We start from the raw sequence: 288,358 nt of genomic DNA on the forward strand, positions 1-288,358 counted from the left end.
GAACACAGAGAAAAAGATGAGTGACACAGGACGGTGGCATAAGAGGAAGAGAACTCAGGCGATACTGGATAGTAGAGGCTTGGAGGAAAGAGACTGGATGACGAGAGAGACGGGGTGATGCTGGATGTTGGAGGGGGAGACAGGGTACTATTTTTTGGCAGATAATTCCCTTGAGTGTGTTCACCTTACATATTACAATCATTATGGGGGGAGGCAGAGGGACATAGCAATGAAGTAGATGATGGCAGATCAAGACCTGTATGGTCCATCCAGTCTGCCCAACAAGGTAAACTCATACTAAGAGGTATGATGTGAGACTTACTATTTTCAGTGGACAGACCGTAGAAGTCTGCACAGCTCTGGCCTTGTTCTCCAGCTACTGAAGCTGAATCTGTCCAGCCACGATCAGGACACAGACTGTAGAAGTCAACTCTGCACCGGTTTGCTTTCCAATTACTGGTGTCCTTCCCTGCTATGTTCAGAAGTGCTGACCCAGTTGTTGCCACCCCAAGGATGCAAACTTGCTATGCCATGCTCTAGCCCACCCTGCACTGCCCCACTTCAGCCTCCACAAACATCTTTTACCGAACCATTTCTAAGCTATCGCTTACTGATGGGCTAATGTCTGCCATGAACCTACATCATTAGTCCAATCTCTGTGGCACAGCACCGATACCCAATATGAAGCAAAGTAGACCAAGGGTGGACGTAAAATGAATCCAAATGACCAGCCCAAACAAGAGAGTAAGAGCTGCAAAGGACTGAAATACAAACCAACTTACGCAGCCGGCTTCTCCTACATAAGCGCACAACTATGGAATGGGCTCCCAAAAGTTGTGAAAACAATCCACGACCACTTGAACTTCAGGAAATCACTAAAAACCAACCTCTTCAAAAAGGCCCAATGACCCCACGTAACCCTCTTCACCTACCAACACAGCATGACTATGACCGAACAGGACATCACGCAATCTTCATCCATTCTGATCCTCCACTTATACCTCATACGATCACTATACAACCTTGTATTTGTTATCCACCGACTTGGCAAACGCCTTTGACGGTACTATGTAAGCCACATGGAGCCTGCAAATAGGTGGGAAAATGTGGGGTACAAATGCAATAAAATAAAACAAGTTGGGACCCAACACGGTCTGCGTTTCGACAACAAGCCTTCCTCAGGGGTCGAGAAGCATAAACTTTCAACACAATGCCAAAAAAACCGTGGAGGTGCTAGAAAAGCACAGGTGGGAGAACGCTGAATCCACAAAGTACACAGTCACAGGGAAACAGCCAAAGCTCCATGGTTTTTTTGGCATTGTGTTGAAAGTTTATGATTCTCGACCCCTGAGGAAGGCTTGTTGCCGAAACACGGACCGTGATGGGTCCCAATAAACTTGTTTTGAAGCTCATACTCTCCTGTTTGGGCTGGTCATTTGGATTCATTTTATTTCCACCTTTGGTCTGCTTTGCTTGTGGTTCTGTGGAAGAGGTGGGACCCCCCCCCCCTTCACCCAATATGGACCTACATCATCATTAGGCCACATCTTTTCTGTTGTCTTTTTGTTCCAGGCTTGTCCAGACCCACTGTAAGCGCACCCTAATTTAGTTCACTCAAGCAGGAATGAGAAATGCTCTGTAAAGATTCTGATAGTGTAAAAAAAAAAATCCCCTTGGACTTTTCTGGGGTCGGTGGTGGTTGAGGCTCTGACGTTCACCAGTGCCTGAGAAACTCCTTTAAGAGAAGGGGATTTCTTTGCTCTGTAAACCTCTGAGACATCCCCGCACCCCCACCCCACCCTGCGGAGAGGAAACCTCCAAAGTGAGCAGATGTTAAGTCAATTACTGTACATTAAACTTTTTTTTTTTATTAAAATGAGCATGTGGAACACACTGAAACAGTCAAAAAAATTGGAAATTGGGTAACTGAACCAAACGTTTTGCCCTGTGGGTCTAGGATGAAGGGGGGTTGGGGGGCTTCTGTCCATATGGTGCAGCTTGCTGAGGCTACCTCACTCCTGCATCTCACCAGTATTTACCTTTAGCGAATGGGAAATGGTCCCAGAGGATCACTTTAGAGGAGGGGGTCGTTTTTGGACACTTTGCCTGACTTTCGGGTATTTAATCGACTTTACACATATTAATTTGTAGATTAGCGTGTGTTAAATCAGTTTATTGTGAAGCCATCGAATGCACCTGTGACCTGTCTATTTTGGACAGAGCACTTTGTGGCAAGATGAGGCTTCCTGGAGCAGTAGGGAATAGGAGTGGGATCGGGTGGGGTGGGGTCCATTTTCTCTCCCCCCTCCCCAGTAACACCTGAAGGCACCCATGGGTGTAGTTGGGGAGGAAGAGGGCCCCCCCATGCTCACCTCATCTTTCAGGTGAACTGACCCCCCCCATGGATGTAGTTGGGGAGGAAGAGGGCCCCTCCCCATGCTCACCTCATGTTTCAGGTGAACTCTTCCCTCCCCCCCCCCCCCCCCCCCCACACGTAAACAAGCAAACTATCCATAGGGCGATTGTGGTAACATAGTACCATAGTAGATGACGGCAGAAAAAGACCTGCATGGTCCATCCATGTGCTACTTTTTGATGTGAAAGATTTGCCCCAGCCCACCCTTTGCAGTGTTGCATTTGCTCCCCTCCCCGTTCTCTTTCAGAGGTTAGTGCCCCCTCCTCCATCCTCTGAAGAGGGGGGGGGGCGGGGGGTGAGACTTTCCCATTTCTCCACCAGAAGTTAATCACCTGGTCTGTAAATGAGTTGCCCCCAACCTGCGTTCTGGTGTGATGGGGTTGGGGGGGGGGGGGTTAGATGCTCGAGATTCTCCTCCCCTTTCCCTGCAGTGCTCGGCCGGCCCGGCCCCGGTACTTTCCGTGGAACTCTTCATGGATTCCTCCCCGCCCCCATCCCGGGGGAGGAGCCGTGCGGGCCCTTTAAGAGCGGGGGCGGCGGGCGCTGGAGCTGGGTTGCCCCGGCCCGATCATGGCGTCCCCAGCCGTGCAGCAGCGGCTCTCGGTGCAGGGGCTGCAGATGCACCGGCGGCTGCGGCTCCGACCCGGTAGGGCCTCGGCCCGCCTCCCCGACGTGCGGACCATCTTCGAGCAGCCCAGGGATCCGCGGGTACCGGAGGAGACGGGCGACGGCCACCGCTTCGGCGGCTGCCCGTGCTGGCGGGGCTGGTGCGACCTGTGCGGGAGGCCGGTGCAGGGACAGGCGCTGCGCTGCGAGCGTGAGTACCGAACCGATCCGATCCACTGCACACACAGCCTCCTTTACAGCTTGTTCTGCTCAATTCAGCAAACGAAAGGAATGGGAGCGACAGGGTTCAGCAAAGCCCAGAAATAGAGAAATTACTGCTCCCAGCTTGAAAGGGGAAACGGGCAAATCGGGGGGAGGGGGACATGTCACCCTCCAACCTGACAGCAAGAAATGGGATTGTGATCCTGACGCCCCGCACATCGCAAACCAGCTCTTCGGGTACCAATGGTTCCTGATCACCCCCCCCCCCCCCAGCATTGAGCAAGGGGGGGGGGGGTTGCATTGGGCTCGACTATGGGCCCTGAAGGTAATTTAGATTGGGTTTGGCACCCCCCCTCTTCCAATAACTGAATAACCCCTCCCCCCCCCCTGCACGACTCCGTTATAAAGCCATGACAAATGCCTGGACTCCCCTTTCCCCATTCAATGCAGGGGCACCTATAGATTCTATAGGGTCAGTGCGCACTGGTTTTGGCATTGGTGCTGCCCCTCAGGACAGGCTGTACCTTCTCGAACTACTTTTTACCCCCCCCCCCCTCCAATACCTTTAACATAAACGGACAGGGTGACCCTATAGCTTTCGTGGCCAGGGGTTAACCTAATCCAGGCCTGGTTTTACCCCATCACGGGCAGTTCTGACTTGCTAACAAAGGCGGGCTGGACACTCCGGGCTGGACTGGCTGCAGATCAGGCGATTGGGGTTTGTGTGTTGGGGGGCACTTTGGACTCCAGTGGTGGAAAGGAGCCGGTCAAGACTGGCCTGTGCATTGGGTATATATTTCTTTAAATGGACGTGCAGAAAATTTGGTTTTATTGGGAATGTGGTTACTGGAGGGGAACTGCAGTGTTGATTTATTATGCATTGATTCCCCCCCCCCCCCTAATCAAAAATCGATTGCTATCTTGGGGTAATTTTAGTCCCTGTAGCTGCAGGAAAAGTTCTTTGTGGAGGGGGCTATGCAAATACAGTAAAAGCTGAATGTCGCCTTAATGTCATTTCTTTGACTCTTTGAGAGCCCAGTGGTTTTGCTGCCAGGTGCCATGGGAGTAACCTGGGTCTGGTTCCAGCCTCGGATCTTTCACTCCCTCGTTTTGTTTTTTGAAAAAATAAATGATGATCCAAAATGCATCTGCCAAGCAGCTTATAATGATCATATAACAATGGATAAAATCCATTAGACAATGTAATAGAAACAGTGGGGGCGATTTGCATAAGGGAGTCCCTGTCATGTGCAAAGGCCATTCGGTGGTGAGGGGGGAGTCCTAGTCCATCGTCCCCATGACAATGTCCTGGGATGGGGGTATGAAGTGAGGAAAACTGGGCCAGATCCCACCCAACCCACATTTGAGAGACCCATGGGAGGAAGAGGCGATTGCCAGATGCAGAAACTATTCGGTCATAAAACTGAGCCTGATTGAGAGACGTCTGTCCCGCCAAGGCTTTAAAAACAAAACGGATTTGGGGGGGGGGGGGGGGGGTGAGGAGTTCTCTGTTTTTTCAAAGCACCTTTTTGGTGGTCTGGACTTAAATGTGTGGCCCTGGGGATGTTCATGTCGTGAAAAAAGAGGCTTTTGTGAAACATCACTGCTCTTTCTGGGCTAATTCTTGGTTTCCTGGCTGGGATACTGTAGAGCTGCCGAAGATGCCGAAGCTCAGCAAGGTTCTTCTCGGGACTTTGAAAAGATTTTAGGAGTACAAACTCGTTCTAGTTGGCCGAATAGTCTAATGGCTTCTCTCTGTTTTGGCCTTGTTTTCTCCTGCTGTTTGGGTCTGGCTGATCTGCCTCATGAGTTGGTGACAGATGAGACCTTCAGCTGAGTAGAGACTTCAACCATCTGGTATCCTGCCCCCCCCCTTTTTTTTTATTTTAATGGAGACCTCCACCCTCTCCTGGTAGTAATCATATGCCCAATCAAATATCTTTTGTTTCTCTTGTGCTGGATTTTAATGCATGAAAGTCAACTATCTTGCTGTTTGAAATTCTTTTTATTTTATTTATACAAGTGATAAAACAACTTGCTGGAAATACAGAGAAAGTAATATATAGGAATTATTTCAATCAGGTAATTCTATTCTCTTCCTTAGACCACTAAATAGGGAGAGTGAGACAAGATAAGGAGATCAATTAAACAATAAACAGAAAAAAAGGTGGTATTAACCCGATTATCCCCAGATATTACTCATCTAATTCATTATTCCACATTGATCATCTGGTTGGCTTCAGTCAAATCATTTCATTGAAAACATACTTATTGTCCAATATTAGTTAGAAATAATACATCTGATTACATTCTTTCTCTTTTAAAAACCAGAAGTTGAAATTCTTTTGTTTGTTTTTCTGCAACTTATCAGTGGCAGTCTACCTAAATACTTAATTCTGAATCTGACAGATCTATTTTTGCAAAACGTTGTGATTCGTCTCAATAAAAGCCCTTTAAAAGTTGAAGGGAGAGTAGATGGCTAGACAGGCTGGATAGGCCATTTGGTCTTTATCTGCCTTAATTTTTCTCTGTTTCTAAAGTAGTTATTTACAATTTGAAGAATGTCGGGTGAGGAAAAGGGAAGGTTTTAGTGGCCTAAAATATCCACAAGGAATTCACGTGACAATATAGAAATCTTCAGGGCTTTTTTTTTTTGAGGGGGTACTGAGTACTGGCACCCGAAACCTCCGTTCACAGGACAAATCCCTCCTCTCAGTACCCTTCTCCACCACCGCCAACTCCAGGCTCCGCTCATTCTGACTCGCCTCACCCCATGCTTGGAACAACCTTCCTGAGCCCTTACGCCAAGCCCCCTCCCTGCCCATCTTCAAGTCTTTGCTTAAAGCCCACCTCTTCAATGCTGCGTTCGGCACCTAACTCTTACCGTTCAGTAATCCAGACTGGCCCAATTTGACTGCCCCTCTCGGACTGACTGTTCACTTGTCTTTTAGATTGTAAGCTCCTTGAGCACGGACTGTCCCTCTGTTAAATTGTACAGCGTTGCGTAACCCTAGTAGTGCTTTAGAAATGTTAAGTAGTAGTACTTTTCCATTGTCTGCTAAAATTGACCCATGGTCCCCAAGTTTTAATGAAAATGCTCAGGCTCTACACATCAATTCTACCTTGTCATAGGTTCTGTGACTGGTTCAGGGGGCCTAGTTGTTGTGGGGTGGGTCACTCTGATCACTCCACACCTGAAGGTTGGCCTGGCATTTGAGTATGGGCACCTTTTTTGCTAGAAAAAATGCACTGGAAATCTTGCATGCTTGGTTACTGTAGACAGAAATCCTCAGTGACTGGGCGTGTCCTGAGGACCCAGCTGAGAATCGCTGCTCCCAGGTAGAGCTATGCAGAGAATGTGTGTGTGTGTGTTTGACCATAACCCTGTGGTGGGTGTTGCCTTCCCTAAGGCATAGGAACCAGCTCTGTGGGTACCAGCGGGTACTGAGCACACCAAATATTAAGCAAGCTCCATTGTAGCTAGGGAGGGTTAATTTTGCATTGTTTGGCACCCCTTCCCCCATCATGAAAATGTTGGGCACCTATGCATGTGAGTAATCTCTATAGAAGTCGTCTCCTTTAAATCCCCCCCCCCCCCACCCCATGTGGTCTGGCAAGCAGGGTAGCATTGCCTTGAACTGTTTTTCCTAAATGGATGGGCCTCCAGTAGACACAGCTGAAGTCATGCAAAACAGTGGGAGGGAAGGGGGCAGTCAGTAAGGACAATGTAGATGACATTGGGAGCAGGGAGGGAGGGAGGGAGGGTATTTTTTCTAGCTGTTATACCCTAGAGTAGTCTGTCTTCCTTTATACTGGGGATTAAATTCCCGAGCTTCTGAACTCTGCTTTCTGGACTTGGTCCAGCTAAGATGATGCAGCTAGACCCAGGGGCTGGAGACTGGTTGAACATGCCTTGTTCCTTAAGTGTCCTTAATAGGGAGACGGAGGAGTCCTGGGAGACTTCTGGGACCAATCTGAAAGTGTTTTTTTTTTTTTTTTTTTTTTAGTCCAGATTATCTATAAATGTATTACTACCAGTGATGAGGAAACCTCAACCTAATATATTGGTGTCCTTAATACACAGCATAATAGAGCTGGCTATGTGTTTCTGAAAGCAGCTCCAGATGTGGTGGTGGTGGGGGGTCTCGCCTTTTCAGTCATGGTGTTGCAAGAGACCTCGGCTGTCTTTAACGGACACTGCTCGGAGCATGACAGTTCCTCAGTAGGGTTGTCTCGAATCCAGTGATTAATGCCAGTGTTTTCTGGGCATAATGACTCTCCTTTTAATGAGTCTGCTGTTTTCTGATTGTGGACGACAAATTGAAATGAATAGGTTTTTTTTTCTTCAGCTGTGAAAAGGTGGAAATTGAACCCCATCTGGAGGGGCGCGATGGCTACTGAAAGTCATTAATCAAAACTATCCCAGTGCTATATATGGGGGAGGGGGAGCTGCCCAATGATAAAGTGTAAGATTGGATCTGCTCGGCTGGTACAGCCCTAGAAATGCTGTTTACTCTATAAAAAAAAAAATACAGATAAAACAAACTTTTCTCATGACATTATGCCTTTTTTGTAGTGAATAATGCAGTGGACTTTGATCCTGGGGAACTGAGTTCGATTCCCACTGCAGCTCCTTGTGACTCTGGGCAAGTCACTTAACCCTCCATTGCCCCAGGTACAAATAAGTACCTGTAAATACTATGTAAACTGCTTTGAATGTAGTTGCAAAATACCACAAAGGCGGTATGTCAAGTCCCATTTCCCTTTCCCCCTTTCCCTTATGACATCACAATATCTGAGCCAAGTATCGGGCAATCAAGCCATTGTGACATCACTGAGGAGGTTGGCTCTTATTGGTGGAATGAGTGGAGGAGTAGCCTAGTGGTTAGTGCAGTGGACTTTAAGCCATTGTGACATCACTGAGGAGATAGGCTCTTATTGGTGGAATGAGTGGAGGCGTGGCCTAGTGGTTAGTGCAGTGGACTTTGATCCTGGGGAACTGGGTTCAATTCCCACTGCAGCTCCTTGTGACTCTGGGCAAGTCACTTAACCCTCCATGGCCCCTGGTACAAAATAAGTACCTGAATATACTATGTAAACCGCTTTGAATGTAGTTGCAAAAACCTCAGGAAGGCAGTATATCAAGTCCCATTTCCCATTCCCATCTCTCTAGTGTTGGGAGGGCAGGCCTGGGTGTAGATCTTTTATACAGGGAACACCAATGATTGGGAGACAGGCAGGTCCACCAAAGCTCCTGTTGCAGTGTTATCGTTAACCTTAGCTGTTTCTGGACACAGTTGGTTAGTGTCTTTGCATATCTGGTACATACATGAACCATTTCAGTAAACATAACTAGATGCAGATGGGACCCCCAAAGCACTGACCATCACAGGGCAATAATGTGTTAATAAAACCAGCAATTCGATTTTTGTTGACCGAAATGGCTGATGTGGTCCAGCTGAATAATAAAACTGGATGGAAAGATCTAAAAACCATTAATTTGTAAGAACAGTGAGAATGTATCAGCTGTTTTCATTGAGGTCATCATGAAAAAAGAAGCCATTAAATACTGTTTCCCATGAACCACAAACCAATAAAAATAACCCTTCCTGGCAGACCAACCCTTTCCTAGCAGAAAGAAGGTTTACATGTATTATTTAAACTAAAGAAGAAAAGAAAAATTCCAAGTGTGCCGAGTCAGGGACTCTTCTCTTAGATTAATTAAGAATCCACTGAGGTAGGTATTTCCCAGCCTTGTCAGACTTTTCAACGTAATAGAGAAGCTGAGATTGAGAAAAACCCTGAATCACCACTTCTTCCCAATTCCAGTTTCTAATAGAGGTCAGGAAGAGTTAAATATTTAGAAACCAAGACCTAGCAGGAGCACAAATGTTCAAGCTGTGGTGATTAACAGCAAAAGAGGGGCGGTTTTCACCTCACAGGAAACCTGTGCTTTTGACAGGCACATTTGAATAAATAGGGTGCAGTTGTAATTATCCAATTGCAGGGGCTGAGCAAGATTTTCTAGTTTTGGGAGAGGGGTAGGGGAGCAAACTATATCTTGCCGGCTTAAAGCAAAGGTTGACCCAAGTGGTGGATCATTGCCAAAATAAGATTTCCCGGGACCTCTTGGCAACTGTGTAACATTTGGAAGTGGGGGGGGGGGGGGGTCTGAAACCCTTTGGAGACAAGAGTGGCACACTGTTTACCTGTGTAAAAAGCAGATACAGTGGGGGAAATAAGTATTTGATCCCTTGCTGATTTTGTAAGTTTGCCCACTGACAAAGACATGAGCAGCCCATAATTGAAGGGTAGGTTATTGGTAACAGTGAGAGATAGCACATCACAAATTAAATCCGGAAAATCACATTGTGGAAAGTATATGAATTTATTTGCATTCTGCAGAGGGAAATAAGTATTTGATCCCCCACCAACCAGTAAGAGATCTGGCCCCTACAGACCAGGTAGATGCTCCAAATCAACTCGTTACCTGCATGACAGACAGCTGTCGGCAATGGTCACCTGTATGAAAGACACCTGTCCACAGACTCAGTGAATCAGTCAGACTCTAACCTCTACAAAATGGCCAAGAGCAAGGAGCTGTCTAAGGATGTCAGGGACAAGATCATACACCTGCACAAGGCTGGAATGGGCTACAAAACCATCAGTAAGACGCTGGGCGAGAAGGAGACAACTGTTGGTGCCATAGTAAGAAATGGAAGAAGTACAAAATGACTGTCAATCGACAAAGATCTGGGGCTCCACGCAAAATCTCACCTCGTGGGGTATCCTTGATCATGAGGAAGGTTAGAAATCAGCCTACAACTACAAGGGGGGAACTTGTCAATGATCTCAAGGCAGCTGGGACCACTGTCACCACGAAAACCATTGGTAACACATTACGACATAACGGATTGCAATCCTGCAGTGCCCGCAAGGTCCCCCTGCTCCGGAAGGCACATGTGACGGCCCGTCTGAAGTTTGCCAGTGAACACCTGGATGATGCCGAGAGTGATTGGGAGAAGGTGCTGTGGTCAGATGAGACAAAAATTGAGCTCTTTGGCATGAACTCAACTCGCCGTGTTTGGAGGAAGAGAAATGCTGCCTATGACCCAAAGAACACCCTCCCACTGTCAAGCATGGAGGTGGAAATGTTATGTTTTGGGGGTGTTTCTCTGCTAAGGGCACAGGACTACTTCACCGCATCAATGGGAGAATGGATGGGGCCATGTACCGTACAATTCTGAGTGACAACCTCCTTCCCTCCGCCAGGGCCTTAAAAATGGGTCGTGGCTGGGTCTTCCAGCACGACAATGACCCAAAACATACAGCCAAGGCAACAAAGGAGTGGCTCAGGAAGAAGCACATTAGGGTCATGGAGTGGCCTAGCCAGTCACCAGACCTTAATCCCATTGAAAACTTATGGAGGGAGCTGAAGCTGCGAGTTGCCAAGCGACAGCCCAGAACTCTTAATGATTTAGAGATGATCTGCAAAGAGGAGTGGACCAAAATTCCTCCTGACATGTGTGCAAACCTCATCATCAACTACAGAAGACGTCTGACCGCTGTGCTTGCCAACAAGGGTTTTGCCACCAAGTATAGGTCTTGTTTGCCAGAGGGATCAAATACTTATTTCCCTCTGCAGAATGCAAATAAATTCATATACTTTCCAAAATGTGATTTTCCGGATTTAATTTGTGATGTGCTATCTCTCACTGTTACCAATAACCTACCCTTCAATTATGGGCTGCTCATGTCTTTGTCAGTGGGCAAACTTACAAAATCAGCAAGGGATCAAATACTTATTTCCCCCACTGTATATATGTAAATTGGCAAATATGCCTTAGTAATGATTTTAGAAAGCAGGCTGTGACATGCATTTCAAAGAGGCATGTTCTGGGAAGCCCTTGAACGGTAAATGCGTTCTCTATTTGGATTCACTTCTACCCAGGAAAATAGCTAAGGGGACTAAGAACATACTTCAGAAAGTGGAAGAAGGATCTGACTGAGAAGCATGGGTGTAGTTTGACTGTTTCATTTGGGGGGGGCAAAGGATGGGGCAGAGCATATTCATTTGCATATATATATATATATATGTTTCTATCCAGCATCTCCCCCCCTCCCCCTTCCCAGCATCTGTCTCCCATAAAGAACACGTGGATGCAGCAGCTCACAGGTTTGAGTGAATGGCGACGGCTGCACGGGGGAGTGGAAGCAGAGATTTACCAGATGGCTTCCTACCTTCCAGTGGACTAGACAGGAGCGAGGAGCCAGCATTTCCCAGTGGCGAGCAGGCGGGTCGGCGAGCGAGCGGAGGTTGTAAAATCAGCAAGCAGGCACGCTCATCTCCGTCTGCTTCCCTGCCCTCTCTGAGTCTGTGTCCCAACTTCCTCTGAGGTCATTTCCTTTCGGGCGGGATGCTGAGAGGGCAGGGAAGCGGACAGAGACGAGCGTGCCTGCTTGTTGCTTTTACTCAGTGGTGCCCCGCCCACCAGTTCGCCAAAGCGACGTCGGGTAAGTCGCTCGTCATTTGGGGGCGCACTGCCCCCCCCTCGCCTCCCCAGTCTATGCCCATGCTGAGAAGACTATGAAACAGCATCAGGAATGGCAAGCCAAATGCAAAGCATGGATAAGGAAGCTTTGAAAAGAAGATTGCCTTGGAGGTAAAACACATACTGTAATAAGAACCTTTTTTAGGTATATTAGAAGCAAGAAGGTGGTAAAAGAATTGGACTATTAGATGACCGAGGAGTATGGGGCACTGAGGGAAGACAAGGTCATAGTGGAGAGACTAAATGAATTCTTTGCTTTGGTCTTCACTGAAGAAGATGTGGGGAGATACCGGTGCCAGAAATGATATTTAATGGTGGAGTTGGAGGAACTGAAACAAATATCTGTAAACTTAGAAGATGTAATGGGGCAGTTTGACAAACTAAAGAGTAGTAAATCACCTGGACTGGATGGTATACATCCCAGAGTATTAACAGAACTAAAAAATTAACTTTCAGAGCTTTTATGTAATTTATCTTTATAATCAATTGTGGTACTGAAGATAGCCAATGTAGCTACAATCTTTTAAAAAGGATTCAGAGGTGACCTGGGAAATTAGAAAGCAGTGAGCCTGACGCTGGTGCCAGGCAAAATGGTAGAGACTATTATTAAGAACAAAATTACTGAGTACATACATAGGCATGGATTAATGAGACAAAGCCAACATGGATTTAGCCAAGGAAAATCATGTCTCGCCAATATGCTGCATTTCTTGGAAGGCATGAATAAACATGTAGATAAAGGTGAGCTGGTTGATATTGTGTATCTGGATTTTTAAAAGGCATTTAACAAAGTATCTCATGAATGACTCCTGAGGAAACAAGAAAGTCAATGGCTTAGGAGAGGGTGTTCTATTGTGTATTAAGAACTGGTTAAAAGATCGAAAACGGAGAGTAGGGTTAAATGGTCAATATTCTCAATGAAGAAGGGTAAACAGTGGGGTTCCCCAGGGGTCTGAGCTGGGACCACTGCTTGTTAACATATTTATAATGATCTGGAAATGAGAATAACAAGTGAGGTGATTAAATTTGCTGACAAAACAGTTATTCAAAGTGGTTGAATCACAAGAGGACCTTACTAGACTGGGGAACTGGGCGTCCAAATGGCAGATAATATTTCATGTGAGCAAGTGCAAAATGATGCATGTGGGAAAGAGACACCCAAACTATAGCTACGTGATGTAGCGTTCTACATTGGGAGTCACCACCCAGGAAAAGGATTTAGTTGTCACTGATACATTGAAAACCTCTGTTCAATATGCAGTTTAGGCTATGAAAGCAAATAGAATGTTAAATATTAGGAAAGGAATGGAAAACGCCTTTGTATCGCGCCATGCTACGACCACACTTTGAATACTGTGTGCAGTTCTGGTCACCACATATCAAAAAAGATATAATGAAATTAGAAAAAGTACAGACAAGGGTGATGAAAATGAAAAAGGGGATGGGATGACTTCCCTATGAGGAAAGGCTGAAGCGGCTAGGGCTCTTCAGTTTGGAGAAAAGATGGCTGAGGGGAGATATGATAGAGGTCTATAAAATACTGAGTGGCGTGCAACAGGTAGACACGAATCGCTTGCTAATGCTTTCCAAAGATACAAGGACTAGGGGGCACGTAATGAAGCTACTAAGTGGTAAATTTAAAACAAATTGGAGAATACATTTCTTCACCAAATGCATAATTAAACTCTGGGATTCATTGCCAGGGGATGTGGTAAAAGCAGTTAGTTTAGCAGGGTTTAAAAAAGGTTTGGACAAGTTTCTAAAAGAAAAGTCCATAAGCTATTCAGATGGGGAAAGCCATTACTTTTTTTTTCTTGGATATGCAGCATAAAATCTGTTTTACACTTTTGGGATCTTGCCAGGTACTTGTGACCTGGATTAGCCACTGGTGGAAACGGGATACTGGGCTTGATGGCCCTTTAGTCTGTGCCAGTATGGCAACACTTGTGTTTAGAGCTGCACCGACTATCTGGTGAATAAAAGGGCCCAATCTAACAAGACATTTACAAGGATAGGCAAGAAAAAACATCCCTCCTATCTCAAGCGTTCTTTTTTTTTTTTTTTTTTTTTTTATGCCAAGAATGCTTCTCTGTTGGGTCGATTTTGTAACGTCAGGAAAAATCTGCACCTTTACTCCACCAAAACAGGTTTGTAAATTCCTAAAATACATTTTCATAATATTTTTCAAATCCTGTTCAAAAATTAAGGAAACAATCAAAGTTGACCTTTGCGTAGTCTCATCTACAGTTTGTTCCAATATAGCTGATATATCATCAAGATCTAAATTAGTGTGTGATACATCTTGGTTTTTTTTCCCAATTCTCCCTTAGAAGCTGAAATATAATATAATTTGTTTACAGGCGGTATTGCATTCGGGGGAATTTTCAGAACTTCATTGAGGTATTTTTTGAATAAGTCATGTGGGTTAATCCCAGGGAGTTGAGGAAAGTTCAATAGTCGCAAATTAAGCCTTCTATTAAAATTTTCAATTTGTTCCACTCTTCTTCAAATCTCAAGATGATCTTTTATCACTCCACTTTTAAATTCTTGAATAGAGTCTACTTTCTGCTGAAGATCAGTTACTTTCTCAGCTATTTCCCCTTTAATCAGGTCTATCTTTGAGTTCAAATCTTGAAATTTTTGATCAAAAGTGCTGACTTCTCCTGAGGTCTGTTGTAACGTCACATCCATTTCATTCAGCATTGTCCATATCATTGCTAGATTTACCTCCTGCGTTCGTCCTGAGGCTCCTGCCTCGTCTCCCGACCCTCACTGGGAGCCTTGCCCACAACACTTCCGGTAGGGCAGCGCTCCTCATTGGGCTTCGCTACTGACGCCGGACATGGAGGTTTCATAGTTAACGGTGGAGAAAGAGATATTTCCTCTCCCAGCAGGGTCCCCGCTTCCCCAGAGATCCCCACTATGGGATCCATACCTCCAATAGATTGGGAGACTGGCGCGGAGAAACGTTCGAGGCCTGCTTGGGTCGTCGAGGTAGATGGGGGAGCTATCCGCGTCACCCCCTTTCTTTTTGTGTGCGGCATTTTATCGCAAGAAAATTTGTATTTTCAAGTCAGGTTTCAGAGCGTCTCTTCACACAACTTGTTACGCCGCCATCTTGGATCGCCCTGTCAAGACCATCTTAATCAATAATTCAGAGAGAAACCCATAGTATCTCTAGGAGATTCAGTTTCCCGCTTTTAATGTATCAAAAAAAAATATTTACTATCAGTTTTCGCCTCTAACGCTATCTTTCTTTCAAAATCCCTCTTTCCCTTTCTTATCAGCGCTTTGCATCTGACTTGACATTCCTTATGCCGCTTCTTATTTTCCTCATTCGGTTCCTTCTTCCATTTTCTGAAGGATCTTTTTAGCTCCAATAGCCTCCTTTACCTCACTTTTTAACCACGCCGGCTGTCGTTTGGTTTTCCGTCCTCCTTTTCTGATACGTGGAATATGTTTGGTCTGGGCCTCCAGAAAGGTGTTCTTGAACAGCATCCAGGCCTGTTGTAGGTTTCTTACCCTCTCAGTCGCTCCTCTTTTTTTTACCGTTCTCATTTTATGATAGCTTCCTTTTTTAAAAGTTAAATGCTAACATACTGCAATCTGCTTCTTGCTGGCCTCCCACTTAGTCACCTCTCCCCTCTCCAGTCGGTTCAAAACTCTGCTGCCCATCTCATCTTCCGCCAGGGTCGCTTTACTCATACTACCCCTCTCCTCAAGACCCTTCACTGGCTCCCTATCCGTTTTCGCATCCTGTTCAAACTTCTTCTACTAACCTATAAATGTACTCACTCTGCTGCTCCCCAGTATCTCTCCACACTCGTCCTTCCCTACACCCCTTCCCGTGCACTCCGCTCCATGGATAAATCCTCCTTATCTGTTCCCTTCTCCACTACTGCCAACTCCAGACTTTGCGCCTTCTGTCTCGCTGCACCCTACGCCTGGAATAAACTTCCTGAGCCCCTACGTCTTGCCCCATTCTTGGCCACCTTTAAATCTAGACTGAAAGCCCACCTCTTTAACATTGCTTTTGACTCGTAACCACTTGTAACCACTCGCCTCCACCTACCCTCCTCTCTTCCTTCCCGTTCACATTAATTGATTTGATTTGCTTACTTTATTTATTTTTTGTCTATTAGATTGTAAGCTCTTTGAGAAGGGACTGTCTTTCTTCTATGTTTGTGCAGCGCTGCGTACGCCTTGTAGCGCTATAGAAATGCTAAATAGTAGTAGTAGTAGTAGTAATATTTGTCTTCCTATGTTTACTTTTTTGAAAGAAAATTTCAAAGGCGATCATGTTATGATCACTGTTGTCAAGCAGCCCCCGGACTGCTACCTCCCGCACCAGATCATGCACTCATAGGAGCCGACTCTGTGGGTGCTTGAGCACCTCCAATTATTGAGAAAATTCCTTGTATGTGTCCAGGGAGGGGTTATTTCCACTGGGCTTAGCACCCCCAATAATTTTAAAAAGTTGGCTCCTATGCGCGCCACAAATGACTAAGTCTAGAATTTTTCCTTCTCTTGTCGGCTCCTGTACCAGCTGCTCCATAAAGCTGTCCTTTATTTCATCGAGGAAGTTTACCTCCCTACCGTGCCCTGATGGAGGGTTAAGTGACTTGCCCAAGATCACAAGGAGCAGCAGTGGGATTTTGAACCGGCCACCTCTGCGGATTGCAAGACCGGTGCTCTAACCACTAGGCCACTCCTCCATTGAATGCAATACCCTGAGGTCGTATCATGAGGAGATACAGAGGTATTATAATGGTCTTATTTTGCATCCCTCTCCTAATAATTCCTAGCATCCTGTTTGCTTTTTTGGCTGTGGCCACACACTGGACAGATGATTTCAGCATATTATCTACAATGATACCTAGATCTTCTTTTCTTCAGTGCTGAATCCTACGGTTCATAGGAGCCAACTTTTCAAAATTATTGGGGGTGCTAAGCCCAGTGGAAATAACCCCTCCCTGGACACATACAAGGAATTTTCTCAATAATTGGGGGTGCTCAAGCACCCACAGAGTCAGCTCCTATGCTAAGCTTGACTCTAGTGTTGGGTAACTAAGGTTCAGATTATTCTTTCCAATGTGCATCACTTTGCATTTGTCCACATTAAATTTCATCTGCCATTTGGACGTCCAGACTTTCAATTTAAGGTTCTCAGCAATATTTGGTAAAAGGACCCTGTTCTCTCCACTCAGATCTTGCTTCTGACTGGCTGCACTTGATCCTCCTCAGGGTTTACTGTGGATTGATGGTCTTTGCTGGGTCTGGGGCTATAGGACAGAGCCCACTCTGAAGGCAGGTGGTGGAATAAAAGCAGTACAGGATGGGCACATATCTGACAAATGAGTGGGAACCCACCCCCTCTGTCCTACATTGGAATAATTGATAAGTGTATTTAAGGTGGAGGTTTTATTCTAAACTAGTGCTTCATTCAGGCAGAGTGGGGGGGGGGGGGGATGACATTCCTCAGAAGATGAGGACAGTTAGCGGAAAGAGCTCTGAATTTAGATGGAGGCAGAGGGTTTTTTTTTTTTTCCTACTGCAGTGAAATCAATACACAGAAACCTCCCCGTAGCTCCTTCTGTGACACCTGAGCAGAACTTGAATAATTTGGATGTGCTGAGGCTGGAAGGCAGATTATTAACTCAGCTGTGAAAGACAGAGAATGGTGACGGTCTTTCTCTTAAATTCATTTAACTTCTCCTTCCTCCAAGGTGTTACGATTACTATTTTGTAAATATCTTTTGCTGCTGTGAAGACTAAGTTCTAGCAATCCTGGTGGTCCTGGGCATAAATTCGACTCTTTGTAGGTTATTAATGGAACATCACATCCGTCAGTGAAAAGATGTAGGGCTTTTGATATTCAAAGGATTTATAATCAGTTATACTCCTAAATTGGCATCTTTGGAAGTTTTAGTAGGGTTCATTGCCTAACTTTATACTCAAATAATGAATTTGACCCAATTGCTGGTACTTGCCCCTGAGAATTACTACCAAACTATGAAGGAAAATGATGAGAGCAATTCTTTAAGGAGGAAAGACTTTGAAAACTCTGTATTCACTCTATATATTCGTGAATTACAGACTGTTATCAATCTCGAGCATATTTCACCATCGAGATCATGATACAGGTTCCTCATTAGTCAAAACCTCCACTAACATAATCAGTACTATAACTCTGGTTTTAATATGTCTTAAATACCAAAATAACACCTATCTGGGCTATGCGTGGATTGGAGGGTGTGCTCGACAGAAAGCTTCCGTTTCCCAAACGCTTCATCGGGAGCTCCGCCCTCGAACGCCAGATATTGCCCTGAAAAAGTTAGCAAAGAAAGAACTCTTAAATAGAGCATAGAGACCAAACAGACGCCTACAAGATAGAACCCCAAAATGCCTACCTTCAAGGAGCTGGTGAGTCCTACTCCAACAAACATGGCGTCCAGGATTTAAAAGGACGCTGACACCAACCCCCAATCAGCTAGGAAGGAGGAATTAAAGGGACAGGCTCTAATAAGTAGATAGAAAACAGCACAGAGAGGAGTTACAAAAACGCCTTCCACTCAATGCGACTCTTCAGCCCTATTGGCATGAGAGTGTTCAGGCAATAAATCCACCTCTGCTCCCTCTGAATAAGTGCGCGGTCCAAGTTACCTCCTCTAATCGATACTTGCAGCTGATCCATAACTATGCATCGATAGTCTGAGAAAAGTGTGAGACTGGTCAATACTGTGAACTACGAGAGGAGCCTCTCGCTTCTGGTGCACGATGTTAAACTTATGATCTTGTAGCCTATGCTTCAAAGCCCTAGATGTCTGCCGGAGGGTGTGGAAACAGAGGTTAGTGTATCTGGGTTTAAAAAGGTTTGGACAAGTTCTTGGAGGAAAAGCCCATTGTTATTGAGATGGACATGGGGGAAGCCACTGCTTTGTCCCTGGGATTGGTAGCATGGAACGTTGGTATTATTTGAGATTCTATATGGAATGCTGCTACTCTTTGGGATTCCGGAATCTTGCTATTCTTTGGGATTCTGCCTGGAATGTTGCTATTGATTTGGTTTCTCCCAGTTACTTGTGACCTGGATTGGCCACTGTTGGAAGCAGGATATTGGGATAGATGGACCATTGGTCTTAGACCAGAATCTTTTGGCTAATTTTAGATCCTGGTCCAACAAACACTTTTTCCTGTGTGACCTTTGCTAAGAGTAAAGACCAAATTCTGGCACTGGCCCCACTCGAATCAGGTTTTGTTAAAAAAAAAAAATCTTTTGAGTTCCTCCTTAGTCAAGTGTGAAATTGTGGGGCCTGGTGCAGCTTATGTAACTGGGACAAGAGCCAGAAGTGAGTTTTTAGAGAGAATTTTTCTCCCTTTCCAGTCACGTAGGATGATCAGGGCTTGATCTTATCTTTCTCTTGCACAACTCACTGGCAAAAACTGGTCAACTTTTATTATCATAGCACTGCAGAACTGATTTTTCTTTCCCTATCAAAAATGTTTCCTCCTTGTGGCTAATGAGCCTTCTTAAACTATACATTGTTTTCTTTTTTTTTTCCCCATTTAATAGAGACTAGTAAAATTGACCTTAATTACTACTACTACTACTTGACATTTATAAAGCGCTACCAGGGTTACGCAGCGCTGTACAATTTAACAAAGAGGACAGTCCCTGCTCGAAAGAGCTTACAATCTAAAGGACAAAAAAAGTGCAGCCAATCAAATTGGGGCAGTCTAGATTTTTTGAATAGAGGTACAGTGGTTAGGTGCCGAAAGCGACATTGAAGAGGTGGGCTTTGAGCAAGGATTTGAAGATGGGCAGGGAGGGGGCTTGGCGTATGGGCTCAGGGAGTTTATTTCAAGCATAGGGTGAGGCGAGGCAGAAAGGGCGGAGCCTGGAGTTGGCGGTGGTGGAGAAGGGTACAGAGAGGAGGGATTTGTCCTGTGAGCGGAGGTTACGGGTAGGAGCGTAAGGGGAGATGAGAGTAGAGAGGTAATGAGGGGCTGCAGATTGAGTGCATTTGTAGGTTAATAAGAGAAGCTTGAATTGTATGCGGTACCTGATCGGAAGCCAGTGAAGTGGCTTGAGGAGAGGGGTGAGATGAGGGTTCAAGAAAAACAGAGAGCCAGGCATCGAAGTCGGTGAGGAAGGAAGGGAGGGACTTATCAGGGGGGCGGTAAATGACTGCAACTCTGAGTGGCAGCGGGTAGAATAGACGATGGAGTGAACTTCAAAGGATGAGAAGCAGTGAGACTGCGGTAGGGGGAGAGGTTGAAAACTGCAGGAGGGCGAAAGTAGTAACCTGACGCCTCCTCCGCGGCCAACTGGGCGGGGAGTGTGGGAGAAAAGATTGCCTCAGTTGCGGCCCTATGCCATGGAGGTTGAGTCGTCAGGGGTGAGCCAGGTTTCAGTTAGGGCGAGCAGTTGAAGGGAACGGGAGATGAAGAGATCATGGGTGAAGGAAAGTTTTTGTTGCAGACCGAGCGGACATTCCACAGGGCACAGGAACAGAGCCAGATTATAAAGCCAAAATAAAAGTTCTGTAGCACAGAGAGAATGTTTTTTTTTTGTCTGAAGTACATATCGCTTTGTCTCCAGGGCCTGTGTCAGGCTTTAAGATGTAAGGCAAATTCCAAATGACCAAGGCAAACAGCAGTGAAAGCTACAAAAACTTAATTTGCCACAAAGCAGACTCCAAGACCCTACATGGGCCGTGTTTCGGCACAGAGCCTTCCTCGGGGGTCGTAACAATTCAAAGCAAGTCAGCTTCACAGAGTTACAAATAGAAAGACATCAGTAATGCACTGGAACAGCATGGACTGCAAGACAGAACAAGGTTTCCATCCATAGTGAACTAGGAAGGTGGTTCCATAGGTACGGAGCACGCCAGTAGTATGAGCTGCCACGTGTGACAGGCGGGATTCTTGTGTACTAGGAGTACATAAGCATTGCCATACTGGGACAGACTGAAGGTCCATCAAGCCCAGCATCCTGTTTCCAACAGTGGCCAATCCAGGTCACAAGTACCTGGCAGAAAAACAAAGAATAGCAACATTCCAAGTAGAACCCCAAAGAGTAGCAAGATTCTAGAATTCTAAAGAATAACAAGATTCCATGCAGAATTTCAAAGTGTAGCAACATTCCATGTAGAACCCCAAAGAGTAGCAAGATTCCATTCAGAATCCCAAGTACATAAGTATTGCCATACTGGGACAGACCGAAGGTCCATCAAGCCCAGCATCCTGTTTCCAACAGTGGCCAATCCAGGTCACAAGTACCTGGCAGAAACCCAAAGAGTAGCAACATTCCATGTAGAACCCCAAAGAGTAGCAAGATTCTAGAATTCTAAAGAATAACAAGATTCCATGCAGAATTTCAAAGTGTAGCAACATTCCATGTAGAACCCCAAAGAGTAGCAAGATTCCATTCAGAATCCCAAGTACATAAGTATTGCCATACTGGGACAGACCGAAGGTCCATCAAGCCCAGCATCCTGTTTCCAACAGTGGCCAATCCAGGTCACAAATACCTGGCAAGATCCCAAAAAAGTACAAAACATTTTATGCTGCTTATCCCAGAAACGAGCAGTGGATTTTCCCAAGTCCATTTTAATAACGGTCTATGGACTTTTCCTTCAGGAAGCCGTTCAAACTTTTTTTTTAAACCCCGTTGCCTTTACCCAGTACGTTTTTACTAGCAAAAAAGGTGCCGGTACTCAAATGCTAGGCCACCCTTGAGGAGTGAGGTGATCACTGAGGGATCCACCCCCACAATAGCCAGGTTCTGGAACTCTCTGCCGGAGGATGTGGTAACAGTGGTTAGTGTATCTGGGTTTAAGGTTTGGACAAGTTCCTGGAGGAAAAGTCTATAGTCTGTTACTGAGATGGACATGGGAGAAGCCATTTCTTGCCCTGGGATTGGTAGCATGGAATGTTTCTACTCTTTTTTTGTGGGGTTTCTGCCAGGTACTTGTGAGCTGGATTGGTCACTGTTGGAAAACAGGATGGACCATTGATCTGACCAAGTATCTCTTCTTATCTTCTTGTATAACATAATAGGGGTGACTGTGACCAGATGGGTGTCATGGCCAATCCTTTCTGTCAAGGAAGGGTAATGACACCCTCTTCATCTGTCACCAGGAGGATGGTGCCAAAGGACATGTCTTCCACTGACATAGTGATGGCAGTAAAAGGTCAATTAGCACCCTTATTTCTGTCTAGGCTGCAAGGGTATATCCAAGCTGTAACACTTCCTGCCAGTCTCTGTGCTTAGGGGGGGGGGGGGGGGGGGGGGGAACTTTGACCTTTTCCCTCTGTGCCCTTCACTAGCCCAGTTCTGCAGAATCTCATTGTTTACTGGGTAAAGAAGCAGTTATCATTAGTATAGTATCATTCTAGGTAAGGGGTCCTTTTACACAGGTGTGGGAAAAAGTGGCTTTAGTGTGTGGGACTCAGGCACACTAAAGCCACTTTCCACCGCAGCAGTAAAATGGCCAATTCCTCCCATTTTTAAAAATTAATGGCTACGTGTGAGCTCTTACGGAGACCTATTTTTAGGCAGTAAGGACTCTCTTGCTAATTGTGCTGTAATTAGTGTGCAGTGCACTAACTGATCAGCTGACGCGCCCACTCTGTCCCCTGACACGCCCGATCTGCCTTACAAATGAAAATAGTTTTGTGCATTCACTAATCTGAGACTTACTGCAGGACCTTCCACGGTTATTGCGAGCTAACACTTACTGCAGCTTAGTAAAATTACCTCTAAATGAACAATTATTTTACTATTATAGACCTGGGTAAATATATAATTGCTATTGAATACCTGGGTAAACAGGCTTTTTGAAATATCCAACTCCCTGCAGGTAAAAATACACACTGATGGTTTTGTGACTCTCGGGGCTTCTTTTATTTTACCTGCATCTGTCATCCTAAGCCACCGCCTAGTTGAGCTGCTCGGGGGCAGGGAGGGAGAAAGAAAGATCGTGTTAAGGAAACGGATGTCATAGGTGTAAAGGTCAAAGGTTCTGGTAAAGTCTTTTTTTTTTTTTTTTTTTTCCTGAGGGCAAATCTTCTCTCTACTCAGAGGCTAAAAAGCCACCTGATAAGCAAAACAACAAACCAGAGATGTGGACATGCATACATGGGTGTGTGTGTGAGATGCAGCTTCTTTCTTACTGATTTCTCTCTGAAGTGAAATCAGTGCGGCAGAGATAACAAGTTACTGTGTTCCAGCCTGGAGATTTTAGGACCCTCCTGGATTTCTAACCACCCCACCTTGGTGCATTATAGGACCTGCAGCACTGATTTCAAAGGGCAGCATCAGGCACTACACTTCCCACACTGCCTTGGGATGTAAGATCAAAACCAGGTCCGGCCAAAAAGTTTCCAGCCTGGAACTGGGAAATTTGGCATCTCTGGTGTGGTGTTGTGCTTGTGCTGTCTGGCTTTTCGTGTTACGCTTCCCTGGGTTGGTGGGTCTGCAGGGGCCAGTGGTGTAGCTAGGTGGGGCCACAGGGGCCTGGCCCCCCCCCCCAAAAAAATTTTGCCCTTTTAGTGAAGACTTCAGCGGTGGCGCCAGAGACTAGAGCTGGACGAAGTCTTCAGCTGGCAGGGGGGACCCCTGCCAGCCAAGATGAACAGCGGTGACAGCAGCGGAGGGGGGTGGCAATGGGGTGGCAACCAAAATGTGTCCCCCCCCCCCTACCTTGGGCTCTGGGCCCCCTGCCACCTTGAGGTCTGGCTACGCCCTTAGCAAGGGCATTCTGTGTTTTGATGGTTCTAAATCTGGCCTACAGGTGAGTTTCAAAATGAGAGAGAGCTGGAGCTAAAGTCACTGCAGGCTGCTTCTGTACAGGGAGGGCCAGCAGTGTAGGTGCTGAATGACTTCTGCCTTTCTCTGCAGCTCACGAGCTGTGTGTGTGTGGTTTGAGCTGTACAGAGCCAGGGAGCTTTTCCGTTTATTTCCAGTCTTATGTAGGCGGTGTCCTCCGGCACATTTTCTCTTTCTAAGCAGACCTGTTACTGACTTGACACTTGCCCTCATGCAGAGCAGAAAGCCCCCTGTAATCTTAAGTATTACAGGAGGTTTTGGCCACCTGCTCAGTGGCGTACCAAGGTGGGGGCGGTCCGCCCCGGGTGCATGCCACTGGGGGGATGCTGCGCGCCGGTCAGCGTCGTTCGTTTCCATGTTCCCTCTGCCCCGGAACAGGAAGTAACCTGTTCCGGGGCAGAGGGAGCATGGAAACTAACGACGCTGACCGGCGCGCGGCACCCCCCCCCAGCAGTGTGCCCCCGGGGGGTTCTTTCATTGGGGTGGGGGGATGTCCTTTCGCCGGGGGGGGGGGCGCACTGCACCCGGGGGGTTTCTTTCACTGGGGTGGGGGTGTCCTTTCACTGGGGGGGGGGGGGGGCAGGGCGCATCGGCGATCCGCCCCGGGTGTCAACCTCTCTAGGAACGCCACTGCACCTGCTTTGATAATGCCAAGTTACCCAGTTCCAGGCTGCAGACTTTTTTTGGCCAGTCCTGCTTTTGAACTTGCATCCCAAGGCAGTGTGGGAGATGTAGTGCCTGGTGCTGCAGGTCCCTAATGCACCTGGATGGGATGGTCAAATCCAGAATTGTCCTAAAATCCCCAGGTTGGAACACGGTAATGGTTAGAACGTGTGTCCCCTGTAGGGTCAGGTTTTCAGTGTCCAATCTGGGAGCTGAGTATTTGATTGTGGATGTTTTTTTGTTTTTTTTTTGTATTCTGCCCAAAATTGTAGATGGTGTGGATTAGAATATTTTAAAATAAAAAAACCAACCTGTAACAGTGAGGACCTGGCTAGGTGTTTGAGAGCCAGGCTGCAGGATGTTTCTTCCCCTTTCCTGTCTGTCTTATGGGTCAAGGTCCCTAAGTGGAAGGCACTGTCTCTCTCCCCCAGACCTCTCCTCTAATTTGAGCATGGAGAAGGGATATACATAGTAGATGACGGCAGAAAAAGACCTGCACGGTCCATCCAGTCTGCCCAACAAGATAAACTCACATGTGCTACTTTTTGTGTATACCTTACCTTGATTTATACCTGTCTTTTTCAGGGCACAGACAGTATAAGTCTGCCCAGCACTATCCCCGCCTCCCAACCACCAGCCCCGCCTCCCACCACCGGTTCTGGCACAGACCGTATAAGTCTGCCCAGCACCATCCCCGCCTCCCGCCATCGGCTCTGCCACCCAATCTCGGCTAAGCTCCTGAGGATCCATTCCTTCGGCACAGGATTCCTTTATGCTTATCCCACGCATGTTTGAATTCCGTTACCGTTTTCATTTCCACCACCTCCCGCGGGAGGGCATTCCAAGCATCCACTACTCTCTCCGTGAAAAAATACACTGGTTTGGCTCTTGTTCTATTGCCCCTATTCTTCCCTTTTTAGCTTCTAATTATTAATAACTTTGCTGTGTATTCTGGCTGTTTGAACAATTGTGTGGGCAAAAACAGAACGGGCGAGCGAGCACAGGACCCTGTCACTCAGCTACTGCTTAGGATGCAAAGCCACTTTGAATATGCCCTGATTAAAAAAAAAAAAAAGATACAAGCTAATGAATGTTTTTCAGCGTTTCCATGTGAACTAATGATCCATTTGAGTGGGAGGCTGAAAAACCTTAATTAGTGATTTAAAAAAAAAAAAAAAAAAGCTTTCTGAACAAAATGTTAAAATATGGTATTCTTCTAGTGAGTGGTCTGGAAAAGTATCTTAAAAAGAAAATCTTTGCCAATTTATAAACAAGTCTAATCTTGAGCTTAAAAAAATATTATTGGTAATCAGCAGGATTTTAAAAACCAAAAACCACAAACAGGAGGCTGGCACAAGACAATGCTGAAGATTCAGCATTGCCAGGAAGAAGCAGAAAGGGTCCTCAAACCTAGAATTGCTATTCCAGTAACTAACTCTCAAGGTTAAGCTTGCTGCACCCAGCCCTTGTGCACATCAGAGTAACAGGGAGAATGGAATGGAATTTTGAACCTTTTCCCAGATCTCAGCTTCCCTGCCTGCTTGCCCTTACCTGTCATAGACTGGCTTGGTGGGATTTTAGACAGCCAAGTTGCCCTGCCCTGAATACCTTCAGCCAGGATGTTCCTCCACAGACACACAGAGGTCGCTTTTATTTCCCTGTAGCAAATCTGATCCATGACTTCTTTTACCTGCCCTCCCCTTAAGCAAGGGGCAACTTAGACAGCCCCTTGGACTTGCCCCTTAAATCAGCTTTCTCCGTGGACTGCTTTAGCTGTATCTGTGTTTTTGAAGCGATGTAATGGCTCTGAAAGGTGGAGGTACTGATGTATGGGGACAAATTAGTGTCTCTGCAGACCTGACCCAGCTGGGATTGCAAGAGTAATGCAAGATTCTCAATGCTGACATGTTTGTTCCTGTTTACCTGCAGCCTGAAAGGAATTTTCTTGATGGCTCTGTAACCATGGAAATGGTTTTTTATTGTACAAAATGTACTCATTTTTAGTGTGGTCTACTGAAGGTTTTCTGTCAGATATGGGAATAAGCATATTTCTGATTCTGGAGATCAATAGAAATCAAACAAAATAAAACATGGAAAAGAAAATAAGATACCTTTTTTATTGGACATAACTTAATACATTTCTTGATTAGCTTTCGAAGGTTGCCCTTCTTTGTCAGATCAGAAATAAGCAAATGTGGTAGATGACAGTATATATAAGTAAAACATCCAAGCATTTAATTGACAGTCTAACAGGGTGGGGGTGGGTAGGAGGTATGCATGGGAACATCAAAGCATTTCAGAGATAACAGGATGGGGGTGGATAGGTGAGAGGAGGGTGATAAACATAGCAATACAACTTTATGGTTTATAATGGGCTTCTGGAGAGAGAGCCTATGTGCCACCGACCCCAGCCCACACTCCGAGCAAAGAATGCAATGGACAGCAAAACACTGAGATGTCCAAGTCTTTCCCCCCCCCCCCCCCCCCAAAAAAAAAAACTCTTAAAGCATCCTTGACATTTTAAAATGGCATGACTTGTGCATTCAATTCAACATCAAATTTCTCTATGTTATGGGAATCTGAGACAACTGAAGTATCCATCACATTTACAGTAAAATCTAGAATTTTCAGCAACTAGTTCATTGGGTTTTTAAATTGTAAACAGATTCATAAAAATCCTCATCTAGTGACTTTTTAACCCAATTGGGGACTGGATGGTTCAGAGGGATTATCTGAGCATCAGAATTCTTCACCTCTGTAACCAGTTGAAATCCAGCTCAGATCAGTAGGGACTTAAGAAGGTTCAAGCCTGCTGGTGCAAATCTTAGGGTGTATATAGGACTGAAGATCCTCTACCCCTGCTGTGTTCCCAAGTAGCTGTGGCCCCACAGGGGGATAGAGTGAAACTGCCTTTCTTCTCCTAGTCACCCTCTCAAATCCCGTCTTCATTACCTTGCAGAAGAGCTGGGCTAGTAAATTGCCCTTCCCTACTTCTCACACTCTGGTCTTTCCCCCTCCTGCTACTGACATTTTCCCCTTCCATCAGGTTGAAACAGCTGATCTGAATGTCCAGAAGGGAGAGAGGCTGGGGGAGCAGAAGGAGCGGGTTAGAGCTACTGGATCACTGGTGCCACCTGCTGGCAGTGCCCATGTAGAAAGAAGTTGGTGGGGTAGTGGGTGGGGCAAGACAAGGAGGACAGAGGCTCCATATAGCAGAAGCAGCTTTGAATTCTGGGGAAAGGAGAACAGGAATTGAGTTAGGGAGAGTGCCAACTCTCTAGTCTTGGTGGGAGGGGGCAGCGCAGACCTGAGTGAGTGGGACATGTGAGATGGAGGTGAGGATGGGCAAGGATCAAGAGACGCTGTGAAGGAACTGGAAGGGGGTGAAAGAAAAGGGCAAGGAGGAGAGCACAGAAAATGGTGGTAACAAGCTGGTGACGACGTGGTCGATTTTAAGGGAAAGGATGGGGTTGACAAGAGGGAGATGTGGTCTAGAAAGAGTCTCTCAACGAGTGGATTTCAGAATCTATGCTTTCAAGTTCAGTGATGCAGAGTGAGATCATACGTAAAGAAGGGAACACCCAAAATCTTCCAATAAAAGATAAATAACCACATTCATCGTTGGAGCCAGAAAGCTGTTAGCTCTGACCATAGTGTGAGGGAAAACCCAAGATTGATTGCAGCTCAAGATGTCACCCAATGGACAGCTTTTGCTGCTGCTAAGGAGAAAACGTGGAGGAGTGGCCTAATGGTTAGCGCAGTGGGTTGCGGACCTGGGGAACTGGGTTCGATTTCTGCCGCTTGCCTGGCGGTTGGCAGTGGGTTGAGATCCTGGGGAACCAGGCTCAATTCCCTCTGCAGCGCCATGTGACCCTGGGCAATTTAATCCTCCATTGCCCCAGGTACAGTATGCAATTCAGATTGTGAGCCCATTAGGGACAGTGCAAAACAACTGTAAACCACATAGTCGCCTCAGGGGATCACTTGCAATATATCGAAGTGCTGAAAATAAATAAATAGAAATAAGTTGAGAGCTTGGCTAGAATGAGGTGGTCAGAAGAACTACAATGGGCCCTGACCACAAAACACCTGATAGCCAATCATAACAGCTTAATGCGAGTTCTAGAACTGACTGGCAGCCAATCATAACAGCTTAATGTGAGTTCTAGAACTGACTGGCAGCCAATGTGGTGTGACCTTCCCTGGCCTCGACCTATGTGTACCCATGCATGCTGTGGTATTTTGCACTTGGGAAAGCCTACATTGATGGAATTGCAGTAATCGAGGTGAAAGAGGACCACAGCGTGCTTGACTGTAATCCGTGATCGTAAGGAGCGAACCTGCCTAATCAGCCTTTCTAATCTACGATTCATCTCTGATGACCTGTAGCTCCAGAGAACATAACCTAAGAACATAAGCGTTGCCACACTGGGACAGACCGAAGGTCCATCATCCTGTTTCTAACAGTGGCCTATCCAGGTCACAAGAACCAGGCTCGATCCCAGAACAGTAACACAGATTTAATGCTGCGTATCATAGAAATAAAGCGTGGATTTTCCCAAGTCCATCTGAATAATGATGACCCCCCCCCCCCCCCCCCCGGCCTTTTCCTTAGAGGAGGTTACAAGAACCTCCCTTCAACTCCTGAAAGCAGCAAGAAAGCTGTGGCAGGTGCAGGAAAAGAAAACCCAAAGCAGTTGTCCTCGGGTGGTAAGGTAATGGATGGATGAACATAGGTTAAACATTGTTGAAGTCGTACAGTATTCCAAGTTCAGGCAAAATGCTACCGCTTCCTGATCCCATGGCAACAGAATTTGAACATCGTCGGAAAAGTATAGTACTTATCGTCAGTAACTGCTATCCCTTGCAATATTAATCTGCAAACACTCCTTATCAAGGGTAAAATGTGAAACCTTGTACTTTTTGATGGTCTGGGATCTTTTTCTCCAAAGTACAAAAAGGATAAGGTTTCAGATTTTACCCTTGATAAGGAGTGTCGGAAAAGTAAAAGCCTTAAAACCCAGGGACTCAATATTCAAAGCATCTATACTCCCTAACTTTGAGAGTTATAAATTGGCCTCTGAAAATTCATTAGGGCTGAGTGCCAACGGTATAGCCAGGAGGTTTTGTTTTTTCTTTAAGCAGGGGGTTCATCTCTCGTGTGTCCTCCTCATCTGGTACCTTTGAAATCATCTCTGCTGCAGTTTTTGCCTGGCAGCAGCACTGGCACTCATAAACTGCCTGCACCAGGACTTCCTCTCTGAACCGTCCCACCCTTCACAAAACAGGAAGTTGTGTCAGAAGGGGCGGAACGGTTTAGAGAGGAAGCCCAGATGCAGGCAGCCTCCTAGTGCCACTGCCACTGCCCGGGCGAAGACTGCAGCGGAGATGATTTCAAGGTACAGGCGGGGTCTGGGTCTGACAGGGTGCGTACACAACACGTGCACCTTGTATAAATACGCCACTAAACTCTTATATTTAGGAGCATGAAAAGTGGGTGGCAACAGGGATAGATGTAAGGCAGGGGAATAAGGTTAGATGTTTAGCACTGATTTTAAGTACTAGTTCTTATATTAGACTCATAAATCTAGCTAGTGGTGGAGGAGTGGCCTAGTGGTTAGGGTGGTGGACTTGTGTCCTGAGGAACTGAGCTTGATTCCCACTTCAGGCACAGGCAGCTCCTTGTGACTCTGGGCAAGTCACTTAACTCTCCATTGCCCCATGTAAGCCGCATTGAGCCTGCCATGAGTGGGAAAGTGCGGGGTACAAATGTAACAAAAATAAAATAGATACTATTGGAGATTCTACATGGAATGTTGCTATTCCACTAGCAACATTCCATGTAGAAGGCTGCGCAGGCTTCTGTTTCTGTGAGTCTGACGTCCTGCACGTACGTGCAGGACGTCAGACTCACAGAAGCAGAAGCCTGCGCGGCCACATTGGTGGAATAGCAACATTCCATGTAGAATCTCCAATAGTAGCAACAGTGGAGGAGTGGCCTAGTGGTTAGGGTGGTGGACTTTGGTCCTGAGGAACTGAGTTCAATTCCCACTTCGTTCAGGCACAGGCAGCTCCTTGTGACTCTGGGCAAGTCACTTAACCCTCCATTGCCCCAGGTATAAATAAGTACCTGTATATAATATGTATGATGCATTGAGCCTGCCATGAGTAGGAAAGCGCGGGGTACAAATGAAACAAAATAAATGGGAGGTCGAACTTTATGAGCAGAACATTTAAGATGAATTTTCAGCTGAGACATTATGTTGCAGATAGGTTTGGCAGAAAAACAGACCAAACAGCCTTTACCCACTGCGCGTGTCAAAAACATATGCTGATGCCCCCTTTTGCTGCAGCTTAATAAAAGGGACCCCTAAGTGAAGAGGGCTTGGGAGGGGGTGAATGGGCCTCAGAGGAAGTGCTGAGACAGCTCCCCTGTCAGTACTTTCATTGGAAAACTAAACAAGCCAGATCAGTACAGATCAATCCCCCACAGGCCTTTTTCACACATGCAGAACTCAAACGGACATTCAAGCACAGAATAAATAACCACAAACTAAAAACAGAAATATGTAGACAAGAATTAAACTAAACCCCAAAGAAGCCAGACTTGCATACAGTGCAGCACCAGAGAAAGAGAAAGGGTGGTGCATTCCCCTCCCCCCTGTGCAAAATGTAAAGATAGCAGATACACCTTCTGCAGCATCAGAAGTTTGAGCTGGCCAAGGCTGCGAAAAGTCGGATGATAGTATCTAAGAAAAGAATTTGGTCTATTTTGGACAACTACCTCCAAACTATTCAGGCCACACCTTAAACCAGTACAAAGGACTTAGTTGTTAAACACCTGGATGCTTTCCCCTCCTTTTTTCCTTTCCCACCTGTTGTGTTTCTTGCTTCCTATGTTTTTCCATCATTGTTTTCCTGTTATTTGTATTCTTGGAAATTAATAAAATATTTGGAAATAAACATACTTTATCGATGTTAAAAAAAAAAAAAGATACAAATTTCAAAAAAAGACATATTCCACTCACTAAAAAACTAACAAATAAAAATGGAAAATAAGATGATGGGGGGGTTGAATCAGGGAAGGGTGGCGGGGTCTAGGGGGATTGGAAGGAGTAATACTGGAGGGGTCACGGTGGGGAGGGGTGAGCGGTGCAGACCACCACCGACAGCTGTGTGGATGCCAGTCGGTGTTCAACGTGGGCACTCATATAGCTAAACAACCAAAGTTAGGAGCGCTACTTACGCAGTCCTGTTCGGTTGCTTACGTATGCGGGCGGCATTGCCCAGTTAAGCTCTGCTAAACATCGGCAGCCGACCCACTACAGGGCAAGAACCCCTCCTGCCCGCTTAAATCACTCTGAATATTGACTGTTTTGTATTTTGCACTGTGTACCAGAAAATTCATTGTTGGCTGAGTCTGGCCTCCATATGTCTTTCTTTTTAATTCATCTCGGTTGTTATCCACATGTTCTGATTATATGACCAAGTTGAGGAATTGTGCTAGAATGTAATTCTAGCTGTTTTTTTTTTTTTTAATTTTTCTCAATAGGGGGTTCTAGGGTGTAATATGCCCTGGTGCTTTTTCATAGGTTGACTTAAGCTGTTTGGTTCCTAGCTGTTATGGTGTGGCAGGTTGCTGCATAATGCTAAGTGTCGTCTTTTCCAGGGCTTTGGGTTGCTGTTTGTGTTGCTGTTACTGATATGTCACCAGCGATTGTTATTCTCTTTTAAAAGAATATTCATTCTTGTTCTGTATCCATGTTACAAAACAGGAGATGCAGGATTTCTATTGGGTTGGACATTTTAACAGGGTGGATTAGGATTCCTTGGGGTAGTAGAAATCGGCTATTTTTGGAAGGGTAGAGGGTGGTGGTGAGGAGGGTTATTATCTGCTCACTTGTTTTTTGTTTGTTTGTAATTTATACACAATAGTTGCACAGCATATTGTTCCTTTTTATACTTTAATAAAAAGATTTAAATTAAAATCATAATTGTTTGAGGCTTCTGCAGATGAGGACAGAGTCCGTGGGGATGGAGTGGGGACAGAGCCTGCGGGGATGGGGGCAAACTTTTTCCCCGTGTCATTCTCTAATGGGCAGTTTCACTATATTGTCTTCAATCTGTTAGTTTCCATATTATGCACGTTTGTTTTGTGTGTGTGTTAATGTTTGTTTTGACGGTAACCTAGATCTCCTCATATGCTACTCACTTTTCCTTCTCCTTTTATATCTATTATTTAAACCACTTAAATATTCTATTTTATTTCTGGTATATCAAATGTGAGTGGCACTGAAATTTCAACCCTGGCTTCCCTGGTTCTCAGCCCTCTGCTCTAACCATTAGGCCTCACTTCTGCAAGCTCGTCTGATTTGAGGCAAAAAGTTCCTGTATCCGGACAGAACTGTTAATCTCGTCCCACTTGAACCCACACAAACAAAATCAGAACAAGCTGTAAAGTCGAGTTGCATTTTCCCCCGGTGTGGCAGTTGTGTGCTGCACAGGGTTACTATCGGGACACTCTGTAGTACCAGTTGCTACCTGTAGATGAGGCTGTTCACAGAGCTGAGAGCAGCACTGGGTGACTTCAAGCTGTGTTCGGTGCCCACCCAGGGCTTGAAGGCGGGCGGAGAGGCAGGAGGAGCCTAGACCTGCCTCCTGATTTGATGATTCATTATCAGTCTTGTGAGCAAGGTTGTATTTTGGGCTCTGTTTAAACACACTCACACTTTCTCCTAATTAGCCCTCTCATTGCTAGTTGCCAGCTGGTCCCAGTTTCACCAGACAAGGCTGAGCCAGTGTGGGGATGTGGGGTAAGAAGTCCAGCACTGGATGAACCCCGTCAGGCGAATCGGAAGCCAGTCGGCAACCCCACAATCCTGTATCCATGAAGAATTCCTTATATCTAAGAAACTCCATCACACTGTTGTGGATCAGGCCAGAAGTCACACAGGTTCCCAGTGTCACCACACATTCTAGCAGTAATTTTATAAGCGTTTTTTTTTTTTTTTTTTTATAATCGGAGTTACCTCTTACCCCTAGGTTATTATTTTTTTTAATTAAAATGAGTGGAGGAGTGGCCTAGTGGTTAGAGCACCAGTCTTGCAATCCAGAAGTGGCCAGTTCAAATCCCACTGCTGCTCCTTGTGATCTTGGGCAAGTCACTTAACCCTCCGTTGCCTCAGGTACAAACTTACATTGTGAGCCCTCCTGGGACAAAGAAATATCCAGAGTACCTGAATGTGACTCACCTTGAGCTACTACTGAAAAAGGTGTTAGTAAAATCTAAATAAATAAATATTTGGAATGTTGCCACGTTTTGAGATTCTGGAATGTTGCTACTACTTGAGATTCTAGATGGAATGTTGCTAGTGGAGGAGTGGCCTAGTGGTTAGAGCACCGCTCTTGACATCCAGAGGTGGCTGGTTCAAATCCCACTGCTGCTCCTTGTGATCTTGGGCAAGTCACTTAACCCTCCATTGCCTCAGGTACAAACTTAGATTGTGAGCCCTCCTGGGACAGAGAAATATCCAGAGTACCTGAATGGAACTCACCTTGAGCTACTACTGAAAAAGGTGTGAGCAAAATCTAAATAAATAAATATATGGAATGTTGCTACTATTGAAGATTCTACGTGGAATGTTGCCACGTTTTGAGATTCTGGAATGTTGCTACTACTTGAGATTCTAGATTCAATGTTGCTAGTGGAGGAGTGGCCTAGTGGTTAGAGTACCTTTCTTGCAATCCAGAGGTGGCCGGTTCAAATCCCACTGCTGCTCCTTGTGATCTTGGGCAAGTCACTTAACCCTCCATTGCCTCAGGCACAAACTTAGATTGTGAGCCCTCCTGGGACAGAGAAATATCCAGAGTACCTGAATGTAACTCACCTTGAGCTACTACTGAAAAAGGTGTGAGCAAAATCTAAATAAATAAATATATGGAATGTTGCTACTATTGAAGATTCTACGTGGAATGTTGCCACGTTTTGAGATTCTGGAATGTTGCTACTACTTGAGATTCTAGATTCAATGTTGCTAGTGGAGGAGTGGCCTAGTGGTTAGAGTACCTTTCTTGCAATCCAGAGGTGGCCGGTTCAAATCCCACTGCTGCTCCTTGTGATCTTGGACAAGTCACTTAACCCTCCATTGCCTCAGGTACAAACTTAGATTGTGAGCCCTCCTGGGACAGAGAAATATCCAGAGTACCTGAATGTAACTCACCTTGAGCTACTACTGAAAAAGGTATGAGCAAAAATCTAAATCTAAAAATACCTTGTCTGCTTCTGGCATGGATTGTGTTCTGCATGTTGTTAGGCTAGAATCTCTTATCTGACCACAACATTCAGTTCTTGCTGCTGGGTTTATTCTCACCCCTTTAAGAAGATTGTGGCTATCATAGGTTAGATGTCTCCCCCCGCCCCCAGCCCCCAATGCAGGAAAATGGTGTTTGGGGCAAAGGATTATAAATTCAAACAGTATGGGGGGGGAAGGGGTAACCTTAGAATGATATGGCCCTTGGGTGCCTTTATTTTGGAGGGGGGGAGGGCAGAGGTATCTCCAATCAAAGGGTGATTGAGAGATTTTATGCTTTCTGGACATCCTTAATTTTGATAGACAGATGAGGATGGGGTTCACCTTCTTGTGGTTACAATTATAGCAGTTTACATATTATTTGCAGATACTTATTTTGTACCTGGGGCAATGGAGGGTTAAGTGACTTGCCCAGAGTCACAAGGAGCTGCAGTGGGAATCAAATTCAGTTCTCCAGGTTCAAAGTCCACTGCACTAACCACTAGGCTACTCCTCCACCAATAAGAGCCAACCTCATCAGTGATGTCACAATGGCTTGATTGCTCACTTCTGCTATTGTGATGTCATAAGGGAAAGGGAAATGGGACTTGATATACCGCCTTTCTGTGATATTTTGCAACTACATTCAAAGCGGTTTACATATATTCAGGTACTTATTTTGTACCAGGGGCAATGGAGGGTTAAGTGACTTGCCCAGAGTCACAAGGAGCTGCAGTGGGAACTGAAGCCAATTCCCCAGGTTCTCGGGTCACTGCACTAACCATTAGGCCAATGTTTCCCAAGTCAGTTCTGGAGTAACCCTTTTCCAGTCGGGTTTTCAGGATAGCCACAATGAATATGCATGATATTCCTGTACATACAATGGAGGCAATGCATTCAAATGAATCTCATGTGTATTCATTGTGGCTATTCTGAAAGCCTGACTGCTAAGGGGTAGTCCAAGACTGACGTGGGAAAAAAGTGCATTAGGCCTGCTTCTTCACACAGGAAATTTGAAGGTGTGCAAAAAAAAAAAAACACAGCCATAAAGTTCAAGGGAACTGCACTGTTTGTATCTAGCTCTCTCCCTCCCTACCCAGGCCAAAGCTTTTAAGAAAGATATGAAATCAAATGCAAATCCCCAGCGGTATAGGCTATTTACATGGTACAGGAAGTTTGTGGGGTTGGAGTCCCAGTTAACAACCAGTACCTGCTGCAATTTCAAATGTTATTTCTGTGGTTTTTTTTCTCTCTACAGTTTGTGAATACACTTGCCATCCCCAGTGCAAAAGCCTCATCCAGCTGGATTGCAACCGGCAGGGTGGATGGACACGGGGCAGACCTTCCCCAGAAACTGTCATCTTCCAGGTAGGTGCCACAGATTCCACTTGGGAGCAGATGGGGGAGCACTGTGAGGATCACTGGACTTACTGAAAAGGTTTCTTGTGCTTTTGCATTATCCAAAGATCACAAGGGTGTGTGGGGAGGGGCAGGAGACAGGTACATAAGTATTGCCATTTCAGAGTTGAGCGGTTAATGAAACAATACGTCCCCTATTGCATATGGACCTGTCTGTGCAAACATCCAGAAAATGAGGTCTAAAAATTCACAACAGAGCTCGGACTTGGAATGTCATTAACCTCGGGGAAAATTTGGGGATGGAACTCAAACTTGTTTCTGGAGGCAGAATAACTACAGGGTTTGGATCTTCTAGAGCAGTGGGGTTTTTTTTTAACCCATTCCCACGTCCACCTGGCCAGTTGGATTTTCAGGATATCCACAATGAATATATAGGAGAATGACATGGGGACAAACTTTGTCCCCATCCCTGCCCTATCCCCGTGGGTTCTGGCTCCTTCCCGATGGGCTCTGTCCTCGTCTGCCGAAGCCTTGAACAATTATGATTTTATATATGATGTGCAACTATTGTGTATAAATTACAAATAGAAAACATCTTTGACTCTTCTCTCTCCTTCTCTGCTCATATCCAGCAGACCGCCAAGACCTGTCGTTTCTTTCTTTACAACATCCGTAAAATCCGCCCCTTTCTTTCCAAGCACTCTACCAAAACCCTCATCCACACCCTTGTCACCTCTCGTTTAGACTACTGCAATCTGCTTCTTGCTGGCCTCCCACTTAGTCACCTCTCCCCTCTCCAGTCGGTTCAAAACTCTGCTGCCCGTCTCATCTTCCGCCAGGGTCGCTTTACTCATACTACCCCTCTCCTCAAGACCCTTCACTGGCTCCCTATCCGTTTTCGCATCCTGTTCAAACTTCTTCTACTAACCTATAAATGTACTCACTCTGCTGCTCCCCAGTATCTCTCCACACTCGTCCTTCCCTACACCCCTTCCCGTGCACTCCGCTCCATGGATAAATCCTTCTTATCTGTTCCCTTCTCCACTACTGCCAACTCCAGACTTCGCGCCTTCTGTCTCGCTGCACCCTACGCCTGGAATAAACTTCCTGAGCCCCTATGTCTTGCCCCATCCTTGGCCACCTTTAAATCTAGACTGAAAGCCCACCTCTTTAACATTGCTTTTGACTCGTAACCACTTGTAACCACTCGCCTCCACCTACCCTCCTCTCTTCCTTCCCGTTCACATTAATTGATTTGATTATTTTTTGTCTATTAGATTGTAAGCTCTTTGAGCAGGGACTGTCTTTCTTCTATGTTTGTGCAGCGCTGCGTATGCCTTGTAGCGCTATAGAAATGCTAAATAGTAGTAGTAGTAGTAGTAGCAGCTATAATAACCCTCCCACCACCACCACCACCCTTCCAACCCCAACAATTGCTGATTTTCTACTACCCTAAGGGATCCTGATCCACCCTGTTAAAATGTGCAGGGGTACGAAATAAAACTCATTCTGTATGCCCTAGAGGGGAGAAATATGCCCTATGAAGCACTGTTATGATTTTTTTAATCTGTGGATGAATAAGTCATCAACAGTCTCAGGATTCAGTCTAGCTCTCCTGCCTTCCACAGTCCTTCCTGCAATAGACGATGTCTTCTTAGAAGATGTGCTGGTAGCAGCATCCCCCCTGCAAATTTTGGTAGTTGTGGCCAGCATGTTTGCTTGTTTTTCCAAAAAAATCAAGATATCATTGTCTGCATCACTCAAATATAAATAACAATCCAGTTCATTAACAGGCTTCAAAATACAAAATGACATAGGGACAAAGTTTGTCCCCGTCCTTGTGGGCTCTGTCCCTGCCCCCTTCCCCCTGTCATTCTCTAATTTGCACGCACTGCTTTCTTAGTAAACAAATCTCTCTTGCATATTTATTGCGGATATCCTGAAACCCGACTGGCCAGTTGGTTTCTGAGGATGGGGTTGAAAACCACTGTTCTAGAAGATCAGTGCATTAGAGGTAGTGGTCCTCGGACTTCTCAAGGGTTGATGCATACAAGGCAGGGGTCCTGCTTTTTCAATGAAGAAAGCAAAGAGACCTACGGCAGGACTCCCCAAACCTGTTCTGATGGTTCTATGGCCAGTTGAATTTTTAGGATATCCATATGAATGTGCATGGTCTAAATCGGCATATTTTGATATTCAAAGCTAGTTATCCAGCTAGCAGGTGCTGCACCCTGGAAAAGTGCTGCTAACCATGGTCCTGCTCTGATTTTCGGTTTCATTGTCTGCATAATCCAGCCTTCCCTGGTCCAGGGGTGGAGGCTGGGCAGAGCCTGGAGTTACCTGAAGACTGGTGATTATTCAGCTCAGTAGCCATTTAACCACCCAGATAACTTAGGACCGGATCAGAGCTGTCCAGGTGGTTCATCGGGTAATGGTGTATGAGAAAACATTTGAAGACTTGCATATATAAACCCAAGAGGAGAGAAGAGACAGGGGAGATGTAATAACAGATATTTAGATATTCAAAATGTATTAAAGAAAAATAAATCTTTTTCAAAAACAGGGAAACTGTATAACTAGAGGCCATGAGATAAAGAAAATTTAAAAGCCATATCGGGAAATATTTTTTCATGGAAAAGGTGGTAGATGCTTAAAATCTCCTGGTGGAGGTGATGGAATATTCAAAACGATTGACACAAGCATAGACGATGGAACCAACTCAGAGCATCTCCACTCAAAGGAAAACATCAGTGGTTTTTAAGTGTGAGTCATGGGGGGATGGGGGGGGGGGAGGGGGGAACCAGCACAGTGGCAGTTACAACCATAACCACCTTTCAAGGCAGACTCGATGGGCCATGCTGATTTTTATCTGCCATCATGGTAACTTTATAAGATAGTAATAAATAGAAACAAATCAAGAAAATGATAAACCTTTTTTTTATTGGACTAACTTAATACATCTTTTGATTAGCTTCGAAGGTAACAAAGAGCCTAATGTTGACCCATGGAAATCAGCAACTTATTACAAAGCTGACCACCAAGTTCAACAAAAAAAGCTAGATCTTCAATGCCGGGCCTAATCGGTACCAGCATTTAATGTCTAGCTCATCAAGTAGCCATGGGGGGACTGACCAACCGGGCAGTGCCCGGGGGTCCAGAGGCTCTGCCCGGATGCCTGGCGCGCCACTGGTGATCTAGTGGCCTCAGCAGGGAGTAACATATTCCTTCCTGCCTGGCCCGCTGGGCTGCTGCTATTCCTCCCCTGCTCGTCACCACTGTATTTAAAAAAAAAATGTTGGCCAAGACTCCCTGTGGAAGTGTCACGAGACTGTCAAGACCTGCGAGACTACTGTGGGAAGTCTTGGCTGCCATTTTGAAAACAGCGGCGGTGGCAGGCGGAGGAGTAGTGGCAGTGCAATGGGCAGGAAGGAACATTCCCCCCCCCCCCCCCCCCGCAGAGGCCACCAGACTACCAGGACCCTTCAGATAGGACCGGGGCAGCGGGGGCGTCAGCATGAGAGGTGTCAGGCAGCGGCTGAGTGGGGGGCCCAGACCACCCTCAGTCCGCCCCTGAGTAGCCACCAGAAGTTACAAAAGTGGTTACGTGCCACTGAAAATCCAGGTAGGACCTTCTCTTACCCAGTTTTCTTCCTTTGGATCTCAGCTCCGTTTTCTAGATTAGGGGTGGACCACAACCCAGTCGGGTTTTCAAGATTTCCACAAAGAATATGCATGAGATTTGCAGGCAAGGGAAGCAGTACATGCAAATCAAATAGATTCTCCTGCATATTCATTGTGGAAATCTTGAAATCCCGACTGGACTGTGGCCTTCCACCCCTGGCCTATATAATGCAGCCGATGCTCAGTGGAAGGGGGAGCTTCAGTGGTAGGAAGCCTGTCATTTAATTTTCTGCAAGTTATGAACATGCTTGGCCCCTGTGTGTGTGATGTGTCGTACACTTTTGACTGACTCATTCAAGAACTAGCAACCAGAAGATTGGAAGGGGGGGGGGGGGGGGGAGAGACGAGGAGAGGAAAATAACCTTTACATTTCATTCCCACTTAGCACAAACAGAGAGCGGTGGTAACATTTCCCTGTGAAAAAATTTAAATATTCCCTCAATGACTAGCAGTATTCTGCCAAAAAATACCCTAAAACTTTCCAGAGCCACCCCCTCACACAGCAGTGAAAAGGCTTTCATGATGCAAGGCTGGATTAATATTTTCTTCTCGAAATGCTGACGCATCTCAGGTTGAGTGACACACGGGCTGCTGCGTGCTGACATGTTGCACTATTTGCATTTTAACAAATGCATAACTGCGGGGGGAGATGCACCAATTTTAAAGCGTGCAGAAAAAAAGAATCCATTCTGTCTTTCTAACACACAAGATTAAAGTATAGACGTAGAAAATGACTGCTGATAAAGACCATATGGCCTATCCAGTCTGCCCGTCCATACCAACTACTAATCTCCCTTACAGATACTCCACCCGATGTTCAGCTGGCAGCAGTCAACATTTTTTTTAAATGCTGACCATCGCTGGCTAAATTGGCCTCAGATATTCAGTGCCAGGCCATGTGCAGCTATGGGCACTGAATATCTGGCACGCAAGTATCTGATGCTAGCCAACGGAGCTTATGCGGGTTGCGGCCAATATCTAGCCGGGTCCCATTATCAGCTGGAATTTTCATAATTTCCACTGCCCCCACCCCCAAAGCAGATCCCTCCTGTAAGATAGCCCCCCCACCAGCCCGCATGGTGGTCCAGTAGGGGAGGTGGGGCCAGGAACAAACCCCACTTGCTCCTGCCTCAAGTGGCAGCATCTTCAAAATGGCTGCTGCGAGAGAGCTTCTATGCTATTTACCTCCAGGGATCAGCAATGGCTTTCCTCAGGTCTACCTTAATAACAATTTATCACCTTTTACCGCCAGGAAATTTGTCCAACCCTTTTTAAAACCCAGCTACATTAGCTGCTTTTATCACATCCTTTTCCTTCTGGCCATTCTTCTCCTAATGCATCCAAACACCCTGCATTTTTCAGCATTAACTCTTGGCTATTGAATTCTAGACCATTCTTCAAGTTTTGCTAGGTCCCCCTTCATGTTATCCACACTTTCCAGGGTGTCTACCCTATTGCTTAATTGCCATTAAAGAATACTGCCTTAGTGTGGCCATTGAAAAAAAAAAAAAAACGTTAGTCTGGGATCTGATTAGCCCAGGAGCTCAATTTCATTTGGAATGTATTAGTTTTTGCCCCAGTCTTAGCTATGGAGAAGAGCGAGACAGATCTCTTTGCTGAGACCCTCTGATCAGTTATATATCATAATTTTTGAGCAGCATATTTCCTGATCTCCCCAGATACTCTTTAGAAAGTAAACAAATGTTTAGATGGCTTTATAATTTATCCATATTTCAGTTACCTGTTATTGTTTGCTGATTACACAGGAGTGGAGGCGTGGCCTAGTGGTTAGGGTGGTGGACTTTGGTACTGAGGAACTGAGTTCGATTCCCAGCACAGGCAGCTCCTTGTGACTCTGGGCAAGTCACTTAACCCTCCATTGCCTGCCGCATTGAGCCTGCCATGAGTGGAAAAGCGCGGGGTACAAATGTAACAAAAATAAAATTTTCTGTTCACTGTTCAAGGTGTGCCAATAAACCTTTTTAGTTTATTGACTCTGCTGTCTGGACTGATAAAGAATCCTGGTGGTTTGTGTGTTGGGTCTTTGAGTGCTTTCTGGGAACTGTGGGACCACTGGGAGTGTGGCCCCAGTAACCTGGAATTCACTGAGGATAATTTTGAGAGCTGGAGACTCGCCAGAGGCGGTTGGGACCCAGTCGGTGGGAGGAGGGTGCTAGTGTAGAGCACAAGCAGCAGGTGAAGACGACCTGAGCTGTGCTGGGGACAGACCCTCTAAGTGGCCATGGGGTAACCTCAGGTGGGTGGCTAGGTGTTTCGTGACACATATGGTTTACATAAAAAGGAATACAGAATAATTTGCTCAATTCAGCAAGTACAGTAGCTACAAAATAAACTTATTGTAAATATTTCACAAAAATAGCCAATTTTTCAAAGCTTTTCTAAATCTCCAATCTAATTTGCATCTCAATTCACATGGAATTCCATAAATTTGGTATCACTGCACTTCTGAACATAGCATTTGATAATTCAAATTTGTTCCAAAGTACTCTTAGATCTTAGAGTGCATTTTATGACTCGATATTTGGTAAGTCAAGTAGAGATTCACCCTACAACGCTTTAAAAAATTAAGTATAAAAATCAATTCATTCTGACACGGGAAGCCAATGTAATAAATGCAACAAAGGAGTTAACTCTTGCCAATCTGTTTTCCTAATTCAATTTTTGCAGTAGCATTTTTGGATTAATTGCAATCTCCAAATCGCAGTTCGAGTTCTTTTATTGTCGGTCTCCTAAATAAATTTGTCATCGCGTTATTTTGCCAAGGAGTGTGAAGATGTAACGTGTTAGAGAGAACCTGATTTTACATTTTCCTTCAGCAACAGGTGGGGGCCTTTTACTAGGGTGTACTAGTGTTTTTAGTGTGTGCTAATATTTAGGGCGCACTAAACGTAACAATGTCCATATGGGTGTCACTAATGTTTAGCGTGTGCTAAAAACACTAGCACACCTTAGTAGAAGAGGCCCAGTGTTAAATATTATCACTATGTTAATTATTTATTTATTGGTTACATTTGTATCCCACATTTTCCCACCTATATGCAGGCTCAATGTGGCTTACATAGCGCCATGGGGCGAAAGCCTCCTCCGGTGAAGAAACAAATATAGAATGAAATAGATACAGACACATTAGGGAAACAGAGAGAGGGAAATATAAAGTTTGTAATAAGTTTGGGTTTCTTTGAGTTACTGGAGTCAGGTAATTAAGTTGTATAAAGTTTTATATAAAGTTCATTATGTTAATATGAGAATATCTTACAAGACCGCTCTTATGTTGAATTCTGCCATTGTATGTGAAAACAGAAAGGGCTTATTTGGGCTTTTGCAAAAAAATTGAAAACACTTTTGATCAAAAAATTTCTTTTACAGAGTTTAGTTTTTCAATGTGCAAGCTTTACTTGTATTTAGGGGGGGGGGGGGACTTGATATACCACCTTTCTATGGTTGCAATCAAAGCAGTTTACATATTATATACAGGTACTTTTTTACCTGGGGCAATGGAGGGTTAAGTGACTTGCCCAGAGTCACAAGGAGCTGCAGTGGGAATCGAACTCAGTTCCCCAGGATCAAAGTCCACTGCACTAACCACTAGGCCACTCCTCCACTCATTCCACCAATAAGAGCCAATCTCCTCAGTGATGTCACAATGGCTTAAAGTCCACTGCACTAACCACTAGGCTACTCCTCCACTCATTCCACCAATAAGAGCCAACCTCATCAGTGATGTCACAATGGCTTCATTGCCCGATACTTGGCTCACTTCTGATATTGTGATGTCATAAGGGAAAGGGGGGGAAGGGAAATGGGACTTGATATACCGCCTTTCTGAGGTTTTTGCAACTACATTCAAAGTGGTTTACATATATTCAGGTACTTATTTGTACCTGGGGCAATGGAGGGTTAAGTGGCTTGCCCAGAGCCCAGGGAGCTGCAGTGGGAATCAAACCCAGCTCCCCAGGATAAAAGTCTTCTGCACAAATTACTAGGCTACTTTCTTTCACTGTGATCTGCAAAGAACCAGTTGATATTTCTTCTGAATATACAAGTAAAATTGTTTTGTATTGTAAGGGTTTCCCTTTTGAGGAAGGAGCAGAGAACCAAAGGGTAGACCATCCAAACGAGTGAGACTTATTTTCACAGTGCATCCAGGGTAGAAATCCAGAAAGAGTCAGTAATGCTTTGCAAAAGAGAATGTTGTGCAGCATAAAATCTTTGGCTTTGCCTCTGAAAAGATGGTGATATGGATAAATTCTCTGGGCTGAAAACTGCCCTCCACTCGGCAGCTAAAAGTCCATATATAGGTGTAGGGAAACAGGATGGGACAGGGGAGGCAGTAAGTAGGCAGGTGAGGTGAGCTTCGATATTTCTTTTTACTGGTGAGGCCTCTGGTGAAAGCTGGTGATCACAGGCACTGGGGCTCTGAGTGAGAAAGCGTGAGTGTGAGAGGTCTTCAAATTTGTGTGACCCACTCCTAATGAGAGAGTAACATAGTAACATAGTAGATGACGGCAGAAAAAGACCTGCACGGTCCATCCAGTCTGCCCAACAAGATAACTCATATTTGCTGCTTTTTGTGTATACCCTACTTTGATTTGTACCTGTGCTCTTCAGGGCACAGACCATATAAGTCTGCCCAGCACTATCCTTGCCTCCCAACCACCAGCCCTGCCTCCCAACCACCGGCTCTGGCACAGACCGTACAAGTCTGTCCAGCACTATCCCCGCCTCCCAACCACCGGCTCTGGCACAGACCGTACAAGTCTGTCCAGCACTATCCCCGCCTCCCAACCACCAGTCCCGCTGCCCACCACCGGCTCTGGCACAGACTGTACAAGTCTGTCCAGCACTATCCCCGCCTCCAAACCACCAGCCCCGCCTCCCGATCTTGACTAAGCTCCTGTGGATCCATTCCTTCGGCACAGGATTCCTTTATGCTTATCCCACGCATGTTTGAATTCCGTTACCGTTTTCATTTCCACCACCTCCCGTGGGAGGGCATTCCAAGCATCCACTACTCTCTCCAAGAGACTTGGCATCTCAAGGGGACCAAAAATATTTCTTTACACAGGCTTCTGGATTAGAAGAATAATGGTTATCTGGTTTCAGTGGTTGGAAGTTTATATTTTGTCTCTGGGTATGCATCTCCTAAAAGTGTTGTGTGGGGTGTTTGTTTGTTTGTTTTTTATGTGTGGTCTTGTGTAGGTCTTTCCTATAAATAATTGGAGTTTTTTTCTTATTTTTTGTTGTAATTTTGTGAACCTCTTTTGATATGTTTTATGTTTAGTGGTATAGCAAATTTTACTAAACCATAAATCATTTGTAAATCTGCCACTTACATATGGTGTCAGTTGATATGCAGATTTGGTATTTAATTATGATCAGGAAGGCTGATCTTTGTCACTTCAGAGGTATCAGCTTGGAAAACTTAATCTGAGGCAAACTTTCACCTGTGATCTGCTTTTATTTTCTGTTTTAGGGGGATGTGGTGTGGGGGGTGGGTACCCAGCTTGTCTGCAGCCTAAAATCTGTGGGTTTTTTTTTTTTTTTTAACAGAATCTTATGGTGCTCATTCACATATAATGAGTCATTTTTCAAGGTCCAGTAGAGAATTTAGCAGCCACCAGATGGGTGACAGCAACCGCTCTGCTATTACCTAACATCCATGAGTTCAGGCTCTGGCCCTGCTCACTGCTATTGACTGACTAGGTTATCCCACATGAAATCTGTTAAATCTTTGCAAGGAATTGAAATAATTCTGAAGGTTTTCCAGAGTTTTCCACTAATTTCCCATGTTGCTAACTGGAAAAGCACAGCTGTGCTGTACTGACCAGCTGCTGAGAGTATGAGACTCTGCAAGTCCTAGGGATTTATTGAAGTGAATGAAAGGAGAGGTAAACATTATTCACCTGCACTGAGGCATTTGCTGCTGCCTGCCTTACTGGATCTGGGGAACGCCTTGAGCCTGTCTCTGTTCAGCAGCTGCACACCAAAATAAGAAACAAGTAGACAATTTGATAAAACCTTCCCTGAGATGTGAATGATTTGAATGCCTAGAGCAGCCCTATTTATAGACTGCTGAGCAATTAGCATGCCGGATGTGTTAGGAGGTGATGGTGTATTAAGGGCAGTGGGTTCTCATCCCTTTGCACGACAGATTAATCAGACCCATTAATAATGGATTGAGCAATTAAAGTTGGGGGTAGGGGGACCTCCCTCGCCCATCTAACCCATATGCAGGGAGGGTTATATGTTCTCAGTGCTGGGCAGGTACTGATGTAAGCAGGTTGCTGGTGAGTCTGTCTGTAGGTGGGAGGGGTATCTGATGATGGCGCACTAGTGGAGGCGTAGACGAATCGTTAGTGCAGCGCTGCGTACGCCTTGTAGCGCTATAGAAATGCTAAATAGTAGTAGTAGTAGTGGGGACCAGGTTCAATTCCTACTGCAGCTCATTGGACTCTGGCCAAGTCATTAACCCTCCATTGCCCCAGGTGCAATATGTAAACTGCTTTGATTGTAACTTGATATAAGTTTGGTCACAGCAGTGTACAATATAAAGCTAATCATAATATAAATTAAAATTCAATGGAAAAAAATGCCATTAATAGGACAGAAAGCATGCATACCAAGAGGGTGGGGTTAATTGATGAACTGGAGACCATGGAAACAGGTCAAGAACTCGGTTATTAAGTAATATCCAAGTCCTAGCCAAATGGAAAAAGTGAGTTTTGAGAAGAATTTTAAATTTAGCAAGAGAAGGTTCAGATCGAATTGGAGCAGGGAGAGCACCCAGAAACGCCAAAAGATCATCCCGAACTCACCTCAACCTTTACTACCCAACTTGCAAGGGCTTGAAGTACAAGACGATACACGCGTCAACCTTTTCCTACAAGAGCACGAAGTCTTGGAATACATTACCGCGCAACCTAAGAATGATTAACGAACAAGCCCCCTTCCGTAAACTACTGAAGACTCACCTGTTTGAACAAACTTACGGAAAGAGCCAAAACACATAGAGACCACACTCACTGTTCACCAATGCAATACACATCCACTTCTGATCCATCATACCTTTATCCAGTCAATCATACATTTATTCACGGAACTATGTACACTATATGTCTAGGTGTCTAATAATGCCCTTTTTTCCCATTGTCTCCTTCTAATGTTTCTATGTTGATGTCCCATTGTTATACTCCCAATGATATTCGAATGTCTCGCACAACTCTGTTCAATGTAATCCATAACCTAGTCGTAACAAATGTATTTCTATTATTCAAGTCTTATTGTAAGCCACACTGAGCCCGCAAATAGGTGGGAAAATGTGGGATACAAATGCAATAAATAAATAAATAAATAAATAAATTCCAAAGTTTTGGGCCAAGAATGAAGGTGGCAGAGGATTGGGTAGATTCATAGTGAGCAAAGTGGGGCAAAGGTAGGACAAGACGATTTAGCATCAAGGAACCGATAGGTACGGTTGGGTGTATAGGGTATGATCAAGGAAGTTAAGTAAGGGGGGTAAACCAGTGTGAAGGGCTTTGCGAGTTAAAGGATTTTGAAGCGAGGTTGGTATCAGATGGGGAGCCAATGAAGAGATGCTAAAAGTGGAGAGACGTGATCATCCTTGCATGTTCTCAGGAGAAGATGAACCGCTGAATTCTGAAGGGTTTGAAGGCGAGGACCCGAAATACCACAGAATTACAGTAGTCTATATGTGAGATCAGAAAAGCATGAATCAGAATATGAAGTGATTGAGTATCAGTGTAACTGTAGATGGACAGAGTCTTCGAAGAGTTAGAAAACCTTGCTTGATAACTTATTTGACCTGAGGTTCAAAAGATAGTTTAGAATCAAGGCATATACCTAAGCACTGAGAGCTATCAACTGGGGAGAAGGGCCTTTTAAAAAGAACAGGCGTGAGAGGGACGGGGATGAAAGCTGGTGATCCAGGAAACAATAGTTTATGAAGGATTAAGTACAAGCTTAAGTTTGGCAAGTCACAGCACAAGTGCTTCTAAATAGGTTTGAAGCTGGGCAAGGTCAGGAGATATATGGGAAGTCGGAAAAATCAGCAAAATGTCTGCGTAAAAGAAAAATTGGGTATTCTGAATTACAGGAATTACAGTGGCTAAAGGACTCTGAGAGAGCATGGAGCCCTGGGGGACTCTGCATGCCAAGGAATGCTAAGAGGAGGTCTTAACAGTGAACGAGCAATTGGAGAGATAGTAGGTAAATCAATTGACTACTGAGCTGGAGAGATCAATTTCTTGAAGATGGGAGAGAAGGTCAAAAGCAGCGGACAGATGTAGAGAAACAACTAAAGCAATTTGGCCTCTATCACGAATAGTGTGAAACTCACTAAGGAGTGCGGACTGACACAGTGGTCTCTGTGCTGTGTAAAAACCTGAAACCAGTCTGGCAAGGGTGTAGGACGGATTGCTGTTCACAGTGGCAAAGGAGCTGGTCGAAGACTATTTTATTTTTTTTTGTGTAGTTTAGATATTAAGGGCAGATTTAGAGATGGGACAGAAATTGGACGGGCAAGAAGGGTAAAGCAAAGCTTTTTTTCAGAAGAGTAACAATGGCTTTCTTCCAAAGAAGAGGAATTATGCCGGCGGTAAGGCTATATGATATTAAATGGAGACTAAGAGACAGAAGTCCATGAGCTGGGAAAGTGAACCATTTCGAAGGAACTGGATGTAAGGAACATGTGGTAAGATGCATAGAGTGTAGGATAAGTGTGGTCTGTGAAACAGAAGGGAGGGAGAAGGTGTCCCAGACTGAAGGGCCTGAAGGGTGTCCCAGACTGAAGCAACAGTCCATGCTACTAATCCCAGAGCAAGCAGTGGCTTCTCTGTCTTGTTTCAGTAGCAGACTATGGACGTCTCCTCCAGGAACTTGTCAAAACCGTTTTTAAACCCAGATATGCTAACTCCGGCAATGAGTTCGAGCTTAACTATTAGTTGAATTAAAAAATGTTTCCTCCTACAGTATTTCCATGTAATTTGAGTGTCCCCTGGTCTTTGTACTTTTTTTAAAAGAGTAAAAAATTGACTCGTTCTACACCACGCAGGAGTTTGTAGACCTCGATCATATCCTCCCTCAGCCATCTCTTTTCCAAGCTGAAGAGCCTTAACCTCTTTAGCCTTTCCTCATATGAGAGGACTTCCATCCCGTTTATCATTTTGGCCACTCTTCTTTGAACCTTTTCTAACTCGGCTGTCTTTTTTTGAGATACGGCGACCAGAACCGAATGCAATACTCAACGGTGAGGTCGCACCATGGGGTAATACAGAGGCATTATGGTATTCTTGGTCTTATTTACCATCCCTTTCCTAATAATTCTTAACGTCCTGTTTGCTTTTTTGGCCGCCGTCACACACTGGGCAGAAGATTTTGGCGTATTGTCTACAATGACACCTAGATCTTTTTCTTGGATGCTGACCCCCCCCCCCCCCCCCCCCCCCACCAAGGTGGACCCTAGCATCAACTAGCTATGATTTGGATTATTCTTCCCAATGTGTATCACTTTGAATTCTGCTCAGTGTGCGGTGGTGGCCAAAAAAGCAAACAGGATGCTAGGAATTCAAATTATGTGGGATATAAGTACAAATAAATAAATAATTAGGGGAACTGAATCTGTAAGCTTTGAAAGTGAGTGTGAGCAGCTTAAATATAAATACGCTTGTCAACAGGGAGCCAGTGAAAATTTTGGAACAGAGGAGAAACATGATCGTACTTATATGCATGACAGATTGAGTTTGATAGCAGGATTTTTGTATTGACTGAAGTTTTTTTTCAGATTGGAGTGAGAGCATCCTAAATAAATCACGTTGCAATAGTCGAGTCTGGTGGTTAGATACAGAAGAAGCGAGTGGAAAGTGTCTTGATCAAAATTATCTGCGGACTGAGAATAAGAAAACTAGTTTAACACAAGCTAGAGACTTGAGGAGAAAAAGTGAGTTGAGAATCTAGGATAACTCTTAGGTAGTGAAAACAGTCCGTTGGACTCAACCAGAGAGTTTGAGAGTGCTGGAAGGACCGCCGGTGAACCAACAAGCCACCGTTTTCTGCTTATTTAAGACTAGCCTATGAACACTTAGCTATTCGGAGACTAAACCTTTTTTATTGGACATAACTTAATACATTTCTTGATTAGCTTTCGAAGGTTGCCCTTCTTCCTCAGATCGGAAATAAGCAAATGTGGTAGCAGAGAGTATATATAAGAGAAACATCAAAGCATTACTTTGACAGTCTGACAGAGTGGGAGGGTGGGGGTATGCATGGGGACATCAAAGCATTTCATTGATATTCTAACAGAATGGGTGTTGGTAGGTGAGAGGAGGGTAATAAACAGAGAAATACAGCTTATGGTTTGTAATGGGTTAGAAAACCCAGATCCTTATTAAGTCCTGTTTGTTGTGTGTCAAAATATTCAATCATTCTTATTTCAAAGGTCTTACATTCCTGTATTGTTTTAAAATTACCTTTCAGTATTCTTACTGTGAAATCACTGGTGCGGTGTTCTGGTCTTGTGAAGTGTTGGCCCACAGGGGTGGGGGCTTGACTGGCATCGGCTATTTTCATGTGATGTCTGTGTAGATTGAATCTTGTCTTAAGCATCTGGCCTGTTTCTCCAATATAGCATCCTTCGTTACATTTTTTACACTGAATGATATATACCACATTGGAAGATGAGCATGTAAAATAGTCCTTTGTTGAATATTTTTCCTTTGTGAATGACTGACTGTGGGGTCTTGTGAAATGTTTTGGCATAGTTACAGGGAAACGTGCCCTTTTCTTTTTCCGTCTGTGTTGGAAGTTTACTTCTGATCAGCTTGTGTTTTAAATTTGGTGGCTGTCGGAAGGCAGCACTGGTGGGGATGGGAATATCTCTTTCAGTAATTCATCTTCCTGAAGTAGTGGCTGTAGGTCTCTTATGATTTTCCTCAGTTTCTCCAGCTCTGAGTTGTATGTCACTACAAGGGGAATTCTGTCTGTGGCTTTTTTTTCTTTGTACTGTAGCAGATTTTCCCTGGGTGTTTTGAGGGAGGAGGCAATATTCTTGGAGATTATCCTCCCTCAGTGTAAAAAATGTAACGAAGGATGCTATATTGGAGAAACAGGCCAGATGCTTAAGACAAGATTCAATCTGCACAGACATCACATGAAAATAGCCGGTGCCAGTCAAGCCCCCACCCCTGTGGGCCAACACTTCACAAGACCAGAACACTGCACCAGTGATTTCACAGTAAGAATACTGAAAGGTAATTTTAAAACAATACAGGAACGTAAGACCTTTGAAATAAGAATGATTGAATATTTTGACACCCAACAAACAGGACTTAATAAGGATCTGGGTTTTCTAACTCCATTATAAAACATAAAGCTGTATTTCTCTGATTATTTCTCTGTTTATTACCCTCCTCTCACCTACCAACACCCATTCTGTTAGAATATCAATGAAATGCTTTGATGTCCCCATGCATACCCCCACCCTCCCACTCTGTCAGACTGTCAAAGTAATGCTTTGATGTTTCTCTTATATATACTACCTGCTACCACATTTGCTTATTTCCGATCTGACGAAGAAGGGCAACCTTCGAAAGCTAATCAAGAAATGTATTAAGTTATGTCCAATAAAAAAAGGTATCATCTTATTTTCTTTTCCATGTTTTATTTTGTTTGATTTCTATTGATAACCTTTAAGAGTGGACTAACCTCTCTACTATTTGGAGACCAAATCTAAGCAATGTCTCGCATCCCCCATTAGAGCCTGAGGGTGACCACCTTCATGCAGAGCCTGAGGTTACCGGGGCGAGGTGGGATGACCGACCAAAAAATAGGACCATATAAAAAGTCAGTCCTATCTTTGCGGTACCACATAGCTGCTTCAGTCCTGAATATCGCACTTAACTGACTATGCGTTAGTTGGCGCCAGAAACCCAGAAATTCAGTGCTGAAATCAGACATGGCTCAGTATTGAATTTCCAGGCATAAGGCCAGCAGCGATCAGCAAAACGCTGAGCACCATCAGTTGATTATTGACCCTCTAATTCATAGATTGAGCACAAGTTTAATTTCAGTCCCTTCTTCAGAATTGTCTCACTGGTCTATTAAAGGAACTGATCAGTTTGCCAATACCCCAGTGCCAGAGATGGTATCGGTGTGGACCAGGTGCTGCTGCTTGGGGATTCCTGGCAGTGTCTTATTAGCACTGGACTGGATTCTTTTCCCAGCCTAGGCTCTTTAAGGCGGTGCATCTACTTGACACTGTCAACCTCAGTCACAGGAGCCCTGAAATAGTGTCTGTCCTCCACAGCCTTTGCTGAGAAATCTTGCAAGAGGAAGTGGCTTAGTGTTCTCCTAGCTATGAGCAAGGCAGGAAGGGGGGGGGGGGGGGGAGGTGGTGCTAATCCCCAGTGTTGCAAAGAGATTAAACCACAGATGAGAGAGAGGTGCCCAGTTCAAGACCTTTCTCTAGTTTCCACAGCATTTACAGAGGAGAAGACAGAAAAACAGCAGGGTGTGGAGCACTACAGAACCATGGAGAGCCCAGCGGTTCCCTAGAAGGGAGGAGGGCAGCCTGCTCTGGACCCAGAACACATGTACATCGCATCTTGTTGGCAGAGTGTCGAACTGGATCAGGACGGTGTGCCGGTACCAGAGCACGTGGGACCCAGATGACCACTGGCTCTATGGCTTGTTGAAGCCCTCTGGCTTTGGCCTCCCATGACCCTCGGCCCAGCAGCATGAGCAGCGGGTACAGCAGCCTGGATGAGGAGCTGGAGGAATTTTTCTTTACGGCCAAGTCGACCTTCTTCAAGGGGGGATCTGCAGCAAAGGTAGAAATGCATTCTCTATCCTAAAACCCCAGAGGCTGGGAGGAGCTGCTCTGACTTGAGGAGCTGAGAATGAGCCTGGCACCAGGTGCTGGCAAACGCTTAACCAATGGCTCTGTGCTGAGAGCTGACATTTCCTGTTTTGTGAGACAGTGTCTGTGATCTTTCAAAATATATTACTAACACACTGTATCTTTGATAGGTCAGATGCCCCTCGCTTCCTTTATTAAATCGTTTTAGTACTACTGTTAAAGGCTATGGCAGTGTTGAGAAAAAGAAATCCTGAATTAGTCCCCCTGTCCATGAGAGCAGACCTGCATGGCAGTGATTTTTATTTGTTTATTCATCTTGATAGTCTGAGCATCTCTATTATGAAACCAAGACAGCAAATTAGCTCGTACAAAAAAATAGAGAACGTTAGAGTAAGTTAAAAAAAAACAAAACAAAAACAAAGTGATGTTGGTCTGTGTGTGTTAATTTTTTGTTCTGCATTTTTAGCACATACAGAGAAATGTGGATCCTTCATTCCGCTCACAGCATCTGTTAGCCGATGACTGTCCCTTTGTCAAGATAAGAACTGTTTTTGGGTCATTTCTTAGTAACTCCAAATCTTTGCATCTTGGGGGTGCTTGCAGTTAGTCCTGCCACGTGTACCCCTGTGGCTGATGTCAGGTGATGTCCTGGAGCTGAGAATCTACAAGCCACAAAGGGTTAAACCTTAATTTAATTTACAATTAAGATTGTCCTAGTGAACCTGGAAAGTCTGATTTTTAGAAAGAGCACAGTGAGCCTGAATATTGTCATGGTGAAACTTTCTAAAATCTCTCTCCTCACCTCCAGGAATGATGGGAGGTAAATCCCAGTCCCAGGTGGAGGAAACTTCTCACAACCTGGGGATTTTTATTATAGGGCTGGGGAAGGTCCCCAGTGTCGCTACCCAGGAAGCCAGGGTATGCTCTGTCCTCTGTTTCCAGTGTCTAATGCAGCAAACTGTACATGCCTGATGCCAAAGGCACCAACATCCCAAAGTGATTGGGGGAGGGGGGGGAATCCAAAACAAATTACACCCCCCCCCCCCCCGGGACACAGTGAAGGAGCTTGCTCAATATTGGTGGTCTTAGCACCCACAGAGCGGACTCCTCTGCCTGTTGCCCTGTGATAGAAGCCATGTCAGCTTTTGCGCTTTAGTCTGTCGAGATAAACTCAAGGCTGCTTACTGGAGCTCCAGGTTAAAGCTGGACTAAGGGAGCAAACCAGCGACCGTCCCTGGCATCAGGACATCGAAGATGCTGGTGTTTTCGTTCAGCCACTTTTTCTGTAGATCAGTAACATGAGGAGTTTCCAGCAGCGATGCTGACGCATGCCTTTCCGGAGCATTGGGTCGGAAATGTTGGCTGGGGTGGCACAGTAGATTCTAGCAGTCTGACACGTAGCCTTGAGCTTTACATACAGGCTCTGAGTCTGTAAACAGCAGGAATCTGAGAGCTGAGGATTATCTCTAGCATACCCTGGCACAGGAGTAAGGTTCATTGCTGTCACAGCATACATAGAATGAACCAATACCTCACCAGAGACTTCGCGGACATACCGTAATGACCCCAGTGGGATTGGGTGCTGTTGGTTGAAAAACCAGGGGTTTTGCTTAACTCTTGAAAGATGAATTTGATCTGTGATGCACACGGACTGCTTTCTCTGGGGTGTGCACTTCCATGCAAGTACAACAGAATGGCTTATCAAAGCCAGACCCACTTCTAAACTCTGTCCAGCACAGCAAGTGGCAGATCGCGCTGCAGTAATGAGTTTTGCATCGACTAATGTTTCTACGTGGGTTATACTATAGTGCATTACTATGACAGGAGTGAACCTCACCCCTCTGCCAGGGTACGTGGGAGATGATCTTGGTCCCTGAAATGGAGACTGCTCTCTCAGTGCTTGCACTATGCCACAGACAGCTTCTTTCTGGAGTTCACCAGTGGCCTGCGTAGATCACTGCTTCACAAGATGCTTTTGGAAATTCAGTGGTGCTCTGTAGTTGGGATAATTCTGTATTTTTCTGTCACAGGGTTGGTATTTGAAGATCTTCTCTTCACACATAGAAGAGAATAGGTTTCGCCTTGATTTTTCAGTAATGACATTTTTTAAAGGCACAAGTTATTTTTTTTTTCTTTAGCAGTGAAGGAGTAGCCTAATGTTTAGAGGAGCAGCTACGTACGCCATGTAGCGCTATAGAAATGCTAAATAGTAGTAGTAGCAGGCTGTAAACCAGGGGAACCAGGTTAAAAATTTTATTCATTTATTTAACAAAACTTATAGCCCACCCAGCCAACCATTTGAGCGGGTTACAATAAAACAAGTAAATCAAACAATCAATAACAAACATACAACAATAACATAAATACCCACAATAAAACAAAACAAAAAAATGCTCTGCTAAACAGTCTCTTCAACTGCTTTCTGAACAATAAGAGAAGAAATTTGGCGCCAACTGGCAGGAAGAACATTCCTCAAACTCGGGCCAACAACAGGAAAAAAACCCGGGAACGAATGTCTGCAAACGAACACGATGGAACAAAGGGCCATCCAACAGTCCCAGAATCTGAGACCGAAGAGGCTGTGCAGGACAATACTGCTGCAACCTTTGAAACAAATCCAATGGAGCCTCATCGTTCAAAGCCTTAAAAACCGGCACCAACAATTTAAACTCTGTTCGCCACACAATAGCCAATTGATGCAATTCCTGTAAGCTGTGGGTTTATATGATCAAACGTACTCATCCTCATGAGCCCGTAATGTGTTCGCAAGACCACACAACAGAGCATTGCAATAGTCAAAATGCAGCAGCTCATATCTCTGCAGAACATATCTCTGCTGCTCAGAGAGAAAATTCCTTATCTTGGCAGCCGACCGCAATTTTAAAAACACTACTCGAATCACCGATTCAACATGTGGTTCGAAAGACAGGGTAGTGTCCAAAATCACACCCAAACTACGAATCAAAGATTGATACTGGCACAAAAACAGCCACATAAAAACCAGAATAAGGACGAGCCTCACCCGATTGAGCTAATTCTACTACTACTACTACTATTTAGCATTTCTATAGCGCTACAAGGCATACGCAGCGCTGCACAAACATAGAAGAAAGACAGTCCCTGCTCAAAGAGCTTACAATCTAATAGACAAAAAATAAATAAAGTAAGCAAATCAAAACAATTAATGTGAACGGGAAGGAAAGAGAGGAGGGTAGGTGGAGGCGAGTGGTTACAAGTGGTTACGAGTCAAAAGCAATGTTAAAGAGATGGGCTTTCAGTCTAGATTTAAAGGTGGCCAAGGATGGGGCAAGACGTAGGGGCTCAGGAAGTTTATTCCAGGCGTAGGGTGCAGCGAGACAGAAGGCGCGAAGTCTGGAGTTGGCAGTAGTGGAGAAGGGAACAGATAAGAAGGATTTATCCATGGAGCGGAGTGCACGGGAAGGGGTGTAGGGAAGGACAAGTGTGGAGAGATACTGGGGAGCAGCAGAGTGAGTACATTTATAGGTTAGTAGAAGAAGTTTGAACAGGATGCGAAAACGGATAGACATTTCTGTCACTTTTACCAGTATTTTACTAATGACAAAATTTGAGTCCTAGCTACATTCAAAGTTAATCCATTAGTCTTCAACCAAACCTACACAGGCCAAAAATAAGACTCAACCAACCAAACTCCATCAGCCACAACAGCAGGAACAGGAAAATATCATACAAACAGTAGCCAACACCCAAATTGGCCAACACCTTACAGATCGGAAGCATAAACAAATTGAACAACAGAGGACAAACATGAGCCCTGTGGGACACCAGCAGGTCACTGTCACCCAACAGGGCGTAGAAGAATGTTGAACAACCTGAAATGTACGCGCATCCAACAATGAGCAATACCAGGCCAACGCTTTACCGGCAATCCAAAAGGACTGCAACTGTTGTTAAAAATAATTCATGGTCTACAGTATCGAATGCAGTGGCCACATCCAACAAAATCAACAAAAAACCCAATCGACTATCATCCAACAATGTCTTGGTATTATGCTGTGTTCGAAAATGAAATCCCTACTACAGTTCTTTGTGATCTTGGACAACTCACTTAACTCCTCCAGGGACAGGGAAATGTCTAGTGTACTTGAGTGTAATTTGCCTTGAGCTGCTACTGAGAGAGGCTAATGCTTCATCCAGATCCCCTTGTGGGCAATGCTATATCCTGGGTAATGAGCAGCCAGTGCATTGTCTTCTCTCCTATCTACCCCTACATCATAGGTGCCCTCTCTGCAGGTACTTCAGCAACCCCATTACTGAAAAAATGCCTTCGCTTTATCCAAGTAGAAGTATTGTTGGGTTGAGCACCCCCCAATCATGCTGAAACATTGGCTCCTATGTCACATACATGGTAGTGTTTGCCTTTGCGTTACTGAGATTTGGTAGAAGTCTTACTCAGCGAGGTCACTTGGGCAAGACTTGTGGATTTGATCTCTTCTCCCCTCCAGAGTTTGGTAGCAGAAATTGGGAAGGGGCCTTCAAAGCCAGTCTGTGCTACTTTCAGCATCAGGCAGGCTTAGAACCCCTGTGACCTGGGAAGCTTGGCAGTTCTGCTGGTGTGCAGTGAGTGAGTGTCTTAGTCTGGGGTTTTCCCTTGGTTCAGAATAGAGAAAACATGTTACAGTAATACTCTCTTTTTTTCCTTGAGATGCAGTACAAGCTCCAATGAGATCTAATATGACTTATGAAGGTGCTGTGTGCCCTGGTAAATTTGCTTTGGCAATGTTGTGGAGTCAGCCCAGGAGATTTCCATAGGGTTACCAGGTCCACACTCCTGGATACTGCAGATATTCTAAACGGGGTAAAAAGATGTAGGACCTCAGTTTCCCCTGTGAGTTTTCTAAACATGAATTTGGCCTGGTAGCTACTTAGCCCTGGGATTGGTAGCGTGGAATGTTGCTACTCTTTGGGGTTCTATGTGGAATGTTGCAGGGGCGTAGCCAGACAACCAATTTTGGGTGGGCCTGAGTCCAAGGTGGGTGGGCATAGAATTCATGCCCTCCCCCCCCCTGTCCCTAGCCCCCCTCTGCTCTGCTCTTCATCCCTCCCTCCACCTGCAAGCCCACAATATTAAATACCTGAGCAGGAGGGGATCTACCAACCCCGCCAGATGAAGATTTCCTCCTGCTCAGACAGTCAGCGCTCTTCCAAACAAGCCAGCAGCACTTTCCTTGAGGCTGTGCATGCATGAAAACTAAGCATGTGAAGAGGGGCTGGTGTTGGTTTCAGCTCCAGGCAAGTGCTGCCAGCTGCCGTTTGAAAGAGCACTGGCTGCCTGAGAAGGAGGAAATCTTCAGTTGACGGGGTTTGAGGACTTCTGCAAGCCATAGCAAGAGTGCACAATTTTGGGTGGGCCAGAGTACAAATAGGGTGGGCTCTGGCCCACCCAGGCCCACCCATGGCTACGCCACTGGAATGCTGCTACTCTTTGGGGGTTCTACATGGAATGCTGCTACTCTTTGGGGTTCTACGTGGAATGCTGTTACTCTTTGGGGTTCTACGTGGAATGTTGCTACTCTTTGGGGTTGTGCCAGGTGCTTGTGACCTGGATTGGCCACAGTTGAACGTAGGATACTGGGTTATATGGACCATCAGTCTGACCCAGTATGGCTATTTTTCTTAAGTTCTTAGTCTACTGGCATTTCTGTGGTAGTAATCTGTATAATCAATCAATTTATTAACCACCTTTACGAAGAGATTTACCCAAGGCAGTGTATAGCTCGACATAAAGCCTACAATTTTGTTAACAGCATAACAAGAGGAAACTGATCAAATAGAAGCATAAATACAATCAATGAGGTAAACTTGGAAATTAAATTTGGCCCTGTAAGTTTGCTTTCTTGCTTATTTTATTAGGATTTATTTGCTGCTTTTGTTCCTGTGCCAGTGCAGTTTTTGCAGAAATGGTAAGATGTGGTCACGCCACTTGCAGCGTTCTGAATTGGAGTTGGTGCAAATTGTGTTTTTTGGTGTGACCAGTGAACAGGACATTACAGTAGTCCACTCGTGATATCATTGTGGTCAGACTTGTCTTTTTTTGAGATGTGGAGAGAGATTTTGTATTTGCTACAGGTGACAAAGTTGGTTTGTTTGTTTTTTTTTTTTTTTTTGGGGGGGGGGGGGGGGGATGGAAGTAAATAATGTGTTTAGCAGCTGATCAAGATTCCTGATCTGTGATTTTAGAGGAAGTTCATACCTTTTTTGAAGTTAGGTACTTTATCTGCTTTGTTAGAAACCCACAGATTCTCTGTTTTGCTTGGGTTCAGGCAGGGTTTGTTTTTGCTCATTCTTGAGTTGCTGTTAGGTTTGTCAGTTTCTTACTGAAGGCTTAGTAAAGGTAGGTAGCCTTACAGGTGGTCTCATGGTCCCCCTTCATCTTCCAAGTGACACTGGACCTGTGAATTACCAAGTGGCCCGAGGTGACTGGGCAAGACCCCATGGTCTGCCTGGCTCAGAAAGTGCCTGGTTACAGCCCCTCACTTTCTGCTCAGAAAGGCCTTTTTTTCCCCTTGTATTTGATTTTATACAGGTTTTATTTGTCAACTTGACGCTGAATCACATCAGTTTGAAAATTAAGACCATTTAAATGTAGCACTTAAAGGCCTTTCCTCATGTTTGCTGTGTGAGGAGATAGGAACAAACATTTAGAGACTGGTCTGTAGAAGGCCTACTATATGATCTAGGGCTTGAAGCCAGGTTTCTTTGTAGCTAACATGGTCCTGTGTCTCTGTGACACCCACTGACCCCTTACTTTCATCCTCCTTAAATGTTAGCAGGTAATCAGTTCCTGGCACCCCAGTGGAGGCTGCGTTACTGTCTATTTTTAGAATTTAGCTGCTGTAAAATTGGTGTGGAAATAGCTGTAAATGTTCTGCTACTACTTGATATTACTTTTGCTGAGGGGCTGCAGTCTAGATTCTTGTTCTTCCAGAGATACTGACCAGATTCCTTTGGTCCCTTTGACCCCAGTGGCAGGCCTCCTCCTTGCATTGTAGGTTTTACAAATGGTATCGAGCACAGCCCTGCGGTTCCTGAAGCCTCACGTTCCACTAGATCTTCACACAGACTCGGGAGCCTTGGCAAAGGGGGAGGGAGACCAGGACTCTTCTCCCAGTCCTGTCAAGATATGCTGCCACTTAGATCATTTCTAAACTGGCCCTGTGACTCTTAGTAACCCTATTCACTTTCTTCAGTGTTCTGAATTTCCAGTTTTATGAACTCTGCAGTTCTCGGGATGTACCATGCGCGGTGAACTTCCAGTCATGAGATATAGGGCAGCTGAAAGCAGACCAGGTCAGCTGCCATAGAGTGACTGCTTGGGACATTGAGAAACTGGGGAACATTCAACAGCTGTTCCCAGGGCCGGTGTTAGGGGATGGCATTTGCCCTGGGCATCCATGCCATAGGGAGACCCCAGACCTGCCTCAAGCTAAAGGAGGATTTCTGCCCTGGGCCCCTGAATACCTAACACCAGCCCTGGCTGTTCCAGGCCAGCTGCTATAATGAAAGACTCAAACAGGGATGCAAGGATGCTGAGGGAAGGTCACCAGCCAACCTTGCCCTTGAATGGATGCGTCAGTTATTCAAAGCTGTCAAACTGCAAGAGGATTGTAAAAAATTACAAGGATACCTTTTGAGACTGGGCAACCAAATGGCAGATGCCATTAATGTGAGCGAGTGCAAAGTGATGCATGTGGGAAAGAGGAACCCGAACTATAGCTACGTGATGCAAGGTCACCGACTAGGAAAAGGATCTAGGTGTCATCGATACGTTGAAAGCCTCTGCTCAAAGTGCAGAGCGGCTAAGAAAGCAAATAGAATGTCAGGTATATTAGGAAAGGAATGGAAAACAAAAATGAGAATGTTATAATGCCTTTGTATCACTCCATGGTGTGACCGCAGCTTGAATACTGAGTGCAATTCTGGTCACCGCATCTCAAAAGAGATATAATGGAATTAGAAAAGGTACAGAGAAGGATGATGAAAATGATAAAGGGGATGGGATGACTTCTTAATGAGGAAAGGCTAAAGTGGCTAGGGCCCTTCAGCTTGTAGAAAAGACAGAGGTCTCTAAATATTGAGTGGACTGTAACAGGTAGACGTGAATCCTTGTTTACTCTCCAAAAATACTAGGACTAAGGAGCACGCAATGAAGCTACAAAGAAGTAAATTTAAAACAAATCGGAGAAAATATTTCTTCACGCAACAGCAACATATAATTAAACTCTGGAATTTGCTGCCAGAGAATGTGGTAAAAGCAGTTAGCTTAACAGGGTGTAAAAAAAGAAAGGGTTGGCTACGTTCCTAAAAGTGCATAAGCCAAACTATGGAATGTGCTGTCTGAAAGGCTCCTCTTAACAGAAGACGCTCTGTTTCAGGAAGCAGGTGAAAGCTTGGCCCTTCAACCAGGCCTTTAATGGAAGAAGTAACTAAATTGTTAGTCTCACTTTCACACACACAAGGAGTGACTCGGGCTGCACATACTGCAGCAGGACATGTTTATCCACTCCTACCCTAGCTGAGATAATATTTGACCATCTCTCTGACCTCATGTGCACCTTTCTTTAAATTAGTCCCCTTATTTTCTAACTCCTCTTACCCTCTTACCTATCTATATGTTCCATCTTTGCTTATACCCTTTGCTGTCTATTAAAATGTCCTATTACATATAGTGTTGACATTGTAAGTAGTGTACTATGCCATACTTTGTATTATTTGAATATTTTACTGCTGTAATTGCCTATTGCTCATATTTGATCTATTCTTACTGTACACCGCCTTGAGTGAATTCCTTCAAAAAGGTGGGAAATAAATCCTAATAAATAAATTAATTAATTAAAGATGGACTTAGTAAAATCCACTGCTTATTTCTAGGATAAGCAGTATAAAATGTATTGTACTGTTTCGGGATCTTGCCAGGTACTTGTGACCTGGATTTGCTACTGTTGGAAACAGGATAGTGGGCTTGATGGATGTTCGGTCTGAACCAGAATGGCAACACTTATGTTCTTGTGTCCTTCTTAAGTGTGCATTATCTGCTCCAATAGGCTGAAATACCTCCTTTAATCTCCCCCTATTTAGCACCAAGGTAAGAGATTAATACTGTAACACAAACTTGATTTGGTTTCCTTATGGAGAGGGGACCTGGGAAGCCTTGTTCTACTCCCCCCACCCCACACACAGCTTTTTCTGTGATAGGGCTTGGGCTAGGCTCTATGGGGTCTGGGATGGGGGGCACTGAAGGCCATGCATCCAAAATCCAAACAGAGAATTTAAAACACTTTGAAATAAACCAATGGTTGCTTTCTTTCAGTCGACATCAATCCTCTGTTCTATGTTCTCAGATGCTCTTTCTTTCCCATTTTAAAAAATGTATTGACTGACTATTATACACAATTTTGCTTTGAATATTTGAAAGGCAGCTGGTCTGAGACTAATGTAAACTTCGCTGTTGTTCAAGAAGAGGTCACTTTGTCAAGAAAAAGATTTAGTATGAAAGCCAGGACTAGTGTTGGCCAAAGAGGCTGGTGTTCTGGATTCTGTCCTTTTGTTTTGGGGGATTTTGGACATCTTCATGTTTTTGTTTGTTTTTTTTTTGTGTGTGGGTTTGTGCATTTTTGTTTTTAATTGTATTTTATATTTTTAGTGGATGTGATTTCCAACTTGCGTATGCTAAAAAGGAAATGATGTTTGTGTTTGAAATGAAGTTAACCTGTTTCTTTGCATTATTGTTATCATTATTGTTGCTTTTTAGTTTCGCAACAAATCCATATCCCTATCCTCCAATGATGCAACTGGCCAAGTTGCTGAAGCACACAAAAGCAAATCCTGTAACGAAACAAGTGTCCCCTTCCCCAGGCACATTTTCCTCAAACCATTCTTTATCAGCATTATCAGGGCCGGTCTTAGGCAGAGGCGACCAAGGCGGCCGCATAGGGCCCCGCGCCTAAGGGGGCCCCGCTCTGCCTCCCTTCCGCTCGCCTCGGATGACTGTCCGCATTATTCATGATGATCCCGTGGCTCGGCCACTCCACTTCTGGGGAGGGGGAGGTTTCATGATAGCATTGTGCTTATTATTTCAATCAGTTTTTTTGTACAAGTTTAGCTTCATTTGTCTTTATTTGAAATTTCATAAATAAAAAAAATTTCTAAAAATGGAATAATCTTATCAATGGGGTGGAGCTAGGGAGTAGCTAGGATGGGGCCCCACCAAATTAGTCTGCACAGGGCCCCACACTTGCTAAGACCGGCCCTGAGCATTATTATTGTATCTCGTTCCTTTCCATCCACCAGTCGACCTGTGCTGTTCCATCCAGTCCCCCCACCCCCAAGTTATTAATCCTTCTTCACCTTCTCCAATTGCTGGCAGTACCCTCTGGAGCAGCTCTTCTATTTGGGCATAACGAGGCCCTCGGTAAGTTTGAGCCTAATGGTGCCTTTTGAGAATACGGCAAGATCAGGCATGGCACAGCTCAAAGCTCTGACATGGAGGGCTGGCCATTGAGGGTTTGCTTTCTACTTGGCCCTGCATTTCAGCCTCCACTGACTTAGGCAAATAAGGCCCTGAACCTCATAGGTGTAGACTGGGGGGGGGGCGAGGGGGGGCAATGCCCCCCCAAACGACGATGAGGCGCCGCCGCGCCATTAGTTAAAAAAAAAAAAAACAAAACACATGCACGCACGCGCTCCTCTCCGTCCGCTTGGCTTCCCTGCTCTCTGTCTGCGTCCCGCCTTCCTCTGACGTCAGAGGAAGGCGGGACGCAGACAGAGAGGGCAGGGAAGCCAAGCGGAGTAGCAGACGGAGAGGAGCGTGTCCGTCTACCCCTCTCTCTTCCTCCCTCCGCCGCAGGCAGCAGTCTTTTCCAGCGTTCCTGGCAGCGGTAGCGTTGTACACGCTGCCTTCGGTCTGCCCTGAAGCCTTCTCTTCAAGTTCCTGTTCCCGCATAGGTGGGAACAGGAACTTGAAGAGAAGACTTCCGGGGCAGACCGAAGGCAGCGTGTACAACGCTACCGCTGCCAGGAACACTGAAAAAGCTGAAGACTGTTGCCTGCACCGGAGGGAGGAAGAGAGGGGGTAAACGGAGTCACCATCTTGGACCTCGCGGGGGGGGGGGGGGGGGGGAGCAGAGGGAAGATGGATGGGACTGGGAGGGGTGGGGAGCAGAGGGAAGGAGCAGGAGATGGATGGGACTGCGAGGGGTGGGAAGCAGAGGGAAGGAGCAAGAGATGGATGGGACTGGGAGGGGTGGGAAGCAGAGGGAAGGAGCAGGAGATGGATGGGACTGGGAGGGGTGCGAAGCAGAGGGAAGGAGCAGGAGATGGATGGGACTGCGAGGGGTGGGGAGCAGAAGGAAGGAGCAAGAGATGGATGGGACTGCGAGGGGTGGGGAGCAGAGGGAAGCCTACTGGAAAGAAGACACTGAATAAAACAGAAGACACTGGGACCAAAGCGAATAGAAAAACTAAATGATCAGACAACAAAGGTAGATAAAAGTATTTTATTCATAATTTATTAATTGAAATGTGTCAGCTTTTTGAAATGTGATCTGTGATATTTTGCCTGTAAATTCAATTCCTTCCTCCACATTAGCATATTCATTTGTATATGTATATATGCAAATGATATGCTAATATGCTCCGCCCATTCTTTGCCCCCCCAAATGAAACAGTCAAACTACGCCTATGCTGAACCTCTACGGATGCCCCCCCCACCAATCCACCCCTCTGCTGGAGGTGTACTGGGGAGGGTGGCTCTTAAGCATTTTTTTAAAGGATTTTTTGACACCTTTTTCAGTAGTAGCTCAAGGTGAGTTACATTCAGGTACTCTGGATATTTCTCTGTCCCAGGAGGGCTCACAATCTAAGTTTGTACCTGAGGCAATGGAGGGTTAAGTGACTTGCCCAAGATCACAAGGAGCAGCAGTGGGATTTGAACTGGCCACCTCTGGATTGCAAGACCGGTGCTCTAACCACTAGGCCACTCCTCCAACCCAGCACCATGAAGACCACTGAAACACCTGTTTGCCCAATATTTTAATCTTTCCTCCCCAAACATCAGTGGGGTATTTGGGTTGATGTTTTTAATGACTGAGCTGAAGCAATACCTGTAGACGCTGGCCTCCATCTCAAACAGAAAAGTGCAGAGGCCCACTAAATTATAGCAATAATTACAAAAACAATTAGTCATTTTTTTTTTGGTGGGGGGAAGGTGTGAATCCTACTTTTCCACCAGCTCCTGGGGCATATAGGCAGCAAAGAGGTGTGCCCTCCCTGAATCCTCCCAATGCTGGTTTTTTTTTTTTAAACCTATTTCTGCCAAGCTGCAGTTTTGTGTCCCAGATATCGTGGATTTTGGGGTACAAATGGTGGGTTTTCATTTTGAGAATACGTGTTAAGCAGTTGTCCTGTAACCTGCACTCCGGAAGCCTGTAATTCTCTGGGTTCTTGACAGGATGTTTTAAACTCTCATTTCTTGTTGACAGCTGTTGGGTTCTGTCTATGTATAAAGAGGAAATGTAGCAATGGTGGGGGGGGGGGGGGGGAGTTATGGTTACTGACTTCCACTTTTGAAAGGAAATTCACTATACCAGTGTTTCTCAGCCCTCTCCTGGAGACGCACCTTGCCAGATGGGTTTTCAGGATTACCACAATGAATATGCATGAGATAAATTTGCATATTCTGGGAATCCCTTGTATGCAAATATCTTCATTTTGGTAATGTGCTTTCGGGTGAGGACTGAAGTCAGCTATAACCAGCACAGATTCCAGCAGGAAGCTTTGGGAGGTGTTCTCCCTGCCAGTTCTAAACCTGAGCTCCCAGGGCAAGATGCACTAAACGAGCCTTTAACCACACTTTAACAAACAAGTTTTTAACCCTGGCATGTACTAAAGCCCAATTTCCGACGACGGTAGCAGCAAACGAAAACGGAATGCAGATGAGCAAATTGTGTAGAAACCCTATTGAAATGAGATGCATCAAAGTTTTACCGCTTGCCCTAACGCTGGAAAACTCCGGGAAAGGTAACGAGAGGTCTGTACCTCTCGTTAGGGCTGCCCTGCACTTTAATAAAACAGTGCTAAAGCAGGAGGGAAAAACTTCTTCCTAAAACAAAACCTCAGAAGAATAATGTGTACGCATACGGGGTCTCTGTTGACTGCCAAAAGCATTCCTTCGTGCATAGCCGTTCCGTACCGATTCGTTATAGAATTCGGTACGGAAAGGGCTCTAACGAGGACTTTTGTGCATCTTGGCCCCAGTGGCTGAGCCTGTGCTGGGGTGAAGGTAATGGGAACAGCTTTTCCAAACCGTCTGTTGTAATAAATTCATTGCATGAGAGATGTCACCTGAAGCAATTCTAATCTCCTTGAGCTAGTCCTGGCTTTTTATTTTTTTCCAAGATATTAGATCATGCCAACTACAAAATACGTTTGTGTCCCTTTAAAGTCATACTGTTTTCACCGTGGCTACTTGAGACATCACTTCCTGAACAAAAATGAAGTTACAAAATACACTGAGGAGAGTTGATGGGGCTGGAGATCAGCTGCTGATAGATGAACTTCTCTTTTCCTAGTCTTTTGGCTTAGTGTGAGGCAGAGGGACAAAGCTCAGCCTAGGGCAAACAGTTTTAAGGGTGCCCTGCTGCAGCACCATTTTTGTTCCTGTCCTCTGCTGGGCCCCCTGCTGCTTCCCCAGGTGTGAATGGGAGGCTTCCAGTGGCAGGCAGAAGATTGGCTCGGTCTTCTGCTCCTGTGCCGGGTTATTGCATTTTAATTCTGCTCTGCTGGCCTCGGGTCCTTCTTCCTGCCGCATCCCACTTCCTGTGAAGTAACTTCTTGTTTCCGCATAGGAAGGACCCATGGCTGGCAGAGCATAATTAATGCAATAACCCGGGACAGGAGCAGAAGACCGAGTCAGTCTTCTGCTTGCCACTGGAAGCCTCCCTTCTCTCTTGATTTGCTGCTGTGGCAAGTAGAGGACCGGGGGGGGGGGGGGGGGGGGGGGGGGGTGCAGTGGGGTTGCTGCCCCCTCTTGGCGGGCCTGGTGTGTGATCCTGTTTTACAGTCCATTACCCACCACCACCTCCTTAGTGTTTCATACTCCAAAAGGAGCTGAAGGGACCAGTTCAGGAAGGGTAGAACAGGCCCCACCAGGAATAATAGTTTTTCTGTTCTGCTTTATTGCATTGTAACTAGTGCAGATGTACAAAGATATCTGTAATCAGCTAGTCTGGCTTTGTTCAGTCTACACAACATTGCATCTTTTTTTTTAATGGGTTTCTCCAATTTGGTGGCCTGGTTCCCAAAGGAATCCTACATAGAGTTGGCTGGTTGAAAGTAAAATGGCAGCCAGCTCCCTACCTCGTGCACTTTTGTGGGTCTCTGTAAATTCTAGTTCTTCTTCTCTCTTCTCCCTATAATCCCTAACTTCTTCATTCCCTTTAGCCAGAGAGTACTTTGAAGCAATGTTCCTCTTTAATGACTTTCCAGAAGACTATCAACACGGCAAGCGTTGGACCAGACAGAACAAAGAGTCTGTCTCCGTAAACATGAAATACTCTTTCAGCAGAGCTTGGGAGATTTTCTGGACACTTATGAAGAGGGAAGTCATTTTTAATGAAATCTAGTGGCAGTCATGGATAACGTTTTCAATTTGTAAGCATTCGGAGTGTCTGAAAAGCATCAAACAGTGTATCTGTCCGAAGGCATAATATCTTTTGTTGAAGTGGACTCATCGGGTCTTTCATTTCACTTACAATTCGCTTATTCTTTCCGTGCAAAAGGAAGTACAATAAACACTACCATACAAGAAACAAAAATTATCCCCCCCCCCCCCCACCACACACAATCTCTCATCCGTAAAAGCTTCAACAAACAGATCTTAACCCTCCTTACATAAGTACATAAGTATTGCGATACTGGGAAAGACCAAAGGTCCATCAAGCCCAGCATCCTGTTTCCAACAGTGGCCAATCCAGGTCACAAATACCTGGCAAGATCCCAAAAAATGTACAAAACATTTTATACTGCTTATCCCAGAAATAGTGGATTTTCCCCAAGTCCATTTAATAAGGTCTATGGACTTTTCCTTTAGGAAGCCATGATTTTCCTTGATTTCATCACAGAATTTTACCTCCCTAGCGTGCCCCGATGTTACATTTACCCAGTCAATATCGGGGTAATTGAAATCACCCATTATTATTGTGTTGCCCAGTTTCTTTGCGTCCCTAATTTCCTTTAACATTTCTGCAACCGTCTGTTCATTCTGGCAAGACGGATGGTAGTACACTCCTATCATTATCCTTTTCCCCGTTAAACATGGAATTTCAATCCACAGTGATTCCAAGAAGTGTTTTGTTTCCTGCAGAATTTTCAATCTGTGATTCAAGGCTCTCGTTAATATACAATGCTACCCCTTGAAGAGTTAAAATCTCCTGCTCCAACTTTACCCTTCTGTGGACAGCACATTACAGTCTAACATGAGTCACAGAAAAACCCCTCGAGCAAGTACGCTGTTGGGACAGTCCTGCAGGTCGTGTTGTCTGCATTGTAACAAACGCAATGAAAAAATATAATATTCTAACAACTGTGCTGACTCCACAAAATAGAATGTTAGAAATGGGGCAAAATTTCTGATGGATCCAGGGTGTAGGCTTCGTCAACAGTGATGTGATACTAGTCGTTTTTATCAACTGTGGAATATACCTGTCTACCAAGGAGGCATTGACTACATCAACCCAAAGCATTCACAGCCACTGTAGCCTAGATATCCAATATACAAGTTACTGACTTTTTTTTACAATCTCCTCCTCATTGACCTAACTTCCTCCCAAGATCCTGGGACACCAACGCTAAAGATTCCAATGTAGTCCTGTCCACGGATTCTAACATTGTGTCTAATTTATCTTTCAGATGGTCTTCAAATACCTGCTGCTGTGGTACAGTACCACAGCCAGTAACATATTGTACCTTGTACCAGTCTCCAGATGCTATCAAAAGGTTCTTGTAGACGAGAGGATCGTATTTTGCTTATTCAATAACTGTAAATATTCCCTCTTAACATCCTGCTCCTGAAATTTCTGTCCCTAGCAGGCCTTTTCCTCCCCACCCCCTAAGATTCAATTTAAGCCTACGGTACATATTGCTGCCTTCTAATGGTCACTTTTGACTGTGGAATCTTATGCACAGTATACAATTCACTCGTTGTCATTTCCCACATGGAAACCAAACTGTTTAGAAAATCTGGGGATCCCCTTAAATGGCCATTTCTCTTGCAAATTCTGCAGGTCTACTACTCTTCAGCCTTGTGACAAGCTATCCAGGTGGACAAAACCAATTTACAATCCCTGCATCAGCCTCCCCCAACCATGTCTGGAACATAATCCCCTCCTGCTGCTAATTAATTGCACCTTGTTTTTTTGGGTTTTTTTTCTGACTGTGCATTAATCAAGTTGAAGGTTGGCTTTTTCCTTGGGCCTTTAACAAACCTCTCAGACCTGGAAACAGGAGTCAGTACTCGATGTGAAGGTCAACCATGCTTCTGCATTGACCAAACTGAAATTCACCAGAACCTGATCACCTACCAGAGCAAAATATACAAACTGCCTTGTGGTAGAGACAAACTGAAAAATTGGAAAGTGCTGGGAAATTTCAGATTTTCAGTGTCTTGGTATAGCACTGACTAATAGCATGAAAGTCCCATTCTCTGTTTACTAGGTAATCAATAGAAATAAAATGAAACACAGAAAAGAAAATAAGATGGAAACCTTTTTTTATTGGACTAACAATATATTTTTGATTCACTTTTGAAGGTAATCGTTTGTCATTAGATCAGAAAAATCAAATCAAATTTGATTTTATTTCTATTGATTACTTTTAAAAGTGGACTAACACGGCCACCATATCACTCCACTCTGTTTACTAGAAAACAGTTGTTCTTAACTGTTAATGTCCGCAAACCCATTAGAAGTCACCCATACAGTAGAACTGAAAAGTAAATTAGACACATAGCAACATACTAACATAGTAGATGACGGCAGAAAAAGACCTGCACGGTCCATCCAGTCTGCCCAACAAGACAACTCATGTGTGCTACTTTTGTGTATACCCTACTTTGATTTGTACCTGTGCTCTTCAGGGCACAGACCCTATAAGTCTGCCCAGCACTATCCCCGCCTCCCAACCACCAGCCCCTCCTCCCAACCACTGGCTCTGGCATAGACTGTATAAGTTTGCCCAGCACTATCCCCGCCTCCCAACCTCCAGTCCCGCCTCCCACCACTGGCTCTGGCACAGACCGTATAAGTCTGCCCCACCTCCCACCCACCGGCTCTGGCACAGGCACAGACCGTATAAGTCTGCCCAGCACAATCCTCACCTCCCCAGCCCTGCCTCTCAACCCTGGCTCTGGCACAGACCGTACAAGTCTGTCCTGCCTCCCAACCCCGGCTCTGGCACAGACCGTACAAGTCTGTCCAGCACTATCCCCGCCTCCCAACCACCAGTCCCGCTTCCCACCACCGGCTCTGGCACAGACCGTATAAGTTTGCCCAGCCCTATCCCCGCCTCCCAACCTCCAGCCCCGCCTCCCGATCTTGACTAAGCTCCTGAGGATCCATTCCTTTGGCACAGGATTCCTTTATGCTTATCCCACGCATGTTTGAATTCCGTTATCGTTTTCATTTCCACCACCTCCCGCGGGAGGGCATTCCAAGCATCCACTACTCTCTCCGTGAAAAAATACTTCCTGACATTTTTCTTGAGTCTGCCCCCCTTCAATCTCATTTCATGTCCTCTCGTTCTACCACCTTCCCATCTCCGGAAAAGATTCGTTTGCGGATTAATACCTTTCAAATATTTGAACATCTGTATCATATCACCCCTGTTTCTCCTTTCCTCCAGAGTATACATGTTTAGTTCAGCAAGTCTCTCCTCATACGTCTTGTAACGCAAATCCCTTACCATTCTCGTAGCTTTTCTTTGCACCGCTTCAATTCTTTTTACATCCTTAACAAGATACGGCCTCCAAAACTGAACACAATACTCCAGGTGGGGTCTCACCAACGACTTATACAGGGGCATCAACACCCCCTTTCTTCTACTGGTCACACCTCTCTCTATACAGCCTAACAACCTTCTAGCTACTGCCACCGCCTTGTCACACTGTTTCGTCGCCTTCAAATCCTCAGATACTATCACCCCAAGATCCCTCTCTCCGCCCGTACCTGTCAGACTCTCCCCACCTAACACATACATCTCCCGTGGATTTCTACTTCCTAAGTGCATCACTTTGCATTTCTTCGCATTGAATTTTAATTGCCAAACCTTAGCCCATTCTTCTAGCTTCCTCAGATCTTTTTTCATGTTTTCCACTCCCTCCGTGGTGTCCACTCTGTTACAGATCTTAGTATCATCCGCAAATAGGCAAACTTTACCTTCTAACCCTTCGGCAATGTCACTCACAAATATATTGAACAGAATCGGCCCCAGCACCGATCCTTGAGGCATGCTTTCCTGTTGGCCACTAGTCACTTAAATATTGTCCAATGATCTTAATCCCATTTTAATAAGCATAAAAACATTTTTGTCCCATTCCCTGGGCTTTAGTTGTAATTTCTTATCCAGAGCAGATACCTTGTAACATGTCATGGGCCAGGTTCTTCATACTTGTTGACCTTGCATTTCTTTCAAGATTTTGCTCACACCTTTGTCAGTAGTAGCTCAAGGTGAGTTACATGCAGGCATATATTTCTCTGTCCCAGGAGGGCTCACAATCTAAGTTTGTACCTGAGGCACTGAAGGATTAAGTGACTTGCCCAAGATCACAAGCAGCAGCAGTGGGATTTGAACTGGCCACCTCTGGATTGCAAGACCAGTGCTCTATCCACTTTGACAGGAGACCTTGCATTATAGCAGAAATCTGTTCCTAGCTACCCTGGAGATTTATGCATTAGAAGCTTAAGAGGTATTACACTGGTTTAACCATAAGCCACTACACAGCCTTAATCGGAGCAAATGAATTCTACAGTTGGGCCACATGTAAAGATCTCAAGAGGACGTGCGTTGCTAACGGGCATATTTATATATCTGGTATGCTGGGTGCATCTTTCCAAATAACAGCCGAATAAAGAGCAAGGTGTCGCAAAGTGTTGTGACATCTAGTGATGAGGACAGAGAGAAGGCACATTGTATCTCTCTCACCACTCCAGGGCATCTCCACAGGATTATGGTTCTGTAAAACTTGAAGCCATTTGGGTCGGGTTCTTCAGTTCTGTCCCAACCTAGGAGTGCACTGAAGCTCAAGGGAAGAGCTCGCAAAGTACCCAGGAACCTCTTCGGATCCAAAGAAATGTTGATGAAAACCAGAAGCCAAAGTTAGACCCACTTTCCTTGGTTCTCCCTTTTCAAGATCATTAAGAAGCTACCTTGGGTGTCTGAGAAATGGAGTGAGTTTGGAGTCCAGGAGACTGTTGGAAAACGGTAATTCTCATCTGCAAGTGGCTTCAGGGAGATGTGGATTTTTCTCCAAAGCTTTGCAGGTACCTATAGGGGGGGAAAACCCTGGGTCGATCGTTCTGTGAAGATCCCTTTTCTAGGGAGTTGTTTGTCACAAAATCCCTAGTGTGTGCAGACTTCTTTTTTGAAATGTATCGAGTTTTTGATTTTGAAATGTACTGTTTGCCAAGTAATTCATATGCATCGTGAACTCCCGTAAACTGTTTTTTCTTTTGGAACACCTTCATCCAAAATACATTTTTGTTGTTCTGCTGGGACTTGTCAAGAGAATTTTCCACAAGCCTAAGGGCCTTGAAAGATTTAACATTACTCCCTTTGAGAAAAGGATCCCAGGAACACTGGTTGTATAATGGCCCCTGTGTTCAGCTAGAGTGGAGCAGGGGCTACAAAAGGCATGAATTTATGAATGTGGGTTAGGCTAGTGCAATTTTTCTAGCAAAAAAGGTGCCGGTACTAAAATGTCTGGCCACCCTTCAGGGGTGGGGTGATCACTGAGGGGCCCCCCTGCAACCAGTCACAGAATCTATGACAACGCAGAATTGGTGTGTAGAGCCTGAGCTCTTTCATTAAAACTTGGGTATCCTGGGTCAACTTTAGCAGACATTGGAAAAGGTGCCGGTACTCAGTACCCCCGAGTACCCCCTCAAAAAAAGCCCCGGTTAGGCCTATGGCCCAGGCAGCCACAGGGAGGATGGTTAGTGCAGCGTTCTGAGAATCTGGGGAACCAGGTTTGATTCTCGCTGCAGCTTCTTTTGACTCTGGGCAAGTCCTCTTAATTCTCCATTGCCCCAGGTACAAAATAAGGACTTGTATATAATATGTAAACCACTTTGATTTTAACCATAGAAAAGCAGTATATCAAATCCCATCCCCTATCCCTAACTTAGGTAATGTTGTAGCAGCTTCAGTCACCCAGTCTCATAATTGATGATATCTCCAGGGAACTTAAGAACATAAGCACTGCCATACTGGGAAAAGACCAAGGGTCCATCAAGCCCAGCATCCTGTCTCCGACAGTGGCCAATCCAGGCCTCAAGAACCCGGCAAAGACCCAAAACAAAACAAAAATGTAAATGAATAATGTTCAATGGACTTTTCCTTCAGGAATCTGTCCAAACCCCCTTTAAACTCAGCAAGGCCAACTGCTGTCACTACATTTTCTGGCAACGAGTTCCAGAGTCTAACTACGCGCGGAGTAAAGAAAAACTTTCTCCTGTTTGTTTTAAATCTACCACATTCTAGCTTCATCTTATGTTCCCTGGTTCTATTATTGTTAGAAAGTGTAAACAAATGCTTCACATCTGTCCGCTCCATTCCACTCATCTTGTAGACCCACTATGGTTTATGAATGATATCAATCAATGTTAGATTGGTGAGGACCGAGAAGACCTCTAATTTGATTTTAGAAAAAATTTCTTAAGCTATGACAGACATAGAGTGAGGGGCTTACACTCTGTATGCCTGGCCAGTTAGTTATTAAGCCCCATATTTATTTATTTAGATTTTGCTGACACCTTTTTCAGTAGTAGCTCAAGGTGAGTTACATTCAGGTACTCTGGATATTTCTCTGTCCCAGGAGGGCTCATAATCTAAGTTTGTACCTGAGGCAATGGAGGGTTAAGTGACTTGCCCAAGATCACAAGGAGCAGCAGTGGGATTTGAACCAGCCACCTCTGGATTGCAAGACTGGTGCTCTAACCACTAGGCCACTCTTCTACTCCATTAGAAAGATGGCATTGGTGTTGCAAAGGGAATCTGGTTCAGTTGGGTGTTCTCATGCTACATTGTCCAGTGACGATACCAAGGGAAATGCTGGACAGACTCTTGATTTGTAGAATTAAGGAAAGGGAACTTGATATACCACCTTTCTGTGGTTTTTGCAAATACATTCAAAGCAGTTTAGATAGTAGTATTTACAGGTACTTATTTGTACCTGGGTCAATGGAGGGTTAAGTGACTTGCCCAGAGTCACAAGGAGCTGCAGTGGGAATTGAACCCAGTTCCCCAGGATCAGAGTCCACTGCACTAACCACTAGGCTACTCCTCCACTCCTTACTTTTTGGGGTTCCGGAATCTTGCTATTCTTTGGGGTTCTACATGGAATGTTGCTACTCTTTGAGATTCTGCCTAGAATCTTGTTAATGGGACTTGATCTACTGCCTTTCTGTGTTTTTTGCAACTACATCCAAAGACAGTTTACATAGTATATACAGGTACTTAATTGTACCAGGGGCAATGGAGGGTTAAGTGACTTGCCCAGAGTCACAAGGAGCTGCAGTGGGAATCAAACCTAGTTCCCCAGGATCAAAGTCCTCTGTCCTCCTTCCTCTTTGGGATTCCGGAATCTTGCTATTCTTTGGGGTTCTACATGGAATGTTGCTACTCTTTCAGATTGTGCCTGGAATCTTGTTAATGGGACCTGATATACTGCCTTTCTGGTTGATTTCTCCCCCCCTCCCCAACTACATTGTGTTTTATACATAGTGGGAACTGAACCCAGTTCCCCAGGTTCAAAGTCTGCTGCACTAACCACTAGGCTACTCCTCCACTCCAGTATATGGCCATTAATTAAAAAAAATTAGGGGCCCTTTTACTAAAGGGTTGGAACTAGAGAAAGGTGATTTCGATGGTGTATCTATAAGCGAGGATCAGTGAGTGTCCTGCTTCCAAAACCTCTGCTCCTGTGGTGGTTCTTTTAGTCTTGTCTCCTATACATTTTAGACTTTTGCCATTTTCAGTTTCTGCCGTTTGAATTCAGCCCGGGCCCACTCTGCCTCCTCCCGTGAACTCTGTGATGTGAACCATAAAGCAGATTTACATATGTATTGGAGTATTGCCAATAAACTTATTTGCTTGATGTTGTTAAATTGGTTTAGGCTTAAAAGCCTGATCACACAAACCCTAGACCTGGCTTGGTCTTCTGCCGCTGAACCTCCTGAAACAGCCCTCTGTTGCTACACTTGGTACCTGTGACTGTCCACTGTTCTGTTCTGAGCTGTGCCTTTGTCTTTACAGAATGTGAAGAGAGACGCGGCAGTGGAGGAAACCCCCAAAGCCCTTACGCCACAGGAGATTCAACAGAAAATTGAACGCTACAACTCGAAGGTCAAAAACTGTTTGTTGATGAAACAGGTGGGTGTAGTTTTACTCCTCAGCTCAGTCAGAACAGGCCTCTTTTGGGCTATTGTCATAAGCCTTCATTTGCAAGAACCTGGAGGCTGGGATGGTTGTTCATATCTTATATGCCACTCTCAGCTTACGTAGCCCAGTCGCTGTAGCGATAGTTCTTAGCCAGAGGCCATGGACAGCAGTGGCAACACTGATCCTGAGTCTAGCTGGCGTTGCTGAGTAATGGATCCGCTGGTGTAGGAACTCAAACTCCAACTGCCTCTGTTCCCAAGGGGGAATTAAAATCAGCCCCAAAGAACTACTGCCTGCAGCATCGGTAACCTGGGCCTCTAGTCTTCCCAGGAGCAGCTTACTCCTAACTGCGACCCAAGCTACATTGTCTGCACCACTTGCTGGAGACAGAGAAATACTGAGGAGCTGAGGGCAGCATCAGCCTCCTATAAGGGGAGTGAAGTCAGCTCTGACCTGTTATTCTCTGGCTCCATCTGCTGGCAGGGGGCCATAACACATGCGTTTAGACCAGCCTGACATGGGCAATAAGGAATAGATCTTAATTCTGATTAATAGCAATCTTGACTCAACATCTCAACAATTAGTTAACCAGGTGATAACTTCATATGGAAGTTCATAATCCAATAAGTAGGTCATGGATCAAGAAGATAATGTCCTTTTAGAAAATTTGATTATTAGTGACCACACCTCCACTTTTATCATTTCGAACTACTCACTATCTTAACTATAACAACCTCTGGTCCCTGCTCAATCCAAATTTTATTTAAGCATCTTAAATTGATCAGAATCCTTCTTGTATACTACACACATCTATTGGGTGGTGCAGGAAATTCCTATTAAAATATCCTACATATGGCTCTAACAGAAATCAAACAGAAAAGGGGGAGTATAGCCTATATAACCCTCCAAAGTAGGGGTAGTGAATAAACTTTAAGAAACAAAAATATCCTCTGAATGTAATAAGCCCGAGGCCCTGCCCCTTTGTCCAGCATCTCCCATTCCTTCCCTTCCCCACCTCCACTCCTAGTGTCCATCTTCTGTCTGCTTCCCTTCCCCATCCCCCCTTGGGTGGCACCAAGACCGTCAGGGCCTTGAGCAGGAGAAATGGGATCTGGCAAGCCTCGCATATGAATGGATGCTCTAGGCCCCAGGCCAACCATGATGGGTGTTCTTGGTGTCACTCGCCCCCTTCCTCCAACTGTGCCACCCTAGGCGGATGCCTCGTCCACCTAGTCCTAGTGTTTGTGTGATAAATGTGCAAATGATGTAAATGAGTCGAGCAGTGGCCATACCTGACCTTGTCCTCTCTTCTGCTAGAATGATGACGGTACGTACACTGGCTTCATTAAAGTGCACTTAAAGCTGCGCCGGCCAGTCACTGTCCCCGCGGGCATCCGGCCACAGTCTATCTATGATGCCCTGAAAGAGGTGAACCCAGCAGACAGGACCGACAGGAGGACGTCCTTCTATCTACCCCTGGATGCTGTAAAACAGCTGCATATCAGCAGCACCACCACTGTTGCCGAGGTTATTCAGGGGCTGCTCAAGAAGTTCATGGTGCTGGACAACCCACAGAAGTTTGCACTCTTCAAGCAGTTGAAGAAAGACGGACAAGGTAGGTCTCTCTGCCAGTCTCAAACTGTTAGGAAGACCTAATTCTCATTCCAGTGCCGAGTATTTTTCTTTAATTTCTTACATATGGCCTGCACGTCTGGCACTTTTATTTTAATGAGGGGCTTGGGCATGGGGGGTCCCCTGCTACATCACTGCGTTGTTATCCACCTGCTGGAATGGAGATTTCAGGGTCTCCAACGTCTGTAATTAGAACCCGCCTGTGGAAAAGTGCCATTCTGTAGAACACAGACCAAAATCCATCTTCATTTAACAGTGAATACCAGTGGCATAGCCATGGAGGGGGGGGGGGGGGGGCCTGGGTCCTCTTCCATTACTTTGGGCTTGGGCCCCCTCCAGAATTCCAGCACCTTTTAAACGGCTGGTGGCAGGGGCGTATCTGCGTGGGGCCTCAGGGGCCTGGGCCCCCGCAGATTTTGCCCTGGACCCCCCTACCGCCATCAACCCTCCCCCGCTGCCGTTGCTTACTTTTGCTGGCGGGGGACCCCAACCCCCGCCAGCCGAGGTCTGCTTCCACCTGCCGCTGCCTTAAAAACTTTTTCTTCAGCCGGCGGGGGACCCCAAACCCCCGCCAGCCGCCCCGCGGTGTTTAAAATTCATCTTCGGCCTCCGTGGCCATGCTGCTGTGATAGGCGCTGTTGAAATCCACTTCGGAGTCTGACGTCGTTGTACGTGCTGCGATGTCAGACTCCGAAGTGGATTTCAACAGCGCCTATCACAGCAGCACGGCCACGGAGGCCGAAGATGAATTTTAAACACCGCGGGGCGGCTGGCGGGGGTTTGGGGTCCCCCGCCGGCTGAAGAAGTTTTTAAGGCAGCGGCAGGTGGAAGCAGACCTCGGCTGGCGGGGGTTGGGGTCCCCCGCCAGCAAAAGTAAGCAACGGCAGCGGGGGAGGGTTGGCGGCGGGAGGGGGGTGGAGAGAGTCATTGGTGGCGGTGGGGGCTCGGCGGCGGCGGGGGGGGGGGGGCTAAAATGTGCCCCCTCCCTCTGGCTCTGGCCCCCCCTACCGCCGGAGTCCAGATACGCCACTGGCTGGTGGGAATGCTGAAGCCCCGCCAGCTAAAAAAAAAAGCAGTTCCCGAGCCGCTCCCCTCCTCCTCCAGCCACTGACACGGGGCTTCTCACACATGCTCAGTTCATGCAAGAGCTGAGCATGCTTGGGGAGTCCTGGAATCAGCAGCTGGAGGCATGTCCCCGACTTCCACATGACAGAAGCACATAAGGAGAAGGAGAGCGACTCGATCTGCACTTCATTGGCTGGTGGGGTCTTAGCATCCCTGCTAGCAGAGGTATGTTTAGCGTGGGGGAGGAATGTGCCCCCCCCAAGTCCACCCCCAAAATTGGAGGGTTAGCTATGCCCCTTGAAGATACTGAGGGCTGGTGTTACACATGCAGGAGCTCAGGGTAGACCCTAGGAAAGAAGCTCTGAAGCCCATTTTCAGGCTCTGTCTTTTCACAGTGAGACAAGCTCCAGGGCAATTGCCTAGATTGCCAGCCCTGGCCACACTGGGCTGATTTTCAAAGCACTTAGACTTATAAAGTTCTATGGGTTATTACGTAACTTTATAAGTCTAAGTGCTTTGAAAATATGTCTCTCTCTTTCTGTACATATGTTAAGCACTGCTCAATTTTCTCTCTCTATACAACCTGCAAAGAACTACGGAAGCAATCAGAAGATTATTACATAATTCATAACCTTAATCAGAAGAGGACTGCTGTTGTACATAATTCATAACATCTTGTTCTCCGCATTAACTCCATTCCCCACCCCAGACTGCATGCCTTCTTCTGCTATAGCTCCGGCCTGTGCGGCAGAATCCTGTCCTCCCAGGGCACAGAGTATCACCTTCCTGCTACTCTGAGCTCCTGCGAATGCCTCGGGTTCTTCCCTAGCCTCTGCCTGTATTTCTCCCTCATGCTGCTCATTCACAACATCTTAAGAGTCCTGGAGTACTTGTCTTTCCTTCTGCTTTAGAGGGGGGTCTTAACCACTGTCTGTCTTTCTGCAGTGCTGCTCCAGAAGCTACCCATAAGTGATCACCCTTTGCACCTCCGGCTGCTGGCAGGACCTGACACCAACTTTCTCACATTTGTGCTGAAGGAGAATGAAACGGGAGAGGTTGAGGTATGACCGAGAAGTCTTTATGTAAAAGAAAGCCCTAGAAACCAGGGGCGTAGCCAGACACCCAATTTTGGGTGGGCCTGGGCCCAAGATGGGTGGGCAGAAGAACCTCGCCCCGTCCCACAGGTGATTTGGTCTCTCCTTCTCTCGCCTGCATGCCATATGGTCTCTCAAACATCCCCCCTCTCCCGTATACCTTTTAAATAGATTTTCACCAGCAGCGAGCAGCAACTAATACACACTGCTCATGTTGGCCCCACACCCTTCCCTCTGATGCAACTTCCTGTTTCCGCCTAGGCAGAAATACATCAGAGGGAAGGCTGTGGGCCGGTGCGAGCAGTATGTATTAGTCGCTGCTCGCTGCAGGTGAAGATCTGCTATTTACAAGGTATGCAGGAGGGACACTTGTTGGGAGTTTTCAGCTGGTGGGGCTTGGGGATCCCTGCCAGCCACATCATAGGTATGCTGCCACTGGGTGGGCCTAAACCTAAAGTGAGTGGGCCTGGGCCCACCCAAGCCCACCCTTGGCTACGCCACTGCTAGAAACATTCCAAATGTGCAAGGGGGGGGGGGGGGGGGGGGGGAAAGTGCAGTTCTATCTACCTTCTGTGGTTCAGGCGACCTTTTTTATTTTTTTCTTTCAAATTTTGGGGCTTTAGGGAGTAGCCTTAGTTTGTGCAGTGGCCTGAGAAGCAGGGGACCTGGATTTGATTTGCACTGCAGCTCCCTGTGACTCTGGGCAAGTCACTTACTCCTCCATTGCCCCAGGTACCTTCATATAATATGTAAACTGCTTTGATTGCAACCACAGAAAAGGTGTTCTATCAAATCCCATCCCCTTTCCATCTTCCTGTTTTGCCGTCTCCTTAACCTCCTTTCCAGTGCCACAAGCTCTGCTGGATCTGATGTTGGGTGCACAGATCCATACATATGCTAATTGGGTGATATCAATTATGGTCCTTAACAAGCACTTGGCAGTACTTAGGAGTTAACATGAATCAAAAAACACATTAATACTTCATACTCCCGTTGCTCCACACGGTATGTTACCGGAATTATTTAAAATGTATTGGAGCAATACGGTGAAAAAGTAATCATAAGTTGGAAAAACCTCTCTTGGTTTGTCTTCAAAAAGTTATCAACAAAATGCGGAACAATTCAGAAATTCACTTATCTGTGCTGTAAGCTGTTGCGTTACTGCTCTAACGGGGTGAGGTCCCGATGGACCCCTTTCACGCCGGCTTCTTCAAGAGTCCTCACAATTATCCCTGAAACAGCAAACATACAGGTAGTTCATTGCCGGATAACTTATTAACCAACTAGGTCGTTCAATGTGTGTAAAAACGCTAACGTCCCGTACCTAAAGAGCTATCGTCCTCCGCCATGTCAAGCCGACAGCCAACGGGAGTATGAAGCTTTTCCTCTCATTCCTCCACAAACAGTAGCAGTATTTTATATCAATGTGTTTTTTTGATTCATGTTAGGTTTTGTTTGACAACTGAATGAACAAGTGCATCAGATTTTTGTATTTACACCCAAGTACTTAGGAGTTACACATGGATCAGCTCTACAACCCTATAACACGGAAGTCCAATTTTCATAGTGTGCCATTCCAAAGTGGGTGTGGGCATGGGGGGGACCAGTGGTATAGCTACAGGGGGCTGGGCCCCCAGTTTGGCTGGTGGGGGGTCCCTAACCCCCGCCAGCTAAAGCATTTGTCCCGTGCTGGTCTCACATTGCCTAGCGCCCTGTTCTGTTTTCAGTTGCTGTGCACACTCATTTTAATGGGCAGACATAAATCCTTGCACCCAAAGTTAGTGCAAAATGCACACTGAGCTAGTATTCTGTAAAAGTCATTCCATGCAGTGAACCCTTCCCCGAATACTAGCATAGCGTGGATCATCCCAGTCCATTTGCTGAATTCCACCCCCCCCCCCCCACCACCACCATCCAGTCCAAACATTAGATGCAGAAGAAGACTGTTAAGTGCTAACAATTAATCTCCCCTTCCATTACTGTTCCTTTTTATCGAGACTAGACCCACTGCTCTTAAAAATGTTTTGGCCACAGCATAGCAGCTTTGCAACATTTTATCTGATTTCTTTTTCCTGTTCTCTTGGCAGTGGGATGCCTTCTCTATTCCTGAGCTCCAGAATTTCCTAATGATCCTGGATAGAGAAGAAAAAGAGAAAATCCATCAGGTCCAAAAGAAATACGACTCTTTCCGGCAGAGGCTACGAGAAACCTTAAAAGAGATGGACAGCAAGCTTACATAAGCAGATTAAACCAGAACCCAAAGGCCAGAAACTGAGCCACCTCCACTGGATACGGGAGAAAATGCTTGATATGCGCTTCTGAAACCTGCTGCTGCATTATTGCCTGTGCAAAAAAAAAAAAAAAAAGCAGAGACTAGGCTTTGTGTTCACCTCAGACTGCGGGTCGAAGCTAGATCTAGCAAAGAACTGTGGCCAGTGCATGGGCTGGGATGAATGCAGCCTGCGCATTCCCCCCTCGTACGCGTCCCTGATAATGTGAGATTTGTGTTCCTAGGACTGATTTGTAATCCCCTGTTCCACAGTTTGAAACTATTCAAACCAAGCTGTTTGGGAGGTGCCAAGCAAAGTGCACAGCTTTGCAAACAAGAAACCAGTTCTGAAAAGGAAAGTGCTTAAGAGCTGAAAGCGAATGGAGGCCAGGTACATTTCATGCATGCACAGGCTAAGCCAGGATTTGGTCTGCAGGCTTTAGTTTCTCAGAAAGACTGTGTAAATAAATTTAAAAAAAAAAAATGAGTAATTTATTGCTCTTTACTGAGCTGTCAAAGGCAAGACCCATCCTGGCTTTGGGATATTACAGCTGCGAGCTGCAGTGGTTGCTCTCTTCCACCCCAGAACGTCAGATGTACTCACCCCGGCACTAGTGAACATTTACAGAAAATTGATATATTTCATGTGCATGTACAAAACAGTGCACAGTCATGTGGGTTTTTTTTGTTTCTTCAAAAGCTTCATCTAGTTATCTCTTCTAAAAATATATTCTCTATATAGGATCCAGACTATGGAGCTGCATGCAGCTGTACGACTACAGGGGCGTATCATTGTATGTATGCTGCCTCACCTCTGTACTTGGAGGGAAATAATGCCATAACTTCTGCTAAAGGATAAATCGTATGATACCATCTGTAATGTTAAATACAAGCGCTTGTAAAACTGTACAGAAAGTTTGCACAGTCAGCCTCAAAGGTGTGTGTCATGGCTGGATGTTGCACTATCCAGTCTAGTCTTGGGTTACAGACAGCTTGCACCTTTTACAGCTGGAGGAGCAGCAAGATTACATCTGGTGCAGGGAACATACAGTGAAATGGTTATCGGTTATTTGTTTTCCCTCTAGCCATATCCCTGAAGTGGGAGAGCTGCCCTCCTGTGACCAAACCAGTCCATGTACTGGCAGTAGGAAATAGCCCCTGAAAATACCACGGTCCTATATCTGCAAAGACCAGCTGTTGCAGCATGAGCTCAGAGGGGGTGTCCACGTGCTGGCAGTGCCTATGGGGGGGGGAGGGGGGGGGGGTTCTTACTGTAAAGTACAAGGAAAGGCACAACTTGGAATAGAGGCACAAAACTTGTCAAAATTAAAAAAAAATGCATTTTTAATTTATTTTTACAACTTGCCAGACTTGTATTAAATTATATATAAAGTATCTGGAAGATTTTGGTTCACAAGAAAATATTGTACAATTTTTTTAAACGGTGTTAAAATAAAAAAAAATATTCTAAAGCTGGGTTATTCCTAGACTTGAATCATCTTTCCTTTCAGTTCACAACAGTGGTGTTTGTCTCGTTACATAGAGAGAGAGCAGAGGGATGCCAAGCCAAGTCCACTTCATGGGCCTGTGCCTCAAATTCTGTAGTCAGTGGGGGGGCATTAAAATTGTTTTGTCACTCTGTTAGCACCAGGTCTGTGGGTACCTTAAGGCAGAGCCTGCTGTGAGGTTCTTTATTTCAGATTTGATCCAGCAACCGTGGCCCAGGTCAAGCCCTGGCTTTTAATACGGCAACACTAGTAGCGCACAACATGCAGGCACTGGGTACAAAACCTCAGCATGACTTGTCAGCCCACCAATGTTCTCTCTCTCCCTGGCACATTTGATGACTAACCTTTCAGTACAGTAACATTTTTACATTACTACACAAATTGTCAAAATCAACATGCAGTAACTCAACTTCCAACCAGCCCCCAATTAACGCAGAGAGAAACTTTTTTTTAATGTGCATTAAGGGGGTAATTCTCCATAGATTTCCTAAAGTTAGACACCAGGCCAATGTATCCTAATCACGAATTCTATAATGGGAGTTGTGAACAAAATTGTTATTTATTCAAGGTAGGTGTGTTGTGTACATAACTCCTTTAGACCCGCCCATGCCTTAAAATCATCTCTGCTCCAGTCTTTGCCCAGGCAGCGGCAGTCATAGGCTGCCTGCACCAGGACTTTCCCTCTGAACTGTTCTGCTCCTTCTGACCAGGGTTGCCAGGTGGAAATTTTTTTTCCCACCCAATCCAGGCCAAAAACCAGCTCAAACCCCGCCCCTGACACCCCCACCCCCGCCGTCATCAACCCCGCCCCCGCCGTCATCGGCCCCGCCTCCAGTCACCGGCCCCGCCTCCCCCGTCATTGGCCCCGCCTCCCCGTCATCGGCCCCGCCTCCCTCGTCACCGGCCCCGCCCAGAACGTCACTAACCCCACCCACAACGTCACTAACCCCGCCGCCCGCGGCCGAAAAAAACCGCCCGAAAAACCGCGGAAAAGAAGCCCAAAAAACTGCGACCCGCCGCGGGCAAAAATTTCCCGCGGCGGGTCGCGGAAAACCGCCCACCTGGCAACACTGCTTCTGACAACTTCCTGTCTTGTCAGGGGTGGGAGGGTTCTTCTCTCTGAACTGTTCCGCCCCTTCTGACATAAACTTCCTGTCAAGGGTGGGACAGTTCAGAGAGAAAGTTCCAGTGCAGGTCGCAGACAGTCTCTGAGTGTCACTGCTATTGCCTGGGCAAAGACTGAAGCAGAAATGATTTTACGGTAGTGGAGGTGGTAGGGAGTGTGCAGGAGATGCACCCCCCCCCCCCCCCCCCCTGTTAAAAATTCCTGGCTACACTACTGGTGTGAAATGTTTGTGCTTAACTCTAGTCAGGTGTAACCGATGTGCATAATTGCCCGACTCACCTTTGCCCCTCTCAGGTCCACACCACCTTGGTGCTGCCCCATTTGGAATTCGGGTGTGCAACTTACAGAATAAGGACCAAAGGTTAGTTACACACAAGTATAGCTAATTGAGGGGGTCCTTTGATGAAGCTGCGGTAAAAGGGGGCCTGTGCGTGCTGAGACCTCATTTTACCGCAGTGGGTAAAAGTCAGTCTCTGAAAATGGCTACACAGTAAGCAAACTACTTACCTCACAGCCATTGCAAGGGGGGGGGGGGGGGGGGAAGCACAGCACCTACTACCACTCATTGAGGTAACCGGTCAGCTAAGCACTGGCGCTGCAAAAATAGAAGATATTTTTGTAGTACCAGAAATGGCGCACGCTAGGGGCGGGAACTACCGCTTGGGCTCCTACAGTAGCCCAGCAGTAGTTCCAGATTGGTGAACGGCGAGCTCATTGCCACGTGCCAATCCTTTAGTAAAAAGGGCCACTGAATTAGCTGCTAATTAGTCTTAATCATTCATTACATTGCACACACAGAATAAGGTCGCTACTCGGAAATTTGGACATGCAACTTTCTAGAATTAGGGGGGTAAGTGCACTGCCGATAACAGGATGCAGCTGCCACCTCCTGAACAGCTGTAGAGAGCTTTACTGTGTTAATGTGAAAGTCGTTCCATGCCTTAGGTCAGTGTTTCCCCAACCTATGCCCCACAGCAGCCTGGAGCAGTGGCAAACTGAGTGGCCGCGGAGGGAGATGTAGAATAAGTGCCCGCTGCTTGGTCTCCTATTGCTGTGTGGCAGGACCCGGGTTATTGCATGTTAACTTTGCTCTGCCGCCATCTACAGGTCAAGTCCTCCTTTCTGCCTTGCCCCGCCTCCTGTGTGAAGTACTTCCGTGGCAGGAGGAAGGACTTAACTCTGCGCAGAGTTAACTGTTAACTCGGTTCCCAGCCCACAGGAGCAGGGGACAGAGCAAGGGAGAACAGCAGACAAAAGCAGCTCTCCTTCTCTCTCTCCCCCCCCCCCCCCAATATCATTTTTGTGTTACATAAATTCATTTTACAGTGTTGTTGAATCAGTGGACAGCTGTAGAGAAGCGGAGTGGGGGAAGGGTCCAGCTTTGTCTCTCGCTGGCTGAAGTGGGAGGGAGCGGCCTGCGAGCACAGGCAGAATATTGGCCCAGGACCAAGACAAGCTGCATATTAAGCCACATTGCTGCTTGTAAATTGTGATAAAATTTGATCCTAACTAAATAAACAGAATTTTATGTATTTCTTCTGACTTAGGGAGCACCGTGAAAAAAATTACCAACACCTTAAGGGCGTCTTGACCCGAACAGATTTGAGAACCACTGCCTTAGGTTAACTAAGGCATTGGCCATTCAACATTAAGGCACACGAAAAATTAACAGCCAAAGCAGCTTTGTAAATAGGCCTCTGGAATATTAACAGGACACTAGTGAAAAGCAGACCATAGGACCCGAGGTTCTGAAGCTCTTGTCCAGCAGGGCCGTGTAAAAGATCAGACTGGTCTGATATGCTGAAGGGATTCTAACTCCAGCAGGAGTCACAAAGCTGTTCCCTAAGTCCCATAAAAGGATCAGCCGCAGTAATTTGATCATGGTTCTGCCAAATAACTAAGAAAAAAGGAGGCCATCTCAAATAAAAAAAATTTATTTTCTAGCTAAAGACAGCAGGGTCCTTTTTGATGAGAAGTTGCTTTAGAAAGATCCTGTTGCACAGTTGCTCCAGTGATGGGATGCAGACACGGTTCCAGTCCAAAACGGTTTCACTTCTTTTTGCTGGACTTCGATGCTTTCTCCAGGCCTTGGACGTATTTCCGAGGCAGGCTGTATTCCTCTGCAAGGAGATTTACAAAAGGTTAGTGACCTTCTAAGGAGGCTGCTTCATGGGCCAGCTCCTCCGTGGGATTAAGATATATAGCACCACAATCTCTAATTAACTGCAAGAGCTTGTTAACTCTACGCCAGGATTTCTAAGAGAGGGAAAAGGATAGTAGGTGGCACTGATGGGCAGACGGGTAGGTAAATACCATACAGCCTATCTGTACCAACTAAGCAGCTCCACAATCTCGTCTTCTGCCTCAGGCACCATCCGCACACCCACCACCCTTCCCATAAAGAAATATCCCTGCTCACCTTCATCGTAAGACCCTCTTCTGGTCCAGAGCTTGGCCCCCTCCTATGAATTTATGCCACAGAGAGTTTTAAATGTCTCTTTAGCGGCCCTCTCCCACCATTCTTCCAAAGTATACATTTTGAGATCTTTAAGGCCCTATGATTTACAACAAAGACCACTGACCATTTTAACAGCTGCCCTCGGAACCAACTCCATTCTGTTCATGTCTTTTTGAAGGTGGTCTCCAGAATTGTACACAGGTCTGACCAGAGCCTTATACAGAGGCGTTATCACCTTTTTTCCTACTAGCCATTCCCGTCACCTTATGCTCAGCAGATACAGCTTCCACCCTTCTTTCGTGTTCAGCAGCACTTCACCCCTGTACTGCTCCGCAACCTTGGGTTTCTGCAGATGAAATGACCAGTCTGCACTTTTTTTTTTTTTTTTGCTACGCTCTAGCTCAGTCAAGCTTTGCTACATCCTTCTTCCTGTTTTTCACACCTTGCAGCATGTCTGTGCATCTATTTCTTTTGCCGATTTGGGTATCATCCACAAAAGACAAACTTTTCCCTATTGGTTTAAAGCAACGTTAACAAAAAAAAAAAAAGGGGGGATGGGGGGCCCTCAAAATGATCCCTGTGGCACAACACTGTTTAACATTCCTTTACTCCATTTTCCGCTACCCTCTGTTGCCACCCCTCATCCAGTTCCTAAATCATCAGGTCATATCAAGGAAGCAGAGTTTATTTATTTACCGAAGTCATCCATGAGGAGCGACACCTAAAGCCTTGCTGAATTCCACACACGCTAATATAGCAACTCACCCAAAGAAACTGATGTGACCTACTTCCAGTAAAACCATGCCAAAAAGCAGTTGATTATCCCTAGTTAAGGGAAAAGGATGTTTGAATAGCTGGGTGCATGGCTAGCAGCTGAACCATCCCTGGTTCACAGTCCTATTAGGTGACTGGCCTGTGTCTATCCTCTGCTCTGGTCCTGCTACTAAACCACCTCTAACATTCACAGTGTGAACCAAGCGACCCACCTCACCTTCAAGCCTTAGTAGACACCCCCTGTTCCAAACAAGCACATATATAGAGCACCTGACTAGCCCAATTATAGCTATTTATGCATAAGCCACTGATATTAATGTCGGCATGAACTTTAGTACATAAGAATAGCCATAGTGGGTCAGGCCAGTGCCCCACTTCCAACAGTGGCCAATCCAGGTCACAAGTACCCGGGGCAAATAAATGAAGCACGGGGGCTCCCCTGCCTGTCATATTCAAACATCCATCGAGGACCCCATTACTCACTCACCTAGCAGAAGCTTGTCTAACGCACGAACTTGGTTGCCTTGGATCTGGACCTGGGCTCTGTCCTTGGAGCCAGGAAGGGCAGTGACGGTGGCGCTGGCCTGGACTCGCTGCTGCAGCACAGCGGCAACAGAATGTGGGTCCAGCGCATACAGCTCAAGGTTTTTAATCAGAGTCACCTGCATAGCAAAGGAAGAGAGACTTGTGTGAGACTGGGAGAGGCGGGGCTCATTACCATATCTGTACATTGTACCTAGCGCAAATTCTGTCTGACGAATGCAAATAGTACTCAAAGCATCCTACCACTGACTCTGTCCTCACAAGAGGCGCGCAGCGCAGGGCCTGACTGCAAGGCAAAAGCATTACCTTTTTATTAGATGATCTCTGAGCCACAGTGATGTCGATGGGATCCAGGCTTCCTTTCCTAAGCATGGGCTCCTGGCCATGGAAGGTGACCTGGTAGAAGGGCTGAAGTCTTTCCATACACCTGAAATGAGGCTCATGTTTAGAGGCAGGTTGGAAGCTGTACGAGTGACATCTGAAAAGGTGCTTAAGAATATCAGCCTTACTTGCACCTCTGATGTCATTTGCATGCCAATGTTTTCCCTTTTGCCCACGTTCTAAAATGGAAAATCACACCAAATACTGATTTATTTTTTTTTTCCAGTTATACTTCTGAGATTTTATACAAATTTTTATTTAAAAATTTATTTAAAAAAAGGGACACAAGGCAAACTGAGATAAGAAAATGCGGTACCCCAGTTAATCAATGAACATGAAGCAATTGAAGGGGAAAGGTTCCCATTTCTCCATAGACTGGCAGGATGAGTCAGCCACACACTGGTAACAGTGTTCGACAGAGACATGGACGGGCTTATCTTTCCTAGAACTCAGAAGAGCCCAGAAAGGCCTTTCTAAGCAGATACACATACTTGAGAGGAAACGGGTGTGAATCTGTGTATTTTTCTGCTCTCCTTTTAAAAACCTTGGTTTTATCTAGGGCTGGACAGAGGGTGGTCTGGGCCCCCCCTCACCCAGCCGCTGCCTGACACCCCCCCCCCCCCCCCCCCCACTGCCCTGATCCTAGCTCAGGGGTCCTGGTAGTCTGGTGGCCTCTGCGGGGAAGAACATTCTTTCCCGCCTGCTGGCACCGCTGTTTTCAAAATGGCGGCCGAGACTTCCCGCGGTAGTCTCATGGGTCTCGACAGTCTTCCGCAGGGAGTCTAGGCCGCCATTTTTAAAATACAGTGGTGCTGGGCGGGGGAGGAATAGCGGCAGCCCAGTGGGCCAGGCAGGAAAGAACACGTTTCCCCCCCCCTCCTGAGGCTACTAGATCAGAGCCTCTGGGCCCCTTAGAGTCTCTGGGCCCTTGGGCCATTCCATGCTTCCACCACCCTTTCCATTAAATAATACTTTATTGGCTTCCTCCTAAGCCTATTCCCTCTTAACTTCATCATATGCCCCCTTGTTCCAGAGTTTTCCTTCAGTTGAAAAAGGCTCACTTCCTGTATATTAATGCCCCTGAGATATTTAAACGTCTCTTTCATGCCTCCTCCTCTCTTCCAGCGTGTACATGTCAAGATTCATAAGTCTGTCTCTATATGTTTTATGTTCAAGACCGCTTACCAATTTTGTAGCCGCCCTCTGGACCGACTCCATCCTGTGTATATCTTTCCGTAGGTGCGGTCTCCAGAACTGCACACAGTAGCCTAAATGGGGCCTCACCAGACTTATACAAGGGCGCTATCACTTTTCCTGCTGGTCATCCCTCTCCTTATGCACCCAAGCATCCTACTGGCTTTGACCGTCGCCCTTTCTACCTGTTTGGCCACTATAAGGTCATCAGACACAGTCACTCACAAGTTCCTCGGTACCTTCGTACACAGAAGCACTTTACCCCCTTTATTGTACCTTTCCCTCGGATTCTTCTGACCCAAGTGCATGACCCTGCATTAAATTTTAGTTGCCAAATATTGGACCATTCCTCCAGCTTCGGTAGGTCCTTCCTCACGTCATTCACACCTTCCGGGGTGTCCACCCTGTTGCAGAGTTTGGTATCATCCGCAAGGAGATAAACCTTACCAGACAGCCCTTCCAAATATCACTCACAAAGACATTAAAAAGAGCCAGCCCGATGACCGATCCCTGCCCTTTCTTCAGAGCAAGCTCCATTTAACACTACCCTCTGTCTCCTTCCATTCAACCAATTTTTAACCCAGTCAGTTGCTCTAGGACCCATACCAAGGGCACTAAATTTATTTATCAGTCGCCTGTGCGGACCCGTGTCAAAGGCTTTGCCAAAATCCAAGTATACCACATCCAGCGCCCCTCCCATGTCCTACTGTTTGGTCACCCAGTTGAAGAAATCAATCAGATTAAGCCTAGCCTCTCCAGGTGTAACCATAGGCCTATCTGCAGAATGAAGCCACAAGTAGTGTAAAGGCCCATGGAACGTCTCAACAGGTCACTCAGGTCTTTGCAATAGCACCAACCACTATACCACTGGCTGCTCGCATACTTCCACACTTTAATCTAAACAAGGTTCTGGATAAAATTTCCTATGCACACTTTTTTATATATGAGGAGGAAAAAGCCTCGAGCAAACTCCTGGACTCAACATACGGTCGACACGGAGTTGGACTTCCTCGTCATCGGCAAAAAACCTCCTGGGGATCTTACTGGTACATTTACTGTATTTCACACTCACAGACTGGATATAAATTCAAACTTAGCTTAATAGTCTTGGTCTTAGTGCGTCTCTCCAAAAGTTGACCGTGAGCTGGTCTTAGTGCGTCTCTCCAAAAGTTGACGGTGTACACCTGACCTTGACTTGTATCTGCCATTTTCAGGGTATAGACCGTAGAAGTCTGCCCAGCACTAGCCGCCTCCCAACACCAGCTCTGCCACCCAATCTCGGCTAAGCTTCTGAGGATCCATTCCTTCTGAACAGGATTCCTTTATGTTTATCCCATGCATTTTTGAATTCCGTTACCGTTTTCATCTCCACCATCTCCCGCGGGAGGGCATTCCAAGCATCCACCACTCTCTCCGTGAAAAAATACTTCCTGACATTTTTCTGCTCCCAGTTACACCCTTATAAAAAGTACCCCTGTTCCTATGTGAAAGGGGTAGAGAAGAGGCGAACTCTATTTATTATTACCTGCTGAGCAGATCTTCCCACTTCAGCTTGGCAACGTCGCTCTGCTCCGATTTCTCCAGCACACAGTCACACAGAATGGGATTGATGGTTACAAAGCTAAAAAAAAAACCCAATATGATTTTAAAGATGGTAAATAAAACTCCACCAGCATAAGGACCAAATACAAAGGGAACATTTCTGCAGTAAAAATCTCTGTGTGACACGTGTCGCTTGCCCTTTGTTTCAGGCATGGAGTAGTTACTGATAGTCAAGGAAGTGCTTCGTCTGGGCCTGTCCTGGTGCTCCCTGGAACCTTACCTGCACTGAAGCGTTACTAACAATGAAACTGCAGCAGCTCCCGGCCTTCCAAAACAGTTTTAGCTCAGGCTCAGCGTGTCGTTTTGATTCCGCCTACTCACTTTTTATTGTCTTCATCAACAAGTTCGTTGCTTTTCACATAGCTAATGATAATGCTCTTGACATCACTGCTGGAGAGGACGTCCCCTTTCCTGAAAATAGCAGAACAAAAGGGAAACAGCTGTGTTGCGATTCTGTCTCTCAGACCCGTACCAAAGCATAATTCTTTAAATAAAAGAATTCTGTAAGATGTTATCATCGAAATCTGATTTTATATGGCCTAGTCATCAGGAATCAGAGCCGTATCTTCAGAACATGTATTCAGTTTTGGGACAGGAAGCCCTTTGTTCACCTTGCTGGTAACAACAGAGATGGAATTACTCTTGAATAAAAAAAAAACAACCTTATATTTCCAATCACCTATTCGTTTGTGTTTGGCAATGCGACGGCCAAGCAGGACAACTCTGTTGGCGCAACTGGGGTTACCTTTGTCCTGCCTCCTGGAAGAGGGGCAACATCTTAGCAGAAATGCCGTAGAGCGGGACGATGTCAGGGGGGTGGTACGGCTGGTCCCCCGTTTTCTCCTTGCTCTTCTCGAGATCTTGTACTGTGCATGCTGAATCCAGGGCAACAAAGGCTCGGATCCTGAAATAAAAAGCAGAAAAGTACTTTTCCTTCATATTTATTATTACATTTGTATCCCGCGCTTTCCCACTCAAAGCAGGTTCACTGCGGCTTACATAGTAACAGGGAATACAGAATATTGTTAGAGAAAGTAAAAGTTAAATTTCAAACATATAAACGGCGAGTGACCGACTCACTCGCAAATGCACAGTAGAGACTTCCCTCTGTCCCGCCCCCGTGTGAATACATGACGGGGGCGGGACAGAGGGGGAAACTGCGCAAAGCCGCCGAGGTCTCTACCACTGCCCCTCCGCTCCCCCCACCCGGTGTGGCCGCCGCCAGCCCTCCACCCGGCCCAGGCCCTCTCTCCACTACTGAACTTACATCCATTCGCCGGAACGCAGCACGCACATCGGCTGAGCTGCCGTCCGCCTTCCTTCCCTGCCTGTGCCCCGCCCTCGCTGACGTTACGTCACACGAGGGCAGGACACAGGCAGAGAAGGAAGGTCGACGGCAGCTCAGCCGATGTGCGTGCTGCGTTCGGGCGAATGGATGTAAGTTCAGTAGCGGACAGAGGGCCTGGGCCAGGTGGAGGGCTGGCGGTGGCGGCGACTCCGGGGGTGAGTGGGGGGAACGGTAGCGGTGACCTCGCTGGGGGGGGGGGGGGGGGAGGCCAGCGTCGACCTCTGAAAACCCCAATACCAGCCTGTTTTAACGGGCTCAACGGCTAGTACCAGAATAATAGAAGAGATGAGTAGGTAGAGATAGGCAATGGAGAAGGGAATAAGGTGGGAGATACAGTCTGGGTCAATGTCGTTGTCACGTGCATAAGTGTTAGGTAGATGGGTTCATAAGATTAGTCTGGGTCATTTGGGTAGGCTTGCTTGAATAAATGGGTTTTTAGTGCTTTCCGGAAGGGTAGATAGTCACAGATTGATCGGATAGGTCTGGGGAGGGCATTCCAGAGTTGGCTGCCTAGGAAGCCATTCATATTGTGTTTAGAAAAAGAAGAGTAGAAGAGAATCAAATCAAGATAAACTGCCCAATCCTTGTTCAACCCTGCTATGAAAGCTTAACCAGGTGAACAAGACCTAAACAATAGGCTTTCTTTAATCCTGATGTATTGTTAACCCCCCTCCCCCCCCCCCCCTTAAAAAAGATTTGTTTTCTGGTTTATATTCATGCATTTTCTTAACTGCCTTTCGTATGCAAATATCAAAGTGGTTTACAAAAAAACAGATAATAAAAGAAAGCATTTCAATTCTTACCCAAAGCCTCTACTTTCAGCTCAATCTTTTCTTGTTCTCAGTGGGAGCTAAATCATAACCCACAGCTAAAGTGTTTCCAGAAGTATTTTATCTGCACAACTCTACCAAACCCTGCAGAGCACTGCCTGAATCACTGTTGTAATTATACAGAAAAGATGCCCTGCCTTAGGAGTTCTCCAGTAAGGTTAATTACGCTATATGGTAGGTGATGAGATAGCAGGCACTGAACCCAGAGGGAAAGGGCTGAGCAGACACCTGGAGCCCTGCCACACTGGTACCACCTATTGCATGGTCAATCCCCGTTGAGGCTCTCCCATTAAAATTTGTGTACTACCCGCGTCCTGCCACAGCCACCACCTACGTTTTCCATCTGTCTGCGGTAAGAACAGCAGCTACATCGTGTCTTAGTGTTAAACAGCAGCATCAGATAAGAGAAGTATAAGGGACAAAAAGGTTTTTAAGAGTGGCAGAGTGGCTTAGTGGTTAGAACTGCAGGCTGAGAACCAGAGAACGTAAATGAAGAAACAGGGAAAAAACAAATCTCTATGACGTATCCAAGTGTCCTATCTTGGTGCTTGATTTAGTAAAGACGATTTTTACATCAATCCACACTTTGGAAGTCATTCAGTCACCCCCTACTTTTTTTTTTATGTCTGAGAACAAGAGAAGGCAGAGTTCAAATCCCACCTCCCTCACTTGCTATTGCTTCAGTTACAGACAAAATAAGCCCTCTTAGGAAAGGACCTGCCAACTCCCCCTGAGCTCATATCTGAAGACGTGAAGAATGAAATCCAATCCACGTGGAGAAATTAGACCTTACCTGATACATTTTCTTTCCATTAGTCCTTCCCACTATTTCAGAACCTGTGGGATAGTTGTGTCCATCAACCAGCAGGTGGAGATAGAAAACTGAGTTGACATCTCTCTCTTGGCATCCAGTCCAGCTCCTCAGTATATACGTAGACAAGCAGTAAGAAAAAACTGAGAATAAACACAACCTAAAGCAACTCACTAACCTAACGCTAACCAGACGAGCGAACATGTGTGGACACTTCATCCCTAGAATGAGCTGAACACCGTCGCTTGAAGGCCCAGAGTGGCCACTTCAAAGGCTTGTTTCCGTGACCTTCTAGCTTCCTATCCTGTAGGTCATTTAGGGTAATGGCCCCCTCCAACGGCAAGGTGGTCTTTTTAGTAGCCACTGCAACAAGGGAGTCCATCCTGGGAAGCTGCAGTCTCTCCTTCTCCTCCAGAACCAACAGGTAGAGGCCAAGCCACGGCTCTTCCCTCTCAGCCTTGCATCTAGCGAGACCCATTCTGCTGTAATCAGGTCTTGAATGTCTGGATGCATCCAGGAAAGCTTTAGAAGGACCTCTAAGCCCACTCATGATTGACGAAGATGGAACTCCCAACGCTGAAACAGAAGGCTCCTCAATGGAAAGCACCGCCAAAGCCTCAGAAATAAGAGTGCTGAACTCCTCTTTATGAAACACCTCAGTACTTTCGAGTCATTTCCTTCTTCAGGAGGGAGCTCTCCCTTCTCTAATGGTTCCTTCAATGATGGCCCCTCTGCTGAATAGACTGAGGCCACATCAGATAAGAAGGGACAAGCAGAGATAGACCTCCAGGGGTGGACAGATGGGGCTAAATGAGAACTCTTAGGAGCCAGAACACCAATGGGGTGAGAAACTGAAGCACCTTGCAGAAACTCTGACTGTCCCTGCTTCAGTAAACAGGCCTGGTATAAGAGCAACATAAACTCTGGAGAAAAGAAGGAGCCCAATATTGAGGCCTTTGGTTGTAAAATGTCAGCTGTACTCCGTGTATGATCAGACAGAAGTTGCTCCCACTGCCAGTCAGCCCCAACAAAACTGTGCCCGTTCCCGCGCTCTTCTGCATCAAAGTGTGCACCAGCCCTGCTGGAGAGCCTGACGTATTTGGATTCTGTGCCAGATCCGAAGATGTGCTTGCTGCTGTTTCCCCTACATCCCGCACTTGCATGCACTGCAATGCCCCGCAGGTCAGTGTGTCCCACAGCAGGAAAACCGCTTAACTGCCTCTGTGGGAGTTGCCATTCACCCTGACTGGCACAAGTGCAGCACAACCCAGTCCCAAGCGGCAAGTCAGGAGCCCTCCCCTTTACCAAGTAGAACCTGCAGCTGTCCAAACGGTTCTGAGTCGAACTTTAGTCTTAGCCCAGATGAGAGAGGATCAGGACCGATACTCAGCGCCACACTCTCCAGTAAACCTTTGTGCTGGAAAAGAAGAGCTCCACAGGAAACAGGGGAGAGTTGAGGGAAGGGAAGAAGAAAACTTCAAGAGGCACCAGAGACAGGGATCTGAAGACCTCCAGATACGACTCTGCAGACTCAAGCCACTGGCAAAGCTCAACTAGGGACCAGGTGCAAATCATTCAGAACCAGAGACTGAAAAGTGTGTCCATCTATCTCCTGGAGACAGAAAATACTGAGGAGCTGGACTGGATGCTAAGAGAGAGATGTCTCAGCTCAGATTTCAGCTCTCCATCTGCCGGTTGATGGACAAAACTATCTCACAGATTCTGGAACAGCGGGAAGCTATGTAATGGAAATGAAAATTAATCTTTCTCAGACCAAATGTTTTCAGACTGCATGACTATTCATGGCGGGCACCCTAAAAATAAGGATCTGTCTGGATATTGTGAGGATCCAGGAACAAGGAGTGGGAACTGGATCATGCTCTTCAAAAAACAGACTCAGCACGCCAGAATGAAATTGTACATCTATATAAATAATTCTCACATGGAACATTCTGAAGCTCACTCTGTGGGAGGGAAACCCTGAAGCCCTGCAGTGTTGGTAGGCTAGGCTGTCAGCAACACTCACTCTCACTCGTGCACCCCTCACTGCCAGTCATAGACCCGCCCTCAGCCACGTCCCATCCGCACATAATTCGCAGCCCCAACGTTCTAAATGAAGCCACCACCTGAAGTTGAGGCATCGAGATATCCCCTTTGCCCATGACTGTTTGCCCCGCCCTCGCGTCACTACGTGATGATGAGGGCGGAGCTCTGACACGCGACGAAACGCCAACCTCCAACGTTCGATTGTGCCTTGGACCGCACGCAGAGGAACTTAAACACAAAATCCTTGAAGTAGCAACGCCGCGAATGCCAGCACAGGACTTCGGCTGACGGGGGTTGAGGTCCCCCGTCAGCACAGGTACTGGACGGCGGCGGGGGACGGTTTTCGCCGCGAAGGGGGGGGGGGTCGACTGGGTCACGGAAGGGGGGGAAATGGAGGGACGGCAGAGTCTGGAACAGCGAGGGAGGGTGGGGGATGGCCTTGCTAGCGCCCGTTTCCTTCCCTTTTGAAACGGGCATTTTTTACTAGTTTATTAATATTGACTCAAACATGGAACCACGTTTCGGCACATGCGTGCCTGCCTCAGGAGTCTTGATGCGTATATTTGATGATCACGTTTGTCGTTGATGATACTTCTCGTGAAAAGAGCATGAGCTGGTCTTTAAAAAGACCGTTGGTGAAAGAAACTATAGTTGAGCAGCCTGTAAAGTGCCAAATCCTGTTTTAAACAGACTGCTCAACTATTGTTCCTTTCACCAACGGTCATTTTAAAGACCAGCTCATGCTCTTTTCACGAGAAGTATCATCACCGACAAACGTGATCATCAAGTATACGCATCAGGACTCCTGAGGCAGGCACGCATGTGCCGAAACGTGGTTCCATGTTGAGTTAATATTAATAAACGCCTACAATTTCATTCCAGCGTCCCGAAGGTCCTGATCCAGTTCCCAACTCCTTGTTACTGTATTCTATCTACCTCGTGGGATCTGCGTTCTTTCCACCTTCTGTGGATATTGTGAGGACCAGGTGAGAGAAATAAACATGGGTATTTCTTACTTACTCTGGATGCTTCCAGTCCACATCTACGATGCTCTCCACGCCTTTGCTCAGCTCCCTCACCTGCAAGATCTTTCTATTCTGCATGCATTGCAGAAACCTGGACAGCTGTGTGCAGAAGACAGGAAACAAAGACCATGTCAGAAACAGCAACAGCCTGCAATCCACAGCAACCAGCCAGGGAATGGTGGCCGACACCAGTTCTCACCTTCTTGTAACTCGACTTCTTAATGTCCACCTGTTTTCCCTCAGGGCTGTTGTGTTGAGAGAAAATCAATTCAATACACACACAAAATCTGTACTGGAATGAACCAGCATGCACATATGGTTACTATACTGGGTGGTATGACAGCCCCAATGGAGAGATGACAGGGCAACTAAAGATGGCAGAGGCCAACTTATTTTTATCAGAAGTGGGGCTTGAAGATTCCCTTAACCCCCCCCCCCCCCCCCCCCCCCAACTGCTTCTCCAAAAACCCTGATCCTGCTGCAGAAGCACAGAGTAAAATATAGGAGGAACACCTTTTCAGACCTCTTTCCGGTTTCCCAGTCATATCACACAGATCAAGTTTATTTTCTGTTCTACTAGCCAGCAGCGGCCTAAGCAGCTGGAGCTTCAACTAGTTCTGAGGATGTGATGCTTTTTTTCAAATAGCTTTCATCAAATGCACTCAGCCTGTAAATATTTTATTACCAAGAGCTGAACATGTGATTGCGCAGGAAGGTACTGGTGAGGAGAGGTAGGTCTGACTTCTTCACTCTGCTTTTCAAAGCCTGGAAAAAGCACTGAAGCAGCAGCTCATCCATCAGTTCTGGGGAGGAGGAAAAAAAGCAGAATTTAATAGTACTCAAATGTGACAGAGCTTCAGAGCTGACACCAAATCACCTGAGCCCATGTGACTGAAACTCCTGTCACTGCGGGGATGGAGAAGGAACATGGTTGGGTATTTGGCTTTTTCTGTATTCCTGTGCACATCTCCTTTTTCATTCATGTCTGTGATGTCTACATCCCCTTTGTCCCCATCTCAAAGGCACACGGTTAAGCCGTAAATTACAGAAGGCGACAGTCTGGATGTTACTAATTGGATCGAGGTCCCCAGCTCCTCCTGCCCTGGTACGGACAACTGTCATCCCTTCAGCTAGGTTTTTGGTCTAGGACAGGGATTTTTTTAAACATGGTTTTGAAGCAGTGGCGTAGCTACGTGGGGCCAGGGGCCCCCATAGATTTGGCCCTGGACCCTCCTGCCGACGACCCTCTCTCCCGCCGTTGCCTGGCTTTGCTGGCGGGGGACCCCAACCTCCGCCGGCCGAGGTCCTCTTCTTCTCGCAAAAGGCTTCCTTCTGTTTCTGACGTCGTGCAGGATGTCAGAAACAGAAAGAAGCCTTTTGCAAGAACAAGAGGACCTCGGCCGGCGGGGGTTGGGGTCCCCTGCCAGCAAAGGTAGGTGACGACGGGTTGGCGGCGGGGTGGGGGGGGGTGTTGAGAGGGTCGGGGGCAAAGTTGGTGGTGGCGGCGGGGTCGGCAATGGTGGTGGTGGTGGGGGGGCTAAAATGTGCCCCCTCACCTCGGGCTCTGGACCCCCCTCCCGCCGAAGTCTGGCTATGCCCCTGTTTTGAAGTACCCTCTAACCTAGGGGTTCTTTACCAGGGGTGTGGGGAAGAGGTCAAATGGGGTGCAGGAAAGAGTCTTGACCGTTTACAACGATATATGTTAGATTTCATTTTCTTCAGAAGCATTAGGTACAATTTATATAGCACTGTAGTTTGAAGTCTGACTTCTCCGATAGTGTTAGCCGTGTGCTATTGTAATTATAGCAACTACCAGCGACATATGAAGTTGTCAATAGTCACTAGTGGACATGTGATTTAGCAACTGAGAGGGTTTCGTTAATCAGTTAAAGGGGTGTAGGAACAAAAAAAAAAAAAGGGTTAAGAACCTCTGCGCTAGCTTACTCCCAAAGAATAATCCAAAAATTGATTTTCATATAGTGGTAACACTTTATGAAAAGCTCTCTCGCACATCCTCAGTGTGGACAGCCTAAAAACCAGACAGAGCTGATGATAAGTAATTATAGCAGCACTGCAAATAGGAACTGTGGTTTAAGAGAAAGTTAAGTCCCCACAGAGTGATGGATCCGCGACTGGCTGGATTCCACAAGCTGCGTCGTCTTTGTGGTAGGGAACAGCGACAATCTGTACAAATGTGGCTACTGCTGGGAATGCAGAGGGATCTACGAGTGCTGACTGAGTGACTCATGGAGGGAGATGGTATGAGAGTTCAAAGGGCAGGTACGGTCCAGTGAAAGCTTTTTGAGGACTGGTGCAATCACAGCACATCTGACCTTTCATTCTACCACACGTTCTGCTCCCTCCACCCACTGAGAAGGATATGCTGCCTATCAGAAGTAACTGGGCCGAGTACGGTACCTTGTGAGCTTCTGGGCTCCTCCATGTCGCCCTTCTGTTCAGTCGGCTCAGCATCTTTCACATCTTCTTGCGGCGGCTGCACTGCATCGACCTCCGCATCCCCTTGTTCCAGCTGCAGCAGATCATTCTCTGCTTCCTTCAGACTTAGGCTCTCAGTGGCTGGAGACTGCTCATGCGAAAGAGTGGTTGGTCTCTCTTCTTCATTGCCATCGACAGCCTTTGTGGTCTCCAGCTCAAGGGAAGGAATTATAGGCGGCAAACATTTCTCTCCCAAAGCCCTTCAAACATAAAAAAGTGTCATTCAGATTTCAAAGTGATTTTACTAACCCCAAAAGAAAACCAACATCTCCTTAGACGTTTCTTCGGTTCACTGTAGCAGCAGATTATCAGTCACCCCAAAAAGGGGGAAAACAAATGAGCAGCAGCAAATCTATTTCATCTTAAATGAAGAGACCCATAACCCACAGAGCAGCCGAGAGCTGGCAGGCACTGCCTCCACTCCAAAATCCATTCCCAATTTGGAATTCCCGCTTTTGAAGTGCTCACGTTACAACCTCAGAATTCAAGGCATTGATCTGGGGGCTTTTTCTTAAGCCAAAGTGTTTTGTTCTTTCTGAAGTACATACCGTGTGCTTTAAATTATATAAGAATGTACAAAAATCAATTCACCTCCTTCCTTAATATGAGAAATTTTGAGTCATAATTTATAATTTGTTATAAATGAATAATAGAATCTCATTTCAATGTACACAACTGCTGATAAAAGAACAAAAAAAAAAATCTTAGCAATGACCCAGCTATCCTTCTGTTCTCTGCAAAAAAAAAAAAAAAAAGTGTGCTGATTTCATGTACAGGCCCCATCTCACCTTCATGAAATAAAACCAAAATGGTGTGGTAATCTTGGGCAAGGAACTCTCAGGTTCACAAATAACACTTCCCATCACCATCTCTATAACTAAGCACACTCCTGAGTCTCACTTTTAAATGACACATTAAAAACAAAAGCAGAGTTTAGAAAAAAGAAAGGAGATCTTATCTGGTAATTTTCATTCCTTGGAGTTACTTTCAGACCAGTCCAGACTTGTGGGTTTGTGCTCTACCACCAGTAGATGGAGACAGAGAACCACTGGCTTGATGACAGCACCCTCTATAAGAGCTTGTACAGTCCATATCCAGAACAGGTAAGATGTCTTCATCCCTCCAGATCATTCCAATCGTGTGGGAAATACCAAAGCAGTAACTAATGAGGGTGGGACCATGACAAGCCTGCATGCAACACACTGGCCTCAAACACAGCATCCTGCCAAGCCCAATCATCCAACCTACAATGTAGAGTGCCTAGGTGATGCTTTATAGATCCCCTACAGTGGCACCAGACCATGCCCTGGCCAAGATGCCTGCACCCTAGACAAATGAATTCTCAGACCAAGAGGAACCCTGTGCCCATGCACATGCTCAGTTCAGGTTTGTGATTTTCACTCTCAGGATGCTCAACATATACCAGTTGAGAGATATTGGTCAGATTTCTGGAGTTTCTGAAACTCTGGTAGCCTCTTTGCTATCTCAATGAAGTTCTTTAGATCCATGTCCAACTATGTTGTTTACAAAGCTTCCTTCTGATGCTTCACTGTGGATTTCAATTGTTATAAAGCATTGTTTACAATATGGTTTTTCTCTCTCTCTCTTCTACAGACCATCCTGGATAAAGGCTAAAATGTCAGAGTAGAATGAACTGGTCCAGTGCCCTGATTCTGACACCAGGCTTCAAAAACCCTCCACACACATATGTACGGTAGAAAGGTTTATTTTATTTTCCAGGACCAGCCCACCTAATTCCCGTCTTCTTGCTTAAAAATCTCTCTTCATATCCAAATATGTGCATTCCTTTTTTCTTTTTCTTCCCTATATCAAAAGAAATGGCACAGGCTTAATCATCTACCATCTGCTGGAGACTAGAGTGTTGCACGGGGACAGAAATCTTACCTGTCCCCAATGGACTCTTACCCATCCCCACCCAGTCCTGCAAGAATTTAATGGTACGTTAAAAACAATTCCGGTCGGCGAGCTGCAGCACTGCAGGCAAGGAAAGAACAAAAGTTGGAGCTTGGAACACTCTGGTGAACACATGTAAGACTTGTCTCTGATTCACTGGCACTTTGTGCTGAGAGGTCACCACATGATGCTTGCTCCTGTGTCAGAGCTGAGGTCTGCACGTCAGACCGGGAGCAAAAAGGATTAATAGTAACATAGTAAGTGACGGCAGATAAAGACCTGAACGGTCCATCCAGTCTGCCCAATAGTCACACATTATCAATTCATGATTAAATAAACAATGATTATATACTTGATTATGGTCTTTCTTTGGCTCTTCTGGGACACAGACCATAGAGTCCATCCGTCCCTATTCTTACGTTCCAACTGCTGGAGTTGTCGTTGAAGCCCACTCCAGCCTATTCGTCTTCTCATTTGTGAAACATAGACCACAAAAGTTTGTCCAGCACAGTCCTCATATTCCAGCCACTAAAGTTGCTGTCTAAGCCATTTCCAGCCCATCCTAATCCAGATTGAGACACAGACCATACAAGTCTGCCAGGTATCAGCCCTAGTTCATCACAGCCAGAGTTGCCATCTAAGCGTCACTTGACACATCCACACACATGCAGCCATTTAAGTTTAGGCATTTTATAACTTCCATTTTCTAATTAGAGATCCTCTGGGTTCATCCCACGCCTTTTTGAATTCTGTCACCATTTGTGTCTCTACCGCCTCCTTAATGAAAGACTTTCCACATCTGTGCTGTTAAATCAAAGACAATGAGACACCACTCAAAGAACTCAGTACTCGGTAGGTGCGCGGCTGATGCAGGTGCAGTTTACGCTTAAACAGGAACCGCTTCCGTCCCCAACAGGAACCCCACAGAAACCGCTTCCGTCCCCGCATGGCCCTCATTCCCATGCAGGGCTCTATGGACTGCACAAGCTCTTACAGAGGGTGATATCGTCAAGCCAGTGGTTCTCTGTCTCCAATTGCTGCTAGGACAGTGTAAGCTGACTGGCCTGCAGGGATAAAGAGGAAATATGTAACAAGTTTTGGATGGTACATCTACTCTCAAGCAGAGAAAGAGAGGGGAGAAGTGTGGAAAGACATGGACATGCTTCAGTGTCAGACCAGCTGATTCCAGATGATATCCAGAGTTTGAGTACTCACCATAGCTGGTCAGTGTAGGTATGCAGAACAGTGACTCCCTTCCCTTTCATCCCTGCACCCAGCATCTCAGCGGTTGACATGGTGGCAATACCTACAGCTACAGGAGCTCTGTAGAAAATTTCCAACAGTGAGCGGACATAGGTTAGACACAGAAATATCAGAAGTGTTAACACAAACACTTCAGAGGTTAGGAGCTCTGTAGAAAATTTCCAACAGTGAGCGGACATGGGTTAGACACAGAAATATCAGAAGTGTTAACACAAACACTTCAGAGGTTAGGAGCAAGCCACCGTTCTAACCCTGTGAGCAGACTGTTTTAAGAGTGAGTGAATGTCCACGTAGGCTTTGTATACCCCAAGAGTTTCCCCCATTTAAAAATGAGATATTGCCTCTATGAACATTATGGCTGTCTCTGTAGTTCACCAGTAAGCTAAAGTGTGATTAACGGAGGAAAGAGCTGAAGACTGCCTTTGTCCATCTACACAACTAAACACTGCTGTAACTCACTAAATGTTTACTCATATGGATCTCACATAGAAAAAAAAAAAAAGAAGAAGAACCCCATAACTTCAAAACAAGTCACGTTACTATGAGAAATGATCAACCAATTTATGTACAAAGTTGTCAAGGCATACGCCTTCCAACACTACTCCAGTCTCAGCCCAACAGAGGATCCGGCATACAGAAATACCAACATGTAGCAATACTACTAAGCTCTCAACAAACCCAAGTATTTTTTCACGGAGAGGGTGGTGGATGCTTGGAATGCCCTCCCGCGGGAGGTGGTGGAGATGAAAACGGTAACGGAATTCAAACATGCGTGGGATAAACATAAAGGAATCCTGTTCAGAAGGAAGGGATCCTCAGGAGCTTAGCCTAGAATGGGTGGCAGAGCTGGTGGTTGGGAGGCGGGGCTAGTGCTGGGCAGACTTATACGGTCTGTGCTGGGGCTGGTGGTTGGGTGGCGGGGATAGTGCTGGGCAGACTTATATGGTCTGTGCTGGGGCTGGTGGTTGGGTGGCGGGGATAGTGCTGGGCAGACTTATACGGTCTGTGCCAGAGCTGGTGGTTGGGAGGCGGGGATAGGGCTGGCCAGACTTATACGGTCTGTGCCAGAGCTGGTGGTTGGGAGGCGGGGATAGGGCTGGCCAGACTTATACGGTCTGTGCCAGAGCTGGTGGTTGGGAGGCGGGGATAGGGCTGGCCAGACTTATACGGTCTGTGCTGGGGCTGGTGGTTGGGAGGTGGGACTAGTGCTGGGCAGACTTATACGGTCTGTGCCAGAGCTGGTGGTTGGGAGGCGGGGATAGGGCTGGCCAGACTTATACGGTCTGTGCCAGAGCTGGTGGTTGGGAGGCGGGGATAGGGCTGGCCAGACTTATACGGTCTGTGCACTGAAGAGGACAGTACAAATAAAAAAGTAGCACATATGAATTTATCTTCTTGGGCAGACTGGATGGACCGTGCAGGTCTTTTTCTGCCGTCATCTACTATGTTACTATGTTAAGTGAGAAGTGGGGGGGGGGGGGGGGGGGGGGGGGGGGGGAAGTGATCAGAACTGATATCGAAAACAAAAATGAACTTTAGAATGCAACACCCAAGAATAATTGTGACACTGCTACAACTTCTTTGACACCGTTTCCCCTTTCATAGCTTTGCAATCAGAATTCTGGTAATTTATTTTTAAATAAGAATTGTATATCAACCATTGGAAATGAAAATATTTTCATTTTGGAGAGAGAAAAGCTTAAGTTTGTACCTGTTGCCCACTAAGGTAATAGCACAGGTATTACCCTGCTGTATCTGTGGGAGACCAGAAGGTGGCAGTACAACACCAGGCAGCATCAGATCTGCAGGGGGGGGAAAAAAGTCAATCCTAGGTAAATTCTTCTCCTAGGAGCCAATGCACAAAGCTCACTGTGCTGCTGGCCTTTGCTTCAGACTGGTTCTAGCCAGGCTAAAGCAAATATTATTTAGCACACAATGCACAAAGGGGTTTTCTGTGGCTCTAAGGCACTGTTTTCCAAGTCAGTCCTAGAGTACCCCCTTGCCAGTCAGGGTTTCAGGATATCCTTGGAGGCAGTGTATGCGAATCAATCTCAAGCATATTCGTTATAGATATCCCAAAAACCTGACTGGCAAGGGGGTACTCCAGGACCAACTTGGGAAACACTGCTCTAACATGTGTCATTAGCAAACACCAAGAGCCCCGTGCAAATGAGTTCATTAGTATTTTAGTGAACATTCTGGGCGTTGCTCAGCTCCAGAGCGCCTACCTCTAATTAGCTAACTTTACAGCTGCTATGGAGCTGCCAGAACAAGAAGGTAACAAGCTGGAAGTTCCAAAGGATGCCTGCCTGTGCTCCCTACCTCTCCCCCCCCCCCTCTCGCTGATAATTTCCTGGTGGTACACTGGACCGCACCCCCCTCACCTCCCGACCCTCCCCTGAAAAAATTCCCTGGTGATGCAGTGGACTGCACACTACTCAAAAGAGTAAGACCTTGCTTCCCAAGAGACATATTTCGTAGTCAGGTACAATCTTTGGTGCTACGTCAATTAGACTACTGCAATGCACTTTACGCTGGCTGTAAAGAACAAATCTTTAAGAAACTTCAAACAGCCCAAAACACTGCAGCCAGACTCATATTTGGTAAAACTAAATTCGAAAGTGCCACACCCTTAAGAGAAAAATTACATTGGCTTCCACTCAAGGAACGTAGTATTGTGTTCAAGGTCTGCTGCTTGATTCATAAAATTATCTATGAAGATGCCCCGGTCTACCTGTTAGATCTTATTGACCTACCACCCAGGAATATTAAAAGGTCTTCACACACATTCCTAAATCTTCACTTCCCTAACTGCAAAGGACTAAAATATAAGTTAATACATTCATCCAGTTTTTCTTACATAGGAACGCAGCTTTGGAATGCATTACCACTTGATGTGAAAAAAATAAGTGACCTTATCAATTTTTGGAAATCACTGAAGACCTCTCTCTTCAATAGAACATATAACTACTCTAGTACATTATTATTTTAATTGTTATTTCATTATCGATCTTGTTATACCTAATGTTACTCATATTCTTGTGTTATTAATTGTATTTCTATTCAGCCATGGCAATAGCCAGGGCAGTGCAATGTAAGCCACATTGAGCCTGCAAATAAGTGGGAAAATGTGGGATACAAACGCAACAAACAAATAAACAAACTCTGGTGGTCTAGCAACACCTCTCCTCCCTGGTACCTTAAAAAAAAGTTGGACATGAGCAACAGCTCCTCCCTCCTGCCTTTGCTTTCAAAATGGCCCAGCCCCTGCTCGATGCATTCTAGTATGCACGAGGCAGGGAAGGTGTCGTCACAAGATCACCAGGGTGAATTGCTGGGGTTCAGTCCACTGGATCACCAGGGAATTTTGTTACGGGGGATTGAGAGATAGAGGGGAGAGCTAGGAGGCGGTGGTGGTGGGGATCTGGGGTCCAGTGTATCGGAGCTGTCAAATGTATTTGGCACCTCGGACTCGCAAACAGCGAGCAATGCACAAAGGGGGGGATCCGTGCAGCTCATTTGCATGCAATCCCCTTTGTGCACCACTCGCTGTTTACAAGTCGCTAAATTTTACTGAGGCAGCTGTATCTTTCTTACCTGCTCCTCCGGCAAGTTTCTGCAGCACAGGGGGCCATGTCACAAAAGATGGAAGAAGGTCTGGATAGGACCAAAGAGTGTACACTGGCCAGAAAATGAAACATATATACACATTAGCATTATACATGACACTCCCATTCTCCATAAAGTGCTCAGTCATACAGGACAGCTAAGAGTCTATACATCCTCATTGGCAGAGTTCCTGGGATCTACATGAGGGTGAGTACCACTGCCTCAAGTATGCGTGTGTTTTTTTAAAACTATAACAGCTCTACTGTCAAATGCATTACGCAGTAGAATCCAGAATTAATTCTTTTACTCTGAAAAACTCATGAGCTAAATACTATAACTGTGTTTGCTCCAGTTAGCTGCTGTTTCCCCAACTTTTAGTTTACTGGTCGGGGCCATATTGGTCCTTAAGAAAAGTGGGTAGTTTACAGGCTGTGGCTCCTTTTAATACCCAAAATAGATATGGAAAAAAGGATGTGTGAATTATCTTTAAAACACCTACATCTGAAAAAGAAAACTAAGCAGACTCAAAAAGCTTTCTTTCCTACAACAACTCTGGGGCAATTACACTAGTTTAATAACACATTTTCACAACTTGTACAGCACTGTGGGTAATTACATGTACAATACTCTGGATTAATGCTATCACTAGCACCTGTTGGATAGAGCCTTCGTTCCACTTCGAACAAAATTGGATTCCTGTTCTGGACATAAACAGTCACAGCCTCTCCCTTATGCGTGTACAGCTTCACCAAATTCAGCTCTTCTTTGCTTGGTATGAGCTCGGACAGCTTCTCACTGCCGAGTGCTGGGAACGCAGTTACCACATCTGCTCGCAGCTTTCTCCTGAGAGATACAAAATACATATTCAATCAGTGCTATCAACGCTTTACCTACACAGTTCATTCACTGAAACATAAGAGGATCAAGGAGACTCAAGTGGACATCTAGCCGCCCCCCCCCCCCCCCCCTTCATTTAGGCTCAATGTACTGTGTTGTACCAAAACCAGAGGGAAGCTGATTGCTGTAGTCCTTTTTAAAACCATCGAGGATCGGCTGTGCTAATATTTTCCTCTTTTAAGAAAGGTTATATAACAGGGCGCATAGAAGCACATACTGTACCTAGTAGTGGTGTAGCCACAGGTGGGCCCACCCACTTAGGGCTTAGGCCCACCCAACAGTAGCACACGTTTATCAGTAGCTGGTGAGGATCTCAAGCTCCGCTAACCGAAGACTTCCGCCTAATGGTAACAAAAACGCTACTCTCAACGATACCGGAACCTGCGCACGCTCAGTTTTCAGCGCATGCCTTCTGCAAACTGCCAAGGTGGAAAGAAGCGTTTTCCTGCCAGCTTAGATATTTTTTGGGTGGGGGTGGGGGGAGGGAACACTTGGTGCCCACCCACTTCTTGCCTAGGCCCACCCACAACCTGATGTCTGGCTACGCCCCTGGTAAAAGCAAGATATGCACCTTCTCTCTCACACAGAGAAAGGGTGGTAGTTGTTACACGGCACTAATGATCACATTGCAAAGAAAGGCCGGCAATCCGAAGCGGTCAGTGGGAAGAGGCGCAGGGTCGTGTGCAGCCACTCACCTGTCCGACCCTTTCACGACCGTGTTGGATTTCACCCTGAAAGCCTTGCAGAACATGTCTGCGGCCCCCGGGGCGTGTGGGGGGAACGGGCCACAGAGAGCGAAAAAGCCACTCCTGCATCACTGCCTGGGCGCCGCCATCTTACTTCCGTACCTGAAAAGAACTTCCAGCCACATTCCCCAGGCAGCGCACGTGCAGCGACCGGGTGACGCCGAGTAACCAATGGCAGAGCGAGAGCGTGAGAGGGCGCAACCAATGGCAGAGCGAGAACGTGGGCACGCGCAAGAAACGCAGCCAATGCGAAGGAGGTTTAATAATACCGGAGACAGCATGAGCCTATCTGGCCAACTCTGGGGGGGGTGGGGGGGGGGCTGAAGCCAGTGGGCGGAGCTTGCTGATCCCAAACATTGTTTTAGTAAACCTCCTATTCTTCTTTCTGTTAGGGGGGTTTGGGGAGTTTTCGAGGGGTCTGTGAAGGGGAGAGGGTTATATTCAAAATGTTTTGTCACTGCTCCAGAGCTTGTTTTGTTTGCAATGCTGTATTGTGGATTTCAGTGCTGTGCTATGCCTTTATTTTTCCTTATGATGACAATAAAGATAGGTCCCAGCAAAAAAAAAAAAAAAAAAAGCACAAAGGGCCTTTAAAAACGAAAGGGAACAACCTTGTTTCATTTTTTTTTAAAACCCTTTTTAATAGTGAACTTTGATTGAAGGAAGACCCGACACGGGCCGTGTTTCGGTGCTACCGCACCTGCGTCAGGGGTCAACCAATGACAAAGGAGGCTTCAACAGACTAATTTCAAAAGGATGATGATTTCCAAAATTGTGTGTGTGATGTGTTCCTCCAAATACAATGCAGAGCTCGCACACATCAACAGTGTTGAAGCCTCCTTTGTCATTGGTGTGAACCCTGACGCAGGTGCGGTAGCACCGAAACACGGCCCGTGTCGGGTTTTCCTTCAATCAACGTTCACTATTAAAAAGTTTTTTTTTAATGAAACAACGTTGTTCCCTTTCGTTTTTAAAGGCCCTTTGTGCTTTTTTTTTTTTGCTGGGGCTTTTTCTGTACTTGGTTCCCTCTCTCTGTTACAATAAAGATAGGTCTACATAAAAGCAATAGCAAACGCTTATGACTGCTATGTGTGCCTGTTTATTTATGTATTTGAAAGCTTCCCGTATTTATGTCTCTCTCTCTCTCTATAGATGTATAGATAATGAAATAAAATTGAAAATCACGAAAAATAGTGTAACTCTGATTTCTCACCACACAGTCCGAGCACCAGCTGGCTCCTTGCTGGTTGGGGGGGGGGGGGGGGGGCACCCGAGATCAGGGCCTTAAAAACAAAACCAAGTTTTTAGTCACTGAGCTGAGCACAGGCCTGGGCTGGATAAAAATCCAGAAGGCTGCAGAATTTTGAACAGGGACTTTTTACTGTTTTTACCACTCTGCACACTTTTCTCTGTTAGTCCATAAGTACATAAGTACATAAGTAGTGCCATACTGGGAAAGACCAAAGGTCCATCTAGCCCAGCATCCTGTCACCGACAGTGGCCAATCCAGGTCAAGGGCACCTGGCACGCTCCCCAAACGTAAAAACATTCCAGACAAGTTATACCTAAAAATGTGGAATTTTTCCAAGTCCATTTAATAGCGGTCTATGGACTTGTCCTTTAGGAATCTATCTAACCCCTTTTTAAACTCCGTCAAGCTAACCGCCCGTACCACGTTCTCCGGCAACGAATTCCAGAGTCTAATTACACGTTGGGTGAAGAAAAATTTTCTCCGATTCGTTTTAAATTTACCACACTGTAGCTTCAACTCATGCCCTCTAGTCCTAGTATTTTTGGATAGCGTGAACAGTCGCTTCACATCCACCCGATCCATTCCACTCATTATTTTATACACTTCTATCATATCTCCCCTCAGCCGTCTCTTCTCCAAGCTGAAAAGCCCTAGCCTTCTCAGCCTCTCTTCATAGGAAAGTCGTCCCATCCCCACTATCATTTTCGTCGCCCTTCGCTGTACCTTTTCCAATTCTACTATATCTTTTTTGAGATACGGAGACCAGTACTGAACACAATACTCCAGGTGCGGTCGCACCATGGAGCGATACAACGGCATTATAACATCCGCACACCTGGACTCCATACCCTTCCTAATAACACCCAACATTCTATTTGGTAGATTAAGAGAGTCTGGGGGAGGGGGGAAGATGGAAAGGGAAAAGAGCTTTAAGTTTTGATTAGCTACCAGTTAGGCATGGGGCCTCTGTGCGGCTGCCCCCAGATGCCCCTGTTCCTACTCAAAAAGCACCTAATCAGCTGAAAATAAGCTGCTTAGAACAGAAGCCCTGGTTAGAGGTAGCATGTCAGTTAGTCCCTGTCTCAGCTTCTGTTTAAAGTATTCTATGAAGTTCTCAATATGGAAAGAAGTGAAGTGGTAGCTATGTTAGTGCATTTTTAAAAGTAATAAACTGAAATGAAACAAAACATGGAAAAGAAAATAAGATGGTACCTTTTTATTGGAATAACAATACAGTTTATTTATTTCTTTTGGTGCATTTGTACCCCATATTTTCCCACAGGAGCAGGCGCAATGTGGCTTACAATAATTCAAGAGGAAAAAAATACAATGCAAAGATGACTCAGTTTCAGATTGCTTACACCTCTTTTACACACCTTTTTTTACAGTAGTAGCTCAAGGTGAGTTACATGCAGGTACACTGGGTATTTTTTGATTAGCTTTGGAAGGTAAGCCTTCTTCAGATCAGAAAATATGAAAAGAGAAACCATGAAAGTGGACGTGAAAAATAGGACTGACATTGCAGTTCCTTCTGCGATGTTTGTACACAAAGACAGAACTGAGCATAGTAGTAGCAATCCTAAGCACTTCTGACTGTAGGCCATTTTGTGGTAAAGTGTTTGGAGTTCTTTTCGGGGTGGCTCAGGCTACTCAATATTATCTTCCTAATCAGCACAGATTTTCATACTTTTGGGGATATACCTTGGATTCACGGTTGCCACTGAGAACATCCTGAGGCGCCCAATGACCATTTGCTATTTTTCACCACAAGGTGTCTCCAAGGGTCTGCTGTCTTTGCACAATGAAAGTATAGAACGTATGTCAGATTCTAGAGACCATTATTTTTCCAATAAAATATAACCCACAACATGAATCATTCTGAAATAGGTTCTCCAGAACTGCAAAACCGTATCAAAACACCATTGCTTTTTAAAGTGCCTATCAAGAATGTGGCTAAAGGTTCTGCAATTAACCTGGCATTTTCCAGCTATTTATGCCGGATTTTGCTTTAACTCCTTGAAGGACATAAATTGTTCCATTTTTGAAGCTTCTCTTCTAAAGGTGGAGACCGACTTGGGAATAAGGAGTCTCGAGGCAAGAAGGGAGGCGGGGCCCGGGGATAGAACGTTCAGGGAGGAGGCGGGGCCCGGGATAGAACGTTCCATTTCATTGATGGCTTCCGTCCGTCTGAGGCAACATCGCGTGGGCGTGGCCTGGGTGACGTCGGGACGCCGGCGCGAGTCGCCGCCGCGCGTTCAGTGCTTAGCAACCAGAGCTCGGCGGCGGGCCTGACGGTACCGGAGTCTGCGGGCGAGTCCCGGTGACAGGAAGAGAGGATCGTGAGCCCGGGGAACAGCGCCCCCCCCTCCATGCGGTGCCCTCCCGGGACATGGCTGCAGGGCCCGGTCGCCCCCCCCAGCCATGATGTTATTGACCCGAAAACCGGACGGACCCATCGCGGCAGGTAGGGAGAAGCCACGGGGTTCGGACCCTCCCCCCCCCCGGCAACAACGGCCACAATGAAATCCCGCAGCAACACCCCCTCCCCCCTCCGCTGTGCCCAACCCCCACACAGCATCCGGGGGACAATAGCCAAACCCCCTCCCCTCATCCCCGGGGAGCAACAACATCCTCATCCCAGGGCTCCAAAAAGCAACTACACCCCTCCCCCCCCACCCCGCCCTTCCCAACATCCCCTCCCCCCCCACTGTATCCCAGTGTCAGTATCCAACCCCCCCCCCACCCCTCAATCCTGGAAAGACATACACGGCATCCTCATCCCAGGGCTCCAAAAAGCAACAACACCCCTCCCCCTCCCCCCCCCCCCGCTCTTCCCAACACCCCCTCCACCCCCACTGTATCCCAGTGTCAGTATCCAACCCCCCCCCCACCCCTCAATCCCGGAAAAGACATACACGGCATCCTCATCCCAGGGCTCCAAAAAGCAACAACACCCCTCCCCCTCCCCCCCCCCCCGCTCTTCCCAACACCCCCTCCCCCCCCCACTGTATCCCAGTGTCAGTATCCAACCCCCCCCCCCCACCCCTCAATCCCAGAAAAGACATACATGGCATCCTCATCCCAGGGCTCCAAAAAGCAACTACACCCCCCCCCCACCCCGCTCTTCCCAACACCCCCTCCCCCCCCACTGTATCCCAGTGTCAGTATCCAACCCCCCCCCCACCCCTCAATCCCAGAAAAGACATACATGGCATCCTCATCCCAGGGCTCCAAAAAGCAACTACACCCCTCCCCCCCCACCCCGCCCTTCCCAACATCCCCTCCCCCCCCCACTGTATCCCAGTGTCAGTATCCAACCCCCCCCCCCCCCACCCCTCAATCCCAGAAAAGACATACATGGCATCCTCATCCCAGGGCTCCAAAAAGCAACAACACCCCTCCCCCTCCCCCCCCCCCGCTCTTCCCAACACCCCCTCCCCCCCCACTGTATCCCAGTGTCAGTATCCAACCCCCCCCCCCCACCCCTCAATCCCAGAAAAGACATACATGGCATCCTCATCCCAGGGCTCCAAAAAGCAACTACACCCCCCCCCCCACCCCGCTCTTCCCAACCCCCCCCCCCCCCCCACTGTATCCCAGTGTCAGTATCCAACCCCCCCCCCACCCCTCAATCCCAGAAAAGACATACATGGCATCCTCATCCCAGGGCTCCAAAAAGCAACTACACCCCTCCCCCCCCACCCTGCCCTTCCCAACATCCCCTCCCCCCCACTGTATCCCAGTGTCAGTATCCAACCCCCCCCCCACCCCTCAATCCTGGAAAGACATACACGGCATCCTCATCCCAGGGCTCCAAAAAGCAACAACACCCCTCCCCCCCCCCCCCCCCCGCTCTTCCCAACACCCCCTCCACCCCCACTGTATCCCAGTGTCAGTATCCAACCCCCCCCCACCCCTCAATCCCGGAAAAGACATACACGGCATCCTCATCCCAGGGCTCCAAAAAGCAACAACCCCCCTCCCCCTCCCCCCCCCCGCTCTTCCCAACACCCCCCCCCCCCCCCCCACTGTATCCCAGTGTCAGTATCCAACCCCCCCCCCCCCCCCCACCCCTCAATCCCAGAAAAGACATACATGGCATCCTCATCCCAGGGCTCCAAAAAGCAACTACACCCCCCCCCCCACCCCGCTCTTCCCAACACCCCCCCCCCCCCCCACTGTATCCCAGTGTCAGTATCCAACCCCCCCCCCACCCCTCAATCCCAGAAAAGACATACATGGCATCCTCATCCCAGGGCTCCAAAAAGCAACTACACCCCTCCCCCCCCCACCCCGCCCTTCCCAACATCCCCTCCCCCCCCCACTGTATCCCAGTGTCAGTATCCAACCCCCCCCCACCCCTCAATCCTGGAAAGACATACACGGCATCCTCATCCCAGGGCTCCAAAAAGCAACAACACCCCTGCCCCCCCCCCCCCCCCCACTGTATCCCAGTGTCATTATCCAACCCCCCCACCCCCACCCCTCAATCCTGGAAAAGACATACACAGCATCCTCATCCCAGGGCTCCAAAAAGCAACAACACCCCTCCCCCCACTGTATCCCAGTGTCAGTATCCAACCCCCCACCCCTCAATCCCGGAAAACAACATACACAGCATCCTCATCCCAGGGCTCCAAGAACCCCCCCCCACACACACACACACACACACTCTTAACCCCCACACTGCATCCCAGGGTCAATATCCAAACCCCCTCCCCACCACCACACTGGCAGCTTCAGCGTCTCAAGGGGTCATGACCAACTCCCTTCTATCAGGCCCAGAGAGGCAAATCCCAACCCCCTACCCAAAGCTAGGGATAGAAACTGAAGAAGCTGTGCCATATTTGTGTATATGTGACCGTCTTAGAATAACAAGACTAAAGTCAGCAGTAACAAAAAAAAGAACAACTTGTAATATAACTGTGAAAAAAAAGAAGTTACAGGAGTTCAAACATTTGACTGCGTAAAGTAATTTTTGAGAAATTGAAGGTTACAGTTCAAAATGGATCATTGAGTATAGTCATGTAAATAGATGTGACCATCTGAGAAAACATATGTTACTGTGTGTGTATGCTTTAAGGTTACTGATTTCCTGTGGGCCTCACCACCATCACCACAGTTTAGGCCTCTTGTAAATGGACATTCTTAGCATTTCTGTTTTCATTCTGTCCCTTGGGAACTTTTATAGGAAAAAAAGAAGCAAATCTGTTTTTTTTTACATTCAAAATAAAATGAATTAAATCTAAACTTCAACTCTTGTAAAGGGAAGCTGTTTGTTGAAAGAATGTCACTTAAAATAGCATTTGCTTTGGCTGAGAATGCATTCAGACATCCCTATTGTTTAAGGGACACAAAGGCAGCTGCTACAGCATTGCTGTAAACATATATTAGAAACGTTTGCTTTCTATATTGTAATTATTCTTTTTATGGTCTCTCCTGTGATGAGTGCTCAGAAAGAAGCTGTGATAAACTGCTTCTATAGCCCTGGATCACGTGCATATTACTTGCTTTAGCCTCCATTTAAATATCGAAGAGTGCTTCATTCTATCTCACCGTATTTCTCAGTAGCAGAGGCTGGATTGAGAACTTTGGCTATTCTGATTCCTTGAGTTAAAAACTATTGTCTGTATACATTTCCTTTTCCTCATCTGGAAACAGCTCTTAATTATCCTGTGACTCAGATTGTAACCGGAAGATGGTCACACATCTACAGTATGTGAAGTACAATAACATAAATCATAGAACAGTAAACCTTGAATTGAGCAACTTCAGGATCAGTGTTTTGTATCTGAAAATCATTTTCATCTTGTGGCTGGAACAAACTGCCACATTTTAAAGTGTTTCCTAGTTGAACAAAACCTGATTTCAAGTTATTTCATTAGGAAGCGACTTTGGTAAAAAGGAAGGCACACAGGGATGTGGCTGTATGAGCTGCTTTTGTTCTAGTTCTAATGACTAATGTTTGCATATTTGTAACATTTACAGTCCGATTTGGGGATGGCTTGTATGACTCCTACATGAGGATAGATGAGATTGGGAGCCAGGATGTCCGAAATGAAGAAAGAAGTCCTCCTCTGCCTTTGCTTGGGAAACGTACAGTAAGTAAGGGAACGGGAAATGGGACTTGATATATATATATTTTTTTTTATTTGTACCCCGCACTTTTTCCCACTCATGGCAGGCTCAATGCGGCAGGCAATGGAGGGTTAAGTGACTTGCCCAAAGTCACAAGGAGCTGCCGGGGCCGGGAATCAAACTCAGTTCCTCAGTTCCCCAGGACCAAAGTCCACCACCCTAACCACTAGGCCACTCCTCCACTCCACTGCCTTTCTGAGGTTTTTGCAACTACATGCAAAGCGGTTTACATATATTCAGGTACTTATTTTGTACCAGGGGCAATGGAGGGTTAAGTGAGTTGCCCATAGTAACATAGTAGATGACGGCAGAAAAAGACCTGCACGGTCCATCCAGTCTGCCCAAGAAGATAAATTCATATGTGCTACTTTTTTTATTTGTACTGTCCTCTTCAGTGCACAGACCGTATAAGTCTGGCCAGCACTATCCCCGCCTCCCAACCACCAGCTCTGGCACAGACCGTATAAGTCTGCCTAGCACTATCCCTGCCACCCACCATCGGCTCTGGCACAGACCGTATAAGTCTGCCCGGCACTAGTCCCCCCTCCCAACCACCAGCCCCAGCACAGACCGTATATGTCTGCCCACACTAGCTCCGCCTCCCAACCACCAGCTCTGCCACCCATTCTAGGCTAAGCTCCTGAGGATCTCAGAGTCACAAGGAGCTGCAGTGGGAATCGAACTCAGTTCCCTAGGACCAAAGTCCACTGCACTAACCACTAGGCTACTCCTCCACTCATTCCACCAATAAGAGCCAACCTCATCAGTGATGTCACAATGGCTTGATTGCCCAATACAGTTCCCCAGGATCAGTCCACTGCACTAACCACTAGGCTACTCCTCCACTCATTCCACCAATAAGAGCCAACCTCATCAGTGATGTCACAATGGCTTAAAGTCCATTGCACTAACCACTAGGCTACTCCTATGCTCATTCCACCAATAAGAGCCAACCTCATCAGTGATGTCACAATGGCTTGATTGCCCGATACTTGGCTCACTTCTGATATTGTGATGTCATAAGGGAAAGGGGGAAAGGGAAATGGGACTTGATATACTGCCTTTCTGAGGTTTTTGCAACTACATTCAAAGCGGTTTACATATATTCAGGTACTTATTTTGTACCAGGGGCAATGGAGGGTTAAGTGAGTTGCCCAGAGTCACAAGGAGCTGCAGTGGGAATTGAACCCAGTTCCCCAGGATCAAAGTCCACTGCACTAACCACTAGGCTAGTCCTCCAGCAAGATTTCCACGATTTAGGCTCAGAGTTTGTCTTAATTTTTAATTTTTTGCCCAGTACAGGAATGTAGAACGCTCTATAGTTTCAAAGTTCATTAATGCAGCATCATGGGTTTTGTGGCATCTTAGCTTGCTAACTTACCTATTTGTTACTGTGTGCTTCTAAGGACAGTGTGTTCACAAGAAATCAGTGTGAAATCCATTCCAAAACTCTGCTGCATAGGACTGGTTTAAACGCCATTGTTTAAACGTTAGTGTTTTTGCATACTTTCTGGGATTTTCTTTGGCTCGTTTCTCTGGAATGTATAAACACGGATGCTGTTTGTGCTAACTTGGGGTGTTGCTATTTAATTAGCCAGGGCAGAAGTTTACTAAATATGTAACATTACTCAGCATGTAATGATGACAACATGTGTCTGCCTTTTTTTTTTTAATGTGTTTTCCTATTGTATCCATCAGAACCAGCTATAAAGCACAAAGGGACTTTTTTTTTTTCTGTGAGTTTTAAAGCTAAAGATTGAAGTGTGCAGTAAAAAGCTACATCCTGGGAAACAAAATGAAACTACTCACAACCATGTTTTGCAAACGTCCTAGACTACCAAACCCATGAATTCTGCTGGTTTGACACTGGCCTCTGTAGATGTTTGAGGCTCTGCTTTAGGCTTTCTGTTTCTGGCTGCTGGTGTCACTCTGCTGTCCTGCTGATTCCCTTGCATGTGTGTTCTCGCCCCTTGCTAGGTTCAGATTTTCCACTAGACACAGCATTCCACCTCGAACCTGGCCAGCACTTTTTCCAAGTGCCACTCAGTTTGAGCTGTAGCATCCCATTGGCCTTGCCTCGTTAAAAGGTGCAGGAGTGAGCTGGAGGCATTCGGATCGAGTGGGTAGGTCCACTGAAATGCTGCCAAGTTTCAAGGCTTCAAGTTTTCGTTAGGCTTGGTAATAAATAAATGGCAGTTCAGTAGCTGTGTAACCACACCAGTTAGTGGTACTTAATGCACACGTGCACTACATGAGTTAGTGCATAAGTGTGGGGGGGTGTACTTGTGGGCGGAGCATGGTGACACTTATAGCTTGCTTACGCCAGCCATTGACCTGGCGTAAGTGGTCACCTAAACGTAGGCACATCAAAGCCCTACTCACACAAGTATTCTATAGCGTAATCTTGGTGCTAAGATACCATTTATAGAATGGTGCTTGGCAGGGGAGTAGCTAGGTGGGGGCGGGGCCCCCTCAGATTAAGCCCTGGCCCCCTCTACATTTGACCCCCCTCCCCCAGCCATTAACAACCACCGACCCTCCCTCGTCGCCGCCGCCACAGCCAGGTACCTTTGCTGGCAGGGGTCCTCAACCCCCGCCAGCCAAAGAGTCTTCTTCAGCGCCGGTCGACTCCAGCGTCTTTGCTGATGATCTGTTTCTGACTTCTTACGTCCTGCACGGGAGTAGGAGTCGACCGGCACTGAAGAAGACTCTTTGGCTGGCGGGGGTTGGGGACCCCCGCCAGGAAAGGTACCTGGCGGCGGGGGGGGGGGTCCAAAGTGGCTGCTGGGGAAGGTGGGCTAAACAGTTCCCCCCACCTCAAGCACTGGACCCCCTCCCACCAAGGTCTAGCTGCGCCCCTGGTGCTCAGTACACAGCATTGAGGTGTCTTAACTTGAGGCACCCAAGGTATCCAATTGCCCCAGTAGTCTTCATTACAGATCCTGTTTATCTGCCACATGCCAAATCTCTGCCGTGGAGGACTGGCCTAACTGTTAGAGGATTAGACTAAGGGTTAGAAAGGTCAGAATTCAAATCGTGCTTCTCTCACTGCTACTCCTTTGTGACCCTGAGCGTGTAATCGCAAGCTCCATTGCTCGAGGCACAAATCGAAAGGCCTCTTGAGCAGGGACCTACATGCTGTACTTACCTTGAGTTCAGATTTGGAAAGATGATTACATCTAAAATCCTGCTAAAACCATAAACCACATACACAACCCTGTCTGCAGCCTGGCAGAGTTTAAACCTTGCTGGAGTTATGGCATAAGAATGGCTTCTTGTGCAGTTTGTGCAACTGAAACAAAAAAGGGGAACGATCCAGCTCGGGGATAGTTATTAATAAACCAAAAACAATATGAACACCCTAGAGGTGACTCATTTTTTAACGTTATGACACATGGCTCTCAGCACTTCAATATGCAGCTTGGTTTCATTCACATTGATTTTTAATCTACTCTTTTTTTGGCATTACAGTTTTAAAGTTTACTGGTTTATTTTTATTCATAGGGCCTGTTTTAGAACCTTGGTTCATTTACTATAGTTTCACCTAAGTAGCATTTCGTGGCGCTTATTTTTATAGTGAGGCTTAGACCTGATTTTTGATTGCTCCCTGACGTCCTTTCATTTTGTACGTCAGACGCCTTCGCTTTGCCTATGTGAACCACATTTAGCAGTTTGCTTTTCCGACTTTTGTCACAGAGTTTCTTCTGTTTGGTGCCTTTTGGTTTTATAATATAACAAGTGAAAAAGCCCGTTTTGGAACAAATGAAACGGGGGCCCTAGGAAGGCTGTCGTCTAAGCGTTTTCTCGTTTCTCTCCCTTGCCCTCCCCTTCATGTCCAGCGATTAGCCCCTCCCCTCCTCTGCCCTCCCATCCCATCTCCTCCATGTCCAGCGATCCTCCTCTCCCCTCCATACCTGAAATCGCAGCGGCAGCAGGCTCGGCTCGCGTCGCCTCCAGCCTTCCCTTGCCTTCTCTCTCAGTGTCCCGCTCTCCTCTGATGTCATTTCGTCTTTGCGCGAGGGCGGGACACTGAGAGGGAAGGGAACGCTGGATGCGAGCTGACCTAAGCTCATTTGCATACGGTTACAAACCTAGACAGCCGGCCATCCAGGGATACAGAGGAACAAATTATTATATAGAGAGATTTTTAAGTATTTTTATTTAAGGTTACTGATTTGTTTATGTGGTTGAATTATGGTTAATGAGACGAGTCTTCTAGTGTCGTCTGAGAGTGCTGCTTTTTCTTGGTAAGGCTTTTCTCAAACCCATTTTTATAGTTGCTCTCCGGTCTGCTTATATGTTACACAGTTTTGTTGGTTTATTGTCTACTAGTAAAAGAGGCCCGTTTCTGAGTAAATGAAACGGGCGCTAGCAAGGTTTTCGTCGCCAACACTCCCCCTCCCTCCCTGGCCAACCCCTTCATTGTTCTGCCATTGCTCCGCCCCCAACGTCATGTTTGACATGAGGGCGGGGCCCGGAGCGATTTCCCACCCACCCCCGCCTCCCTCCCTGCCAACCCTTTCGTTGTTCTGCCATTGCTGCGCCCTCGAGGGCGGGGCCCGGAGCGATTTTGGTGGCTTCGAACCTTTTTGAAGGCAGTCAGAGCTTGGCTTCAGTGACGTCAGTGTCCTCAGAACGTTGAGGGTGAGTTTTATTATAGTAGATTCCGTTTCTTTTCACTTTGGGTGCCCCTCTGTATACATTTTTGTAGATGCTCTTCCAGTTTGGTAATTTTTCACACCGCTTTGTCTTCTGTAGGCGGTTGTATTCATTTTACCGCTCATACTTTTTGAATGGATTCCTCTTAGCTCGCATAGATTGTTTCCAGTATTATCCATTTTTTTAAAATTAAGATTACTACTGTATATGCTTCTATTCTCTATATGCTCTTATTTACTTGTGGGGTTTTTTTTTTTCAACAAATGAAATTATATCTTTCTGTAATAGATGGTGATTGTTTCATGCATTGCTGTATTCTTGACACCTGTTTAAGTTGGCGTATCGAGCCATCCTCATCATAAGTACTGTTCATATCGTGTTTCTTGTATGTTTTCTTCTGTCTTTTCAGATCTTATATTTATATACTAGTAAAAGAAGCCCGTTTCAGAGCAAATGAAACGGGCCCTAGCAAGGTTTTCGTCGCCAACACCCCCCTCCCTCCCTCCCTGGCCAACCCCTTCGTTGTTCTGCCATTGCTCCGCCCTCGAGGGCGGGGCCCGGAGCGATTTTGGTGGCTTCACCACCACGAACCTTCGAACCTTTTTGAAGGCAGTCAGAGCTTGGCTTCACTGACGTCAGTGTCCTCAGAACGTTGAGGGTGAGTTTTATTATAGTAGATTGTAACTTTTATATTTTAACATGTTATATTCTTAACTTATTTTAACGTTATCTCTTAGCTTTTATGCTCGTATGGGTTTGTGGTTCTTTTTGAGTGATCTATGTGTTGGTTATCTGTAATTGGCAAAAAAATAACAATGTTAACTCCTGAGGCACCTCGAGCACTGAAACGCAGGACTGCGTCAGAATCATCTCTAGGATGCTTAAATTATGTTTTTGGTTTATTAATAAACATGCTTGAGTTGTAACATCAGTGGTCGCTCCCCTTTTTTTTTGTATTTGTTGTTTGCAAAAGGGGTCTCTTCTGCTTTTGTTCTTCTGTTTGTACAACCGAATCATAAGAATAGCCATACTAGGTCAGACCGATGGTCCATCCAGCCCAGTATCCTGCTTCCAACAGTGATCAATCCGGGTGACAAGTACCTGGCAGAAACCCAATTAGTAGCAACATTCCATGCTACTAATCCTGGGAGAAGCAGTGGCTTCCCCATGTCCATCTCAATAACAGACTATGGACTTTTCTTCCAGGAACTTGTTCAAACCTTTTTTAAACCCAGATACGCTAACCGCTGTTACACATCCTCCATGCAACTTCATTGAGTGTCCCCTGGTCTTTGTACATTTTGAAAGAGTGAAAAATCGATTTACTTATTTACTTATTTATTTATTAATCATTCACGGAGATGCTCCAGCCTACATGTCAGATCTGATAGACCTGCCACCTAGGAATGCCAAAAGATCATCCCGTACATTCCTTAACCTGCACTTCCCCAACTGCAAAGGTCTAAAATACAAAGTAATGCACGCGTCAAACTTTACCTACTTGAGCGCACAGGTATGGAACGCATTGCCACGCAACTTAAAAACGATCTACGAACTAACCAACTTCCGCAAAGTACTGAAGACCCATCTCTTTAATAAGGCATACCACAAAAATCATCCAATGTGAATATACAAAACTCCCCCCCTATAAATTCTGAACTGTTTATCAATATCTGTTGTTATACTACCACCATGTCTTTCACTATCATGTTACCAAAATCCTGCTGTAACACTATCTGTTTTCCTAATATACTTCCATTACTCACAATGTATTGTAAGCCACAATGAGCCTGCAAAGAGGTGGGAAAATGTGTGATACAAATGCAATAAATAAAATATATGTATTTATTGCATTTGTATCCCACATTTTCCCACCTCTTTGCAGGCTCAATGTGGCTTACAATACATCATGAGTGGTGGATATATATTAGAAAATATACATTTAGTGTTATAGAAGAAGCTTGGGTAACATGATAGTAATGTAACAAGCAGATGTTATAAGACAGTTCTGAATATATGTGAAGGAGTGGTATATGTTCACATTTGTTGATCTTTGTGGTATGCCTTATTAAAGAGATGGGTCTTCAGTACTTTGCGGAAGTTGGTTAGTTCGTAGATCGTTTTTAAGTTGCGCGGCAGTGCGTTCCATAACTGTGTGCTCAAGTAGGTAAAGTTTGACGCATGCATTAGTTTGTATTTTAGACCTTTGCAGTTGGGGAAGTGCAGGTTAAGGAATGTGCGGGATGATCTTTTAGCATTCCTGGGTGGTAAGTCTATCAGGCTGGTGCGTCTCCATGAATGATTTTGTGGACTAGGGAGCATATTTTGAACGTGATGCGTTCTTTAATTGGGAGCCAGTGTAGCTTTTCTCGTGGGGGTTTAGCACTTTCATATTTTGTTTTACCGAATATGAGTTTAGCTGCAGTGTTCTGGGCTGTTTGAAGTTTCTTGATTATTTGCTCTTTACAGCCGGCATAGAGTGCGTTGCAGTAGTCTAGATGAGCACCATTGATTGTACCAGGTTGCGGAAAACAGTCCTTGGGAAGAAAGGTCTTACTCTTTTTCATTTCCACATTGAGTGGAACATTTTCTTGGTTGTGTTTTTCGCATGGCTCTCAAGTGTTAAGTGTCGATCGATGGTAACTCCAAGAATTTTTAGGGTATCCGAAATTGGAAGGTTCAGATTTGGTGTGTTAATTGTGGTGAATTTGTTCGTGTTATGTTGAGAGGTAAGTATTAGGCATTGGGTTTTTTCTGCATTAAGTTTCAGCTGAAATGAATCCGCCCATGAGTGCTTGATATGGAGACTTTGGTTGATGTCATTGGTAATTTCCTTTAAATCTTGTTTGAATGGGATGTAAATCATTACGTCGTCTGCGTATATGTATGGGTTGAGGCCTTGGTTTGATAATAGTTTGGCCAAGGGTATCATCATTAAGTTGAATAGAGTCGGCGAGAGGGGGGTTCCCTGTGGGACTCCGCATTCGGGTGTCCACGTGGCTGAAGTAGTCGAATTAGATGTCACTTGGTATGATCGTGTGGTTAGGAATCTCTTGAACCAATTCCGAAGTACTCAAGGATATGTAGTAGTATTCCATGATCAACCATGTCGAAAGCGCTTGACATGTCAAATTGTAGGAGTAATATGTTTTTTCCAGTTGAAATCATTTGTTTGAATTTAGTCATGAGTGTAACTAGTACTGTTTCAGTACTGTGGTTAGATCGAAATCCTGACTGGGAGTATTGAGAATTTATTTAAATAGTTTGTGAGTTGTTTGGTCACCATTCCTTCTGTTAGTTTGGTTATTAAGGGAATGGATGCTACTGGCCTGTAGGTGGTTAGTTCACTGGCGTTTTTCGTTGCATCTTTGGGTATGGGGGTGAGTAGAATGTTTCCTTTCTCCTTCGGGAAGAGTCCATTTTGTAACATGTAGTTCAAGTGTTTCGTTATGTCTGTTATAAATTGTTGAGGAGCAGATGTCATAAGGTTGTTTGGCCATATGTCTAGTTTGCAGTGAGATTTGGCAAATCTTTTGAGCGTTTGGGAGATGATATCCTCTGATAGTGTCTCGAAGCTGGTCCAAGTTCTGTCTGCTGGGTATATGCCAGGGTCTGGGTCTAGACAGTCAAGGAATTCAGCATAGTCGATGGTACTGACCGGTATCTTAAGTCGCAGTTATACGATTTTCTCATTGAAGTATCTCGCGAGATTGTCTGCCCCTGGTGCCTCTTTGCTGTTGGTTGTGACTGGTGTAATATCTAGTAGTTTATTCACGAGTTGGAAGAGTTTATGTGTGTCCTTGTACTTGTATACAGACCTCAATCATATTCCCCCTTTGCCATCTCTTTTCCAAGCTGAAGAGCCCTAATCTCTTTATCCTTTCCTTGTATGAGAGGAGTTCCATCCCCTTTATTATTTTGGTCGCTCTTTTTTGCACCTTTCCGTTTTATCTTTTTTTTTTTTGAGATACAGCGACCAGAATTCAACGCAATATTCAAGGTGAGGTTGCATGGAACTGACGTTTTGTTCAGTTTAAATCATGTTTATTGATGTCAAACATACAGAAGCAACAATAAACCAACCAGCAACAGTCGTCGCATTTTTGGTGATATAAAGAACTAACTTTTTTATACCATTATAGATACTACTTATGAAGCATCTATTAATTTTAATGATTTTTAAAATTTCTTTTGGAGGGAAGGGAAAGGAAAAGGATTGCATGCTTTGTTCCTCATGCAAGCACACTTCCACTTCCGTCAGTGAGAATTAAAAGGGGTGGAATCTCAGCCCCGGGTGTGTTTTGCAAACAAGGCATTTTGTCTTTGGGTTACCCGGCTACGTGATGTGCCTTTTCTCTGTTTTTCCTTTGATCTTTTGTGCCTGTGGTGCCTCTCTGACAAATGGGTGTGAACCATGTTTGAGTAAATAAATTAATAACTTGCTGAAACAAATTTAGGGCCAGATTCAGTAATGATGTTCAGAGATAGGCACTGAGGAAAAAAATATGCCAAGCACTGTTCTAAAAATAGCCCTCCAGGCTGAGCACTTGCCACAAGGGCTTCTGGTGTAAATTCTGGCATTCACTGCGTGCCCCTGACCTCTCCATGCCCCTCCCATGGCCACACTGTCTTTTTGGTTGTGTGAGAGACATTTTGGTCGCACAGCTTTCTAGAATAGCTTATAGGCAGATGCCAATTAACGTCAATAATTAACAGCTCGTTAACTAATTTGTATGCACATCTGTCCTGCATGCCCGAATTTGGGTAACCTATATCAAATCCAGGGGTTAATGCCAGGAGCTATTTATTTTTTAATCTTTATATTTTAAGCAGACTATACAAATATTAACACTTGTGTAGGAAAACTGGATCCAGTAGTTTATTTATTTTATTTATTTGTCACGTTTGTACCCCACATTTTCCCACCTATTTGTAGGCTCAGTGTGGCTTGCATAGTACCGGAGAGGCGCTTGCAGACTCCGGTGATAACAAATACAAAGTGATGTTGTGGTAAGATAGAGATCATGTGACATAGCCACACTAGGGAATCGTACAACGGAAGAGTTGAGTTTTGTCCATTACGTACTTTAGTTTTGTTGCGTTGCAGGGATCAGGCATTTAAGTAGGATCGGTAGGGTAAGGCTTTTTGAACAGGTTGGTTTTAGTTTAAAGAAACAAAGAAATAGTACATATTTCTAAAACAAAAAGAAATTTCATAGTAATATAGTAACATAGTAAATGACGGCAGATAAAGACCTGAATGGTCCATCCAGTCTGCCCAACAAGATAAACTCATTTACATGGTCTGTAATACTTATTTTAAATTTCAAACATCCTTCTTAGACCTCAAAGTCAGAGAGGCTGTAGGAGCTTATATCACTAGGGGAAAAGAAAAAGACAAAATTAGTAAGAGCAGAAATTAAGATGTTAAAAAAACACTGCTCTTTGTTTAAGCCTTTTTTTTGACGGGCAGTTTACTTACTAATGGCGAGTTTACAATGGCAGCGCTTTGATGTTTATGTATGTTGATGGAAGATAAATAGTTTATTTTTCAATATGTATGTTTTTATGATAAATAGAAATAAAACAGAGAAAAGAAACAAGATGATACCTTTTTTATTGGACTACCTTAATACATTTCTTGATTAGCTTTCAAAGGCATCCTTCAGATCAGAAATAAGCAAACATTGACAAATGCGTTTTTATGGAAACCACTTAAAGGTTTAAAATAAATAAATTACATTGTCTACCAATGAAATGGGCTTCTCAGGTTGTGATTTTCTTTGTCTAGGAAAGCCCTCAATTGTTCAGTAGAAAAGAAGGTGTATTTCAATCCAAGATACTTAATTACCAGGAGCTATTTTAGCCATGTCTAACTGCTGTGATTACATGCGACTATTTTAAGACATAGGTGCTACATTTTAAAAAAAATATTTTGTCCCTTTCTTCCTGTTTGAGAGATTTGTTTTTAATTGAAGCAGTATGGCAGGCCCCGATAATGTATCCAGGTCTGAGTCAGGGTGGCAGAGGCCCTTTTGCCTTGTTGCTCAATTAGAATTGTTGTCTGTTCTTCTGGAAAGGGCCGGTGAGGCTTTTATTTTATTTACTCATCTCAGAAGCACAGACACAAATCATTTCCATTGTTGGAGGAAGTCCATACGCTCTGTGGGTCCATAAAGAGAGAGAGAGAGAGAGCCGTGCTCATTGCAGGCTGCATGCGATTCAAAAGGGAGGAAAAGTAGAATGAAGTCAGGCCAGAATCAACAGCAAGGACTTCTGTTTCCAGGCCTCAAGCTGTGCAAGTAGGCGAGAAGTTTGCATACTCTACCCACCATCTGTACTTCTGGAGCTGCAGTGTTGCCAGGCTGATTTCTCTTCCTTAAGACAAAGCTGACTTGTGGCCCAGATTCCGAAAATAGGGAGCAGATGTAGCCTTGGAGGCATATTTTCAAAGCACTTAGCCTTCCAAAGTTCCATAAGGCTAAGTGCTTTGAAAATATGCCTCTTGGTGTTTTCCAACCCGCCTTGGGGAAGATGGATAGTTCAAGTGAAAGCAGGCCTTGAGTAAAGGAGGTTCAGAGATGGATGTATGCTTACTGATAGTAAGATAGAATGATCCTTGCTATTAATAACAGAAGTAACTGTGGCAGCATAGATGAGAGCTCGGTCTATAGTTCTACATTTTAAGTTATGTGATATGTGCTAGTTAGTAGAGAGATTACAAGCCTGGATTTTAGTCCAAAATGTAAAAGGCTTTTTGAGAATAGGCCTTAAATCCAAGAGTGTCCTATTGATGATGGGGTTGAATGGCTTCAGGTATCAGCAGAATGAAAGGTCAAACAGAACTGTATAGAAAGCGATACTTTATTTGATCAGCTTATGTGCATATGTTCATTGACTTTTATTTCCATACGTTCAAGCAGATGAATGCAGCGACCTCAGGCATTGGGTCAGGGCAAGTACTGCCCAGGAGCACAAAGCAAAAGGAACTTGGGATGGTTCTAGAAAGTCACTTGTTTGGTCCATAGGAATGATATCAAATGCACAATTGAACCACTCAGTTGCTTTCAGTTTTTTTCCTTTTCATACCCCTAATTAATCCTGGCAAGGCAGGGACTTTCCCATTTGAAAGCAGTAAGGTAAAAAGAACATATTAAGTATTAGATTGTGACGCATCTTGGAACTATTTCCTGACAAGTTTGTGGAACAGGAACTGCTGCTTCCTGTCTGCACTTGTACACATGCAGAATTAGAAATCGGACTCTTGTGACTTTTGCTGCTAGGGATCTCGTGTGGTATTGGTAGTTAAAGTTGTGATTTTTCCTAGGATTGCTCTCTTGTTGCTTAGAGGAGTCCTGGAAGCACGCTGGGTTCATTTGAATGCTACATGGTGTGCATTGTTTCTCCCAGATGACTAAAGCCCTCTTTATTTTCAATCTGTACAGGTGAGCAGCAGTAAATTGACCATGAAGGAGCAGCAGCCGGTGGCAAGCCAGAGCCAAGTCAAGCTGCAGCAGCTATTTGAAGACTCTGGCAACAGGAGGACCAATCCTGGACTGCAGGAGAAATCATTCCCTCCCCTGACAAAGGACAAAAGCATGGACAACCTGAACACAACCAAATCCAGCGAATGCTCCAACAGATCTACCAGGACGCTTCCTCTCACACCAGAGCAGGCGCTCAAGCAGTACAAGCACCAGCTGAGTGCCTTTGAGGTGCAGGAAATCAGTAGCTTTTCTGAAGTATACTTTGTGGGCCCAAATGCAAAAAAGCGACCAGGTGGTGTTGGTGGCCCCAGCAATTGTGGTTATGATGATGAACAAGGGGGCTACGTTCTTGTGCCCCATGACCACCTGGCCTACCGCTATGAGGTCATCAAGGTTATTGGAAAAGGCAGTTTTGGCCAGGTCGCCAAGGTCTACGACCACAAGCTTCACCAGCACTGTGCCCTGAAGATGGTCCGCAATGAGAAGAGGTTCCATCGCCAGGCGGCGGAGGAGATCCGGATCCTGGAGCACCTGAAAAAACAGGACAAAACAGGAAGTATGAATATAATTCATATGTTGGAGAGCTTCACCTTCCGCAGCCACATCTGCATGACCTTTGAACTGTTGAGTATGAACCTTTATGAGCTGATCAAGAGGAACAAATTCCAGGGATTCAGCCTACAGCTGGTAAGAAAGTTTGCCCACTCTATCTTGCAGTGCTTAGAGGGACTCCACAAATGCAAAATAATACACTGTGACTTGAAGCCAGAAAACATCCTTCTGAAGCAGCAAGGCCGGAGTAGCATTAAGGTGATTGATTTTGGTTCCAGTTGTTTTGAACACCAGAGGGTCTACACTTACATTCAGTCCCGGTTCTACCGAGCACCAGAGGTCATTTTAGGGAACCGGTATGGAATGCCCATAGACATGTGGAGTTTTGGCTGCATTCTGGTGGAATTGCTCACAGGTTATCCCCTTTTCCCCGGGGAGGATGAGAGCGATCAGCTGGCCTGCATGATGGAGCTTCTCGGAATGCCACCTGTGAAACTTTTGGAGCAATCCAAACGCGCTAAGAATTTCATCACTTCCAAAGGTTATCCTCGTTACTGCACAGCTACCACGCTCCCAGATGGGACAGTGACTTTGACTGGGAGTAGATCCCGCAGGGGCAAAATGCGGGGTGCACCTGGAAGCAAAGACTGGGTGGCAGCCCTGAAAGGCTGCGACGATCCCTTGTTTATTGACTTCCTAAAAGAGTGTCTTCAGTGGGAGCCATCAAATCGCATGAGCCCTAGCCAAGCCCTAAGGCACCCTTGGATCTGTAAGCATGTGCCCAAACCCCCTAGTTTTGATAAGATGTCAGCAAAAAGGATTTCAAATACTGGCTCCTTCACAGGAATAAGTTCTAAATTACCTCCTGTTGCTGGCTTGGCTAGCAAACTGAGGGCAAACTTGATGAGCGACTCAATCGGAAACATACCCTTACGGACTGTGCTACCCAAACTGGTTAGTTAATGTACCCTGGGGAAAATCGTTTGCTACCAAAAACTAAATGCTTAGTTTCAGCTTTTATTGAAAAGAAAATGGACCTTGTGTGTAGGAAATTGAAGTGGATGTCAACATTTCAAGGGCTGTTGTGTAACCAGGTTGGTTCCACTCTCGTTGGGGTGCACTTTTTTTTTTTTTAATGAGTCTGCAGGTAGTTAGTTCCATTTAAATGAAGCTACCGCTGTAATATTTATCAGTTTGTAGCATTACAGAATGAGGATACTTTATCTCATAGGTAGCCAGATCCTCTGGCCTATATTTCTACAAGAAAACAGTACTCGCATTTTATACATTTGCTAGTTTTAATGACATTGCGAAAGCAGCTTTTTAAAGGGAGCTGAAGTGTTTGTTCCTATCAGGGCTACTGGGGAGGGTAGGGTTAATATGTGTTAGCCTCGCTGTGTCTCTGCTTTACTTAATAAATGTTTTGTACAAACTGGGGCCAGCCGTGAGGGTCAGATGGTTCTGCTAAAGTCTAATTATAAATTTGTTTTTGTTAATACCATGATGCTTGAAATCAGACGTAGGCATTTCAGTTGAGGAGAAGGGAGACTGTAGTCATAATCGGTGATGTTCGTTAAGAAGCTACTTTAGCTCTAGAAACCTGAAGGCCTGAAATAATTTACAGCAGCCAGAAATGAGAAAATTCAGTCACTCAGCTCTCCCAAAAGCAAAGATTAGGTGCCAAAAATCTGAGCACTAAGCTGATGCTCTGTTAAGGCAAATTACTTGGGTTCACCCACTGATGCCATGCCAATAGCAGGCGTCCGTGTTCACCTAAATGTGTCATCCTGTGTGCACAACTGACAGTAATGCATGGTCACACAGCCATGGCCCGCCCGTGCCCCTCCCATGTGAACACTGGCACACTAAGGCGCTAAGTTAAAGACTAGCGTCCAAGCAGACTGCCATTGTAACGTGGAAGTTAAGTGCAGATCTGGCGCCTAACAGAACGAGGGGATAATGTGGTATTCGTAACCTTTTGGTGCCTACAATCAGGGTTTACCAAAACAAACCCAAAGGTAAAGGTTAAAAAAAAAAAGCCTTACGTATAATCCAAGCAGAAAACCAAAAAGTAGGGGTGGGCCAAGAAATCTTCACAGCCAGAAGTCCATAAAAGCAACTTTATTCAGCACCACACACACATTTGTCCCGACACGGGGCCGTGTTTCGACGGAACAACCGTCTGCTTCAGGGGTCTGACGCTCACAGCTTGAAATGTAGGTGCAGAATGATACAGCTGATAATAAATAAGCTGCTAAGACTTGGTAAAAACTAGTCGGACACCATCAGGCCCACCGAAAAACAAGGATGTTTTTGCTTTTCTGGACTTGGCTGCCAAGATTTCTTGGTCCACCCCTACATTCGGGGTTTGCCAGTTCTCATGTTGCAAGCTGCAAAAGGTTTAAGAAACGATGGATAAGGTTTCTAGGATGTGAGATCCCAGGGTTTGTTGCCTGCACTCAGGGCCATGAAATTGTAATCTTAAAGACCACAATTTCTCTGACCAATGTGCACCAGAGTGTAGCCCAGTGGGTAGACCAGGGCTTAAATCCTGCTTCTCCCACTGATGCTCCTAATAATGTTCTGCACTTTGTGTGTACCTCTGGTGGATGTATGGTTAGTATCTCTGTTGATTAATTTTTAATGTAATATTAGATTTTTATACACTTTGAGTGGGCTTTTTTTTAGGCCTGAAATATTGTGGTTTATAAACAAATGTAATGAAGTTTTGACCAAGCTTTCAAAATTAGATTGTAAGCCCTCGCTAGGGCAGGGACCTACCTACTGTATCTGAATTGTAATCTTCTTCAGTACAGATTTGCAAAGGCAAGCAATTAAATTGACATCTATCTTATGAAAAGCAGACTGGTTTGTTTGAAGTCTCCCAGGCTGTTAGAATAGATAGAAAAGTGTGCCTTCTTGTCTTCAGCACAGCTGAAACAATTATAACTGTATTTAAAATGACAGTCATGGAGCAAAACCAAATAAAAGCACACACTCACGCTTTTTTTTTTGGGGGGGGGGGGAGGAGGTATTTAAATGGAGGCATTAGAATTACTTTTCAGTTTTTGACAGCTCTTCGTAGCCAACAACCCCCATTACATCACAGCAGCTGTGGGGGGAAATATGGCCATGGTTTTCTCAGTGTTTTGTGCAGATGTCGTACCAATATGTTTGTAAAGGGTAAATGTTTTGACGCCAACTGAGTAGAAACCTCAGGATGAATAAGGTTGCAAAAACAAGGTACAAGGGCTAAGAGATTTTGGAGAGACAAAATCAAGCTTTGCGTTCTCCTCAGCACCCCAAATGATAAGAAATAAAACCTGATAGGGTGAAAAGGGAGGAATCTCCCTCCATTTTCCATGACTGTACCTGGTATTTGGGCTTCATAAGCAGCTCCTGAAGTGACTGAAAGCCTGATGCATATCCAGCAGATAGCCAAGACCTGTCGCTTCTTTCTCTTTAACATCAGCAAAATTCGCCCTTTCCTCTCTGAGTACACCACCCGTACTCTCATCCACTCTCTCGTTACCTCTCGCCTTGACTACTGCAACCTACTCCTCACTGGCCTCCCACTTAACCATCTATCCCCCCGTCAATCCGTCCAGAACTCTGCTGCACGTCTTATATTCCGCCTGGACCAATATACTCATATCACCCCTCTCCTCAGGTCACTTCACTGGCTTCCAATCAGATACCGCATACAGTTCAAGCTTCTCCTTCTTACCTACAAATGCACTCAGTCTGCAGCCCCTCACTACCTCTCTACCCTCATCTCCCCTTACGTTCCCGCCCTAAACCTCCGCTCACAGGACAAATCCCTTCTCTCAGTACCCTTCTCCACCACCGCCAACTCCAGGCTCCGCTCATTCTGCCTCGCCTCACCCTATGCTTGGAATCAACTTCCTGAGCCCTTACGCCAAGCCCCCTCCCTACCCATCTTCAAATCCTTGCTCAAAGCCCACCTCTTCAATGTTGCTTTCGGCACCTAACCTTTATATCTTTCAGGAAATCTAGACTGCCCCAATTTGATGACCTCTGCTTGACTAACTGTACATTTGTCCTTTAGATTGTAAGCTCCTTGAGCAGGGACTGTCCTATGTTAAATTGTACAGCACTGCATAACCCTAGTAGCGCTTTAGAAATGTCAAGTAGTAGTAGTACTAAAGGGTTATTCCATTTTGTGTCTACGGGGACGTGCAGGGCACATCCAGTCCTTGTGTGTTAAACCTCTGAACTCACACCACACACTCACAATTTATAGGTATGAAAACTTCCCTAGCTTGCTGAATGTTTGGTTGGTAAAAGTTTCTGGGAAGAGAACTTAGCTTTAATGAGTTCCTGTCAGTAAGCTGTCTGACGTTTTCAGATCAAAGGTATTAGCGGGTTTTTTCCTAGCTGCGGAGGGCAGATGTTGAGCAGTGAAAGCTGGGCGCCAGGAAATAGGGGAAATCTGGCCAGCATTCTGTTGTTCCATGACTGTGACCCAGCTGGGAATGTCCTTGTCAGAGCTTGCCAGACTCAAGGATGGAGAGTTAAAATCCTAAGCTGTCCTCCTCAACATTTGTCTAGCTCTGTTCTGCTTTTATGGAAAATCTGGCCACTGCAACAACATTCTCAGAGACTAAACATACAGATGATGTACAAGATGCAGGCCTATGTCAGTGGGCAAGGACTAGAACAAGAAATCATGGCAGGAGACTTCAAAAGAGTTGAGACAGGAAAGATTTCTTCATCTAAAGGATGTTGGATGCATGGAATAGCCTCCTGAGGGAGATGATGGACAAAACCAGTATCAGAGTACCAACAAGCCTGCCACAGATACATACGATTGCCCAGCACAGTATCATTCCTAGAAAGGGGCAGAATATGCATAGCTGTGCTGTTTAAATTCTGATATACCAGGTTCACACACTTCCCAACATGCGTGGGATAGGCATAAAGGAATCCTGTGCAGAAGGAATGGATCCACAGAAGCTTAGCTGAAATTGGGTGGCGGGGGGAAGAGGGGTTGGTGGTTGAGAGGCTAGGATAGGGGAGGGCTGACTTATACGGGGTCTATGCCAGAACCGGTGATGGGAGGCGGGAAATACTGCTGGACAGACTTATACGGTCTGTGCCCTGGAAAAGACAGGTACAAATCAAGGTAAGGTATACACATATGAGTTTATCGTGGGCAGACTAGATGGACCGTGCAGGTCTTTTTCTGCTGTCATCTACTATGTTCTCACAAATGTAGCTCCCTGATGTCCTGTGTTGAGCACTGTTTTCAAGGCAGTCAGAGGGCTTGCTTTTATTATCTTTTTATTTATTTTTTCCTAATAGCAGGAAGCTTCCTGCCCTTTTGTTGCCCAACAGTTCTGTACGAGTTTATAAAACAAATATCCCATTTCAGACCTGTGGACAGTGGGATGAATTGCATGGGAAAAACAATTTCAATCGTTGACAAAGTGAGGCAGGAAAACAGGAGAAGGCAGAAGGTGAAGATAAGCCTCACTCAGCCTGTGGTAATGAGCATTGCCAATTACTTCACTGGCCCATGAAAGCTGGAACGAAAAGTCTACACAAAAAAACCCACATTGTGGTATTAGCAACACCCGGCACAATTCCAGCAAGCAAATCTTGTCAGACTTTGCTGTATAAGAAAATGCAGTACTCGTACAAATAAGTGAACAGGTTGTCCACACAGTACAGAGGAGAACATACATAGTCCTGAGCGGCCATGTGTAGTGTAGCTGTGTGTAAAGAGCCCAGCTTTACATGTATCATATGAAGAGATGCAATCCTAGGTCAAATAGGCCCATCTCCCTTTTCTTTTCCCGATTCCCACTGCAGCTTCTTGTGACTGTGGGCAAGTCACTTAACCCTCCATTGCCCTTGGTATAAAATAAGTACCTGAATATATGTAAACCGCTTTGGACGTAGTTGCAAAATACCACAGAAAGGCGGTATATCGAGTCCCATTTCCCTTTCCCTATTTGAGATTCTACGTGGAATGTTGCTACTATTGCAGATTCTGTTCGGCCGCGCAGGCCTTTGTTTCTGTGAGTCTGACGTCCTGCACATACGTGCAGGACATCAGACTCACAGAAACAGAAGCCTGCGCGGCCGCATTGCTGATCTGCAAGGGCAGGCTTCTACATGGAACGTTGCAAGTGGAGGAGTAGCCTAGTGGTTAGTGCAGCGGACTCTGATTCTGGGGAACTGGGTTCGATTCCCACTGCAGCTCCTTGTGACTCTGGGCAAGTCACTTAACCCTCCATTGCCCCTGGGACAAAATAAGTACCTGAATATATGTAAACCGCTTTCAATGTAGTTGCAAAATACCACAGAAAGGCGGTATATCGAGTCCCATTTCCCTTTCCCTATTTGAGATTCTACGTGGAATGTTGCTACTATTGCAGATTCTGTTCGGCCGCGCAGGCCTCTGTTTCTGTGAGTCTGACGTCCTGCACATACGTGCAGGACGTCAGACTCACAGAAACAGAAGCCTGCGCGGCCGCATTGCTGATCTGCAAGGGCAGGCTTCTACATGGAATGTTGCTAGTGGAGGAGTAGCCTAGTGGTTAGTGCAGCGGACTCTGATTCTGGGGAATTGGGTTTGATTCCCACTGCAACTTCTTGTGACTCTGGGCAAGTCACTTAACCCTCCATTGCCCAGGTACAAAAATAAGTACCTGAATATATGTAAACCGCTTTGGATGTAGTTGCAAAATACCACAGAAAGGCGGTATGTCAAGTCCCATTTCCCTTTCCCTTAGAAGCTGTCTGCCAGGTTATTTCTTAGAAAGTGACTGCCACAGGGCACTATTTGGGGGAAAGAGGAGTTTAGTACTAGCAAAAGTTATCAAAGAATTGAGTGTCAAGGAGACACCTTTGAACGAAAGAGCTTGAATGGCATGGGGAATTCAGTATATATTTCATTATCTTATTATTCTTGTCAAGTAGAAACAATACAGCAAGCCAGGGCCCATGCTGAGATACGCTGTGTAAAAAATCTTTCATAGTATGGGAGAATACACCCAAAAGTCTGCAGATGTGCAGCAGTAAGACCAAAACAGCAGAATAGATTCATCTAACTGTTGCTCTAATGTAGACTTGGCTGAGAAATGGGACTAATTTGGGAAATGTTTAAGGCTTCTGGATGCAGAGCCTTAAAACCAGGTCCATCTGCAGGAATAGTTAGAAGACCAGATTCCCATTTTTAACCAATCCTTTCCTTTGTTCCAGTACTTTCTGCCACTGTTTGGATGGGGCATCATCTTAACCTGTTAAGAGACAGCTGCCCAGCTACATTACACACTAGGCAGCAGTTGGTCACCACTGGGCTCGATGATTCCACTTTAGGAGTCAAAGTGAGAAACAGTTGCCCAGCTTCCCAGGACCACTGCGTGCCTTATGGGATTTACTAGGCACTTTCTTCTGGATACTTTTCATCCCAGCAGTGTTTGGAGTTTTTATGTGAAGGCTAGAAAAATATATTAACTGATCACAGATATTGTATAGCTGGGTTATAAACAAATACAAAAATATTTGTTCTTAAGTGTTTTCCCCCTTTTTTAAAGAGAATGCATAGCACATTGCTAAATAAGCCAGCACAAGCCCCTCAGCGTCCGTCCGCAGCTGAGGTCTTCCTCCACCTGCTGCTCCTGGCAATGCCATAACTCCCGAGAGACGGCCCAATTGCTGGGCATTCACCGGGGAGATGAGTGACGATCAGTTCTTTGCTGCCTATGCCAGCTCTTGCCTATTTCCACTGTAGTTCTGTGCCTTAAATCTTTATATTCATGCAATGAAGTTGGGAGGCAGATGCCTTAAGGAAACTGTAATGCAGTGCTGAAGAAAGACTCAGTTTATATCAGACTGTAAATTTTCGTAAGTCACTTTCCAGTGCTTTCTTTTCAACAGAATCCACATGTTTACTTTGCTCTTTCTGAAGGGCCTTTTCTGATAAGTCAGGCAAAGAATGTAACAAAACATTTCTTGAAATTGCAGCCAACTGGATCATTTTAAAAAGTAAATACAGTCTTCCTTAGCTGCATTCTGTGCTCATTCCATAGAATAGATGGTTTTATTAATATGTTAATTCTCTTCAGATGTGCTAAGTGAGATTATTACATGGACAATCCAACACCTGCCCATTGTAAAACCTAATGTAAGTATTGCAGTGAGAAGGCCGTTTCCTATCACAAAATTCTCCCTTTTTCAAATATGGGAATACTCATTTCTTGTACAAAATTTATACTGTAGCAAAATAAGCTTTCCAAAATCCACCAGCTGTTTCATCGTAGCAGTGCAGTTTCAGGAGCTGACGGTCCGTGCTAAGGGCAGTGATCCTGTGGAACTTCAGTTCAGGAGAAACTCTTGAGATTTCAGGCAAGACGCTGTGGACCTAGTGCTTCAAGGCCTTTTCCAGATACAGGATGGGAAAAGAATTCTGCTGAACCTGGGCCTTTACCTCGTTATGGCTGAAAATAAGATGTGTTTTGACTTAATCTTATTTTTTGTTTTAAAGCCTCCTGTCCTTGGCAATGATCATTATGTCATTAAGTTCCCAGTGGAAGGGGGTGACAGTTCATGAACCACCTTTATAATACATGTTTATATCAGAACTGAAATATATGCTCCAATCCACAGCCAGAATGCTGGTTTTCTGTAAATCCACAGATGTGTCTCACCTTGGGTCCAGTATTACATTTGTACCACCTCCAGCCCCCTTCTGTGGAGCAGAGAGTATGCAGTGAGTGATGCACCAGGCCTAGTGCAACTTGCTCGTCCCTGTTGCTGGTGCTTCTCCTAATTCAGACTATCCAGAACTAAAATAAATTGTGATGAACGTGCTTGGAACTAAGACAGTCCCCTAAAGTGGATATATCAAACACATGTTGCACCATCATAAGTGTTCCTATGGAGCTTGCTTTTCCAGTAACTTCATAACATACAGAATAGAAGGAAATCTTCATAAAGTTACGTAGCTTGTTGACGATATATCAAACGGCTGCAAGGCCTGTATGTCATAAACATTTTATGCTATGAAGTTACTGGAACAGCAAGGTCCATATGAACATTTATGATGGTGCGATGATATGTGTTTGATATATACACTTTGGGGCACTGTATTTTATTTTTGTTACATTTGTACCCCGCGCTTTCCCACTCATGGCAGGCTCAATGCGGCAGGCAATGGAGGGTTAAGTGACTTGCCCAGAGTCACAAGGAGCTGCCTGTGACGGGAATTGAACTCAGTTCCTCAGGACCAAAGTCCACCACCCTAACCACTAGGCCAAGCACTTTCATCGCAATTTGTTTTGGTTCTGGATAGTTTGAATTGATTGTGACATTGTCTGTCCAGACGTGTCTAATTTTGGACATTGATTATCTCCCATATACCTTTTTGAGCTTCTCCTTCTACCAAGCTCATATCGGGGGCATTGTCTCCACATGGGTCGGTTTTGTGCAACACTGATGTTAATGAACTTCATTCCTAAGCCAGGGTGTGAGGACTATGATCTCATTCTGAAATTTTTACTTCTAACGCTCACTGTACTCTCATCATGCCAAAGAGTTCTTCTCTCTGGAGTTAATATAAAGTATAGGCAATTAATTCAGGTGCACTTGAAAATCCCGTTTAATTGAGCCTGTGGCACTCAAAATGATAGGAAATATTTTTATTACCTTTCTGCCACAGTTTCTTGATGTCAGACTGCACTTCTGGGTACTTAAGGATCTTGTGATTCAAAGCAATCACCCAACAAACAGGACTTAATAAGGATCTGGGTTTTCTAACCCATTATAAACCATAAAGCTGTATTTCTCTGTTTATTACCCTCCTCTCACCTACCAACACCCATCCTGTTAGAATATCAATGAAATGCTTTGATGTCCCCATGCACACCCCCACCCTCCCACTCTGTCAGACTGTCAAAGTAATGCTTTCATGTTTATATATACTATCTGCTAACACATTTGCTTATTTCCGATCTGAGGAAGAAGGCCAACCTTCAAAAGCTAATCAAGAAATGTATTAAGTTATGTCCAATAAAAAAGGTATCATCTTATTTTCTTTTCCATGTTTTATTTTGTTTGATTTCTAGTGATTCAAAGCGTAATCACTTGGCACCAACACTTCTATTATCGGTTCAGTTCTTGTGTTTTTGTCCACTGCCTTGGCCAGTTTTTTGCATCCAACTTTTTATTGGTTGGCCATAGTTTTCTGTGGGTCATCAGCCCAGTGTGGCTCCTGTATAGCAATGTTATAATGGTCCAAAGGTATTTTCTGCCATTGGAACCTCACAGCCAGCTATGAGACGGATACTGAAAGCTCTTCTCAGCTGCGTGATCTGCCTGGTGCTCTGCAGATTTCTACTGTGCCCTGAGCAAGACAGCAATGTCAGAGGAACGGGATTGGCAATGCAGCCAGGTCCCTTGAGTGCTTGAATGCCTCAAAGGTCCTGCACTTACTTTTGTTTTCAGTGGCTCCCGCATGTTGTCCCTGGCCCTCTTCCCCCAACGAGTAAGGCAAGAGTCAGTACAAGACAAGATAAGCACTAAACTAGGTCAGTGGTGGCTAGACCCAATCCCATTAAGGGCAGTGTCGTGGCTTCCGGGCCCTAAGCTAAGAGAGTTGATTAAAGAGAGTCCTCCATTGCTGCGTTGGCCCATGGCGACCTGGCCAGTACGTCAGGCTCAGTCTCTGGCTGTCTTCAAGTCTAGGCTTAAAGCCCACCTCTTTGCTACTGCTTTCGATTCCTAACCATGACTCTCTTACTCAACACACTCATTTATCACCCCTACCACTGCAATTTCCCCACCCCTAGCTGTCTGTTCATCTGTCCAATTTAGATTGTAAGCTCTGTTGAGCAGGGACTGTCTTTTCATGTTAATTTGTACAGCGCTGCGTAAGTCTAGTAGCGCTATAGAAATGTTTAATAGTAGTAATAGTACATTTGGAAAACATTCTTCAGTGTCCCTACCCTTTTACAGCAAGCGAGGCTGAGACTGAAAAGAAACATCTTACTGATTGTGGAGAAACTTACCTCTTCAAAAAAAGAATGTGAATTTGCTTGAGAACAAAAATCACCATAAAATCCCATTAGCTAGTGCAACCAACCACTGCTCTGCATCCACATCACCAGTCTCCTTCCATTGGGAAGCAGTGAAAAAAAAGGTCTTTTGGTGGGTTAAAAGCCCTGCACATATCACCGTGGCCATGAGAAGAGTATCCAGACCCTCCTACCCCTTCCCATATATGACTCGGGTTGCTGTTTAAGTGTCACAGCTAGTAGTAGAAGGGAGTGGGAGTACCCAAGCCAGGGACTTGACTGTTGGCATTGGTGCCCCTCTCCCCCCCCCCCCCAATGCATTCAGCAAGCAAAGAGGAAGGGGTGGGGTTGTTGAATCCCTTATATGCCACATGGTGCAATTGGTTAGCTACACCTGTTGTCGGGTTCCCTTACCGTAAGGCAGGAAGCTGTGAATTGATGGCCAAAGAGATAGTGAGTTTTGCCAGCCCTATGGTGGGCTGGGAGATACGATTTTGCAATATATTGTTTTAGTAGTTGGCTGGGGTAATACGCCAGTAAATCTGAACCTATTGAGAAAGGGGGCCTGGTTAGGTCCTGGAATACAGCACGCTAAGCATGGATTCTATTATGGCAATTGCGTGCACACTCGCCATTATGGAACACTAGCATAAATCCACATCTACAGGCCTAACGTTAGACACAAGCACTTACGCCACGTTAAAGGATAGAACATACACACCGAACTGCTAGCCATGCCTCTAACCCTCTATGCCCCTCCCATGGCTACATCCCCTTGAAGGCGCATGTTATATGTGTAACTGCTAATTGTTGCCAGTTAAGCCAATAACTTATTGTTCATTTACACCGATTATCAGCTCGTTATTAAATTACTTTTTGCATGCAACTGACCTTAAATCAGTAACTTGCCCACACAACTTTCAGCGCTAAGATGGGGGATTGTGATGAAAATCTGATGTTCACATATTTTACCTAATAAAGCAGCAGCGCAAAAGTTACTACTGCTAGCATGTGGGGTTGTCTCATTGTTATCCTTGGCCATGCAACAGGGGGCAGGGGGAGGGGGCACAAAGGGTCTCACCGCTACCTAGGTTAGAAACTGTTGTGTTTTGAGTCTACAGTGACCCCCCTCCCCCCACCACCACCACATTTTCCTTTTCTTGTCAGAAGCATCAAAGGGAACAGAAATGTCAGAAGTGAGAGAGAATTTGCATCCAGCTTTTCAGTGTTGGGAAGGTTATATAGAAAGGTGACAGATTCTCTTCAGCATGTGCAGTTTAAATCCAGAACAAACAGAATAAATGCATTTTATCATTAAACTTGTGCCTTTGAAGTGGATGTTATCTTTTACTGTACTCGGGACTGTGTGGTTGAATTAGCACAAATTTGCAACTCGGAAATAAACAGCAGCAGTCCAGAAAATTAGAGGATAAAAAAAATTCCACTCCCCCAGCAGCACGATGCGACTTTAGCAATATCACTACTATTCCCACCAGTGAACATAAGAATATATATATATACTAGTAAAAAAGCCCCGTTTCTGATGCAAATGAAACGGGGGCTAGCAATGTTTTCTTCTGTGTGCATGTGGGAGTGTGTGTGTCCCTGCCCTCTGGCCTCTCTCCCCTCCCCCCTCTGAGTCCTTCACTGTTACAGAGCCAGCGATTTGATTTCGTGCTCTAAAAAGCCCCGTTTGTGATGCAAATGAAACGGGGGCTAGCAATGTTTTCTTCTGTGTGCATGTGGGAGTGTGTGTGTCCCTGCCCTCTGGCCTCTCTCCCCTCCCCCCTCTGAGTCCTTCACTGTTACAGAGTCAGCGATTTGATTTCGTGCTCTGCTGTTTTCCTTCACTGACTGTGTTACAGAGAGGGCGGGGCAGACACTCATAGGGAAACCGGATATCTCGCCCCCTTCACACTTCCGGCTGGAGGCTTCATAGAACGTTGGTGTTGCCTTTTATATGGTTACATCGTGTCGCAGGTGGCCGTGTATTTTTATGTTGGGTCGGTGGGGTATGCTCTTTTGAACAGGTCTGTTTTTAGTGCTTTCCGGAATTTAAGGTGGTCTGGCATAGTTTTTTACTATTTTTGGCAGTGCGTTCCATAGTTGTGCGCTTAAGTAGGAAAAGCTGGATGCATAGGTGGATTTGTATTGGGTAGTGGAGGTTTAGGTATGATAGCCGTACTGAGTCAGATTAATGGTCCTCTTATTTGTTGGGCAGACTGGATGGACCGTACAGGTCTTTATCTGCCATCATCTACTATGATACAATCTAGCTCAGTATCCTGCTTCCAACAGTGGCCAGTCCAGGTCACAAGTATCTGGCAGCAGTGACGTTCCTAGGGTGGCTGACACCTGGGGCGGATCGCCGATGCGCCCCCCCCACCCCCGGCGAAAGGACACCCCTCCCCCCTGGCGAAAGGACACCCCCCCCCTCGGGTGCATTTTTACCTGCTGGGGGTGTGTCGCGCGCCTGTCGGCTTCACTCGTTCCATGCTCCCTCTGCCCCGGAACAGGAAGTAACCTGTTCCGGGGCAGAGGGAGCACGGAACGAGCAGAGCCAACAGGCACGCGGCACCCCCTCCTCCAGCGGCGTGCACCCGGGGCGGACCGCCCCCACTGCCCCCCCTTGGTACGCCACTGCCTGGCAGAACCTCAAATAGTAACAACATTCCATATAGAATCTCAAATCATGGCAACATTCCGTATTACCAACCCCGGAGCAAGCAGTGGCTTCCCCGTGTCTTTCTCAATAGCAGACTATGGATTTTCCTCCAGGAACTTGCCTTTTTTTTATAACCAGATATGCTAATATTGATAGCTACTAACCACTGTAACCACATCCTCTGGCAATGAATTCCAGAGCTTAACTATTCTTTGAGTGAAAAAATATTTCCTCCTATTTGTTAAAAGTATTTCCATGTCATTTCATTGAGTTCCCCCTAGTCTTTGTGCTTTTTGCAAGAGTGAAAAATCGGTTTCTTACCATGTTTGGCATTCCTTGCCTCTCACAAGGAGTCAACTCATGGGTGAACACTGATAGAGGTCCCTAACCCTGCTCTGCTGTGAATCTCTCCCGGAATATTTTATCTTTTTTAACCCACCAAAATTCCAAACAATTAGCTCTCAGCAGCAAAGCAAATACATGTACAACATCCTAAAGCACAGATCAGTAATAATGAATTGGATGTTAATTCATTTAAAATACTTCCCAGATATTGTCTGCATTCATTCCTGCATTGCTCAGACACTCCAACAGCTGAGCACCCCTGGCTGAGAAGCCAGATTTGGCAAAATAAGAGCAGAGGCCATATGACAACCCCCCCCCCCCCCCCCAGCCCTCCCTGTAGTTTGAATATTGTAGGAACTGTAGTAGCTCAAAACACCACATCAGGCAGCTGAGCCGTCCACAGTTTGTCCATCCCTCTTCCCTTCTTTCTTTGATCCCGTGAGTACAGAACTGGATGGAGTGAGTTATGTAAAAGAAAGATAATGCTCAGCGTGTGCAGGTCAGGTTATGCAGCGCTACTAAACAATTTGTACTTCCAAAGTGCTGGAAGGCAGGAGAATTTGTTATGAGTACTGGGAAAAAATAATCATTGTCCCAGATTCTTCTGCAGCGAATTTGTAACTTTGAGCCAAATAGTGAACAGGGGGAGATTACGCAGCACTTAACACACACGGCTCTAACCATTCTTGGATATGGAATGATGTTTGGTGTTTGTGAGACATTTCTCTATGCAAGTCTCTTGTCTCCAACATTCACATTTCCAGTCTGGATGCAGTAACCAAATATGGAGAGTGGAGTGGTGTAGGCAGCATATAATGTTTGGCTGGCTCTGGCTTCTTCATGAGAAAGACCTCCTGGCCTCACTGAGCATGGCGCTCACAATTAAAACTCTGCAGCAATCTCTTCTGTAGGATAAACAGAACATATTGCATGAAGAGGGAAAAAAGGTGGACTTCACTTGAACATGAGTTCTAGATGGCACCTGACGGAACAGCAGATGGGAAGTGTGAAAAGGACTTTGCACATAGGAGCCGGCTCTGTGGGTGCTGTGGGCGCTTGAGCACCCCCAATATTGAGAAAATTCTATGTATATGTCCAGGGAGGGGTTATTTTCCATTGGGATTAGCACCCCCAATAATTTTGAAAAGTTGGCTCCTATGATTTGCATACCCCAGACTCGGCGTACTCATGGAAACCTTTAGGTGTCATTTGAGAACTGACTACTCAAAGGCCCCTTAGTCAAATGGTGGTAACATTTGCAGTAAGAGATATTGATGAAGGGCTGTCTGGTAAGGTTTGCCTCTTTGCAGATGATACCAACGTCTATAATAGGGTAGACACCCCTGATGGTGAGGATAACATGAGGAAGAACTTAACAAAGCTAGTGGAATGGTCTGGAATTTGTCAGATTTAATGCTAAAAAAATGCAGGGTCATGCATTTGGGGGGTAAAGAATTTTGTGCATGAAAGAGGTGCAGGACTTGGGTGTGAACGTATGTAATGATCTTAAGGTGGCCAAACAGGTAAAAAAAAAGTGATGGCAAAAGCTAGAAGAATGCTGGGGTGCATAGGGAGAGGAATGGCCAGAATATTATGTACAATTCTGGAGACCAGATCTTCAAAAACATAAAAATAGGATGGAGTCGGTCCAGAGGGCAGCTACTGAAGTGGTCAATGGTCTTCATCGTAAAGCATATGGGAACAGAATTAAAGATCTCATGTATACTTTGGAAGAAAGGTGGGAGAGGGGAGATATGATAGAGACATTTAAATACCTACGTGGCATAAATACACAGGAGGTGAGTCTCAGGAAGCTCTGGAACGAGGGGGTATAGAATGAAGATGAAAGGGGACAGACTCGGAAGTAACCTGAGGAAATACTTTGTAGCTTCATCGCATGCCCCCTAGTCCTAGTATTTTTGGAAAGCGTGAACAGACGCTTCACATCTACCCGTTCAACTCCACTCATTATATCTCCCCTCAGCCGCCTTTTCTCCAAGCTGAAGAGCCCTAGCCGCTTTAGCCTTTCCTCATAGGGAAGTCATCCCATCTTTTTTGTCACCCTTCTCTGCACCTTTTCTAATTCCACTATATCTTTTTTGAGATGCGGCAACCAGAATTGAACAAAATATTTGAGGTGCGGTCGCACCATGGGTTGATACAAAGGCATTATAACGTCCTCATTTTTGTTTTCCATTCCTTTCCTAATAATACCTAACATTCTATTTGCTTTCGTAGCCGCAGCAGCACACCGAGCAGAAGGTTTCAACGTATCATGAATCTGTGCATGTGGCTATGCTTGGCATCCCTGGGATTAAAGTTCCTACAGAACTATACTGAGCAGGGTTTATTCAGTCCCCACGGAGGGAGGGGCCCTATGCAGGCTCGGTGCACAGATAGCAGAGATTGGCAGCTGGTGCTGATTCGGACAAGAGTGTTATCTAAACCAGGGAGGAATCTTTCTGATTGCACAGCTGGCATAGGTGCAGCGAAGGGCGACTAAAATGATAGCAGGGATGGGACGACTTCCCTATGAAGAAAGACTAAGGAGGCTAGGGCTTTTCAGCTTGGAGAAGAGACGGCTGAGGGGAGATATGATAGAGGTATATAAAATAATGAGTGGAGTGGAACAGGTGGATGTGAAGCGTCTGTTCACGTTTTCCAAAAATACTAGGACTAGGGGGCATGCGATGAAACTACAGTGTAGTAAATTTAAAACAAATCAGAGAAATGTTTTCTTCACCCAACGCATAATTAAACTCTGGGATTCGTTGCCAGAGAACGTGGTGAAGGCGGTTAGTTTAGTAGAGTTTAAAAAGGGGTTAGATGGTTTCCTAAAGGACAGCTGCTCCCTGCACCCCTCCCGCAGCATGCACCCGGGGCGGACCGCCCCCACCGCCCCGCCCTCGGTACACCACTGGGTTTTAGTTCAGTTCTTGGGTTCTAGACACATTTCCACTGGAAAAAGTACCAGCAGCTTGCAGTAAAACGGGCCACTCTGCTTCCTGTTTCAGGGATAGTTCTAAAAATTATGCACGTCAGAGATTCTGGTGCTGCCACCTTGGCTTTTCATGCATTCAGGCCTCTTAAAAGGTGCTTTCTGACTGGAAATGCAGATTACCTCTTCTATAAAGATGAGGCCCTGCATTCTGTCCCACATCAGGAAAAACAGGAGCAGCCAAAGTCAGGCCTAAAAAATGTGCTTAATTGCAGCACCTCTGAGCTGCTGGTTGCTATGTTGGAAGGCTCTAAATGTAAATAGGTTATTTCTGGCTGCTAGTAACTGCCCTGTGATTGCAGCTGATATTGTCAGCGACTTCAGTGAGAAGCCCAACAGGCTTATGAGGCAGCTGTGGGCTCTTACTCACATTATAGGCCTCCTTCAATATTTATTTATCTATTTATTATTTATTTATTAGGATTTATTTTCCGTTTTTTAAAAAATAATTCACTCAAAGTGGTGTACAGCAAGAATAAATCAAACATAAGCAGTAGCCAATTATGGCAGTAAAAATATTCAAACAACAATAGACAGTATGGCATAGGCGGTTAGCTTAGCGGGGTTTAAAAAAGGTCTTTATGGCTTCCTAAAGGAAAAGTCCATAGACCATTATTAAATTGACATGGGGAAAATTCACTGCTTATTTCTGGGATAAGCAGCATAAAATGTATTGAACTTTTTTGGGATCTTGCCAGGTATTTTGTGACCTGGATTGGCCACTGTTGGAAACAGATTGCTGGGCTTGATGGACCTTCGGTCTGTCCCAGTATGGCAATACTTATGTACTTAGGTACAATGTCAACACAATACACAATAAAACATTGTAATAGACAGCATAGGGTATAAGCAAAGATGGAACATATAGATAGATAATGTTATTTATTTATTAGGATTTATTTACCTCCTTTTTGAAGGAGTTTACTCAAGGCAGTGTACAGTAAGTGCTCAAATACTGCAGAAAAATAGCTGTGCCCTACCCCCTACCCACCCAGGGGCTGTCCAGGGACAGAGACCTCCCTACTAACCTCCAAGGCTGCCTGGGATTTGCCCATGTACCCCAAGGCTTTGTGGATTTTGTAGGTTTGCTTCTAGTTGAACTGAGCACTGCAGGTCCCAAATTACACGGGGTGGGGGGGGGGGGGGGGGGGGGGGGGGTGGGGGAAAGGGTGTGAAAAACTAGAATGGATATCGTAGATGGGTCACTTGATTGTTCCACGGCAGCAGTATTGTGTACTCACCTGCTTTAACATAACACGGGTCGCTATAAAGGTTTTAACAATTCTGGGCTGGGCTGCAAAGGAGACCCGTTTCCATTGCTTCCATTTGCTCCGTGAGGTTTCTCAATTTAAATTCCCTTTATTTTAATCCTGATAAGTGGTGGAGTAGCCTAATGGCTAGTGGGCTGAGAACCTGAGGAACTGGGTTTGATTCCCACCATGGCTCCTTGTGATCCTGGGCAAGTCACTTAACCCTCCATTACCCCAGATGCAAATCTTACACCGTGAGCTCACTAGGGAGAGAGAAAGCACCTGCAAATAATAGATGTAAACCACAGAAAGATAGTATATCAAATCCATGACCCTTGATGTCCTCCCCCCACCCCCCAAGGCTCATGGGGGGTGGGGGGAGGACATGCATATAAAACCTCTTAAAGCATTTGACCAGGTAGCCGAGGCTACAGTTCAATTTCCAAGAAAGCTATGAATCGCAGACGTTTGAAGTGTGCTCATCTCTTCCAGGACCCAATGCAATGTGTCCCAAAATCTGAACTGAACTGGAGATCAGAGAGTGAGTGGGGACTGCAAAAGAGAACTTAAGAACAACTCATTCTGTCGTTTGGATGTGAGGGAGAAAAGCCATCCTAAGCCAGGGAAAACACGGTCTACTCCTTTTGCTCTTGATAAGTACATAAGTAATGCCACACTGGGAAAAGACCAAAGGTCCATCGAGCCCAGCATCCTGTCCACGACAGCGGCCAATCCAGGCCAGAGTTAGGAGCATCTGCTGTCCCACTTCCTGTCCCTAGTTCTTTCTACCATCATTCACATGTTGACAGACAACATTTGACCCATATAGAGTCACTGCACTCAAAAAGCCCTGGCCAAGGCTGAGAGATTTACATCAGTTACTACTGGGGGGGGGGGGGGGGGGGGGGGGGGGAACCACAGGTTAAAAGCATGTAGAAAGTGTCAAGTCAGTTCCTTGCAGAATTCTGACAAAACTGCATCATTCACCCAAGATCCTTGAAGGGAAAAAATGTGTCCTATGGGGTGTTAGTCTGAAAGACCAAACCTAAGGAATGAATGAAAGTCATCTGATGAGTGGTGATGGTGACATTGTACTGTCAGCTGAGCAGCAGCAGTGCCGTCAGCCTTCCTTCAGCGTTTGACACAAGGGGACAAGCTGGAACCTTCTACAGCTGACTGCCTGGGAGTATCCTCTCACAGCAAATCTGCAGTCATGGCTTTGCAGGAAGCGTGTTCAATGACTTTGTTGTGGCATCACAGAGAGGACAACACCCTGATACAAAAGGAAGCCACCCAATAACCACATCGGTCACGTTCAGAGGCTGCAGTGCCATCACCTTGCACATAACTGGAATCACAAAGGTCAAACTCATTACGGGTTTTGAAGGTTGGGAGGTAGTCACTGGCCTGACCTGTCACTCCTGAAACCAAGAATAGGTCAGGCAGAGGCAGAAATTGCATTGCACATCATGTGAGAGAACTCTGCCTCTTGCACATGCGTGTGTGCCTGGAAACGGGCCAGTCATGGGCCGGCTAATGCCATGGGAGGCCTCCAGAACCTGCTTATCCTGTTTAACTCAGCTGGCACGAGTCAGGGAGAGGCCTTCAGGATGTGGCTCTGCAGGGTGTATGGAGACACCTGGGAGGTGCTGCTTTGGCCACTCTCTGAGCAAAATCAAAACATACAACCCGGTGATCAAGCTGGCATTCAAGGGCTGAACACTGTCTTTCAAACATAAAAATATAAGGCAGCATAATTCCTCCTAGATCTAAGCAGAGTTCATCCCAGTGGAAGGAGTACTGCAGGGGTGTAGCCAGACAACAGATTTTGGGTGGGCCTAGGTAAGAAGTGGGTGGACACCAAATGTTCTCCCCACCACCACCACCACCAAAACAATATCTCAGCTAGCAGGAAAATACTTCTTTCCATCTTGGCAGTCTGCAGCAGGCATGCGCTGAAAACTGAGCATGTGCAAGTGTCGGTATCATGGAGAGTAGCGTTTTCGTTACTATCAGGGGAAAGTCTTCAGCTGGCAGAGCTTGGGATCTCCACCAGCTACCGCTAAACATGTGCTACTGTTGGGTGGGCCTGAGCCCTAAGTGGGTGGGCCATGGTCCACCCAGGCCCACCTGTGACTACGCCACTGGATTACTGTGACCCTTCAGGGCTTTGCAGTTGACTTCTCTGCCCTTAATACCTAGGCAAAGCTAAGAGATTTAAATCAATTATATACGGGTGATGGGGGAGGGGGGCGCAGAGGTTAAAAGCATGGGGAAAGTATCAGGTCAGCTGCAGGAGTAGAGGAATAGCTTAATGGTTAGAGCAGCGGGTTGACAACCTGGGGAACTGACTTCGGTTTCCATTGTGGCTCCTTGTGATTCTGGGTGAGTCACTTAACCTTCCATTGTCCCAGCTACAAAAACTTGTGAGCCCACTAGGGAGAGAAGTACTTGCATGTAATGAATGTACCACAGAAAGGTGGTAAATCAAATCCATGATCCTTTGTTGTACAATTCAATAGTCCACAGCAGACGTAGCTGAGGATGGGGAGGGGAGGGAGAGTTAGAAGTAGAGGAACTTGAAAAAAAAGAAGGGAAAGGGAAATGGGACTTGATATACCACCTTTCTGTGGTTTTTGCAACAACATTCAAAGCAGTTTACATTGTATATACAGCTACTTATTTTGTACCAGGGGCAATGGAGGGTTAAGTGACTTGCCCAGAGTCACAAGGAGCTACGGAATCGAACCCAGTTCCCCAGGATCAGAGTCTGCTGCACTAACCACTAGGCTACGGGAAGCAGAATACACACAATCGACACTGCTGGATTTTTCTACCAGTGCACTACCAGATGGAATTCTTTGCCCAAGCAACTGAGTCAAATTGAAGATTATTTCACTTTTTGTAAATTACTGAAGACACAACTGATGAGATTAATCACTAATGACAGAAAAAAAAAAAAAATCTTCAAATTAAATTACCGATGATAGTAACTAAGACTTTACTCATATCTCATCCTTTGTATTACAAAAGTTATATTAACCGTTCAGGTCTTTATCTGCTGTCATTTACTATGTTACTATTTGAAAGTGCTAAACCCCTCCGAGAAAAACTGCACTGGCTCCCAATCAAAGAACGTATTGCTTTCAAAATCTGCACCCTGGTTCATAAAATTAGCTACGGCGAAGGCTCGGGCTACATGACAGACCTCATAGACCTACCAACCAGAAACACAACAGGATCAACACGAACATACCTAAATCTCCACTACCCCAGCTGCAAAGGACTCAAATACAAATCAACCTATGCATCCAGCTTCTCCTACATAAGCACACAACTATGGAACGCACTGCCAAAAGTCGTAAAAACAACGTATGACCACCTAAACTTCTGGAAATCACTAAAAACTACCCTGTTCAAAAAGGCATACCCTACCGACCCAACTTAAAAGCCTGAACCCTGCAACACAACAAAAGCAAAACTCGTAATGGACATAAAATAACTCTCCCTGCCTATGATTCCCTAATGCGTCTGTCACATATAAACCTTATTCTACCACAACATCACTTTGTATTTGTTCATACCGGAATTGGCGAACGCCGGTACAGTACTATGTAAGCCACATTGAGCCTGCAAATAGGTGGGAAAATGTGGGGTACAAATGTAACAAATAAATAACTTGACTTCGCTGTATGTTGTTATCTGAATTTGTTTCCATTGCATTCTATGTAACCAAAACAGATTGTCAGCCTTCATTTGTTACAATGTGAGCCACATCGAACTCAAACCTGTTTGAGATAATGGGGGGGATATAAATGTCATAAATAAATAAATCTCGACAACGCGGCTGATGTCAAGAACACTTGGGGCTAGATTCTACGTATGACGCCTGAAAAATCCACACGGAAAAAAAAATACACCTAGGCCTGTCCTATAGCCTATATCTAGGTGTACTTTATAGAATAAGCCTAAACATCTACATGGATTATAAAACATGCTGAGCGCCCGTCCGCAGTTATGCCAAGTAAAACTTGGTGCAAATCCCGACGTCTAAATTAGACACGGACCGGGTGGTTTCTATAATAACGTACATAGATTTTAGAAATGCCCATGACCTGCCCATTCCACATCTTTGGCCACTTTACAGAATACGCTTAAGACAGTTGTGCGCGTAAATTCTAATTAATGCCAATTAGTATCAATAATTGCTTGTTAATTGGTAATTATCAGCGCTGATTGGCTTTTTAACTAATGAAGTTGCACACGCAAATCCAGAATATGACTGGATTTGCACACGCAACTTAAGTCACGCTATATAGAATGTGGGAGTTAATACTTTTCAAGTACAGGCTCTGTGTCTGTCTTGACATGCTGATGAAACAGGGAGAGAACCTTCTTGCTTAATTGGTCACCAAAAAAAGGTGAGATGTTTCCAGGTGTTTTATGGCAATGGATCAGAGGAACTGAAGCCTCCTTCCCAAGCCCATTAACTCCTGCAGGTGACGGTGCTGGATTTGAGCATTGCTACCATAGCCACCGAGAAGGGGGGAGGGCAGGGGGGACAAAATTCCCCGGGCCCGGGCCTCCAAAGGGGGCCCGGTGCCGCAGTCCCACCTGCCCTCCGTCGTCGACCGTCTGCCCCCCGCATTGAAATCGCAGTCTCACCTCCGTGAAAGCAGCGCTGCAGACAGCAGAACGTCTCCCTTCGGCCCTCCTTCCCTCCCTGTGTCCCGCCCTCATCTGACGTAACTTCCACGAGGGTGGGACACAAGGAGGGGAAGGAGGGCCGAAGGGAGGTGTTCTGCTGCCTGCAGCACTGCTTTCACGGAGGTGAGACTGCGATTTCAATGCAGGGGGCCCGGCCCGGTGGCGGACGGAGGAGGGGGAGCAGCGGCGACCTTGGGGGGGTGGTGGAGGGGGGAGCGGTGGCGGTGACCTCAGGGTGGTGGAGGGGGAGCAGTAGTTGCGGTGATCTCGGGGGGGAGGGAGCAGTGGCGACCTTGAGGGGGGTGGAGGGGGGAGCAGCGGCGGCAGGGACCTCGGGGGTGGGGCCCCGGGGGCGGCCTTGCTCCAGGCCTGGCCCAGTCTCTCGGCGGCCCCGATTGCTACCACAATCCTACATGGCCCAGTGCCTTACAGTAACAGTCATCTGTCAGGTATTAATATCCTCTTCTGTGTATAGTGGAGGCTGTCGGATCCCTGGCAGTGTCGCATCACTTTCTCCTATAATGTGAACCAGGGCTGTGAGTGAGAAGCAGATGGCAGGTGTCTGACTCCCGGAGCGAGAGACGGGAAGGCCGGGACGCTGACAGGCTCCCTAATCCTGACAGAGAGGCTGCAAATAGTCTGTAGGTTTTAAGACCTATTAAACTCCAGCTGTTTATTAATTTTTTATTTATTTATTTCTATGTCACCTAAGCCTCATGGTGCTCCAGGCAGCGTATAATAAATTCAGATTACAAGTAGATGGACATTTTCAAAGCACATAGGTATACAAAGTTCCATAGTAGCTTGTGTGTTTTGAAAATGAGCCTCAAAGCTTAGTACAAACAAATAAAACTAAATATCTTATATAGATGTTTAATTTGCATGTGACCAAAAAGCAGTGAAAAGAATCACCATCCCAGTTTTTAGGCATATCTGAACATGAAAACCCTCCTGACAACCTCACTCCCTACTCCTGCTATGACCATTTTGACCTACGGTTTACAGTTTATTCAGAATTTGATTAAAAAAAAAAAAAGAATTTGTTATACCTGCATATCGGTTGATAATAAATTCTAAAAACAGTCTTTAAAGAAAAGGAAATGAAAGAAGAAAGTACAGTTCTTAATTATCTTGGCCTGTGTGGGCAGATCTGTCCCATTGCACCCTTCCTAGTCCAGTCCCCTCCCTCCCCCCTTTTCCCTCTCTCTAGTTCTTACAGTCCCCTCCCTCCCCCCTTTCCCCTCTCTCTCTACTTCTTACAGTTCCCTCCCTCCCCCCTTTTCCCTCTCTCCCTCTACTTCTTACAGTCCCCTCCCTTCCCCCTTTTCCCTCTCTCTCTCTCTAGTTCTTACAGTCCCCTCCCTCCCCCCTTTCCCCCCTCTCTCTCTCTACTTCTTACAGTCCCCTCCCTTCCCCCTTTTCCCTCTCTCTCTCTCTCTAGTTCTTACAGTCCCCTCCCACCCCTTTCCCCTCTCTCTCTCTCTACTTCTTACAGTCCCCTCCCTTCCCCCTTTTCCCTCTCTCCCTCTACTTCTTACAGTCCTCTCCCTTCCCCCTTTTCCCTCTCTCCCTCTACTTATTACAGTCCCCTCCCTTCCCCCTTTCCCTCTCTCTCTCTCTAGTTCTTACAGTCCCCTCCCTCCCCCCTTTCCCCTCTCTCTCTCTCTACTTCTTACAGTCCCCTCCCTTCCCCCTTTCCCCTCTCTCTCTCTCTACTTCTTACAGTCCCCTCCCTCCCCCTTTCCCCCCTCTCTCTCTCTACTTCTTACAGTCCCCTCCCTTCCCCCTTTTCCCTCTCTCCCTCTACTTCTTACAGTTCCCTCCCTCCCCCCTTTCACTCTCTCCCTCTACTTCTTACAGTCCCCTCCCTCCCCCCTTTTCCCTCTCTCTCTCTCTAGTTCTTACAGTCCCCTCCCTCCCCCTTTCCCCCCTCTCTCTCGCTACTTCTTACAGTCCCCTCCCTTCCCCCTTTTCCCTCTCTCCCTCTACTTCTTACAGTCCCCTCCCTTCCCCCTTTTCCCTCTCTCCCTCTACTTCTTACAGTCCCCTCCCTTCCCCCTTTTCCCTCTCTCTCTCTAGTTCTTACAGTCCCCTCCCTCCCCCCTTTTCCCCTCTCTCTCTACTTCTTACAGTCCCCTCCCTCCCCCCTTTTCCCTCTCCCTCTACTTCTTACAGTTCCCTCCCTCCCCCCTTTTCCCTCTCTCTCTCTCTAGTTCTTACAGTCCCCTCCCTCCCCCTTTCCCCCTCTCTCTCTCTCTACTTCTTACAGTCCCCTCCCTTCCCCCTTTTCCCTCTCTCCCTCTACTTCTTACAGTCCCCTCCCTTCCCCCTTTTCCCTCTCTCTCTACTTCTTACAGTCCCCTCCCTCCCCCCTTTCCCCTCTCTCTCTACTTCTTACAGTTCCCTCCCTCCCCCCTTTCACTCTCTCCCTCTACTTCTTACAGTCCCCTCCCTCCCCCCTTTTCCCTCTCTCTCTCTCTAGTTACAGTCCCCTCCCTCCCCCTTCCCCCCTCTCTCTCTCTACTTCTTACAGTCCCCTCCCTTCCCCCTTTTCCCTCTCTCCCTCTACTTCTTACAGTCCCCTCCCTTCCCCCTTTTCCCTCTCTCTCTACTTCTTACAGTCCCCTCCCTCCCCCCTTTTCCCTCTCTCCCTCTACTTCTTACAGTCCCCTCCCTTCCCCCTTTCCCCTCGCTCTCTCTACTTCTTACAGTCCCCTCCCTTCCCCCTTTCCCCTCTCTCCCTCTACTTCTTACAGTCCCCTCCCTCCCCCCTTTTCCCTCTCTCTCTCTCTCTAGTTCTTACAGTCCCCTCCCACCCCTTTCCCCTCTCTCTCTCTCTACTTCTTACAGTCCCCTCCCTTCCCCCTTTTCCCTCTCTCCCTCTACTTCTTACAGTCCTCTCCCTTCCCCCTTTTCCCTCTCTCCCTCTACTTATTACAGTCCCCTCCCTTCCCCCTTTTCCCTCTCTCTCTCTCTAGTTCTTACAGTCCCCTCCCTCCCCCCTTTCCCCTCTCTCTCTCTCTACTTCTTACAGTCCCCTCCCTTCCCCCTTTCCCCTCTCTCTCTCTCTACTTCTTACAGTCCCCTCCCTTCCCCCTTTTCCCTCTCTCCCTCTACTTCTTACAGTCCCCTCCCTTCTCCCTTTTCCCTCTCTCTCTCTCTAGTTCTTACAGTCCCCTCCCTCCCCCCTTTCCCCTCTCTCTCTCTACTACTTACAGTCCCCTCCCTTCTCCCTTTTCCCTCTCTCCCTCTAGTTCTTACAGTCCCCTCCCTTCCCCCCTTTCCCTCTCCCCCTCTAGTTCTTACCTCTCTCTCTCATTCTTCTTCTTCTTATATTACTATTATTCTGCTTTGCTGCACTGTTACTGCTGTGGTATATGAAGGTTTTGTAATAAATAAAATAATACAATTCCATAATTTGGGGGCATAACAGGAAAAGGCCCTCTTCTCAGTTTCTTTTGGCTAAGTCTGGACTACTTCCTCTTCTGAGATTACCACAAGGCCCTGCCTGGTACAAATCACTTCAGCTGGTGACAGATATTTGGGTGCATTACATAATTTCCATCTTAACATTTTCCATGCAGCCATATTTTGTACATCCTGTAACGGAGATAACTGTTTCTTCAGTAAACTCACACAGAGAGTTGCAGTAGTCCAGATGTTCCATGATAAGGACACAGATCTCTGTCATTAGATGTACAAAAATCAGCTATAGGCACAAACTCTTCAAAAATTCATAAAATACAAAACCCCATTGCTTACCTGCACACGATGATCCTGGTTATACCTCTTTTACATATCTGGACTTTTAGTTCCTGCTGTTCTTAGAGAAATTGCAGGTCTTTGTACACTATCCAGCTTATTTTCAAAGGAGATCGCCGGCCATCTTCTGACATAAATTGGGAGATGGCCGGCGATCTCCTGAACCCGGCCAAATCGGTATAATCGAAAGCCGATTTTGGCCAACGCCAACTGCTTTCCGTCACAGAGCCGGCCAAACTTCAAGGGGGCATGTCAGTAGGGTAGCGAAGGCGGGATGGAGGCGTGGTCACGAGATGGCCAGCTTCGCCCGATAATGGAAAAAAGAAAGCCGCCCCTAATGAGCATTTCACCAGCTTCACTTGGTTCCTTTTTTTTCAAGGCCAAGCTTCAAAAAGGTGCCCCAACTGACCAAATGACCACCAGAGGGAATCAGGGGTGACCTCCCCTTACTTGCCCAGTGGTCACCAACCCCCTCCCACCCAAAAAAAATATATGTATTTTTGCCAGCCTCTATGCCAGTCTCAAATGTCATACCCAGCTCCCTGACAGTAGTATGCAGGTCCCTGGAGCAGTATTTAGTGGGTGCAGTACACTTCAGGCAGGTGGACCCAGGCCCATCCCCCCCTACTTGTTACACTTGTGGTGGTAAATGTTAAGCCCTCTAAAACCCACTGTACCCACATGTAGGTGCCCCCCTTCATCCCTAAGGGCTATGGTAGTGGTGTACAGTTGTGGGGAGTGGGATTTGGGGGGCTCAGCACCCAAGGTAAGGGAGCTATGCACCTAGGAGCTATTTTTGAAGTTCACTGCAGTGCCCCATATAGATGGCCAGCGCCGTTCGATTACGCCCCTCCACGAGAGTAAAGCCAGGACTGGCTCAGCTGGGCTCTTGTGACATGGAGCTAGTTGACTTCTTTGCTGTCTGTGGTATCAATAGATGGACGTGTTAACCCATGATGGGCCACTGAAGCAAAATGTCGTTGGTTCCTATGGCTCCACTGCAGTCTCCCTTCCTGATGCTCCCCCCAATCTTATTCCCCCTCTGAAAGCACCTACATACCTCAAGGCTACACTGCCATTTCCTGTTTTCATCACTTACATAAGTACATAAGCACTGCCACGCTGGGAAAAGACCAAAGGTCCATCAAGCCCAGCACTCCGTCTCCGACAGTGGCCAATCCAGGCCCCAAGAACCTGGCAAAATCCCAAAATTTAATAACGATCAATGGACTTTTCCTTCAGGAATCTGTCCAGACCCCCTTTAAACTCAGCAAGGCCACCTGCTGTCACTACCTTCTCCGGCAATGAGTTCCAGAGTCTAACTATGCGCTGAGTAAAGAAAAACTTTCTCCAATTTGTTTTAAACCTACCACATTCTAATTTCATCTTGTGTCCCCCTAGTTCTATTATTGTTAGACAGCGTAAACAAACGCTTCACATCTGTCCGCTCTACCCCACTCAAAATTTTGTAGACCTCTATCACATCACCCCTCAGCCGCCTTTTCTCCAGGCTAAAGAGTCCTAGCCTTCTTAATCTCTCCTCATAAGGTAGTCGTCCCATCCCTGTTATCATTTTTGTCGCCCTTCTCTGCACCTTCTCCAATTCCTTAATATCTTTTTTGAGATGAGGCGACCAGAACTGAACACAATACTCCAGGTGCGGTCGCACCATGGAGCGATATAACAGCATTATAACATCCTCATGCTTGTTTTCCATCCCTTTTCTAATAATACTCAACATTCTGTTCGCCTTCTTGGCCACCGCAGCATATTGAGCAGAAGATTTCAACATCCTATCCATAATGACTCCCAGATCCCTTTCTCGGTCTGTATCTCCTAAAGCGGAACCTTGCATGACTTCACCATCCATTTTGTTTTCTCTCTCCTCATCTCTTGAACTTCAACGTTTTCTTCCTTTCATTTGGCTCTCGCCATCCTACTACTACTACTAAGAGCATCTCATCTTTGTCACTGTCATCATGCCTTTCCTACTCTTTTCCATACTGTCCCACTCCTTGCCCTCCTCTCTGCTGGGGATATCAATCCCAACCTGGCCCTCCAAATCAACTCTGACCCCACCTGTGCAGGTCAAACCGCACCTCTCCAATCTTATCCCTAGTCCTCTCCCTTTCGCATTCCCTGTGGAATGTCTGCTCTGTCTCCAGCAAGTCTGCTTACATTCATGACCTCTTTCTCTCTTGCTCTGCATCTTCTTGCTCTGAGATGTTCCCTGAAGACTCTACTTCAGGTGCAGACCTCTGTGATGAAGGTTACCTTTCCCCCCATATGCCTCGCCTGGATGGCTGCAGCAGTGGTGTCAGGCTCCTAGGTTTCAACCTTTTCTTTCACTACAGTCTCACTTCTTTTCTTCTTCCCTTTCTCAAGGAGTAGAGGAGTGTGGTAGCCGTGTTAGTCCACTTTTAAAGGTAATCAATAGACATAAAACAAAATAAAACATGGAAAAGAAAATAAGATGATACCTTTTTTATTGGACATAACTTAATACATTTCTTGATTAGCTTTCGAAGGTTGCCCTTCTTCCTCAGATCGGAAATAAGCAAATGTGCTAGCTGACAGTGTATATAAGTGAAAACATTCAAGCATTACTATGACAGTAAAATAGATACCATTGGAGATTCTACATGGAATGTTGCTACTATTGGAGATTCTACATGGAATGTTGCTATTCCACTAGCAACATTCCATGTAGAAGGCTGCGCAGGCTTCTGTTTCTGTGAGTCTGACGTCCTGCACGTACGTGCAGGACGTCAGACTCGCAGAAGCAGAAGCCTGCGCGGCCACATTGCTGATCTACAAGGGCCGACTTCTACATGGAATGTTGCTAGTGGAATAGCAACATTCCATGTAGAATCTATAGAAATCAAACAAAATAAAACATGGAAAAGAAAATAAGATGATACCTTTTTTATTGGACATAACTTAATACATTTCTTGATTAGCTTTCGAAGGTTGCCCTTCTTCGTCAGATCGGAAATAAGCAAATGTTGGTAGATGACAGTATATATATATATATGTTTCACCTATTAATACTGTCATCTATCAACATTTACTTATTTCCGATCTTGACCTATCTGCTACTTGATCACCACTTATTCCTTGATACGCTGTCCTCACTTGGATTTCTATTGTCTTGTTTTTCTTCTCATCTGTCCCATCATACTTTTAGTGTATCGGTCAGTGTACCTCAGGGCTCTGTCTTGGAACTTCTCTTCTCTCCTTATTTATTCCCTCTGTGTTTTGACTTACTCTCGTGGTTTTCAATTTCATCATTATGCTGATGTCTCCCAGATCTACCTCTCCACACTTGATATTAGCCTGCTTGTTTGACACTGCTGCCTGGATGACACCCCACCATCTGAAACTGAACATGACCAGGACTGAGCTTTCCATCTTTACCCCTTAACCAGAGGCGTAGCTGGTGGGTGCAAGGGAACTGCCCCCCCCCAATGGATTTTGAATACAACAGTGCCTATGCAGATCAGCCCTTCAGCTTCACACTGATGCCTATTTTACAAACGGTCTGCTCTCTCCCCCCCCCCCCCAACATCAAATCCTGGCTGTGCTTCTGCCCTTAACCCAACTACTACTACTATTAAACATTTCTATAGCGCTACTAGACTTACGCAGCGCTGTACAAATTAACATGAAAAGACAGTCCCTGCTCAACAGAGCTTACAATCTAAATTGGACAGACGAACAGACAGCTGGGGTGGGTCCTCTTCCCCCATTCTCTCTTCTCCAAGGGGCTGAGTATGAGTGGTTGTGGTCTGCACTGGAATCATGCTGTAATGGGCTGGAATAGAGGTGCAGAGGATTCGGCTACCTCAGTCACAAGTGAGCAAAGGGTAGCAGGGTTTTCCGTCTGATATATCCAGTGTCTGCTCTATGAAACAAAAACTTAACAAAGATACTTCAGATGCATCTGCTCTTTCGGTTCAGTAAAAAGGCATCAATCTCACAGAATACATCTGCTGACCTTCCTCTTGAGTAATGGACAAATAAGGTGAGGGCATTATTCCATGGAAGGAGCTATGTTAGAGCTGAGCTGCTTGGATCAGCTATATTTGGATTATTTACATTCCAAAGCTCTCAAAGCCCTGGCAGGTGGCAACGTGTGAATACTCTGACATGGCACCCTGGAGAAGAGAGTGCTCCAGGACCTCTCAACATTTCTGTCCGCTGCAAAATACAGCACAGTAAAGGCTGTGAGCGTCTCTCCAGGTCTCACTGCTTCACGTTCATATCTTTTGCGAGCAGTTTTGAGTATAGAGTTGTGCGCCAAGTGATTGATTACCCCTGAGAGCTTTCAATCTTATTGAACCATTCTCCTGATGGATATGTCCTCTGGAAAGATCCAGTCTACCCCATCCTTCATTCATCACCCCAGAAATAGCTTTGCTGCTACTGGAATTTGGGGATAAATAGACTAGCAAAAACTCAGAGGGGTAGGGGAGTAGCAAGCTATTTAAAATATGAGTCCACAGCAAGTCAAGATTGAATAGCGCAACACCTCTTCGAGAGAAGCTTCATTGGCTCTCCATCAGAGAAAGAAATTTTAAAGTCCACACTGTGATTCATAAGATCATATATGGAGAATCCCCTAACTACATGAATAACCTCATCGACCTCCCAACCATAAATAGATCATTATCTTCTCGTATTTACCTCAATTTACACCTTCCCAACTGCAAAGGTATTAAATACAAGACCTCCCATGCATCCAGTTTCTCCTTTTTGGGCAGCCAGCTTTGGAACGCCCTGCCAAGATCCATCCGAACAATCAACGGCCATCTACCATTCCGAAAAATGTCGAAGACCCATCTCTTCAAGAAAGCTTACCCTAATGACCCAACTTAACTTTTTAAGCCCGCCTACATGATTCCTGCCCGATGATTATTATACCTTTGACCATGTCTCACAATCTCCTTATGCTCATTCCTCAATCTTTTCCTCTACATCCTTCCTACTCCTTACCCCTCCCAATCACTTTTCCTTTTGCTCATCCTATCTTTGTTTACCTCTCCATGCTCAATTTACATATCCTCAAAACCCCACTACTACTATGTTTACTACAACTTGTAACTTTCTCCTTTAAGACTTTGTAATTCTATTTACAATGTAAGCCACATTGAACCTGCTATGTGTGGGAAAACGCGGGGTACAAATGTAATAAATCAAACCTATAAATGGCAAGTGACCGACTCACCTGCAAATGCGCAGTAGAGACTTCCCTCTCTGTCCCGCCCCCGCGTCAAGACGTGATGACGGGGAGAGGGGGGCGGGACAGAGAGGAAAACTGCGCGGAAGGGGAGGGAGGGAACCGCTGACGTCGCTACCGCTCCCCCCCAAGGTAGCCGCTACCGCCCCCCCCGGAGTCGCCACCACCCCCCCTTCACCCGGCCCGGGCCCTCTCTTCGTTATTCAACTTACAGCAGCGCCGAAACAGCAGCAAGCAGCAGCTCCCGTTGGCCTTCCTTCACTGCCTGTGCCCCGCCCTCGCCGACGTGACGTCACACGAGGGCGAGGCACAGGCAGTGAAGGAAGGCCAATGGGAGCTGCTGCTTGCTGCTGTTTTGGCGCTGCTGTAAGTTGAATAACGAAGAGAGGGCCCGGGCCGGGTGAAGGGGGGGTGGTGACTCCGGGGTGGGGGGGGCGGTAGCGGCTACCTTGGGGGGGGGGGAGGGGACATGGGAGGTCTCAGAAGGAGGGGGGCCTTGGAGCTGGGAGGGCTGGACTGAAGGGGGCCTTCCAGCTGGCTGGGAAGAAGGCACGAGGGCGGGGGGCCTTGCAGCTGGGAAGGGGGGAGGACTGGAGCCTTGGAGCTGGGAGGGAGGGCAGGGGGGCCCTTACAGTTGTGAGGGAGAGCAGGGGGCCTTGGAACTGGGAGGGAGGGGCCTTGGGAGCTGGGGGGGCCTGGGGCCTTGGAACTGGGAGGGAGGGAGGGCGGGGGGCCTTGCAGCTGGGAAGGGGGGAGGACTGGAGCCGGAGCTGGGAGGGAGGGCAGGGGGGCCCTTACAGTTGTGAGGGAGAGCAGGGGGCCTTGGAACTGGGAGGGAGGGAGGGAGGGAGGGAAGGGGGCCTTGGGAGCTGGGGGGGCCTGGGGCCTTGGAACTGGGAGGGAGGGAGGGTGGGGGGCCTTGCAGCTGGGAAGGGGGGAGGACTGGAGCCTTGGAGCTGGGAGGGAGGGCAGGGGGGCCCTTACAGTTGTGAGGGAGAGCAGGGGGCCTTGGAACTGGGAGGGAGGGAAGGGGGCCTTGGGAGCTGGGGGGGAGGGCCTGGGGCCTTGGAACTGGGAGGGAGGGAGGGAAGGGCACCTTGGGAGCTGGGGGGGAGGGCCTGGGGCCTTGGAACTGGGAGGGAGGGAGGGCAGGCAGGGGGCCTTGCAGCTGAGAAGGGGGGAGGACTGGAGCCTTGGAGCTGGGAGGGAGGGCAGGGGGGCCCTTACAGTTGTGAGGGAGAGCAGGGGGCCTTGGAACTGGGAGGGAGGGAGGGCGGTGGGCCTTGCAGCTGGGAAGGGGGGAGGACTGGAATCTTGGAGCTGGGAGGGAGGGCAGGGGGGCTGTTACAGTTGTGAGGGAGAGCAGGGGGCCTTGGAACTGGGAGGGAGGGAGGGAAGGGGGCCTTGGGAGCTGGGGGGGAGGGCCTGGGGCCTTGGAACTGGGAGGGAGGGAGGGAAGGGCACCTTGGGAGCTGGGGGGGGAGGGCCTGGGGCCTTGGAACTGGGAGGGAGGGAGGGCAGGCAGGGGGCCTTGCAGCTGAGAAGGGGGGAGGACTGGAGCCTTGGAGCTGGGAGGGAGGGCAGGGGGGCCCTTACAGTTGTGAGGGAGAGCAGGGGGCCTTGGAACTGGGAGGGAGGGAGGGCGGGGGGCCTTGCAGCTGGGAAGGGGGGAGGACTGGAATCTTGGAGCTGGGAGGGAGGGCAGGGGGGCCTTGGAACTGGGAGGGAGGGAGGGAAGGGGGCCTTGGGAGCTGGGGGGGAGGGCCTGGGGCCTTGGAACTGGGAGGGAGGTCAGGGGGCCTTGGGAGCTGGGGGGGAGGGCCTGGGGCCTTGGAACTGGGAGGGAGGGAGGGAGGGAGGGAGGGCGGGCAGGGGGCCTTGCAGCTGGGAAGGGGGGAGGACTGGAGCCTTGGAGCTGGGAGGGAGGGCAGGGGGCCCCTTACAGTTGTGAGGGAGGGCCTGGGGCCTTGGAACTGGGAGGGAGGGAGGGAAGGGGGCCTTGCAGCTGGGAAGGGGGGAGGACTGGAGCCTTGGAACTGGGAGGGAGGGACAGAGGGGGCCTTGGAGCTGGCAGGGAAGGAGGATGGCAGGGGGCCTTGCAGCTGCAACGGGAGGGGGGCCTTGGGAAAAAAAACATTCCAATACGCGCCCGTTTTAACGGGCTTAATGGCTAGTAAATAAATAAATAAACCAGCCCCATATAGGACTAGATTCTATACATCATGCCTAAAAAAATCAACGCCGAAATGAAATACACCTAGGTAGATTCACTAAAGTACCCCTAAATTTAGGTGTACTTTATAGAATAAGCCTAAATTTCAGCACAGTTTATAGAATGCGCCAAGCGCCTGACTGCATGACTAAATTTAGTCACAGGAAGTTACGCCAAGTAAAATTTGATGTAAATGCTGACGCCTAAATTACATGTGGACCAGGTGTATTCTATAACCACGCGTATAGATTTTAGAAATGACCATGACCTGCCCATTCCACGCCCTCTTTTCAACATGCATCACGTTTTTGACTGCACACTTCAAACGTTCCACATACCATGTTAAGAATACACCTAGAAAGTTGTGCACATAAATTCTAATTAATGGCAATTAGCAGTGGTGTACTGAGGGCGGGGCGGTCCGCCCCAGGTGGCAGCTGACCGAGGATCGCCACTGCCAATTAGTGTCAATAATTGCTTTTTAAGTTGCAATTATCAGTGCTAGTTGGCGCTTGTTAACTAATTAAGTTGTGCACACAATTCCAGAATACAGCTGAATTTGCACCCACAACATAAGTCACGTTACATAGAATTCCAGGGATACTGTGCAATTGCTGTCATTGTAATAACATTTTACTGTTTCAGCAATGAGCATGTGGCCCAGTGTGTAAATTCATTCCACCATTATGTGAAAGGGGAAATTGGGTGCCTGAGTGCGAGTGCCAAAGATCACAGCTAAACCTGAGGATGTACCACAAGGACAAGACCTTCTACTCCTTAAATGTGTTAGAAATACTAAAATATTCTTAGTGCATGTTATCTGCAGTAGAAAGGCCAATTCTACTTGCAGACTCAGGCCAGATTTGCATTCAGGGGAAGGAGTTTTCTTTGGAAGCTTGTTGGTAATTGTTAAAGGATAGAGCAGCTATTCCTGTAAGTTAATTCTGGAATCGAAGATCACTCAACAAAGGAGAAGTGCTCATGAGAAAACAGCTGCTTGGGCGAGGGATAAAAATAGAATCTCCCTGCCCCCCCTCCCGCCAGCACCCTCCTAGGCAGGCTGAAGGGATTAGCACCAAACCAGGGTACATTCAAGAGTCCTGCGGGGTCCGAAGTTGTTAGAAGCAGCATAGACTTTTGCTGGTCCTTTTCATTAAGAAAAAGAGCAAACCTTTTCTCTCCTTGAAAGTCCTTCATTAAAGGCACAGAAGTGGAGTCAAACCAGATCTTCATATCTGACAAAAGCTAAAATTCTCTTTCCTCACTATTGCCAACCTAACCGTAGGCTCTACAACGAGTGAAATGTAATATATCGGTACAAATTCTATATATGGTGCCTTAACTTGTACGTGCTAATTTGGCCTCATGGCCAAACTGCATGCACAATTTAATTGATTAACAAGCCAGTCAGTGCTGATAATTGGTAGTTAACAATCAATTAGCAGTACTAATCAGCTTTAATTAGAATGTACAAGCACAACTTTCTAGGTGTATTTTATAACACAGTGCATGTAAATTCTAATGTGTGCAGTCGAAAAGGGGGCATGGCCCATGGGCGTGGAATGGGTGGGTTGTGTGGGCATTTAAAAAAACTATGCGCACTATTATGTGTGACCTACATGGGTCTGCCTAAATTTTAGTTGCAAGAACAGCATGTGAGAGCATATTGTATAAACTATGCCTAATTTTAAGAGTGGTTTATAAAATCACGCCAAACGTGTGGTTTTTCGGTACCGATCTTTAAGGTGCCATTTATAGAATACAATCCACAGTCCTGGGAAAATACAGCTGGTCATTATTGACAGTATCTAATGAGTTTCCTTCCCCCAACTTCTTTTGTCTAACTCCCAGAACGGGCCAAACCACACGGTCTCTGGTCAATGAGATGAAATGCAGCGATTCCCTCGTTTGGTGCCTGTTTTCTTCATGGTACTTTATTCAGCCAAGATATGGCATTGATGTTCACTCAGCAACCAATACTGTACAGAGCCAAGACCAGGCTCCGATCTCATGGGTAACCCCCTCCCCCCCATATCATCGCTGCTACAGTGACATGGGTGGACAGACCACAAAATCTCACAGCTGTGAGCAAGTCACTATGTTGTCGAGGTGAGAGGGCATATGAACCTTTCAATATAGTGGACAGGATATGCACCATGGGAATAATTTGAGATTATTGTTGTGTAAAAAAAGTATTGCTTTAAAAGAAGGTATGGTCCAAATTATTAGTAATCACCTGCAAATGCCCTCAGCATCAGAAGCTTATTAGAGCCAGGACTGGAGCAATGGCGCTCTCTAGTGGCTCAGGACAGAAACATGCAGTTGAAGACAAAGAAAAGGTATTGTTATCATTAACATCAATTGTAAACTATGAAGTGATCTCTGTGAGACCCACCTGCAGTCTTGAGAATATAAGAGCATAAGAATAGTCATACTGGGTCAGAACAATGTCCATCTAGCCCAGTATTCTGCTTCTAACAGTGGCCAATCCAGGTCACATACCTGTCAGAAATCCAAATAGTAGCAACATTCCAAGCTACCAATCCCAGGGCAAGGAGTGGCTTCCCCTGTCTGTCTCAATAGCAGACTATAGACTTTTCTTCCAGGAACTTGTCCAAACCTTTTTTTTAAACCCTGATACATTAACTGCTGTAACCACATCCCCCAGCAACGAGTTTGAGAGCTTAACTATTCTTTGAGAGAAAAAATATTTCCTCCTATGTGTTTTAAAAGTATTTCCATGTAATTTCATTGAGTGCCCCCTGGTCTTTGTACTTTTTGAAAGAGTGAAAAATTGATTCAGTTCTACCTGTTCTCCACCACTCAGGATTTTATAGACTTGATAGTAAAAGTCTATGGTTGGGTTATAGATCGACACAAATTCTGTTTCTCCCCTCCTCCCACGTCTTTATTTCTAAGATTAATGGAGTCAGCAAGGATAATCTGAGACAGTTTTATTATGAATTGTTTCAGTCTGGGGTTAGTTTTCCCTGTTTCTGTAATTTTTGGCAACTTTTCTAGAATTGGGGGGGGGGGGGGGGGTTAATGCCAGTGCATGAATTTTAAAGCTTCACCATCTCTCCCATTACAGAGAGATGGCTATTGGTGTCTTCTTTTTTGGTTGGTAACCCTACAATGCACTAACTCTCTGTCTGCAGTTCAACCTCCAACTAGCAGGTTTAGCGCCCTCTGCTGTCAGGGGGCTGAACTGCAATTCCCAACTAGGGACACCTTCACTGTCCCTCACTGCCTCACACACCAATAATGGGCTATTTAACAAGCAATTATTAGCACTAATTGGATTTTAATTGGAATAATTGGAGTGGAGGAGTGGCCTAGTGATTAGAGTGGTGGACTTTGGTCCTGGGGAACTGGGTTCGATTCCCACTGCAGGCACAGGCAGCTCCTTGTGACTCTGGGCAAGTCACTTAACCCTCCATTGCCCCTGGTACAAAATAAGTGATTGGGAGGCGGGGATAGTGCTGGGCAGACGTACACGGTCTGTGCCCTGAAAAGGACAGGTACAAATCAAGGTAAGGTATACACAAAAAGTAGCACATGTGAGTTTATCTTGTTGGGCAGACTGGATGGACCATGCAGGTCTTTTTCTGCCGTCATCTACTATGTTACCACGTGAATATATGTAAACTGCTTTGAATGTAGTTGCAAAAACCTCAGAAAGGTGGTATATCAAGTCCCATTTCCCTTTCTCTTTCCTTGTTTCTTTTTGTTTGTACGAAACACGAAAGCTCTTGAAAAAAAAAAAAAGAAAGAAATGCCATGTGAGTCAGACAGAAGGTCAGACCAGACTAGCGCAGCAGCAGCACAGAGCACTTCATGACACCCTCTTCAATATGCTTAAGAAGAAGGGAGACCAAGGAGACGCAAAGGAGAACAAGACATTTCCTATTACTCAGGCTGTTATATAGGGGGGGGGGGGGTCTTTTTTAGCACACTGTAATCTAGGATGTGCTAAACACTGGAGATGCCTATAGGAATACAGTAATACCTCGGTTTTCGTTGACTTCGGTTATCGTCGGTTTTGGTTTTTGTCAATTTTTTCCGTGAAAAATTTGTCTCGGATTTCGTTGGCGTGCCCATGTGACCTTGCTGCTAATTTTGCATTCTCCTGCTCAGTGTGGCGTTGTATCTCGTGTGAGCCAAACAATTCCATTGCTTTCCAGTGTTGATTCATATGGAGATAATTGCCTCGGTTTTAGTCGATTTCGGATTTCGCCGATTGTTTTCAAGGTATCACTGTTATATGGCCGTCTCTAGCATTCAGTGTGTCCTAATTATTCGTTCCCCAGTCAGGGCTGAAGCTTGAGTACCCCATATTCGAGTTAACTGGAGTGATCTATGCTGTTTTCTTAGCCTTATCTTTAAGTATTAAGTAAGATAGTTTTTCTTTGATTGCAAGTGAATTTCTGCTTGATATTCTCCTCTCAATGTCGTGGACTGGAGTTAAAATATTGTATTGCAACACTGACATGTTTATATGTCATTTACTTTGTCCACGTTTCTAAAGAAGTAATTATTTCTAGGATTGCTTTGAAAATTGCAATAATACTAATACTACTATTACTACTACTGCTAATAAAGCCCTAGCAGAGCCATTCCTTATTGGTTACTACCAAGGATAAACTGTGACTTCCCCCCTCCCTCCCCCAAGGCAACTTGGCTAATAATAACTTTTGAAATTTTCCCGCAAAACTTGTGTAAACCCTTTCTGAAACCCAGATGCTTTAACCACATCCTCTGGCAACAAATTGCGCATTGAGTAGAAACATCATTTCTCCCACACATGTTGTAAAACTGGGCTACCTATTAGTTTCATGGTGTGTCCTGCAGTCTTCCTACTTCTGAAAGGGGAAAGACTTATTCTCTATTTATCTGCTCCACTTCACCGTTTATTTTATAAGCTTCGTCACATCCCTTTTCCCAGCTCCAGAGCCCTGTCCAGTTTACCCTCTTTATGGGAGCCATTCCATCCCCTTTATCAATTTTTCACCTTTTTGTTCACAGTGACTTCAAGGTCCTTTTCCTGGCTGGTGAGTCCTAATATGGAATCCAAATTGTGCGCTCATAACTTAGGATTATTTTTCACTTGTCCACATGAAACTTTATGGTTAACGAATCTGTAAATGGTGTTCATTACCGTTATGAAACTATACAACACAATCTATCATTTTTCCTAATTGTTCCACATTGAAGCCAAACTTCTTTTTGGATAATTGTGCGATATAAGAATGAATAAATAAATACAAATAAAAAAGGAAATCTGCCATTTGTATGCCCAGCTCTCCAGTCGGTTCTCCAAGCTCTGCTTTTGTTTGATAATCTGCAATAACCTTACCCAGATTAAAAAAAGCCCAGATCCCAGGGACATTCCACTGTTTACCTTTCTCAGAGAAAAATGATTATACCAATTCCATTTTCTGTCTTTTAGCCAGTTACTAACCCATAGTAGGATATTAAAAAAATGGTGGGAAGGAGCAAATTTCCTGAGGAGTCTCTTAGGAGGGGCTTTGTCAACTGCCTTTTGAACATTCATGTATACTGTATTTGTGTTTACTTCAGGGACGTAGCCAGACAGCAGATTTTGGGTGGGCCTAGGCAAGAAGTGGGTGGGCACCAAATGTTCTCTCCCCCACCCCCACATCAAAAAAAATATCTCAACTGGTGGGAAAATGCTTCTCTCCTGTCTGCACCTTGGTAGTCTGCAGCAGGCATGTACTGAAAACTGAGCATGCGAAGGTGCCAGTATTGTGGAGAGCAGCATTTTCATTACCATGTGCTACTGTTGGATGGGCCTGAGCCCTAAGTGGGTGGGCCCCGGCCCACCCAGGCCCACCTGTGGCTACGCCACTGGTTTACTTGAATCTTCAAAGAAATTCTAACAGATTGGTAAAACGACTGACTTTTGCCTATTAAGCAGTGTCTATCAATATGGACAATCCCGTTCTTCAGATTAGCTTGTTTTATTACCAGACCATGCCTTCCTTGTTCTTGTTTCTTCCAGCTCAGCTGGACCCAGACTGACATCTGGTACCATGAGTTTATTTATTTATAGCATTTATATCCCACAATTTCCCACCCACGGGCAGGCTCAATGTGGCTTACAACAGTCTGTAAAAACATACATCAAGTCAGCAAACAAACAATCAATTTCTTAGAAGTGTAAGAGAAAAAGGGTAAAAGCAAAGAAGGGGAAAAGGAGAAAGAGTAGTGGTGATCAATATGACGCCTTGACAGAGACTATTCAGAAGTAAGATGCTAGGCGGGATTTGAGCATAAACCTTTCCAAATAAAAAGGTGTTGAGGCGTTTTTTGAAGGTCGGGTGATCAGGAGTAAGTTTCACCAATTTAGGTAGACCATTCCACAAATGAGCGCTAAGATAGGAGAAGGTGGATGCGTAGGTGGTCTTGTACTTGAGGCCACTATACACTGGTTAATGGAGATTTAGGTACGAATGAGCTGATCTGTGAGAGTTCCTAGGTGGCAGGTTGATTAGGGTGTCCATATATGCTGGGGCTTCACCGTAGATGATTTTATGCACCAGAGTGCAAATTTTAAAAGTGATTCGGTCCTTGACAGGAAGCCAGTGCAGTTTCTTATGCAGTGGTCTTGAACTTGAGGCCACTATACTAAAGTCTCCAATGACCTATTACTGGCTAAATCCAGAGGTCAATATTCCATCCTCATTCTTCTTGATCTTTCCGCTGCTTTTGACACTGTCGATCACAGCATACTTCTCGATACCCTGTCCTCACTTGGATTCCAGGGCTCTGTCCTTTCCTGGTTCTCTTCCTACCTCTCCCTCCGCACCTTTAGTGTTCACTCTGGTGGATCCTCTTCTACTTCTATCCCTCTGCCTGTCGGCGTACCTCAGGGTTCTGTTCTTGGTCCCCTCCTCTTTTCTATCTACACTTCTTCCCTTGGTTCATTAATGTCATCCCATGGCTTTTCCTACCATCTCTATGCTGATGACTCCCAAATCTACCTTTCTACCCCTGATATCTCACCTTGCATCCAAACCAAAGTTTCAGCGTGCTTGTCTGACATTGCTGCCTGGATGTCTCAACGCCACCTGAAATTAAATATGACCAAAACCGAGCTTCTCATTTTCCCCCCCAAACCCACCTCCTCGCTCCTCCCGTTTTCTATTTCTGTTGATGGCTCTCTCATTCTCCCTGTCTCCTCAGCTCGAAACCTTGGGGTCATCTTTGACTCTTCTCTCTCCTTCTCTGCTCATATCCAGCAGACCGCCAAGACCTGTCGTTTCTTTCTTTACAACATCCGTAAAATCCGCCCCTTTCTTTCCGAGTACTCTACCAAAACCCTCATCCACACCCTTGTCACCTCTTGTTTAGACTACTGCAATCTGCTTCTTGCTGGCCTCCCACTTAGTCACCTCTCCCCTCTCCAGTCGGTTCAAAACTCTGCTGCCCGTCTCATCTTCCGCCAGGGTCGCTTTACTCATACTACCCCTCTCCTCAAGACCCTTCACTGGCTCCCTATCCGTTTTCGCATCCTGTTCAAACTTCTTCTACTAACCTATAAATGTATTCACTCTGCTGCTCCCCAGTATCTCTCCACACTCGTCCTTCCCTACACCCCTTCCCGTGCACTCCGCTCCATGGATAAATCCTTCTTATCTGTTCCCTTCTCCACTACTGCCAACTCCAGACTTCGCGCCTTCTGTCTCGCTGCACCCTACGCCTGGAATAAACTTCCTGAGCCCCTACGTCTTGCCCCATCCTTGGCCACCTTTAAATCTAGACTGAAAGCCCACCTCTTTAACATTGCTTTTGACTCGTAACCACTTGTAACCACTCGCCTCCACCTACTCTCCTCTCTTCCTTCCCGTTCACATTAATTGATTTGATTTGCTTACTTTATTTATTTTTTGTCTATTAGATTGTAAGCTCTTTGAGCAGGGACTGTCTTTCTTCTATGTTTGTGCAGCGCTGCGTACGCCTTGTAGCGCTATAGAAATGCTAAATAGTAGTAGTAGTAGTAGTACTATACACTGGGTAATGGAGATTTAGGTACGAACGAGCTGATCTGTGAGAGTTCCTAGGTGGCAGGTTGATTAGGGTGTCCATATATGCTGGGGTTTCACTGTAGATGATTTTATGCACCAGAGTGCAAATTTGGTCCTTGACAGGAAGCCAGTGCAGTTTCTCACGCAGTGGTCTTGAACTTTCGAATCTCGATTTACCATAAATTAGCCTGGCAGCTGTATTCTGGGCAGTTTTTAATTTTTTGAGAAGCATATCTTTGCACCCTGCATATATTCCATTGCAGTAATCAAGGCAGCTTATGATTAGTGATTGAACTAAATTGCGAAATACTTCTCTAGGAAAATAAGGTTTTAGATGTTTACGTTTCCAGAGAACATGTGTCTGATAGTAGAGTTCGTATGTTGCTCCAGTGTTAAGTTTCTATCAACAAGTACGCCTAGTATTTTTAGGGTCTCAGATATTGGTAAGGTAAGCTCATCCACTTACCTAGGGATTTTTCATGAAACTCCTCCCCCCACCACTTAACTGGACTAATGTAGTGACAGACCTGACAACCACGAACATCTAATCCAGGGCCGTCCAACCTCAGTTCAGTTTTCAGAATTTCCACAATGAATATGCATGAGATCTATTCGCCTACAATGAAGGCAGTACGTGCAAATAGACCTCATATGTATTCATTTGCAAAATCCTGAAAACCCAACTGAGTTGCGGCCCTCAAGGACCGAGGTTGGGCGAGCCTGATCCCATCAAGGTACCTGGTCAAAAAGCCCCAAACAAAAAAAGCTCCCGACATAATAGTCCCTGAGATAACAGCCACTGTCAAAACGGCCTGCCCACAATATAACCCTTGACAAGTTAGCCCCCTGACCAAAGGGCCTGATCAGGCTGCCCAGAATATGGCACTGCATTTCTTTTCTAATAATCTTACCGTGTCGAGCAGGATACGGTTGGCAAGACTATGAAAATTATGACAATATTGTTTCTTGGTTTTTTTATTAGCGTGTTGATAGAAGAATAGTTTCCTTAAACAGCAGAACAGATCATGAATACCAGTTGGTAGCTATAGAATTTTATTTATATACTAGTAAAAAAGGCCCGTTTCTGACACAAATGAAACGGGCGCTAGCAAGGTTTTCCTAATTTAGCAGTTGCGTGTGAGGTGTGATGCCCCCCCTCCCGGCACCATCCCACCCACGGCGATGCATCCGGCCGACCCACCGTGCCCATCGCACCCACCTTTGTGTTGGTTTGGTGGCGGGGGACCCGGAACCCCGCCACCACAAGTCCTGTGTGCTGAGTACGGCGTCATCGTCGGCGTTGGTAGTTGTGCAGGGCGGAGTTCTGTGCATCTGACGTCATGCACATGCAGGTCATCAGACACACAGAAGCCCTGCCTCCACAGGCTAGGAACGCCGAAGATGACGCCGTAGTGAGCAGACAGGGCTTGTGCTGGCGGGGTTTCGGGTCCCCCACTGGCAAAGCAACGCGAAGGTGGGTGTCTCAGGAGGGGGTTGTTGTGGGGGGGGGGGTGCTGGAGGTCCTTGTGTTCAGCTGCAGCTTTGGGGGGGGGGGGTTAACCGTTTGTTTAGGTGATTTTTTTTCCTGCCCTCGACGTCATGACGTTTGACTCGAGGGCGGGGCACGGGTCTGTGGGGTGGCTTCACCACCATGAATCCACGAACCGTTCTGGGAGACTGACTGACTTCAGTGACGTCAGTGTCCTCAGAACGTTGAGGTTGCTTTTTATTATAGTAGATGCTTTATGCAATTGAATGCTGGTAGGAGTCTTTATCAGTGAAGATTTCAATTGTAGTTTATTATATTTTTTGTGATGTGTTATTTTTCTTAGGGGGCTCTTTTGTGTAGGGGCTATTATGTCAAGGGTTGTTTTGTGGGAGGGGCCATTTTGTCAAGGGCTATTTTGTTAGGGTGTGAAATGTCAAGGGTTATTTTGTTACAAAGCTGTTTTGTCAGGGCTATTATGACGGGGTGCCTCTAATCTAGATGCCACTCCATACAGTGGCCATATATCCACCTTCCCTCCTTCCCTATGGGGGTTCCTCAGATGACCAGGGGAGCAGAAGTCCCAGCCTAGGAATTGAACTGGCAACCTTCTACATGGAAATGGACAACATCGAACCAGCCCCGGCTTCTACCATTTTGCCTGGCACTGATGTCGGGCTCAGTGGACTACTATAATACTTTTCAAAATATCCTTGCAAGTTCCTGATGTGGCTAAATAATTATTAAACGGAGGAGAAAAAGCCTCACATTTTAAGAGAACACTCCGTCATTGGGAGACCAATATTAGGGAGGTCTCCTAAATCATCATGGGCAAAAACCTCATTGTTATTTTGTTATTGTGAAAGTATGGCTACTGCTCAAAATATTTCTGCAAATAAACCATCTATATATTTAATCGACGGAGGCTTTTTCTCCTCCGTTTAATAATTATTTAGTCACATCAGGAACGTGCAAGGATATTTTGTAAAGTTATATGAGTTCATTATTATATAAATATCCTTTTAAGCTCTTTTTTAAGATTTAGACTGGGCTCAGTGGACTACGTCAGAGCTCTTTTTAAAGAAGTGATGTTACGCCGGCTTTCCTCCAGCTTTTCCAGGAATAGTGGCTGAACCAAATGACAGGTTTCAGATTTCTAATAAGTCTTCCCATATTCGAGTTATTTTAGAGTTCTGGAGTGAAGATCACCTGGTCCTGATGATTTGTTAATCTGTAGTTCAGAGGTGTCAAATTGCAATCCTGAGAGGCCATAAATCAGTGGGATTTTGTTTGTTTGTTTTGTTACATTTGTACCCGGAGCTTTCCCACTCATGGCAGGCTCAATGCGGCTTACATGGGGCAATGGAGGGTTAAGTGACTTGCCCAGAGTCACAAGGAGCTGCCTGTGCCTGAACGAAGTGGGAATCGAACTCAGTTCCTCAGTTCCCCAGGACCAAAGTCCACCACCCTAACCACTAGGCCACTCCTCCACTGTTGCTACTATTTGAGATTCTACATGGAATGTTGCTATTCCACTAGAAGTCGGCCCTTGCAGATCACCAATGTGGCCGCGCAGGCTTCTGCTTCTGTGAGTCTGACACCCAGCACGTACGTGCAGGACGTCAGACTCACAGAAACAGAAGCCTGCGCAGCCTTCTACATGGAATGTTGCTAGTGGAATAGCAACATTCCATGTAGAATCTCCAATAGTAGCAACATTCCATGTAGAATCTCCAGTAGTAGCAACATTCCATGTAGAATCTCCAATAGTAGCAACATTCCACGTAGAATCTCCAGTAGTAGCAACATTCCATGTAGAATCTCCAATAGTAGCAACATTCCATGTAGAATCTCCAGTAGTAGCAACATTCCACGTAGAATCTCCAATAGTATCTATTTTATTTTTGTTACATTTGTACCCTGTGCTTTCCCACTCATGGCAGGCTCAATGCGGCTTACATGGGGCAATGGAGGGTTAAGTGACTTGCCCAGAGTCACAAGGAGCTGCCTGTGCCTGAAGTGGGAATCGAACTCAGTTCCTCAGTTCCCCAGGACCAAAGTCCACCACCCTAACCACTAGGCCACTCCTCCACTGTTGCTACTATTTGAGATTCTACATGGAATGTTGCTATTCCACTAGAAGTCGGCCCTTGCAGATCACCAATGTGGCCGCGCAGGCTTCTGCTTCTGTGAGTCTGACGTCCTGCACGTACGTGCAGGACGTCAGACTCACAGAAACAGAAGCCTGCGCAGCCTTCTACATGGAATGTTGCTAGTGGAATAGCAACATTCCATGTAGAATCTCCAATAGTAGCAACATTCCATGTAGAATCTCCAGTAGTAGCAACATTCCATGTAGAATCTCCAATAGTAGCAACATTCCACGTAGAATCTCCAATAGTAGCAACATTCCACGTAGAATCTCCAGTAGTAGCAACATTCCATGTAGAATCTCCAATAGTAGCAACATTCCATGTAGAATCTCCAGTAGTAGCAACATTCCACGTAGAATCTCCAATAGTATCTATTTTATTTTTGTTACATTTGTACCCTGTGCTTTCCCACTCATGGCAGGCTCAATGCGGCTTACATGGGGCAATGGAGGGTTAAGTGACTTGCCCAGAGTCACAAGGAGCTGCCTGTGCCTGAAGTGGGAATCAAACTCAGTTCCTCAGGACCAAAGTCCACCACTCTAACCACTAGGCCACTCCTCCACTGTTGCTACTATTGGAGATTCTACATGGAATGTTGCTATTCCACTAGAAGTCGGCCCTTGCAGATCACCAATGTGGCCGCGCAGGCTTCTGCTTCTGTGAGTCTGACGTCCTGCACGTACGTGCAGGACGTCAGACTCACAGAAACAGAAGCCTGCGCAGCCTTCTACATGGAATGTTGCTAGTGGAATAGCAACATTCCATGTAGAATCTCCAATAGTAGCAACATTCCACGTAGAATCTCCAATAGTATCTATTTTATTTTTGTTACATTTGTACCCTGTGCTTTCCCACTCATGGCAGGCTCAATGCGGCTTACATGGGGCAATGGAGGGTTAAGTGACTTGCCCAGAGTCACAAGGAGCTGCCTGTGCCTGAAGTGGGAATCAAACTCAGTTCCTCAGGACCAAAGTCCACCACTCTAACCACTAGGCCACTCCTCCACTGTTGCTACTATTGGAGATTCTACATGGAATGTTGCTATTCCACTAGAAGTCGGCCCTTGCAGATCACCAATGTGGCCGCGCAGGCTTCTGCTTCTGTGAGTCTGACGTCCTGCACGTACGTGCAGGACGTCAGACTCACAGAAACAGAAGCCTGCGCAGCCTTCTACATGGAATGTTGCTAGTGGAATAGCAACATTCCATGTAGAATCTCCAATAGTAGCAACATTCCACGTAGAATCTCCAATAGTATCTATTTTATTTTTGTTACATTTGTACCCTGCGCTTTCCCACTCATGGCAGGCTCAATGCGGCTTACATGGGGCAATGGAGGGTTAAGTGACTTGCCCAGAGTCACAAGGAGCTGCCTGTGCCTGAACGAAGTGGGAATCGAACTCAGTTCCTCGGGACCAAATTCCACCACCCTAACCACTACTGTTGCTACTATTTGAGATTCTACATGGAATGTTGCTATTCCACTAGCAACATTCCATGTAGAAGTTGGCCCTTGCAGATCACCAATGTGGCCTCGCAGGCTTCTGCGAGTCTGACGTCCTGCACGTACGTCAGACTCACAGAAACAGAAGCCTGCGCAGCCTTCTACATGGAATGTTGCTAGTGGAATAGCAACATTCCATGTAGAATCTCCAATAGTATCTATTTTATTTTTGTTACATTTGTAGATTCCATGTAGAATCTCCAATAGTAGCAACATTCCATGTAGAATCTCCAATAGTAGCAACATTCCATGTAGAATCTCCAATAGTATCTATTTTATTTTTGTTACATTTGTACCCTGCGCTTTCCCACTCATGGCAGGCTCAATGCGGCTTACATGGGGCAATGGAGGGTTAAGTGACTTGCCCAGAGTCACAAGGAGCTGCCTGTGCCTGAAGTGGGAATCCAACTCAGTTCCTCAGTTCCCCAGGACCAAAGTCCACCACCCTAACCACTAGGCCATTTTCAGGATATCCAGAATGAATATGAACAGATATTTGCATACAGTGGAGGCAGTATAATATGAATATCCATGAGACATATTTGCATATAAGGGATAGCCTGAAAATGACTGGTTTGTAGTCTTCCGGGATTTGCAGTTAGGCAACCTTGCTTTAGCCTGACAAGTTGCACTGTCGTGTCTTCCACTTTCACAGTTATTTGCTTCAGTTCATCTGAGTCATCACCTTCAAAGACCACTTCCAGTATGAGAATTTCCCCAACTTCTTCCTCTCTAAAGCAGAGTAGCTCATTGAATTTATGTATGGTCCCGTCCTTGAGTTGCCTCTTTTACCCCTCCGGCCATCTGGTGGTCCAACAGACTCCCTTGTAGGGTTTCGTTAGTAGTTTTTGCCTTTATGGCAAGTTTCTTATCAAGTTCTTTTGGTCTGCCTTATGTTTTGGGCCTTACCGGCTAAAGAAAGATCCAGTAATCTCAGTCTCCAGCAGGTGGAAGGTGGTGAGCCCTTTAGTGCAGCGAGATGGTCCCCTCATTTGGATATAGTAACATAGTAGATGACGGCAGAAAAAGACCTGCACGGTCCACCCAGTCTGCCCAACAAGATAAACTCACATGTGCCATTTTTTGTACATATCTTACCTTGATTTGTACCTGTCTTTTTCAGGGCACAGACCATATAAGTCTGCCCAGCACTATCCCCGCCCCCCAACCACCAGCCCCGCCTCCCACCACCGGCTCCGGCACAGTCCGTATAAGTCTGCCCAGCACTATACCCGCCTCCCAACCACCAGCCCCGCCTCCCACCACCGGCTCTGGCACAGACCGTATAAGTCTGCCCAGCACTATCCCCGCCTCCCACCCACCAGCCCCGCCTCCCATCACCAGTTCTGGCACAAACCGTATAAGTCTGCCCAGCACTATCCCCACCTCCCAACCACCAGCCCCGCCTCCCACCACCGGCTCTGGCACAGACCGTATAAGTCTGCCCAGCACTATCCCCGCCTCCCAACCACCAGTCCCGCCTCCCACCACCGGCTCTGGCACAGACCGTATAAGTCTGCCCAGCACTATCCCCGCCTCCCAACCACCAGCCCCGCCTCCCACCACCGGCTCTGGCACAGACCATATAAGTCTGCCCAGCACTATCCCCGCCTCCCAACCACCAGCCCCGCCTCCCACCACCGGCAGGTTTTAAAATGTGTTGCATTTTAAAACCTGCTTTATATTTATTTCACAGCATGTTCATTCAGGAAATCTAGACTGCCCCAACTTGACATTTCGTCCTTTAGATTGTAAGCTCCTTCGAGCAGGGACTGTCCTTCTTTGCTAAATTGTACAGCGCTGCGCAACCCTAGTAGCGCTTTAGAAATGTTAAGTAGTAGTATGTTCAATTCAGCTGCAGTCAGTATTTCCCTACCCGCCCCCCCCACCCCCCCAGATGGCTTTACGGTCTTACGTTGGTACCCAAGGCAATGGAGAGTGAAGTAACCTGCCCATGGTCACAAGGAATCACAGTGGGATCTGAGCAGATTAGAGCAGGTTATCTTTTTGCAAAATCTTTCAGAACTTGATCATTTGTTTTCATCTAGTTTTGAGGAAGAAGAGCAGTGTGGGACTTGCAGAGCATGAAAACTTTGCTTTTCTGTTCTTTCTCTTCTTTACAACACTGGAGATCTTTTCCCTTGTGTTAATATTTTTATATATTTGAATTATAAACCTCATAGACGGTTCCCGATGTGTGGTATATTAAGAATAAATAAACTTGAAACTTAAAACCTGGCTTTCCTCGTTTTCAATCTGCTGCTCTAACCACAAGGCAACTTATCCATTCCACACACACATTGTAACGATGCTGGAGGGAGAAGGACCAAGGGTTTTCTGTTTGTTGTTCCTGGCATGAGTCTTACTCAATGACATCACTACTTATTTCTTGGAAGAGGGACATTTTGGGAGAATAGTAGAAGAAACTGCATATCAAGGTGGTTCATGGCATCCTCCTATCATTGGGTAAAATATGCCTTTTCTATTATGTGCCACACTCTTACCTCACCACTTAGCCTTAAACGTTTTTTTATTGTATGTGGAGTACATTTTATCTGTGCTTCCAATATGGTATATTTAAACAATTGCCTTGCTTCGTGTAACTGCTATCCCTCTCAGTCACTCACGGTTGACCCAGCAGTTCTCTCCTTTCATGCTCCAGCTCAGCTGAAACTGGGTTGGGATCTGATGGTATCAGGCTTCATCCACATTGCCTGGGAATTTCTCTCCTATTTTGATAGTCCTTCCCAAACATACTCAGTTGGGTGACTGCAGCTTCCATCCTGGGCTGGGGACTAGATAGGCTGACCCTCTTTGATACCTTAAAACTATTGGCCTTAACTCTAACCATTTAAGGGGCCCTTTTACTAGGCTGGCCCAATGCATACCAAAATGGAGTTACCGCCTGGCTACCACCTGGCTCTTGTGGTAATTTCATTTTTGGTGCGCATCTGATACGCACATCCAAAAAATAATTTTTATTTTCAGATGCACAAATCGGACGTGCACCAAGTAGCATTTGACGCGTGTAGGTCATTAACACCCAGTTACCGTGTGAGACTTTACCGCTAGGTCAATGGTTGGTGGTAAGGTCTCAGACCCAAAATGGACGCGTGCCAATTTTGATTTTACCGCACATCCATTTTTGGCAAAAATTTCTAAAAAGGCATTTTTTGCAGGTGTGCTGAAAAATGGATCTGCGCACACCTAAAACACGCGCCTACACTACTGCAGGCCATTTTTCAGCACACTTTACTAAAAGGACCCCAAAGAGGGGCATAATCGAAAGGGGCACCCAAGTTTTCCTGAGGACGTCCTCACAGGACGTCCCGCGAAGGGGCGGGGAAACCCTTTTTTTTTCAAAACAAGATGGGCGTTCATCTTTCATTTCGATAATACAGTCGGGGATGCCCAAATCATGAAATTTAGGTCGACCTTAGAGATGGTCATCCCCGATTTTCGCCGATCATGGAAACCGAGGACGTCCATCTCAGAAATGACCAAATCTAAGCCATTTGGTCATGGGAGGAGCCAGCATTCATAGTACACTGGTCTCCCTGACATGCCAAGACACCAACCGGGCACCCTAGGGGACACTGCAGTGGACTTCATAAATTGCTCCCAGGTGCATAGCTCCCTTACCTTGGGTGCTGAGCCACCCCAACCCCCCTTAACCCCAGTCCCCACTCCCCACAACTGTACAACACTACCATAGCCCTAAGGGGTGAAGGGGGGCACCTAGATGTGGGTACAGTGGGTTTCTGGTGGGTTTGAAAGGCTCACATTTACCACCACAAGTGTAACAGGTGGGAGGGGGATGGGCCTGGGTCCGCCTGCCTCAAGTGCACTTCACCCACTAAAACTGCTCCAGGGACCTGCATACTGCTGTCATGGAGTTGGGTATGACATTTGAGGCTGGCATAGAGGCTGGAAAAAATATTTTTAAAGTTGTTTTTTTAGGGTGGGAGGGGGTTAGTGACCACTGGGGGAGTAAGGGGAGGTCATCCCCGATTCCCTTTGGTGGTCATCTGGTCAGGTCGGGCACCTTTTGGAGGCTTGGTCGTAAGAAAAAATGGACCAAGTAAAGTCGCCCAAGTGCTCGTCAGGGACGCCCTTCTTTTTTCCATTATCGGTCGAGGATGCCCATGTGTTAAGCACACCCCAGTCCCGCCTTCGCTATGCTTTCGACACGCCCCTGTGAACTTTGGTCATCCCCACGATGGAAAGCAGTTGAGGACGCCCAAAATTGGCTTTCGATTATGCCGATTTGGGCGACCCTGGGAGAAGGACACCCACCTCCCGATTTGTGTCGAAAGATGGGCGCCCTTCTCTTTCGAAAATAAGCGTATAAGTGTCCTGCCCATACAGTGACCACATTCCATCTCACCTCCCACCATGGTCTGTGAACATCCTCAGTTAACCTGAGCAAAAGTCCCAACCTGGGAACTGAACTGGGGATTTTCCACATGTTATATTCAGCAATTAAATAACAAAAAAAGGAGGTTGAAGTTTTGAAACATAGACTATATTCAGTGGCGATCCTAGGTCGGCTGCCACCCCCCCCCCCCCGGGTGCAATGACACCCCCCTCCCTGGTGCATCAAGCCCATCCCCCATCCCCCGGTGCAATGACACCCCCTCCCTGGCGCATCAAGCCCATCCCCCGGTGCAATGACACCCCCTCCCCGGTGCATCAAGCCCATCCCCCATCCCCCGGCTGCATTCTTGGCTGCTGGAGGATGCAGAGAGCAGTCGCGCGCCTGTCGGCTCCACTGGCTCCCTGCTCCCTCTGCCCCGGAACAGGAAGTAACCTGTTCCGGGGCAGAGAGAGCAAGGAACCAGCGAGGCGCCGACACCCCCCAGCGGCGTGCACCCGGGGCGGACCGCCCCACCGCCACCCCCCTTCATACACCACTGCCAAAGCTCGTTTTCTGCATAACTGTCAAAACTTGACCAATTTCAAATAAAATTTGGGATATATCTTTCACTAACAAATGCAGTTTCTTCCAAGGATTCCTAATCTTACTGTCATAAAGTAATGGCCAAGGCAAAAGCTTTGGTGAATCATCTCCTGCCCCTCTACTGCACAGTCCATCTGGCCGGCTGCCTTTTACATTTCTTATTTATTCTCAGACATAATCAGCACAAACCAATTCACCCTGATGACTGGACTGATAAAAGTATCTTCAAGGCTGCAGGGAGAAAGACAAGGTCCGATATTTAGCAACTGGACAGCTGCAGTAAGGGTGGAAGCGAGGCCGGTCAGGATCCATAAATCTGCCTCCTGCTAACACAGCTAAGCCCTGGTTCCATGAAGCTCTTTAGGGACATCCAGATAGGAAGGGAATAAATGGTAGCATTACAGGTTCTAGCCAAGAGACCTTGAGGGGTCCTTTTACTAAGGTGCGCTGAAAAATGGCCTGCAGTAGTGTAGGTGCGTGTCTTGGCCGTGCGTAGAATCATTTTTCAGTGCACCTGTAAAAATGTGTTTTTTTTAAAATTTTGACCGAAAATGGACGTGCGGCAAAATGAAAGTCGACGCGTGTCCATTTTGGGTCTGACACTTTACCGCCAGCCATTGCCCTAGTGGTAAAGACTCACGCGGTAGCCAGGCAGTAATGACCTGTGTGCGTCAAATACCACTTGGCACGCGTCCGATACGCGCGTCTGAAAAGAAAAAATATTTTCCGGATGCGCGTATCGGACACGTGCCAAAAATGAAATTACTGCAAGAGCCATGCAGTAGGTGGGCGGTAACTCCATTTTGGAGTGCGTTGGGCATGCATAGATGCTTAAGTGGCTTTAATAAAAGGGTCCCAGATTTAGCACCACATCATCCATGGTGGTAACTGTCCAGCTCATTTTCGAAAGAGAAGGGCGCCCATCTTCCGACACAAATCGGGAGATGGGCGTCCTTCTCTCAGGGTCACCCAAATCTGCATAATTGAAAGCCGATTTTTGCTGCCCTCAACTGCTTTCCGTCGCAGGGACGGCCAAAGTTCAAGGGGGCGTGTCGGCAGTGTACCGAAGGCGGGACGGGGGCGTGGTTAACAGATGTGCGTCCTTGGCCAATAATGGAAAAAAGAAGGGCGTCCCTGACGAGCATTTGGCCGACTTTACTTGGTCCCTTTTTGTTCACGACCAAGCCTCGAAAAGGTGCTCGAACTGACCAGATGACCACCGGAGGGAATTGGGGATCACCTCCCTTTACTCCCCCAGTGGTCACCAACCCCCTCCCACCCAAAAAATTTAATTTAAAAAACATTTTTTTCCCAGCCTCTATGCCATACCCAGCTGTATGACAGTAGTATGCAGGTCCCTGGAGCAGTTTTTAGTGGATACTGCAGTACACTTCAGGCAGGCGGACCCAGGCCCATCCCCCCCTACCTGTTACATTTGTGGTGGTAAAACCCACCCGAAACCCACTGTACCCACATCTAGGTGCCCCCCATTACCCTTTAAGGGCTATGGTAGTGTTGTACAGTTGTGGGTAGTGGGTTTTGGGGGGCTCAGCACCCAAGGTAAGGGAGCTATGCACCTGGGATCAATTTGTGAAGTCCACTGCAGTGCCCATTAAGGTGCCCGGTTGGTGTCCTGGCATGTGAGAGGGGACCAGTGCACTACGAATGCTGGCTCCTCCCATGACCAAATGCCTTGGATTTGGTCGTTTCTGAGATGGCCGTCCTTGGTTTTCATTATAGACGAAAACCGAGGGGGGCACATAAGGTCCTTCCTAGAAAAAAAAACAATACCCCGAGTATTAATACACCTAGTGGAAAACAAAACAAGCTGGATTAGTACAGATCAGTCCTACACAGACATTTGATGCTAACAGAATACCCGACCTTTTCACACATGAACAGAGGTAGCCCCTCTTGAAGTACAGAATAAGTAACCACAAACTAAAAATAGAAATATGTAGACAAAAATTAAACGGACTCTGCAGACGGATTCTGATTTGTCAGCATTCATCTTAAATCCAGAGTGCATTGCCAAACCTCTCTAGCTCCTCCAATATCGGGGGCAGCGATTTCTTTGGGTTTTGCATAAAAATTAAGGTATCATCTCCACACAGTAAAGGTTTGTGGTGATCCTTAGCTATTTTTATAGACTAAATATGCTCATTTAACATTACTCTGTTTGCCAGTGAACAACAGCAGGAACATTGGAGCATCTGTGCTCTTCTACTCCTCTTCGCAACCTGAAGTCTTCTGATCTAACATTATAAACCAATATCCGACTTCTAGGAGCTGCACACGGTGACCTAATCCATGACCCAAAACAACTCTCCAAGCCCATCTGTCCTAATATCTATATATAAAACTCACCCTCAATGTTCTGAAGACAGTGACGTCAGTGAAGCCAAGCCCTGACTTCCTTCAAAAAGGTTTGAAGGTTTGTGGTGGTGAAGCCACCAAAATTGCTCCGGGTCCCGCCCTCGAGGGCGGAGCAATGCCACAACAACGAAGGGGTTGGCAGGGAGGGAGGCGGGGGGGGGGGGGAAATCGCTACGGGCCCCGCCCTCAAGGGCGGAGCAATGGCAGAACAACCAAGGAGTTGGCAGGGAGGGAGGGAGGGAGGGAGGCGGGGGGGGTGGGAAATCGCTACGGGCCCCGCCCTCACGTCAAACGTCATGACGTTGAGGGTGGAGCAATGCCACAACAATGAAGGGGTTGGCGGGGGGGGGGGGGTGTTGGCGACGAAAACCTTGCTAGCGCCCGTTTCATTTGCTCAGAAAGGGGCCTCTTTTACTAGTTTTAAATGAAAAGGGACTCTTCACTCTGTTGAATATCCCCTGCATCTATTGAAATACAGAAGGCCTTTAACTGTTTCCTATTTATATTTATTTGTTACATTTGTATCCCACATTTTCCCACCTATTTGCAGGCTCAATGTGGCTTACATGGTACCGTATAGGCTGTTGCCAGTTCGGTTGGTTACAGATACAAAGTTATGTTGTGAACAGATGAGGTGGGTTTGGACCAAGTATTATGGGGTCAAAAGAGGTGAAGATTAAATTGTCCAATATGATCATTAGTTATGTTGTGTCACTGAATACTGGGTTTTTATGTTGGATCATTGGGGTAGGCCTTTTTTTGAATAGGTGGATCTTGAGTGATTTTCTGAAATTTAGGTGGTCCTGGATTGTTCTCATTGTGCGTGGGAGTCCGTTCCATAGTTGTGCACTTATGTAGGAGAAGTTGGATGCGTGGGTTGTTTTGTATTTTAGTCTTTTGCAGATTGGGTAATGTAGGTTTACGTATGAACTTGATGATTTGATTCTGTTTCTGATTGGTAGGTCTATTAGGTCTATCATGTAACCTGGAACTACGCCGTAGATGATTTTGTGTACCAGGGTGCAGTTTTTGAAGATGGTCCTTTCTTTGATCGGGAGTCAGTGCTTCTTTTCTCGTAGGGGTTTGGTGCTGTCGTATCGTGTTTTACCATATATCAGTCTGGCTGCTGTATTTTGGGCGGTTTGGAGTTTTATATCTTCTAAAAGGTCCACTGTTCTATGTACATTATCCCCAATGACCCGTCCTTTAGCAAATCCCATTGGTTGTGTGGTCTAAGAGGGGTAGCACCTTCTCTAGCTTGTTTGCCAATGTCTTGGCGAAAATGTTCACATCTGTTTTTAACATTGAATTGGACCTTTAGTTGACACATTTTGGGCCATCTTTCTTGACTTAGGTAACACCACCTGTGTCCTTGTACTTTGATGCTGGCAACTACTCACTCATTACCAATTCATTGAATGGTCTGTCCAAAATTGGCGTAACCGCCCTCTGCATAAACTGGAATGCCTGCATAGCGTTACAGAATTCTGTGGGGAATCCATCCGCACCAGCCGCCTTCCCTTGTGGGAGCCTTTGTATGGCTTACTCTACCTCTTCTAACTCTAGAAGCCTAGTCAACCAGACCCTATACTCTTCTATCATCCTGAGAAGGCGAGTTGTGTCCAGGCATGAGTCCAATGCTCCCAGATCTACAGGTCCTTCCAAAGTGTATAGACATGTATAAAAGTGCTGAAATTCCTCTGCTATACTTTTATTATCGGTTGCTTCTCGACCTCCTTCCCTACTATTCTGTTGTATTCCATGTGTTTTGTGAAAATGATCCTCCCCTCCGCCTGAGGGTCCTCGGGATCTCCCCTTCACCCTTGCTGCCCAACCTCCTGGTTCACTGCAGTCCACAGGGCAGGGCTCAAAGAAATCAACTTCAAAGCAAACTTAACAAGTTCTTTATTTTTGCTTGGGATCCAACAGTCCAGCAGTGCAAAAAGACACAATACTTGAATCAACAAAAAAACCTCACAATTCCCCCTGTTGCTCCTCTCAGGGGTACAAACACAGCAAGGAAAAAAAACCTTTTAACTCCCAGGCTTCCAGCACCCAGCTGGGCTCCTTTTAGACAGTTTTATAGCCCTGGGTCTTCTTTCTCCCCCCCTCTCCCTTGGGAGGGGCCAAAACACTGCAAGCAGTTCCAAAAAAACAAACAAACACAGTTCTTGAGGCTTCAGCACATAGCTCAAACCCCTTCAGCTTCTTTTAGGCTTTTTAGCCACAGTTCACACTCCACCTTCTTCCTGCTGGGCTCAGCCCACTCCGGGAAAATCTCTCATCCCTCTTCAACCAGAACTCTTTAAACTCAAAGTTCATTCACAGCCTGAGCTCTGGAAAATGAAAAGGCCCCACCCATCTGGGTCACTCTCTCTAAGCACTGACCCATCCTCCTACATGGCCTTTCCTCTTTCCTCTCTTAGCCCAGTTACCATACCATGAAGTTACCTGGTCCCTTATTTTGTTACCTAAGGAGTGAGCCCAGGCTGAGAGGTCCATAGGCTCTTCCTCGCTCTCCTCTCTTTCTCTCTGCCCAGCTTCTTGACACTCCATGGGCTCCCCGTCCCACCCACTTTGCAGCTGTTCCTCTTTCCCTTGATTACCCTGCAGGGGCACCACCCTTTCCTTGTTAGAGTTCTCCCCCTGTTCCTGCTGGGGAAGGTAATCTCTGTACCAGGCTTTGCCCCGAGGTTGCTGGGAAATGTAGTCTCTTCCTCTCCTCCATTTTACAGGGGTCACGAACTTTTCTCTGCTCTCTCTCGGGGGATGCTGGGTAATGTAGTCTTTTTCCCTCCACCCTTTTCTAGGGGGCATTACTACTTCTCTCGCTCTCTGGGGATGGAATGGAGGCCAGGCTCTGTTCTGCCTATGTCTGCTCGTGAGCCGCCTCCCTTCTTCCTCTTCCACTTCCATCTTATCTACCCCCAGGTCCTCTCCTTCACAGTTTATACCGAGTGTCCATCAGTTAAGAATCTCAGCGGGTTACAACAAGATACAATACAAAATCAAGAATAGAAAGATCCATATATTATTAATCACTCAGATATCTTTCATAAAGGTTTTTAGCACTTTATGAAATAATAAGTATGCTGGGATGGTTCGTATTTGCTCTTTCTAACCCACCTAACTGCTCTCTGTTTTCGTAGCTGCCAAGCTAACAACTTCCCAGCTTTATTTCCATGTTCCAAGAAATCCTTTTTTAGTTTTCCTTAACAGCCATTCCAGCTTATGAGTTTCCAAAAGATCTAATTCACTTCTTTGGACTTGCAATCATTTTAGAAGCTCCCATCCTCCCCCTGCCTCTTGGAGAGCTTGCAATTTTGAATCTCTGCCAATAAGTGTGTTTTTCCCTCTTTCCCATTCCCTTTACTCTCTGGAGTCAGCACCCCTCAAATAGGTCCTCCCCGCCTCCCAGACTGTATCTGTCGCTACCTCCCCACTGTTTTTATAGCCAAGGTAATCCTGCCATTCACCCTGCAATAATTCCTGGATATCTGGCTGAAGCAGCAAGCTACAGCCTTGATGGCACATCTGTAAGGGGTATATCAAATCAAAATGGAACATTAACCCTCCACTGTGATTGCTGACCTCCCCCACCTTACACCTCCCAATAACTTGAAACCTTCCCATAATTAGACAGCATAATTGGGTGGATTGTTACTTTCTCCCATGTTGACACTGATGTCGCTGAAACAAAGCATCCAATCTTGAGTAGAACTATTGCACTGCACTGGAGAGAGCAAGGGATTATACATTTTATCTGGCAGTGCAAAATGTATAATTCCTTGCTCTCTCCACAAATTCACCAGACCCAATGTGTTCAGTTCCTGCCTGAGCTCCCTCCCCTCCCTCTCTGTTTATTTCCTTCCCCCTTTTGATCTAGCCAAGACAGCGTTGACATCCCTCATGGAGCCATTGGGAGGGTAGATATTCATCGGCCTCATTTCCTGATTATCTTCCACCCACACTATGCTTTCTGTATTCATAGACCACAAAAGGGATGTGTTCTCTTATCAATATAATCACTTCCATTTTCTTTGACTCAAACAATGAGAAGAAAATCTCTCCCCATCTTCCTCATTTCAATTTTTCACATTCCATCTCTACAAATTTGGTTTCCTGTAGCAAGGCAATATTATTTGCCTCTTAAGTTCCCCCAACACCCTTTTCCTTTTAATAGTGTTGCCTATCCTTCCCACATTCCATGCAGCTATTGTGATTTTGCTATTACCCACCATGACATCTTACGTCCACCTCCTTGTGTCTTTGGGCTGCTGATCACCCGCCACCTACCCTGTCCCTCAAGTCCTTGTCCCCTATCTCCCCTCTTCTTTGACTGCATTCCCCCATTCCTCCTTCCCTCATCCATCTAGTGTGAAATCATGATCGGCAGAGCAAGGTATTACTATTAAATGAAATTGTCACGGAACAGGATTATAGACAAATCCATCAATATTGATAACCATGGATGTGTGAATTACAAGTCCATATATGGCAAGAATTAATATATAAATAGAGTTTACAGATTTTGGTAGGTTAAGCTCAAGTTTAGACCTCACCAGTGTTATTGACCATCACAGTAATAAATCCATAAATCTTAAGATTAAATCAACATCCATCAGCAAATTATTTTTGATTTTATAACTGAAAAAGATACAAAATCACTTGAATATGTGATTTCAAATCTAAAATCAAAATCAGGGTAAAAGATTTCAAATAAAAAAAAATCACAGAAAATGATTTCAAATCACCATTTCAGTTTACTTGATTTGAAATCATACCCAACATTGACAACACCCAGAGGTCAGGAAAAGAGGAAGGAAACAACACCCAGAGGTCAGACACATCCTAGAAATTCACCTACACATCAAACACAAACAAACAAAAAAATGCTGGTCTCACTGACCAGTCACAAAAACAATGGGTCCGATTTTCAGCCAGCTGCGGTGAGAGTTTTGCTCACCGCCGATGGCATTATTCCTGGATTTTCAAAGCCGAGACCAGTGCGGGCTTTGGCTTCGAATATCCGTGCGCTCGGGGTGGAACTACGGCAGGCGGCCATGTTGGGCCAGCGGTAGTCCTGATTTAGCATTTGGTATGCCCGCGATGGGCTTACCGATGCTTTATAAAAGACCCCCTAAATTAGGAATAGGGATCAGGGAGCAGTTGTGATTCGCTGCAGCTTTTTTGTAATTTTTATTCAGTTAATTAGAAGCTCCGACTATCATATAATGCCCATAAGCTTTGCCACCTAAATTGCTTTGAAAGAAAGGCAGTATATAAGTCTAATTAGAAATAAGAGGCAGCCTGCACTGGCACGTGAGACGGAAAACCGGGAACAAATGAGATTTCAGGATGAGCCGGAGTTAGGCTGGAACTGTCGTCACAGTCACTAGCAGCATCAGCATTCCTTCCAAATGACATAGTAGATCATGGTAGAGCAGGCAGCATACCAAGCAGGTTCCTCATGCTTTATGTAATTTGGAAATGCCTCTACAGATTCTGAAGTCATTCTGTAGCAGTCCTGAATGGCACACAAGAAGAAAATGGGTTTTCAGACAGTCCAGGATTTGGGATACACAAGGGATTGCCTTAGCTTTCCATTTAAAATAGGGTAAACGAAGCTTAAACACTCTGGACATTCTCCTCAACTTTTCTTTTTTTATCTGCAATCACAGCCAAGAAAACGTTGAGTAATGTCGCAGGCTTAGGATCTGACCAATGACGGCAATAAGTTATTTAGGGCCCCTTTTACAAAGCCCCGTAGGCGCCTAGGCGGGCCCAACGTTCGCCAAATTGGAGTTACAGTCCGGTTACCTTGTGGCCCTTACGGTAATTTCAATTTTGGTACGCGTCTGCAAAATATTTTGCATTTTCCGGCATGCGGAGCAGACGTGCGCCAAGTAGCATCTGACGCGCGTAGGTCATTACCTCCCAAATTCTTTACTGCTAGGTCTATGGCTGGCAGTAAAGTCTCAGACCCAAAAATGGACACGCGCCAGTTTTGATTTTGACGCATGCCCATTTTCGGCAAAAATTTAAAAAAAAAAGGCTTTTACAGGTGCGCTGAAAAATGATTCTGTGTGCACCCAAAACCCACGCCTACACTACCGCAGGCCATTTTTCAGCATGCCTTTGTAAAAAGAACCCCTTAATTTGGCCTTTCTAAGGAGTCTTAAACCAGCGTGTACGAGTTCCTGCCCCAGGCATCTTCCAACCCTATCGAAATGAAGCAAAACATATATTAAGATGAGTGGGTTGTAAGTGGATAAATGAAATGAAAGATGGCCTGACCAATTCCTACCTTGGTCTCCTGCTTCCCAGTACATAAGCATTTCTATTAGGCTCCCCACCTCCCATAACGGTGCCCTGCTTATATCGCTTGAAGGATATCACCAACTTAGCCACCTTCCCTGTTCTAGCTGTGGAGAGCACATTTTCCGTCTTCATTTTAGCCCTCTGCTCTGCTATTAAACATATTAGTTTCTCACAAGTTGTCCTGTGCTTAAGCTCCCCCTCCCCATTACCCTCTGTAATTGGACCAAGCCAACTTAAAGCCACTTCTACTCAAACTACGCTGGCTACCTGTAAGTTCACGCATTGCTTTCAAATTATGTGCATATAACTCTGTCTGTATTCACGTCTTATCCTATGTTTTACAAACACATTATATGACCAGGATTTCATGCAATGTTGTTATTAATAATTATATATATATATACACACACACTTTGTTCTATGTAATTCAGAATGCCTTGTCAGGTCTACTCCTGTGCAGAAGGAATGGATCCTCAGAAGCTTAGCTGAAATTGGGTGGCGGGGAAGAGGGGGTGGTGGTTGGGAGGCGAGGATAGGGGAGGGCAGACTTGTACGGTCTATACCAGAGCCAATGATGGGAGGCGGGACTGGTGGTTGGGAGGCGGGAAATACTGCTGGGCAGACTTATATGGTCTGTGCCCTGAAAAGGACAGGTACAAATTCAAGGTAAGGTATACACATATGAGTTTGTCTTGGGCAGACTGGATGGACCATGCAGGTCTTTTTCTGCCGTCATCTACTATGTTACTATGTTACTATGTATGTTACTTTTGTTATATTGTGAGCCACATTGAATCCTATTTGAGATAATGTGGGATATAAATGTCATAAATTAAATAAAGGTCCTTATTTTGGTTGCCATTATGCCTTTGGCTAGGTGACTTCAGGCATCCGTCTGCACCCCCCCCCCCCCACCGCAGTAAACACAAATTTTGAATATCCTTCCATTTTCTTTCAGTCTATCCTACTTTGTGTCATGAACCTGTCCCGTTTATAAAGACTTCTATTAGGGAATGCAGGGGAGTTGCCTGCTCAGGAAAAAAAGTGATGGCTGGAAACTTTTCGGGAGGTAGGAATGGACAGGGGGTATAACAAGGACTTTTTTTTTTTGTTACATTTGTACCCCGCGCTTTCACACTCATGACAGGCTCAATGCGGCTTACATGGGAGGGTTAAGTGACTTGCCCAGAGTCACAAGGAGCTGCCTGTGCCTGAAGTGGGAATCAAACTCAGTTCCTCAGTTCCCCAGGACCAAAGTCCACCACCCTAACCACTAGGCCACTCCTCCACTTACCCTCGTACACTAATATTATTGGACGTGTGAGGTGTGGGCATATTTCTATCAAGGCGCTAGGTGAGGAGAGAGGGCTGTTTGCTCTGTGAAGCAGGTTGTGCACAGCTCTGAAGTTCCTCTTATGGGGTGTAGGAGCAGCAGCTGATGTTTGGGCAATGTGACTGGTCACAACCGCCTCTTACTTTGCTGCAGCATACAGCTGTGGGGTTGGCCCCTCTTCAACTACTATAGTGAAGGAAAAGTAAGGCTTTTGATTTAGGTTTTAATCAATAATACACTCCATGCAAAATATCTAAACACTGGAAATAAAAATAAAAAAAATCAGTTTCCCCTATACTCTCATCTGTTTCCTGGCTTATTTTGTACCCTCCTCTTAGGGGTCCTTTCACTAAGCTGTGATAAAAATAGGTCTTAGCATAGCCTAGTGGTTAGTGTAGTGGACTTTGATCCTGGGGAACTGAGTTTGATTCCCACTGCAGCTCCTTGTGACTCTGGGCAAGTCACTTAACCCTCCATTGACCCTGGTACAAAATAAGTACCTGAATATATGCAAACTGCTTTGAATGTAGTTGCAAAAACCTCAGAAAGGTGGTATATCAAGTGCCATTTCCCTTTTCCTTATGACATCACAATATCAGAAGTGAGCCAAGTATCGGGCAATCAAGCCATTGTGACATCACTGATGAGGTTGGCTCTTATTGGTGGAATGAGTGGAGGAGTAGCCTAGTGGTTAGTGCAGTGGACTTTGATCCTGGGGAACTGAGTTCAATTCCCACTGCAGCTCCTTGTGACTCTGGGCAAGTCACTTAACCCTCCATTGCCCCTGGTACAAAAACAAGTACCTGAACATATGTAAACCGCTTTGAATGTAGTTGCAAAAACCACAGAAAGGCTGTATATCAAGACCCATTTCCCTCCCCCCCCCTTTCCCTTATGACATCACAATATCAGAAGTGAGTCAAGTATCGGGCAATCAAGCCATTGTGACATCACTGATGAGGTTGGCTCTTATTGGTGGAATGAATGGAGGAGTAGCCTAGTGGTTAGTGCAGCGGACTCTGATCCTGGGGAACTGAGTTCGATTCCCACTGCAGCTCCTTCCCTATTTGAGATTCTACATGGAATGTTGCTAGTGGAGGAGTGGCCTAGTGGTCAGAGCACAGGTCTTACAATCCAGAGGTGGCCAGTTCAAATCCCACCACTGCTGCTTGTGAGCTTGAGCAAGTCACTTAACTCTCCATTGCTTCAGGTATAAACTTAAATTGTGTGCCCTCCTGGATAGAGACATGCACAGTGTACCTGACTGTAACTCACCTTGAGCTACTACTGAAAAAGTGTGAGCAAAATCTAAATAAATATGGCTCACCAATTTGCTTCATTTCTTTGAAGGCGTGGATAAAGGTGAGCTGGTTGATGTAGTGTATCTAGATTTTCTGAAAATTTTGACAAAGTTCCTCATGAGAGACTCCTGAGAAAATAAAGGAGTCATGAGATAGGAAGCAATATCCTTCTGTGGACTAAGGAGAAACTTACTGACTTTACAGTAAACCTGGAGGACGAAATGGGGCAGTTCAGCAAACTCAAGAGTAGCAAATCTCCTGGACTGGATGGTATTCATCCTAGAGTACTGATAGAACTGAAAAATGAGCTTGCGGAGCTACTGCTAGTCATATGCAATTTATCCTTAAAATCGAGCGTGGTACCGGAAAATTGGAGGGTGGCCAATGTAACGTCCATTTTTTAAAAAGGTTCCAGGGGAGATCTGGGAAATTATAGACCGGTGAGTCTGACGTCGGTGCCGGGGAAAATGGTAGAGGCTATTATTAAAAACAAAATTACAGAGCACATCCAAGGACATGGATTACTGAGACCGAGTCAGCACGGCTTTTGTGTGGGGAAATCTTGCCTGACCAATTTACTTCAATTCTTTGAAGGAGTAAACAAACATGTGGACAAAGGGGAGCCAGTTGATATTGTGTATCTGGATTTTCAAAAGGCGTTTGACAAGGTACCTCATGAAAGGCTACAGAGGAAATTGGAGGGTCATGGGATAGGAGGAAAAGTCCTATTGTGGATTAAAAACTGGTTGAAGGATAGGAAACAGAGAGTGGGGTTAAATGGGCAGTATTCACAATGGAGAAGGGTAGTTAGTGGGGTTCCTCAGGGGTCTGTGCTAGGACCACTGCTTTTTAATATATTTATAAACTAGTAAAAAAGCCCCGTTTCTGATGCAAATGAAACGGGGGCTAGCAATGTTTTCTTCTGTGTGCATGTGGGAGTGTGTGTGTCCCTGCCCTCTGGCCTCTCTCCCCTCCCCCTCTGAGTCCTTCACTGTTACAGAGCCAGCGATTTGATTTCGTGCTCTGCTGTTTTCCTTCACTGACTGTGTTACAGAGAGGGCGGGGCAGACACTCATAGGGAAACCGGATATCTTGCCCCCTTCACACTTCCGGCTGGAGGCTTCATAGAACGTTGGTGTTGCCTTTTATATAAAGAGATGATTTAGAGATGGGAGTAACTTGCGAGGTAATTACATTTGCTGATGACACAAAGTTATTCAAAGTCGTTAACTCACGACAGGATTGTGAAAAATTACCGAAGGACCTTACAAGACTGGGTGGCTAGATGGCAGATGACGTTTAATGTGAGCAAGTGCAAGGTGATGCATGTAGGAAAAAAGAACCCGAATTATAGCTACGTCATGCAAGGTTCCACGTTAGGAGTTACGGACCAAGAAAGGGATCTGGGTGTTGTCGTCGATTATACACTGAAACCTTCTGCTCAGTGTGCTGAGGGCTCACTTAGGGCTCAGGCCCACCCAACAGTAGCACATGTTTAGCGGTAGCTGGTGGGAACCCAAGCTCGGCCAGCTGAAAACTTCCTCCAGATGGTAACGAAAACGCTACTCTCCACGATGCTGGCACCTGCGCATGTTCAGTTTTCAGCGCATGCCTGCTGCAGACTGCCAAGGTGGAAAGAAGCGTTTTCCCACCAGCTGAGATATTTTTTGGGTGGTGGTTGGGGGGGGAGGGGGAGAACAATTGGTGCCCATCCAGTTCTTCCCTACGCCCACCCAAAATCTGTTGTCTGGCTACACCCCTGAGATGGGGTGATGCTGAATGGGGGAGACAGAGAGAGATGCTGGAGGAGACAGAAAGTGGATGAAACATTCTGCATATGTTAATGAAAAAAATGAGCAAAAGCCTGTTCATCTCTTCTTAATTCTTCCTTAAATTTAAGTAGAGGAAGGAGTGTGGTAGCCGTGTTAGTCCACTCTTAAGGTTATCAATAGAAATCAAACAAAATAAAACATGGAAAAGAAAATAAGATGATACCTTTTTTATTGGACATAACTTAATACATTTCTTGATTAGCTTTCGAAGGTTGCCCTTCTTCCTCAGATCGGAAATAAGCAAATGTTGGTAGCTGACAGTGTATATAAGTGAAAACATTCAAGCATTACTATGAAAGAAAAATAGATACTATTGGAGATTCTACATGGAATGTTGCTATTCCACTAGCAACATTCCATGTAGAAGCCTGCGCGGCCACATTGGTGATCTGCAAGGACCGACTTCTACATGGAATGTTGCTAGTGGGACTCTGGGCAAGTCACTTAACCCTCCATTGCCCCATGTAAGCCGCATTGAGCCTGCCATGAGTGGGAAAGCGCAGGGTACAAATGTAACAAAAATAAAATAGATACTATTGGAGATTCTACATGGAATGTTGCCACTATTGGAGATTCTACATGGAATGTTGCTATTCCACTAGCAACATTCCATGTAGAAGGCTGCGCAGGCTTCTGTTTCTGTGAGTCTGACGTCCTGCACGTACGTGCAGGACGTCAGACTCACAGAAGCAGAAGCCTGCGTGGCCACATTGGTGATCCGCAAGGGCCGACTTCTACATGGAATGTTGCTAGTGGAATAGCAACATTCCATGTAGAATCTATAGAAATCAAACAAAATAAAACATGGAAAAGAAAATAAGATGATACCTTTTTTAATCAAGAAATGTATTATGTCCAATAAAAAAGGTATCATCTTATTTTCTTTTCCATGTTTTATTTTGTTTGATTCCTTAAATTTAAAAGTACTGCTTGAGAATCTAGAAACCCCCGAGCAGTCTGGATTTTGGGAGTGAGCTAAACCCAACCTCCTTCTTCCCCGGTGCATTCCATTCGGGCAGACTAAGAGGAGAGGGGCGTGGCTACTGGAGAGGGGAGGGGCGTGGATGGGGCGGGGCTTGGCTTGACGCAGCCGGCTCCGTCCGGCTTCCTCCCCTTTAAGGACGTCCCTCGCTTCCCCTTTAAGAGTGACGGCTGAGGTGACGTCATGCGGATTGGGTCGGAGGTGAGGGGAAGCAGCGTCGGCGTCGTGCGCGCTCCTTCCTTTCGGCTTGTGTGAGGCGCCTGGAACCGAGGAGGCCCGGAGGAGAGCCGGAGAGAGAGACGAAGAGAAGAGCGGCCTGGGCTCGTCATGTCGCACCTGCCCCCGGTCCCCCCTGGGCCCCCCGGGCTCCAGATCAAGAAAAACGCCATCACCGACGATTACAAAGTGACCAGCCAAGTGCTGGGGTTGGGGATCAACGGGAGGGTCCTGGAGATCTACAGCAAGAGCACCGGCACCAAGTATGCGCTCAAGGTGAGAGGGGGAGGGGCAGGGAGAGGTCAAAAAGGAGGGGGGTGAGGAGAGATCGAAAAGGAGGGGGGTGAGGAGAGGACAAAAAGGAGGGGGGGTGAGGAGAGGACAAAAAAGGGGGGGTGAGGAGAGGTCAAAAAAGGGGGTGGGTGGGTTAAGGAGAGGTCAAAAAGGTGGGGGGGGGCAGGGAGAGATCAAAAAGGAGGGGGTGTGAGGAGAGGTCAAAAAATGGGGGTAAGAGGTCAAAAAGGAGGGGGGATGAGAGAGGACAAAAAAGGGGGGATGAGGAGAGGTCAAAAAGGAGGGGGGATGAGAGAGGACAAAAAAGGGGGTGGGTGGGGTAAGAAGAGGTCAAAAAGGAGGGGGTGAGGAGAGATCGAAAAGGAGGGGGGTGAGGAGAGGACAAAAAAGTGAGAGGGGGCAGGGAGAGGACAAAAAAGGTGAGGGGGTGAGGAGAGGACAAAAAAGGTGGTGGGGGGTAAGAAGAGGACAAAAAGGTGGGGGTGAGGAGAGGTCAAAAAGGAGGGGGGTAAGAGGTCAAAAAGGTGGTGGTGGGGGGGGGGTAAGGAGAGGACAAAAAAGGGGGGTAAGAAGAGGTCAAAAAGGTGGTGGGGTGGGGGTGAGGAGAGGACAAAAAGGTGGGGGGGGGTAAGAAGAGGTCAAAAAGGTGGTGGGGTGGGGGGTGAGGAGAGGACAAAAAGGTGGGGGGGGTAAGAAGAGGTCAAAAAGGAGGGGGGTGAGGAGAGATCGAAAAGGAGGGGGGTGAGGAGAGGACAAAAAAGTGAGAGGGGGCAGGGAGAGGACAAAAAAGGTGAGGGAGTGAGGAGAGGACAAAAAGGTGGGGGTGAGGAGAGGTCAAAAAGGAGGGGGGTAAGAGGTCAAAAAGGTGGTGGTGGGGGGGTAAGGAGAGGACAAATAAGGGGGGTAAGAAGAGGTCAAAAAGGAGGGTGAGGAGAGGACAGAAAGGAAGGGGGGTAAGAAGAGGTCAAAAAGGTGGTGAGGGGGGAGGAGAGGACAAAAAGGAGCTCCAGGCCTGGAGGAAAGTAGCAAAAAAACCCAGAACCTGTTCATTGTTCTCCTTAGTGACCTGTTGTTACTGTATCAGAATCAGAGAGGGGCTGGAGATGAGAATAAGTCCCCCCCCCCCCACCCCATCCCACTCTGAATCAGGTGGGCAGGAGGGGTAGAAGAACCAAATTCCTCCCTGGCCAAGGTCCTCCCTAGCTGCTGTATAGAACAAAATGTGGATAGTGCTGTGGCCTGCCCTGATTTTTGTCACCAGCCCTCTTGAGGCCTCCTAATATATCTTTGGACAAGGCTGGATGTATTCCTGGAAGGCTTTGCTCTTTTTTTTTATCAGCTGGGGGTTGGGGAGGGCAGACTGGGCTTTGTGTTTCAGCACTTGAGATAGACCTGGGTCTGTGGCCATTAGATAAATCCTTAGTGTTAGCCAGCACTGCTTGCCCTTAGACATAGAATTTGTATTTTAAGTGTTGTAAACTGCTTAGATAATACTTTTTTTTTTTTTCTCTAGGCAGTATATCATCAAATAACCATGGTATTCTATGCCAGGAACAATTCTGTGCTCTGAGGGTTTGGCAACTTCTGGGGTTTCTGTATTTCTTTTTCATGCTGTGCTCAAGAACATACTTATTTTAGCTGGTTTGTGAGCAGAACTGCAGGCTTTTCCAGTAAGCAATTCCTGGAAGTAAAATCAGAAAAGTGGTACTTAGTTGCTGCTTGGTTATTAAGCAGATGTGTGATTGTGTCTGATTACAAGGCAGGGACATGATTCTAGCAGGTCTCGGCTGGTAAAAAGAAACAAAAACTACAGAGTCTGGCCAGACGGAGTTCAGCTTTCTCAAGCAAAGACTGAAGCAGTTTGTTCTGCATTAGTACCTGCTTTTCCAGCTATTTCATCTGGAAGGATAGGGCAGACTCAACAGTGACAGTAATTACAAGGAGTAGGTGTAATGAGGGGTCTCATTACGAAATGAGAATGTTACGTTAGCAAACATTTTCAGATATACCTCCTAGCAAAACAGTTGATAAGATTTTGGCATAATACTAGGATCCTGTTGTGTGCGGGTTGGACCCTGTGCCATGGAAAGCCGAGGTTTTGGTGCTCCTTTATCTCTGTCCACACCCCCGTGATCTGGCCTGTGTAGTTTCAGACTAGTGGTCTGTTTGTGAAACGTACCTAGAAAAGGGAAGTGAATGGACTTTGCAGCCCTGTCACGCTGTCTTAAGCACATTATGGGAATCATTGTATGTTTTCAGAGTGCCAGCAGCTTGTTCCATTTACAGTCACATGATCACATCTGGTTTGAACATATTCATACCGTAGATTGTCTGATACATTCAGGACTTTTTTTCTTTTTTTTTTCTAATTGATTCTCTCACATGTATTTGCTTCTTTGTGATGAGGAGGAAGAAGGCTCTGAAGCCAAATGTGTGTTAAGGCACAATTAAGCCTGTACATATATTTATTTCTATCCCGCCAGGTAACAACACAGCATACCTAACGGCAAAAAAATACAGTCCCGCAGCAAAGGACACCAGAAAGCATTATTAATGCGCAAGATGGTCCAAAAGGTAGCACTTCCACAGCTGCTTAAATAATGCCGTTTTCTGTTGTGTTTTCAAAGGAAAAGGCAGTTTATTCCAGGCCTGAGGTCCAGCCACAGAGAGAATCTGTTCCAGTGAGTTGTAATCGCAGACACCTCAAGTCTGGTATTAGAAGTAAACCAGCGTCAGCTGAGCGCAACACACCTGATGGTCCATAGTGCTGGAAAGCAGTACGCAGATAATGGGGAGGGGGGGGGGTAGTCATGGTGTAAACCATGATGGACCAGTAATAGCAATTTTGAATTTGATCCGCTGTGCTACAGGTAGCCAGCGCTGTTGTCGCGGCACAGGTGATGTAAGACAGCCATGAGCACGGTTTGATCATATATTTGTCACATGTAAATAGAATTTTATTCTGAAAAGTTATTGACTTGGAAAGAATGTTTGAGTCAGAGCAAAGCAGTCCTGGGCATGTGTCTTAGCAACGTGAACAAGGCCACTTCCATGACCTCACAGGTGAGGCTGGAGAGAGCCTGTTGCATTCCTGCATTCCAGGCTCGGAAGTTGATGTTGGTTTTTTTAATATGGATGCTTTTGTGATGCTGAATTTTTTTTCTGGGAGTTAGTGGCTCGTGTTCAGGTTTCAGTATATGGTGACTGAACTCGTATGTCTGGAATTCCTACTGTGTAATTTTGCTTGTGGCGTTCATATTTCTTTTCAGAGGTATTTTGATGTTTGTGATGCTTGTCACACACATAGTATGGACATTGATGAGTTTATGCTGCGTTTCCTCTGACTTATAAGAGGGCGGAGACCTTTCTGAAGGTGTCTAAACTATTTTTATTTGGGGGGGGGGGGTTCTAGGGTTAGAGATGAGTGGAGGGTCTTTATCTTAAATACTGAGGCAGGTTAAGGCATTTCTGTTGCCTTATGTACATGGTTGAGAGATGTCTGGTTTTTTTTTTTCTCCCCCCTAAGACTACAAAGTCCAACTTTCCAGTTTTGTTCAGTAATATTATGTGCCCTCTGTCTTAACAAGGGGCAGTGGAACTTTTTTTTTTGTTTTGTTTGGCTCCCTCAAACAACCCAATACCAGGTCCTGTCTCTACAAGCTCTCTTGCTGCAGATGTCGGGGCTAATATTGGACAGGCCATGGCTCAGTGGCCTGCACGTTCAACTGGCTATGTACCAACTGATACCTTTTATTTTTCTCCTCCTCCCCCCCCCCACCCCCAAATTGATGAAGCCAGCAGAAGGAGGAGAGCAGCAGTGTAACAAACTTACTTGACTCCTATGTAGCTTAGGTTCAGACATTACAGCCACAGAACTCGGAACTCTAGACTCCGAAGTAGTACAGGAAAAGGATGTTGCCCAATGCGCTGCTCCTGCTCCTACTCCTGCCAACAACCACCCCTTTCGGCAGTGGGGCAATAGAGGAGACATTTCCACGGGTGGGTCTGTCTGCTGGATCATTCGTGTCTCTCTCTTCCCAAATTATAGTGATGAGTTGACAGCCTCCCCCCCCCACCCCTGAGGTCTCTCGGTGCATGTTTTGATGTATTGCAGAACGTTCAGCCTGATGTGTATTTCGGTGAAAAATTCAGACAGTTGGACACCTTAAGATTTCACTGTACACAGCATAATGTCTTTAATGTCTTTTGCTTTAAAACTATCATGTATTTCACCACCGTGTAACCCAAAACTCTCTGTAAAACCAATTGTATATTGTCTCCTATCTCCAGCATCCATGATGAATTGTAAGCCACATTGAGCCTGCAAAGAGGTGGGATAATGTGGGATACAAATGCAATAAATAAGAGTTTCGAAAAATAGTGCTTTCTTACAAAAAAAATAAAAAATCGGGTTACTATACATCTACCCTGTCTGTTAGAATGGTTTTGGTAAGAATGGGCATGTGTTAAGTTCTTGCAAAGGCTGGGAATTCTCTCCCCAGGAGGAGACTGGCTGCTGGGGATCCCTGCAGTGGGTAGCGAGCATGGAGCTGGGAGATTCTCCTCCTCCCCTGGGAGTAGAAAGTGAATGGAGGTGAAATTCTACAGATATGGGTATTGCATGTGCATCTTTGTTTATGGATATAAAACTTATTTACAGTCAGCTGTTGGGAAATCTGTGCTAATGGCTCTCATTACATAAAAGTAGTGTTTTAAAAGAAGCACTTCTTAATACGAAGGTGAGAATTTTGTATACTCTGTTTAATCACAATCTAAAGTTCTAGTATTAAGCTTAGTATTTGCTGAGAGTTACTGAATAGAGAAAATATACATTTAAGACTGCAGTATTTGGACAAACGTGTAGTGTGCAGAGTATTTTGGTTGTATGGAGAATTGTAAATTGTGATAAATCGTTTTGCTGTACGTCGTATTGGGTATGTTAGATTCTTGATATACTGCCGATCTGATGCTTTTACTGGAACCCACTTACTTTGGACTTCAAAACTGCAGTGTGTGATCACCGGGAAGGGTTGGTCAGATGGTTTCTATCCCTCACAGGCTCAGATTCACTTCAGATATTTGCTGCTGCCGAAACAAAACTTTACCAAGAGCATGTGCCAAACATCACAAATCGACTTTATATTTAACTAGTAAAAAAGGCCCGTTTCGAAACGCAATGAAACGGGCGCTAGCAAGGGAAATTCCCACCCATCCTCCCTCCCTGCCGAGTTCCATACCCCCTTCTCTCTGTCCCTCCATTTCTCCCTCCCAGTTACTACTACTACTATTTAGCATTTCTATAGCGCTACAAGGCATACGCAGCGCTGCACAAACATAGAAGAAAGACAGTCCCTGCTCAAAGAGCTATGTAATAAAAGTGAGCCAAGTATAGGACAATCAAGCCATTGTGACATCACTGATGAGGTTGGCTCTTATTGGTGGCCTGAGGCATTATGACATCACAATATTAGCTCTGGTTACAAGAGACTACTACTACTACTATTTAGCATTTCTATAGCACTACAAGGCGTACGCAGCGCTGCACAAACATAGAAGAAAGGCGGTCCCTGCTCAAAGAGCTTACAATCTAATAGACAAAAAATAAAGTAATCAAATCAATTAATGTGAACGGGAAGGAAGAGAGGAGGGTAGGTGGAGGCGAGTGGTTACAAGTGGTTACGAGTCAAAAGCAATGGCCCCTTCACGCCCCTCCCACCAAGTTGAACCCCCCCCCCCCCCTTGGCGTTCCCCCCCCCCCCCCCCCCCGTGGCGCAACCCTCTGGACCACCACCCTTTTGTCCGGAAAACCTCCTCCGAAGCCTCTGCGTACCTCTGCTGACGGAGGCAAACTTCTCTTCTCAGCTGCGGGGCGTTCCTTGTTGAATAAGCATCTGTTGAAGTTTGTTTGTGTGTCTGATGTCTTGGACAGATACTCCTTCATCAAGCCACGCCCCGCAGGCGAGAAGAGAAGTTCGTCTCCATCAGCAGAGGTAGGCGAAGGCTTCGGGGGAGGTTTTTCAGAGGAAAGGGTGGTGTCCAGAGTGTCGCGGCAGGGGGTCCAGGGGTCAGTAACGCGTAGGGGGTGTGTTGCAATCGGAGGGAGGGGGGAGTGTGTAACTCGTTGGTAGGGGAGCGTGTTTCCCTACTCCTGCCTTTCCGTTGCGTTCCTTTCGTTCACCGAAATTGTGCCGCCCTCGACGTCATCACGGTCGACGCGAGGGCATGACAGAGAGACATGGTCAGTGGAGAGGCTTTGATATAACAAAAGCGAGGGAACGAAGTACAAACTAAAGTCCAAACAAAACAAAAAAAAAACACAGCACCACGGGCCTTTAAAAATGGAACACAATTCTTTAATGAATGAGCCTTGACAAAAAGACCCGACACGGGCCGTGTTTCGGTGACTAGCACCTGCGTCAGGGGTCACAGTGATGACGTGGAAAACTTGGGGAATAACTCTAATATATTCCTCTACAATATATTATTCCTTACCCCACGTCTCATGTAGTAAAAGCGACAAAGCACCAAGGCACTTTCACTTTCCGTGTCAGGTCTTTTTGTCAAGGCTCATTCATTAAAGAATTGTGTTCCATTTTTAAAGGCCCGTGGTGCTGTTTTTTTTTTGTTCAGTGGAGAGGCTTCACCACCACGAACTAATGAACCCTTCACGGAAGTGGGTGGAGCTTGGGGCTTCATTAGAATGTTGGGGTTGCGAATTATGTCCGGATGGGGCGTGGCTGAGGGCGGGTGTATGAGTGAGAGTGAGTGGTGCTGACAGGCTACAACAGTCCAGGGCTTCAGTGTTTCCCTGCCACACAGTGAGCTTCAGAATTGGAGGTGAGAATTATTTATATAGGTGTCTTTATTTAGTTTTCCATTTAACACACAGATACAATCTTTGGTCAGATATACCAATACTTCAATAACATTCATAAGAGAGAAACATATTAACTTTTTACTAGTATTAACATAAAGATACATTATTGGTTTTAACAGTCCACAATTAAGAGAGAAAATCAAATAATATACCAAAGGAAGTTGGTCTAATATTCTTAGTTATATCAAAGGAAATTAAGCAGGAGGTTACCCTTATCAATTGAACCGCATCAAATCTGGTGGTCCTCATTTTTAAAAATTTTTTGTTAACATTTGTACCCCACGCTTTCCCACTCATGGCAGGCTCAATGCGGCTTACATGGGGCAGTGGAGGGTTAAGTGACTTGCCCAGAGTCACAAGGAGCTGCTGTGCCTGAAGTGGGAATCAAACTCAGTTCCTCAGGACCAAAGTCCACCACCCTAACCACTAGGCCACTCCTCCACTGTTGCTACTATTTGGGATTCTACATGGAATGTTGCTATTCCACTAGCAACATTCCATGTAGAAGTCGGCCCTTGCAGATCACCAATGTGGCCACGCAGGCTTCTGCTTCTGTGAGTCTGAAGTCCTGCGGACGTCAGACTCACAGAAACAGAAGCCTGCGCAGCCTTCTACATGGAATGTTGCTAGTGGAATAGCAACATTCCATGTAGAATCTCCAATAGCAGCAACATTCCATGTAGAATCTCCAATAGTATCTATTTTATTTTTGTTACATTTGTACCCTGCGCTTTCCCACTCAATGCGGCTTACATGGGGCAATGGAGGGTTAAGTGACTTGCCCAGAGTCACAAGGAGCTTCCTGTGCCTGAAGAGGGAATCAAACTCAGTTCCCCAGGACCAAGGTCCACCACCCTAACCACTGGGCCACTCCTCCACATTGCTTTGCATGTTTAGAAAATTTTACAACTGTTCTGGTTCAAAGAAAACGTATCTCTCGTCCTTAAAACGTAGTAAGCATTTGCACGGAAATCTCAATTGAAAACGAGCCCAGTAGATTCTTGTTTCATATCCAGAAACTTGTTCCTCCTCTGTTGTCCATCTTGAAATATCTGGGAATATTGAAACTTTGCTTCCTTTAAATTCAGGATGAATGTTCTTAAAGTCTTAGTAAAGCTTCTTTATCTTGAAGAAATACAAATGTAACAATTACGGTTGCTCTAGTTTCAATTTCCTCTTTAGAATGTTCGAGACAGTCCATTATATCCAATGTTTCTATTAAGTTATCTGTTTGTCCTGGAACATTTTGTTGTTGTTTTAATTTTGTTTCTAAGTAATAAAGTCTCTGTATAGGTGGAAGAGATTGTTCTGAACATTTATAGATCTCTTTCAGGAATTTGAAGAACATATCTCTTAGAGTAGCATATTGAGAGTGTGGGAAATTTAGTGTGTGAAGATTTAAATTTCTTGAGAAATTCTCTGTTTTCTATTTTCCGATGTAATAATAAACGATCTCTAGAGATTTGAGCTTGCTGTTCTTGTAATTTAACCATTTCTGTTTCCAAAGAAGATTAATTATAGCACCTTCAATTTTTTTCTTTTAAATGTCTAACTTGAGTATCATTATTTAACGAAACTGATATAAATGGTTTCCTAAAGGACAAGTCCATAAACCGCTACTAAACGGACTTGGAAAAATCTAAAATCCCAGGAATAACATGTATAGAATGTTTGTACATTTGGGAAGCTTGCCAGGTGCCCTTGGCCTGGATTGGCCGCTGTCGTGGACAGGATGCTGGGCTCGATGGACCCTTGGTCTTTTCCCAGTGTGGCATTACTTATGTACTTATGTCCTCTACTTGGCTCACTTTTATTACATAGAGCAGTGATTTAACCTATTGTGATGTCATAGTGGCTCATTCCACCAATAAGAGCCAACCTCATTAGTGATGTCACAATGGCTTGATTGTATAGAATGTTTGTACGTTTGGGAAGCTTGCCAGGTGCCCTTGGCCTGGATTGGCCGCTGTCGTGGACAAGATGCTGGGCTCGATGGACCCTTGGTCTTTTCCCAGTGTGGCATTACTTATGTACTTAAACGAAGCACAAACCTTATGCAGAGATTCAAGAGCAGTCCAGATAGATTCCAACGAGATTTCCTGGGGTCTAACAAGCGGCTGAATCGCCCTGGCACATAAGGAAATTTTTTTTCTTGTAAACCAATAGTTCCTTCTGCCGTTGTCTCCCCCGATGCCATTGCTGGAAATCTCAGTTCAGCCTCCACAACTTTAGAGATGTTTTCGTCTGCCGTTTCCTCTGACGAGTTCTGCCGCCCCTTCGAGTTGGTTTCTGTTCCTATACTTGGTACAATAAGCCCATCAGGTTGCGGAGGTGGAGGGGTTGCTGGTCCTAACGGGCTGAGCAAAGAATCGCTTTCCTGACCGGGGTTCTTCCTTGCCCTGGTAGCGGCAACGTCCGTGTTTAGGTTCAAGACCAAAAACATAGTATCATAGTAGATGACGGCAGAAAAAGACCTGCACGGTCCATCCAGTCTGCCCAACAAGACAAACTCATATGTGTATACCTTACCTTGATTTGTACCTGCCTTATTCAGGGCACAGACCGTACAAGTCTGCGCAGCAGTATTTCCCGCCTCCCATCACCGGCTCTGGCACAGTCTGCCCTCCACTATCCTCGCCTCCCAACCACCAACCCCTCTTCCCCACCTGCTCTGCCATCCAATTTCGGCAAAGCTTCTGAGGATCCATTCCTACTGCACAGGATTCCTTTATGCAATCCCACGCATGTTTGAATTCCGTTACCGTTTTCATCTCCACCACCTCCCGCGGGAGGGCATTCCAAGCATCCACCACCCTCTCTGTGAAAAAATACTTCCTGACATTTTTCCTGAGTCTGCCCCCTTCAATGTGGAGATTGAAGACTGTCCCTGTAAGGGGGTAGTTGCTTCGGGAGGGGTGGTCCCTTAGGCTTACCCTTCTTTTTCAGCATGCTTGTTTGAAGAAAAGTTACATTTTTAGTGTTTGAAGAGAGCGCTCCTCTCACATATCCTGCTTCGTCGCCATCTTGGATTTTCTCTCTTGGGATACAAACAAATTGACTTTATTATGGGGATGCTGACTCTTATGGCTGTCAGCTATTATCAGAAACAGGACTGGCATCCTCCTTTTGAAAGCTGTCTTTGCCCTTAAAATTTAGTGTCCCAGAGGCCTGGGATACCTGACGTATTTATCCTTATTGCTTAAGAGATTCCAATATCCACAGATACCAGTGCAGACTTGTTTGCTAAGTGGTTTTGTGTTTTTTTTTTTTTTTTTTTGCTACATCATTAAGCAACTACCAACACCTCTAGATAAAACACAATATTTAGAGACACTCCTTTCCTCTGCTTTCTCTTGGCCCTGATGTGGGATCTATTCTCTGATGGGCATTGCAGCTTCTGGCCCAAACTGTATAACAAACCTTTTATATACTACAAAAGGCTTATTCATCCGAGACTGACATATTACATAATTTATACAAAATGCTTGATTATTGAGAACACTAGAATCAACGCCATACTCCCGTCCTGTGAAAGGCAAATTGTAGAAAGCAGCTTTGGCTGACATGGGGGAATGTGAATGGAGCCTCGGCTTCCCTCTGGTTTGCAGATGGATTACACAGAAAATGGGAGGGGAAACTGGCCTCACTGGTTCTGTTGTGACCTGAATCATCCTGTATCCATTAGCTGTAGGTTATTTCTGTACTAAATGACAGCAGCACCAGAAAATAGCCAACGCTTTTTAAACCTGTAGCTCAGCACAGTGCATCTGACAGCTGGTCTCTGGTGCTGTTACATAAGTCTGTGCCTGTGGGTAGTTAGCCTAGCTTTTCTTTCCTTATTCTTGCCCAAGGCTTGCTGTAGGCAGTGTAATGTTGCAAGTCTCTGGATAGGGAGTCCCTGCTGAGCTGGTACAAACTGTTCCTGACGTGTGTTGGGTCAAAGCTGTGGAAGGGAAGGTCTGCTTGTGATCCTTTAAACTGCTTTCTCTGGTTTTCAGTACTAATGGTTAGGGCAGAGGGCTGGGAAGCCTGGTTCAAATCCCACTCCAGCTCTGTGTGATTTTTGGGCAAGTTCAACTTTTTGCTCACTCACCTCGTTCCAAAGGCCGTCTCCTAGACTTATTTGCCTATAGGTTCCCATCCTTAAACATCCAGTATATTAGTAATCATAACTGGCAGATTATTCCTTGGTCCGATCACAACGAATTAACATTCACACTAAATTGGAGTGAAGCAAAACACAAATTAAATACTAGAATACAGCCTAGTGGAGGAGTAGCCTAGTGGTTAGTGCAGTGGACTCTGATCCTGGGGAACTGGGTTCAATTCCCACTGCAGCTCCTTGTGACTCTGGGCAAGTCACTTATCCCTCCATTGCCCCAGGTACAAAACAAGTACCTCAATATATGTAAACCGCTTTGAATGTAGTTGCAAAAACCTCAGAAAGGCGGTATATCAAGTCCCATTTCCCTTTCCCCCTTTCCCTTATGACATCACAATATCAGAAGTGAGCAATCAAGCCATTGTGACATCACTGATGAGGTTGGCTCTTATTGGTGGAATGAGTGGAGGAGTAGCCTAGTGGTTAGTGCAGCGGACTCTGATCCCGGGGAACTGAGTTTGATTCCCACTGCAGCTCCTTGTGACTCTGGGCAAGTCACTTAACCCTCCATTGCCCCTGGTACAAAAACAAGTACCTGAACATATGTAAACATCTTTGAATGTAGTTGCAAAATACCACAGTAAGGCAGTATTTCAAGTCACATTTCCCTTTCCCCCTTTCCCTTATGACATCACAATATCAGAAATGAGCCAAGTATCGGGCAATCAAGCCATTGTGACATCACTGATGAGGTTGGCTCTTATTGGTGGAATGAGTGGAGGAGTAGCCTAGTGGTTAGTGCAGTGGACTCTGATCCTGGGGAACTGGGTTCAATTCCCACTGCAGCTCCTTGTGACTCTGGGCAAGTCACTTATCCCTCCATTGCTCCAGGTACAAAACAAGTACCTCAATATATGTAAACCGCTTTGAATGTAGTTGCAAAAACCTCAGAAAGGCAGTATATCAAGTCCCATTTCCATTTCCCTTCCCTACTACTTACATCACAAGAGACAAAAAAGACACAACAGAATTCTGGGCACAACTCCACTCGCTCTCTTGCTTTTCTTCAGATAATCCTAATAACTTCACTCAGATATAGGCAGACTCGGCCAAAACCATCTTAAAATAGCCTCTGAGAAGATTAAAACAGCAACAGATCCTCCTCCCCTTTGTTTGATACAAACACCTTGAATGCTAAATAATCATGCAGGAAACTTGAAATATGATGGTGTAAAAACAATACTGAAGAAAACAAGAATGGAGGAAAGCCATCAGAGCTTACAAATCAGCCATAAAATCTGTTAAGTGTAAATATTATGAAAAATACATTGGCGAGAGCCATATGTCTATAAAGACTCTACTGTCAATAATTTACTCACTACTAAAGACCTCCAGTTATACCATCTGCCTGCGACTTAGCAAATTATTTCGAACAAAAAATAGTAAAAATAAGAACAGGTCTAGATATGACCCACCACATCTACTACTTCAGATAAACTCCTTATAACGTCTCATGATTCCATTGAAGGAATAAAAACCAATAGAATATGGTCATCTTTCGCATCTCCCTCTATTTTAGAGGTTAAAACTTACAAATATGCACAATCCCACTGCTCCCTAGACCTATGTCCCAACTACATTTTGTCTAAAGCACCAGACTTTTTTTTTTTTTTTTTTCCTTTTTTTATAAAGATTTACCACAATGATCTATCTTTCATGTTAAGTAATGGCTCTTTTCCAATAGAACTGGGAACTGTAATACACCAATCCCAAAAAATCCACTTGGGAAAAGAAAATGATACCACGAATTGCAGACCAATAGCTTCAAAACCATTATTTGTGAAGGTAATGGAGGACCTGGTAGCAAAGCAGTTGATGGATTACCTAGCCAAACTCTTTTTTTTACTACATGATACACAGTTGGGATTTAGACCCAACTACAGTACGGAAACATTACTAACCACATTATCTAAATTCAGGAAGTTGATGAGCACCGGAAAGAACATAATCATCTTACAATTTGATATGTCTCCTCAGTTCGCTTCACTGGCTCCCTATCAGTTTTTGCATCCTGTTCAAACTTCTTCTACTAACCTATAAATGTACTCACGCTGCTGCTCCCCAGTCTCTCTCCACACTCGTCCTTCCCTACACCCCCTCCCGTACACTCCGTTCCATGGATAAATCCTTCTTATCTGTTCCCTTCTCCACTACTGCCAACTCCAGACTTCGCTCCTTCTGTCTCGCTGCACCCTACGCCTGGAATAGACTTCCTGAGCCCCTGCGTCTTGCCCCATCCTTGACCATTCTTAAATCTAGATTGAAAGCCCACTTCTTTAACATTGCTTTTGACTTGTAACCACTTGCCTCCACCTACCCTTCTCTCCTCTTTCCTCTACACATGAATTGATTTTCTTGCTTTTTGTCTATTAGATTGTAAGCTCTTTGAGCAGGGACTGTCTTTCTTCTATGTTTGTACAGCGCTGCGTACACTTTGTAGCACTATAGAAATGCTAAATATTAGTAGTAGTAATATACTAGCTACGCTACTCAATAACATGGGTATATGTGGAAACGTACATAAGTGGTTCATGGGTTTTCTCAAATCCAGAGCCTACAAGAGTTAAAATGTCCAGATCCCTTTCACCAGCTTGGATTACTGACTAAGGAGATATGGGTGATCCTTGGGGTACTCCAATCTTATTTAGGGGTATGTTCACTAAGGCACATTAAACGCTAATGTGCCAGTAGATTCCTATGGCCGCATTAGCATTTAACTCACGTTAATGATTATCATGCATTAAAAATGCTAATGCATCTACAGCGCGCCTTTGTAAACGCAGCCCTTAATGTTATAATGGAACCATTAGGGAAACTTCTGGAGGACAGAGGATTAAAATCTTTTTATCTATGCTGATGTCACTATATATCTAACTTTGATGTACAACTTCAGGATATTCTAATCGCCATCTGTGAAATTCTGGATCTAATAGAAAATTGGGCTTCCTCTTTTCATCTAAAATTGAACAGACACAAAACTAAATTCCTAATTTACAACCAAAATTTGGGAAAATGGTGAGTTTTTGGATGCAATTGATCAGAAAACCTACCCTGTAGAATCTAATTATTAAAATACCTAAGAATTATCCCTGACAAATTTTTGACTTGTGAAGATCAAGTAAATGCGTTGAGCACCAAAACTTTTTTAAATTGACGTGAAAGTTAAAGAGAATTAGACCTTTCTTTCCTACCAATATTTTTTGCTCACTGATACAAACCATGATTTTCTCAGACTATTGCGATGGTTTATATATAGGAAATAAGGAATCTCTAAGAAATTCCAAACAACCCTCAATGCAGTTGCTAGATTAATCTTTAGAGTCTCCAAATTCGACCGAGCATCACCACTTCAAATTACACTGGTTACCAATAAAGGCCAGAACTATTTTCATAACATGCACTTTCATTTATAAGATAATCTATGGAATGGCCCCAAATTACATGCTGGACTTAATAGATCTTCCCGCCCGGAATGTAACTCCTGCTTCCAGGGATTATTTCTTATTACACTACCCTAATTACAAGAATGTAAAATACAAACCCACATTATATAGGATTTTTTCAATCTGGGTACTATTTAGTGGAATTCCATAACAAATGAAATAAGAGATCACCAGCTACTTAACCTTCCACAAATTCTTAAAGGCCTTTCTCTTCACTAAGTTCCTATATCAACAAGGCGATGGCCATGGCCAGAAGGATGCTAGGCTGCATAGGGAGGGGCATAGCCAGCAGAAGAAAGGAGGTGTTGATGCCCCTCTACAAGTCGTTGGTGAGGCCACACTTGGAGTATTGTGTTCAGTTTGGGAGGCCGTATCTTGCTAAAGATGTAAAAAGACTGGAAGGGGCGCAAAGAAACACTACAAAAATGGTATGGGATTTGCGTCGCAAACCGTCCGAGGAGAGACTTGAGGACCTGAACATGTATACCTTGGAGGAAAGGAGAAACCGGGGTGACATGATACAGACGTTCAAATATTTGAAAGGTATTGATGTGCAAACGAACCTTTTCCAGAGATAGGAAGGCGGTAGAACTAGAGGATATGAATTGAGGTTGAAGGGGGACAGACTCCGGACTAATGTCAGGAAGTCTTTTTTTTCCACAGAGAGGGTGGTGGATATGTGGAATGCCCTCCTGCTGCAGGTGGTGGAGATGAAAACGGTAACGGAATTCAAACGTGGGATAAACACAAAAGGAATCTTGTTTAGAAGGAATGGTTCCGTGGAATCTTAGCGGAGATTGGGTGGTGACGCCGGTAATTGGGGAAACAAAACGGGAGCTGGGCAGACTTCTATGGTCTATACCCTGATTGTGACTGAATAGATAGGGAAGGGCTTGAGTGTAAATTTTAAGGGTCTTCGACGTTAGCTTCAGAACTTAGTACAAGAACAGTACTGGGCAGACTGCTTCGGTCTGTGCCCTGAGAAAAGCAAGGACAAATCAGTCTGGGCAACTGACCGCACAGCTTCTAACAAGTTCCTGCAGTCAAAATTACCATCAGGATTCAATAATCATTGAGCATGCAGATTATTGCCACGTTAAAATTGCAGCACTGATCTACAGCTCATTGCAAAATATTCCCCTTCCTGTTGGTGCTGGAGTGGTGATTGGTTCACACACTGACAATAGGAGTTACACACTCCAGGACAGGAAATACCTGATGTCTTTGAGCTACAGCTGAGTAAGGCATGGGAAAAGGTCTTAATAAAACACTTGACGGCATTCACACACCCACTTTTTTTTTTTCAAATTTTAACTTTTAGTAGCATAACGTATAATATAAGTGAACAGTAACACAAAATACCAAAGAAAAAATACAACCCCCCCCCCCCCCAAAAAAAAAAAAAAAAAAAAAATTCTAACCCATACAAAACTGAGCATCATGTGTCCCTACAGAAAAACCCATGGAGTCCACAAGGCAGACCAGTAAGTTGCCAAACCAAAGGACAAAGATCTTGGGTAGCAGTGTGACCTGTTCCAAAGCCAAATCGATCAAGCTGATCCTGTGCTCTCTCTCTCTCCAGTGTTGGTAGATATCCCAAATTTTATGAAACGTGTGAATGTCCATTTTTTTCAAGGCAGTCAACTTGGTCATATGGCAAATATAACTTGGGTCCATTGATGGTATGTGGTGTTTTTCTAGTATGGCAATCAAGAGCTTGTTGGCAGTAAAAAGGAAGCACGCCAGTTTATGTAATTTCGGCTTTACCCCATGGACTTAGCATGAAGCAGACAATAATAATGCACCTACTTTTTTTTAATGATCTGTTTGTAGGCGTCCTGGGGACATAGTCTGGGTGGATCAGAGCCAGAGCTGCAATTCATATTATAGCCCTCCTTCAATAACATTTTTACGTTTAATGCGCAAAGTTAAGTACATAAGTATTGCCACACTGGGACAGACCAAAGGTCCATCAAGCCCAGCATCCTGTTTCCAACAGTGGCCAATCCAGGTTACAGATACCTGGCACGATCCTGAAAATGTTCAATACATTTTATGCTGCTTATCCCAGAAATAAGCAGTGGATTTTCCCCAAGTCAATTTAATAATGGTCTATGGAATTTTTCCTTTAGGAAGCCATCCAGACCTTTTTAAAACTCTGCTGAGCTAACCGCCTTTACTATTTACTCTGGCAACGAATTCCAGAGTTTAATTACACGTTGAGTGAAGAAAAAGTTTCTCAGATTTGTATTAAATTTACTACTTTGTAGCTTCATCGCATGCCCCCCTAGTCCTAGTATTTTTGTAAAGAGTAAACAAACGATTCACGTCTACCCGTTCCACTTATTTTATAGTCCTCTACCATATCTCCCCTCAGCCGTCTCTTCTCCAAGCTGAAGAGCACTAGACACTTTAGCCTTTCCTCATAGGGAAGTCGCCCCATCCTCTTTATCATTTTCATCGCCCTTCTCTGTACCTTTTTTGATTCCACTATCTTTTTTGAGATGCGGCAACCAGAATTGAACACACTATTCGAGGTGCGGTCGCACTGTGGGGTGATACAAAGGCATTATAACGTCCTCACTTTTTGTTTTCCATTCCTTTCCTAATAATACCTAACATTCTATTTGCTTTCTTAGCTGCCACAGCACACTGAGCAGAGAGTTTCAACGTATCATCAACAGCAATGCCGAGATCCCTTTCTTGGTCGGTGACTCCTAACGTGGAACCTTGCATTACGTAGCTATAGTTCGGGTTCGTCTTTCCCACATGCATCACTTTACACATTAAACATCTGCCATTTAAACATCCAGTCTCTCAAGGTCCTTTTGTAATTTTTTCACAATCCTCCCGTGATTTAACAATTTTGAATAACTGTGTCATCGGCAAATTTAATTACCTCACTAGTTACTCCCATCTCTAGATCATTTATAAATATGTTATAAAGCAGCGATCCCAGCACAGACCCCTAGGGAACCCCACTATCTAACCTTCTCCATTGAGAATACTGACCATTTAACCCTACTCTCTGTTTTCTATCCTTTAACCAGTTTTTAATCCACAATAGGGCACTACCTCCTATCCTATGACTCCAATTTCTTCTGGAGTATTTCATGAGGTACTTTGTCAAACGCCTTTTGAAAATCCAGATACACAATCCACATGTTCACCCCTTCAAAGAAATGTAGTAGATTGGTGAGGCAAGATTTCCCTTCATTAAATTCATGTTGACTTTGTCTCATGAATCCATGCTTTTGAATATGCTCTGTAATTTTGTTCTTTATAATAGCCTTTACTGTTTTGCCTAGCACCGATGTCAGACTCACCGGTCTATAATTTCATGGATCCCCTCTGGAACCTTTTTAAAATATCAACATTACATGGGCTACCCTCCAATCTTCCGGTACCGCGCTCAATTTTAAAGATAAATTACATATTACTAACAATAGTTCTGCCGGTTCATTTTTCAATTCTATCAGTACTCTGGGATGAATACCATCCGGTCCAGGAGATTTGCTGCTCTTCAATTTGTCAAATTGCCCCATTACATTCTCCAGGTTTATAGAGATTTCATTCAGTTTCTCCGACTCGTCAGCTTTGAATACCATTTCTGGCACCGGTATCTCTCCCAAATTTTCCTCGGTGAAGACCGAAGCAAAGAATTCATTTAATCTCTCCGCTATGGCTTTGTATTCCCCGAATGTCCCTTTTACCCCTCGGTCATCTAGTGGTCCAACCGATTCTTTTGCCAGCTTCTTGCTTTTAATATACCTAGTTATAGAATAGTGTCAGTTAGATGTATAATTTGCTAAATTAACTACCAGTTGGTGTTAATTGCTAATTGGAGCTATCTCTTCCAGTTACGTTCATAACTGCACATAGTTGATATTGTACAACCTTATGACGCAAATTCTATAGTGCATAACTGCAAGAGGGTGTGGATGTGGGAAGGGGCCTACCCAGCATTTACATTCTAAGGTGTTGGAATACTGACAGTTATGTGCAAAACTGTAACATTTAGGTGCAGACCTTTATAACGGCCATTGATGTGACGTTAGCAGCTGCACCCAAATGTGGATGCATAATTGCCGATCATTTGCATTTAACACGCCCTTAGTGGGAGGTAACTAGAGAATTAACCCCATAGTTTATAAAATACAGGCATGTTTCCCTTACCTTACAGGAGGTATAATTGAGTGCATTGGCATTTGGGTGACTGTTTTGCTGTCATGAAATAAACAGGGACTGTCCACTCAGAGGTCTTGTAGCTGCTGGTCCACTGTTACTTTCCCTGCCTCCTTCACAGTCACACTCTCAGTCTCGGGGTGTGATTTTTATTAAAGAGCATCTTGGGTGCAAGGCACACTCATTTTCTGAAACTTGTCTGGTGGGTTACCAAGCCCTGACTCACGGCCACCTAGGTGGTTCTCAGCAGGGGCAAGTACAATCCCTGTTCGCTCCTGTCCCATTACCATCATCATATAATCTCACTACAGGACACTAGCCAGGGCTCTCTCTCAAGGAGGGGGGGGGGGGGGAGATTTTGGTGGGCCACTAGGCCAGCAAGGATTTCAGGCAAATATAGTTTGATAGGCCAGTTGACTTAATTTCATTGCCTTCAGTTGAACTTCATCATTGGGGGTTGCAGTGAAAAAGTGCTGTAAGGCAGTGCACCTTTTCTCCATTGGCAGAAATCCCATACGCAGGTGGTTGTGTTTGCATGGAAAGTGTGATAACCTTAAAATTCTTCATTAGTGTTCAAGTTTTGAGCACTAAGTTAATATTAAATACTTGAGTTAAATTAGCACTGGGACATGCAAGCTAAAATAGGAGTGAAGAAAGGCTGCTGATATTGGCACACTTCATTACATTGAGACCTTTGTGTGCAATCCTTTTAGTTGAGAACTGGTGGGACTTGGGCAGTGTCCAGCATTCGTTCGAGCATGCCGCAGTATCGCCAGGTGAAGTTTCTGTACTAGGCATCTCTTGTATTTAAAACCTGCGACTTTACACTGGGAGCAGCTTCCCTAGCTGGCGAGGTGTTAAGCGTGACCCTAAGGTCACTGTCTAGAATATGAAGGGAAAAGGGAGAGGGATTTGGATTTAGCTCACGCCTTTCAGTATGTTTGTACTTGATGTATCACCTTTCTCAGGCAATCACAGCGGTTCAAAACAAAATTCTAATTTTCCTTGAAAAGGAAAAGAGCTACAAATGCAGATAGTAAAAGGAAAATCCGAAGAAAAAGCAATAGAAAATAGAGGTAAAATCCTGGGAGGAAAGGTGAGCTTTCAATGCAGCTCTTATTTGGGAAACTAGCCGTTCAGCCCGTAAAAACGGGCTAGTGAGGCGGGGGGGGGGGGGGGGGCGGTTGAATGGCCCCCCCCGAGCCGTCGCCACCCACCTTCCACCCGGTCGGGCCCTCGCTCCGCTATTGAAACAGTGAGGGCACACAGCACACAGCTCTACTGCTGACTCTGAGCTGCCGTGGCATTCCTTCTTCTTCTCTGCCTGTGTCCCGCCCTCGTGTGACGTAAAGTCGTAGAGGGCGGGACACAGGCAGAGAAGAAGGTAGGCCAACAGTAGCTCAGCGGAGCGAGTGCCCGACCGGGTGGAAGGTGGGTGGGGGGAACGTTAGCGACTGCGGTGTCCCTCGCAAATGCGCAGTAGAGACCGTCTCTGTTCCGCCCCCGTCATCACATATTGACGTGGGGGTGAGGCAAAGAGGGTCTCTACTGCGCATTTGCGAGTGAGTACGACACTCGCCATTTATATATATTGATTGATAGGGAGGGAGGCCCAGAGGGAAGGGACGATGCAATAAAAAGCATGGTCTTATGGATTCAAGATGAGAGCAATGCACAGGTAAGATCAAAGAGCTTGTGAGGGGTCCCAGTGTGGAGAACTTTGTGATAATGTTAGAATTTTATGCTGGCCATGGTAATAGGTCAAACGCTATCTGCTTCCAAACAGGAGCAAAGAAGCACAATTCTGGCCACCGCATCTCAAAAAAGATATAGTGGAATTAGAAAAGATGCAGAGAAGGGCGACAAAAATGATAAAGGGGGTGGGTCGACTTCCCTATGAAGAAAGGCTAAAGCAGCTAGATCTCTTCAGCTTGGAGAAGAGACGGCTGAGGGGAGATAGAGGTCTATAAAATAATGAGTGGAGTGGAACGGGTAGACGTGAAGCATCGGTTTACTTTTTCCAAAAATACTAGGACTAGGGGGCATGTGATGAAGCTACAAAGTAGTAAATTTTAAAATGAATCGGAGAAAATGTTTCTTCACTCAGCGTGTAATTAAACTCTGCAATTCGTTGCCAGAGAATGTGGTAAAGGCAGTTAAGCTTAGCAGGGTTTAAAAAAAGGTCTGGACGGCTTCCTAAAGGAAAAGTCCATAGACCATTATTAAAATCTACTGCCCATTTCTGGGATAAGCAGCATAAAATGTATTGAACTTTTTTGGGATCTTGCCAGTTTTTTGTGATCTGGATTGGCCACTGTTGGAAACAGGATGCTGGGCTTGATGGACCTTTTGTCTGTCCTAGTGTGGCTGTACTTATGTACATATGTACACAATCAAATTTGGCTTCTTGTTGGACTTCTGAGTCTCAGCTGTATTCTGAAGCATTTGGGCCCTTTTTGAAAAGAGAAGAGGTAATAATTGTATCAGCAATATTACTGTAATTAAATGGGATGCAGATACCTATCTGCTGTGTTCAGAACTAAAAAGGAAGGTAAAAGCACCCAGGCTACCTAGGTATCAAATGGCAGATGAAAGTCGAGAAAAACTAGGGATCCATCTACCAGAGCCAGTGGGGTACCGTGTATGGTGGGAGTCTGGGGCAGTCTAGTGAGCCAACAGGCAAGTGAATTTTTGAGGATTTAAGAATCGGGTGATTTCTGTAACTAGCATAGATAGCATTCAGACATTTGGAGTTATGAAAGGTCCAGGGAACGAGGGTCATGGTACGAAATGAGGAGAATATAATTAGCATAGAAGTTTGCCTAAATCAAGGGGGCAACCACTTGAAATTTACTAATCAACTGAGCAGAGTACGGTTTTGGGTCTTCTGCTAGTCATGATGTTGGGTCCTACTGGAGTAGCTATTTAAGGATGCGTCTAGGGAAGGTTATCCCCTTTTGGATGACCTGTAATTCATTTTCTCAAGGCTTAATTAGGATTTATTTACTGCCTCTTTGAAGGAATTCATTCAAGGCAGTGTACAGGAAGAATAACTCAAACATAAGCTATAGACAATTACAGCAGTGAAAATATTGAAATAATAAGTATGGCATAGCATACTACTTACAATGTCAACACAATAAAACATTTTAATAGACAGCATAGTGTGTAAGCAAAGATGGAACGTATAGATGAGAGTGAAGGCAGTAAGAAAATAAGGGCCATGAGGTCAGAAAGGTGCTTGAGTATTATCTTATCTAGGGTAAGACTGGATAAACATGTCCTGCTATAGTATCTGCATGATCAGGTCACATTCACCTCAGATGAAGCATTAGTGAACCTTCTCAAAACTTGGGGAGCAGCACATTGCCTGGGGCTTTGGCCATCCAGTGTACTGCTTTGGTTATGTTCATTCTCTGTGTCCCTCACACAGCTTCAGAGGAACTGCCTCCCCCCCCACCCTTTTTATTGTATGATGAAGTGCTGTTACCTTTGTAAGAATGAGGTGTTCCGTAATCTGTAAAACAAATTTCCTATAGGTTCCCAGTTGAAAAGGTGACAAAACAGGTTAAAGGTGGTGCTATCACACTCTGACTCTTTTTATTGAATAAATTGCTAGATTCTTCCATTTTAACACACGATGCTTTAAAGCGAAGTCCCTCCCATGTGACACTACTTTCCAGTTATTTTAGAATCTTTCTTCCTGGTGGGGTGAATTATTTTATTTTATGTTCGACTGAGGTAGTTGATGTTTGTATCCCTCTTTAGCTACTAAGGAACCTGATTCCCCCCCCCCCCCCCCTTCCTCCCGGTGCAGCAAGACATGCACAGACCAGGGATAATAGACTTCAGTTGGTTCTGAACTATTTAGGAGCAGTTAGGATACAGTGTGGTTCTTGTGCATCTTTTATTAAAACCGGCCTGTCGTATGAAATGTACATGTTTGGCAGAAATGATTTAAAGCACGGTTGGCCTGTCCTTGTGCGCTTCAGAGTAGTAGGTCAAATTGCCGTCAAGGAGACTAGGGAGCTAAATTATCCATGTAGTAACCTAATGAATTCTGACCAATGTGTGATGCTTCTTTTGTGTGGCCGTGAAGCCACAAGGTAGACCCACAGTAGTCCTGTTATTTCCTGTGTGTCTTAGCCTGTCCCAAGGGCTCTGTTACACAGCTGTACAGTGATGAGTAATGGGCTTATGGCAGTACGGGAAGTCCTTGGGAGAGACTTGAACTGGTATTTAACCTGGTGGGAGAAATGCAAGGCGCAGTGCCCCGTAGGGTGCACGGAGCCAAAAATAACATGGCGCCGTGCCCCGACGGGCATGCCCACCAAGCCCCAGCGGGAGGCGAGGGAAGGGACATCCTCTATCGCCAGAGGCTCCCCGCTGGGCATCGGGAGGAGCCAGAGAGGGGCTTAAAAGCCCATGATGGGAGCCGGGTCGACCTCTTCTGGTCGCCACGGCAAGCTGTGTGCACCCAACCCCCCCCCCCCCCCCCCCCAGTAAACCTTACCGTATGCAAGTAGAAATTGTCGCAGCTTGGGCAGGGTACCCAAGCCAGTTGACAATGTTACTAGGCAGCTGGTAGCTGCGGTTAACATACGGCTCTCTTGCTGTGCGGCGGGGAGCCCTGTTCAAGATTAGCCAGTCTTGCTAGTGCGGCGGACTCGGCTTGGGGGTGATTAAGCCAGAGGCTGAAAGTGGCTTGGGTGTATGCCCAGGGTTAAGATATGTTGTTGTAATTAAATAAAGCTGCGGCCAAGTTGTGCCAAACCTGCAAATAGAATGTGTGAAGTCTTTATTCAATAAAGGGATAATACAGTAAGCGGGGCCCGAGGGGTCTTGGCTGCCTATGTTAAGAGTTGAAGCATCTGCAGGGATGATGCAGGTAGTAAATGCTGCCTTGGGGCAGAGGATACACACTCTGTGACCTTCTGAGCTCCTGTCCAGGCCTCTTCCTTGGAGTCAGAGTGGCAATGACTTGTCTGGAATAGAATCTGTCTCTTCACATCAGAAATATGTAAATGCCCTGTGCGTGTCTCCCTGTTCTTGTGTTTCCTGTTTCTCTTTCCCTCTCACGTGGTAGCCTGTCACCTGGCAGGAGAACACGTTTTCGTGTGTTCCTAATAAATCAGCCTGTGGCATGAGAAGGACCATCCTCCTGCTTAGACTCCTTCTGTACTGCTCCTACATTTTAACCAAGGCTGCATGCGGCCACTTCATTTTTATGGCCTCTCTTTTTTTTCTTAATCCTGATTAACTTTTCATGGCACTGATATTTGACTTCTCCACCCCCCCCCCCCCCCCCGACCAAACTCCTTTTCTATAGGCAGCCCTGTTGCGAGGGAGATAACTTTAAAGAGCACATCTGATTGAGAGCCTTTCATTCTTTCTTGAATTTGAGGCTGAATTTTATAGTGTGCATTTACCGGGGAAGGAGGGGGATGTTTTTAGGTTGAAAGAAGATTTGGTGTCGGGGGGGGGGTGGGGGGGGGGGAGAGAGAGGAATTAGGCAGATACTGCATGCTGGGACATTAGGTTATGGGCTGAGGGTGGGAGGAGGACTGAAGAGAGATCACATAGGGGGATTCAGATTGGGAGGGGGGGGGGGGGGGGGAGAGTTACCACAGTTGGCCAGGGATGAGTGTTTAAATCTCTTCACTGATTTTGGTCTTCATACATGGACTGTGGTTTGAAGGGGGAGGTGCTGCTTAACTCAGCTCGCTGGCAGACATTTTAACCTTACTGTATGATGCTGTTGGCATACAGGATTATCATACTGAGTCCAGCCTTGTGATGTGGATTCCTGAGTGTTTGCTTTCCTCCTCCCTTCTCGATTTTTAATTTTTTTTTTCTTGGATCAATTCCCCAAAGAGGATGGGATTTGATATACCATCTTTCTGTGCTTACAATCAAACCGGTTTAAATATTATATACAGGCACTTGTTTTATACCTGAGGCAATGGAGGGGGTAAAGTGCCTTGTCAGAAGGAGCAGCAGTGGGAATCGAACCAAGAAAGATGAACGTATTTTTTGGGTAATTGAGGTGATCAGAGAAGGAGGCATTTATTTAATTCAGATGTAAGTTTGTAAGGTTTCCTCGGTTTGCTGCCAGAGGAGGAATATTTCCAGTTGATCCAGTTTGATCACAAGCTTTTCAGCATCCCTTTCATAGAGTTTAGGAAAATAACAGAGTAATTGCTTTGTGTATTTGTAACTCAAAAGACACTGGAAGCTGAAATTTCTTCCCTATGACCTAGGACAAGGGGCTTGGAGTAACCGAGGTGACAAGTTGCAAATTCAGAGCTTGGCATTGATATCTGGCTTGAAAGTAATTGATAGATGACCAAGAAGATAACCTTCTCATTTTGGGTAACTTATTCTACCCTTTGCTAGGTCAGACATCAGCTCCAGTATTTGAGAATTAGAGAAGTCTGTTTTTTTTGGAGTAATCTTGTAATGCGCATGAACCTCGGATCAGATGTGTGCAAATCTCAAATCAGTCGTTGCTGTGAAGAAACTCAAGACAAAGGGCCATGCATCACCTGCTCTGGGTCACTGGGATAGACTCAAGTCAATAGTGTTGTCCTGTTCTGTTTTAAGGCGCTGCTCTTCTAACCAACCAGAGTAAGGCAGCAAGTCCAGAGATGCATTGAAGTTGGGAGTTTGAAAGTAGGATTCGTTTGCTTGACAGTTTTTTGTCATCTGGCAACTCTAGAATGTAGAGTAATTTTGGTCTCCCTCATGTCTTCTTGGAAGCAGCCTGTTAGATCACAGTAGCAAAGGCGAACAATCTGTCTAGGCATGTGAATCGGAGAACTGTAGTACTGCAAATGATTTTGATGCTTTTCTGATATACAAAAGGAGTATTTCCAGGATTTTTTTTTTTTTGAGGGGGTACTGAGTACCGGCACCTTTTCCACTGTCTGCTAAAATTGACCCATGGACCCCAAGTTTTAATCAAAGCTCAGGCTCGACACACCAATTCTGCCTTGCCATAGATTCTGTGACTGGTTGCAGGGGGCCTGGCTATTGTGGGGTGGGTCCCTCAGTAATCACCTCACCCCTGAAGAGTGACCTAGCATTTGAGTACCAGCACCTTTTTTGCTAGAAAAAACGCACTGAGTAATTCAGTACAGGTCACCTAAAGTAAGCACAATTTCTGTAGTGACAATTCACAACTAAGTGCCATTTTTATAGAATGAAGGTAGAAGACTAGAGAATGCGACACGAGCTTTAGCGTAGGGAGTGTTCAACAAAGGTTTTTATAGAATACTGGCATAGGTTGGTAGTTGTGCTGTTCTTTAGACACAGCTGCTGACAGCACGTCAATGGCCTGCTGTAACTACTCTCTAACCTTAGCCTGTAAGTACTGAGCACGCCTCTCGCATCCCCTCACAGTTATGCGCTTAAGGATTTCCACGCTAAGGTGTTAATTACAATGAACTATGTGTAACTGCAAATTAGTGCTAATTACCACCAATTAATGCCAATTATAGCTAATTACTGGTAGCTAGTGCCAATTAGCACCTCATTTATCAAGCTACGTAATGGTCACTATTGTGAGACCTGTGGAGTAGAGGAGTAGCCTAGTGGTTAGTGCAGTGGACTTTGATCCTAGGGAGTTGGGTTTGATTCCCACTGTAGCTCCTTGTGACCCTGGGCAAGTCACTTAATCCTCCATTGCCTCAGATACAAATAAGTATCTGTATATACTATGTATACCGCTTTAAATGTAGTTGTAAAAACCACAGAATCTGTATATACTATGTATACCGCTTTAAATGTAGTTGTAAAAACCACAGTAATGCAGTATTTCATGTCCCTTTCCCCTCACAAATTTGCATAAAACACAAAAACTGTGCACAGAAGACTATGAAATGAGGGTGTAAATGCTCAAAGGGGCCTGGACTTCATTCATAGCTTTGAGTGGTGGATGATGAACTGATAGGTCAGGTGTCCCCAAACTTTTCAGGTGAAGTAGTACCTTAGTACTACCCCACATACTGACTGGGGGTAAAACCTTTGGATACCTGAAGGCCTTTGCCAATCACTCATCCTACACTAGCAACCACTTGGGTGCCAGCGGGCAAGTACTGTGCATGTAGCTTAAAATATCTTGAAGTTTATTTGAGGCTCCATAAAAAGGTCAAAGAGCACCCCTAGAACCTCTGAGGATTTTTTTCAGTTGGGAGGGATTTACCTAAAGACAGTGGAATAACCATTTGTAAATGATCTTGACCTACTAAGTACTAAGTGAAAGTACATTTTTGTTTTATTCAGCTTTGACATTTTCCAATGTCAATCCTCTCCTTGACTCAAGTGTCTGGCATTCAATGTAGGTATTGGAAGTAGAATATCATCTGTATAAGAGTAGAGTATAACACCCAACATTGATAGGGCCTAATTGATGAGGTCATATAAACAACAAAGGGGACAAAGGAGACCCCTGAGGGACTCTACAATTGTTTCATAGTCCTTTACCTGGAGCTCATCCTCAATCACAGTGTGGTTTGCTACCTAAGAATGTGCTGAATGTCCTGAAATCCCTAGCTCAATTTAATTGAAGATAAGGCATGGCCAACCGTGTCAAAAGCTTCAAAAGTATCTGTTTTAAAATTGTCTCTTGGGCATCTCTAATGACTCTTGGTGCTGCAATTACTTCTAAATGTAAACAATAATGAAGATCTAAGGGACTCTTTTACGAAAACTTATTTTGTGCTAATTGCCATTGGTGTCTGCTAGATGTTGCACATCCTGTTTATAGCCATGGGCCTCGTGGCACCCCTAAATAATTGCAAAGCTGAGAGGCTACCAAGGTCTCCAAAAATTTAACTAATATTGGGATACTTTCAGTAGGTCTCTAACTAGATGGCAAATTTAGATCTAGGTTGTTCTCTTTGGGGGTGTCAAAATAGTCTAGTCTTCCCTGTTGTTTGTTTTATAGACTATTTGCTGTACCGCCTAATTTGGAGAGAACATAAAATAGCCATACTTTGGTCAGACCAGTGGTCCATCTAGCCCAGTATCCTGCTTCCAACAGTGGCCAATCCAGGTCACAAGTAACCTGACAGAATTCCAAATAGTAACAACATTCCATATAGAATCTGAATAGCAGCATTCCAGAACCTCAAAGACTAACAAGATTCCGGAATCCCCAGGAATAGCAAGATTCCTTGCAGAATCTGAGTAGCAACACTCCGTTTCCAATCCCAGTGCAAGCAGTGGCTTCCCCATGTCTGTATCAATAGCAGACTATGGACTTCTCTGCCGAAAACTTGTCCAGACCTGTTTTTAAACCCAGATACACTAACCGCTGATACCACATCCTCTGGTAACTAGTTCCAGAGCTTTTTTTTTTTTTTTTTTTTTAAATAGAACTTTATTTTTAAATATCAGTTTTACAACAGAAGTAATCAAGAAATAAGATACACAAAAAATCTTCCATACTAAAACAGTTATTTCAAAATACACCCGTGTTACCTAACACTGAAGTCTTAACTTAGTTAAATAGTAGCAGGAGAGATTACCAAACCTATAATAACTAGTACCACACTCGATGACTTGTTTATCTGACAAAAAGCCTTTCTAACTGAACAGGTTCCAAAAATATATAATTGGTAGCTTGGTAGGAAATATAGCATCTACATGGAAAAAGGAAGATCCCAAAGCCAAAACCCTACATTTTAACTGTAAGAACCGTTTCCTTCTCTGTTGATACATATGGGAAAATCATCAACTTATAACCACAGTAAGCAACATCCTTCTTAGAAAAGTAAGCCTTAAGAACAATGGACATTGGACTTGTTAAAAAAAACAGAGTCGCTCTAGTAGAGCTATTATAAGACAATTCTAAGAAATCAGTTGTTTGAAAAATCCTAGTTCTCTACCAAAGCAGGCCCTGGCTGATTTCCCCCCTCCCCTCCACTAGGGTTAAATACAAATTTGAAATCGCAGTATTTTCCAGACTAGCAATTTGTAATGTTTCATGAGTAGAGGAGTGTGGTAGCCGTGTTAGTCCACTCTTAAGGTTATCAATAGAAATCAAACAAAATAAAACATGGAAAAGAAAATAAGATGATACCTTTTTTATTGGACATAACTTAATACATTTCTTGATTAGCTTTCGAAGGTTGCCCTTCTTCGTCAGATCGGAAATAAGCAAATGTGCTAGCTGACAGTGTATATAAGTGAAAACATTCAAGCATTACTATGACAGTAAAATAGATACCATTGGAGATTCTACATGGAATGTTGCTACTATTGGACATTCTACATGGAATGTTGCTACTATTGGACATTCTACATGGAATGTTGCTATTCCACTAGCAACATTCCATGTAGAAGGCTGCGCAGGCTTCTGTTTCTGTGAGTCTGACGTCCTGCACGTACGTGCAGGACGTCAGACTCGCAGAAGCCTGCGCGGCCACGTTGGTGATCTACAAGGGCCGACTTCTACATGGAATGTTGCTAGTGGAATAGCAACATTCCATGTAGAATCTATAGAAATCAAACAAAATAAAACATGGAAAAGAAAATAAGATGATACCTTTTTTATTGGACATAACTTAATACATTTCTTGATTAGCTTTCGAAGGTCGCCCTTCTTCCTCAGATTGGAAATAAGCAAATGTGCTAGCTGACAGTGTATATAAGTGATAACATTCAAGCATTACTATGATAGTCTGACAGGGTGGGAGGATGTTTCATGAAAATAATTCTGCAAAAATAAAATCAAAGGAGAGATAAGATGCGGTTTAGGAAAATTTTAAGTATACGAAGGTTCTTAGCCTTTAATGAATTTTCCAAAATTTCTATGTCTGTGTAGACTTATACTAGCTTTAATCTGAGGCTCATATACATTCTGAATGGCAGTAACCTGCATTTCTAACTTGAGAACTATTCACTTTAATTACATCAAATTCATGTTCCTTCAATTTCACGTCTCCCTAAAAATCCCTATAGCAGCATAGTAGTATTAGCAAGCAGAGTCCAGATATCCTTCAAAGAAACATCACCAGAAAGTTCTCCGGAAACAGATGATGATCCAAGTCAATTGGCGCTCCAGTTGGACTTAGAAAGGGGTAACCGTTCAGTACTCTCTGGGGACAAAGTTGAAGGTAAATGGCTAGCCCCAGATTGAAACATACTTACTGAGGCCTCTCCCTTAAAACTTGACATCGTCAGAGGGGCAATGGGAATGGTGGCAATCTCAAATCGGACTTAAAAGTAGCTCCTGAAGAAGAAGGTGTTGAAGATAGAGGGCTAACCAAAGCCAGTTCACTCGGCAGTTTCTGAAGACTTGGAGGAGTGGCCTAGTAGTTAGAGCACCGGTCTTACAATCCAAAGGTGGCCGGTTCAAATCCCGCTGCTGCTCCTTGTGATCTTGGGCAAGTCACTTAACCCTCCGTTGCCTCAGGTACAAACTTAGGTTGTGAGCCCTCCTGGGACAGAGAACTATCCAGTGTACCTGAACGTAACTCACCTTGAGCTACTACTGGAAAAGGTGTGAGCAAAAATCTAAATAAATAAATAAATGTCCACGGGTCCTGTAATTGGAAGTGAAGATAACACAACAGGTTTAACTTTTTCGCCTTAATTTTACCCATTGTCAATAAGAAAGCCGAAGCTTCCAGTTTCCAAATACCAGATCCAAAGATGGAAACACATCAGCTGTGTTCCAGGTAGCAGCTCTCCTCACTACCTTTTCGGAGTGAAATGGTTCTTGTAACCGACAGGCTGCTGACCTCACTCGCAGGGCGGGATTCCAACGCCACTCACTGCTCCAATGTCCCCTAGAGTTTTTTGTTTTTTTAAGTTTATTTATTTATTGCATTTGTATCCCACATTTTCCCACCTCTTTGCGGGCTCAGTGTGGCTTACAATAGGATATGAATAATGGAAATACATTTGTTATAAGTTGGTTATGGGTTACATTGTACAAGTTATGTGAAACCATCGAAGTATCGTTAAGAATATAACAATGGGACATCAACATTGAAACGTTGGAAAGAGACAATGGGAAGCTTAAAGGGCAGTGTTAAGACACAGAGACATATGGTGTACATATTCCTGTGAGTAAATGTATGAGTGATGTGGGATTACGGGGGATGAGGGTTAGAAGTGGATGTATGATGCAAGTTCCCAAGAGTGGCCACTTTAGGTTACAAGTACTTGGCAACTACGCTAACTGCTTTTACTGTATCCTCTAGCAACACGTTCCAAGCTGTGTTTTCTCCTATTTTAGTAACTGAATGGCATGTCCCCTAGTTTTTCTGTCTTTTTGAAAGAGTAAACAGTAGGTTTCATGTTTACCCGTTCCATTCCACTCAGAGTTTTTGAAATCTCTCTTTCTCTAGGACAAGCAGAAGTTGCTAAATCCTCGCATCAGCTGGTGGTCTTTATGGAGCCCAACAATCTTTCTATAAGTCTTTGAGTAGGTTCACTGCATATTTATGTATTTATTTACAGCATTTATATCCCACAATTTCCCACCCATGGGGCAGGCCCAATGTGGCTTACAACAATCTACATAAAAACACAGCATGTCAGGGGTCAAACAATTAATGTCCTAGAAGTATAATGGGGGAAAAAGGCAAAGCCAGGTAAAGTAAAAGAGAGAGAGCAGTGGTGAGTAATGCGACACTGGGGTAAGACAGATCAGAAGGTAGACATGCCTGGCGGGAGTGATGCGTACGCTTTGCCAAATAGAAAGGTCTTGAGGCGCTTGTTGAAAGTAGGGTGATCCAGTTTAGGCAGTTCATTGCAGTTTAGGTTCACTGCAGATGACACCAGTTCTGCCCACCACTGTCCCATGGGATCTCCTCAGTCTGCTGTAGAGCCACAAAGAGTAGCAGCCCCCCCCCCCCCCCCTCCACATCATTGCCTATCTCACTTCCAAACCAGCTTTTGCTGACAAGGGATGTAGAAACCATGCCTGTAGGGTAGCATTTCTGACGCACTCCTGAGAAAACTAAAGAATCATGGAATAGGAGGCCAGGTTCTGGTGTGGACTGAGAATTGGTTATTGGACAGAAAACAAATGGTGGGGTTAAATGGCCATTTTTTTCTCAATGGAGGAGGGTGAATAGTGGAGTGCTGCAGGGATCTGTACTGGGACTGGTGCTATAAATGATCTGCAAATCAGAACAAGTGAGGTGATTAAATTTGTAGATCATTTTAAAGTTGTCAAAAGACATGTGGGTTGTGAAAATTTGCAGGAATACCCTAGGACTTGGTCAGCCAAATGACAGATGAAATTTGATGTGGACAAATGCAAAGTGATGCACATTGGGAAGAATAATCCGAATCATAATTACCTGATGCTAGGGTCCGCTTTGGGGGTCAGCACTCAAGAAAAAGATCTAGGTGTCATTGTAGACAATATTCTGAAATCTTCTGCCCAGTGTGTGGTGACAACCAAAATAACCCCAGGGTGCTAGGAATTATTAGGAAAGGGATGCAAAATAAGACCAAGAATATTATAATGCCTCTGTATCGCTCTATGATGTGACCTTACCTTGAGTATTGTGTTCCATTCTGTTCACCGTATCTCAAAACACATATAGCAGAATTAGAAAAGGCTCGAAGAGCTATCAAAATGATAAAGGGGATGGAACTACTCCAGTTTGAGGAAAGGCTAAAGAGGTTAGGGCTCTTCAGCTTGGAAAAGAGACGGGTGAAGGGGGATATGATTGATTTATTGCATTTGTATCCCACAATGTGGCTTACAATATATAGTGGAAATGAGAGGAGAGTTAATATTAGTGTAACAGAAGTATATTGGGTAATGGAAAGTATGATGAAGATATAATATGGGGCACTGTTAACAATGCTTAAGGTCTATAAAATCCTGAGTGGTGTAGAACGGGTAGAAGTGAATTGATTTTTCACTCTTTCAAAAAGCACAAAAGCCAGGGGGCACTTCAGGAAATTACATGGAAATATTTTTTCACTCAAAGAAAAGTTAAGCTCTGGATCTTGATGCCGGAGGATGTGGTAGCAGTGGTTAGTGTATCTGGGTAGTTTGGACAAGTTCTTGGAGGAAAAGTCCATAGTCTGTTGTTGAGATGGACATGGGGAAGCCACTGCTTCTCCCAGGATTAGTAGCATGGAATGTTGCTCCTAATTGGGTTTCTGACAGGTACTTGTGACCTGGATTGGCCACTGTTGGAAGCAAGATACTGGGCTAAATGGAGCATTGGTCTGACCCAATGTGGCTATTCTTAAGTTCTTATGTTATCTCTTTCCTCTGGATTAAATATATTTTTGACTCTTTGGATGTAAATGTCCTTTCTCTGTTCAGGATAATGTGGACAAAACTTGATGGCGGAATGTAAACATGACGCACAAAAGCATTGCAGTGAGCGTTTTGAAGGGAAGGTGGGGTTGGAGGAGCAGCCAGAGGGGAGAGATGGATCGAAAGGTGACAAAACAGTACAATTTTGTGATCTGGGTTTCCTGTCTCTGTTTTTATTTACAAATACTTGATATGTGAACAGCAGTTTATAAATAAAAGGCATGAGAGAATCAATGGGAGAACAGAGGGAAGAGAAATCCAGTATTCTGGAATATTGGATTGTAGGATTTTATAGACTAGAGAGAGCAATTTACGCTACACTTGGCATTTCGCCGGCAACTAGTGTAACAACTAGTGGAATTCAAACATAAATTCATGGAGATATGAAACCAAATTGATTTTTGTGGATGATGAGCCGAAAAGTTGACAAGGTTCTCTGGGCTGGGATCTCCCCTAGCAAAATCTCCCCTGCGTGTTAAATGGTTTTCAGGATGAAGAAACAAAGATTTGTAATGTAATATGATTCTTGTATCTCATTAACTCTCTCTAAAAAAAAAAAGTGGGTAACAAAAAATCTACAAAGGAGAAAATGGTAAAACAGATCAATTAAGCCAGAAATTTTTCAATTTCTTATGAAAAGTATGTAGAAGAGATGCAGAGTTCCAGAGGAAGAGAGTTAAAAAAGAAAGAGCTTGGTAACAGAAGGAATATTCCAAAATTTTTCCTATCTAATGTTTGAAATGATGGGTATGCACTTGGGTATTTTTTATGATTCCTGTGGGTCCTGTGGAGACAGGAAGCAGTAGGATGTGAGTCAGCCTGTTCCATTCAGGGGACCTTGAGCTGGGAAATTCTTTGATTTTGAAATGACAAAAAAACGTTTGACAAATTCAGGTTATGCTTCCCCTCCCCTCCCCTCAACTGTTACCTGTTTCCCCATCTGTCATTGCTGGTGACGATGTTTAATTTTAGGGAGGGCTCTCCAGCTCTGGATGTAGTCATGTGACTTATGGAGAGCAGTTGTTCACAAAATGAAATGTACCGGGGTATTTGGGTTTTTTTTTTGCCCAAGGTTTATATAGCAGCTAACTTGGAGGGAGCGGCTTTAAGGATGTCACCAGCAACCTATCATGTGCCCTTTATCTGCGCTTTAGCATGTGACATGATAAATCTAGTTTCAGGACTGAGGTAACAGAGCTGACTTGGAGGCTGTCTCGGTGACACTGCATTGTGGATGTCTTTCCTAGTCTGCCTTCCGGACTTGACAGCGTGCTGTGTGCATTGGGAACTCCCAGAGTCCTTATTCTTGCTGTGTTTGTGTTTCTCTTTCCATGTCGGCGTTTTTCTATTATAGTCTAATTCTGGTCTTTAAACACAACACACTTCAAGGATTTTGCTCTGTTCAAGGCTGCTTCTCTTTTTTTTTATTTTATTTATTTATAAGATTTTACATATATAATCAAGTACATACTTGTTTGAAAAGCAATATGTTACAGAATCAATAAAGAAGAAAATTAAATTACAAAAAAGAAAAAAACTTAAACTTCTGCTCAAGTCCACAATTTGAAAACAAGGTGTTTTAGAAATGGAATATGTTTTAAGCGTATATTTTTTAAGATGAAACTAACAAAAATAACAGGCTAGTGTCAACAGCGTTTAAACTAAATCAACGGGTAGGTGGTAAGGTACCCCTATTTTGCCTTGAGATAAGAAATGTTGTTAGTTGAGCAGGATCAAAAAAAGTAAATTTATTTGACTGGTATCTTACCACACACTTACATGGATACCGCAAGAAAAATGTAGCACCCAGCTGCGTTACTGCTGGTTTCATTAATAGAAATAGTTTCCTACGTTTTTGTGTCTCTCTAGAGACATCAGGGAACATCTGAATTTTCTGACCAAGAAATGTTTTATGCTTATTTTTAAAAAACATAGACATCAACCATTGCTTGTCTGGTGCAAGCGCCACAGTCACTACTAACGTAGTGGGTATTATATCTTCAGTGTCTGTTGATTCTAATAATGCCGTTACATTCAGCGAGTGATCTTGTTCTTTTTTTTCCTCCAAGATTTCTTTAGTTGGTAAGTAGTAAACATACGTAAAAGGGGGAATCAGCTCCTCTTTTATTCCAAGTATCTCCGTCAAATATTTTTTCCACATTTCCCTAGGGGGCTTAGTAATCTGTTTAGGAAAATTTAACAACCGTATATTGTTATTTCTAACGGTATTTTCAAGAAGTTCAGTTTTTCTCCTTAATGAGGACAAGTCCTTCATCATTGCTTCCTGGTGTGTTTGAAGTGTTTTCATATCTAAGTCATTTTTTACCTTTGATTTTTCCAATTCCCCTACTTTTATATCCAATTTTTTTATTTTTTCCTCATGATTTTTCATTTCCTGGTTTAACGTATTTATTTGAGGAGTTAGTGACTTCCCTAAATCTGCTATCAAGGTCCACAAACAGTCCATAGTTACTTCAGCAGGCTTTATAGTTTGAAAGGAAAAAAGTGGTGGTATTACCTCTTCCTGTGAAGACAAATCCACGTTCAAACCAGCAACATTTCGTTCCGAAATCGCTGGTATGGTCGGTGTCTCAATCAAGGCATATTGCTCTCCAACCGGCAGTGGTTCCGCCTCCCGACTCTGATCGGTCTCACCACCGTCGGGGGAACGATTCAGAGTCGTCTCCGAAGGAGTGCTAAAGCCAAACGGCTGTGGGGGCGGTTCCCGCATGTCAGGGCTGAGCGTAAGCTCGAGTCCAGGAGACGCCGCTGTGCTTCCATCTGCACCAGCGTGTATCAGCGGACTTATTCCCGACAATCCTGGCGCTGTACGAGATGATGGCGCAGTCATCTGTAAGAAGGAGCGGATGTCTTGCAACGAAGATACCGTACGCTCTGGGGCCCGGGAAGCAGACTTGCCTCGTCGTTTCGGCATCTCTAAGGTAACACTGACGAACTGCAGGAGCACTGCCTGCTAGCGTGTTAGTTCAGCAGCCATCTTGTTTTCACCTTGGTGCCAAGGCTGCTTCTCTTAACACTCTTTTTACACTGGCTCGGAGAAAATCTGATTGGCCCCTCTGTTCCCACAGTGCAGATAAAAGTAACTGAGCATGAGCCAATTGCAGATGGTAGGTGCAGTGTAAAAAGTGGGGAGGGAGGGGGACAACAGAGTACCAAGAGACGGACTAAATCTAGAACCAGTGTGTACTGTCCAAATATCGCCCTTTTGTGTACAGGAGCATTTCTTTTAGGGCGTAGCCAGACCCTTGACGGAAGGGGGGGCCAGAGCCCAAGGTTTGGGGGTGGCACATTTTTGCCCGTGGCCGCTACCGCTTCCACCCCCCTGCCACCACTGCGAAGGTACCTTGGCTGGTGGGGGTCCCCAACCCTCGCGCCCTGTTCTGCTTTCAGTCGCTGTGCACGCTCGTTTTAATGAATCTGAGCATGCTCAGTTTCATTAAAATGACCGTGCACAGCGACTGAAAACAGGACAGGGCACCAGGCAATGTGAGACCAGCACAGGACAAACGCTTTACCTAGCGGGGGTTGGGGGCCCCAGGCCCCTGTAGCTATGCCAGGTTTTTTTTTTTTTTTTTAAGCTTTCTGGTTGAGTGAAGTGCAGAAAGAAAGAGGGGGAAATGGGTAGCAGAAGTGAGGGGGAGAGCCAGAAGCAGGACATGTGGAGACACTCTGTTCCTGTTTTTTATATAGTGGGTGTGGCTTGGGCACAGTCCCAGGCCTTTAAAGGGACATATCTTGACCTTTACCTTTTACAAGTGGCTAAACTGTAATTACTGCTAAATTGAACTCCCAATTTAATTTGTAGGTCAAACTCCCAAATTTTTTGATATGCTTGTCTATTGTGTAGTTCTTTTATCTTTTTTTTAAATATTTTTTCCATTGTCTAGTTTTTTAAATCTTTTTAAATCTTTTTGTCATCTTTAGCTTATTTGTGCGTCAAGCGCTCGACATTGCGGGTTTTTATCCCAGCAGGGGGAACACTGTTTTCCACCGGCTTCTTCAGGCATTTGCTTGTGTGCTCAATATTCAAACTTATTAGGGAAACAGAATCCTGTTGGGATCCGGTAGGAGTGTCATTACCTTTCCTGCATAGTCTTGCTTCATTTGGAGAGACCTGGTGGTGATGCATGGGCTGAGCAGGTTCCCTGACAGCCTCCAGCGATTTTTCCCATTTACCTTCCACTGGTATATTACTGGACAAGCACTAAAAGGGCTATTTCCTGATCTAAGAACCAATATTTACATTTCCCCTTAAGACATGTAAATGTCTAGAATACTAGCACTCAGTGTGCACAAGTGCACGTGTACCCATGAAAAAGCCCGCAGGATGCCTAAGTGCTATCTGTAACAATGTACCTCACTATCATAGCGTGTAAATGCAAGGGGCAGAGTAACGAAGGTGGCAGTGGCTAGGTTGCCCAAGTGAGTCTTGGAAACTGTTACCTGCTTTGTTTTCCTAAACCACCTGTTATGGGAAGAAAAGGAAAAATATTGCCTGACCTGTTGCAAGCCATCCCCCAGCTGCTATGAATGATTTCTGCTTAACTTCAACAAATGCCTTGGCTGTGCAGTCGCTGGCGGTTAGAGGGTGGTATCTCCCCACTGCCCCTTAAGGACCATAGGCTTCCCTTGCAGCCCAATACACTGGTATCATGAGGAGACTTGTGGAGTGGAAAGCAGTGTGCAGAACGGGTTTGGCTCTGCTTTCTTTGCGAGCAGCTCCTCGGTTATTGACAGTGGCTGGATCAGATTGTCAGGAATCGCCTCAAGTAGTGACGGGCTTGCTTTGTGGAGCCCCTGATTGCTTTAGGGAAAGTTGTTGTTGTGTTTTTTTTTTTTCTCGCTGTATGGCAAGTTAAGGTAACCAGAGAGGTAGTTATCTAGTCTCTGGATGGAGCATTGTAGTCCCTTATCGAGCAAGCAAAGAGATCGAAATTGAAGTCTTGTTTGAAACTCTTGAGTCTGACGTACTTGAATGATTTGGTAACCCCAAAAGAAACTGGAAGTGATGACAAATCTTGTCGGGGTGAAAAATGTGATTTACTAATTTCCTAGAAGAACTGGACTGACTGTGGGAGGGATGGTACAAATTTTGGATGTCCCAGTAGACTTTTACCTCTAGGTCCACAGCAGTACCAAGAGACAGACACTGGGATATATCAGATCAAACAGGTTGTCGGCTAAATGTATCTAGTCCTCTGTATGAATTTGGTCAGGTGGCATTAGCTATTTTGGTAGCTACATTTATATAGGAATTAGAGTGTCTTTATTTTAGGGATAGGAAGCAGCGCTTCTCGGGTCTCCAGATATGGCTGGGGCCACCCAGAAGAAGAGACGTGTATTTTTGTTGCTAAGGCCTTGGGCCCTTCAGTTGGGGGGGCTGTTTTTTTTTCCTTTTTTCTAAAGCTTCCCTGTGTTCGGTATAAGCGTTTGTTTTTTTTTCAAACCTTTTACAGTTGTTTGAGTGACAAAGTTTTCCCATCCCCTTCTGCCTCCTCTACCCCTCCTCCAATGCTCACCTACCCTTGCTCATACCTATCCTACTCCCTTCACCCTTGCCCATCTCTACCTACCTACCTATCTCTTTTATTATTCTGTTATCCTTAACTTATATTTTCTCTATCAATACGTTGTATTCCCTATTACTATGTAAGCCGCATTGAACCTGCTTTGAGTGGGAAAGCGCGGGGTACAAATGTAATAAAGGTAATCGTCTAGAGTTTGTCTGCTTGGACTGTTCGGTCTTTCATTGACTCAGTGTTGAGCTTGGCAGTCCTGTCATTATGCCTTTACTTATGTGTGTATTCTCCAGTTTACTCCGCTCCCTGTATATTGTGGACTTTAAACTAGGGCAGTTGTATAATATTTTTCTTATATATGATCTATTTTTTTTGCCGAGTATTAATGCTTCTGATAGTCTGAAACTACATTCAAAAATATTCTGCAAATTACGTGTTTCCCTGCCACACTTGGGCACCTGCATTTATGCCAGCTGTATTGTGGAAGTAACCGTGGGCACGTAAAGGTTAAGTGTGCCAGGGTGGGGTTGGGACGCCTGGGCTACCGCACCCTGGTGGGTCCTGGATATCCAGGTGCTGTTAGAAAATAAGGCTGCTAGTATGTCTGTTTCGTGCATCCACTGGTAAAATTGTCCCGTTGGTGAAAAATTCTTTCACTCACTGTGGCTTTAAATAGTAACCCTACAGGATTTCACATCTGAAGGCAGTAAATTTATTTTATTTATTTTATTGCATTTGTATCCCACATTTTCCCACCTATTTGCAGGCTCAGTGTGGCTTACAGAGTTTGGTTATGACATAATCATTCCATGATATCAGTTACAATTAGTAATGTTCGGTTAAGTGGAGTCTTCCGGCTTCCTGGTGCAGTGAACTGTTAATATATATATTAGAAAAAACTACAGTATAGTTAACAAGAAATTTTGCAATATTGCTTCCTTATTTAGTCTTTTATTGCCCCCTCCGCTCCCTCCCAAAAAAGAATCCTATATAATAATTCTTACCTCCAACGTTCTGTGCATGGGACTGTGGCTCCCTGGAGGTGGTGGTCTGCTAGGCAGACACGCACCGACGTCAGTGACGTCAGGACAGCTGATTCCAAGGCAAGGAGAGGAGTCCTCCCCCTGCCTCGGAATCATGTCACACCCCCCCCCCCCCGGCCCGCCGAAAACCGCCCCCCGCTGCCGTTGTGGACTACCTGTGCTGACGGAGGACCCAACCCCCCGACAGCCGAAGTGCTGTTGTGCCCTTCGCGTTGTCCATCTTCTCTGCAAGTTTCTCTGCATGCGTCTGACGTCGGACACACGCAGAGGAACTTCCAGAGAAGATGAACAACGCGAAGGGCACAACAGCACTTCGGCTGTCGGGGGGTTGGGTCCTCCGTCAGCACAGGTAGTCCACAACGGCAGCGCTGGGGGGGGTGGTTTTCGCTGGCATGGGGGGGGGGGGGGTGAGGGGGCCGTAGCGGGGGGGGGGGGGGAGAAATAGCGCCCGTTTCCTTTCCTTCAGAAACGGGCCTTTTTTACTAGTGATGCAATGTTTTATGCTTAAATGGCCACACACAAATTTTTACTTTTACCATATGAATTTAAGTAAGGTATCAAATACTTCCTTAATTTTAGGACTGACACAGGGAGGCCTGGGCTCGAGCTGTAACCAGAGCACTCTGAAGCTTTGTGTTTGCTGCTGTTCCAACTGAAACATGAGCTGCAAGGTCGCAGGGAAATGCCTGGTTCTTAAGCCCATGTGTTCCCTGGGAGAAGAGCCTTCAGTCCCTCATTTGAGCTGTGCTGTCACATAATAACCCAGAATGCCTCTGGGGGGGGCTGCAGATGGTTTAGTGTTGCACATACCATGACACTAGTGACTCTTACTCCCAAACCAGGGTGTGTGGAGTATGATCTCACACTCAGAATGTACTGTAATACTTGCATTGTGCCAAACTTCCCTCTGATGTAACGTGCACAGGCAGCTTAATCCAGATGTGCTTGAAAATTTCTTTGCCACCCGAAACAACGGGCAGTATTTCTGCCTCATTTTATTGGTCTCAAACTGCATTTTTTTTCAGCATCTTTTCTGTACACAATTCAGAATAGCTTGGGACCGATATATCTTTATGATGGCCTTTTACTACTCTGGTTTCCTCCCATCATCAGTTGGAATGGGGATTTCCCGGCTGATAAGAGAATTATGGACAATAAAGTGGTTAAAATCATTGCAGCACTTTTCAACTTCAGTGAGGTAATGTTTACAACATTTTCCAGTGGTTAACATGTGCCACTGTGTGCCTTTCTGTATGTCATTAGAACTTTGCTGCCAGCTATGAGAGGTGACTTTTCCAGCTCTTTCTTACAGAATCTACAGATACCAGTATTCTCCTCCTCCCGGTTGATTTAAACCATCTTGTCCGGAGCTACAACTATCGATCACTCGTTAGGTTTCAGTTCTCTTCTGTAAATGTTCATACATGCGGCTTTGATCAAAGAATAGTTCCTGGATCACCGCTTTATATTTCCGTCTGTACTCTTGTATTTACTGCTTTTTTTTTTTTTTTTGCATTGGTTGGACTTAGAAGAGAGTTGCATGGGGACAGAAATCTTACCCATCCCCGTAAGAATTTAATGGTATATAAAAGAAAATTCCGGTCAGCTCCCTCAGTCTCTCTCTGGATTTGAACCACAGCACTGTAGGCAAGGAAGGAACGGAAGTTGGAACTTGGAACACTCTGGTGTGCACATGTAAGATTTGTCTCTGATGTGCTGAGAGGTCACCACATGCATGTGCCAGTAGGTCAGGTGACATCCGATGCTCATGCCTGTGTCAGAGCTGAGGTCTGCGCATCAACCCGGGAGCAAAGAGGATTAATTGTAACCTAGTAAGTGACAGCAAATAAAGACCTGAACGGTCCATCCAGTCTGCCCAATAAGTCACACTCATTATCAATTCATGATTAAATCAACGAGTGTGATATTATATACTTGATTATGGTCTTTCTTTTCGTGTTTCTGGAACATAGTCCATAGAAGTCTATCTGGCCCTATCCTTATGTTCCGAACTGCTGGAGTTGCCGTTGAAGCACACTCCAGTCTTTGTCTTCTCATTTGTGGGACACAGACCGTAAAAATCTGTCCAGCACTGTCCTTATGTTCCAGCCACTGAAGTTGCTGTCTAAGCCCTTTCCAGCCCATCCTAAACCAGATTTCCCATGTATGAGACACAGACCATACAAGTCTTCCCGGTATCAGCCCTAGTTCTTCACAGCCACTTGACACATCCATACACATGCAGCCTTTTAAGGTTAGGTTTTTTTTTTTTTATAACTTCCATTTTCTAATTAGAGATCCTCTGTGTTCTTCCCATGCCTTTTTGAATTCCGTCATCATTTGTGTCTCTACCACCTCCTTAATGGAAGACTTTCCACATTTGTGATGTTAAATCAAGGAGGAAGAGGAGGAGACAGCACTCAAAGAACTTGGTACTCGGTAGATGAGAGGCTGGTGCAGGTGCAGCTTACACTTCCGTTTGAACCCCACAGGAACTGGTTCCATCCCCGCGGGAACCCTTCAGGAACTGGTTCCGTCCCCATTCCCGTGCAGCTCTCTAGTTGGACTATAGAAATGCAGAATATCAAGAATGCTGATCTGATTCCTGGAGTTTTTTTTTTTCTCTTCCTTTGGAAATTCTGTTGCTTCCTTCTCTCTTTGGCATTAGTAGATTCTCACTCCTACTCCATGGAACGCTTGTCCAAGTGTAATAGTGGAGATGGGAGTCTGGATGTGTGTTATATTCCACATGCACAAAAGGTGTTGAATCTGACACTAAGTGAGCCTGGAAGCTTGATAGATATAATTTGTTTCTCAGAGGTCCATCCATTCCTCAGGCTTGGGAAATGTACAGTTCACCAATAGTGAACCTGCCTAAAGGTGGATATAACCTACTGTTGGTCTGCCAGGGTCACAGCTGTCTAATACTGGCCCTGGCAGTTATACATTTTAAAAACTAATATACTGTATATAGTCAAATATAAACAGATTTTTGGGCCGAAAAAGGCCCAAAAATGGGGGGTCTCAGTTGAGTCTCTTCTCCATTTCTAGCCCCCCCCCCCCCCAGCGACCAGCACTTTCCTGGCAATTCCTTCCTACCTTTCTTCTGGATTGGTGCTGGGGCCAATTCTGCTCAATCTATTTGTGAGTGACATTGCTGGAGGATTAAAAGGTAAGATTTTCCTTTTTGCAGATGATACCAAGATTTCTAACAGAGTGGACACCCTGGAGGAAGTGGAAGACACGAAAAGGGATCTGCAAAAGTTAGAAGAATGGTCTAACATTTGGCAATTAAAATTTAATGCAAAAAGTGCTCAAAGTGATGCATTTGGGGAGTAGAAACCCAAGGGAGTTGTATGTCCTAGGAGGTGAGAGGCTGATATGCACAGACAGGGAGAGGGACCTTGGGATGATGGTGTCCAAGGACCTTAAAGTGAGGAGTGGCCTAGTGGTTAGGGTGGTGGACTTTGGTCCTGGGGAACTGAGGAACTGAGTTGGATTCCCACTTCAGGCACAGGCAGCTCCTTGTGACTCAGGGCAAGTCACTTAGCCCTCCATTGCCCCATGTAAGCCGCATTGAGCCTGCCATGAGTGGGAAAGCGCAGGGTACAAATGTAACAAAAATAAAATAGATACTATTGGAGATTCTACATGGAATGTTGCTACTATTGGACATTCCACAAGGAATGTTGCTATTCCACTAGCAACATTCCATGTAGAAGGCTCTGTGAGTCTGACGTCCTGCAAGATTTGTATTTCTGAACAACTACTGTACCTTTCTCGTTTTTTGACTCCATACATTTCCACTCGCAAACTGTCCTAAGCTTCCTTTCAATCGATTTAGACTGGATAACCATCCATTCTAGAACCTTGTAACAGTCCCTACTCTCTGGAACTCTCTCCCTCTTTCTCTTCAGGTAGAACCTTCTCATACGTCTTAAAGCAGCCCTGAAACGGTTCCTCATTGAAGATGTCTTCTCCATTTAAATTTGCATCTACATCTGATTTCTCCTTGTACTAGGTGTCCCCTCCGTGCCCTCTAGTATCAGCAGTTGACACCAATAGCTCTTTTATTTTACAATTTCCCCTCCCTTGCTGCTGTTTATGTGGTCCCCCCACCCTTTTCTCCTTCATCTCTTTCCTGTCATAAGTTGTAGTTCTTCCCGAATTTTATTACATTGTGAACCGCTCAGAATGGTACTTCGCAGGGTGGTATATCGAGCTCAAAATAAACTTTGAAACATTTTAATTTATGAAGGGATTTTTTTTTCCACACATACACCATTGTACACTTATATACTTCAGATTGACTGTACATCTTACTCTCTGGAGCAGTCCGCCCTTGGCATCTTTGGTTTGTGCCAGAGGGTAATGGAGGGTGCTCAGCTTCCCTAGTTCTCAGTATACTGCTCCAGAGCTGCCAAGTTCAGGAGGGGGACTTGTAGGTCAGTTTGTGGAAGCCAGAAATGAAGATCAGGGGGAGGCGGGAAGATTCAAGAAAATGAATATACCTCTAGGAGGGGATGAGGGAAGAAGAAATGGGACCACATGGGGGAGGGCCTTACAAATGTATATTTTCCTAGGACACAATATACTGCTTAATCCAACTTCCCTGGTTCTCAGCCCACTGCCTTAAATACAGACACTAGGTGGCACTGTCTAGTGACTGAGACTCCTTCCTCCGCATGAGCTCCATGTCTTATCCGGCCTCAGCCCATGTGGGTGAAGAAGTCCATCATTGTGCAGTGCTACCTAGCATCTGGATTTAGTGCCTGTGATTGCAAAGTTCCATAAGAAGACACCAAGAGGACAATGTAATGAGTTGTGTGTGTTTAAAGCTCGTGCGGTTTAAAAAAAAAATTACCCAATACAGCAACCAAATGATATATATACTAAAATATGCATGCCAATTTCTATTGAAACATATATGTATGTCCTAGTATACCAGAGAGGAGTGTTGCATGGATATACACTGCAGTATATGAACATCAGGTTAGGCATGTTAGACGATGGTATAATTCCATGCGTATGAGTAAATGCGCAAGGCCTCTTCCCTTAATTTGTTTGTTTGTATCAATCTTGTCTCAGATGCTGCAGGACTGTCCCAAGGCACGCAGAGAAGTGGAGCTGCACTGGAGAGCATCCCACTGCCCGCACATCGTCAAGATCATAGATGTGTACGAAAACTTGTACCAGGGGCGGAAGTGTCTCCTTATTGTCATGGAATGGTGAGTGCGTGTCACTAGTTACTACATAATAAGCAGAGGTCTCAAGGTGACAATTCGATAGGCCACCTACAAGGAGGGGACACTTGACACTGTAACATCTGGATGCCACAGTAGAATCAAACATATAAATGGCAAGTGACCGACTCACCTGTAAATGCGCAGTAGAGACTCCCCTCTCTGTCCCGCCCTGGCATCAAGACGTGATGAACGTTAGAGGGCGGAACAGAGAGGAAAACGGAGTCGGACTGCTAGACACTGCCGCCTGGAAACAAACATCGCGCGCACCAACCTCCACGCTCCCGCCCCCCTCCGTATCGGGGCCCCCTGCACTGACCTGACAGCGCCTCTCACCTCTGTGTGGAAGCGCTGCAGGCGCTGGGAGACGTACCTGTGCTGTATCCCATGAGCTCCTCTTCGATTTGTAGGCTGTAGCTTTATAAGATGTTTGTGGAGGCAGAGGAAGGAAGGTGACAAAGCTGTGTTAATAACTAGGAGCCACACCTATGCTGCATCCCTGTGTACCCCCTTGCATTTGCCCGCTGTAGCAGCTGCACACACCCTTATAGTGCATAGGGTGCTTAAGCGTGTACACGTTTCGCGGGTGTCTAGTGTTAGAATTCTTTCTTTTTAATTGCTTCACCTCGGCTCACTCTTGTACATAAGCTCAGAATAGATTTAAAGTGAAGACATTTTGGGAGGTTCTGAGTACAAAAAGAGAATGCTAACATCTGGAACCCAGCTTCTAAATATCCACTTTTCCTCTTTCAGTTTGGATGGGGGAGAGCTGTTCAGCAGGATTCAGGACCGAGCGGACCAGGCGTTCACAGAACGAGGTAAAATTCCATGTACTGCTCTCGCAGCTCTGTGAGTCTTCATCCCTCACAGAGTTAACAGTACCAAAAGTGTGTATGTCTCCGACCCCTTTCCCTGTGTCCAGGATTAATGTTCACAATCCATCATCTGTGTTCTGTAATCCCTTCTTGACTTTTGGACTGTTAAACTGGTATCCTTTTTGTGCCCATTTCTTTACACCTGAAGGTCCTGATCTTAAAACTGGACATCTGTGTCGAAGTCCAAAAACTCCTCTACTACTAATCATTTCTATAGCGCTACTAGACGTAGTCAGTACTGTACACATTATATGCAGGTATTTTTTCTCTGTCCCTAGAGGGCTGACAATTTAAGTTTTTGTACCTAGGGTAATGGAGGATTAAGTGACTTGCCCAAAATCATAAGGAGCTTTAGTGGGAATTGAGCTCAAGTTACACTGGGCCTTCAAGACTAGGACAACAGGAGTACTACTACTTAACATTTCTAGAGCGCTACTAGGGTTACGCAGCGCTGTACAATTTAACAAAGAGAGACAGTCCCTGCTCAAAGAGCTTACAATCTAATAGACAAGTGAACGGTCGGTCCGATAGGTATAAAGATATACCAGGGGATAAGAGTAAATACACACATTTCACATTGCCTTCCAGGCCAAGGATAAACATGCACGTCAGCATCTGCATGACACTGGGGCTGGATCTGGGTAACTATTTTACAAAAGGGTGCAGAGGTTTTTGAGTGGAGAAGTAGCCTAAAGGTTAGTGCAGTCAGCTTTGATCCTGGCAACTTGAGTTCAATTCAAATAGAGAGGGCAATACAGCATACAGACAAGGTATACAAACAAAAAAAAGCAACACTGGGCCTTCAAGACTAGGACAACAGGGAGTACTTTATTGACAGGTGACCCGACACGTGCCGTGTTTCGGCGTCAAATGCCTGCCTGCCTCAGGGGTCAAAATTATGATTCTGCAGTGTATAAATCGTGCAGATCAAATGCCTCAACACATCAAAGTGCTATAATTTGGAGATGTTTACCCTTGGCCTGGAAGGCAATGTGAAATGTGCATATTTACTCTTATCCCCTGGTATACCTTTTAAAAGGGCGCAATCCTGAGTTGCTCATGCAACTAAATTGGCTTAACGAGCTAATTGGGTGCTACAGCCATTGGTGTTGGCAACATTTTGGATTTGTGCATGCATATCGCTAAGCGCTAGTGTGCAGTTAAAAGGGGTGGGGGGGTCGGGAGCATTCCCCTGAAGATGCGCACAGTATTACAGAATTCTTGGGATCCGCCCCCAATGGGGGCTGGCATTTAAAGCAGTTTTCAGAAGGTGTAACTCCGGCACCCAAAGTTAGGCGCGAGATATGCACTTAAGCGTGCTCTTTAGAGTACAGCGTTCCATGCTTATATTTTTTTTTTTTTCCCCACTGCCCAAATTTGGGCACCGTTTACTGAATCTGCTGTGTACTCATGTATTTTGTAAGCGCGCTGCATATCCTGGGAAGGCCTTCACATGCTTTTTCTGTGCACGCATGCTTTATATACAAATGTGGTTATCTAATTTCATAAGACCCTTTTCTGAGTAAATCAGGCCTTGCACACAGAAAAACCTTTGTAAAATTACTCGTGTGTTTAAATTCTTGGATTTCCTTGGTTGACAAAATGTTCTTGGTGCTACTGAAGTAGATTTGCTTACTTTATTTATTTTTTGTCTATTAGATTGTAAGCTCTTTGAGCAGGGACTGTCTTTCTTCTATGTTTGTGCAGCACTGCGTACGCCTTGTAGCGCTATAGAAATGCTAAATAGTAGTAGTAGTAGTCTCTTGTAACCAGAGGTGATATTGTGATGTCGTAATGCCTCAGGCCACCAATAAGAGCCAACCTCATCAGTGATGTCACAATGGCTTGATTGTCCTATACTTGGCTCACTTTTATTACATAGCTCTTTGAGCAGGGACTGTCTTTCTTCTATGTTTGTGCAGCGCTGCCTACGCCTTGTAGCGCTATAGAAATGCTAAATAGTAGTAGTAGTAGTAGCCACCATAGCCCCCAGAGGGGCTCATGGTCAACATTTGAAGTTTCTAGCATGAGCCCTGTTGCATGATCCCAGCAAAAGACTGTTGCTGTAATGACCAGACTCCCTGCATTTGGGAGGGGGTGGGGGGGGGGGAGTTGTGAGGCTATAACATTTAAGGGGGAAGGGTGTGTTGCAGAGCGAATGTTGAGGGCGCTAGGATCTCTGCACTGGATCTGACTGTGCAAGAAACTGCAAAGAGCAGGAGGAAACTACCGAGATAGGAAAAACAAAATTGTTGACTGCTGTTGAGTGATTTCTGCTTGTATTACTGCAGAGGCTTCGGACATCATGAAGAGTATTGGAGAAGCAATTCTGTATTTACACTCCATCAACATCGCACATAGAGATGTCAAGGTATTGTGACCCTCTCGTCTCCTTCCTTTCTTCTCCTGTAGCTGCACAGGCTTCAGCTAGACCAGTGGAGGAGGAGGCACTGATAGCAAGCCTACAGGATGACAGATTTTGATGTTCAGTGGTGGAGACCCTTAAAGGGGTCTCTGGCAATCCACAGGTGTTTACTAGAGGAGATCTGAGAATTTGCAGGATTTGGGATTAGCTGGTTGTGCTGTTACTTTCCAGGTTGGTTTGGTTTGCTGCTTTTTATACACTTTCTGCTGATTAGGAATGCTGAGAATAAGAAACATTTCGTAAAGTTCATCCAGGTTAGTCTGGGGTAACAAAAATGACAAGAGGCAGATGGCATCTTCATAGATGAATTGTTGAGGCATAAGCTTTTGAGGACCATCTGACAAAGTAGTCTGTGGTTTTTGAAAGCTCATGCCTCAAACAGAAGTCATACAGGATCTGACCTCTTAAGAATGATACAGTTCTCAGCATCATCCCAGAGGTGTCTGACACCCAAGGCAAGTGCACCAGTCATGCCCCTCCATCCTCTGTTCTTAGCATCTTCCCTCTACACCCCCCCCCCCCCCCCCCCCCCCGCAAGGCGACTTTGGATTTTCCTTCATCAAAAGTAAAGGCAGTGCGGTGGCGGCCCTTTCAGCACTGCATTTGTGCATGGCCTGTCAGGTTCCACACCCTTTAACACAGAGGAGGAGGGCAAACGTGATCTTCGAGGGCCACAACCCAGTTGGGTTTTTAAGATTCCCACAATGAATACGCATGAGATTTATTTGCTTACAATGGGAATCTTGAAAACCAGCCTGGGTTGTGGCCCTTGAGAACTGTGGTTGCCCACCCCAGTGAAACGGGGAAGATCATGGCAGGCCTTGAGCTTGTAAGCAAATCCCGTCAAGTCTGCCTTCCTAGGTGGATAACTAGTCCCCCTAGTGGTAGAGCCAGCTATGGCAATAAGCAGCATAAAATGTATTGTACTGTTTTGAGGTCTTGCCAGGTACTTGTGACCTGGATTAGCCACTGTTGAAAACGGGATGCTGGGCTTGATGGACCTTCAGTCTGTCCTAATATGGCAGCGCTTAAGTTTTATATAACATCACTCAGTGCTGAGACCTTTGCACCCATCCTTCTGTCAAAATACCACATTTTAAAATGTTTTATTTGTTACAGCCAGAAAATCTTCTCTACACCTCAAAAAGGCCCAGTGCAGTCCTAAAGCTCACAGACTTTGGCTTTGCCAAAGAGACGACATCACATAATTCTCTCGCCACCCCCTGTTACACACCTTACTATGTGGGTAAGTAACCTTATAATGATGAGTTCTGAGGAGGAGCCGCAATTTGCTAGAAACTGATACCCCATTCACTTTGCTTTTTGTTTCAGCTCCAGAAGTGCTCGGGCCAGAGAAGTATGACAAGTCCTGTGATATGTGGTCTCTGGGTGTGATCATGTACATTTTGTGAGTACTGGACAACTGTCACTTCGGGGGGGAGGGGGGTGTAAATCAGAGAGTATGTACATCACCTACAGTTCATTTTTCCATTTTTGTGAGATGGGAGATGACATTTTAAATACTTCCATGGCAAAAATAACGCAATTGAGCCTCTTTCAATTGAAAGACACTCTGGAATAAGGGGGCATAGGTGACGGTGAAAGGGGACAGATTAAGCAGTAATCTAAGGAAAATCTACTTTATGGAAAGGGAGAGTGCATATGTTGAATGGCCTTCTGGTGGAGGTGGTGGAGACAGAATGTATCTGAATTCAGGAAAGCAAGGGACGAACATGGGACAAACAGAAGGGCTTTCCTAAGGGAGAAGAAGGGACAGAGGGAAGAAGCCATATGGTCTTTCTGCTGTCGGTTTTATGTAGATATCTGAGCACATAATGACCTCGCAAAAACCTGTTACAATCTGACGCAGTGTGATCTCTTTGTAGGCTCTGTGGCTACCCTCCCTTCTACTCCAACCATGGCTTGGCAATATCTCCAGGGATGAAGAAACGGATCCGCATGGGGCAGTATGAGTTTCCCAACCCCGAGTGGTCCGAGATGTCCGAAGAAGGTATGGAGAGTATATCGTAAGGACTGCTGGGCTTTGTCGAGAGGGGTAGATGACCTTTAAACAGTGGTATAGAAAGGGGCTGTAAAGTGAGGTATATGCAAGATTTTGTGATGGTTAAAATGTCTGTGAAAGTAGGTAAATGCACTTGCCACGCTGGGAAAAGACCAAAGGTCCATCAATCCCAGCACTCCGTCTCCGACAGCGGCCAATCCAGGCCCCAAGAATCTGGCAAAACCCCCAGAATTTAATAACGATCAATGGACTTTTCCTTCAGGAATCTGTCCAGACCCCCTTTAAACTCAGCAAGGCCACCTGCTGTCACTACCTTCTCCGGCAATGAGTTCCAGAGTCTAACCACACGCTGAGTAAAGAAAAACTTTCTCCAATTTGTTTTAAACCTACCACATTCTAATTTCATCTTGTGTCCCCTGGTTCTATTATTGTTAAGAAAGCGTAAACAAACGCTTCACATCTGTCCGCTCTACCCTACTCATTATTTTGTAAACCTCTATCATATCACCCCTCAGCCGCCTTTTCTCCAGGCTAAAGAGTCCTAGCCGTCTTAACCTCTCCTCATAAGGTAGTCGTCCCATCCCTTTTATCATTTTCATCGCCCTTCTCTGCACCTTCTCCAATTCCTTTATATCTTGTTTGAGATGAGGCGACAATGCAGAGAGCTTGTGCGGTAGTTATTCCTGATAACTGGAATAGCAAAGGTTGCTACTTTTACACACGGCATATGTTACGAATAACTTTTTCTTCTCCACTCTTAGTGAAACAGCTGATCAGGAACCTCTTGAAGACAGACCCCACACAGCGAATGACCATCACAGAGTTCATGAACCACCCTTGGATTATGGTGAGATGAGGCTTCAGCATGTAGCCTTCCTCAGTTTCTTGCTGCCAAACCACCCTACACATGTGGAGTAGGGCAATCATACTGACCAGTGTTGGTAGAGACGTGCATACTGTATTATGGTAGCACTCTGGAAATTATATAATAACATTTCACACCTGAGGTCTTACTCCTTTGTTTATTACTAAACCAAAACATGAAACAAATAACAATAGAAACTACACGTTACCTATACGTTTACTATTACACGGTTTAATTGTATTTTACTGAACTGTAGTTTGCCTCACGGTCTTGTGTAAGCCACATTGAGCCTACTACTAGTGGGAAAATGTGGGGTATAAATGTGTTAAAAAAGAAAAATAAAAAATGTATGGTCAGTCTACTGTAGAGGACATGATCAGAACCCCAAAAGAGTAAACAGTATCCTTAAAACCAGTGGCACTTGTATGCTAAATGACAGTGGTAGACACTGGGCCATAAGGTGAAGTTGAACCCTTCTCAGCAATATCTATTTCTATATGGGAGAGCAAATATAATCTTTAGTAGGTCTGTTTTATATTTGCTCTCCCATAGAGTTTGACATTATTGCTCTATTTTGTCATTTCTTCTCATGTTGTCCGGATAAGATGCTGACACGTTTCTAGTAAATAACCCCACCATGGATGCATTTTTCTTCCTCGTTGGCGAGACACATAAGGTGTTTGTATATATTGTCTTTTCGCCTTTATTTAAAAGAAGTATTTTTGAGGAGGTTCCTACTTGACCTTATGGCCTGGCATCTGTAATTACTATTCTCCGAGGACAAGCAGGCTGCTTGTTCTCACGACTGGGTTGACGTCCGCGGCAGCCCCCACCAACCGGAAGAAGCTTCGCGGGACGGTCGGCACGCAGGGCACGCCCACCGCGCATGCGCGGCCGTCTTCCCGCCCGTGCGCGACCGCTCCCGCCAGTTACTTTTTTTCCGCGACTGGAGAGAGTTGTGCAATTGCCTCTCTCTCCGTTCAGCCGCCGGATTTTTCGACCGCGTTTACGCGGATCGTTGTTTTGGATCCCCGTTCGGTTCCTCTTTCTTTTCTTTCTTTGTATTGTTAAAAAAAAAAAAAAAAAAAGATTTTCGCGCGTGTGGAGCACGCGCTCCCCTTTTCCCTCGCTTCCAGCGGGGACGCCTCGTTGCGGCCTAGTGGCCGCTCGGTCGGCTAGTTTTTTCGTGGTGTGATTTTAGCCACCATTGCCGACTTTGACTTCGCCGACGCGATTTTTCCGTCGATGTCCTCGAAGGTCTCGAGTGGATTTAAAAAGTGTGGTCGCTGCGGCCGGCCGATCTCGCAGACCGACACCCACGCTTGGTGCCTCCAGTGCCTCGGGCCGGAGCACAATCTCAAGTCGTGCGCGCTGTGTCTCGGTCTCCGGAAACGGACTCAGGTTGCGAGGCAAGTTCTGCGGGACCGTCTTTTTGGAACTTGCGCCGGCCCCTCGACGTCGACCTCGACGGCATCGGTATCGAAGGCCGGTTCTTCGGTACCGGTATCGATGCCCGAGACATCGGCACCGATGGCAGCGACCCCAGGAGAACAGGTCCCGTCGGCCCGCCGGTCCGCCGGTGAGAGTGGGGTTGAGAGGCCGCGTGGGCAGTCGGCCCCGGCCACTCCCTCAGCTCGTGAGCCACGGGACCGAACCCTGTCGGACCCGGTACCTCGAGACCGAGGGGGATCGACCTCCTCCTCCTCCATGCCCTCCGGCGCCGGTGACGTGCACCGGAAAAAAGATAAGAAGCGCCGTCACCGGGAGCCCTCGGTGCACCCTGAAGAGGAGTCGACGCCGAAGCGTCATCGCAGAGAGGAGAGATCTCCGTCGGTGGTGGAGGTACCGACGCGTCGGGGTTCCGGCACCTCGGTGCCGTCTCCTGGCCCCCAGCAGCTTCTGGCACCGACACCCTTACCGGCCCCACCGCCTTTCCCGACAGCGGGCCTGGACGAGTGCCTCAGAGCCATCCTTCCGGGGATCCTGGAAGGGCTGATGCGCCAGGCTGTGCCGGCGTCGGGGGTGCTTGCGCCCCCGGCGCCGATGACTGTGGCGCCGGCGAGCTCTAGCCCGGCGCCGGGGCTGTCGACACCGCCGCCGCTTGCGGTGCCGGTCTCGACCGCCACGCAGGTGGAGTCCCCGTCGATGTCGATGGAGGGAGCTCCGTCCCCGCCGGCGCGGGAGTCCACCGCTCGACGACACCGAGACCTCGGTGCCTCGACGTCGAGCCGGGCCCGGTACCGGACTCAGCTACATGAGCTAATGTCCGATACCGAGGATGAGGACTCGTGGGGGGAAGAGGAGGACCCGAGATATTTCTCCTCAGAGGAGTCTACGGGCCTTCCCTCGGACCCCACGCCGTCACCGGAGAGGAAGCTCTCACCTCCTGAGAGTCTCTCCTTTGCCTCCTTTGTGCGGGATATGTCTATAAGCATTCCCTTTCCCGTGGTCTCTGTGGAAGAGCCGAGGGCCGAGATGCTCGAGGTCCTCGACTATCCATCACCACCTAGAGAGTCCTCCACGGTACCGCTGCACAATGTCCTGAAGGAGACGCTGCTTCGGAACTGGGTGCGACCACTAACTAACCCCACCATTCCCAAGAAAGCAGAGTCCCAGTACAGGATCCACTCTGACCCAGAGCTCATGCGGCCCCAGTTGCCCCATGACTCAGCGGTCGTGGATTCTGCTCTCAAGAGGGCACGGAGTTCGAGGGATACCGCCTCGGCGCCCCCGGGGCGGGAGTCTCGCACTCTGGACTCATTTGGGAGGAAGGCCTACCAATCCTCCATGCTCGTGACCCGCATCCAATCTTACCTGCTCTATATGAGCATCCACATGCGGACCAATGTGCAACAGCTGGCGGACCTGGTCGATAAGCTCCCGCCGGAGCAGTCCAGGCCATATCAGGAGGTGGTCAGGCAGCTGAAGGCGTGCAGAAAGTTCCTGTCCAGGGGGATTTTTGACACCTGTGACGTGGCATCTCGTGCTGCGGCCCAAGGTATAGTGATGCGCAGGCTCTCATGGCTGCGTGCCTCTGACCTGGACAACCGCACCCAGCAGAGACTGGCTGACGTCCCTTGCCGGGGGGATAATATTTTTGGCGAGAAGGTCGAGCAGATGGTTGACCAACTGCATCAGCGGGAAACCGCTCTCGACAAGCTCTCCCACCGGGCGCCTTCAGCACCCGCCCCCGCGGGCGGGCGTTTTTCCCGGGCTCGGCAGGCTGCACCCTATTCTTTTGCGAAGCGTAGGTACAACCAGCCGGCCCGAAGGCCTCGTCAGGCACAGGGACAGCCCCAGCGCGCTCGTTCCCGTCAACAGCGTGCGCCTAAGCAGCCCCCTGCGCCTCCACAGCAAAAGCCGGGGACGGGCTTTTGACTGGATCCACGGGAACATAGCCGCCCTACAAGTGTCCGTACCGGACGACCTGCCGGTCGGAGGGAGGTTAAAATTCTTTCACCAAAGGTGGCCTCTCATAACCTCCGACCAGTGGGTTCTCCAAATAGTGCGGTGCGGATACGCCCTGAATTTGACCTCCCTGCCTCCAAATTGTCCTCCGGGAGCTCAGTCTTTCAGCTCCCATCACAAGCAGGTACTTGCAGAGGAACTCTCCGCCCTTCTCAGCGCCAATGCGGTCGAGCCCGTACCACCCGGGCAGGAAGGGCAGGGATTCTATTCCAGGTACTTCCTTGTGGAAAAGAAAACAGGGGGGATGCGTCCCATCCTAGACCTGAGAGGCCTGAACAAATTCCTGGTCAAAGAAAAGTTCAGGATGCTTTCCTTGGGCACCCTTCTGCCAATGATTCAGAAAAACGATTGGCTATGTTCCCTGGATTTAAAGGACGCATACACTCACATCCCGATACTGCCAGCTCACAGACAGTATCTCAGATTCCGCCTGGGCGCACGGCACTTTCAGTATTGTGTGCTGCCCTTTGGGCTCGCCTCTGCCCCACGAGTGTTTACAAAGTGCCTCGTGGTGGTAGCGGCCTACCTACGCAAGCTGGGAGTGCACGTGTTCCCATATCTCGACGATTGGCTGGTCAAGAACACCTCGGAGGCAGGAGCCCTCCGGTCCATGCAGTGCACTATTCAACTTCTGGAGCTGCTGGGGTTTGTGATAAATTACCCAAAGTCCCATCTCCAGCCAACTCAGTCTCTGGAATTCATAGGAGCGCTGCTGAATTCCCAGACGGTTCAGGCCTACCTTCCCGAAGCGAGGGCCACCAATCTCTTGGCCCTGGCTTCGCAGACCAGAACGTCTCAGCAGATCACAGCTCGGCAGATGTTGAGACTTCTGGGTCATATGGCCTCCACAGTTCATGTGACTCCCATGGCTCGTCTTCACATGAGATCTGCTCAATGGACCCTAGCTTCCCAGTGGTTCCAAGCCACCGGGAATCTAGAGGATGTCATCCGCCTCTCCACCAGTTGCCGCACTTCACTGCTCTGGTGGACCATACGGACCAATTTGACCCTGGGACGTCCATTCCAAATTCCGCAGCCCACGAAAGTGCTGACGACGGATGCATCTCGCCTGGGGTGGGGAGCCCATGTCGATAGGCTTCACACCCAGGGTCTGTGGTCCCTCCAGGAAAAGGATCTGCAGATCAACCTCCTGGAGCTCCGAGCGATCTGGAACGCACTGAAGGCTTTCAGAGATCGGCTGTCCTGCCAAATTATCCAAATTCGGACAGACAATCAGGTTGCAATGTATTACGTCAACAAGCAGGGGGGCACCGGATCTCGCCCCCTGTGTCAGGAAGCCGTCGGTATGTGGCGTTGGGCGTGTCGGTTCGGCATGCTTCTCCAAGCCACGTACCTGGCAGGCGTAAACAACAGTCTGGCCGACAGACTGAGCAGAGTCATGCAACCGCACGAGTGGTCGCTCCATTCCAGAGTGGTACGCAAGATCTTCCGAGAGTGGGGCACCCCCTCGGTGGATCTTTTCGCCTCTCAGACCAACCACAAGCTGCCTCTGTTCTGTTCCAGGCTTCAGACACACGGCAGGCTAGCGTCAGATGCCTTTCTCCTTCATTGGGGGACCGGCCTCCTGTATGCTTATCCTCCCATACCTTTGGTGGGGAAGACCTTACTGAAGCTCAAGCAAGACCGCGGCACCATGATTCTGATAGCGCCCTTTTGGCCCCGTCAGATCTGGTTCCCTCTTCTTCTGGAGTTGTCCTCCGAAGAACCGTGGAGATTGGAGTGTTTTCCGACTCTCATTTCGCAGAACGACGGAGCGTTGCTGCACCCCAACCTTCAATCCCTGGCTCTCACGGCCTGGATGTTGAGGGCGTAGACTTCGCTGCGTTGGGTCTGTCTGAGGGTGTCTCCCGGGTCTTGCTTGCCTCTAGGAAGGATTCCACTAAAAAGAGTTACTTTTTCAAGTGGAGGAGGTTTGTCGTTTGGTGTGAGAGCAAGGCCCTAGAACCTCGTTCTTGCCCTGCACAGAACCTGCTTGAATACCTTCTGCACTTATCAGAGTCTGGCCTCAAGACCAACTCAGTAAGGAATCACCTTAGTGCGATTAGTGCTTACCATTATCGTGTGGAAGGTAAAGCCATCTCTGGAGAGCCTTTAGTCGTTCGATTCATGAGAGGCTTGCTTTTGTCAAAGCCCCCTATCAAGCCTCCTACTGTGTCATGGGATCTCAACGTCGTCCTCACCCAGCTGATGAAACCTCCTTTTGAGCCACTGAATACCTGCCATCTGAAGTACTTGACCTGGAAGGTCATTTTCTTGGTGGCAGTTACTTCAGCTCGTAGGGTCAGTGAGCTTCAAGCCCTGGTAGCTCATGCTCCATATACCAAATTTCATCACAACAGAGTAGTGCTCCGCACCCACCCAAAGTTCCTGCCGAAGGTGGTGTCGGAGTTCCATCTTAACCAGTCAATTGTCTTGCCAACATTCTTCCCCAGGCCGCATACCCGCCCTGCTGAACGTCAGTTGCACACATTGGACTGCAAGAGAGCATTGGCCTTCTACTTGGAGCGGACACAGCCCAACAGACAGTCCGCCCAATTGTTTATTTCTTTCGACCCTAACAGGCTAGGGGTCGCTGTCGGGAAACGCACCATCTCCAATTGGCTAGCAGACTGCATTTCCTTCACTTACGCCCAGGCTGGGCTGACTCTTGAGGGTCATGTCACGGCTCATAGTGTCAGAGCCATGGCAGCGTCGGTGGCCCACTTGAAGTCAGCCACTATTGAAGAGATCTGCAAGGCTGCGACGTGGTCATCTGTCCACACATTCACATCTCATTACTGCCTCCAGCAGGATACCCGACGCGACAGTCGGTTCGGGCAGTCGGTGCTGCAGAATCTGTTTGGGGTGTAAATCCAACTCCACCCTCCAGGACCCGAATTTATTCTGGTCAGGCTGCACTCTCAGTTAGTTGTTCTTCGTAGGTCAATTTCTGTTGTTCCCTCGCCGTTGCGAGGTTCAATTGACCTGGGTTCTTGTTTTGAGTGAGCCTGAGAGCTAGGGATACCCCAGTCGTGAGAACAAGCAGCCTGCTTGTCCTCGGAGAAAGGGTATGATACATACCTGTAGCAGTTGTTCTCCGAGGACAGCAGGCTGATTGTTCTCACCTACCCTCCCTCCTCCCCTTTGGAGTTGTGTGTTTCATCTTTTGCTAGTCATTCAACTGGCGGGAGCGGTCGCGCACGGGCGGGAAGACGGCCGCGCATGCGCGGTGGGCGTGCCCTGCGTGCCGACCGTCCCGCGAAGCTTCTTCCGGTTGGTGGGGGCTGCCGCGGACGTCAACCCAGTCGTGAGAACAATCAGCCTGCTGTCCTCGGAGAACAACTGCTACAGGTATGTATCATACCCTTTTTCATACGATATTGTTTACTCTTTTTGGGTTCTGATTGTGTCTTCTACAGTAGACTGACCATAACCTCTTTTTTTTTTTTTTTTTTTTTTTCCGTTTTTTTCTCCGGAAGGCTCTTGTTAGCTTTTTGCTTGGTTTGCTACATTGGCATTCTGTGACTTTGATATAAAGCGGCTCTGCCGTTCTCAAGTGTTTGCAATTTGGGAGTTTCTGGTATGCCTTTATTGCCCCTCTTTTGTTTACCTACTCAGTATGTAATTTTCTAGTAAATTAGATTCAGGATGCGTTAATTAATAACTTAAGCTGTAAGCATATATCTGCTATTTCTTTTCTATTAGATTGCATACAATCAAACATAAAAGACAAGTGACCGACTCACCCGCAAATGCGCAGTAGAGACTTCCCTCTCTGTCCCGCCCTCGCGTCAAGACGTGATGATGTCAGGGCGGAACAGAGAGGGAAACGGACGCTGCCGGGCTGCAGCTGGAGAGCCTGGAGACGAAGGAAAGGAACATCGCTGGCGCACCAACCTCCCCCCTCTCCCTCCCCCCTCCGCATCGGGCCCCCTGCACTGGCATGACAGCGCCTCTCACCTCCGTGTGGAAGCGCTGCAGGCAGCAGCAGAACGATCTGCTGCTGCCTGCAGCGCTTTCACATGGAGGTGAGAGGCGCTCTCATGTCAGTGCAGGGGGCCTGACACGGAGGGGGGAGGGAGCGGCGGCGAGGAAGGGTAGCTGGACATGGGGGGAGGGCAGGGGAGAGAGGAGGGTTGCTGGACATGGGGGGAGGGCAGGGGAGAGAGGAGGGTTGGTGGACAGGGCGGGGAGGCCAAGGGAAAGAGGAGGGTTGCTGGATATGGGGGGAGGGTAGGGGAGAGAGGATGGTTGGTGGACGGGGGGAGGCCAGGGGATACAGGAGGGCTGCTGGACATGGGGGGAGGGCAGGGGAGAGAGGAGGTTTGCTGGACATGGAGGTGAGAATTACAAATCTCGCCTGTTTTAACGGGCTTAACGGCTAGTGTGTATATATAGCATATGAGGTTCTTATGGCACCTGTTTTCATGGTTGCTATTTATTGTAATCCTAATTACTTTTACTGATGGAATATTTTAAGTCAATTTTTGGAGCATATTTTATGCTGAATTTAGTTTTGTTTGAATCTTTGTAGTATACCTCTTATGTGTTCATTTTTATGTGGTTGTATATTTACATTATATACGTATATACTTAATGTTTATTTATATGTAGACTATACAACTCGTGAAGCAGTCAGTCAGTCACCAAAACGCGGCTCAGTGTCCTTTATCTCCATTTTCCTCCAATAAATTTTCAGTGCTACTTTCCGCTGGGACTTTTCTTCTTTCTCGGATGGCCATTGTCTAATCCAGTGGTTCCCAAACCTGGACTTGGAGGCACCCTAGCCAATCAGGTTTTCCAGTTGCCCAGAATGAATAATCAGGAGAGGCCATGCATACATTCATTCTGGGCATCCTGAAAACCTGACACGGCTGGGGTGCTTCCAGGACCGGGTTTGGGAACCACTGATCTAATCCCCTATTTTATTATGGTGTGCAGTAGTGCACGAGCACAGGCTCTAGACGAGTGACTGGCCTTGGGTGGGGTGTGATGATGCCTCGTTCCCATTCTTAAAGAAGTCATTCAGACATAGAGCTCCAGCCTAGAGTCATTTGAAAGACTTTTTCCAATTCTGCTGCAGCTTTTAAGGGACCTTCTGTAAGCTGGTGATTCATTTCCAGCGACTTGGAAGTTCTGCTTCTAATGTAAGTGGGTGATGCCTTTTGTTTTCTCTTGTCTGCCTGCAGCAGTCCACACAGGTTCCCCAGACGCCACTGCATACCAGCCGGGTACTGAAAGAGGAGAAGGACTTGTGGGAGGATGTGAAGGTAGCTGGATTCCTTGATTTCTATATTTTTAGGAGATTTCAGTTGCTTTCGTTTTAACATGAGGCATCACATACCACAGACTTTGGTATATTTTATCCTAGGTTTGCTCTTTGATACCCGAAGCTTCTCGTGCTGTGGTTTAGTGTCACATTGTGTATAATTAGTATCTGGGGTTTAGACTTAACGATGTGCTGTGCAGAGATGTGGCCCAGCTCTCACAACAATTCAGCACGTTTTTCAATGCTAAAGGGTATTATTATATTGTATAGGATCCGTCAGATACCTCTGTCACCACCACACAGGCTAGTAACGTGAGCCAGGCACTTCTGTGGTGGGCAGATATTCCTCATTTGATCTATCTAATTTTCTAATCACTCTTTAATGTAAGCTCTTTTTTTAATATATATTCAAACTGAAGCACTTAGCTTTTAAAACGTAGCATCATTATATACTCCTTCTTCACATTTCAAACTGCTTTAGCAGACCGATCACTCATCTCGGAGATCATATTACCCACATGAATTCACGTTTCGCAACATGGAAAAGAAAGCAGGAAGTTGTTTCCAGGCTCGATTGAGGAGATATACCTTGAGACAGCACTAGTTGCAAAACGTGAATTCATGTGGGTAATATGATCTCCAAGATGAGTGATCGGTCTGCTAAAGCAGTTTGAAATGTGAAGGAGGAGTATATAATGATGCTACGTTTTAAAAGCTAAGTGCTTCAATTTGAATATATATTAAAAAAGTATAAAAAAAATGGAGCTTACATTAAAGAGTGATTAGAAAATTAGATGGATCAAATGAGGAATATCTGCCCACCATAGAAGTGCCTGGCTCACGTTACTAGCCTGTGTGGTGGTGACAGAGGTATCTGACAGATCCTATACAATATAATAATACCCTTTAGCATTGAAAAACGTGCTGAATTGTTGTGAGAGCTGGGTAATATATGCATGAAACCCACTCTATTGAAATATTGATACTATACTTATTGGATGTGCACAGGAGGTCTGGGTCTTGTAACATTCGGAGGTTCTTATTCCTCTGCTTATAAGCAACAAAAACATTGATCCCAGTGTTGAATAAAAATGAGGGCAACACAGGCTTAGCTGGATTGACTTTGCGTACTAGACAAAAGGTTATGAGAACCTTTGCAGTCTGCCTATAACTGGTCTTCACTCTTTTCTGTTTTGCACCTCAGGAGGAGATGACCAGCGCTTTGGCAACTATGAGGGTTGACTACGAACAAATAAAAATTAAAAAGATAGAAGACTCGTCAAACCCGCTGCTCATGAAGAGACGGAAGAAAGGGACCCTTCCCGGCCAGGCCGTCAACCATTGAACTTAACTACCTTGGCAACCCTTCACTCACCAAATCCACCCTGCTATTTTACAGAAGCAATAACCATGAAGTGAATTTTATTTGTGAGGGAAAAACTGTGGTAATCATGGCCCTGGATCTGAGCCCATTCTGGTGGGCTTGCTTTCCCGGCTCCTACTGAGCCTGTGGCCTTCACAGAATGAGGATTTTTTTATTTTAGTTTTGGTTCAGACTCCCAAACGAATGGGACCGAAAGCTGAAATAACTGCTTCTCAGGCCCTGCGTGTACCTGCTGTGATTTTAAACTGTACCTTTTTATATATATATATATATATGAGACGTATTTTTTTAAGCTGCTCTGTGGAAATGAAACACTGTGTTATCATCTGAAAATGTCCTCAAATAGTTAATTTTATAAGAATGAGACCTTTTGAGTTTACACCTTTTGTTGCTGCTCAGGTTCCTAATGAAAAATTGCTTTAAATAGAAACAAAATCTCCATTAAATGTTTCCTTGCTGCCTGTGGTATTGGCTGTGGATCGAAAGCTTGAGCTGTTTCCCAAGTCGGATGGTGCAATTGCTGTCTTTTTTATGCTGTTGTGGAAAGGGATCTCCAACATCCATCTTGTTCCTCACTGGCCTGATTTACAGCAAACTGGCAGGAGTTCGAGCAGCTGAAAGGTCTTATTCTGTGCTGGAGGGGACATTTTCGGTGCAACAGACGCTATGCAGACCTTCAGTAGCAACTTGGGGGTTGTGGGAAGAGGGAGCGGATATAGGAATAATGTATTATGTAATTTTTTTTTTTTTTTTTAATATATATGTATTCATGGCCAATGTGGTGTTAACCTTCTGCTCCCTCTGTCCTATTCATATGCTGTATATTAAAACAGTGTTTGCTCCGGGCATTGGGCACTGCAGGGCATTTTAAGGACTGGTGGCTGGAGAAATTGCCCATTTTCCTGAAGACGTATTTTAGACATAAGTCACAAGTGTGGTGGTTTTTTTTTTTTTTTTTTTTTGTACCAATTTTAGCCTGCAGTGGAAACCCGTGGGGCACACACATGGGTAGAACTGTTGGTGTGGCCCAATTTTAGTGCCTATACTGTCTGATGCAGCAGCCAGAAAAGGCTTTCTGTCTCTCAGCTGCAAGCTAAGACACACCTCCCCTCTCCCCATCCTCCGTCACACACACGTGCCTTTTTTTTTTTTTTTTTTCTTTTTCCAATGGCAATCCTGAGTACTACCCAGGAACGAGATGAGCAACTTGTTCACGCTTCCCTGTTGAGTGGCGCTGATATTAGTAATAAAGCGTGTGCCACAAGCGAGAAGTGTGCAGACAAAGCTGTGCCTACAGCCAGTGCTAATACACCCTCCCTTCTCACACTTGCATCTCAAACGTAGAGGACTTTAACAAAGCAATAAATGTATGTTTGTCTGGAAGCTGGTTCCACGCTTTTCAATGTCCTATCAATGTACTGTTGAGCTGCAAAAATAAGTAAATGTTCTATTGGGAATGAGTTCAGTACGTGCTGTAAATAATTTGCTTCCCCCACGTTTCCTTCTGTGGCTTCTCCAGAAGTTTGCCACAAGGGGCGTCCGGTGCACATACTTCAATATTTCAACACTGCAGTGCAGGCTTCGTGTTTTCTCAGGCTGAGCAGAGCTCAGAAGAGGGGTGTGCTCTTTCGAAACGTGCCTGGCAGGCCCTGCCCTCTCCCAGTCTTCAGGCGACTTTTATATTCACGCTTACCCTGTGCAACTCGGGTGGTTTTGTGCAGTATTGATACTTCCCTGCCTCTGCCCTGCAAGCACGTACCTGCTCAGGTTACTTGCCACAAGGCCGTGATTTGCTGTGTTCTTGCTCCAGTAGCTATGAAGCAGCCTAACTGTGGCCAGTATTATCCTTTTTTGACACCTTTCATATCTTTCCACCTTTTAGACTGGGTTCTGTGACATGCGCTGGTTTCTAACCTTTTGCCCAAAGAACTGTGAGTGTATTAGTGCCTCCCTTTTAGAATTCTTTGTAGTTTCACCAAATGCCAAAGATGAGCTTAGGGGGAGAGAGGTAACACAGCCCTCTTTTGAATTCCGGATAGCTAGTGTCTTGGAAAGGTGCATAGTAAGATTTTGTAGCTCTGCTGGGTAAACGGAGCTGCTTGTGCTGCTCTGAAGTGCATTCAACTTGTCAGTGTCTAAAAGATGATTTGAATTTCAGACCCAACTTCAGGAGCCCCGTTGTGAGGCCTGCTCTGTACCTAAGAGGTATTTTAGGAAGCAGGGATGTGGGCAGGAGGGGGTGGTCCAGACCATCGTTTTCAGGTGTTTGCTTTCAGAGTCCTCGCACCAGATTTCACTGAACTGCAGGTAGTTTTACCCCTGAATGACTGAAAATTCACAAACTTGTAAATTGGAGAACACCCAACTCTTTCCCTCCCCCCCCCCCCCCCCCCCCCCCTCAACAGAAAAAAATCCTGCACCTTTTTAAATGAAATGGAGACATTTTCCTGTGGTAGAGCAGTTAATCAACACCACTTGTAGTCCACTGTGGGTTTCTGTTAACTTTTTAAATTGTGTTTTAGTGGTTTTACAACTATTTTTAAGGTGTTTTAAAAATTAAGTGTTGGTGTCCTTAATCATTTTTTTTTCTGGTTTGTGTAAATGCCCAAAGTGATTATCTCTCTTAGTTATTGTGATGTTCAACTATGAAACCAACTCTAGCAATTAAACTTTTCCTCTTGGACAGTAACAGTCACTAAATGGAAAGACTGTTGTTCTCATGCACTGTGTGACAAGACAATGTGTGTGTTTATTTGCCAAAGAGTTTAAATTTCCTTTTTTTTTTTTGTGTGTCCCAATACATCAGCTGTGGAGGAGTGGCCTAGTGGTTAGGGTGGTGGACTTTGGTCCTGGGGAACTGAGGAACTGAGTTCGATTCCCACTTCAGGCACAGGCAGCTCCTTGTGACTCTGGGCAAGTCACTTAACCCTCCATTGCCCCATGTAAGCCGCATTGAGCCTGCCATGAGTGGGAAAGTGCGGGGTACAAATGTAGCAAAAATAAATACCAGTTTCATGTTTCTCAGTCTATGACTTCAGATTCTTGTTTCTCAGAGACCAGAGATTACTGTGCTCAATTCACTCCTCAGCAGGTTGGTAGGGCTTAACTTTTTCCCAGCAAGGAAAGCACTCTGTAAGGCAAGAGTGTCTCTCATACTAGAGATGCCAAAATTGAACTGGAAGGGGAAGGTGGGGAAATAAGTATATGTTGGAAGGAAGGGAGAAGGTTCATCTGGTAGTAAGGAAACATTTCAACCAAAACCAACTTTAGGGTAAACCTGGTAGGACTAGGGTATAAGTACTGGCCGTCTCCCTAGGGAGCTCTTGTTAGAGCTGATGGTGGAGAGTTTTGCAGAGCAGACAACACTTGAGGCCTGAGAAGTAGCTGGCCTGGTCTCCTCAAGGCCTGATATTTTGCTACCTGTAGTGTCAGCAGATCGTTTAGAAAGATAGAGCTCCAGCAGTCAAGTTCTCTTCGGTTTGATGTTTACTTTTCAAACTTCGTATTCTATCCTTGATAGCAGCTAGTGTCTGCTGCTACTCATTGAAATCTTCTCCATCCATGACTCTCCCAAATGCAGCAACTAAATAAATAAATAAATCTGACCTTTAAGGGCAATTTTTTAAAATTAAATACCCACAGGCCCCTAAAGATTCTGTTGAAATGTGGAGTCTGGGCTTGATTTTTTTTTAAGCTTGGTTCTTTCTCCTTAAAGTAGGAGTTAACAAAAGGGTGGTTGCAGGCTTAGGCTCCCCAAAGCCCGTTGGGTTTTCAGGATGTCCATGCAGAACTTCTCATGCTTATTCAGTATGTGCAAAATGTGATCCTGCACATTTATGGGATATCTTGAAAATCGGTGCTGGAAGTCCTGATGCATGGTCAAAGCAAGCGGCGTCACCAGGACTATGGTGGGAAGCGCTACCCCAGCGGTTTTGAATCTTGGGTAGGCGAGATAGGGGGGAGCTCAAAATACCACAAATCACTCTGTATTTGCAGGATTGACTGAAACTTTTTCCCCTTTCTCTGCATGAGATACAGCTGCTGCTTAACTTGAGATGTCTGAGCTCCGTGTTTAATTTTAGGTGCTGTTTTTATTTAGGGAGCTAACTAGTACTGATCGTCTAAAGGGCCTTGTCTTATGGGATGGTGTAGTAGAAAGGCCACACTGGTGTACGTTGGTTCTATTCTGTGCCTCTCAAGTCCATCATAAGCCATATGTCGTGGGGAGGCAACAAAACCGATAGGGAACACTGGTGCCTGAATATTGCAATGTATTACTAATCTTGTATTTTAAGGTTTTTCTGCCCAATTTGACCCAAATCAGAGTCAACTGTTTCAACTTAAACTGTCATATTCTGCCCAGAATGCATTTTCCAATCAGATTGTAGTAAAAACATAATTTTGTATGATCAATTGTTTTACTAAAGCGGTTTTACTACTGGAAATTGTTGTACTTTTCTTTGTTTTAGTAATGAATGGTGGTGCGTGGCATTTAGGAGAGTTGGCAGAAGCCGTGCATGGCTTTAGGGTGAATGGGATGCGATTCGTGTGGATGACGCAAAACAAAATGTTACAAGGTATTTGTGCTGTTCACCAGCATTTTTCTGTAATTTTGTGTCTATGCCTCATAAGTGGAGGAGTGGCCTAGTGGTTAGGGTGGTGGACTTTGGTCCTGAGGAACTGAGTTCGATTCCCACTGCAGCTCCTTGTGACTCTGGGCAAGTCATTTAACCCTCCATTGCCCCAGGTACAAATAAGTACCTGTATATAATATGTAAGCCGCATTGAACCTGCTATGAGTGGGAAAGTGTGGGGTACAAATGTAATAAAATAAAAAATAAAATAATCCAACCAGAGAACCTACTTACTGAGTTTCAGAGAATGTATTGTGCTGATTGCAGGACGGTTTGCTTGGGTGCTCTGTGTGCCTGCATCACAAATCAGTGCTGAAGTATATGGCAGAATTCAGATTTGTAGCATGGAAGAGACATAATAATAATCTACGGTGATGCCCCTGGTTATATGATCTTCCGGCCAGGAATAGTATCAGCTCATCTCGTACCTATATGAATCTTCACTATCCTAATTGCATTGGTCTTAAATGTAAGATGTTCTGGGCGTCCAGTTTCACCTACTTAAGTATGCAAATGTGGAATTCGTTACCAAAAAGTGAAAACGACACATGACCATCTAGAATTCGGTCGAACTTTAAAGACCTATCTGTTTTGTAATTCTGCTTAGCTGCTTCAACTCTGCACTGATTTAAAAGACAATGTTATTTCTCATTTCTTTGTCATTTATTGTTTCCCATCTACCTTCTCTTACCCTATTTCTAATTGTATTTGTTTAACACTGACCCAATACGGTGCCTTGTAAGCCACATTGAGCCTGCTATGGTGTAGGGAAAATGGGGGTTACAAATACTGCAAAGAAATAAATGTTGCTTACCTGGAGCAGGTGTGTTTTCTGTAGCAGGCAAGCATGCGTGGGATAAGCATAAAGGAATCCTGTGCAGAAGGAATGGATACTCAGGAGCTTAGTCGAGATCGGGTGGCAGAGCCGGTGGTGGGAGGCAGGGCTGATGGTTGGGAGGCAGGGACAGTGCTGGGCAGATTTATATGGTCTGTGCCGGGGCTGGTGGTTGGGAGGTGGGGATAATGCAGGGCAGACTTATACGGTCTGTGCCAGAGCCGGTGGTGGGAGGCGGGGATAGTGCTGGGCAGACTTATACGGTCTGTGCCAGAGCCGGTGGTGGGAAGCGGGACTGGTGGTGGGAGGCGGGGATAGTGCTGGGCAGACTTGTACGGTCTGTGCCAGAGCCGGTGGTTGGGAGGCGGGGATAGTGCTGGGCAGACTTATACGGTCTGTGCCAGAGCCGGTGGTGGGAAGCGGGACTGGTGGTGGGAGGCGGGGATAGTGCTGGGCAGACTTGTACGGTCTGTGCCAGAGCCGGTGGTTGGGAGGCGGGGATAGTGCTGGGCAGACTTATACAGTCTGTGCCAGAGCCGGTGGTGGGAAGCGGGACTGGTGGTGGGAGGTGGGGATAGTGCTGGGCAGACTTGTACGGTCTGTGCCAGAGCCGGTGGTTGGGAGGCGGGGATAGTGCTGGGCAGACTTATACAGTCTGTGCCAGAGCCGGTGGTGGGAAGCGGGACTGGTGGTGGGAGGTGGGGATAGTGCTGGGCAGACTTGTACGGTCTGTGCCAGAGCCGGTGGTTGGGAGGCGGGGATAGTGCTGGGCAGACTTATACGGTCTGTGCCCTGAAGAGCACAGGTACAAATCAAGGTAGGGTAAACACAAAAAGTAGCACACATGAGTTGTCTTGTTGGGCAGACTGGATGGACCGTGCAGGTCTTTTTCTGCTGTCATCTACTATGTAAGACAGGATTGATAAGGCAGACATGGGTGACTTCAATGGCACTAGGATGGAACTGCTCTCCCAGAGCTCAGAACAATGTGAAGTTTTGAACATACAGCCCTTCCCGTGCAGCGATTCCCCTTGTCTTCTCACTTAGTTCTAAAGCTAGAGGAGGAAAAATAAAACTCTTGGAAGTTGGTGGGATTGCCATCATGGAAAACACCTGTTAGAAAAAGCAACGTTCCATGTTAGCAAGAAGCAGGACTGCCTGGCACGCAAGCGGGTGACCCTTAAACCTAGGGCTGTTCACTTTCATATTGTCTTGGTCAACTGCAAGATTTGTTAGCTTGTAGGAACAGATTGCTTGTTTGAACCAAGCCGTCCTGACCAATGTACAGGTATGAAGAGAGGACCATGTAGGTGTTGTACAGATACGGGGTGTTTAAATATCAAGGGGATCTAGAAGGTATTTCCCATGATGCAGAAGCGAGTGCACACTCGTGCTCCCAAGTCCAACGTAGAAAGGAGTAGCCCTTAATCTGGAGATGAGAGGAGCATAGAGTGGTTGACAGCAGTGGCATGTGATCACTAGCTGAGTGGACGCTGTGTGGTCAGGTCCGGGCCAGCCTCCCCAAACACTGGTAAAAGAAAAACCCAGCAGAACAAATGAACCGTGGCCAAAATAGTAAAAGTAGCTTGATTATTGCTACAGAATGGAAGAAAAATTCATTGCCAAAAAGTGAAGTATTAGGCCATGAAAGATGGGAGCAAGCTTGCAGACTCTTATGGCTGTCATGACACTGATGTTCACTTGACGAGAAAAAGCCGTACAGGAGCTTACTCAGAATTTAACTGCCATTCTTGAAGACCAATTGGGAAAACTGCAGGCTTCCATTGATGAGATCAAGGAGGGACGAGTATTTTATAGACTTGCAGGGCTGGCTCAAGGGACTGTGGCATCCTGAGCCAAGTTTTGCATTGGTGCCCCCCACACCTCCAATCTGGTATCCTTCCCTCCACTCTTATCAACCCCCCCCCCCTCCCCCTGTAATCTGGTGCTACCCCTTCCTGCTGAATCTTCAAACTCCTAGAGGGATAGATGCCAGACTGGGATTTTGGCACCCTTTTTCACTGGCGCCCTGGGCCAGCGCCTAACTTTGGTCCATAGATTGAGCCAGCCCTCTAGGCTTGCCACTACTAGGGATTGTTAAAGCTGCAAGAATCACAAAAATAGCGCTCAAAGGATTTAAAGAAATGTCGCTACAACCAAACATATAGCATAGTAAGTGATGGCAGATAAAGACCTGATGGTCCATCCAGTCTACCCAACTGTCGGTCATTGTCAATTCTTGATTAAATCAACAACAACTATAATGTAAAATATTTGATCATGGTCTTTCTTTGGCATTTATGAGACAGAGACCATAGAAGTCTGCCCGGCCCTGTCCTTACATTCCCACTACTGGAGTTGCTGTCGAAGCCCAGTCCAGCATATCTGTCTTGTCATTTGCGGGACACAGACTGTAAAAAGTCTTCCCAGCACCCTCCTTGGGTTCCAGCCACTGAAGTTGCAGTGGAAGCCCTTTCCAGCCCATCCTATACCGGATTGCCATATATGGTACATACATGTACAAGTCTGCCCGGCACCGGCCCTAGTTCATCGCAGCCTGAGTCATAGTAACATAGTAGATGATGGCAGAAAAAGACCTGCACGGTCCATCCAGTCTGCCCAACACCATCTAAGTATCTCTAGACACATCCACACACACATGCAGTCATTTAAGCCCCCCCCCCCCCCCAATTCATTTTCTAATTAGAGATCCTCTGTGTTTATCCCATGCTATTTTGAATTCTGTCACTGTTTTTGACTCTACAACATCCCTTGGGAGGGCATTCAGGCTCTGTGAAAAACAATTTCCTGACATTACTCCTAAGTCTACTGCCCTGCAACCTTTATTCATGTCCTAAACCTTTCATTTCATTTATTCTTATATCCCACATTTTCCAGTACATGTTTGGTTCAATGTACCTTACATTGTAACAAAATTTACAGTAACAGTGTGTATCTTACATTGTAACAGTGAGTTCCATGAACAAAAGTTAACAATAAAAAAAAAAATCCAGTAGCCAATGAACAATGGTGGCAGTGTGTGACGCTTACATTGTAACATTGGTTTTACACTTAGTAATGGGCTGCAGTGGTCAGAAAGTATGTGTCTTAATATTGTGACAGCATGCTTACAATGGACAAGCAGTATCAATGATCAACAGTATAACAATAAACAAAGGGTCATTTTTGGAAAGGTATACAGTATCTGGTGGGATGGGCGAGTGAGTTAGAGCTGATTCAACCTATAATGAGAGAGATGAGCAAGACAGGTGCTAATCTGGGTGACAAATGCTAACATTTAATATGTGGGGCATTGTAATGTGGTTGGTAGGGTGAGTCTGACATAGGGAACGGGTGTGGGTGAAGTTCCCTGTATCCTAATGATAGGGATTAAGGGGAACTATGTTGTGATTATCTTCATAGTTATCCTGCATAAGTAAGACATTTCTTAAACAGTTTCCAAATATTACATAGGCGGCCTTCTGATGTCTGATGGTAAGGTGTTCCATAGTTTGGATGAGAGATAAGAGAAACATGTGGTGTATATGGATTTGTGATGTAGACCTTCGTAGTGGAGTGTCAGAAAATTACGAGTGCCCATTAAGGCATCCCTTGGGGACATTTTTCCCAAATCCATTTTAACAATGGCTTATGGACTTTTCTTTTAGGAAGCTATCCAAAGCTTTTTTTAAAAGCCTACTAAGCTAATTGCTTTTACCACATTCTCTGACAATGAATTGCAGAGTTTAATTAATTACATATTAAGTGAAGACATATTTTTTTTTTCTCTGATTCATTTTAAATTTACTACTTTGTAGCTTCATTCCTAAGTAGACTGCAGAGACTAGAGGTTTGGAATACAGTGAAGGAGTAGTCTAGTGGTTAGTGCAAGGGACCGAGAACCAAGGAAACTGGGATCGATTCCCACTGCAGCTCCTTGTGACCTTGGGCAAGTCATCTAACCCTCCATTTGCCCCAGGTACAAAACTTAGATTGTGAGCCCTCTAGGGACGGAGAAAAGTACCTGTATATATTTAAACTGCCTTGTTTGTACCACAGAAAGGAGTAGATCAAGAATATAATAAAACTTAAACGAAAGAAAGCAGTTGCATAAAATGAGGAACTTACTAAAAGATACAGCGAACCGCTATGTAGATAATGATGAAGAAAAAGCCAATTTGCTAAATCGATACTTTTGTTCTGTTTTCACTGAAGAAAATCCTGGAGAAGGACCGCGAGGGACTGGCAAAAGTACACCTGAGAATGGAATGGATATAGCACCGTTCACGGAAGAGAGTGTGTATGAACAACTTGGAAAGCTAAAGGTGGACAAAGCCATGGGACCGGACGGGATCCACCCCAGAATATTGAGGGAGCTCAGAGAGGTTCTGGCGGGTCCTCTTAAAGATTTGTTTAATAAATCCTTGGAGACGGGAGAGGTTCCGAGGGACTGGAGAATGGCGGAGGTGGTACCTCTTCACAAAAGTGGTGATAGGGAAGAAGCTGGAAACTACAGGCCGGTAAGCCTCACTTCGGTTACTGGAAAAGTAATGGAAGCCATGCTGAAGGAAAGGATAGTGAATTTCCTAGAAACCAACAAGTTGCAAGATCCGAGACAACATGGTTTTTACCAGAGGGAAATCGTGCCAAACGAATCTCATTGAATTCTTTGATTGGGTAACTGGAGAATTGAATCATCGACGTGCTATAGACGTAATCTACTTACATTTTAGCAAAGCTTTTGACACGGTTCCCCACAGGAGGCTCTTAAATAAACTAGATGGGCTGAAGATAGGTCCCGAAGTGGTGAACTGGATTAGAAACTGGTTGACGGACAGACGACAGGGGGTGGTGGTAAATGGAGTTCGCTCGGAGGAAGGAAAGGTGAGTAGTGGAGTGCCTTAGGGATCGGTGCTGGGGCCGATTCTGTTCAATATATTTGTGAGTGACATTGCCGAAGGGTTAGAAGGTAAAGTTTGCCTATTTGCGGATGATACTAAGATCTGCAACAGAGTGGACACCCGGGAGGGAGTGGAAAGCATGAAAAGGGATCTGAGGAAGCTAGAAGAATGGTCTAAGGTTTGGCAATTAAAATTCAATGCGAAGAAATGCAAAGTGATGCATTTAGGGAGTAGAAACCCACGAGAGACTTATGTGTTAGGCAGTGAGAGTCTGATAGGTACTGAGGGGGAGAGGGATCTTGGGGTGATAGTATCCGAGGATCTGAAGGCGACGAAACAGTGTGACAAGGCGGTGGCCGTAGCGAGAAGGTTGCTAGGCTGTATAGAGAGAGGTGTGATCAGCAGAAGAAAGGAAGTGTTGATGCCCCTGTACAAGTCGTTGGTGAGACCCCACCTGGAGTATTGTGTTCAGTTTTGGAGGCCGTACCTTGCGAAGGATGTTAAAAAAATGGAAGCGGTGCAAAGAAAAGCTACGAGACTGGTATGGGATTTGCGTTCCAAGACATATGAGCAAAGACTTGCTGACCTGAACATGTATACCCTGGAGGAACAGGGGTGATATGATACAGACGTTCAAATACTTGAAAGGTATTAATCCGCAAAAAAATCTTTTCCGGAGATGGGAAGGCGGTAGAACGAGAGGACATGAAATGAGATTGAAGGGGGGCAGACTCAAAAAAGATGTCAGGAAGTATTTTTTCACGGAGAGGGTGGTGGATGCTTGGAATGCCCTCCCGCGGGAGGTGGTGGAGATGAAAACGGTAACGGAATTCAAACATGCGTGGGATGTGCATAAAGGAATCCTGTGCAGTAGGAATGGATCCTCAGAAGCTTAGCCGAAATTGGGTGGCGGAGCAGGTGGGGGAAGAGAGGTTGGTGGTTGGGAGGCGAGGATAGTGGAGGGCAGACTTATACGGGGTCTGTGCCAGAGCCGGTGATGGGAGGCGGGACTGGTGGTTGGGAGGCGGGAAATACTGCTGGGCAGACTTATATGGTCTGTGCCCTGAAAAGGACAGGTACAAATTCAAGATAAGGTATACACATATGAGTTTGTCTTGGGCAGACTGGATGGACCATGCGGGTCTTTTTCTGCCGTCATCTACTATGTTACTATGTCTGAACCTGAGAACCTGACATGTGGCCTTAAGCCATAGAAGCGTAGAATAGCTTGAGAACCTGAAAGGAAACAAAGCAAGGAGGAGAGATTTCCGTAAAATGCTCCTCTGTGTCCACACCTATTTTTTTTTATTTTTTGTTACATTTGTACCCCACGCTTTCCCACTCATGGCAGGCTCAATGCGGCAGGCAATGGAGGGTTAAGTGACTTGCCCAGAGTCACAAGGAGCTGCCTGTGCCGGGAATTGAACTCAGTTCCTCAGTTCCAAAGTCCACCACCCTAACCACTAGGCCACTCCTCCACTATATTGGGTCTCCATGCTGCTTGGAGGTGAACAGCTGTAAGTACGAGATGGAGCTGATCCTTTTCATGACTTAGGCAGGCCGGTATATCATCACTGCAGAGTGTGGAAAGTGTTTCCAATGATAATTATATTCTGTCCTGTTTAACTACTTCAAGGGTATGACTAGGATGTCTATAGCAGAGACAAATGGATGAAAGTTTCCTAGTCAGAGCAGGCACATGTGAAAAGCTGATATTTTGACAAATTAAAATGTTATCACTGTAAAGAACTCGGTTAAACTGAAGGGGGGTCTATGATAGATATAATCTACAGGAAGCTCGATAAAGGAACACCAGTGAGCCTTCAGGGGTGGAGCAAATGAGTCATGTTTCATGCCTGTGTCATGGGCTTAAGAAAACATTATTTTACAAAAATATTTACAAAAGAGCGAGGGGGAGTAGAATGGGTAAATGTAAATCAATTGTTTACTCTTTCAAAAAAGTAGAAAGACTAGGGGACACACCACAAAATTACATGGTAATAATTTGTAAAACAAGTAGAAATGTTTTTAAAAATTAACAAATAGATAAGCTCTTGAACTTGTTGCCAGTTAATGTAGCTGGGTTAAAAAAAAAAAAAAGGTTAAGTTCCTGGAGGAAAAGTCCATAATCCTGCTATTGAGATAGACATGGAGAAAGCCACTAATGATCCCTGGGATTGGTAACATTTGGGATTCTGGCAGGTACTTGGGGACCTGGATTGACCACTGTTGAAAGCGGGATAACGGGCTAGATGGACCCTTGGTCTGACCCAGTATGCCTGTTGTAATATTAAATTAATAGAAGGGGAATCTTTTGATGGGAGAGATTTCGCACACTTCTTCAGCAGGCTGGAAGAAACAAGACACGTGAGATGCTGCCTAGGGGAAAGGCCACGTAGACTCAGAACTTGAGTTTGAGCTCTGGGACAGCAGCTCATGCACTTTCCACTGCGACTGTCCCTGCTGCCTTTAAACATGCTGTGGTCACACCTCTCCTTAAGAAGCCTTCACTTGACCCTACTTGTCCCTCTAATTACCGACCCATCTCCCTCCTTCCTTTTCTCTCCAAATTACTTGAGCGTGCTGTTCACCGCCGCTGCCTTGATTTTCTCTCCTCACATGCTATTCTTGACCCATTACAATCTGGTTTTCGCCCTCTCCACTCAACCGAAACTGCGCTTACTAAAGTCTCCAATGACCTATTACTGGCTAAATCCAGAGGTCAATATTCCATCCTTATTCTTCTTGATCTTTCCGCTGCTTTTGACACTGTCGATCACAGCATACTTCTCGATACCCTGTCCTCACTTGGATTCCAGGGCTCTGTCCTTTCCTGGTTCTCTTCCTACCTCTCCCTCCGCACCTTTACTGTTCACTCTGGTGGATCCTCTTCTACTTCTATCCCTCTGCCTGTCGGCGTACCTCAGGGTTCTGTTCTTGGTCCCCTCCTCTTTTCTATCTACACTTCTTCCCTTGGTTCATTAATCTCATCCCATGGCTTTTCTTACCATCTCTATGCTGATGACTCCCAAATCTACCTTTCTACCCCTGATATCTCACCTTGCATCCAAACCAAAGTTTCAGCGTGCTTGTCTGACATTGCTGCCTGGATGTCTCAATGCCACCTGAAATTAAATATGACCAAAACCGAGCTTCTCATTTTCCCCCCCCCAAACCCACCTCCCCGCTCCCCCTGTTTTCTATTTCTGTTGATGGCTCTCTCATTCTCCCTGTCTCCTCAGCTCGAAACCTTGGGGTCATCTTTGACTCTTCTCTCTCCTTCTCTGCTCATATCCAGCAGACCGCCAAGACCTGTCGTTTCTTTCTTTACAACATCCGTAAAATCCGCCCCTTTCTTTCCGAGCACTCTACCAAAACCCTCATCCACACCCTTGTCACCTCTCGTTTAGACTACTGCAATCTGCTTCTTGCTGGCCTCCCACTTAGTCACCTCTCCCCTCTCCAGTCGGTTCAAAACTCTGCTGCCCGTCTCATCTTCCGCCAGGGTTGCTTTACTCATACTACCCCTCTCCTCAAGACCCTTCACTGGCTCCCTATCCGTTTTCGCATCCTGTTCAAACTTCTTCTACTAACCTATAAATGTATTTACTCTGCTGCTCCCCAGTATCTCTCCACACTCGTCCTTCCCTACACCCCTTCCCGTGCACTCCGCTCCATGGATAAATCCTTCTTATCTGTTCCCTTCTCCACTACTGCCAACTCCAGACTTCGCGCCTTCTGTCTCGCTGCACCCTACGCCTGGAATAAACTTTCTGAGCCCCTACGTCTTGCCCCATCCTTGGCCACCTTTAAATCTAGACTGAAAGCCCACCTCTTTAACATTGCTTTTGACTCGTAACCACTCGCCTCCACCTACCCTCCTCTCTTCCTTCCCGTACACATTAATTGATTTGCTTACTTTATTTATTTTTTGTCTATTAGATTGTAAGCTCTTTGAGCAGGGACTGTCTTTCTTCTATGTTTGTGCAGCGCTGCGTACGCCTTGTAGCGCTATAGAAATGCTAAATAGTAGTAGTAGTTCTGTTGAATGGCATTCACTTATGCCTCTGACTCAGTCCTGGAACAATAAAGTTAAACTATTGGACTAACTGAATCCTTTTGTATTGGTAGCTTCTGGGAATCTTTTGGAAACAGGCTGATAAGCCTTACTTAGTTAAAAATGAAGAGGCAATTGCAGTGCCATTGGGGAGAGAGTAGGGTTGACATTGTGACTCTCTAAGAAGGTGGTTGGTAGGCTGTGTTTAGTCATCTATATTGGCCACTGCATTAGTTTTGCCTTGCTGATTGATAGGAATCTGAATGGAGTAGTGATGTGAACGTTTTCTGCTAGATCCCTTATATGTCAACACTGCTGATAACCTTCTTGGAGTTGGAACCATTTGTCTGAGCCCTCCAGGTAAGGATCTTGGAGAAGAGTAGCAAAAGAACAATTTTGCTTGTCACGTCTTCTCTTGAGTATTGAAGTGCACCTAGTGGCCAGTAGAGGGCACTAGCATGCTTTGTAAATGTCCACATCCTACAGTTTTTACATACTGCTACCTAAAAAGTATTCTAAATATATTGAGGTAGTTTATTATTACTACACTTCAAATGCTGTTTATTTCTTAGAAATATTCAAAGTATTCTTATGTTATTTCCGTCTACATTTGCACGCAACTGTGGAACACATTACCGAAGGCCATAAAAACAACGCAAGATTTAACTATCTTCCGAAGGCTACTGAAAACTGATCTATTCAAGAAGGCAGACCAATAACACTAATCATCAATACTAAATAATGAGACTACACATGAACTAGAAAAATCGAACTCTTATCACTTGACCGACTAACCTCTTTCACTTTAACCCTTACGTTGAATATGCTTTCTCTACAGCAGTGGCGTAGCCAGACAGCCAATTTTGGGTGGGCCTGAGCCCAAATTGGATGGGCACAACATTTTTTTCTGCCCCTGTCCTACTCCCACGTGTCATCCTCTCTCCTACTTCTATGTCCAACATTTTCTCTCTCTCTCTCTCTCTCTTCTTCTGCATCTCTCCCTCCCATCCCATGTCCAACTTTCTCCCTCACTCCTTACCCCCCTGTGCAGCAACTCTCGAAGAACTTCTGCCTGAAATTCTTCTCCCCGCTGCTGCCTCGGTCCCTGCAGCATTCTTTTTTTTCGCCTGTGGCCAGCAGCGCTACGATTCACAGAGGCCGCTCCGCTCCCCCCTGCAGCGTCCATCCGGCCCTCTCTGATGCACTTCCTGTTTTCGTAGGGCCGAATGGACGCTGCAGTGGGGAGCAGAGCGGCCTCTGTGAATCGTAGCACTGCTGGTCACGGGCGAAAAAAAAGAATACTGCATGGACTGAGGCGGCAGCGGGGAGAAGAATTTCAGGCAGGCAACACTCCCGGCAGCGATGTTGTTGGGTTGGGGCGGGCCTAGAGCAAAAGCGGGTGGGCCTGGGCCCGTCCAGGCCCACCCGTAGCTACGCCCCTGCTCTACAGCCGATGACCTAATGTATGTTGCAATCCTATCTATCACGAGGGAATCAATACGCACTACCACAATGTATTCCTCTACCATGTATGTATGCACCTTAATGCAACGACTTTTGTACTCTGCTACCCGGAAATGGCAACCACCATTACAGCAAATGTAAGCCACATTGAGCCTGCAAATCGGTGGGAAAATGTGGGATACAAATGCTACAAATAATAATAATGAGAAAGGTGTGACGATGTATCAAAAGTGTTTCCAGGTCCATACGAAGAACCTATCTGTTTCCGCTCACAGTAGCTGAGCTGAGCTAAGTACGTCTCGGATGATGAATTGAGCTGTTTCTGTTGTATGCTTTGAATTTTTGAAATGGATATAAACATGCTAAACACACAGCTGCTAACAGGACCCTGGGTACAGTTTGAAAGAAGGAGGAAAAATTTTAAAACAAATAGGAGGAAAATTTTTTTTCACTCAACAAATAGTTAAGCTCTGGAAGTCTTTGCCAGAGGATGTTGTAACAGCGGTTAGCAAGAAAGGTTTGGACAAATTCCTGGAAGACAAGTCCATAGTCTGCTATTGAGACAGACATGGGAAGCAACTACTTGCCCTGGGATTTGTAGTATGGAATGTTGCTACTCTGAGATTCTGAATGGTATCTTGTCACTCTTTAGAACTCCAGAATCTTGCTATTCTTCGGGGTTCTTTCTACATGGAATGTTGCTACTCTTTGAGATTCTGCATGGAATCTTGTCAGTCTTTAGGATTCCAGAATCTTGAAATTCTTTGGGGTTCTACATGGAATTTTGCTACTCTTTGAGATTCTGCATGGAATCTTGTCACTCTTTAGGATTCCAGAATCTTGCTATTCTTTGGGGTTCTACATGGAATTTTGCTACGATTTGGGTTTCTGTCAGGTACTTGTGACCTGGCTTGGCCACTGTTTGGAAAACAGGATACTGGGCTGGATGGACCATTGGTCTGACCCAGTATGGCTATTCTTATGACATAAAGAACATTAAGTGTGTTCAGTCTTCCTTGAGGTACTGTTAAGTCCATCATTGTAAAGTGGAAAGCGCTTTGATCAGTGCGGTGTCATGCTTTTTGGGGGCGCAGAAGTCCAATGGTGCAGTACATGAGGAGGAGCTGAGCTACTAATGTAAGCTAAGGGGAAGAGAGATCTTAGATGTGTTGTGAGGCTCTGGTTACTGCTTCACAGCTTTTCAGGTACTATCCTTTTCCAAGTCTGAGCTCAACACACCAGTTATTTTTCTGCCTAACCATGCTTCTAATCGGTTGTACCTTAAGCAATGCTGGGTAAAGGAGTGTCTACTGCTTTGGGTATCATGTGCAAAGAAGTAAATCTTCAGCAATATCTCTTTAAGAAATGTTAAAAAGAACCCACTGGTGACCGAAGACCAGAACAGGAAGAAACCTCTACACAGTTCCAAGGAAAAGCAGGGAAGTAGAGGATGACACGAAGATATTTCCAAATGGGGAGTATGCAGGAAAATAAGTCTTTATTAGGGTACCAACCTAAGACCTGACATGGGGCTTTGTTTCGGTGGGTTTGCCTTCCCGCTTCAGAATGCTGCAGCACGACTGATAGAAGGTCGCAATTGGCGTGACCACATCACGCCCTTCCTGCAAATGCTACACTGGCTACCAGTATCTTACAAGGCTCAATTTAAAACTCTATGTTTGATTTTCAAGATCCTCAGACAAAATGGGCCAGAGCACTTAAAAAATAAGTTAACCCTTTTCACACCTTTAAGACCTCTAAGGTCCTATCAAGGACCATAACTATCAAAAAGTACCCTCATCAAAAAAAATTGTACGATATGATACCCGCCAGCGAGCCTTCTCAGGAGTAGCCCCCACGCTCTGGAACTTACTCCCAGAGGGGCTACGTCTAACTCGAGACTACCTCTACTTCAGGAAGCAGGTGAAAGCCAGACTGTTCTCCCAAGCCTTTAATACGTAGGGTGACTAACTATAGACCCATTCTGCAATGCAATCAAACTATAAGCAAAGAACATGCAAATTACTTTAAAACCATGCAGAACATGCTTAATAATGTACAGATAAAGAACATCAAATTAAGAAAAAATCATGATGATAAAAGAATATGAAGACACTAACTTAAGTGAAACAAGAGAAAAACCATCCAACCTCATTCTTTTCAAGTGCTGTTGGGTTGCAAAGAATTTTTCTTGAAATGGACTTTTTAACTGAGGTCCCCTCCAATCCACAGACACAGTTGAGTTCAAACTTATACCCGCTAATATGCCTATATCCAATTGTTATCATCCTCCAAGTTAATAGCCATTTTAGATGGACTGGGCAAAGAAATAGTACCCCCTCTGTCTATCCTTAGGAGATAATCACATGCCTAGAAATCCCCTGTTTAGGAAACACCCTGTTACTTCTTCCAAAGGTCTGTTATCACCATAGTAAATTGCTTAGCATTCAGATTAATCTAAAGCAATTTCAGATCCATGAGAATCCTTCTGGAACAATTGCTCTTCATGAACCCATTCCACTCGATTATCTACAACATAAGGCGCCATGGGCATTCAGGAGGAAGGGGTGGTGAACAGGAGCTTGCATTGAAGCAGGTGTCTCCTCACATAGGCTAATACCACCATCTTCCCCAAGCACCTGCTGTAAACCTTCAATGCCAAGTTATCTATGGGTCCAAGCATGGAGACTTCTTCACTTCAGGATAGTCCTTCACTTTCCTTTCCCCCAATCCATAGAATGAAACACAAGCATTCACTCCATTTGGAATTGAATATGGTGGGAGGGGGGGGGGGGAGCCCGCCATTCAACCAGAGGGGTTCCTGTGCACGAGTAGCCTAGTAGTTAGGGCAGTGGACCTTGATCCTGGGGCTGGATCCAGTTCCCACTGCAGCTCCTTGTGACTCTGGGCAAGTCATTTAACCCTTCATTGCCCCAGGTGCAAATAAGTACCTGTATATACTATGTAAATCACTTTGGATGTAGCTGCAAAAACCACAGGAAGGTGGCACATCAAGTCCCATTCCCTTTCCTATTGCCTCTGAAGGGGCTTTCACCTGCTTCCTGAAGTAGAGGTAGTCTCGAGTTAGACGTAGCCCCTCTGGGAGTAAGTTCCAGAGCGTGGGGGCTACTCCTGAGAAGGCTCGCTGGCGGGTATCATATCGTACAATTTTTTTTGATGAGGGTACTTTTTGATAGTGATGGTCCTTGATAGGACCTTAGAGGTCTTAAAGGTGTGAAAAGGGTTAACTTATTTTTTAAGTGCTCTGGCCCATTTTGTCTGAGGATCTTGAAAATCAAACGTAGAGTTTTAAATTGAGCCTTGTAAGATACTGGTAGCCAGTGTAGCATTTGCAGGAAGGGCGTGATGTGGTCACGCCAATTGCGACCTTCTATCAGTCGTGCTGCAGCATTCTGAATTAGTTGGAGCTGATACAAACTCATTTTGATTTGCCCGGTGTACAGGGCATTACAGTAGTCTAGTCGTGATGTTATCATGGCGTCGACCACTGTGGTCAGACTCATCTTTTCAATATATGGAGAGAGATTTCATAGCTGCCACAGATAATAGGGACAATTTTTGAAGGTTGTTTGAATTTGTGGGATCAGAGTGAGTGATGAGTCTAGCAGTATCCCAAGATTCCTGACCTGTTCATTCTTCCCAAAAGGTATTTTGAAGTTGGGTATTTGTCCAATTGTGTTTGGAACCTGTGTTTTATTTGGCTTCAGGCAAAGTTTAGACGGGCAGTTTACTCAGAGCTGTGGTTAGATCTGGTTCAGTGGGTATGAGTAGTCCTACATCATCAGCATAGATGTAGAATTTTGTGTCCATTGATTGAAGCAGCTCAGCCAGAGGCTTGAGGTAGATATTAAATAAAATGGACGACAGTATGGATCCCCCTGGCACTCCACAGTCCAGTGCCCAAGGTGATGATATGCTGTTACTGAACAGAACTGATTGTTGTCTCTCTGACAGATAGCATTTGAGCCAAGTAAATGCTATGCCACTGATACCTCTTTCTGCCAGTCTTGTAAGCATGATATTACGATCCACGTGTCGAAGGCTGCCGAGAAATCAAGCAACACTAGTATTGAGGCAGATCCCCTGTGACGGTTCCTGTGCAGATCATCAAGAAGGGACACAAGAACTGTCTCTGTTCTGTACCCAAGTCTGAAGCCAGGTTGACATACGTCTAGCCAATTACTTTCCATTAGCCAGTTGTTGAATTGACTGCAGACTGTCCTTTCTGTAAGTTTTGCTAGGAAAGGAATGTTAGAGACTGGTCAGTAGTTTTCGAGCTTCTCCCGGTCCAGTGAGCTCTTTTTCATTAGGGGGTGCACCACAGCTGTTTTTAGTGTTGTTGGCAGGCCCCTTCAATGAGGCCTGTGCTCGCTCGTTGTACAATCTTTGCTGGGCAGGAATCACGAGGGCAGGTTGTAGCCCGTAGACCTTTCAGGATGTTTTCAAGAGCTTCTTTTGTGACTTGGTTGAATGAGGTCCAGATGGCTGTGCATAGTGGGGGAAGACGGAGAGTTCTCTTCATTAGCTGGTAGGAGCTATGATGGGACTGTCTGTAAGTCCTGATGGAGATATTTAATTTTGTTGGCAAACTAAGTGGCAAAATCATTGCTGGTTAGTTGTGACTGGGAAGACTGGTTCTGTTGTGGGTTTGCTCAATTTCATTAAAATGAGCATGCATGCAATGTAGAAGAGCAGGACAAGCAACGCGGTGGAGACCAGCACTGGACAAACACTTCATCTGGCGGGGTTCCCAACCCATGCCAGCCACACCAGGGGTCCCAGAGCAAATTTGAGGGTCGCAAGCCCCCTCTAGCCCCCCGCAGCTATGCCATTGAATGATGCATAATCCCTCACCCATGCACATAAGCACATAAGCACCGCCACGCTGGGAAAAGACCAAAGGTCCATCAAGCCCAGCACTCTGTCTCCGACAGCGGCCAATCCAGGCCCCAAGAACCTGGCAAAAAACCCAAAATTTAATAACGATCAATGGACTTTTCCTTCAGAAATCTGTCCAGACCCCCTTTAAACTCAGCAAGGCCAGCTGCCATCACTATCTTCTCCGGCAATGAGTTCCAGAGTCTAACTATGCGCTGAGTAAAGAAAAACTTTCTCCAATTTGTTTTAAGCCTACCACATTCTAATTTCATCTTGTGTCCCCTGGTTCTATTATTGTTAGAAAGCGTAAACAAATGCTTCACATCTGTCCGCTCTACCCCACTCATTATTTTGTAAACCTCTATCTTATCACCTCTCAGCCGCCTTCTCTTCAGGCTAAAGAGTCCTAGCCGTCTTAACCTCTCCTCATAAGGTAGTCATCCCATCCCTTTTATCATTTTTGTCGCCCTTCTCTGCACCTTCTCCAATTCCTTTATATCTTTTCTGAGATGAGGCGACCAGAACTGAACACAATACTCCAGGTGCGGTCGCACCATGGAGCGATATAACTGCATTATAACATCCTCATGCTTGTTTTCCATCCCTTTTCTAATAGTACTCAACATTCTGTTCGCCTTTTTAGCCACCGCAGCACATTGAGCTGAAGATTTCAACGTCCTATCCACGATGACTCCCGGATCCCTTTCTTGGTCCGTAACTCCTACCGCGGAACCCTGCATAACATAGCTGTAATTCGGGTTCCTCCTTCCCACATGCATCACTTTGCACTTGTCAACGTTGACTTCATCTGCCAATTGGACGCCCAATCCCCCAGTCTCATGAGGTGTTATTGTAATTTTTCACACTCCTCCCGCGACGAGACGACCATGGATAACTTTGTGTCATCTGCGAATTTAATTACCTCACTAGTTACTCCCATCTCGAGGTCATTTATAAATATGTTAAAAAGCAGGGGTCCCAGCACAGACCCCTGAGGGACCCCACTAACTACCCTTCTGATGTTCCAGCGGTGAAAGTTTGGTTTCCTGTAAACAGGCCACATCAACCTTGTATCTTTTCAGTGTCTGCAGAATCTTGGATCTTTTAAATAGAGAGTTAATACCAGACACATTCCATGAAAAGACTTTTAAAGCTCTCTTAGCCATGATCATCTCTGAAAACAAAGTTCTGCAGAGTCAGAGACTATCCATAACTCAAGGTGTGATGGGAGTGCCCAGCCCTCATTCTCACTGCCAAGGTAAACAGAGAAGGAATATCAACAGTGCTACCAATTAGAAAATCAGTATCCTATATCATCCTGCCCAGTTAACCATTATCTGCCCATTCCTTCCCCCTCCCTCCCCCCCCCCCCCCCAAGAAACACAAAACCCCTTCCCCCATGATATGAGGACTACAAAATCCTGACAGGAGTAGAATGGGTAAAATGAAAAATTCTCTCCTTCAAAAGGTACAAAGACCAGGGGACGCTCAATGAAATTACGTGAAAATACTTTTTAAACAAAGAGGAAGAAATATTTTTTTTCACTCAAAGAATAGTCAAGCTTTGAAACTCGTTGCTGGAGGATGTGGTAATGGTGGTTAGCATATCTGGGTTTAAAAAAGGTTTGGATTAGACAAGTTCCTGAAGGAAAAGTCCCTAGTCTGTTGTTGAGATGAACATGGGGGAAGCCACTGCTTGCCCTGGGATTGCTAGCATGGAATGTTGCTACTCTTTGGGTTTCTGCCAGGTACTTGTGACCTGGATTGGCCAGTGTTGGAAGCAGGATGCTGGGCTTGATGAACCGTTGGTCTGTCCCAGTGTGGTAATACTTATGTACTTGGGATTCTGAATGCAATCTTGCTACTCTTTGGGGTTCTAAATGGAATGTTGCTACACTTTAAAATTGTGCATGGAATCTTGTTATTCTTTAGCAGTCTAGAATCTTGCTACTCTCTGGGGTTCTACGTGGAATGTTGCTACTCTTTGGGTTTCTGCCAGGTATTTGTGACCTGGATTGGCCACTGTTGGAAACAGGATACTGGGCTAGAATGGACCATTGGTCTGACTATTCTTATGCTCTTAAGAAGGGAGGGCAGTCAGTACTTCATGCTGTCAGTCTGGATTCTTTCATTGTGCTTCTGTGTGGGCCTCTGGGTTGCATAACCCAGTGCATCGAGCACTGCTTCTTCCTCTTTGAAGTTTTCACCTCTGGTGTGCTCTAGTGCAATGACTCATTTCTAGACTACGAAAACCCAAAAAGAAACAAACAACCAAACAGCAAGTTGGTGGGTTTCTTTATCACGTTTTAGCAGAGGCAGGCCTCGGAGCCTGGCGATGTCAGTAATCCCAGACACAAGCTTGGTGAGAAGCAGAAAACTTAGATGAACAAAAACCTTACATGAAAAACCAAACCCCACAGTTGTGAAAGCAGGTGCTACAGAAAGTGAAGAGGATAATTCTGCATTCCCTCAGGCCTGGATCTCCATTTCACAGAGTCACAGCTGCTTTGAGGTGCCTTGTATGCAGTCGCTCTGGCCCACCCTTCAGGAAGTGGGCCTGAGGTGATAGGAGCTAGAATTATCCATTGCTATGGTAGGCTTCATTGTAAGGGATTCCTCTCTCCCCCTGATATTGCTAAACATCGGAGAGTGATTCACCTCCCCCATCCCCGTTATGCTCCTGTACCCAGCGGTTGTCCAAAGTACACATGGACATAAGTAATGAATAATAATTAGGTCTGCCACCTCTGTTGGGCAGCGGAAGCTATAGGCATTCTAGAATTCCAATGGTTTCCGCTGCCCAGCAGAGGTGGTAGACCTAATTATTATTCAGTACTGATCTATATCTTCACATGAATCTGGTGGTGTTCAGCTACCTCTCAGCCAAGCAAAGTTTGATTCACTCCATGGTTGTTAGCTGACAACTCTTTCCCTTCCCTCCCCAAACAACCCCCCCCCCCCCCAGCTTCTCCTACTGCTGCAGCATCAGGTGTGATCAGAACTGGCCAACAATTGTTTCTGGCCCTGGCACAGCCACCACACAGGTGCAGCATCTTCTCCCTTTTCAAACACCCTGAGCAAGCAGGCCACACACTGTTTTCCTCAGCTCCTTTCCCCGGATGCAATTCCGTGCAGGACGTGTTTGCTGTGTGTATTTTTTAAACTTTTTTATTAGGATCAGGGTCTTGACAGAAGGGTGGGGGTGGATTAACCAACAAATACGCACACAAGGTGCAGAGGCAGAAGATGGACAACTGTCCAGATTGCCCTAGGCTCCTTTGTCAATGATCAAGGACCATTTTTCATCCTCCTTCCCTCCAAGGTGGACTAGGAATTCCCCCCAAACCACTGACTTAGAAATAAAAGAACAATTGTAGGGAAGGCTCCTCTTAGACTGCAGCCCTGAGAGTCCCATCAGCTGCTCGACTATGGAAGAAGATCCAAAGACTGATGCTTTGGGAGCTCTCGAGCAGCAGAGATGGCCTGGGAACTGCTCCTCCGTAGACGTAAGGAAGCCCAAAGAAACTCAAAATTAGATTGTAAGCTCTGTCGAGCAGGGATTGTCTCTTCATGTTCAAGTGTACAGCGCTGCATACGTCTAGTAGCGCTATAGAAATGATAAGCAGTAGTAGTCTTTGGGACTCCGGAATCATGCTACTCTTTGTCCTTATCCCTTGTTTGTCCTGTTTGTCCTAATTAGATTGTAAGGTCTGTCGAGCAGGGACTGTCTCTTCATGTTCAAGTGTACAGCGCTGTGTACGTCTAGTAGCGCTATAGAAATGATAAGTAGTAGCAGTAGTAGTGTTCGGGGTTCTGGAATCTCGCTACTCTTTGGGATTCCAGAATCTTTCTACTCTTTGGGATTCCGCACAGAATCTTGCTACTCTTTGGGATTCCAGAATCTTGCTACTCTTTGTCCTTATCCCTTATCTGTCTGTCCTGATTAGATTGTAAGCTCTGTTGAGCAGGGACTGTCTCTTCATGTTCAAGTGTACAGCGCTGCATACGTCTAGTAGCGCTATAGAAATGATAAGCAGTAGTAGTCTTTGGGACTCCGGAATCATGCTACTCTTTGTCCTTATCCCTTGTTTGTCCTGTTTGTCATAATTAGATTGTAAGGTCTGTCGAGCAGGGACTGTCTCTTCATGTTCAAGTGTACAGCGCTGTGTACGTCTAGTAGCGCTATAGAAATGATAAGTAGTAGCAGTAGTAGTGTTCGGGGTTCTGGAATCTCGCTACTCATTGGGATTCCAGAATCTTTCTACTCTTTGGGATTCCACACAGAATCTTGCTACTCTTTGTCCTTATCCCTTATCTGTCTGTCCTGATTAGATTGTAAGCTCTGTTGAGCAGGGACTGTCTCTTCATGTTCAAGTGTACAGCGCTGCATACGTCTAGTAGCGCTATAGAAATGATAAGCAGTAGTAGTCTTTGGGACTCCGGAATCATGCTACTCTTTGTCCTTATCCCTTGTTTATCCTGTTTGTCCTAATTAGATTGTAAGGTCTGTCGAGCAGGGACTGTCTCTTCATGTTCAAGTGTACAGCGCTGCGTACGTCTAGTAGCGCTATCGAAATGATAAGTAGTAGTACTTCACCAGAACAGCATGTGCCACTGTCTGCCTCTCTTAGGCAGTGATGATATCTGTTATCTGCAGGTGGTGGTGGTGGTGGGGGGGGGGGGGGGGGGGAGTTTAAGAAGCCCATTTGTCTGGAGTTGGTTGAGCAGGAGGATGAGGAATGCAGTACTGAGGCACAGTGGCTCAGAGATGGAGAACAGGACAAAACAAGATGGTGGTTTCCTGAGGCTACTCATAAGGCTTTATAGTTCCTCCTGGTTTTGAGAATGTCTGGCACAACAAAAAAGGGAAAGAGTCCACACTCCACACTATAGCAAAACCAAACACAAAGAGTGAAGTGGATGATGGAGGTCTATAAAATAATGAGTGGAGTGGAGCGGAGCGGGTAGACGTGAAGCTTCGGTTTGCTCTTTCCAAAAATAATAGGACTAGCGGGCATGCAATAAAGCTACAATGTATTAAGTTTAAAACGAATCAAAGAACATCTTTCTTCACTCAACATGTAATTAAACTCTAGAATTCGTTGCCAGAGAATGTGGTAAAGGCGGTTAGCTTAGCGGGGTTTAAAAAAAAAAAAGGAAAAGTCCATAGACCATTATTAAATGGACTTGGGGAAAATCCACTATTTCTGGGATAAGCAGTGTAAAATGTTTTGTACTTTTTTGGGATCTTGCCGGGTACTTGTGACCTGGATTGGCCACTGTTGGAAACAGGATGCTGGGCTTGATGGACCTTCGGTCTCTCCCAGTATGGCAATACTTATGCACTTATGATGGCAGGAGATCCTTTATTGAAAATTCAATAGACCCGACACAGAACATGTTTTGGCCCGAAGGCCTGCGTCAGGGGTCAAATGGTATCTTGATTGATCACAATACAATCATATCACTTAGATCACATAGGTAAAGAGCTCCAGGATTCGGTACACAAAAAGGGTATCTTCCGTCTGGAACCATAATACTTTTCAGCAAGACAAAAGATACCCTTGTTGTGTATTGAACCTTTGAATTGTTTACCCATGTGATTTAGGTGATATGATTGTACTGTGATCCATCAAGATACCATTTGACCCCTGAGGCAGGACTTCAGGCTGAAACATGGTCTTTGTCGGGTCTATTGAAATTTCAATAAAGGATCTCCTGCCATCCATCATCCCCTTCACTCTTTGGGTTGGGTTTGAGAATGTCTGGCCAGCTTAACCCCAGATTGGTGGAAGCCTCAGTGAAAGTGTCTTCTGTGTTTTACATGGGCAGGAAATGGAGCTGGAGGAATGCAGGGTCAGGAGCCAAAGGGGTGAGGTGAGCAGCACTGGCTCATACAGATGTTTAGAGAACAGGAAATGCATGCAAAGTCACTTCTTCAGTATTCAGCCTACTTTCTTGACCTAATTAACTTCTGTCTTGACACTGTATAATGTGAAAGCATATGCTTTCTTGTAATTAAAAAAAAAAATGGTGCAAATCTTTATTTCTGTCATTTAAATAATGCAATCATCCTATCTGATTTAGAAGCCTGGCTTTGAGGTCCTTACGCTTACAAATTGATGTGTCAGATTAGCTCAAGGAGAACAAGCTTTGTCCTGTGCTCTGTCCATCGTCTGAAGAGGTGCAATTAAAGTCGAACTTCTGCGGTAACACTAATTAATGTCCGACTAGCAACTTGCTTGTAAATTAGAATGGTTATTTCTTTTGTCAATCTTATTCCCTAGTTTCCTTTCTTTCATAAAATCCTATGTTTTATTGCGTGACATTGGCGCTGTTATTCCTGCATTGAGTGTATGTAGCATGACATCAGCCTCACTCTCAGGGGCGTAGCCAGACACCCAATTTTGGGTGTGCCTGGGCCCAAGATGGGTGGGCAGAAGAACCCCACCCCATTCCATCCCATAGGTGATTTGGTCTCTCCTCTTGCCTGTATGCCATATGGTCTCTCAAATATCCCCCCTCTCCTGCACACCTTTTAAATTTCAGGTTTTCACCGGCAGTGAGGAGCAATTAATACACACTATTCATGAAGGCCCCACATGCTTCCCACTGATGCAGCTTCCTGTTTCCGCATTGGCGGGAATACGTCAGAGGGAAGGCTGTGGGGCCGGTGTAAGCAGTATGTATCAGTCGCTGCTTCCTGCAGGCAAAGATCTGCTATTTATAAGGTAAGCAGGAGGGACAGCTGTTGGGAGTTTTCAGCTTGGGAATCTCTGCCGGCCACATCATAGGTGTGCTGCTACTGGTGGGCCTGAGCTCAAAGTGGGTGGGCCACCCACCCTTGGCTACACCACTGCTCACTCTTCGAAGATCGTCTTCTCTTCAAGTGTCCCACTTGTCAACCATCTACATACCTTTCAAAAGCAACGACACAGAAATACTGGACAGAATCAAAACAGGGCTAGACCTCATGGAAAACTGGGCTGCAATCTTCAAACTCAAACTAAACAGAGATAAAACAGAATTCTTGGTTCTAACCAGCCCGCATGACCCCAACCGATTAAAAATTCAGAATCGACCAACAAACGTACCAAATCGAAATACAACTAAAAATACTAGGAATCATTCTTGGCAAACACCCATCTCTTGAAAAACAAATTTCAGCAGTTATAGCAAAGTGTTTCAAAATGCTATGGAAACTAAGAAGAATAAGTACATAAGTATTGCCATACTGGGAAAGACCAAAGGTCCATCAAGCCCAGCATCCTGTTTCCAACAGTGGTCAATCCAGGTCACAAATGCCTGGCAAGATCCCCAAAAAGTACAAAACATTTTATACTGCTTATCCCAGAAATAGTGGATTTTCCCCAAGTCCATTTAATAACGGTCTATGGACTTTTCCTTTAGGAAGCCATCCAAACCTTTTTAAAACCCCGCTAAGCTAACGGCCTTTACCACATTCTCTGGCAACGAATTCCAGAGTTTAGTTACACGTTGAGTGAAGAAACATTTTCTCCGATTCGTTTTAAATTTACTACATTGTAGCTTCATCGCATGCCCCCTAGTCCTAGTATTTTTGGAAAGCGTGAACAGACGTTTCACGCAGAGACTACTTTACCAATAAATCATTTTGACTCATAGTACAATCATTAATACTGCCCCAACTAGACTACTGCAATGCAGCATATCCAAGACGTAAAGAAAACAGCTTGAAATCATTACAAACAGTTCAAAATACAGCAGCAAGACTGATCTACAAAAAGTCAAACTATGAAAGAGCAACCCCTCTAATCAAAATGCTGCACTGTCTCTCCCGTTGAAAGCCAGATTACTGTTCAAAACTAGCACCCTTATCTTCAAAATACTGTTCGGCCTGGGTCTTCTTGTCATTGATGGTAATGACAAGAAGACCCAGGCAGGGCTGGAAATAACATTTAGGATGCAAGGAGCTTTCAGTATGGCAGCTGTGGACCTCTGGCCCCCATACACCATACATACTTGTGAAAGAATTACTCAGTAGAAGACTTCTAGAATCACTAAACAAAAAAGGGTTGCTGAATTCTGAGAATGTTTCAGCCAGGTCATACTTGACTTCACTCAGAGACCCTTGTGTGAACATCACATTACTACCGAACTTACAAATCGAAAACTGCTTTTGAAAAACGGGTTTGAACAGCTGCAGGGGACAAGTCTTATCTGCAGAGGTAGTAACAGGCATCAGACGCTCTTTAAACAGAGTGCCTCGGTACCAGGGTTGGAGTTGGGGGGGGAGGGGGGCATCAGTGTGGCTCAGCTAAGTTTTGTCATCTCTAGGGTTGGGGAAGGGTGTTTTAAATGGGGGAACCCCAGGTAACAACAAATGAAGACTCTTTCTACCAATATTTGCTCGAAAGGAACAGGAGGACTATGAGGGGATGGGGACAAGCAATGGGGTAGAATGGAGCAACAAACGTAGCAAAGAAATAAGCATCAGGTAATTAGACACATTTTATGGAATAATTTATCCTTAGATATTAGAAGAGGATCTTTTTGTATGAGATTCAGATCTGCCCTTAAGACCTTCTGCTTTTGGCAGGTGTTCCTCCAAGGATAATTGTGAACCCCACTTCCTTACACTCTTCTAATATGGTTATTTATTTATTTTTGTTACATTTGTATCCTGCGCTTTCCCACTCATGGCAGGCTCAATGCGGCTTACATGGGGCAATGGAGGGTTAAGTGACTTGCCCAGAGTCACAAGGAGCTGCCTGTGCCTGAAGTGGGAATCCAACTCAGTTCCCCAGGACCAAAGTCCACCACCCTAACCACTAGGCTACTCCTCCACTGTTGCTACTATTTGAGATTCTACATGGAATGTTGCTATTCCAATGTGGCCGCGCAGGCTTCTGCTTCTGTGAGTCTGACGTCCTGCACGTGCAGGACGTCAGACTCACAGAAACAGAAGCCTGCGCAGCCTTCTACATGGAATGTTGCTAGTGGAGTAGCAACATTCCATGTAGAATCTCCAATAGTATCTATTTTATTTTTGTTACATTTGTACCCTGCGCTTTCCCACTCATGGCAGGCTCAATGCGGCTTACATGGGGCAATGGAGGGTTAAGTGACTTGCCCAGAGTCACAAGGAGCTGCCTGTGCCTGAAGTGGGAATCCAACTCAGTTCCCCAGGACCAAAGTCCACCACCCTAACCACTAGGCTACTCCTCCACTGTTGCTACTATTTGAGATTCTACATGGAATGTTGCTATTCCAATGTGGCCGCGCAGGCTTCTGCTTCTGTGAGTCTGACGTCCTGCACGTGCAGGACGTCAGACTCACAGAAACAGAAGCCTGCGCAGCCTTCTACATGGAATGTTGCTAGTGGAGTAGCAACATTCCATGTAGAATCTCCAATAGTATCTATTTTATTTTTGTTACATTTGTACCCTGCGCTTTCCCACTCATGGCAGGCTCAATGCGGCTTACATGGGGCAATGGAGGGTTAAGTGACTTGCCCAGAGTCACAAGGAGCTGCCTGTGCTGGGAATTGAACTCAGTTCCTCGGGACCAAAGTCCACCACCCTAACCACTAGGCCACTCCCCTTCCTACCAGCCTGTTTTGTTGGTGGAAATGACGTCCGCCTCCCCCTCCCCCTCCGCCTCCCCCCATCTCTCTGTTCCTTTTGCCTATTGTTGAGGAGTGGCCTAGTGGTTAGAGCACCGGTCTTGCAATCCAGAGGTGGCCAGTTCAAATCCCACTGCTGCTCCTTGTGATCTTGGGCAAGTCACTTAACCCTCCATTGCCTCAGGTACAAACTTAGATTGTGAGCCCTCCTGGGACAGAGAATATCCAGAGTACCTGAATGTAACTCACCTTGAGCTACTACTGAAAAAGGTGTGAGCAAAATCTAACTAAATAAAGATTCTAGAATTCTAAAGAATAACAAGATTCCATGCAGAATTTCAAAGTGTAGCAACATTCCATGTAGAACCCCAAAGAGTAACAAGATTCTTCAGGGTGGAGTGGAGGAGTGGCCTAGCGGTTAGAGCACCGGTCTTGCAATCCAGAGGTGGCCAGTTCAAATCCCACTGCTGCTCCTTGTGATCTTGGGCAAGTCACTTAACCCTCCATTGCCTCAGGTACAAACTTAGATTGTGAGCCCTCCTGGGACAGAGAAAGAGAAATATCCAGAGTACCTGAATGTAACTCACCTTGAGCTACTACTGAAATACTTATTGAATTAGATGTAAAACTTAATTCCTTACGTTCCTCCTCTCCATCTGCCCCAATTTTTACTTAACTATTGTAAACCACTCTGATATTTCAAATGAATTTACAGTATACCAAATAAGTGAACTATTTATTTTCTTAACAAAATTCATCTTTCCCCAATATCAACACTCATGGGTTCCCCATATCTGTTTTTGGAATTTTTGGATTTAAAGAAACCAGCATGAAATGAGGAACCCATTGAATGAAAGTGCAAATTGACAGCCCCCGGGGAGCTTGGCTTCAGGACATTGCATGTATTAAACTCTCTGTGATGATTTGTTTGCAGCCCTCTCTGCCCGTAAACTTACCAAAAAGCAGCAGTCAGACTCTCATAGTGAGATATTCAAATTCATCAGAGCTTTCGCTCAGGGGGGAAAGGTGTTTGGGTTTCTGATGTATGGGCCCTGTGAACTGGCAAGCATCAACAGGCTGTGCACCATGAAATGTACTCATTGGGGAGAAAGTAATCTTCAATTGTTTTCAATTCCTGCCACGGGTCTTGCTTTAAAAGTCAGTTGGGTTGTGCCATAATATTATAAAAGACAGCCCTAGGCAGTGTTGCCAGATGGGTGGGTTTCCCACCCAATTGGGCTGGTTTTTAAGCCAGGATGCTGGAAATTTTCGAAGGCTGTGGGCTGCGGGAAATTGGGCTTCTTTTTCGTTGCAGCTGTGCGGGGGTTGCGCTTTTTTCGGGGGCTTCTATTGGTCCAATTTGGTCCAATAGAAGCTTTTCCGGGGTAGGGTTGACATCAGGGGCGTGGTTAATGACATCAGAGGTAATGTCAGGGGTGGGGCTAACGACGTCAGAGGTGACGTTGGGGGTGAGGTCGGTGATGTTGGAGGCGGGGTCGGTGACGTTGGGGGCGGGGTTTGACTTTGGGTGGGTTTTGGGCTGGTTTAGGGCCGATTTGGGGTGGGGAAAATTTTTCCCATCTGCCCATGCTGCCTAGGAGCCAACTTTTCAAAAACGCCGAGGGTGCTAAACTCAACACAACTTCCACCTTCTTGAAACAGCTGGCACAGCGGCCTCTATCCAACTGGCTCTTACAGTTCCTTGGAAAAGCCGTCACATGCTTGTACTCTGTTCACATTCTGACATCTAAGAAATACAATGTAAAATGCAGCCAGAGGCTACCTACTTCTTCACCTACCCAACTGCAGAAACATAACTTACAAAGCCATTCACACGGCTGGATTTAGTTACCCGGGATCCAAATGGTGGAACTCAGTACCAAAGGTCGTAAGAAGCATCTCCAACTACCTTCAATT

At 45.7% G+C, this 288,358-nt stretch overlaps 4 protein-coding genes across 6 annotated transcripts; 3 read left to right on the forward strand and 1 right to left on the reverse strand.

The window, feature by feature from the left end:
- The first annotated feature begins 2,971 nt into the window (after positions 1-2,971).
- RASSF5 (Ras association domain family member 5) lies at positions 2,972-81,359 on the forward strand. 2 transcript variants are annotated; one of them, XM_030220765.1, is made up of 6 exons: positions 2,972-3,233; positions 35,840-35,949; positions 75,077-75,193; positions 76,520-76,817; positions 78,845-78,960; positions 81,081-81,359. In XM_030220765.1, exons 1-6 carry the CDS (start codon positions 2,987-2,989, stop codon positions 81,231-81,233), a joined length of 1,041 nt encoding a protein of 346 aa, XP_030076625.1. In that variant the 5' UTR covers positions 2,972-2,986; the 3' UTR covers positions 81,234-81,359. The 2 variants fall into 2 exon arrangements, with proteins under 2 accessions (XP_030076625.1, XP_030076626.1); XM_030220766.1 differs by lacking the exons at positions 2,972-3,233; positions 35,840-35,949 and adding an exon at positions 52,157-52,484.
- A 4,455-nt stretch (positions 81,360-85,814) lies between these two features.
- EIF2D (eukaryotic translation initiation factor 2D) lies at positions 85,815-107,947 on the reverse strand. The gene is made up of 15 exons (XM_030220763.1): positions 107,783-107,947; positions 106,843-107,033; positions 106,179-106,262; positions 104,293-104,383; positions 102,534-102,641; positions 99,327-99,604; positions 97,594-97,711; positions 97,108-97,153; positions 96,904-97,007; positions 91,594-91,752; positions 91,170-91,259; positions 90,772-90,867; positions 87,978-88,098; positions 87,616-87,790; positions 85,815-86,016 (listed from the first exon to the last, which is right to left on the reverse strand). Exons 1-15 carry the CDS (start codon positions 107,836-107,838, stop codon positions 85,946-85,948), a joined length of 1,788 nt encoding a protein of 595 aa, XP_030076623.1. The 5' UTR covers positions 107,839-107,947; the 3' UTR covers positions 85,815-85,945.
- Positions 107,948-111,359: 3,412 nt separating this feature from the next.
- Positions 111,360-129,945, forward strand: DYRK3 (dual specificity tyrosine phosphorylation regulated kinase 3). Of its 2 annotated transcripts, none has more exons than XM_030221431.1 (3): positions 111,360-111,549; positions 115,074-115,186; positions 127,328-129,945. In XM_030221431.1, the coding sequence occupies exons 1-3, from the start codon at positions 111,507-111,509 to the stop codon at positions 128,882-128,884; spliced, it is 1,713 nt and encodes a 570-aa protein (XP_030077291.1). In that variant the 5' UTR covers positions 111,360-111,506; the 3' UTR covers positions 128,885-129,945. The 2 variants fall into 2 exon arrangements, with proteins under 2 accessions (XP_030077291.1, XP_030077292.1); XM_030221432.1 differs by lacking the exon at positions 111,360-111,549 and adding an exon at positions 114,896-114,982.
- A 64,691-nt stretch (positions 129,946-194,636) lies between these two features.
- MAPKAPK2 (MAPK activated protein kinase 2) lies at positions 194,637-258,767 on the forward strand. The gene is made up of 10 exons (XM_030220990.1): positions 194,637-194,928; positions 239,584-239,723; positions 240,492-240,556; positions 242,905-242,984; positions 244,158-244,284; positions 244,371-244,446; positions 244,925-245,049; positions 245,823-245,908; positions 254,584-254,664; positions 255,868-258,767. The coding sequence occupies exons 1-10, from the start codon at positions 194,764-194,766 to the stop codon at positions 256,006-256,008; spliced, it is 1,086 nt and encodes a 361-aa protein (XP_030076850.1). The 5' UTR covers positions 194,637-194,763; the 3' UTR covers positions 256,009-258,767.
- The last annotated feature ends 29,591 nt before the right edge of the window (positions 258,768-288,358 follow it).

This window comes from Microcaecilia unicolor, chromosome 12 (assembly GCF_901765095.1).
Source record: "Microcaecilia unicolor chromosome 12, aMicUni1.1, whole genome shotgun sequence".
Taxonomy (NCBI): Eukaryota; Metazoa; Chordata; class Amphibia; order Gymnophiona; family Siphonopidae; genus Microcaecilia; species Microcaecilia unicolor.

Excerpts from the sequence above, each read along its gene's own strand:
- EIF2D (XM_030220763.1), bottom strand. The coding sequence starts at position 107,838 with ATGTTCTGCAAGGCTTTCAGGGTGAAATCCAACACGGTCGTGAAAGGG. Across the intron at positions 99,605-102,533 it reads ACCTACACTGACCAGCTATG|GGCTTTGGGAGAGAAATGTT; the intron begins GTGAGTACTCAA and ends TTATGTTTGAAG. Across the intron at positions 97,154-97,593 it reads AATCACATGTTCAGCTCTTG|CCCTGAGGGAAAACAGGTGG; the intron begins GTAATAAAATAT and ends TCAACACAACAG.
- RASSF5 (XM_030220765.1), top strand. The coding sequence starts at position 2,987 with ATGGCGTCCCCAGCCGTGCAGCAGCGGCTCTCGGTGCAGGGGCTGCAG. Across the intron at positions 3,234-35,839 it reads ACAGGCGCTGCGCTGCGAGC|TTTGTGAATACACTTGCCAT; the intron begins GTGAGTACCGAA and ends TTCTCTCTACAG. Across the intron at positions 75,194-76,519 it reads ACTGTTTGTTGATGAAACAG|AATGATGACGGTACGTACAC; the intron begins GTGGGTGTAGTT and ends CTCTTCTGCTAG.
- MAPKAPK2 (XM_030220990.1), top strand. The coding sequence starts at position 194,764 with ATGTCGCACCTGCCCCCGGTCCCCCCTGGGCCCCCCGGGCTCCAGATC. Across the intron at positions 244,285-244,370 it reads TTACACACCTTACTATGTGG|CTCCAGAAGTGCTCGGGCCA; the intron begins GTAAGTAACCTT and ends TTTTTGTTTCAG. Across the intron at positions 245,909-254,583 it reads TGAACCACCCTTGGATTATG|CAGTCCACACAGGTTCCCCA; the intron begins GTGAGATGAGGC and ends GTCTGCCTGCAG.
- DYRK3 (XM_030221431.1), top strand. The coding sequence starts at position 111,507 with ATGATGTTATTGACCCGAAAACCGGACGGACCCATCGCGGCAG. Across the intron at positions 111,550-115,073 it reads GGACGGACCCATCGCGGCAG|TCCGATTTGGGGATGGCTTG; the intron begins GTAGGGAGAAGC and ends TAACATTTACAG. Across the intron at positions 115,187-127,327 it reads CTTTGCTTGGGAAACGTACA|GTGAGCAGCAGTAAATTGAC; the intron begins GTAAGTAAGGGA and ends CAATCTGTACAG.